Source organism: Acipenser ruthenus, chromosome 11, assembly GCF_902713425.1.
Source record: "Acipenser ruthenus chromosome 11, fAciRut3.2 maternal haplotype, whole genome shotgun sequence".
In the NCBI taxonomy this organism is placed as follows: domain Eukaryota; kingdom Metazoa; phylum Chordata; class Actinopteri; order Acipenseriformes; family Acipenseridae; genus Acipenser; species Acipenser ruthenus.
Window position 1 is genome coordinate 41,618,066 of NC_081199.1, and position 280,792 is coordinate 41,898,857.

At 41.1% G+C, this 280,792-nt stretch overlaps 6 protein-coding genes and 1 long non-coding RNA gene across 39 annotated transcripts; 1 reads left to right on the top strand and 6 right to left on the bottom strand.

Moving 5' to 3' along the window:
- Positions 1-407: 407 nt before the first annotated feature.
- Positions 408-9,548, bottom strand: rpe (ribulose-5-phosphate-3-epimerase). The gene is made up of 6 exons (XM_059034003.1): positions 9,294-9,548; positions 6,817-6,896; positions 6,342-6,481; positions 3,726-3,860; positions 1,447-1,533; positions 408-1,261 (listed from the first exon to the last, which is right to left on the bottom strand). Exons 1-6 carry the CDS (start codon positions 9,413-9,415, stop codon positions 1,139-1,141), a joined length of 687 nt encoding a protein of 228 aa, XP_058889986.1. The 5' UTR covers positions 9,416-9,548; the 3' UTR covers positions 408-1,138.
- Positions 9,549-10,759: 1,211 nt separating this feature from the next.
- On the bottom strand, positions 10,760-76,179 carry LOC117426669 (protein unc-80 homolog). Of its 12 annotated transcripts, none has more exons than XM_059034009.1 (65): positions 75,779-76,178; positions 75,003-75,051; positions 73,316-73,472; positions 72,758-73,059; positions 72,297-72,420; positions 71,850-71,914; positions 71,406-71,545; positions 69,649-69,910; positions 69,328-69,459; positions 68,591-68,807; positions 68,144-68,284; positions 67,037-67,305; positions 65,747-66,070; positions 64,842-64,976; positions 63,229-63,376; positions 56,112-56,162; positions 53,797-53,945; positions 52,782-52,945; positions 52,419-52,517; positions 51,774-51,988; positions 50,497-50,603; positions 50,126-50,213; positions 47,164-47,336; positions 45,962-46,174; positions 45,742-45,877; positions 45,409-45,542; positions 44,884-45,046; positions 44,126-44,329; positions 42,089-42,186; positions 41,425-41,625; positions 41,039-41,146; positions 40,621-40,759; positions 35,854-36,035; positions 35,084-35,215; positions 34,399-34,585; positions 33,694-33,825; positions 33,159-33,302; positions 32,807-32,907; positions 31,421-31,507; positions 31,130-31,313; positions 30,369-30,463; positions 29,488-29,577; positions 28,955-29,056; positions 28,425-28,605; positions 28,060-28,325; positions 27,729-27,863; positions 26,986-27,124; positions 25,999-26,095; positions 25,326-25,496; positions 24,934-25,026; positions 24,228-24,446; positions 23,417-23,617; positions 22,364-22,487; positions 21,824-21,949; positions 21,167-21,290; positions 20,750-20,956; positions 20,374-20,558; positions 19,751-19,925; positions 18,155-18,334; positions 17,329-17,476; positions 16,662-16,718; positions 15,083-15,164; positions 14,411-14,522; positions 13,934-14,106; positions 10,760-13,270 (listed from the first exon to the last, which is right to left on the bottom strand). In XM_059034009.1, the coding sequence occupies exons 1-65, from the start codon at positions 75,868-75,870 to the stop codon at positions 12,998-13,000; spliced, it is 9,903 nt and encodes a 3,300-aa protein (XP_058889992.1). In that variant the 5' UTR covers positions 75,871-76,178; the 3' UTR covers positions 10,760-12,997. The 12 variants fall into 12 exon arrangements, with proteins under 12 accessions (XP_058889992.1, XP_058889997.1, XP_058889988.1 ...); XM_059034014.1 differs by having other exon boundaries at positions 19,760-19,925; positions 33,694-33,822; positions 50,066-50,213; XM_059034005.1 differs by having other exon boundaries at positions 33,694-33,822; positions 50,066-50,213.
- A 1,875-nt stretch (positions 76,180-78,054) lies between these two features.
- LOC117426808 (microtubule-associated protein 2-like) lies at positions 78,055-176,849 on the bottom strand. Of its 20 annotated transcripts, XM_059034025.1 has the most exons (21): positions 176,765-176,849; positions 139,524-139,603; positions 125,614-125,735; positions 115,401-115,690; positions 110,536-110,649; positions 110,370-110,441; positions 108,301-108,516; positions 105,941-106,168; positions 100,198-104,325; positions 99,505-99,705; positions 98,673-98,810; positions 97,127-97,191; positions 96,493-96,681; positions 95,526-95,673; positions 94,340-94,393; positions 92,325-92,668; positions 85,141-85,233; positions 83,653-83,734; positions 82,977-83,089; positions 82,850-82,886; positions 82,011-82,149 (listed from the first exon to the last, which is right to left on the bottom strand). In XM_059034025.1, the coding sequence occupies exons 4-20, from the start codon at positions 115,651-115,653 to the stop codon at positions 82,863-82,865; spliced, it is 6,462 nt and encodes a 2,153-aa protein (XP_058890008.1). In that variant the 5' UTR covers positions 115,654-115,690; positions 125,614-125,735; positions 139,524-139,603; positions 176,765-176,849; the 3' UTR covers positions 82,011-82,149; positions 82,850-82,862. The 20 variants fall into 20 exon arrangements, with proteins under 20 accessions (XP_058890003.1, XP_058890002.1, XP_058889999.1 ...); XM_059034020.1 differs by lacking the exon at positions 82,850-82,886 and having other exon boundaries at positions 78,055-82,149; positions 105,941-106,165; XM_059034019.1 differs by lacking the exon at positions 82,850-82,886 and having other exon boundaries at positions 78,055-82,149; positions 98,673-98,807.
- Positions 176,850-184,562: 7,713 nt separating this feature from the next.
- On the bottom strand, positions 184,563-209,111 carry LOC117427130 (KAT8 regulatory NSL complex subunit 1-like protein). 2 transcript variants are annotated; one of them, XM_034925599.2, is made up of 16 exons: positions 208,915-209,111; positions 206,345-207,548; positions 198,746-198,887; positions 197,817-198,014; positions 197,250-197,359; positions 195,177-195,366; positions 193,039-193,174; positions 191,414-191,554; positions 190,945-191,076; positions 190,649-190,770; positions 190,268-190,392; positions 189,524-189,578; positions 188,804-188,916; positions 187,675-187,837; positions 186,505-186,769; positions 184,563-185,988 (listed from the first exon to the last, which is right to left on the bottom strand). In XM_034925599.2, the coding sequence occupies exons 2-16, from the start codon at positions 207,499-207,501 to the stop codon at positions 185,852-185,854; spliced, it is 3,186 nt and encodes a 1,061-aa protein (XP_034781490.2). In that variant the 5' UTR covers positions 207,502-207,548; positions 208,915-209,111; the 3' UTR covers positions 184,563-185,851. The 2 variants fall into 2 exon arrangements, with proteins under 2 accessions (XP_034781490.2, XP_058890020.1); XM_059034037.1 differs by having other exon boundaries at positions 206,345-207,551.
- Positions 209,112-211,077: 1,966 nt separating this feature from the next.
- On the bottom strand, positions 211,078-224,074 carry acadl (acyl-CoA dehydrogenase long chain). Its single transcript, XM_034045199.3, has 11 exons — positions 223,893-224,074; positions 222,967-223,140; positions 222,452-222,589; positions 221,967-222,131; positions 221,519-221,585; positions 219,643-219,807; positions 218,907-219,008; positions 218,171-218,284; positions 214,636-214,763; positions 214,100-214,186; positions 211,078-213,303 (listed from the first exon to the last, which is right to left on the bottom strand). Exons 1-11 carry the CDS (start codon positions 224,003-224,005, stop codon positions 213,210-213,212), a joined length of 1,347 nt encoding a protein of 448 aa, XP_033901090.1. The 5' UTR covers positions 224,006-224,074; the 3' UTR covers positions 211,078-213,209.
- A 2,566-nt stretch (positions 224,075-226,640) lies between these two features.
- Positions 226,641-234,814, bottom strand: LOC117427173 (myosin light chain 3, skeletal muscle isoform-like). Of its 2 annotated transcripts, none has more exons than XM_034045600.3 (7): positions 234,577-234,814; positions 230,760-230,787; positions 228,713-228,856; positions 228,142-228,315; positions 227,636-227,713; positions 227,406-227,449; positions 226,641-226,980 (listed from the first exon to the last, which is right to left on the bottom strand). In XM_034045600.3, the coding sequence occupies exons 1-6, from the start codon at positions 234,697-234,699 to the stop codon at positions 227,421-227,423; spliced, it is 576 nt and encodes a 191-aa protein (XP_033901491.2). In that variant the 5' UTR covers positions 234,700-234,814; the 3' UTR covers positions 226,641-226,980; positions 227,406-227,420. The 2 variants fall into 2 exon arrangements, with proteins under 2 accessions (XP_033901491.2, XP_033901492.1); XM_034045601.3 differs by lacking the exons at positions 230,760-230,787; positions 234,577-234,814 and adding exons at positions 231,054-231,078; positions 231,693-231,801.
- A 12,196-nt stretch (positions 234,815-247,010) lies between these two features.
- Positions 247,011-249,737, top strand: LOC131739332 (uncharacterized). The gene is made up of 4 exons (XR_009330484.1): positions 247,011-247,100; positions 247,483-247,725; positions 248,474-248,578; positions 248,735-249,737. It is a non-coding gene; the product is annotated as an uncharacterized LOC131739332 (long non-coding RNA).
- Positions 249,738-280,792: the final 31,055 nt, after the last annotated feature.

The window sequence follows — 280,792 nt, forward strand, 5'->3', positions numbered from 1 at the left end:
GAATACATGTCTAACAAATAAATTGATGTTATATTTTAAAATGATTAAGAACATAAATGTGTTTGATTTAAAAAGAATTTAAAAAATACAATCCAATCTCTATGAAAATTAAATTATGCAGGTTAAGAAATCGCCGAATAGGAGACAGCGTGTGACAGCACCACCTGGTGGCCACTGATTTACTACAACTGCAAAAATACAATGTAATGACGTCTGTGAACCAACACATAACAAAAGGTGCCCGAGTTTAGCACCACCTTCTTCAAAGTTTACAGTTCAGAAAAAAGAGGAATATGACCTCAATGGGGGGATTTTAATTGATTCCTCAGCATGTACCCCACACACCCAAATAAATACAAAGCTGATTCACTCTGCATATTAAATTAGATTTTGGCAATAAGAACCCATACTTGGGGAATATGCTTTATTATGAGAACTTAAAAACAGGATTGGATCAGAGTGTGTTGTTAAACTGTTACATTGTTTTTTGCACAGCGTACAAAGAGCACACTGTACAGTGTGCTCTTTCTGCATCGCTGCCTTAGAACAGCTCCACACAGGCACAGCTCTGTAAGGACTGACAGCTTTTAACAAGCAAAGTCTATACACAGACAAAACTGAGGTAGGGATAGTATGGAAAACAAATTCAGTAGCAATTGTGCGTGAAGGGGTTGGTATCATTGTGGAAGTGGGAAGTGCCTGAAGACACAGTAACAATAGTGAATCTTATTAGGCTAGCATGTCGCTCTCCCTTCAATCAATCTGACATCCCGACAGTTAAACCCAATAAAAAACATGTTCAGAAGTGACTCGGTCCCTTTTCTGAGCTTATTACAGACCTCTGTATCCTGTATAAAAATAACCAAAGTTTAGCATTAATGCGTTTCTGTTCGTGAAAAAAAAACTGAGCTCAACCCATGGAAGATCACGCTCCATTTGAAAAAACTGCAAACTTGTGATGTCATCATAATGGGTGGATACCTGATGAGGTAAATAGCTGTCAATAGGGGGGGTAGGCTTAATAAACCTTGTCATTTTGGTCAGCCAGTTGGTGAAACTCTTCACCCCACTGAAAAGGACTACAGGTTCAGTAACAGTCCCAGCAAGCGGACAGGCCCCCCCGGAGCCGCGTGTCCCTTCAGCGGTCCAGCGATCGCTTCTGAATGGCCTCCACACAGACGTTCCTCAGCAGGTTGATGACTGACCTGGGGTCGTCACTCTTCATGACGGCGCTGCCCGACACAATCATGTTCGCTCCGGCCTGAGGGAAGGAACACAACACAGACTTCACCACCACGCCTCCAACTACACACAAGAACATTTCATTGAGAAATACATGGTCTGTGTGCGATTCCAGTGACGTGAACAGGTTTCACTCCGTCTATGCCTCATTGTTAGATGAACGGGTTCATCTTGGCTCAGCACAGGACAGGGGGCCGGACTTACCTCAGCACATTTATGAATAGTGTCAGGCCCCACTCCTCCATCTACCTCTATATCCAGGGAAGGGAACTGTGTTCTCAGCCAGTTCACCTGAAAAACACAAAACAAGAGTCAATGCAATTGACCCTTTGCGATCCTATGTCGGACCTGGTCCAACATTGCAATTATTCCTATCCGGTCCAATGTCAGACCCTGTCCGACATCATCAAAAAGACGCATCTGATAATGGAAAGGAAACAAGCTGGCTGTGACTGCATCAGCGCTCAGAGAATATCACAGACATTTGCAGAGCTTTTTTCAGATGTTATAGTAATAAAATAATGACTTGGAACGCATTATTGAGGCGTTTGGTGATAAAACGAGTGATCAGGAGATGATTGATCGGTATGTACGACTATTATTATTATTATTTATTTCTTAGCATATGTGAAAGCTATAGCGAACGAAAGGGTGGGGCGGGGCTGGAGATGCCTAGTGAGTGCTTTGTTGATATGCAGGGCCTTTTAAACCCGTTTGATTGTGGAAAGAAAATACTTTTAAACAGCGCGTCTAAAATTAACTGCGCGTGTGAAAATAAATTGGACCTGACGCGCCTGACCCGCACTTAATAAATGGACCGCAAAGGGTGAAACAGCCTGGTCCTTATCGCAACTTTTTTGGGGCCATCTGCAAACATTTCAATATCCATAAAGTTGAAAGCAATAAGCCTGATGCATGTTTTTCACACAAATAATGATCAGTTAAGCACTTCCTGAATCTCTACATACAGTAGTGTCTGGATGCTTGAATACTGAGCTGCAGAGAGCCGGGCTGGACTTGATTGATTGACATGCTTACAGGATGCAGGGGAAGATGCAAATTGAGCAATGTGAATAATGTGAAACTAAAGCAAGGAGACAGGGGCACTGTTAAAATGTTGGTAATAGAAGTCGATATAAGGAGAGTAAGGGGATTTAAGAAGGTGAATGTAGCACAGTATGTATTCAATTAACAAAAACGTTCCCTAAAGCTGCACTTATTTTTTCCCACATGGAACTGACTCCTACACTTGATCCAGAACTCTGCCAAAAACCCAGGGATTTGGAACTGAACTCCCATGTGTGTCTTGAGGGGAAAGCGGGGTGATATTTTCCCTTTTCTTTCCACATTCATCACACAGCATCTGAAGAATAGAACTTGCCTCCGGATCTGGAAACACTTTACAGCACTTTCTACCGTCAAGCACACCCACTCCAGCCAGCGTTTCCCTGGCAGCTCAGTGCTTAGTGATTCACTTTTCCCGACGTCTCACTGGCTAAACTCATCTCAATTCAACATGCACCTGCTCCTCATACAAATCTGATTAGAAGCCAGCAATTTACCTTTTGCATCGTTTTTTCCTAGGACGTGTCAGGCTTTGCTAAAATAAATGCTCTTTACTGAAGTAGGCTGAAAGGGGGTTGCTCTAATTCACCTGCACACCACATCTTGAAGGAAGCCCAATCCCACAGCAACACAAAGCAGAGTACAATAAATCAGGAGGAAGCCACTTCCCATCTACCTCCATATAGACGTCACACTTACTGAATACAATGTCACCACACTGCCATTACACACCCAGCGTTCGGACTGGATGCGCACCTTCACTGAAATTGAATTTCACATTTGAGAGTTTAAATAAAGTGCTTCATCCTAGACCAGGGCTGGCTAATCCCTCCAGGTTTAACAGGTCCAATGATATGATCATCTACCTCAGGGTCTGGATGGAGGTTTCATTGCTTCAATTAAACAATTTAGAACAGGGTTAGAACAAAGACCAGAACTGGAAGGGCCAACTTTGGCCATTCCTGTCCTAGACAGTGATAATGAGATTTAAAACGCCTGTTAGCATGGTCTGAAAAGTGTGGTCTTCTTAGTGTGCTTTTTAAAACAGCAAGGGCGGTCCAAACTACAGCAGCCAACTAAAAAAAAAAACTGGATTGCTCTGCAGCAAACAGAAAAATGATGTGATGCCAGACATTCTGAGAACTTAACTTTACAATTATTAAATAAACAGTTTCTATAAATAAATCAAACCAAGAGAATAATTTTAGCTGTAGATAAAACCTATGCTTTAAGTGAACAAACTCTTCGGAAACCAAAATCTCATGAGTACACTAGAAATGTAAAATGTTAACCCTTTAACAGCAATAGCCTGTTGATCACTCATTACAGGTAAGCCTGTGTAGGGCTCACATTTTCCTTTAAGACACACACACATATACATTATGGTAAGTGTGAACATATTTCATGGACACACTTACCTTCGGCATCATGTCTTCCATGAACTTCTGCCCCCCGAAGCCAGGCTCCACTGTCATCACCAGGGCCATGTCGATCTGTCCTGCCCAGGGACCCAGCTCCTCCACTGTGGTGCCAGGTTTGATAGCCAAGCCAACCTGCAGAGGACACAGTAACCACAGGCCAACCAACACTCACTGTGTGGGACTTGAAGCACAACTCTTAGGTTTTTCATTTTCTCGTAATGTTAAAACAAAAACAAGGGTGATAAGTGCTGTTTATTACCAACAAGGAACCAAACTTCTAGATTAGCCAGACACAAGGCCAGAACACAGGTCATGGAGCAGCACTGAATTGACTGACTGAATCCACCACTCAAAAGGCAGTGTGTAGAGGGGAGCGAGGAGAGGGTAGCAGGTAGTGGGTAGAGGGGAGCGAGGAGAGGGTAGCAGGTAGTGGGTAGAGGGGAGCGAGGAGAGGGTAGCAGGTAGTGGGTAGAGGGGAGCAAGGAGAGGGTAGCAGGCAGTGGGTAGAGGGGAGCAAGGAGAGGGTAGCAGGTAGTGCGTAGAGGGGAGCGAGGAGAGGGTAGCAGGTAGTGGGTAGAGGGGAGCGAGGAGAGGGTAGCAGGTAGTGGGTAGAGGGGAGCGAGGAGAGGGTAGCAGGTAGTGCGTAGAGGGGAGCGAGGAGAGGGTAGCAGGCAGTGGGTAGAGGAGAGCGAGGAGAGGGTAGCAGGTAGTGGGTAGAGGGGAGCAAGGAGAGGGTAGCAGGCAGTGGGTAGAGGGGAGCAAGGAGAGGGTAGCAGGTAGTGCGTAGAGGGGAGCGAGGAGAGGGTAGCAGGTAGTGGGTAGAGGGGAGCGAGGAGAGGGTAGCAGGCAGTGCGTAGAGGGGAGCGAGGAGAGGGTAGCAGGCAGTGCGTAGAGGGGAGCGAGGAGAGGGTAGCAGGCAGTGGGTAGAGGGGAGCGAGGAGAGGGTAGCAGGTAGTGGGTAGAGGGGAGCGAGGAGAGGGTAGCAGGTAGTGCGTAGAGGGGAGCGAGGAGAGGGTAGCAGGTAGTGCGTAGAGGGGAGCGAGGAGAGGGTAGCAGGCAGTGGGTAGAGGGGAGCGAGGAGAGGGTAGCAGGTAGTGGGTAGAGGGGAGCGAGGAGAGGGTAGCAGGCAGTGGGTAGAGGGGAGCAAGGAGAGGGTAGCAGGTAGTGCGTAGAGGGGAGCGAGGAGAGGGTAGCAGGTAGTGCGTAGAGGGGAGCGAGGAGAGGGTAGCAGGTAGTGGGTAGAGGGGAGCGAGGAGAGGGTAGCAGGTAGTGCGTAGAGGGGAGCGAGGAGAGGGTAGCAGGTAGTGGGTAGAGGGGAGCGAGGAGAGGGTAGCAGGCAGTGGGTAGAGGGGAGCAAGGAGAGGGTAGCAGGTAGTGCGTAGAGGGGAGCGAGGAGAGGGTAGCAGGCAGTGGGTAGAGGGGAGCGAGGAGAGGGTAGCAGGTAGTGGGTAGAGGGGAGCGAGGAGAGGGTAGCAGGTAGTGCGTAGAGGGGAGCGAGGAGAGGGTAGCAGGCAGTGCGTAGAGGGGAGCGAGGAGAGGGTAGCAGGCAGTGGGTAGAGGGGAGCAAGGAGAGGGTAGCAGGTAGTGCGTAGAGGGGAGCGAGGAGAGGGTAGCAGGTAGTGGGTAGAGGGGAGCGAGGAGAGGGTAGCAGGTAGTGGGTAGAGGGGAGCGAGGAGAGGGTAGCAGGTAGTGCGTAGAGGGGAGCGAGGAGAGGGTAGCAGGCAGTGGGTAGAGGAGAGCGAGGAGAGGGTAGCAGGTAGTGGGTAGAGGGGAGCAAGGAGAGGGTAGCAGGCAGTGGGTAGAGGGGAGCAAGGAGAGGGTAGCAGGTAGTGCGTAGAGGGGAGCGAGGAGAGGGTAGCAGGTAGTGGGTAGAGGGGAGCGAGGAGAGGGTAGCAGGCAGTGCGTAGAGGGGAGCGAGGAGAGGGTAGCAGGCAGTGCGTAGAGGGGAGCGAGGAGAGGGTAGCAGGCAGTGGGTAGAGGGGAGCGAGGAGAGGGTAGCAGGTAGTGGGTAGAGGGGAGCGAGGAGAGGGTAGCAGGTAGTGCGTAGAGGGGAGCAAGGAGAGGGTAGCAGGTAGTGCGTAGAGGGGAGCGAGGAGAGGGTAGCAGGTAGTGCGTAGAGGGGAGCGAGGAGAGGGTAGCAGGTAGTGCGTAGAGGGGAGCGAGGAGAGGGTAGCAGGCAGTGGGTAGAGGGGAGCAAGGAGAGGGTAGCAGGCAGTGGGTAGAGGGGAGCAAGGAGAGGGTAGCAGGTAGTGGGTAGAGGGGAGCGAGGAGAGGGTAGCAGGTAGTGCGTAGAGGGGAGCGAGGAGAGGGTAGCAGGCAGTGGGTAGTGGGGAGCGAGGAGAGGGTAGCAGGTAGTGGGTAGAGGGGAGCAAGGAGAGGGTAGCAGGCAGTGGGTAGAGGGGAGCGAGGAGAGGGTAGCAGGTAGTGCGTAGAGGGGAGCGAGGAGAGGGTAGCAGGTAGTGCGTAGAGGGGAGCGAGGAGAGGGTAGCAGGTAGTGCGTAGAGGGGAGCGAGGAGAGGGTAGCAGGTAGTGCGTAGAGGGGAGCGAGGAGAGGGTAGCAGGCAGTGGGTAGAGGGGAGTGAGGAGAGGGTAGCAGGTAGAAAGGGTTCCCACCTTCATGCCATTCTCCCGGATGTCTTTGATCAGAGCCCCGGCATTGACAGTGGCCTCCAGGTGGAAGGTGTACTGATTGGCTCCTGCTGCTGCCATTGGCTTCACCCACTGCTCTGGCCTGGAAACCATCATATGCATATCTGCACAAGAGGAGACAGAGAGCAAGTCACACACACACACACACACACACACACACACACACACACACACACACACACACACACACACGCACGCACGCACGCACACCCACACGGCTGCAAATACTTTATTAGAGGACGGGACGTGAGAATGCACTGCAGGCAGGGTTGGGGTCAACTGAAGTAATTTGTTGCCACTTTGAGAAGCTCGTTTTAACAGAATACTGCCAATTTTGATCAATGATGTGATGGAATTGATTATAAAGGGAATGAGAATTGGAATTGGGAACCAATTGGAATTGAAAACCAGGGAGTTACAGGCGAGGAGGCGAACTCACCAAAGAAAGGGCCCTGTCCCAGCTGCTTCCGAAGACACTCCACCACAGGGTGGCCAAAGGTGATGTTGGGTACAAAGTGCCTGAAACAAGAGAATACGCAGTTCTGTTAAGAACTCTACAATCAACAGTGACGCCTGAATCAAGAGAATACACAGCTCTGTCAAGAACTCTACAATCAACAGTGACACCCGAATCAAGAGAATACACAGCTCTGTCAAGAACTCTACAATCAACAGTGACACCCGAAACAAGAGAATACACAGCTCTGTCAAGAACTCTACAATCAACAGTGACACCCGAATCAAGAGAATACACAGCTCTGTCATACTGAAGAACTCTACAATCAACAGTGACGCCCGAAACAAGAGAATACACAGCTCTGTCAAGAACTCTACAATCAACAGTGACACCCAAAACAAGAGAATACACAGCTCTGTCAAGAACTCTACAATCAACAGTGACGCCCGAAACAAGAGAATACACAGCTCTGTCATACTGAAGAACTCTACAATCAACAGTGACACCCGAATCAAGAGAATACACAGCTCTGTCAAGAACTCTACAATCAACAGTGACGCCCGAATCAAGAGAATACACAGCTCTGTCATACTGAAGAACTCTACAATCAACAGTGACACCCGAAACAAGAGAATACACAGCTCTGTCAAGAACTCTACAATCAACAGTGACACCCGAAACAAGAGAATACACAGCTCTGTCAAGAACTCTACAATCAACAGTGACACCCGAAACAAGAGAATACACAGCTCTGTCAAGAACTCTACAATCAACAGTGACACCCGAAACAAGAGAATACACAGCTCTGTCATACTGAAGAACTCTACAATCAACAGTGACACCCGAAACAAGAGAATACACAGCTCTGTCAAGAACTCTACAATCAACAGTGACACCCGAATCAAGAGAATACACAGCTCTGTCAAGAACTCTACAATCAACAGTGACACCCGAAACAAGAGAATACACAGCTCTGTCAAGAACTCTACAATCAACAGTGACGCCTGAATCAAGAGAATACACAGCTCTGTCATACTGAAGAACTCTGCAATCAACAGTGACACCCGAATCAAGAGAATACACAGCTCTGTCAAGAACTCTACAATCAACAGTGACACCCGAAACAAGAGAATACACAGCTCTGTCAAGAACTCTACAATCAACAGTGACGCCTGAATCAAGAGAATACACAGCTCTGTCATACTGAAGAACTCTACAATCAACAGTGACACCCGAATCAAGAGAATACACAGCTCTGTCAAGAACTCTACAATCAACAGTGACACCCGAAACAAGAGAATACACAGCTCTGTCAAGAACTCTACAATCAACAGTGACACCCGAATCAAGAGAATACACAGCTCTGTCATACTGAAGAACTCTACAATCAACAGTGACGCCCGAATCAAGAGAATACACAGCTCTGTCATACTGAAGAACTCTACAATCAACAGTGACGCCCGATACAAGAGAATACACAGCTCTGTCAAGAACTCTACAATCAACAGTGACGCCCGATACAAGAGAATACACAGCTCTGTCAAGAACTCTACAATCAACAGTGACACCCGAAACAAGAGAATACACAGCTCTGTCAAGAACTCTACAATCAACAGTGACGCCTGAATCAAGAGAATACACAGCTCTGTCATACTGAAGAACTCTACAATCAACAGTGACACCCGAAACAAGAGAATACACAGCTCTGTCAAGAACTCTACAATCAACAGTGACACCCGAAACAAGAGAACACACAGCTCTGTCATACTGAAGAACTCTACAATCTCAACAGTATTGGCAATGCACAATTTTCCTACTTTACAATATAAAGTACTGTACCTAACAGTACATAACTGCATCATATACCCCAGATGTATATCAAGCAATATAGTGTTAAAAATGATTTATTTTATTCAACCAAGGCTAGGGTCATGCCGGAAGGAAGGCCAGACCACAGTGTTAGCCGAGCAAAAACGTTTAACAATATTTATAATAAAGTTACACTGTAACTAAGAAATAAACTGCAACAAAAAATGAATTAGTCTTTCTGGTACTTCTCTTAAAAACACATTGATATACGTGTCTGTATTTTTCTTACATGTACCAATAACAAACGCACGTGATAAATAAGCTGAAACGAGTTCACGAGCAGGGACCATGCGAGACAACGGGGTTCTCTGTGCAGTTGCAGAATACAGGGAAGTAATAAACACTGTGTTTGTATTTAAATTTATTGTAATGCACTCTCCATACTAACACAACACATTACCATAATGCTTATGCACTGTGACCTACGGATGTTGACGTTTTATCAACAGTGTGTATACATATATCCGAATGTCTGCTCCTAACAACATCCTTACCAGAGAAACAAGCAGGCCAGTAAATCAATGCTACAATAATACTATAAATGGCTATGAATTAAATGCACACAAAACATCTTGCAAATGTATATTTACCCGTCCATCACATCCAAGTGGAGGTAATCGGCGCCACAGTCCAGCATTCGTATGCATTCTGAGCCCAGACATGCCAGATCGCTGTTCAAAATAGAAGGTCCGATTTTAGCTGTGTAGGACATTCTGATGTTTGCTTTCTCGGCTCCGAAAATCGGTCCCTCGGCAGCTTCTTCCTCGTACAAGGAGTGCTGGGAGTTGTAGTTGTTGAGAGCTCCCGTGATTAGCGTTTGAACCAGAGCGGAGTAACAGACTGCACTACAAGTCCCAAAGGCATCCTACACGGAATCCGTTTCTAAACGGAACAGTAGGTTATTGCTTAATCGGGTTATGCAACCTTGCTATTTTCAACTGTTACTAAATTCAGTACTGGACCGTTTTTTTTTCCCCTCTACAATATTGTGTTATTTATATTTAAATACTGGATCCCACAAAGTTGTATTCTTTACATTTTAAATTATCTTATTGAACTCGGTTGAAGTTAACACAAAGTATGAAAATCACTAGAACATGATTCAGAGGTAACTTTACTAACTTTACAGGCATGGGGCTGTATTTTAGGAAAGTGAAACGTTGGATTTATTAGTTTGTCAGGCACCCTACAATTGAATGACCAAAAATTGTGAAGGTGGCTCCCCTGACATCCCTTGTAAAGGAATGGTTGATGTGTGAAAGTATTGAATCTTTACATCTGCTGTTGCTTATTGCCATATTCATAACTTGCAACACTTATGTTAACTTGTGACAAGGCAATGTGTTTTAAAGTTGAGGAAGCCCCTAATGGGCTAATGCTCAAATGTCATTTCTGAATTTGAGTATTACAGGAGCGTCCGAGAATGAATATCAAAAGGAACGGGGGTGCTGGCTGTTAGGGGAGGGGCGTGGGTCTCCTTGTAATGCACAGTTGATTGAAACCCTGCAGCTGTAGCTCAGTACAGTACTGTACAGTACATCAGAGCTGATGTCAAATCCAGGATTGCAAACTGATTGTTTGGCAGAAGGTAGTCAGTTTCTTATTTGGTTGAGGGTGCATGCTGATTACAACAGTAATTGGTGTTTAGAGCATTACTATAGAGACCGATTGCAAAGCCATTAGCAGGGAAACATATTTCATAACCATCGTCAAGGCAACCAGTCGTCTCATAACCATCATCACACTGCAGCTTGTTACTGAGAGCTAAAGAGACCTACATGGATTCAGTCTGTATATTCAAGCAATGTTTAGAATCATGGTGTTTCCGTCAATGCAGAAATATAGAGGACAGTGGGTGTTTTAAGTGTCAATGTTTGTAATATAAAAGGATTAATAGATTTGTCACATGGGCACATTTTTTTCTGCAAGTGCTCTGTTTACAAATGCAAATGTGTTTGGTCCACTTTGAAAGGTCACAAGCCATGTTGAAACTCTGTAGAACACAGCAGACCATTTCTTGTCTATATGTAATCAAACAGAAATCAATAGCACACAAAACAATAATCAGCTTTTATTTAGGTATATGTATAATTATGTTTAACATACAGCACGTTCATGCTACTGAAAGGATTTATATGATAAAGGGGGGCTACATTTAAAACAGTGGAACACCACTGCAGCAGACACATGACACATAAATCCCCATTAGACATTTGGGGCTGGTTTTTCAAAACTTGTAATCTGGATCAAAGTGATCTACCAGCACTCTATCTTGGTGATGTACCAGGGATGGAGTAATGACTCCCTTTGCATTGCAGTTTGATCCATTCCAAGTTTTACAATGAGTTTACAGTAATAAGACACACCTGAGCTTGTTTCCTATACACTGGGGCTGATCAAACTCATATCAAAATCTAGAATGGGTGAAACTGCTATGCAGTCGGAGTCTTGTTTCCATCTCTGCATACTTGTGTGCACAGTGAGACTTTGTGCAAAAAAACAAAAAAAAAACACATTCTATTTGACTTTTTCTTTAGGAGAAATTACCCACCAGATGCCAAAAAATGCAAGGTAAGGAATTCATGAAGCCTGGTGTAGACTGACGCGACTTGAAAGTGCAGCTTGTAGCTACTATAGCACCGAACCAGTGAAAGCATGGACGCAGATAAGAGCAATGAGATCAAGCAACTTGTAACAAAGTAGCTTAAGTATAAACTCAGCTTTAGCATCAATAATAACAGTTTTGCACACCCTAGTTCACAGTTAAGTTGGACACATTCATTGTATTATGACAGAGTTACATACAAACCAGTTTTAACAGCTGACAGGTTTTGAATGCAGTGTCACACAGGAGTAATGATCAGGGAGAGCCCAGTTGACAGGTTTTGAATGCAGTGCGACACGGGAGTAATGATCAGGGAGAGCCCAGCTGACAGGTTTTGAATGCAGTGCGACATGGGAGTAATGATCAGGGAGAGCCCAGTTGACAGGTTTTGAATGCAGTGTCACACGGGAGTAATGATCAGGGAGAGCCCAGTTGACAGGTTTTGAATGCAGTGTGACACGGGAGTAATGATCAGGGAGAGCCCAGTTGACAGGTTTTGAATGCAGTGTCACACGGGAGTAATGATCAGGGAGAGACCAGTTGACAGGTTTTGAATGCAGTGTCACACGGGAGTAATGATCAGGGAGAGACCAGTTGGTGTTATTGTTTATGTGTGTCGTTGGGTTGGTAAGTAGTCCAGCACTATACGGATAAAAGCAGGCAATCTCACAGACACGGACATGGGACACGACACACAATACAGTCCAGCGGCTCACACTTTGGCATTGTAAACATTTAAGGCATCTGATCTAATTTGTTACTACCAGCGTATTTGCAAATAAAAAAGCAAAACGTATCTGCCTTTTTGCAAGCAGCTTCTTAGTTTAGGATAAAATACAAACAGTTTTCCTGGGAGGGTTAATGGGTTGGAATACAGGGTCTTAACATGTATTGATACAAGCACTAGCCACTGGCCAGTCTGGACCTGAGCATTGCCGCTAATCAAGTCCACCCCAAAACACTGATGACAGTATGAGCATCAACCATACTGGCATTGTCAGGGACAGACTTCGGTCATCTTCCTTGACCAGCACAAACCCACCTCAACGCCAAGCTGTCATAGCAGCCCTGATTCTAACAGTGGCCAGCGTGTGTACAATACTGATTAACAATGCACAGATATGAGTTCTAACACAACAAGGACATACTGTATTACTTTTGTACAACATATTTAATCTATACCTCTGCAAAACTTCTCACTAAATTTCTCTCTCCATCCAATCCACTCTCCTGCCATTAAACATCACAACTGGCATACAGGGTAGACCTTTAGCACATTATTTAGTTAATTCACACAAAACCCGTTAAATAAATCGACTTCCTTTCATTGGCATTGAGCTAGATTCATTACACACACAATTTACCAATTTGGACTTTCATTTTAAAATCCCACTAATATACGGTATGACAAATACAACTGAAGCCATCTTCCTCCTTTATCAAAAGGTAAACTGAAGATGTTTTATGTGTTAGGGTATCAAATCTCTCTGAGCAGTAATAATGATACCTGCAGAATCTGTAACCTCTTACCACAATAACAGTCGTAATCTATTAAAACAATGGGGCCAGGCATACAGGAGTACTAGCACTGATGGCGTTACTGTACTTCACTATTTAAAACTCCAAATTAGAAGGTTTGGGAATTCATGCACTGCAAGCACACTACAGCCGGATGATGAAAGGAGCTGTTTAAACGTGGGACTCATCCAGGTTCACTTCGGGCTCCCCCAGCTCGACGTGGGTGTAGGTGAAGGCTGGGGAGAGCAGGGGGCTCTCAGTGCCGTTATCCTCGCTGATGTGCAGGATGGTGTCAGTGTGCGGCAGCAGGCTGGAGGTCTCTCCGGGGCTCTCCCGAGGCAGGGAGGCAGCGGGTGGCAGGGTGCCCAGCACAGGAGGTGGGGGAGGGGACAGGCAGCTCCATGGCTCCTCTTTGTTCTTAGTCTCTAAGCCAGTTGTCTCCACCTGAAACAACACACAACCTGTCTATGCTTGTATGTTAAATTATGCATTCAGATTTAAATGTTCCTTTTCAGGTTGGGGCAAATTAAACGCATTTGTCCATCTGTGTTTTCAAAATCTGCACTAATGGCTGTGACTGGGTTCTGTCCCTGAGAACAGTTTCTACCTGGCACATACATATGAGTGCTGTGAAAATAGTGTGCATTTTGGTGGTGGTTTACTGTTTTGTATACTCAAAATCTCTTACTCAAATCTCTTAATCATTTCAGTCAGCATTTGGTTTTGGTTTATTTAATTATTATTTAAAACATTTAAAAAATGTTTAATTTAGAAAACCTTATTTTCTGTTTGGGCCTTACTAGTCATGTGACTAGGTGGGCGTGTCTATATATAAGCAGGCAGGGCTTGCTGCAAAGTCTATTTTTGTTGCTTGATTGCTGTTTTGTTTTTGCCTTGCTTTAAAAGTGACTTATTTTATGTTTTGCTGTTCTGTGAAAGGTGAAGCAGTGGGACTAGTTCTCAGCAAATCAGACTCTTTTTTTTCAAAGAACATTGTTTGTTTTCGTGCCAGTCCTTGTAATGGCCAAATGTTGTAAGTTTTTGTACTAAACACATAATGTCACCAGGTGATGTGCTGTTATAGAGTACAGTATCTTGGTATCCCACCTTGGCTGCTGTGGGGCTGTGCAGGTCCGCTGTTACAATGGAAGGAGAGGCAGCAGACGATGATTTAACCCCGAGGCTCTGGTTCTCTGATGGGCATTCCTTGCTCTCAGCTGGGGGGGACAAGGTTGCTGCCTCATGCTGTGCTTCAGTGAAGGTAACCGACCTCTTTTGTTCTGTGGGGGGGCACAAGGATAATAAGTTACACCAGCAAGTTCACGTTATTCTGGCTCGTCTGTTTTCCAGAACCCTTGCAAAGACAACATTGCTTTGCACATGTGCACCATGCATCTGTTCTGTACTTGTCATCTTCGCCACACCCAGACAATCCACTGCACATGTTCAAAGCAGTGCTGACTGTAAGGATTCTTGCAAACATGGCAAACAGACAGGCAGGAGTCAGCTCCTCAGAATTCTGGCTTTAGAACAGTATCAGTGACCCGTAGCTGCTGTAAAGCTTTGATAAGAGGTGCAGCTTACCCAGGGTCCTGGATTTGGGCTGGATGCTCCTGCGCGTGGTGGACAGGCGAGCTCCAGGGCGACTGCGGGGCTCGTTCTGGGTCTTCTGGACCGAAAGCAGAGGCCTCCTCGGCTACACCAACCAGACGAGAAAATAAAGCAGCAGATCAACAAGCAGGCAAACATTCTGCATCATTTAGAGACTGACTCAAACTTTTTAAATAATATTATTAATAAAACCTACATAGCCCCTTTCTTTAAGTTATCCCAAGGCACTTCACTGCATATTTCATATTTATCTCTACTTGTGCAGGTGTTAACTAATTTAACAAGATGTTCGTGATTTGACTACTGCCAGCACGGAACCAAAAAACACACAGCATAATGCTACAATCTATACTGGTACTTTAAATAATGGTGTTAATCCGATAAAAAAAAAAAAAAATAGCAATATGATATTACAAATGAAAATGACATTTGAATTATTTTACTGTAAGTATTTTGTAATCCTCAGAACAGATTTATAAATAGCTGTTTGTTCCTGTTCTGTATAAAGTGCACATAGTTTCAGTCTACTTGACTGTTCTTGAGAATTGTTCAGGAAGCACTTGGTAAATGCTTGCAGACCTTGTTCCATACCCCAGGCGAGGAAGCTCTGTACTAGTGAGTATATAAGGCATCGACTATCCTCACCTGCCGTAGCCCTCTCTTCCTCCCCAGGGGTGGCTGGACCAGGAGGTTCTGTTGCCCCGGCTCACTCTGAACACTGGCCACCCTGCAGAGAATGCAAAGCCACAAACAAACACGCAGTACAGGTTTGCATTAAAACCCTTCTTTTCAAATGATAAGAGAGCTTTGAATGTCATTTTTATGTCGTCCCCCCCCCAAAATGAGCACAATCCTAACTACTGCAGCGGGTTTATAAATGAGGCACGTATCTCCTGTACTCCTACAAAAAGTAATTTCACTGCTGTCTCCAGCTGCATGTGGTTATGCTGTCTCATCATTTCACTGCTATAGCTTTGGGGTATGTCTGAGACAGATCTTTGTGCTGGAAAGCAGTCCTGAACTATTTTACCATATACCAGTCCACGATCCGCACCTATATGTTCTGTATGATCTAAATACTGTACATACATGCTTACACTGTGATTATATATTAATACAGTTAACTTTCAATACTGTATTGCTTTACGTTCCATGACCTGTTCAACACTGATACAGACACATGCAAAAAATATGCTTTGAATTTTTTATATACATTCTGTTTACGTGAAAATTGATTATTACATGAAAGGTTAGGACAAAACTACTGTTGTCAGTGTTCTAAGGGTTAAAATCACTTCTTTAGATAATTATTTAAAAAATAATACAGTCAGACATCAAATAAACACAATCTAGATATCACACATCAAACAATTTGGAGAATGTGGGGAGGCTGGAGCTGCGGCAACACACATTTATCATATTGCTGCAGGCTTCTGTCACATTAATGTCTCTCTTAATAACACTATTGTTTTAAACAGAGAGATTGAGAGGGGCTGTTACAGTAGTTAGGCAGAATATGACAAAGTAGATTTCAGATTAACTCAAAAAAGAGGTAGAGAACAGCAGTTGATTAATGACCCAGACACAGACAAAAATATCAAAACGATTTCAAGCTCTAGCTTTTTCAAAAGAACACATTTATTAGTGTTGGTTTCTTTAATACCTCCCTTGGTCGACCTCCTACCCAGTTCATTATGTTAGGCTGCTTGTCACATCTTAACTTATTCATTCTCTCCAAATTTACTGTCTGTGCTTCTCTGTTTGGTTAATACATTTATGATGCAATAGCAAGCTGTTCAGAAAGGGCTTTCATTTAGGTTTAGGCATTTAGGTGAAACAAAAATAAGCCCTTGACTGTTGCAACTCCAGCTCCCTCACACCAGGTCCCCAAGACGGGCTCATGATTGCTTTGCAGAAGCCAGGACACACGAATGGACGTCATGGCACCATGGACTGACTGCAATGAAACATCACGTCACAGCAACAAATCATTTGAAGAAAAAACCTCCTTCAAAACGCAGAGAATTTCATACCACAAAAGATTAATAAGACACAGTGAATGATTGGGATGTTGTGTACAGTAGTTTTTCAATCGTTTAAAAAATAAAAATCACAATGACTCGTTAATAAGGATGGGGTGTGCAGAGACAGTGAGAGGAAGGACGTTAGCTTTGGTTTCCCAGCACAGACACTGACATACACAGGTAGATCTTTGACACTGTACCTAGACAGGTTACCCTCTGAGTTCATCCCCTGGGATTCATCTAGGACATTAGGTTCACTGCAGAGGGGTAGGGAGGGAGATGAGGATTTAGGGAACATGGGACGCATGCAATCGACTCATCTCAATGCAGCATCCTGTACTTATCTATGTTTTTTTAGCAAGCATCACCAACTTCGAATGTGTTGCCCAAATGGAAGCGGTCTACATTCAGTTATATCAGTTATACTGTGCCTTACTGCACAATTACTTAGTAGAGTTCAAACTAATTACAGCACTACCTCGATATTTCACAGTTTGTAATTTAAAATATGGCTTAGCTCATTTGGTTAGTCCATGTTGTCAGTAAATTACTGTGTGTAACTGCATAAAGGGCCATCATCTTTTAAGACAGATTAATATTAAAACAAACATATTCGTCAATGTATTTTGTGGCAAAAAATAACAGGCCAAGTGCTGGGAGGAAAGAGGTTACCTCTGGCTGGGGAGCATAGTGCTGAGCACAGGCTGGGAGGAAGGAGGTTACCTCTGGCTGGGGAGCATGGTGCTGAGCACGGGCTGGGAGGAAGGTTACCTCTGGCTGGGGAGCATGGTGCTGAGCACGGGCTGGGAGGAAGGTTACCTCTGGCTGGGGAGCATGGTGCTGAGCACGGGCTGGGAGGAAGGTTACCTCTGGCTGGGGAGCATGGAGCTGAGCACAGGCTCGGCCTGCGGAGCCGATGCGCTGGACACGTGGCTGGAGAACCGCCGGCGCCCAATCGCACTGGCCAGGTAGGCTTCATGCTCACTCACCACACTTGGCATGCTCACAGAGTCATCTGTAATGATCACACAGACAGACAGAGGGACAGCAGGTCAGTCATGAGAAGATTTGGAAGATTTAAAGTAAAACGCACTCCTATGTTTTTAAATGCATTGCAAGTTTCAAGATTCTTAATCTGTAGTCAGTACTGCATTGTGCCAGGTAACAGTGACCTATACTTTCCACATGTTTTGTAAACTGGCAAACAAGTTACCAACTCCACAGCACTGTTTTTTGGCTGGGACCGTAAACTGTTCAACTGCAGTTTGATTGAACAACAATATTAAATTTGATCAATAATTTTCCTTTTAACATATAAAATCATATTCATCACTAATAACTAATCACTAACTTATCCTCCCTCACATTTGTATTGCAACAGGAGCTGCTAGCAATATGAATAAATTGAGCTATAACCTAGTATTCCCACGGTACTACACTTTTGCTTCTAAAATGTACTTAATTGTACTGTAATTCTTGATATGTATTAAGTCGCCCTGGGTAAGGGTGTCTGCTAAGAAATAAATAATAATAATAATAATAATAATAATAATAATAATAATAATACAACTGTGACTCTAGATCTACATTGTGGGGGACAGACAGGCTGGCAGGCAGGCAGACAAGCAGTGAGTCAGGGAGGCAGGGAGAGAGCCAGGTAACCAGACAGACAGGCTGGCAGGCTGCTCCTCACTTTCTTCGTCGTCCTCATCGGTGCGGCTCAGAGTGTCCTGCGAGGCCCGGTGGGAGGGCTGGCTGTCCTGCTGCCAGACGGTCCCGGTCCCTGTGTTGGATCGTGACATGGTGGCCAGGCTCAGGCGGTAGGCAGAGGTGGACGTGCCCACAGTGCTGATGGAGGTCTTGCCCTGGTACGCTGCAGAGAGACACACAGACAGCACAGACCATTTCAGCAGCCTCATTCATCTCCATATTTCAACTTCAACTCATTTCACTTCATATTAACATCAAAAACTATGTGCCAGAAAATGAAAAAAAATGTGTGGTGGATAAACTTGATTACGTTTCAGTTTTCAATTATGTTTGGTTGGTAATAGGAAGGACAAATAGGTTATGTAATGAAAATGAAAGTGTGGGTTATCATGTTTTTCCAGGACGCCCCTAAGTTGTTTCCTGCTAAATATTTTCTGTCACAGAAGAGCTTATCTATAAAATATGCATACAAAAAAAAATTATTATGTAAATTTATGACATTATAAACCCTTAAATAAAGACCCAATATAGTCAAAATTGTTAATACTGAGCTCAAGCAATTATATATATATATATATATATATACATACATACATACATACATACAGTAGTTTAAAAAGTTTGGAAATAACAAATGATTTACAGCAAGGTGGGGATTGTATTGCACATTTTTCCTCACTCAGACCCCTTACTTACTGTACTTAATACCCTGTTATCTCTGAATAGATAATCGTCTCCTCTTTAAAAATATGCGAAATATTTGCACCACTCAGGAATAAAATGTTTGGGGTAAAATAGAGAACAAATGCTCCACCTAGTCATACAGCATTGTTAGTAAATGAATCATATTTAGGGTACCACTAAACTTGTGAGACGGATTGCTCATTAAAATCCTTTTTAGGGGGCTCCCGAGTGGCGCATCCAGTAAAAGCACTCGCTAGAGTGCAGGGGCGGCGCTCAATTGGCCGAGCGTTGCCCGGGGGGGGAGGGAGGGTTAGGTCGGCCAGGGTGTCCTCGGCTCACCGCGCACCAGCGACCTCTGTAGTCTGGCCGGGCGCCTGCGGGCTTGCCTGTAAGCTTCCCAGAGCTGCGTTGTCCTCCGACGCTGTAGCTCTGAGGCGGCTGCACGGTGAGTCTGCACAGTGTAAAGAAGTGGTCGGCTGACGGCACACGCTTCGGAGGACAGCGTGTGTTCATCTTCGCCCCTCCCGAGTCAGCGCAGGGGTGGAAGCGGTGAGCTGAGCCTAAAAATAATTGGGCATTTCAAATTGGGGAGAAAATAATAAAAAATAATTGGCAACGACTAAATTAAAAAAAAAAGAATCCTTTTTACAGAGGAGTGAAGTTATCCGGCAACAAACTCCCCACCATTAGTTGTACTGCTTTCCTGGAAAAAGGAGACCATTTCGGGGTACCATTCTACTTGTCAGATGTCTTGCTCATTAAAATATTTAGCATATTTTAAAGAGGTAGGGTATCATTGATCGGTAGGAAAGCTCCATGTTAAATATCACAAATCTGTTAGTACACAGTGTTTTACATTGATCAGAAGTACTGCGCCTCCCAAGCGGACACATACTTTTCTCACCTGCGCCACTGTGCACCGCCTCCTTGAGGATCTTGAGTTCGTTGTTGAACTCGGCGATGAGGGAGCTCTTGCAGAGCGGCCGGGGGATGAAGCGCCGCTCCAGCTGGTCAGCGATGTGGTGCCGGGCTGTGATCTCCTCCTGGCTCTCCGCAGGCTGGGTCAGGAGCTGGGAGGGAATGCCATCACTGAGAGGGAACTGCCTTCCTCAACTACCATCACTGAGAGGGAACTGCCCTCCTCAACCGTCATCACTGAGAGGGAACTGCCCTCCTCAACCACCATCACTGAGAGGGAACTGCCCTCCTCAACCACCATCACTGAGAGGGAACTGCCCTCCTCAACCACCATCACTGAGAGGGAACTGCCCTCCTCAACCACCATCACTGAGAGGGAACTGCCCTCCTCAACCACCATCACTGAGAGGGAACTGCCCTTTCTTTTCCCCCAATTTTTTTTTTCATCCTCCTTCTTTTTCTGCCATTTTGATAGAATATGTGTCTCTAATATCTCGCTATTTCTTTCTCTCTCTTTCTGTTGAATCCAATATTAACCTGGTTAAGATTAGCCATGCATATGAATCCTATCGCTTATCCAGGGCCTGTCCAGAGGCTCACCTTGCACTGGATGAAGGGGCGGAGCAGTATGAAGATGGGGATCCTGGTTCTCACAATGAAGTCGATGAAGTCCCACAGGGCCAGCCCGCCCACCTTGCGGAGTGCCATCTCCTTCACCTGCAGACTCAGCTGGTACCACTGGTTCCCCAACTGCCGCTCGAAACAGACCAGGACCACCTTCAGAGCTGGCAGAGGAGACACAGTTCCTGAGTACAATGTTCTGCACAAGATGACATCTCTTATAATAACAAGAGGAACCCAACACAAGACATATTAACATATAACTGTTCTACAGCAGCTGCTGTTCATTTCTCTGTTAGCTGACATCAACAGCAGATTGATAGGCTGATGGCTCGTCTTATCCCCCTGTTCTCACCCAGGTAGGCGGCCTGGCTGGTGGACTCGGCCAGCCCCTCCCTGCGCAGGTCCTTGCCCGTGTCTCCCGGCGTGGAGCAGTGCGCCGGAGAGCTCTCCATCATGAAGTTCTTGCTGCGCGAGGTGCTGATGATGCGTGGCGGCAGCAGGATGTTGATGACGGTCTGCAGCAGCAGGAACACTTCCGGCTGCTCTAGGTGAGGGCTGTCTAGAAGAACACAGGGAAAGTTAATAACCAGAGGAGGCCATTGGGACCATCGGTGCTCCTTAGGATTAAGGGGGGGATGTGTGATAATATTTCTAGTGCTCATTAAGAGGTAAGGAAATTAAGTTAGCTTTTTTTTTGCAAAAAAACGTTGACGCTAATAACCACTGAAGAGAGAATTTGTTAAAGAAACACACAAGAAGGCGGCAATACCTTTACTGCCAGATCCCACCGTCAGCACAAACGGAATCAGCAGGTTAAGAAGCATGCCTTCTCGTCTCTCCTGATTGGTGAACGGGGAGATCACATGGCTAAGGGGGAAGTCATCTTTTAGCGCCTGTGAATATAAAATAAAAGACTTGTCAGACAAACTTGCTTTATCAGAACTCCAACCACGACTTAAATACTTAAATATGTTAAATCAATTTCTCGTATTAGCTATAGTTATGGTCTCATCCTGTGTAGAGATGTGTTTAAAATTCATAAAGATTACTTAAAGGAAGGACAGATATTTTTAATATAATGTTGCTTCCTGTTACCAAAGTACTTCCTAAGCAGAAAATCAAATTAACTTCAATGGTCTTGCTCCATTTAATCCTTGTGACTTACAGCACACCAGTATATCTTTTTCTTTTTTTTTTAATAGGTACAGTCTGAACTAAACTTCAATAAAGAACCACACGATCTTCATGACGTTGAACTGATGAGCAGTGATGAGGTATCCCACACTAATAGAAAGGAAGAAAGCTGATTTTGGATATCACACCATTCCTTCAAAACAGAAATTAGAACAGAACTACATTTCAACATGTTGGAACTAGAAGTCTTTTTCAATTTACAGGGGAAATTAATAAAATCTCGGGGAGCCACCTGTATTTGCAGAGCCACGAGTCTAACCACGGCGGTGCTGAAGGGGAGCGGGGGGGAGAGGTAGGGACTCAGGTGAAGAAGAGGCAAGCCATCAGCCACGCTGGAGGGTCCAACCACACCCATCACCTATAAACAGCAGGAGCAGTGTTACTGCACAGTCATTTATCTTGTAGGGAAAAGTAAACATTTGCATAGCACGATGCTAGACTGTCCCAGAGAACCAGCTTTGAATTTGCACAGATTTGCAGTTTACCTGGCTTTTATAATGTTTTTACTAGTATTTACTGTGCTTCACTTAGGTTATACTTCTCTATGCTCAATCAAACTATAAATATCTACTTATGCCTGTAATACAATAATATTATAGACCCTGACTTCCCCTAGGACATATTAATAGGTTGTAAAAAGAATTACAATGGCGCGAACACGGATTTCTGATAAAAAAACAATTCATTCATAAAGGAGGCCTCACCACAGCCGATCATTCAGATGGCACTTTCTGTGATGTATTAGCAGGTTTGATGCAGTTCTCTCTCTTACCAGATTGACGCAGACGTTGATCAGCGACCGGAGGTGCGGGAGGAAGGATATGATGGGCTGCCGCTGAAGCGTCAGGCAAATCCCTTCAATCAGGCTGCTGGCGGCTTCCCACTCCACCTGCCGTCTGCAAACAGGGACACAGACAGGCTTGGAAACGCAGTGCAGGCTCAGTAACAGGGAGGGACAGGCTAGGATGCAGTGAGGATACGCTTGCAGGTATTGTATATTTGGAGCATGCAGGCATATTGTTAGACGGGAGGTATATTTTCATGAGTGCAATTACGGAATATTAAATAGATAGAAAAAAGGAAGCACTGAATACAGGTATGTTTTGGGAGTGCAGGTTCAAGGCATGTTTAGCGAATGCACGTGTGTTTAAATATGTATAAAAAGTGGGTATATTTGGATTTAATTTAACGTAAGGAATTAGTTACCAAGGATCGCACACCTTGAGATGCAACACCTCAATGTCAATGGGCTCCTGCTACTTCTCTGCAATTGTACAGCTGCGGCAGGGCTGAAGCACAAGGTGACTCCTGCGCTAGCCCTTAGACATGTTTACTGCGGTATGGCATGGAACAAGTGCAGTAAAGCATGGAAATATCACAGTAAAGCACAGTTACAGTATACATGGTAAGGAACTGTAAAAAACAAAAACATTGTGAACATATGGTAAAGCATAAGCATGACAAATTACTTGCAAATATATCACGGCAAGTTTTTATAAGGGAGGAGTCAGTGGGTACTTTGGGCTGTTGAAGTGGAAATACCTTTTAAAACCTGCTGAGAAACCAGGTCCTGCACAAAATTAGACGACCAATATGGCTTATGGTGCGATAGAACATTACTCTGTCCAAAACCTAAATATTACACTAGACTGCAGTTAATGAAGGTAATACTACAGGACTGTACATTCTGTAGATGCAAAGCATTTCTGATTGTGCACATAGAGTAAGAGTAAATGCAGTCCCAGGTGACCAGACTTTGAGGTGCACACACAGCTTTGAGGTGCACACACAGCTGGCCTCTCAGCTGGCCTCCCCCTGGAGTTACCTCAGAGTGGGCATCTTGTGGATCTTGTTGAACATGCGGTCGAGCCTCTTGAGGATGAGGATGAGGGCGGGCCGCACAGCCTCGGTGGTCCAGTCAGTGATGGGCAACATCTCCATGATGTAGCGTCTCAGACCACGACTCTCCATGGTCAGGGTGTCGTAGGGAGCTAGCTTCAGCAAGGAGTGTGCGATCTCAGCCAGCCTGGGGGAGGGTGGACAGGGGGGACAGCAAGCGCCATCAGAACCAAGGGGTCTTATTCACTAAAGGTAAGGCTGTATTTTTTTCGTAGTTATCACAGATTTCACAATTTCCGTGAAATGTACCCATTGCTGTGTGATATGTACTATAGTTCCCCATGGAAATTCATATTTCTAAATGAATAGTGAATAGTAACAGTAGAGAACAATTCTCAATTTTGAATGTGACAATGTATTTTTTTCTGTTTTACTAAATATTATGTTGAATCATGTAATATTGTAAAATATCTATTTTGTGAAAACAAAATACAGCCCAGATTATAGGACAGTGGCTTAGACTTGAAAACAGAAGCTCTGCAGTGTACAAATCGTTTTGCTTATGAACTCCCACAGAGCCACAGAGAAACTAGGCTGTAACTCTATGTCAAGGATCTCCTGTATGTTCTTATTATCTCCTACCCTCTCCCCTTTTCTTTCCCTCCTTCCCTCCTACAATGTTTCAGAAGTTAGTTTGAATCCGTGCAGGCATTCAGTACCCCAGATCTCCTAGAGCAGGGCAGGAGAGCCCAGTGCAGTGCCCCTCTCTCCCTCCCTCTCCACCCCGGCTCTCACACCTCATGTGTGACTTGATGTCGAGCAGCTCCAGTGTGGTGACGCGTGGCTCCCCAGTCATGTTCTGCAGGATCTTGAGCCGGGGGCCGCAGTGCTTGTAGAACTCGGTGCAGATGTTGAGCAGGGACTCCCGGGGCCGTCTGAACTCCTCCCGGGCGATGCGCTCATCCAGCTCCTCCCTGGGGAGACCCTGGCCCTCCTCCAGCAGGTGCAGGTTATCCCTGAAATACCAATCAGATTGGTATAGGCAGTTTGGTGTAAGATTTCCACACTAAGCACTAGGACCAATTGAAGAAACAGCTGCTTTAATTTGTCCTTAATGTTGCTCTCCACAAAACTATCAGCTTTTATTAGCCTTTGTGGAGAGAAGCAATCCACACACATTCAACAGCTGTTTCTTCAGTTGTTCCAAATGGACTGGCAATTTAGCCCTATCAACACCAGAGACCCTCACCTGGGTGTCAGCATCAACCTGCTCAATCCAAACAACTGAACAATCAGTTTGTGCAGCTCTAACATATGTACAGTAAACCTTATTAATCATATAATAAAAGCACTTAGTTTTCATCCAGCATGTGATACGGTAACGACTTCTCGTAATAACTTTTAACTGACAGTTTTCTGCACAGTTGACATAAGAAAACCTTCTCTTTTATACAAGCAGGACCTGGGTTAGGCTCCTAAGTTCCACTCCGTCATGTGACATACCTGGTGTCGGTGCCCCCTGGCACAGTGTGGTTGGCAGTGGTCGCTCCTTTGTGTCCTTGTTCACAGCGACTCATCTGTGGTGCAGTCATGGGCCTGGTCAGTACAGACAGCACCACAACAACATTAAGACACTGTGAGGGATTGGCAGCAGGCTCAGTTCCATTGGGAAAAAAAAGGAAGCTTAAGAAACTGGATCCATAACTGTGTTTCCCTACTGGAGCTGAAAACCTAAATCATATCTAAATTGGTACAAGATGTTTCTCCAACACTCAAAATGGCTTTGAACTTAATGTAAAAGGCAGTGACTTGCAGTGAAAGGGATTGCATGGACTGAACATGTTTGTGGATAGAAGAGGAGCAGTGCATCATACTGGAGTCTCTGTGCAGTGTACCTGGTGAGAGCCTCAACGCTGTACAGCAGAGCCTGGAGGGAGGTGGCAAGGGTGGCGATGGCTGCGATCTCGTCCCTGGCTGCGGAGGCCGTCTCCAGAGCGATGGTCTCCTTCTTCAGCTTCTGCAGGAAACAGGGGACCAGGGCCTCCAGCACCATCAGCATATGCAGGCTGGGAAAGAGAGAGAGGGGTCACTTAATAAGCACAAACACCCGGCCACATGATACTAAATCTGTTACGAATAGTTTTAGCACTGTATGAAGGCATTTTTAAAATGTGTGTGTGAGAGAATGTTTTGGATCTTTTAAGGATGAAAATCACTCCTGCTTTATAGCTATCACGTGAATAAAACAATAAAAAATTCACCCAGTTTGAAATTCACCTGGTTTTTCTGCCGCTCTATGAAGGTGAAGTCAGCATTAGGGTTAAGGTTAGTGTTAGGGTCAGGCTTAGGGTTACATCTAGGAAGTTTTGAGAGCAATTTGTTTAAAATTTAAATACCTGTAATCAATACAAAAGTCACTCTGTTTACAATTTACACAGTTTTGTATGGATATGGATGTCACAGAATGTGGACATATTTTTTATCTCTTCTTGACTGTTATTACATAGACATTGTGTCCCGTTTGGTCTGGAGAACAGTGGCGAGTGAGCAATGAAATCCACAGTGTACCTTCTGAAGGACTCGGGCGCATAAGCCACCACTGTCACGCACAGCTTGATGGCTTTACTGATGGTGAAGTTGAGGTCCTCGTTCCCGTAGCAGAAGTCTGAAAGAAAGAAATTTCCATTTTGACTGACCTGCCCATTCATTTTAAAGAGGAAGCAGTCGTTTTCAATTCAATTCGGTTTAACATCAAACTGTTGAGACATCATGTTAGCGTGTGGCACGAGGATGGGCAATTTTAACTGTATTAACCCTTTGCGGTCCTATGTTGGACCTGGTCCGACATCTCAATTTTCCCTTTCCGGTCCGACATCATCAAAAAGGCGCAAAAAACAGGTCTCTAGTCATTTTTTCTCAGGAAAAAGCAGAGAAAACCATTCAATGGCCAAGTGAGACCGATAGGAGCCGAGAGAAGCCGAAAAAAAATAAATAAATAAAAAGAGGCGTATCTCATGAATACTGACAGACCCGACACCACATAGATAACACGGACATGAACAAACAAGATAGCCGCTTCCGCATCCAGCGCTCAAAGAATATCACAGACATTTGCAGAGCTTTTTTTAGATGTTATAGTAATAAAATAACAACTTGGATCACATTATTGAGGAGTTTTGTGATAAAACGAGTGATCAAGAGATGATTTATCGGTATGTACTATTATTAAAACTTATTTGAAAAATATAGTGAACGAGGGGTGGGGCGGTGCAGGAGATGCAGTACTGAGTGTCCTGTTGATATGCAGTGCCTTTTAAACCTGTTTTACTGTGAAAAAAAATACTTTTAAACAGCGCGTCTAAAATTAACTGCGCGCGTGAAAATAAATTGGACCTGACGCGCCTGACACGCGCTGAATAAATGGACCGCTAAGGGTTAAGCAAGTCCCTATTTACTAAGTGACTTTTTTTACAAAGTTATAGTTGAGGCTTAAGAAGTGGGCCTCTGTTGTTGTCAAAGTTCTCCAGTACCCATTTGAGACTCATGAAGAGTTACCTAAAGAGCGGAGGGGCTTCTCTGCCTTCACTAGCTCCAGGGCATCCAGGGTGTCCAGGGAGTCCCCTTCTAGAGATACCAGCAGGTCAAACAGGCACTGAGCCGACACTCCTTTGGACAGCCCGCTGCTTGTGCAGGTCTGCAGGAAACAGAAACACTCTCACTCTGACAGGTCCGGCAGTCTTGGGGCACACAGGTTCCCAATATCGCTCTCATGAAATTCAATAACTGGAGCATTTTATATGCAAAGACAGTTTGATGGGAAACATTCCAAGGAAACACATATTTAAATTGACAGAAAGTCTGAAGTCTGTTAGGTCTCAAGGAACAGTGGCCGTAGTAAATTAGTCGAAGATTCGTTCTAATCTGGTTCAGTGAAACCAGCTGTACAGTATAAGGGTTTTTTTTTTTTGTTATACCTGTGGTATATCAAAAGCCTTCTTTCTGACATTGTCAGAACTAGATGCTAAAGGGGGGGACCATGATAAAAGTTCCCTATAGAAAAAGCACAGCAAAGTGTAATAAAGCACAGTGAAGGCATGGTTAAACATACGTAAGCATTGTAAAGCACAGAGAGATATACTAAAGCATATTAAAAAACAAGGAAAACCAGGGTAAACTACAGTAAATGAGCAGTATAACATTAGGGTACAAGTGCAAAAGAATACCGTGTAAACATACTGAGGTAAACCCGTATAAGGGGATTGCTTGTGTAATATGGGATTTGGTCATCTTTTCCTTACTGTGAACTCCAGCAATGGTGCCACGCTGGCAAACAGCTGCAGAACGAAAGGCTTCCGATGGAGGATATAGAACTGCCTGCAGGAAAACTCTATAGCCTGCCGCAGTAACGGATTGCTTTCATAGTCTGCATAGGCCTGGAAAAGAGGAAGGAAAAGCAACGACACAAGGTTCAGATCCTTCACATATCATTACTTCTTTATAGTGCCTCAGCTCCTAATGGTTCCTAGTTTGTAAAATGCTTGTTAATGTACGTGGTTTCATTTGTGATACCAATACAATACAGGCAGTGCTCCCTCGTCTTTCTCCTTCCCACTGTCTCCCTATGCTGACCTGCAGCATGGTGGGCAGGATCCACTGGTAGCCACTGAGTGAGAAGAGGTGGTTGAAGTGGACAGCGGTGTTGATCACCGTGGCGGTGTACTGCCTCAGGAGGGCGCTGTCCTCCGGGTGCAGGATCAGGACTCCGTTGAACACGTTCAGGAAGAGCATGATCTCGTCTCCCCAGGGGTACTCACTGGGCATGCCCAGGAACATCTCCTCCAGCAGCTTGATCCACAGGACCTTGTGAAGGGTGTCCAGGCCAAAGAGCTCCTTCCCTGGAACAGGAGGGTAACACAGCACTCAGCAGCACAACCAGGCTCAGCGACACATCTTTAACTGTTAAACACCCAAGAATGTCAAGCAGGTTTCTCTACCTTGGGGATCGCTGAAGAGAGAGAACTCGGCGTCCACGGCGTTCCTGGGGAATGACGGGAGTCTGAGCAGGTCCTCCTGGAGCAGGGAGACGTGGGATTGCTTGTGAACGGCAGGCATGTTCTGGGTGAGCGAGATCAAGAAGAGGACACGGCCCACCTCCTCCAGCTTCCGGGAGAACACCTGGGGAAGCAAGGCAATCCAGGGTCAGAAATATGAATCGCCAGAATATGAATCGCTGGGTCCAGTTTCACAAAGCAAGCTTGCAAGCAATCTGCTTTCTGGCAGTTTCACAACAATATATCAATACAGAATGGTGCAGTTTTTTTTTTTTTTTTTAGAAATCAGTTCAGCTTGTATAAAATAATTAACATATAAAAGTTGTCCTTGGTTTCAGTCTGTTTTCTTATGTACAATTAAACACGGTTTAGCCAGTGTGAAACTGACCCCAGATTCTTACAATCATTTTTTTCTATGAAGACACAGGCACACAGGATGTGTTATTGATTGCATGCTGATGTGCTCTCCTCACCTGCTTCTGAATGAGCTCCTGTCCCTTGTCAGGTAACATGTGGACCAGGTTGAGCTGGGGCGAGACTGACCTCCGGAATGGGTATATATCTCGCACATAGGTCTGCAGGGGAGAGCATAGTTCAAGGATTTAGAAGGACATCCTTTTGTTTCTAACTGTCACCACTAGATGGCTCCATGGTATAGATCGTATTCTGTGAATCATTTTCATTTATCCTGTTGGAGTATCCAGTCTACTGGAAAAAAAAAACATGAAATACCAAAATATTGAGAGAATATTACTACCTGAGGACTGACAAAAATGAAACTTTATACTGATCAAAAATATGCAATCTAGAACAGATAATTAAAACATTTCAATAGGAGTATTTATTTATTTTTCCCAAAAGTTCCAAAAGTATCTTGTGCAATTAACAATTACTGTATACATTTCTGAAACATTTAAACAGTTGCCTTATTTGGATGTTTTATTATAAATAAGGTGAGAAAAAAGTATAGAAAAAAACAAATAATGGATAAAAGGGTATGTAATACTTTGGCGTAATGGATGAGGTTCCAGCGCTTGTCCATCAGGAAGTAACGAGCGGACTGAGCCTCGGGAATGTTGAAAAACTCCAGGCACTCCTGAAAAGAAAGAGAACCCCATCACAATCTGAGAGAGACCCTAGCAGGACCGGACCTGGACACAATCCGAGAAAGACCCGAGCAGGACCGGACTGGGACACAATCCGAGAGAGACCCGAGCAGGACCGGACTGGGACACAATCCAAGAGAGACCCGAGCAGAACCGGACTGGGACACAATCCAAGAGAGACCCGAGCAGGACCGGACCTGGACACAATCAGAGAGAGACCCGAGCAGGACCGGACTGGGACACAATCCAAGAGAGACCTGAGCAGGACTGGACCAGGACACAATCCGAGAGAGACCCGAGCAGAACCGGACTGGGACACAATCCGAGAGAGACCCAAATACAGATGATGGGCAGCAGTGTGGAGTAGTGGTTAGGGCTTTGGACTCTTGACCGGAGGGTTGTGGGTTCAATCCCTGGTAGGGGACACTGCTGATGTACCCTTGAGCAAGGTACTTTACCTAGATTGCTCCAGTAAAAGCCCAACTGTGTAAATGGGTAATTGTATGTAAAAAATAATGTGATATCTTGTAACAATTGTAAGTCGCCCTGGATAAGGGCATCTGCTAAGAAATAAATAATAAATAATAAATAATAATGATGTGCACAAGAAAAGTCAGCTTGGGTCTCTTGCTTGATCGCTATGGTCCCACTCTGAATAGCCACTAGAGGGGGCTGTCACTTCATTATGGTAGAACTGTACTGAAATAGTGCACTTTCAGCCCTGCCCCTTCATACAATCAGTATAATTGGAAAGGAAAGTAACAGTAAGAAAGGGACTTGCCTTGAGCAGAGCCTCAAACTGCGTGTCCTCGTGGACGGGGAGCTGGGTGGGGATGTCACACTCGTTCTGCCCGTGCACCACCAGAGTCTTGGTGCCTGTGGGGAGGAAACACACGGGGACACTGGTACTGCAGCTCATCCCAATTTACATAAAGAACAATGAAATGCTTAATGATGCACAACTAACAACTAACTACTGCACTTCTGTAAACAACTATGAGACCTCAAATCAACCTTCTGAGTTTGCTGGTTGCTAGTTTTGTCTATTCTGGTTTAAAATGGAATCTGGGAGTTGACTGGCCCACAGACAGTGATAGACAGCTGTCCAAGGAGATCATGCCTGTCTGTCTGTCTGTCAGTTTGCTTGCACTGTGAGCATGTTTCCTACAGTATTAGTATTTCAAATGATCTCCTCCACATTACTGCTAGATTGGGAAGAGCCCCTCTTATTAACTTTACTGTTTACATCTTCCTTTTCTGGTTTTACACTATAAGAAACCATCAGCTGCTGCAATGTTTTTATGAAGCGTTTTCAAAATACTGTATATCAGCTTGGACTTTCAGGACCTCCATTTACAGTGCCTGAGGAGACATTTTTGACATTTATAACAAGAGGGTTAATGCAATTAACAAGAATTACTGTCTACATTTCTGAAACAGTCAAACAGTTGCCTTATTTGAATATTTTACTATTATCTCAATAAAGTGAGAAAAAGTATTTTAAAACAACCAGATTATGGGTAAAAGTGGACAGTGTGATACCTGGCATGGAGGCGGTGACGAGCAGCTTCACCTCACACTGCTCCTTCTTCATGGTCTGCTTGAGGTCCTTGAAGAAGAGCCCCTCCACGTAGCCCACCACCTCCCAGAGGAAGGTCAGGGTGGCTGAGATGGCGTCCATTCCCCACTCGCACGGCGTGCGCACAAAGTACATGATCAGCCCCACCTGCGATGCAGGAAGTCTGGTTCAGAACCATGGCCCCTTGACAACCATGTGATTCCCATTTTAATTTGGAACAAACATAAACAGAGCCGAGGACTGGCGAGACTCACCAGGTAGTTAAAGAGGATGTGTGATGTCTGAGCCGGCAGGTCTCCAATGTTCAGCAGGAGCTTCCTCAGCATGTAAATCAGCTCGTCCTGAAACACCAGACACAAACTCACATGAGCCTCCCTGTCATATCAAGTGCTCTCTTCACATCCATTCAGCTCGTCCTGAAACGCCAGACACAAACACACAGGAGCCTCCCTGTCATACCAAGTGCTCTCTTCACATCCGTTCAGCTCGTCCTGAAACGCCAGACACAAACACATATGAGCCTCCCTGTCATACCAAGTGCTCTCTTCACGTCCATTCAGCTCGTCCTGAAACGCCAGACACAAACACACAGGAGCCTCCCTGTCATACCAAGTGCTCTCTTCACATCCGTTCAGCTCGTCCTGAAACGCCAGACACAAACACACATGAGCCTCCCTGTCATACCAAGTGCTCTCTTCACATCCGTTCAGCTCGTCCTGAAACGCCAGACACAAACACACATGAGCCTCCCTGTCATACCAAGTGCTCTCTTCACGTCCGTTCAGCTCGTCCTGAAACGCCAGACACAAACACACATGAGCCTCCCTGTCATACCAAGTGCTCTCTTCACATCCGTTTAGCTCGTCCTGAAACACCAGACACAAACACACATGAGCCTCCCTGTCATACCAAGTGCTCTCTTCACATCCGTTCAGCTCGTCCTGAAACACCAGACACAAACACACATGAGCCTCCCTGTCATACCAAGTCCTCTCTTCACGTCCGGCACTGCACAATGTAATGCCCCAGTCGATTGCAGTGTGTACCTGAACACAAATTATTTAAATACAATTGCTCATCCAATATAACAATGCTTTGCTATTTAAACATTTGCAGGCTGTTTTAAAGAAGGGCAGCTCTCTTATAATGCCATGTGTGAGCCTGCCAGTAAGCTGATTATTTTGTTGTCACACCACAGTTTTACAATGAGCAGTTTTATTACGACAGGCTTTCAGAGACAGGGCCTTGAGTTGCCATGCTCTCTACCTGGCATAATTAGCACAGAGACAAACAGCAAATGTAGACTTAAAATCTCTCTCAGTTGTGTTGAGCCTGCACACAAAGAGCTCAATATACAGTCTAAGTGTTACCCTTATAACCACTAAAAAGCATACTGAAGTGTAAGAAAACACAGTGACAGCATGGGAAAGCATAGGAAAGTATTGTAAAGAATAGCGGTATGCTAAAGCATATTAATAAACATGGCTAACCTATTGTAAATGCATAGTACAACTATGGGAAAAGCATGGGAAAACTGCAAAAACAGCATGCAGAAAATACAGCGGGCAACTTTTTATCAGGGTAAGAGAAAGGGTTTTTAATGAAATTGTAGGCAATGAAGTGCCGTTACTTGACGTTACCTGGCGATTGCTGACAGTGAGTTTCTCCAGGAAGTGCCTTAGGACGAGGGCAGGGTCTTCGATCAAACAGTTCCACAGCACCTGCTGAGCCACAGCGCTCACTGTACGGGAGAGACAGCCATCCCTCAGACATATTCATATAGTACAATTAAGTTGAATTGAATTTAAGGAAGTTTAATTCATTGTCCATTACTAAGAAAACTAAAAGAAACAAAGCCTTTTCTTTGGCAAATGTTTCCACAAGAAGCCTTTATCATTGTCCTGTACCATTGTTGACACACTGTCCTAATGAAACAAATTATTGTAAATTGAGTAATGTGTCTTTTAGCACTGTCTCTACAACACGTTATACCTGCTACTCCATCCTCTCGAACCTCCCCATCCTCCATGAGGTGAACGATGGGCAGCACGGCTGCACAAATGCATGCTGGGAACACCACCTGTGGCGGCTGCGGGACGTGGTGTGTAGGTGTGTGCTCTGTCACGTTCTCTTCATCTGAGACAAAAAACAAAACGCCATTGTTTTGTTTAGAAGCCAGATATAACACTTGTTTTTCTATTCAGAAACTACAGTACAAATGTTTTAATATAGATGTATTGTTAGTGTTACATAATGGTTATGTGTGGACTACTAAACAATAACTGAATAACAAAAAAAAAAAAAAACTTGTATTTGAGAACCTGGATAAAAGTTGAACCCAAACTGGACTGATTATACATCAATCAAAATAAATGCAAGAACAGTAAAGCAATTGTCATCTTGCACGTGCATGAGAATCTTCCATCCAGGTGTTCTAGAACCTACTTATTTTATTCTACCAATTAGAATCCAACAAGCAGAAGACCAATAGCCCCAGCCCTGGTCCAGATGGAGATGTGCAGCCCACCTTCAGCACTGACTGCAGAGCGCATTGACCACACTGAGCCTCTGCGGAAGGAGTAGTTCCTGTGGGAGGTGCTGGATGTGCAGGAGGGGCTGACTGAGAGCCGCCGAGACACCAGGTTTGTGACTTCTTCTGCTGGCAAGAAACGACACAGAGCGAGGCTTCAGAATTCAAAGTGAACACCAGCACCATGGAGACAAACGCATGGCAAGAACATCTATCCACCAGTGCTTAGATCATACGATGGGGTAAGCTTTACTTCTTTCTAACTGGAGCTGCTATACCAATTACTAAGACCACTTCAGTTTAAATCTGTTATATTACGACATATGTTCTTATATGACTGCATTGGGGGAGTTCTTATATGTATTAACATATATTTATGAAATTATTGTTACTAGTTTCATATTGGATGTAATGCTATTAAAAAAAAATCTAATACTAATACCAAAAAAAAAACAGAACTCCATGGGGCCTACTTGATAAACAAGGGTCTTACTTTAATATATTATTATACCAGGGATTTTTAAAATAAATCAACTGATATTTTTTTTTTTTACATTTTTAACTGGTCTACAACCCTTTCTTTTTGTTTAACTGGGCAGGGCCTCTTTCAGTGGGGTTTAATGAGAGCGTTCAGTTGGGAAACATGAACAGCAGGCCTGCATAACTGTGAGCAGAGCAGTTGTACAGCATAGGCTGTCCCACCTTCCTCCTCCTGCTCGGACGGGGGGCTGCAGGTGGGCTCGTAGCAGGCCTCCTGGGTGATGGGGATGGAGGTGATGATGCTGGCCTCACGGCCCAGCCGTCGCTTCTCCTCCTCCTGCTGCAGGTTCTTCAGGATGTGCTCGGCGCGCTGGTGAGAGCGAGACACTGCCCGCGCGGAGAACGATTTCTAAACAGGGCAGGACAGCATGTCACAGTCAGTGAATAGGTAGTTAACAGTGTCTATTACAATTAAATATTCAGATCATGCATTCGTTTATAGCAATAGATTACTGTTACGTACAAAAATATTTTAGTAATTAAATTACATCAGATTATTTTCAGAATGAAATTAGATAGATATTTATAGCATACCAGTTCATTTTAGTTGACGGATTTGGTCCAAGACGGCCAAACCCAGCATAACTAAAATTTGCCTAAAAAAATTAATAGCAAGGCGTGAAAATAGCCATTGAAACAAGTGGATTTTGTAAACACTAAATGAATCAGTGATAAGAAAGCAATGAAACCATTGAAATCAAACCCTGTTTAATCATTGCATGACATAACATAATGAATGTGGAACAGGCCACTGAGACAGTGAAGATGGTGGGCTCAGTCTGAAGTCACTGTTTCACAAGCCTGTGATTTGCTCCTCAGTATAGAAGAGAAGGTGGGAGAGACTCACGGACTGGTCCTCATTAATGGGGTCCTGGACACTGCCAGTGCTCTGGGGCACCCAGGGGGGGTCGAACATGGGCACACAAGGCATTCCCAGTATCGGGGAGGGCAGCGTGAAGTTTATACTGGGGGGCGGGATCTGAAACAAACAGAGAAGATTGTTGGAATGGCCCTTTAAAGAGAAGCAAGATTGACAGACACTGGAATGCAAAGGGTTCTATATCAGTGTTTGAAAATATGCCCCACTATCTCAAACAGCATTCTAGTTGTGTAATTCCTTGTTAAATTGTTCTGCTTGCACTCGGCCGTGGCACAAAAGCTCGTCCATAATTTGGAACAGTAAGGCTGAGCACTGTTCCGAGTCTTGAATGAAGATCACCACTGTAGAAGCATGAGAGTACCTAGTCTGCCAAATGGCAAATGAGTTGGTTTGTTTTAAATGTTAATTTAAATGAAGCAGTTTTGTATTTTGGAGAGATTCACATTTATCTTAATACACTGATAATGACCTCTAGTAGTACTTATAGTCTTAGATCTCAGATCTTTCAATTAGATCTTAGATCTTTCAGTTTCTGGGGTTCATACAGAATTTGAAAAAAGACATTCAGCTTTCCAGGTCCATGGTTCGGTGAGGGGGGGGGGGGGGGTTATATTATAAACGACCTTCTTGACCAGATCTCCCTTGAAAAAGAGATTTTAATCTTCATGGGACTTTCCTGGTTACATAAAAGTTAAATAAGTACATTTATATATATATATATATATATAACTATTTACCTTAAAGATCTGCTGGGCCCCTTCCTCCATGCGCGGCCACACCTGAAACCTGAAGCGCCACAGTGTGTAGAACCTGAGGACCGAGTTGATTCTCTGCACTGCCTCCTGGTGGTGGAATTCAGACATCATCATATCAGAGACAGCGTCCGACACCTTCACTGCACACAGCAGGAACAGGGCAGCTGGGGAGACAGACAGGCAGGCATGCAGACACACAGACAGACACACAGACATTAGCTGCCATGGAATTCCTCAATTAAGAAAGATTCACTAGGTCCTGTAAGGAAAGTCATGAGTTGTTTGATTTTTTTTTCTTTATTTTATCCTACAACATGTCTATTACGTATGAATAGGTATGTAAAAATACATTGTCCAAATACCGCTTCGATGTTGTGCTTGTTATCATACACGGTATTTACATCATGCATTGTGCTAAGATTAGTCTTCAATAGAAAATGTTTCATTTTTACTTTAGCATTATTATTATTTATTTCTTAGCAGACCTGTGTGTTAACCAGCTACTGCTATTGGAAAAGAACTGGCAAAAACAACAAAACAGAACTACTGTATAGCTAAACCATTTACATTCTCTACAGAGTATATATAGAGTATGATTGGCAGCTTATAAGAAGTGTATCTACTTTGCTGTTTAGTTCATCCATAACTATAAAACATCCCCTCACAGAAATTATTACGTTTCTTTTTTATTTCTATTGATAAACAAACAATTACAAAGTCATCAAATATATATATATATATATATATATATATATATATATATATATATATATATATATATATATATATTCAATATAAAGTTCTGAGTAAATAAAAAAAAAAAAAACACGTCTGTTATACAGCATTGTGACAGAGACTAAGTGATTCTTGGCGATGCTCCATTGCACTTTGCCACTAGCATTCATACATGAGACCACAGTACTAAATGGGAGAAGAAGCACAGTGATGTCACAATGCTAATCAGGCAGCCCAGTGTGATGTCACCGTGTTGCCAGGAAACAGAAACAGGAAATACAGTTCATCTTCTCTCTGAATCCCTGTTTTCAAACATGGACTTCATAGATGGAAATTATGGTAAGATTATCTCTTTATTTTTTAGAGGATTTGCAGTGTTTATTTTTATTTGGTGAATTCATATTTTAATTAGCACAAGGTAACAAGTATTACACAAAGTGTTAAAAAAACATACATACATTTGATAATATTCTATTTATAAAGTATAATGCTGATACTCTGAAAAGGAAGGCTGGGCTGCTTTGCAATCACCTGGTTCCCCTATCTTCTTGTAGTGATCTCTCTGTCTAACTCTTCTTCATTCTTGTGGCACTGAAGGAACTTTTCAAGGCTTTTCCAAGCATTATCTTCTTCACCACCAAGGAGGCACTGTATTTAGTCATTCTCAAGCTGAGGGAACACTTTATGGCTTGGGACTGGTTTCAGGAGACTAGGTTTCAGGCCACTGCATGGCACACCAGTGGAGACTTGACGTTTGATACAACAAAGTTGCCTCAAACTTGGTCTCCTGGAATTAGGTTTCAAGCCACTGTTCCTGAAAAAGTAGCTTCATGTTCCCTCAACTTAATGATCAGTTTTCAACTAGACATTTCAACTGTACAATGTTAAAAGGAACTGATAACTTTTTCTTCCTTGAAAACAAAACAAAAAACATGTTTGTGTCTGTGTATCTTTGTAAATAGGATGGATGGTGCTGTTCTTGGCTCTGGGTGTGCTTCTGCTGAGGGGCTACTTTATTGTGATGATTAACAGGAGGAACTTTTCAAAAGAGCTACTAGGTCTTGCAGTGCCTGCCTCAAATGGGCCACTGCCAGAGGAGAAGACTGAGACAGAAGACCTGGACTCAGTCATGACTGATGCAGAGTACCTATCCAAGGACTGCAACAGGACAGCTTCAGAAGCTACCCTTGGATCACTGTGTTCCTCTAGCTCTCCCCAAAGGTCTTTTGTCAGGAGTACCGATACCACCACAGACATGAATGATGTCCTCGCCGTAGATACTGCTCTTGATTCCAGTGTGGACTTGGATACCCTCGACTGTAACGGCAGTGAAGAGGCTAATAATGAAAAGGGAGGGTTTCAAACTGCTTGGATGAAGCTGCCCTCTTTGTCAGTGTTTGGGCATGCCAGAGGATGCAGTTCTGTCCTGCCCTCTCAGATCATGGACACTTCCTCAGCCGCTGCTGGAAAGCTGAACCAACGTCAGATTCTTCAGGTGCTGCTGGAGATAATGCTGCAGCACAGCAGAGCCCCACTGGATGAAACGCTTCAATACAAATTTGCAGCAGTGTCATGGGCTGTCTCACCTCAACGCTCCATAGCCAAAAGTATTGATGCAGAGTACATGAAAGATGACATGTACACTATGACCAGAACATACCTCAATGGACTGGTTACCCCTGACACCGGAGGCTTTGTGGAAATTACTTTAAAAGACTGACCAAGCGAATGGGGTGTTGGGGTCCTAAATCTGCATTATTCTTCACATGCTTCTTCAGACCCACAAGTTCATCCTCTGTGTTGGATTATCCCAAAAAATCTGGCCACAGTCGGATGGAGAGTTTCTTATCAATTCTAAAAAAAAAATCGTGTGGACCAAAATGATCAAAGGTTTCTCCAGCTTAATATAGAAATCAAAGGAACGGTGTGATGCTTAAATGCAGGTTTTTATGGATCTCATGTGCAACAAATACCAGCGTGGTCATTAGTTTAATCTCACATAAGAGATGTGAATATATATTTTTGCAGTTTAATAAACACATTTTATTCTACCTGAAAGTGCACCTCTGTCTTTTTTTTTTTTTTTTATTATTATTAAAGCACATGAGAGATTATACTGTGTAACACAATTTTTGTTCCTGGGTAGTAAGTGTTATTTCCTAATTGCTTATGCCTCAAAAGTATAGAAAATTGCTATTATTCCCCACAAACTTTGCTTTTGTGACCAGGACAGTGATATTTTGAAATTTACCTATTTCCAATGAGAAAACGGGCAAATTTGTGTCTTTTCGTTCACATAAAGTCAGAAGAAAACAACATATGAATCCAAATGAACATGTATTTATACTAAAGTAATACAAAAATGACTACAAAAGATTTAGAAGTGAGTAGTTTTTCGAGATTTACGATTATACTGTAAATCACTTTCACGAATCAGCCCCCAAATGTAGTCTCCCATCATGTTCTCGTTATACTGTCCTTGGTAGCGGCATTCAAAGTCCAGTATATCCTGGTGGAAGCGCTCGTCTTGCTCCTCCAAGTACGCTCCCATGTTCTCCTTGAATTTATCAAGATGAGCATCAAGGATATGGACTTTGAGGGACATCCTACAGCCCATTGTGCCGTAGTTCTTCACCAGAGTCTCAACCAGCTCCACATAGTTTTCGGCCTTGTGATTGCCCAGGAAGCCCCGAACCACTGCGACAAAGCTGTTCCAAGCCGCTTTCTCCTTACTAGTGAGCTTCTTGGGGTATTCATTGCACTCCAGGATCTTCTTTATCTGTGGTCCGATGAAGACACCGGCTTTGACCTTTGCCTCAGACAGCTTAGGGAAGAAGTCTTGAAGGTACTTGAAGGCTGCCGACTCCTTATCTAGAGCTCTGACAAATTGTTTCATAAGGCCCAATTTGATGTGCAGTGGTGGCATCAGCACCTTCTGTGGGTCCACCAGTGGCTCCCACTTGACGTTGTTCCTCCCCACAGAGAACTCGGTCCGCTGTGACCAGTTCCGCCTGTGGTAGTGCGCCTTGGTGTCCCTGCTGTCCCAAAGGCAAAGATAGCAGAGAAACTTGGTAAAACCGCCTTGGAGACCCATCAGGAATGCCACCATTGCAGCCTCTTGATGCCATCTCAGAAAAATGCAGATATGTATCCACTTAGGCAGCTGGAACTGAACTGGTGGGCTTAAGGCCCCTGTATTTATACTACTATTTATATTACTGGAAAGTTCTAGAAAGTTCTAGAAGTTACTCCAAGTTTACTCAGCACTGAATCTATCTGGAATGTTCTGGAAAATAGGTAAATTTCAAAATATCACTGTCCTGGTCACAAAAGCAAAGTTTGTGGGGAATAATTGCCATTTTCTATACTTTTGAGGCATAAGCAATTAGGAAATAACACTTACTACCCAGGAACCAAAAATAAATAAAAAATTTGTTACACGGTGTTACCAGTCATCATGTATTTGCAAATCCACTTCTCAAACCCTATTTGCATCATTGTATCACCAGACCAATTTACTTAGAATGACCAAAACCTTAAATCTTTATTTCATGTTGAACCTTCAACACAAAAAGTCTCCTTTTTGATACTACCTAGAAACGTTGTTTAAAATGCTCAATGCTCAATGTCATATAATCAGCCAACCCCACTTAATATGACTGAGACTACACTATGACAGTAAAGACAGCGCATACATTGAAACCAATTGGAGTTCTCTTCTAAGTCCTCATACTTTCCTGTACGCATTCTTTTAGTAGTAGAAGCCACTTGAGAGTTGTGATAGGCACTCAAAATTGAATTACATGTCTGTTATATATAAGCAGAAAGTGACATTAACCAAAGTGATATTATCAGGAGTTTTGTTTCCATTGACTCCCATTATATTGTGGGTGGGACATTTTAATGTGATGATAATAAGTGGAGTGTGGTTATAAGCGGAGGGATATTAAGCGGGTTTGACTGTATATACACAGTACGTATCACTTCCATGCTTATTAAGCCAGTGAGACTGACCTGCAGCAGCTGCCATGTGCTCGTCCACACTCAGGAGGAGCTCCCAGGCTGCAGGCTGGATGTCCCCAAACATTTCATCACTCAGAATTGGAGCCGCCTTGATCAACAGAGACAGAGGGGCCGGGGAGAGGCTCATCACCTTAAACAAGAACACACATGTTCACACAGTGATGGCGTTTAACACATTTGCGTGTTGCACGTGTGACCTGCTGTATGAAACTCAACTGTGGACATTCGTTGCACTTAGAAGTCAAGGCAGAGGCAGTTAATGCGGTTAAGTGTATGTAGCATTAAAAGTTCAAACTTGTGACAAGCTTGACTTATAAGTTGTCTTAAAGAGTGTTTGGGTGAATTAAAAGGAAAGACCATGCATGAGCACAGTATATATGTTTCAAGCATTCCCAAAAAGATTTCCCACCTGGTTGCGGATGTACTTCAGCATTCCGGTGTCCTTCTTCCCTTCTGGAGTGGTGTCGGTCGTTCTTCTCTTTAGGGAAGGCGTCCTGAGACAGGACTTGTCTGAGCACTGCGAGAACAATAGAGGAGAGCACAAACTGATATTCAGAGACCTCCCTAATAAAAGTTTAACCACGGTAAACATGCAGCAATTTAGAATGATTTACCATGATTCACTGAGAACGAACAGCATTAATAGTAATACATCTGACAACTTATGGATGGTCTACTCTACCTCTCTGTGATTTATCATGCTTGCCTATGCCTTAGCATGCTTTCAATATGCTGTGCTAGACTATCCTATGCTTTTATTATGGCCTGCTTCAGTAAGCTGTTCAGGTAGAATACCTCCTTGGTCTTCTTGGCCCGGAAGCCGATGTTGCTAGTAAGGCTGTCCTCCTTGAGCCCGTCCACTGTGTCCCCATACAGCAGCTTGACAGCTCTGACCAGGCGTGCGCACGAGCGGCTGTGGTGCTGGTAGCAGCATGGATGGCAGAAATCCACGTGCGTGCAGATGAAGCTCTGCTGGTTACAGAGCAGGATCATGATCTGGAAGACAAAGGTCGGTGTATTTCAAAAGTATTTATCAGCAAGTATTAAATAAATCCATTCATTAATGTGCTGATTTCAAAACAAGAAAAGCTCTCCTTCATTTAGTTTACAGCCTTGGTACTGCAGTAAAAATGTCAGGACTCCAGATGAGAGGAAAATTCACTTCCAATCTGCTTTTAAAACACTCAATGCTGAAGTTAATTGCCATTGAGTGGTACCCGATTGTAAAGGTGAGGGAAGAACATATTTTCTTGTTTTATATAATACCTGCCAATAAAAACTTCTTAAAGACAATAACAGCTACTTGTGACTGACTTATTGTTATAATAAGCTACCACACAGGGTAGGAACACAATAAAATAATCTGCTTCATATTAACTTTATGCAAAGGAATTAATCTACAGTATGAGACATACCTGTACCACACAGATGTTCAGCAAATAAGGGTAAAATGACATACGTGCAGCCAGGACATGTTTCTGTGGTAGTTCTCCTCATTCCCTGTGCTGCTCAGGCCCTCGGGTTCAATACTGGGCTCGCTGGTGCTCCAGGGACTCCCTGTCAACAGCAAACAAAACCCCCCTGTCAATGCAGCAGAGCCATGAGCGGAAAAGCCACAAGCTTGTACAGAATGATATTCTGTATCAGGTAACCCAATCCCACACTTCCAGAGTCATGCTGACACATTGCTATGCATATGATATTCTGTATCAGGTAACCCAATCCCACACTTCCAGAGTCATGCTGACACATTGCTATGCATATGATATTCTGTATCAGGTAACCCAATCCCACACTTCCAGAGTCATGCTGACACATTGCTATGCATATGATATTCTGTATCAGGTAACCCAATCCCACACTTCCAGAGTCATGCTGACACATTGCTATGCATATGATATTCTGTATCAGGTAACCCAATCCCACACTTCCAGAGTCATGCTGACACATTGCTATGCATAGCTCTAGCTCTGGAATCCTGCTGTGATAAAACACAGGAACATAACATGGCCAGGGTATCCCATTCTATACCATTACCACTTTCTGTGTAGAGAAAAGTCTCCTACCCTCTGACTGTTTCCACTTCAGGCAGACCCCTGGTCCTGCTTTCTGTGCTGCGCTGAAAGCATTGGCTAGAAATGGCTTTATCAACTCCATTTAATGATGCTGTCAACTATATCAGTATCTCTGTAAGGATTGCCTATATCAGTATCTCTGTAAAAAGTACCTATATCGGTGACAGTGTCTCTGTAAGGATTACCCATATCAGTATCTCTGTAAGGATTACCTATATCAGTGACAGTGTCTCTGTAAGGATTACCTATATCAGTATCTCTGTAAGGATTGCCTATATCAGTATCTCTGTAAAAAGTACCTATATCGGTGACAGTGTCTCTGTAAGGAGTACCTATATCAGTATCTCTGTAAGGATTACCTATACCAGTATCTCTGTAAGGATTACCTATATCGGTGACAGTGTCTCTGTAAGGATTACCCATATCAGTATCTCTGTAAGGATTACCTATATCAGTATCTCTGTAAAGAGTACCTATATCAGTGACAGTGTCTCTGTAAGGATTACCTATACCAGTATCTCTGTAAGGATTACCTATATCAGTATCTCTGTAAGGAGTACCTATATCAGTATCTCTGTAAGGAGTACCTATACCAGTATCTCTGTAAGGATTACCTATATCGGTGACAGTGTCTCTGTAAGGATTACCCATATCAGTATCTCTGTAAGGATTACCTATATCAGTATCTCTGTAAAGAGTACCTATATCAGTGACAGTGTCTCTGTAAGGATTACCCATATCAGTATCTCTGTAAGGATTACCTATATCAGTATCTCTGTAAAGAGTACCTATATCAGTGACAGTGTCTCTGTAAGGATTACCTATACCAGTATCTCTGTAAGGATTACCTATATCAGTATCTCTGTAAGGAGTACCTATATCAGTATCTCTGTAAGGAGTACCTATATCGGTGACAGTGTCTCTGTAAGGATTACCTATATCAGTATCTCTGTAAGGAGTACCTATATCGGTGACAGTGTCTCTGTAAGGATTACCCATATCAGTATCTCTGTAAGGATTAGCTATATCGGTGACAGTATCTCTGTAAGGATTACCTATATCAGTATCTCTGTAAGGATTACCTATATCAGTGACAGTGTCTCTGTAAGGAGTACCTATATCAGTATCTCTGTAAGGATTACCTATATCAGTGACAGTGTCTCTGTAAGGAGTACCTATACCAGTATCTCTGTAAGGATTACCTATATCAGTGACAGTGTCTCTGTAAGGAGTACCTATACCAGTATCTCTGTAAGGATTACCTATATCGGTGACAGTGTCTCTGTAAGGATTACCTATATCAGTGACAGTGTCTCTGTAAGGAGTACCTATATCGGTGACAGTGTCTCTGTAAGGATTACCCATATCAGTATCTCTGTAAGGATTACCTATATCAGTGACAGTGTCTCTGTAAGGAGTACCTATATCGGTGACAGTGTCTCTGCTCTGGGACAGCAAGACCTCCTCGTTCTCGGACTCTGAGTCCTGCCTTGACATTTTGGTGCTCTTCAAGCTGCCGGCCCGGCGGATGCTGGACAGGGAGCCTCCTTTCTTCACCCGAAAACTTCGAGTTCCCTTGATCTGCAGCAGCCGAGACCCACCAATCCTGATCTTTCTGATAGGCGCTGCACAGGAAGAGAGCAAGCAGAGGGGGTTTAGAGTAGAGTGGTCATAAAAGACAGTACACTAAAACAAAGGTCTGCTGAGTCTATTTTCTCAGAGAAGCACTGGGATTCCTAAAGTGACTGCTGTGAACAAAATCATTCCATAGATCTTACCTGTTAGGCTCTTAAACTTCTCAATGTAAGTCTCGAATGTGAAGCTGCATTGAAATAACTATAATTATGAAACAGTGTATGCTTGGTAGATTTTAAGTTATAGCAAGATGACTTTAATTCAGATGGTGTCCTTTTATGACTGGAAATGTGATTGAATAGTGCCCTCGTACTGTGTAGTGATGCAGTTAATAAAGCACATTCTTTGATTGAATCCCAAAATGAAAGCTTGAACACAATGAATTGCTACTGTATTCTATACATGCTGGACATTTCTTACTATATTGATTTGGGACTCTGAGCCATGCATCTACCACAGCGCTTCTTGTGTTGGCCTGCTCTGCTCCACTAGCTTTATTTGCTAAGTGCCTGGGAGCACGCTGTTGCCCAGCCCGGCAGCTCACCCCTCTTCTCCTCACAGGCGGAGTCTGATTTCAGGGTGTGGCTGCTGCTGTGCAGGGAGTCGCGGCCCTCTTCGTCGTCGATGATCCCGGCGAAGCTGATCTTCCTCTCGTAGCGATGGCGGTCCAGCTCGGGGTCGAGACGCAGCCTGCAGCTCTCCAGGTCCTGCCGGGATCGAGAGCAGCATCACAGGAGCTCTTCCAAAACACATCCTCACCCCTGCTGCTCATGGGAGCTCTTCCAACACACATCCTCACACCTCTGCTGCTCATGGGAGCTCTTCCAGCACACATCCTCACACTTCTGCAGCGTCACGGGAGCTCTTCCAACACACACCCTCACACCTCTGCTGCTCATGGGAGCTCTTCCAATACACAATTGTTCAGTTTATGCTTTGTTGTTAAAACTGATGGGGTCTAATTTTAAGTTTATTCACCCTTGTTAAGTGAACAATGCCTTGTAGAGTAAGCAGAAAAAAGGGGATGTGTTGGGTATCGCCTCAGTTGCCCGGCCCTGTCTGAACTCACCACCAGGGGCTCTGCACGGGGGCGTGGCAGGCACGGGAAGGTCTCTCGCAGGAAGGTGGTGATTTCCAGCAGGAGTTGGCATGCGGCCATCTTCAGGGCGAAGGGGCAGGCACATTTTGTTGGGTTCACGGTATCTATGGATGAAATCACAGGAGAAGGGAGACGCCTGACAGTAAAATGCATATCTGCAGGAAGATAAAAACCAGCTTGTATACCATTATTTACTTTTTGGTCCCCTTTCACTGTTCATTTTGTTTCGTTTAAATAGTTTGTTTATTTTTTAGCACTTGGTTCTTACACTGATACTGTATATCACCAACTGAAATTCCTTACTGTCATCAAGGAAATCCTCCTCCTCATCCTCCTTCCTCATCCGCCGCTTTGTCTCCTCATCATAAATGAAGCCCAGGATATTAGCGGGACTCTCGCTCTCCAAGTGGCACAGCTCGCTCAGTCGGGCACCGATAGCCTACAGGGGTAGATGCAGGGCATTCCTCTTATTGTGGACAACAATCGGAAATAGCTTTGATATCTAACCCAGACTGTTACATACATCTCCCCACTGGCAGAAGTGCTTGGCAGCATTCCACTGGAGCTTCTGGTTCCTCTTGTTGCCGACCACTGGGGAGCGGCCCCGGGAGAGGCCACGCTTGATGATGTTCACGTGGTGCCCCTTCATCCATTCCGGCCAGTTTCCACGATTGCAGCGGTGCACGAAACGGGCACACTCCAGGAAGAGAGATGCTCTCGCCACCACCGGGGCCTCCTGCACGATTCAATGAAATAAATGAGCTGTTTATTTCTGTGAGAAAGCAGATACGTGTCTGTGCCGGGGAATAAAGCCAGGAGCCTTTGTTACAACAGTCCAGTTTCAGCTCTGGGTTTCGGGACAATTGAAAACCCCATCTAATTCTATGAACTTCTACTTTGACTAGAGGGATTAATTCATGTAATATAATATCATATAATATCATACAACACAAGCCAATAATGCCAGCAGAAACTCTGCATGGAACTGGCAAACCCGATCAAAGGCGAGTTCAAATTTGATTCAGGACCCAAGTGAAATTAGTTTGGGGTCCACATACAATTCTGCAGAACTGGTCGTCACTGAATGAGACTTGAGCCCCAGGGCATGTTCAGATCAGGACGGAAGTGCGCTTAAGAGGACTGTGCCAAAGTGCTGTAGCTGTAAGGGACTACCGATTGCAGTGTGAAAGTCTGCAGTCGAGGTGTCACAGTGAGTTGAACAAGGCTGTTAATTAATCAATGTGTTCTCACTGAAGTCTTACCTTCCCGTCAGAGCGGTCTGCACTTTGCAAAGAGAGTTATGGAAAGATGAGAGTGATGTATAGAGAAATGGATCACCAAGCACACACACAGACACAGAGAGCAACACTATGGGGACAAGAAAAGAATGCAGAGTTGAAACTGGTTATCACAGCCCCTATACCTGCATTCTGCTCCTACAAACGTGATATGCACATAATCAGAATTACAGGTATCAAACAAATAATCCAGGACACTGTTTGTTTTATTTTTGAATGGCGCTAAGTAACACAACCTAATACATTACTATGCTGTTAACTTGCTGAGCACACTGATACCGTTTTGTACTTAAAATAAAAAAAAGTGAATATAATAGCAAAAACCAGGACGATTTAACAATGTTACTGTTTCTGATTGGGACAAAAAATGAGGGTTAAAAACTGGGACAATCCCGGTTTTCCCAGGATGTCTGGTAAGCTTACTCACCAGGTCGAGGGCGGCCGCCAGGATGGATGCGTCGGGGATGGTTCCCGGCTCGCAGCAGTTCAGCAGGAACTGGAAGCGCTTCATGCCCTGCCGGATGGCTCCCAGATTCACCATGTTCTTGTTCTTCATCCCCTCCTGGCTGCCGGCTAGGCGCTCCTCGAAGCTACGGCACCCTGAGAGAGAGGGGCAGGAAGGACAGCGCAACATGACGTCTGAGAAGAGGGGACCAGTGTGGGAGCTGTGCTGGACCCATTCAATAAACTGCTTCGGTGATGGAGGGACTGGGTCATGTGCAGAATATTTATTTGGATTCTATCAACGCATCCTCTGATGATTCAAATAATTATCACTCTGTTAATTCCATTCCAGTCTAAAAGATTATTTTAAAAGTGCCGCTCCATATAGCCCAAGTAAACGTAGGGTTTATAAAGTCATACTTAATTTGAGTAAAACAAAGTTAGGTAACACTTCACCAACTACGCTACCCAGCTCCTGGTCCAGACCCTGGTCTCTCCTGCCTAGACTACTGCAACTCCCTCCTGGCTGGCCTCCCTGCGTCCGCCACCCGTCCGCTCCAGCTCATCCAGAACTCTGCTGCCCGCCTGGTGTTCTCTCTGCCTCGCTTCGCCCACGCTACGCCACTACTCCGCTCGCTCCACTGGCTCCCGATCACCGCTCGCATCCAGTTCAAGACTCTTGTACTAGCCTACAGATGCCTTGACCAGACTGCACCCAGCTACCTCCAGACCCTCATCTCTCCCTACACCCCCACTCGACCTCTCCGCTCCGCCTGCACTAGAAGACTAGCTCTACCTCCGCTACGCTCCCCTGCCTCCAGAGCCCGCTCCTTCTCCACCCTTGCTCCTCAGTGGTGGAATGACCTTCCTACAGATGTCAGGACTGCCCAGTCCCTGACCACATTCCGGCGCCTCCTTAAGACTCACCTCTTCAAACAGCACCTGTAGAACTCCTCTGTTTGTATCCTGGGACACTATCACCCTTCATGTAAATGTGCTTTATTTTGCTCTTATCTGCCCCCTATTTTACTGCATTTAATCCTGTACTTCAGAATACTGTAATCTGCCAAGTGTTTAACCTGTAGTACTTTGTATTTAATCATATCCTGATGTAACTATCACTATTTATTCATATCCTGATGTAACTATCACTATTATCTGCTGTATTATTGAATTGTGGTTTGTCACACTTGTACTTTGCTTGAACAAAAGTTATTGTATTTCTTGCTCTTATTGTATTACTTGTATTGTAACACTTGAAATGTATTTGCTTACGATTGTAAGTCGCCCTGGATAAGGGCGTCTGCTAAGAAATAAATAATAATAATAATAATAATAATAATAATAATAATAATAATAATAATAATAATAATAATAATAACACTTTACATTAAGTGTCTCTTTTTACTGTGTATTTACAGAGTAGTAGGGCAGCAGTGTGGAGTAGTGGTTAGGGCTCTGGACTCTTGACTGGAGGGTTGTGGGTTCAATCCCATGTGGGGGACACTGCTGCTGTACCCTTGAGCAAGGTACTTTACCTAGATTGCTCCAGTAAAAAAAAAAAACCCAACTGTAAAAATGGGTAATTGTATGTAAAAATAATGTGTAAAAAATAATGTAATTGTATGTAAAAATAATGTGTTATCTTGTAACAATTGTATGTCGCCCTGGATAAGGGCATCTGCTAAGAAATAAATAGTAAATACATGTGTACTTATATATAATTACAAAGTTATTATGCATATTACAATGTACTTAATATGTCAATCTTTTTGCAAGAAATATGTAGGTACACAATTGTATCAGAAAGGAGTTCGGGTTAGAGTTATATTGTGTAACTACTATGTAAATACATAGCACAATTAGAGACACTTAATTTAAAGTGTTACCCAATGTTAATACTTGTGTAATATTCCTACTGTAGTTTCTCCATATTGTGTGAAATTATATACAATTTTTCAAAAAAGCAAGTTAATCTGTGTCTACTCAACCATACTGTTGAGCTACACCAGGGCTAACATATACACACAAATACAGTACCATACTGCAGAATCATGAGAGTCCTCAAGGAATCCCAGTATAAAAGTATTCTTTCTGTCTTTGATCAGTGTACAAACTGCTACAGCAATACAACACACAGGACAAACAGACAGCAATGCAGTGGAGGAAGCAGAATGCGGGACACAGAAGAAAAGATAGTGACTGCTACACTGACTTGTCTGCAAGTTTGCATTTTCCAAACACTTAATGCAGGGAAGTCATCTTATTTATGAACTGTGTGTGCTTTTATTCCACCTTCAAAATCAGGCACTGAAATATCCCCCTGTATTATAACTAATACTCCCCCTGGAGGTTACAGTATTCGTTAGAGGACTGAGAGATGTGCATTGCTACCACCCTAAAACTTGTAAACCTAATATATTGCAGACCATTTTTCAATTGTATGTATTCAGTTAATAATAAGGAGTGACATTTAAGAAAACACCAGTGGGATTAATATAGAGCGAAAGGGGTAGCAGTATTGAGATCTGTCACCGTTTAGGTCTTTACAATAGACCCCAGGGTGGTCTCTCAGTGACATTGTATGGAATACAGTGACCGCAGAGCTAGAACAGCCCCTCCCTTCACTTTTAGTAAGCTATCCTGAAGGTGGGCAGGGATCGAATAGGTGTAGTTGCTCATAGCGCTAAGACAATGAGAGTCTATATTGGGCTTTCATATTGTGATGGTCGCTGTGCCTGATTGAATCTTCAATAAAGGGGTTTGCCCCACACAAACACAGGAGGAGACAAGACCACACAGGTATATGGAGGATGGCTTTCGACGAAGTGACTGGAAGAGGACAGACACAGAGAGCGAAGGAAAGGAAGCCCCAGGGGCTCTACCATCTTTTTCTTCTGCGTGGTGAAGCTTGGATGGGTTCCTTCGGCCGGAGCGCCATTTACCGAGCCGCTTGAAGAAATTCTCCTCATCGTCCCGGCCATACTCCATAGCGCCTCCTTCAGACAGCTTCACCGCGCTGGTGAACTTCACCTGGGGTATTCAAACACACAGCATCAACCAGACAGACTCCAGGTCAACCCTGGTCACAGAATCAGTCATTACACAGGAAGATAGTTTATTTGCATGTTTAACCCTTTAAGGACCGTGATGGTATAAACATGATCATACTGAAGTGTCATTCTGGGCCTGTGATCGGGTAAACACGATAAGAAAAATGCACTTTGTTTCTTTGACTTACTGGGCCACCGTACTTTGCAGTACAGCTTGTTAACGCATATCATTGGATAGTGCAGGCTGCACTCTGTCGGTATACCTTGGAGCTCTGGCGTATGAAGGAGAGTCTGTCCACAGAGCTGATGTCCAGCAGGTCCTCTACACCGTCTGTGAGACCCGAGAGGGAGGAGCGTTTCAGCCAGTTTCCTGCTCAGCACACACACACGCCGGCCAGGGGGAGAATGTGTCCCAAACAGGAGGGAAACAAACACAATCAGGTGATCAGCACAAATCTGTGCCTTTTAAGGATCACTAGCTTTTCTCAGACAATAACTACCACTGTTTCTATTTGCAGCCAGTGGTTTTGTTTGTGTCCTCAAATGATTAATTTCCTCCCCCTGTCTCTCTGACCTCTTTATTATTATTATTATTATTATTATTTATTTCTTAGCAGACGCCCTTATCCAGGGCGACTTACAATTGTTACAACATATCACATTATTTCACATTTTTACAGATATCACATTATTTTTACATACAATTACCCATTTATACAGTTGGGTTTTTATTGGAGCAATCTAGGTAAAGTACCTTGCTCAGGGGTACAACAGCAGTGTCCCCCACTGGGGATTGAACCCACAACCCTCCGGTCAAGAGTCCAGAGCCCTAACCCTCAATCCCCTGCTTTCTCTCTCTGACCCCCCCTCCCCAGTCTCTCTGGCCCCCCTGCCCCTGTACCTATGGGCAGTTTGAGTTTCCCGTTGCCATGAATTCCCTTCTCTCTCTATGATCCGCCTCCCCTGTCTCTCTGACCCCCCTGCCCCTGTACCTATGGGCAGTTTGAGTTTCCCGTTGCCATGAATTCCCTTCTCTCTCTATGACCCCCCTTCCCCTGTCTCTCTGGCCCCCCTGCCCCTTTACCTATGGGCAGTTTGAGTTTCCTGTTGCCATGAATTCCCTTCTCTCTCTATGATCCCCCTCCCCTGTCTCTCTGGCCCCCCTGCCCCTGTACCTATGGGCAGTTTGAGTTTCCCGTTGCCATGAATTCCCTTCTCTCTCTATGACCCCCCTTCCCCTGTCTCTCTGGCCCCCCTGCCCCTTTACCTATGGGCAGTTTGAGTTTCCCGTTGCCATGAATTCCCTTATCTCTCTATGATCCCCCTCCCCTGTCTCTCTGGCCCCCCTGCCCCTGTACCTATGGGCAGTTTGAGTTTCCTGTTGCCATGAATTCCCGTCTCTCTCTATGATCCCCCTCCCCTGTCTCTCTGGCCCCCCTGCCCCTTTACCTATGGGCAGTTTGAGTTTCCTGTTGCCATGAATTCCCTTCTCTCTCTATGACCCCCCTCCTCTGTCTCTCTGGCCCCCCTGCCCCTTTACCTATGGGCAGTTTGAGTTTCTTGCGGAGGGAGATGCGGCGGGAGCGGGAGCGGGAGCGGGACCGTCGCTCCGTAGTGGTTCCCGAGTGGGCGGTTGTGCACTCTGACGTGTCCTGCTCCGACTGGCTGCTCGTGTCACTCGCTGCGCTCTGGGACTTGAACATTTTGCGCCAGAAGTCCTTTCGCCCGAGGAGGGCCCCCGGGATCTGCTCTTCACTGAAGAGCAGGGAGAGCGGAGACATCAGGCTCATTCATTCAGAAGATAAATCAGGACTTGTCATCTGCACTAGCATTCATCCAAGGCAGATGATCCCAAACCACTATACCACCCTTGAAAACATACTGTACTGTAACACAGCATCTCATCAAACAAACTCTGAGCCTTTCCAACAACATGTATTTATCCTGTTCTGGAGAATATCAAATATGCATCATTCAGAATGGGTCTCTATGCCCACAAAAGGTGAATCTCAGAGTTGTGGCTGGATGAACCAGCTTCATGCAACTCAAAGAGAAAATAAAGTCTTAAAAACTAAACGATCTGCAGAAGAATGAGTCAGGGTTTGCAAGAAAGCTGTTTTTCAAATCAGAGGTAAAAACATGTTTGGTTTTTTTAAAGCCCTGCTCACTGTAAGCCTGTACTCACTGCTCTGGGGTCTGTGGGGGACGACTAGAGATGTAACTACGACACTCATCCGCAGCAGACGAGGGCTGCCCCTTGTCGTTTGTGTTCCCCGCATCAGACCTAAAACACATGGAAGTGGTTAATATCTGTAGACTCTTCAAACACACATCTATGTAAATAGTCTTCCCAACACAGAGCTGGGATAGCTATAATAATTACAGTCAAACATCTAACTATAGTATGACTTCTATATTATAGCGACCACTAGATATGTTTCCAACGTATATGAAGACAACAGGTCTCTCAAGACCAATGTTAGACCCCTCGAATTTCAAAGCGACATTTCCTGCTGTGCCGTGTTTTCTGTTATAACATTTCCTTTACCTTCGGTTCCCTGGAAGCTTAGTCTCATCCTTCTCCTCTGTCTTTTTCACAGAAGTCACTTTCTCTGTACTGTCCAGGAGGGCACTGAGAGCCACTCTGCGGAAGACATTCCCGTGGGACTCCTTGATGAACTGCACCAGCTGCCGGATATCACAGTACAGACCCTGCAGGAAAGAGTGGCAATCAGGACAAGAGGAAACACAAACCAAATGGCAACACTGCCTGGCACCCTGACTGAGACTGATACTGTAAAACCCCTTTAACTGTTTGTCCCATCCATTCTAGCAAGTTTCGTTGTGAATTGATAAATATGCTGTGCACAACTGACCAGCTTTGCTGTCTGTCCTTCATCACTAAAATGAATTCTGTGTAATTCTGAGTAAGTTTCTTTAAAACAAAGATGCTGGGGATATATATATATATATAGATATATATATATATATATATATATATATATATATATATATATATATATATATATATATATATATATATAAGTTCAGTTTCTCTTGCTAACTAATTGAGCTTGAAAAAAAAACTAAAATGTCCCTCAACGTCCTATTGCGGTTTGACGTTAGTGGAGGCATGATTCTGGGGATGACTTTGTGCAAAACACCCATACTCAGAGACTGGGTGGAAGCTTTGAGAACCGAACCCACCTGCCAAGCCCCTTGATTCAAAGACCCCAGTGCTTCTCAAATCACTTGTCATTGAAGTACATATTTTACACAACATAGAAAGTTCTTAGATAAAACTATTTGGTTTTAATATAATAAAAAATTAAACGGCATAAACAATCAACAGTAACTCTGAATGTATTGCCAAATGCCTTCCTTTGTGAGTGTAGATGTTACTCAAACTGTAAATCACTCGTATTATTTGCCTAAAGCAACTGAAGTGATCCTCTATAATTGCACTTATGTAGAATTCCTTGTTTGTATTTGAAAGCCCTGGTGAAGGCCTCAGTCCCCCCCTCGAGTTCACACTGTGTGCATGTCCGCCATGCTGTTCTCACCAGGTTCTCCGGGCTGTGAAGCTCGTGTGTGGTGGACGCACAGCGCGTGATCAGAGACTTGAACATGCAGCCCACAACCACCGTCTCCATGTTCTGAGCAACAGATTTGCTGTCCCCTGTAGTGAAATTGTTCCCGAAACCCGCCTTGTCTGAAAATGTGGAGTAATACAATACATATATATATATATATATATATATATATATATATATATATATATATATATATATATATATATATACACAGCTCTGGAAAAAATTAAGAGACCACTGCAAAATTTTCAGTTTCTCTGGTTTTACTATTTATAGGTATGTGTTTGAGTAAAATGAACATTTTTGTTTTATTCTATAAACTACTGACAACATTTCTCCCAAATTCCAAATAAAAATATTGTCATTTAGAGCATTTATTTGCAGAAAATGACAACTGGTCAAAATAACAAAAAAAAAATGCAGTGTTGTCAGACCTCGAATAATGCAAAGAAAATAAGTTCATATTCATTTTTAAACAATGCAATACTAATGTTTTAACTTAGGAAGAGTTCAGAAATCAATATTTGGTGGAATAACCCTGACTTTCAAGCACAGCTTTCATGCGTCTTGGCATGCTCTCCACCAGTCTTTCACATTGATGTTGGGTGACTTTATGCCACTCCTGGCGCAAAAATTCAAGCAGCTCGGCTTTGTTTGATGGCTTGTGACCATCCATTTTCCTCTTGATCACATTCCAGAGGTTTTCAATGGGGTTCAGGTCTGGAGATTGGGCTGGCCATGACAGGGTCTTGATCTGGTGGTCCTCCATCCACACCTTGATTGACCTGGCTGTGTGGCATGGAGCATTGTCCTGCTGGAAAAACCAATCCTTAGAGTTGTGGAACATTGTCAGAGCAGAAGGAAGCAAGTTTTCTTCCAGGACAACCTTGTACTTGGCTTGATTCATGCCAAAGCTGCCCGATTCCAGCCTTGCTGAAGCACCCCCAGATCATCACTGATCCTCCACCACATTTCACAGTGGGTGCGAGACACTGTGGCTTGTAGGCCTCTCCAGGTCTCCGTCTAACCATTAGACGACCAGGTGTTGGGCAAAGCTGAAAATTGGACTCATCTGGGGGTGCTTCAGCAAGGCTGGAATCGGGCAGATTTGTCTTTGTGAAGGACGCATGAATCAAGCCAAGTACAAGGTTGTCCTGGAAGAAAACTTGCTTCCTTCTGCTCTGACAATGTTCTCCAACTCTGAGGATTGCTTTTTCCATCAGGACAATGCTCCATGCCACACAGCCAGGTCAATCAAGGTGTGGATGGAGGACCACCAGATCAAGACCCTGTCATGGCCAGCCCAATCTCCAGACCTCAACCCTTTTGAAAACCTCTGGAATGTGATCAAGAGGAAGATGGATGGTCACAAGCCATCAAACAAAGCCGAGCTGCTTGAATTTTTGCGCCAGGAGTGGCATAAAGTCACCCAACATCAATGTGAAAGACTGGTGGAGAGCATGCCAAGACGCATGAAAGCTGTGCTTGAAAATCAGGGTTATTCCACCAAATATTGATTTCTGAACTCTTCCTAAGTCAAAACATTAGTATTGCATTGTTTAAAAATGAATATGAACTTATTTTCTTTGCATTATTCGAGGTCTGACAACACTGCATTTTTTTTTGTTATTTTGACCAGTTGTCATTTTCTGCAAATAAATGCTCTAAATGATTTTTATTTGGAATTTGGGAGAAATGTTGTCAGTAGTTTATAGAATAAAACAAAAATGTTCATTTTACCCAAACACATACCTATAAATAGTAAAACCAGAGAAACTGAAAATTTTGCAGTGGTCTCTTAATTTTTTCCAGAGCTGTGTATATATATATATATATATATATATATATATATATATATATATATATATATATATATATACACACATAATCAAATGATTTTATAGGTTATATGACACGGACAACAAAAAGAAAAACTAATACTATAACAGTTCTTGCAATAAATTAAAACATCAACTTACAAAAAAAAACATTTTTAAATCAGTGTGCAGATAAAAAGCATGATTTTCTGATGCATCAAGCTGTTGTTTTCATGGGTTTTATTTTGATTCTTAGTAACATACAGGACCTGTTTGCCCATTGTTGCTTTTTAGGACACGCTTCATTAGCAGATGTCAGGTTCTTTAATGGAGCTGCAGTTTTGACACATATGCTTTCAATATTGTATTCCAATCAGGATGTCAATCGGGAAGCAGAAATAATGTTGTTTTTTTTTCTTGCCTAATGTAAATTATTTTGTTTTGCAGAAATGTAGATTATGCATGTACCGAGGTTTCTTTTTTTCTCTCTCCTGGACCTCTCACCTGCACTTCCGTATTCTGCAAGAAAAGAGATGCGTGCAGAGTTCATTCCAAGCTAGCACGGTTAGGAATGCTGGTACTTGTGTAACAGACATTGGAGCCCACAGTTCACAAATATACAGTAAAAAGGCAGCTGTGCATTTCAGTCATTATGTGTACATGCAAGAAGGCTCCTGATTGTATTTGTAATACTGGGTATTCACATCATGCGCTCCACAGGGACACATGAGGTAGCATGAAACAGTATTGCAGTGTTCAAAGATCCAGTGTCCCACAGTCACGTTCCACCATGCCATCTTATAGGAAACAGGTGGCATTTTCAACACAGGTGGAATATGTACATTTTTAATACGCTATAGAGCACTGCATTTTTAATAATTTTTATATATATATATATTAGGGGTTTTAATCTTGACATTTTCTATTGATCGATTCATCACCCGATCTACGATTAATCGATTAATCACACCTGCTTGCTTTTGATATGAAATTGTATTGAAAGACAATTGCAAGTAATACAGTAAGACTTTAATACCCAGAGTATTAACATAATGCCATTTACTGCAAATGTTTCATAATGCCAACTAATGTTTAATATACATATATTTACTTACATGTAATTTGACAGTTTGAGAACATTTGCGATGATAGGATAAGCTTGTAGTTCTACCGTGAAAGGAAAGCACTGATGAGCAAATGTTGCAAGTCTTTTTTTTTCATTCTGAGATATTGTGAAATATTGGGAATATTGGGCCAGCTGCTCTATTTTCCAGAGTCTCTAGAAGTACCCTGCGCCATTTTTCAAGATTTATTCTTCACACACCATTTTTTTAATACTGCACTCAGGTAGACAAGATTAATCGATCAATTATTTTTTAATCGATCAAAGCCCACAAGTGTGACTGATCGATTAATCAATTAAAACCTCTCTCTCTCTATATATACACATATATATATATATATATATATATATATATATATATATATATATATATATATATATATATTTTGTAATATGAATTTCATGTTTAAGAGTGTGTATCTTCTAATCCCATGTTCATATTTGTTTCACTGTCTCCTTGTATTTTTATACTGTTTACAAGCATTTGGAGTGGTTGTTATTGCAAATGCTCAAAGACGGGCCCATAGACATACACTATGCTATATAGGTAAAGACTGGCCCATAGACATACACTATACTGTATAGGTAAAGACTGGCCCATAGACATACACTATGCTGTATAGGTAAAGACTGGCCCATAGACATACACTATGCTGTATAGGTAAAGACTGGCCCATAGACATACACTATGCTGTATAGGTAAAGACTGGCCCATAGACATACACTATACTGTATAGGTAAAGACTGGCCCATAGACATACACTATGCTGTATAAGTAAAGACTGGCCCATAGACATACACTATGCTGTATAGGTAAGGGCCAGAACCCGTCTAGTGCACAGCTCTGTATTGCCAAAAGTACCAAAGGAAACTTGATCCAAAGTAGCTGACCACTAGATGGCTCTTATTTTTATAAATACACTTCATCTGCTCAAAATAATCGTAAGGGGAGAGTAAAAAAATAGGAACATATAATTTGAAGCATTACTCTTTAAATGACTCTTACATGCATGCATGAAAGATTCATAAAGGCTAAGTATATTCTTCATGCATCTGATATACAGTAAACTCTTACTAAGCCATACCAATTGACCCTGTTAATATGCTTTTAGCCAATTCCTCTCAGGTGATGACCTGAACTGCCCTGTACATCACCCGTGTGATCATTAAGTTTCTACAGCTGCATTCTGCCTGCAATTCATTATGGTGGAGTTGTTTGGCACGGATTAGCAAGACTGTGCTGTACTGTTTATGCAACAGCTGGCTGAATATAAAGGAAGGCACACTTGGAATGGGACACTCAGTGTTGAATAACATCACGTGTTGGTTTTCCATGTGAGAAACCCAGTATTCAGAATACATTTGCCAGTATTGTGGATAACAGTATTCAGAATAGCATGTGGAATGCTCAAAATTTCCATGTCAAGCGCTCAGAACACTCCAGACTGAACTGGAATCTCTGCAGTGTTCTGAATATGGTGACTTGTATGTAAATGTGGACATGAAAAATAAAACATGTTAACAATGTATTGAGAGCATGTAGTTTCAGGGCTCCAGTATCCAGAATACAACGTAGTGAGTGAGTGAGTGAGACTTAGGAAAGAATTACGCAAGCATTACTCCCAATTCAAAGTCCTGTGGAGGAGGGATAGTTCAATGAGAGAGCTCTTGAAAGGAAGCTTGGGTTCCAACCTTGATTATGCCCGTCGCTTTTCTCTGTGGCTTCTTGCCAACTGAACACGTAATAACCATGACTTCAGAAACATTTTCATAACGCCACCTTTTTAACTATAACTCAGGCGAAGCCAATGTTTCCTGCCACACACAACGCTGGCAAAATGAATTCCTGTATAGCAGGTAGTAGAAACCCACCTGACATTAAAACAATTGTTATAAAGCTAGCAAGACTCCAATCAGAACTATAATTGAACTGCTCTTTCCTGCAAGACTCCAATCGGAACTATAATTGAACTGCTCTTTCCTGCAAGACTCCAATCGGAACTATAATTGAACTGTTCTTTCCTGCAAGACTCCAATCAGAACTATAATTGAACTGCTCTTTCCTGCAAGACTCCAATCGGAACTATAATTGAACTGCTCTTTCCTGCAAGACTCCAATCGGAACTATAATTGAACTGTTCTTTCCTGCAAGACTCCAATCGGAACTATAATTGAACTGCTCTTTCCTGCAAGACTCCAATCAGAACTATAATTGAACTGCTCTTTCCTGCAAGACTCCAATCAGAACTATAATTGAACTGCTCTTTCCTGCAAGACTCCAATCAGAACTATAATTGAACTGCTCTTTCCTGCAAGACTCCAATCGGAACTATAATTGAACTGTTCTTTCCTGCAAGACTCCAATCAGAACTATAATTGAACTGCTCTTTCCTGCAAGACTCCAATCGGAACTATAATTGAACTCCTCCTTCCTGCAACTCAGTTGTTTCTTTCTCTCAGAAATGTTGCCATTGCGCTTCCCTGAAAACTGATCCCGATGTGGGGTCAGGTATAACAGGATGGAATGCACTGTGTGGCGGCACAACCTGGCTTCACCTCCAACCTTAAGTTTAAGTGAAAACAGACATGAAACGATTAGCAGTCAAACAGTAATGGATTTGGGGGGAGAGTTTTTGTGTAAATGGGAGGTTACGCACACAACATATATATACATATATATATATATATATATATATATATATATATATATATATATGGTAGTAGTATATTATTTCATTATAGGTACAGCACTAAGATCTTCGTGCCAAAAATGTTTAGGTTTTTTTCATACGTGGAAAATGCATAATATTTACAGTATATAAAGTCATATTTCCTATCCAACCTTGCCTCTCTTATTATTTTGACTGACTCAAGCCGTATTCCCACAGAAAATGCAGGATCAGTGCCTGCACTGATGCCACATTTCGTTTTTTAAATTCACCTTTTACACACAACAATATTGCCAGTTCAGACAGTGTCTGCATTTTGGCGGCTTACCACCATTTATACAGTCACTAAACTTTCTCAATATGATAATAGACTAATGAAAATATTGTTAGACACACAGAGAGAATTTAGCCATCACTCACTTTTTATTATGCACAACACCGTGTGTCATTAACTTTTCTACTATTGTGGAATACACATTAGCATCTCACACAGTTCCATCAAGTTCTGCATTTATCTTCTTTTGCTCTGACGGTCAAAAGCTCCCTTGTTTCTTTTTTGGACCAATTACTGCCTGGGTCACTTTGCCATTTTGTTGGATTTATTTCTTCAATCAACACGTGGCAGAACAGGAAATTGCGTTTACTTGGAAAAAAATTCCACCTTGAACGCAAAATGTGGTGGCTGTGACGGCATAGCAATTTACACTGAAAGTAATGCGCTTCAATACCTGCACTGTGCCGCCACTGAACCACCTCGAGAGATGGTTCCGTGGCAGAATAAAGAGTGGCTGCAATTTACCAACATTTCCCATTTACACTTAAAGTGATACTGCATCTGGACGTCACGGGTTCGAATCTAGGCTATTCCTTTGACGGCCTCGAGCATCCCTCAGCTCTGCTGGCATACGTTTCCCTTTAAAAACATCAAACAGTGGAAGCTTGCGGCCATCAGCCATTGCAGCCAAGCAAACTTCCACCCTGCTTTTCTCGTGACCTAGAGGGCCCTGGAAGGGTTCGAAAGTTTTTATTTCTTTTTTAACAATGATAATATCCTTCGCATTTATATAGCTGCCGGTGTGCTGTGCCAGTAATTCAGATTGTATTCATCCCTCATTTCAACAGGTATCGCTATTGTCTAAATTATCCTAACTTCGTCCCCCGGAGGCTGGTACGAGGCACGTCTTCATGGAAGGTTTTGGGGTACTATTCAGCACAAACACTTGCAGTTATATTCTGTATGAACGATTCATGTAGTTTAGACAGAAGCTGTTGGGTGCTGCTGCGGGCACCAAAATAAACTACAGCAAATCAACATGCCTGTATTTCTGATTTAATAATAATAATAATAATAATAATAATAATAATAATAATAATAATAAACGGTTTCCTATGTGAGACAATTTCTGCAAATGTATGTGCAGAATTGTGACTTCTGTAATCATTTCTGTGATCACAGAATTGGGGAATCCTGGTAGGGTTAGTGATTAAACCTGTTCGTTTATGATTTAAAAATAGTGTCGTGTTGGATGTTAAGATGTATGCAGAATAAGATAAAGTAGGTGAGTAGAAAACGTTCTTATTACCTACTGTTTCACACATGCTAACATTCTGACAATTAAATATAGTTAAATATTGAACACTTGATTTGGTATGTTTGATGTTTATAAATAATGGTTAAATTAACGTTTGGGGAGAGGGGACCACAATAAGGTCCTGCAGTGGGACCCATCTTCCTCTGCCACTGAACCCCACTAAACTCAACTGTAGACTCACCCGCATGTCTGCCCAGATTGCTGTCTCATCCATCCCTCCAATATCTGAGAGAGTGAGCTGTAAACGTTCTCTCTGAGTCTGGCAAAAATTAACAAACTGTGCTACCTTCCCTGTCAGATGTTCTGGAAGCCTTTGCAGTTGTGGTTTTAGCACAAATCGTCACTGTTTCGCCTCATGAATTTTCCAATCCATCCATGGTTTGCCTTGAAGCTGGGTGTTGTACACAATAATTTCGCTTTCCAAGCTATTGCTTTTCGTGTTACACTTAACTGTCTCTGTCTCTGTTGCAATGTCCAAATTGATAAGCTCCTCTGCAGTATCGGGATGTGCAGGGATACGTCCCCCACCATACAGCCTTTTTTTTTTTTTTTTTTCTGTGAAGTTGCGTTCTCTTTTTGAAGCTGAGGTAGTTGCTTCCTCCATTCCCTAATGCGACGCTCATCAACTCCAAGTTCTCTTCCAACCGGTTTTTATTCTGATCTGCCAGCTCAACAGCTTTCAGCTTAAAAGCTAAACTGTGTGATTTTTTTTGCCGCCATAATCAAGCTTCGCGCGCAATTCTGAAAGAAGGTTGTCAGATCTTGTCAGATGCTTGTTGCTGGAGTAAAGATTTATAAAAAAAAAACCAGCCCCAAATAGTCAAAAACAACTTTTTCTTTTAAATGTTACTGCATTTATTGAATTTTACACACAAACAAGTCGTGATTAGAGTATTCTACGCGCTGGCTCAATTGAATGCCATGTGTCACGTGACACCGTTCACTAACAACGTCAGTGAAAGGTGTCACGTGACATATGACAGCACGTACTGCTTTGTAATACTGTAAATACAAGTACGGTATAGGGTATGTCCTTTTTGTCTATATTATTATTTTATTGAGTGGACCGTGCATTACAAAAAAAATTATAATGTGAAAATAAAAGTTCAACATAAAACACATAAAAACCCTCGACTGAAAAAAAAAATTAAATACCGCGGCAGGCTGGGTTTTCAAAGTAGCTTTATTTGGCGACATGGACATCATGGCAACCCTGTACAGGTACCGTACAGCAAAGCTTCTAAATCATGTAATAAAATATTGCAGCGTTTGTAAATCATAGTATTATTAATAAAGACTGCCCTCGTATAATGGCCGCTGTCATTTTGATCAATTTAAAATAAACACAGCGGCGCCAAATTGAAGTAATATGTGGTATACTGTAACGATCCAGCAGTCTACACTACTGAAAGGACTTGTTTTGCTGTTCCGACGCGGGGAGAGTGTTAAGCATCACGGGGCAGGCGAACACTCCAGAGTCAAATAAGGGACCTGGAGCTGGGAACAGTAAAAACGGCAGAAGGGTTTGGTGCTTGACTCGAGAGAGGATCCAAAGACAGTGTTAAATCCAGTAGGACTTAAAAGAGAGACACCAGTAACCAGCCAGGCTTATTATTTCGAAGGCGTGGGTCATGGCTGACAGTGACTAAATAAATACAGTACCTGTAAATAATAAAACCTTTGAATTTGAGAAGTGCAATACCTGTCTCCGTCTGTCTTCATTTTCACACAAACGTTACAGTATACAGTACTTGGGGGTGTACAATACAAACTGTTGTTACTCACTGACACAACCTTTAATGACTTTGCTGGAATGGTGTAATTATGTTGTTTCTATAAGTTTTCTATAAGTTTGTGTGCAGTATTTGTTAGTGATCTTACATAATAAAAGCTGAGTCTCATATAGTCACCGGTCTCCCAGTGTTGTAAATAAACACTGGGGCGTTTATATAAAGTTATAGTATATATATATATATATATATATATATATATATATATATATATATATATATATATATATATATACACACACACACACTGTATATACACACTTTTGTTTATATCAACACCTACTGCACATATTTAAACAATTATTCACAGCTGTTCTAAGTATTGGCTTGAATCAACCTGCAAACATGTTAATGATTATTTTCCATGCTATTGAAGCGCAGTGCGCTGTGCCTGTATTGTTTTGCCCTTACTGTCGGTGATGGGTTCCATGCAGAAGCCCAGAAAGGCGTGTAAGAAGTCCACCACGTTGTTGAGCGAGTCCTTGTTCACGTAGTCTCTCACTGTCTGACGGAACTGGAGCTTGTCCAGCTTGTACAGGCGGGTCAGGCAGTTCTGAGCCTGCAACATAAACCGAAACAAACTACAGAACTACAGCAAAGACGGACCCGACAGTTTCATTAAAAATAAATCACGCAAAAAAACGTGAGAATGAAGCAATGCCTGCCACATTTGAGGATGCAGAACAGAATTTCCAGCCTGTACCAACAATACCAAAGCACAGCAGTGCAATTTGACAGGTGTAACACAGGGCAGGAGCTGGGCATTAGTGCGCTTTGTGTAGGGTGTCTCATTGCATTAGACAGGTCATTTAGCACAGTTTGAGCAGCTCAGCTCTCTCCCTCAGACTACAGGAGAGCTGCAATATTGATGCCACTGAAACCAGCACATATCTACTGGTTAAAAAGGCTGTAACACATATGCTCAGTTCCGGTAATAGTAACCCTACATCCATTAATATTGAAATATTTTTATTTAGCCCTCTTAATCAAAATACATTTGTAACTAAACTTTATGCTATAGAGACTCCCATAATAGTAAATTCATCACAACAAATAATAAGCTAAGGAAATGATGGGCGCTGGATATTAAAGAAACTCTTAGATGAGAACTGCCATAGAGTTTAGAGTAACATCACATGTTATCCTAATGCACAATGAAGGTCAATTCCATTTAAATTATTACAAGTATATTATACCCCTAAAGAATATACCTGTGGCTTCAGTGGAGCTGTGGCTCTGATACAGGATCCCTAATACATGGGATATGGAATTGCTACAAATTAAAATCTGAGTGGGAAAACTTTGTATCCCATATTTCTAAAATAATAGATTCTGATATTCAATTATCAGCTAGACTTGTAATTCTTGGGCACACCTCACTGCTTTCACTAACAAAACCACTTCAAAAATGAATCTGTTGCAAAGAAATCTGTATTACTGTCCTGGAAAGACTCCAAGCCACCTGCTCTACAACCAAGGAATAATTTATTGTTAGATCATATAAAAAATCTCCTATTCTTTAAATAACAAACTTGAGAATTTAAAAAAAAAACATCTGATATAAGGCATCAGCTTATCTCACTAATGCTGACATCAGCTTATCTCACTAATGCTGACATGTTACTATCTGCATATTTATATTAGATTTATATTAACTCTATATTGCTATGAATTATAATGTGTTCAAGTAAAAGGTTTACTAATATGAATTGAACAGGATGTAATATCTACATCTTATATGTCTTATATTCTTTTAATGCATTTTATTTAATATATATGTGCATATATATATATATATATATATATATATATATATATATATATATATATATATATATATATATATATACACACATTTGTGGATATTTATTGTACTGCTTTGAAATGAATAAAGAAAATCTAATTACAAAAAATAAAAAGATAAAGCTTATACATAATGTAACTGATTCCGGCAATTCTAAAAACCTAGTGTTACTAACCAGCCTATGCAGTGTGCATCTTTTTAGTGTACCAGCTGCCATTACCTGCATGCGTAAGCGATCTCCAGAGAGGCCTCTGTGTCCCTCTCCACATCCATAGGCACAGCCCAGAGACTTGACGATTTTAATCAGCATTGTGAGGGCCAGCCTGTGGCTACTCTGGGGCACACTATCATCCTGCTGCCAGAGAGAGGAACACTGTTAAAACATGCCTTCTAAGTAAAACACTAAATAAACCATGGCCCCAGAGTGTGGTATATAAGGATCACTGTATTGTTAGAGGTGCTTACTTTCTGAAAACGTCTTCTTAAAATCTTAGAGCCTATTCAATGGATTTAAACAGCAGCAGATCTAGAACCACCACTGTTTAGACATTAAGCCAGGACCAAACCTATTTAGTATTTAGATTCACCACCATTCAGATCAGTAATCATAGTAGATCCCCTTGTCCACTATGTTAAAGATATATGGAACCAATTTTTATATAAACAGTGGCTGCTGCAGGTAAATAACAAAAATGGGCAAAGTTAATCTCTGATAATATCATCATGCATTCATCTAAGTGGCTCCATCTATAAATATAATAATAATCCTACAAGTGGTTTGTAGTTTTAATACTTATGAAATTGCCTCTCTTTATCTCTACCTTCTGGATAAGCAGCAGTGTGGAGTAGTGGTTAGAGCTCTGGACTCTTGACCTGAGGGTCGTGGGTTCAATCCCCAGTGGGGGACACTGCTGTTGTACCCTTGAGCAAGGTACTTTACCTAGATTGCTCCAGTAAAAACCCAACTGTATAAATGGGGAATTGTATGTAAAAATAATGTGATATCTGTATAATGTGAAATAATGTGATAGCTTGTAACAATTGTAAGTCGCCCTGGATAAGGGCGTCTGCTAAGAAATAAATAATAATAATAATAATAATAATAAGCAGCTAAACAGGACACACCTTGTTTCCTTGCTGCCTGTTGTTCTTGCCGTCATCTCCTCCTCCTCCTCCTCCTCCTCCATTCCCGCCCCCTCCTCCTCCTCCTCCTCCCGGCGCCGCCCCCATCCCTCCAGCCACACCCATGTTGGTTCCCCCTGTCCTCTGATTGGTCCCATCCTTGAGCCTGGTCTCCTCATTCTCCTTCTCTTCCACCTTGGACACCTTCTTCCCCATGCTGGGTACCACTCCCAGCTGCAGGAGGCACTCGATGATGTTCAGAGTCACGTCGCAGATTCGTGAGCTGATGTCGTGGGTCAGGACCACATACACAGCTCTCAGGATCACCTGTAGGGGAGACACAGGTTCAAGTTAATGTACGGACTGCTGTGGGACACAATACATGCAACACAATACAATGCAAAGTCATCTAAATAAATGTGTGACAGACTTATTGTTTAATGTTAAGACCTCACCTTCAATTGTTTTACAGTCTACAAGGGATGAAGGTGTGTAGCTGGTCGACCTAATTCATGATAAGTGATTGATTGAGTATGAATTGTGAGGGGATGGGGAAGGGAAGGGAGGTTGGTGCTGGAGATGAACTGTGTTGAAGCTGGGAGCTGGGAGGATTGGGGCTGTATGAGATAACAATGAGCAGTAGTTCAGGATCAGTGGAATTCCCTCCTGGGAGCAGTGTGTTCATATATACCCCTTCCCTTTATATCTCCCAGTCCTCTCTCTTTCTTAAGCCTTTAGCCTGGGTAGACTGGCTACATGGGGCATGGATGTGTTTTTAAATTGTATGTTTCATTGACAGATCTTTTAGGGGCTGTCTGTTTGAAGCAGGAAGTATTTAATTTGTTGACAACCATCCCTTTGTATCCAGTAGGGTTCATTACAAATTAAACTACTGAGTGTTAAAAAGTCACCAATATGTGGTTACTAAAACAGAAAATGATACAACAAACAAAAATTACAATTGTAAAAAGAAACTTCAGACTTCCACAAGCCCCTGTATTAAGCTTCTGAGTTGTTTATTGATAATTTATGATATTATTGGGTGCTCTGAAAAATGATGCATTGGAGTACATATTAGCTCTGAGAGTCTACCAGGGGAAACCAAAGTTGGCCCTTCCACCCCTGGTCTTTTTTCCAAGCCAATAGGTGTTTAACAAATTGAACCTCTATCCAGACCCTGACGTAGTTAATTATATCATTTTACTTATTAAACCTGGAGTGGAATTGCCCTCCAGAACCGTGATTGGACACTCCTTGTCTAGGGGGAGCACCAGGTTAATAAAAGGGGTTTACCGCGAGGTCCAGCATGCCGTTCTTAAGGATGAAGTTGTTGGTCCCCTCGATGCTCTCTGCGTCCTCCAGGCAGCTGTAGTTGATGCAGGAGTCGGTGAGGCTACGTGGCAGGTTGGAGCAGGCCAGCGGCTCGATGGGCATCTCTGGGATGGGCACCGGGTTGCACAGCTTCTTCATGTGCTCCGTGAAGAAGTCTGCATAGCCCACGTTGAATGAGGCTACTGTGGTGTTGAAGGTTGCCACAGTGATGGTGGATATCTGGGACCTGACTGTGAGACCAGAAGCATTGTTACGCTGTGGCACATTTCTATGAATCAAAACTGGCTGGTGACGAATCCAACCAACCCACAAACTTAACCAAGAATTCCTTAACTGTGAGGACCTGCCCCTGGGTCAAATGCAGCAAGCGTCACTGGTGATGTATTCAGAGAGTGTTTTTATTCCATAATGAGCTCCAACTGTAGCACATACGCTCTTTGTCATTTTCAATCATTATGAAGATGCCTGAACTTACTCTTCAAGTTACATATTTTGGTGGCACTTATTTTGTATTGCAAAGTATGAGACCATGGCTCAGAACAGAAAGATTGCTGGAAATAGTGGGATTTGATCAATGTCCACATCGGAACAAGAGATGGTGCTGCTGTTCATAGCAGGTGCGTTATGTAACTGAGCCGCTCAGAGCAGCTCAGTGGAAGAGGCTGTGTGGTCCAGTGGTTAAAGAAAAGGGCTTGTAACAAGGAGGTCCCCTGTTCAAATCCCACCTCAGCCACTGACTCACTGTGTGACCCTGAGCAAGTCATTTAACCTCCTTGTGCTCCGTCTTTCGGGTGAGACGTATTTGTAAGTGACTCTGCAGCTCATGCATAGTTCACACACCCTAGTCTCTGTAAGTCGCCTTGGATAAAGGCGTCTGCTAAATAAACAAATAATAATAATAATAATAATAATAAAAGAGCCCACTTAATGGTATGCTCAGTCCAGCTCCCACTGAGCAGCTCAGAGCGCTACAGAGCAGGTTTCACCGGTGATCTGAAGGGACAAATTCTTGCTGTGATACTTAACGCACCCACGGTAACCCTGTGAGGTCATGGATCCTGCACGTACCTTCCTTGACGGTGTTTTCGCCATGGCTGTTGGGTTGGTCGTGGGCGTCAGTCATCAGGGTGTGGTGCGAGTGGGACTGTCTAGCGCTGAGGCTGTCCACGTCTGCGGTGGTATCAGAGCTGCCTCTGCGTGTGAACTTCCCTGCAGCCATAAACAGACAGACACATGTCTATTACTTAAACATTCAAACATTGAGTATCTTTTAGTTATGGGTGGACAATAAAGTGCCGTAATATCAATAGTGTTTAAATGCTTGGTTGCACCCAATCCTAGGATTACCATATGCCTCTATGTACACCACATGCTTCAGGTACCTTTCACAGCAGGACTACGCTTACCAGAATGCATTGGGATGTGAGTTGAAAAGCCTGAACTGTCCCAAACTGTCCTAGTGTACATGGAGTTATATGGTAACCCAAACCCTACCAGCGTTGCTGCCTGCCTCACCCAGGATGGCGGTCTGCCAACCCCCCTTCTCCAGCCCGCGCCGCTCGTCACCGATCCCGGAGAAGCTCCCGAAGGAAAAGGTGCTGCGCGTGGGAGACACGTCCAGGTGGTCCTCGTGCAGCAGGAAGGGGACCCCCATGCGCCGCTGACGCCTCTTCCCGGGGTGGTGGAATGGGATCGAGCCCTTGCGCTCACGTTCCTCCTTGCGGCTCTTAAACTGATTGTGACACAAACAATAACAACCATAACAATCATTGCACTGGAGCCTGGGCTCATAAAACATGTTTATATGTGTATTAGTTGGATTGATGTAGGTCTAACAGAATTTGTACAGTCTAAAAGAAGCTGTTGAATGTTAATTTTGTTTTTATAATTTTTGTCCAGTAGGTGTCACTATTCTACCATGCCATTAATGAGTGGCACTAAAATAATAAGATTGGATAACTTTATTGAAGGTGGAACTTCTGGGTTAGAGAAAGGGAAGAGGAGTCACCATTTATATTGCTTGTTTTTTGTACTGGGCTGTCGTCTGGCAATCGCTTGTCATTGAGTGCCTAAGCTTAAATAAATGAACACCCCCTTCTTTATCCCTTGTGTTAGGCTCTTTTCTAATCCACAGGAGTGATTTATAAGTACAGAAAAAAATTCTGAAAGCTTAAAACCATGTAAAACCTAGTAGAACTACCTGAACAGCAAATATACTGTATAGAGTTTTTATGACGGTCCCTGTGTCTCACCTTTTTGAAGATGTTCAAGCCCAGGTCAGAGGACAGGTCCGGAACAGCCTGTCTTCTCAGGTTCGTCAAGGACACCTTGGAGAAGGTCTCTGTGCTGAGAGACTTCTCCTCATTGCATTTTGAAGTCATATCCTTCACAAAACCAAAAGAGGCACGTTATCACAACCTGTTTTGACAAAATCTAACTTAGCGACTTGTACAGCAGCACTTCTCTTAACTGGCCAGATAGCTACATTAACACGTGAGCTGGTATCTATAACACTCCAGCCACTTACTGGACATTACATTCAGGGGTGACCTCCTCACCCCAACTATCCTGACCTGTGTCTTGTGCGTGTTCACCAGAGAGGGTGCAGCTGCCACCATGGAGCTGCTGCGTGGTCTGGGCAGCTGTGTGAGGAGGGGCTCCGGGGGTCTCTCAGGTTTCTCCTCCAGGATCTGACGCAGCCTCTGCAGGCAGTACAGCAGTGCCCAGTGGGTCCCCTCCTCAGACCAGTGGGGCTGCAGGAGGCAGCGCAGCACTGCCACATCGAAATAGGTGCCATAGCGAGACCTCTGCGCAGGGGGGGCTGCGGTCGGAGCTCTGGAAAGCACAATAGAAGGACGCTTTTACATTTCACTTATTTGGGGTTTTAAGAAGAGAAGATTTCAGATTCCTTCTTGTCTGGGTTTTGGTCAAGCTTTATTTAAACATTATAAATCACTGATGGGAAAGCAATCACCATCAACAATCTGTTAGAATTGAGGTACATCTTGCATAGGCACTTGTTTATGTTTCATACTAGTCCCTGAATACACGATCAGTTAAGACTCCAGCCTGTTGGATTGATAATTGGCAGTCAGGTCTGTAATCAGGCAGACACTCGCTGTGCCACAGAGCCCACGAGGAAATGGCAACCTCTCTCACTGCAGCACTGTTTCCATGGCAACTGCCTCATGGATCCATGCCTCAGTGCATCCGGGCTCCAGCTGAAACACTGGGGTTCAGACACAGAGCACAGCACAGCACAGTGCAAAAACCAGCGTCAATCAGGGTTCTTTCAAAATGTAATGAATTTCACAATAATCTCTTTCAGTCCAGTTGTTGTTCTGGTGTAGTACAATACAATACAGGATTATCCTTCGTAACTCCCCTTGTGCACTGTTTCAGTCAATACAGCTTACTTACTGACTAAGCACATTCAGTGCTCAGGTAACTATGTACAGTATACATCAAACCATTTAGACTGTAAATGATTGTAAGGTCAAATTATTAGAAAGTAATTCAACGAGACAAAAATTTTAGCTATGTTGTGTACTGAAGAAGAATGCCCCAAGCCGAAACTTTGGTCATCTTGAATTCGATTGTTCTAGTTTATCGTCGTATTCTGAGTGCTATGAAGTTATGGGTGTATTTATTTATTAGTAGCTGTCTTTTGGAATACAGTGCACTCAGTTCCACTCCGTCTGTATCAGCTGATGCCAGGGCTCCAGTTGCGAAAGCTTCAAGCAGCCCAGATCACTGACTGTCTGCCCAGTAGTGTGTGGCATACTTGTGTAAGCTAGACAGATGTGTGCTGCATTGGGGCCAGAAAAGTAAGTCACTGCAAAACCTATAACAACATTATTATTTACACACAATTACTTCTGAGGCATGCAGCATTTACAAAGGGATTGAATTTGAGCAGTCTATTAAAAACCCAAGGCATGAATAACACATGGGGTGAATAGTATACTTTTGAAGTTTTGTGATGTAGCTGTTTGTTTGCAGGTACAACTTGTATTTATATGTTAAAGAAGTATGCACAGAGATGGAAGTAAGATCCCTCTAGCGCAGGCTTATTGCAGGGTGAGCTTAGCTATGGTAGTGTAATATGTATCCAGTGATGGCTTGCCATTCTATACTGCTCTTACTTTGACGCATTAAAAAGTCTAATTGTGGTGAACTGTGTGCTCGTTTCGTGATGTGGCTAAGCGGAGACCAACGAAACTCATTTAACGTGTGATTTGAGCCACATTCCACATGGCCTTCAGGGAATGTGAATCCAGTGAATGACTCCTCTGGAAATGACCAGACAAACACAGTAATAATCCCATACTTGTTCTGGAAGACTCCCTTGTCCTTGGAGGCCTGGGAAGGCCCGCCTCCTTCAAGAGAGTTGCCACGGCGACAGCTCTGCACACTCGCCCCCGATGACAGTGAATCTGATTGGGCAGTCTCACAAACCACCTGGAAACCCTTCAGAAACGCAGAACAGAAAAATCAATAATGTAAACAAAGTAGGAGTTGCTAGGAAACTTGATCTAGTTTCCTTGAACTGTCAGTCTTACTGCAATGGCCAACTTAATCCTTTACTTACAATTCCCATGTTGCATCTTTAAAACACCTTCAAATACTGTAGCTAACCCTTTAATAAAACGTCTCATAAGCCATTCCCCATGGACGAATAAAAATATATTTGTGCTGGTGCTCCACTAAGGCTAACATTTGCTGACACCTGGTAAAATCAGAGAAAGGAGAGAGGATTGAGTTGAACACTTGCCGTGGAGCCTGGGTTGGGGGATTCACATGCACTCCTCTGGTTGTTGGTTGGGGAGTTTCTCTTTGCTGAAACAGAAAACGACAGATACTACAGGTAATAACAATTCAAGGATGCTAAAAAAAAGACTGTATTCACAAACAAATCAACCAGAAATAGTAGATTTCCCAGGTAGATCTCACAATGTCAAAAACACAGCTCTGTAGATATTGAAAGTGTGCTTGTTCCGATGTGCAGCTGGTTGATGTATGCAGACTTGGGGGTCGAAGAAAAGGAAACAGACTACCCAACCCGGTGGTCAAACCATAATAGAAAGGGGCCAGGCAGATCTGTAGTATGGTCTTTTTTCCTCTTTGTATCAATTAAAATATTCATATCCCCTCCCCCTCCATTTTCATTAAGTTAGCTTCAAGCTTTTTCATGCCTTTAAAAAGGAGCCTGCTCACTCACCTGTCACAATGTTTCTGACTGGCTTGATGAGAGCAGTGAAGGCGGGGACATCAGGCTGTTTCTGTTCCCACATTGGCTGCCAGATGACAAGGCCACTGGCCAATCGGAATGTCAGATCCGACTCCTAGAGCAAGTGAACACAAAAAACATAAACTTTTAATATACTGTACCGAAGTGAAGGTGTCGGAAATCAGAGAGGAAAGAAACACACATATAACGAAAAAAAAATCTTTGTCAAATGTATGTGACACTGTCTTAAAGCTTTGTCAAAAAGGTCATTTATTGCTGTTGTTGTAGTTGTTGTTTTTTTTTATCATCTATGTCTCTGCACCTGTATATACATTATTATTGATTTGGGAGTTTTGCAAAAAGTTTGTTATTTCATATCAGGCACTCAGTAAAATCTTTTGGTAATGCAGCATGCAGACTGTCTCTGGGCTGTGTGCTACAAGAGCTGTTACCTTGATCCTGTGGATGAGAGGAGCAAAGAGGAACACAAAAAGCTCCACGGTGGCCATGGACTTGTGGAAAAGCTTCTGCTTGCTGTGCTCGTCATCCTCGGGGGTGCTGCCATTCAGGGGCTGGCCGGGGGAGCCCTGGTTCTCCAGCTGGTGAATGAAGGCACTGCTGCTCCCTGACCAGCTGGACCCCCGGCCCCCTCTCACCCCAGCCTCGTGGTTACACTCCTGGGCAGCGTCCAGCAGCATCCAGTGCAGAGTGTGCAGAAGCTTTGTTTCTGCAACGCCCAGCTTGTCCTGGTGACCTGCACCAGTGATACAGTAATAGGCATTTTCGACCAGTAATAATCATTACAACATGACCTTATTGAATATTCCCTGAGACATTGCTGAAAATTAATATTTTTTAATCTCAGCAAATATTTCTTACATAAACAAACATAAAACAATAACACCCCTGTGCTTTGTGGATGTACGGTACTTGGACAACATGCATTGCAAACGTAATGTTTATGGAGGTAATAACTGGGAACATGCTAGAGTATTCTTCCTCTCCCTTACCCAGCTTGTTCCGGTTGGAGAGCAGGATTGCAGTGCAGTGCAGCACATGCGGCAGGGCCGCCTGCACCAGCTCCCAGCGCGAGATGCTCTGGATCGCCTCTGAGAGAGCAGGAGACAGGCCGTGCAGCTTGTTCTCTACCAGCACTCTCTCGAATGACTGTAATGAGAAGCAAACCAATGCAAAATAAATCACATTGTGTTTGTGTAACACTGCTGTTACGGATTCTGTCCTGTCCCGTCAGTGATATAAGATGAAGTTAAAAGCTTTAAAACCACGGATGCAGACGAGTCTGGCTCTTTTGTATTGTGGTTAAGATGCGCGGGGTCGCAGCTTTGTGCCCAGCACCCCATTTGCACCATAAAAAAACAACCAACTTGATATCAAATACTGTAAAGCCATGAATATTTTATTTTGCGTTTTTTGAGTATATATATTAAAAAAAAACGCAAACATTTTTGGCAGGAATATCAAATTCCACTAACAATACATGCTTTGTATATTGCAACAGGTCGCCAACATTTCTGGAGCAAAATAGGTTTTATCGGTGTGATTCGCCAAATATTTTGGTCGCAAATATTTATGTACCACCACTATAAATGTACATAGTGCATCTCAGTGAACACGTATAGTATATGCAGAGCCCGCTCCATCTCCACCCTCGCCCCACAACGGTGGAATGACCTTCCTACAGATGTCAGGACTGCCTAGTCCCTGACCACCTTCCGGCGCCTCCTTAAGACTCACCTCTTCAGACAGCACCTGTAGAACTCCTCTGTTCTTCCCCTGGGACACTTATCACCCTTCCTTAAATGCACTTTTCTTGCTCTTATCTGCCCCCTATTTTACTGCATTTAATCCTGTATTTTAGAGTACTGTACTGTAATCTGCCACAAGTGTTATTCAATCTGTAGTATTTTGCATTTAATCGTATCCTGATGTAGCTATTACTGACACTGTCATCTGCTCTAATATTGAATCGTATTTTGTCATATACTTGTACTTACTAGAACTGAAGTCATTGTATTTATCTTGATCTTAATTGTATCAATACTTGTACTGTGATTCTTGAAATGTATTTTTTGTTTACGACTGTAAATTGCCCTGGATAAGGGCGTCTGCTAATAAATAAATAAATAAATAAATAATGCAGACTTTAAAGTATGTAAAAGCCTCATCCATACAAGCCTTGATATGTCCCATGGAATCTCTCTAATGTCCTGTTTCAACCCCCATAAGGACTGGTTAAAATGATTGTAAAGGAGAGCTGGACACAACAGAGAGGTCAATGGAAAGGACCTGACCTGGTCTTCCTATTGAGTTTGCCATCTGGCTGTAGTGTTGTGTAATATCATTGTGGGGTTACGGTGGGATAACCACAAAAAAGCTCCAGTTTCCATTCCCTCAGATATCTGTAAACATCCTCACGTTTGTGTGCAAATACATGGTCACATGTGAAAAAAAAAACACCCAAACAATGAGTGCAAATTGAGTTTGCAGAAGGCTGTTCGATTTTTAAACCACGTTTCTGGATATGTAACTTGAGTACAATCAGGCACAAACAACCACAGTCAATGAGAATGCAATGTATAAACTTGGTTTGGAATTTGCAATGTGTTTATTTTCTCACTGATTTGTGATTTTGCTTGGATGCCAGAATGATGAAACTCGCATTGGATAATAACTTACCACACAGGACGCTTCATACTGCTTCCCCAGTTTTGGTCTCAAAAATGCACTGTAAAAAGAAAACGAAAAGCGAGAGTCCTTATTAGGTTGGCATGTGATCTCTGTAAATAGGATTTCATGTCCATTCCGTGTCCTTTAACCTTATGCTTGTTGTGCTCGTTTGTTTACCACCAGTAACCAAGTTCACCAACACATTTCCTAAAAGACCCATTGGAACAGATAAGAGACGCAGGAACAATATGTATATACAATGATGGGGAGTCACAGGATTTATTATAACATCAAACTTGATACAGACAATCAAATCAACCGCTTCCCATACAACATTACATTTACTGCGTCGCTTCCAGTTAGTTTAAATCCTGTTTTAAAAACGCAGGACCTCTGGCAGTGGTAAATTACATCCTTAATTAAATCCAGCTGGCAACGCAGGCCAATTTAATTAGATAAAAATTCAAATAAACAACGACGGCCTTCGTTATAAACAAAACAGATGTAAGCGAACACAAACAGTATATGTGATTTAAAAATACACCGATATTATAGTGGACAAATATCCGTAATAAATACATTTATACAATTAATTTATTGATTATTGCCTGGTCAGGTCGGTAATTGAGATTCAGATTTCCGGAATAAAATAAATAAATAAATAAATAAATAAATAAATAAATAAAATTGCATTCGCTATGATTTTGCACAGCATAACAATACATACGTGAATAAATAGATAAACGTTTGATGTATAATATTAAACTGTATCCTAAAATACTAACCTGGTTTGTCTCCACAGAAACGTCTGGATTGGGAAAGGTATACCTCTCCCACATTCCTGATCGGTATCCTCCAAACTCTTCCTCTTCACCATGATTAAATATGTTATTTTAAATACAGATATGACGTTTTATTTGTTGGTTCTGGTGATGCCGTTTCATTACATTGTTTTGGTTATCCTGTGTAAAATGGCTGCAAGTACAGAGCAATGGTGAGGCTGCGATTTCAGCACCATCCTCCGTGGACAACAACCACAGGCTGAATGTTAATAATACGTAAACCAGAATCTGGTGCTCGAAAGAAACAGGACTGCCAATCACAAAAATCATTGATTTTTTTTTTTCTTCCGGTTTCCGCTTTCAGGCAGGCAGCCAGGTAATGGATCTATAAATTGGAAGGCAATTAAAAATCGCTGATTCACTTAGGTCCAAGAAACAGAAATGCAAAAGGTTTTAGAAATACTGTCATTCAAAAACATACGCAGCAGCGCCGGGAAACGTGTTATTTTATAACCGTATTTTTTTAAATTTTATTTTTAAATTTTAAGGATCACTATGAAAACATATATAACGTACTGTAATGACACACAGTCAAACACATACGTGTGTTAATGAATTTAAAGTTAGTACATTTGTTAGTTTGAAAGAGTGCTGTAGGCAAGTTTAAACTTCGTGTCCAACGAGGGGAATAGTAGCGGAAGAATAACTCCTTCTGTGATGTTCACTCCTATACAGCAGCTGTTGTTATTTGTCTTAATTTTTATGTTTTGCCAAATGATTCGTTTGTTTTCTTACTAAACAGTAGAGAGACTTCAGTTTGGAACACTGTGCCGGTGATTGAAAGGAAAACATACACAGACAGACAGACACACACACATTTTCATATTATACATGAATAAGCCATCGTACACTTACAGTAGGTTGCCTATAGAAAATATCATTCTCTCCCATTAAAATGTAATGTCTGCTGTGTACCTGCACGTATCTGAATGGTGTTCGTAGTTCACGGGAGTTCCTTTCTCAGCTTCCATCCGCACACGTTCTGGAGGCGGTGTTAAAGATGGTTGGCAGTGTTTTCATTTAAAATCTGTACGTGCTGTGATGTGTGCAAACACACGCGGAACCCTTATTTCCTCACTATCTTGTAAAGCGCTTTGTGGTGATGGTCCACTATGAAAGGCGCTATATAAAATAAAGATTGATTGATGGATAACCTGCTTTCCATTCTTATTCTACATCGATCATTCTAATCTCAAGCATATTTATTAAAGTAATACCACGTCTTGAATAACAAAATAGCACTCATTAAGCATGTCAATATGGAAAGCGTATAACTTAATTTGCATACTAATACAATACTATCAATACAAAATAAACTTACATCAGCCATATTATGCTTCCTTACAGATTCTTGTCTGAATATCCCATTTGAAGACGCAGAGAAGACACAGAGCTGTCGGGTATGTTTGAGTTTGGGTCTCATCTCCTGCAGGATGGATGTTACACTGCAGTAACCAACACATAGAAGAGACTTGCCATCCACGCAGGAGCATTACAACCGAACACATCTGAAATCCATACAGTAATTGGGGGTACCTTTATATATTTTTCATTGGTATTGTTTTGTGTTTAAGGTTTTTAAAGGTTTGGTAACTCTTTATCTGAGTGCTCTGGTAGAGAGGACTAGCATTGGCTATAATTTTATGCTCTCAGGATTCTGTTCATTTTCCTGTTCCAAGGGAAAATTATCTTTTGCATATCAACTCCAGAAGACGTGGAACTCTTTCCATCATATCATGAAGGAGGAATTTGATAATCTTTCTTTCCCTGGTTTTAAAGATCGTATTTGGGAATTGCTTAGAATGCTTCTCCTTCAGTCCACATAACAAATAGATCCATGTCTTATTTACTCTGTTCTGTGATCTCTGTGTGCTTCAGTCCACATTAACAAATAGTTCCATGTCTTATTTACTCTGTTCTGTGATCTCTGTGTGCTTCAGTCCACATTAACAAATAGATCCATGTCTTATTTACTCTGTTCTGTGATCTCTGTGTGTTGCTGATTAGGTTTGAACCACACACTATTTTAGTGTTGTTTGCACATTGTAATTTTCTTTTTATGGTTTTCCAGGACCCCCTTGTAAATGAGGCCTTGGTCTCAGTAGGTAAATCTCCTGGTTAAATAAACTAATAAAACCTATGTATATATTTTAATCTAAACAATTGTTGACTTTGCGGGGCTAGGAAAGAAAGAAGAAGACAGCGCACACAATAAGCAGTACAGAGAAGCATTTTTATTTTGCAAAACACTCACTATACAGCAACAAATACAAGTGCAAATGGGATGGTAAAAGAACTAGCTACCACCAGCCCACCAGAGAATACCAGAAGGCTCCAGAACAGAAGGATGCAGACATTGAAAGATTCTTAAAAGCACAACGAGATCCTTTTGTACTCCACAAGTGGGAGTCTGCACACAGGGGTCGATTTTACAGCTGCAGCATGCTGGGCAGTGGACGAGGATTGTTTCTAGTATTGCAGCGGTTGCTATGTTATTATTACCCACTACTTAAAGGAACGATATGCACAGCCTTAAAATCAATTTTCTGATTTCTTTACTAGTCTGAGCAATATAATCACTGACCCCTGTGGGAAAGATCTTTTTGTTCTTCTCCCTTTTTTAATTTTAAAAGGGGATATACGCTTTTTTTTAAAAGTATAAACCTTTGCTTCCTAGTATCTTGTCACGTCCTGTGCTGTACCCTCACTTCCATTGTACAGACCACAGAGCTTGCTGTACGGGGAAGTGATAAGGGTCCAGAAAGCAGCAAACTTTTCAATCTAAATTATCATAAACACAACAGTATGTGGGCCAATGGTAATGTTGGTGATGGTTATCAATCCTTTAAGGAAAATAAATATTAAACAAGTCTGATAAACTGTCAGGGACACTCATACAATACCCACAAGAGTGAAGAAAAACAACCCATGGGGACTACACTGCACTCATCAGGTTTCTAATGCTCTATAAATCCGGCCCCAGCTGTAAATCTAATACTGCTTTGCCAAAGTCGAACTTTTCATATATAAAAGCGTTATCAAATATAAGATGGATTGCTTTCGTAAAAATGGTAAAAGACCTGCTTTATTTTCCTTTATATTTCTCGTCTATCTTTAAAATGCATTCAGTTAGGAATAGTGCTTTCCTTACATAGCTTCTGTATACATACCAAGTCTGCCTGTTTTAATGCTTTACTGTGAAACAAGTCAAACTGGGACTGGAATGGTTCATAGATTACAGTCACTAAATAAAAGTACAATTCTATCTACAATCTCTCCATACATAGCATACAAACTACTAGCAAGCATTTAGTAACATCTCACATTCTAACAGGACCCCTATTTTCAAGTATTTCAAGAGGTGCTGCTGCAGCTATCACACACTCCAGTTATATAAAACACAGACATCACACTCTAAACAATTCTCAGGCTGCAATATCTAGTTACTAAACTACAGTAATCATGAAGTCTAGTTCAAAAGCACACAGCGCTAATACCCCATTGAAATAAATTGAATGCAGTGCTTAGTTCCAATTCCCTAGGACTGTACAGTCCACATATCAGGAACGAAACTGAAACTGAATCCCACTGCCACACTTCACTCCATATGCCAGTTATAAAACACAACTATACTGATTGAGCAGGGTTATGGGTTAGGGTTAATGAGATCTAACATGGGCTGCACAAGGCTACAGTGAGTGCAGATTTGAACGACTTCTCTGGTCTGCTAAAAGCTATTAAAAGAGGCCCACATTTTTATGTCCTGTTATACCTGTATCAGTAAGGGACACTGCTTGTATGAACCAACCGGAATTAAGGGACGTCTTTTTGCTTAAACTTATTAGACTGAATTCTCCTTGTCAAAGTAAATCTGGACAAATTCTGATTGCAAGCAATCCTGTGTGTGTGCGCGCGTGCGTGTGTGTGTATGTGTGTGCATGTGTGTGTATGCATGCGTGTGTGTGTGTGTGCTGTGCTGTTAAACATCCTACCTTTAAAAACCAAGTTTCTGACTGTTTTGCAGACATTAATAGGTTAACACTATAGAAAAGCTGTTAAATCTCACGGAGTCCTTGTTACAGCTTCCTAATGTAAGCGTTTGCTGGATGTAAACGTGTTGGAAAAGCAGCATGGCTCAGTTCAGTAGTTCGACTTCAGCAAAGCAAAGCTCTGTCCCCCGATTCCTGACATGCTTGTTGCTTCAGAGTCTCATCGAACGAACGGCAACCTCTGCAAGTTCTGCACCTTCTCTGGTAACATCAGAAGCTTTCTTCCACGCGATTTACATTGTACTTGTTTTTTTTTAATAATGTGTTTAGCTAGCATTACAGAAACATCCGGCACTAAAAGCAGGTCACTGCTTTTGGTTGTTACAGAAAGCACTTCATGCTCATTTTTTTTTCCCCAAGAGCAAGTATTATATATATATATATATATATATATATATATATATATATATATATATATATATATATATATATATATATATATATATATATTTTAAACAGGGGAAAACTGCATACATCTACATGACCAACAGTGAAAAATAAACAGTGGAAACTTCAAGGTGCAGGAAACACAATACTGCGCAGAGAAGGTTAATGAAACATTAGGTATATTATAGGGGATACCACAAATGGCCACAGAGAAAAATATACTATAACACTGTATCAAACAGATGAGAGACAAGTGTGATTCTCCATGTTTTTCTGTAAGGTTTTTTTTTTTAAAGTTTATACACAAAAACCTAGAGTTCTAACTGTTATTTGAACAGACACAGATTTGAAATGCTCCCTAAGTTAAATTGGATCAAATAATAATTCTTTAAACAGATTAATTATATGACTACAAACCCTCAACAATTCAAGGTCCATTTTTAAATGTACTCTGAAATAAACACAGACAGGGTTTCAAAACCATACCTGCTTCAAAGAATTCAATAGGCCCAAATGCCATATAAAAAGATAAATTAAATTAAAATTCTCGCAGGTTGCAATGCATGCATTCATGCATTTTTAAAAAGCAAATTGCTTTTAAAACACACACAGGTAAGTTCTGTTTTCCTGACCACTGAAGCTCAGGTTTAACACAGTGTAATACTCAAAAGAGGATCGGGGATGGTATTCTAATGGTGCTGCAGCAACCCAATGTTAATGTTGCACCGGAGCTCCCATTATAGATATTAACACTGGAGTTTTGAAAAAGTCTTCAGGGAGAGGATATCCCATTATGGGATACCTATCCCCAAAACCAACATGCTGATATTGTGAGAAGCTGTGCACTGTCTCATACTGCTTAATTAAATACATGTTTGGTATTAATAGAGGGTTCTAATTCTGGAAGATTTCTATCATGAAGCGCTGCAATTATTAATTACAACAATACTCTGATACAGCTGTAAAGGGCCTTGGAGAATTATAATACAGCACTGCTGTACATTTTCACTTCTTTTCTCTGAGATACAATTAAAACATGGACCTATTGTGAGCACAAGACGAGCACAGTTTGTGTGTATCATAATCACTAATATCTACAAAACATGAAGTATTTTCCCATATCCAATAATTCAGTAAATAACTTACTAAACGTTTCTTTTTAAAAAATAACCTCTTTTTTTGCACTAGAGTTCATACATGCTCATCATACCATTTAATTCTTGCAATAATAAGTTATAATTGGGGTTCTCCATATATATTTAGGTGTATCAATGTTGCCCGGACTAGCGTGAACTGCGCTATTGCAGTTGTAAGATGTATGTTTATAAGTCAATGCAATATAGAGCTGAGCAACAACATTTACTGTGTGGGATGTTAGCATCACTTTGTAGCCATTTAAAACAAAACAAAAAAGTCAGGAGTGCTTTGTCTGTCTGACATGATTGGAAAAGAAAACCTGTTTTTTGTTTTTCTAGGACACAGTCACAAGTGGTGATCACTTATTTTTTAATAATCTTTTGAGTAATAATCGGGAGCCATGCTTAGCAGGGTCCCGGTAACTGTCATGCTGTACCATGAAGGAATGATGAAGATAGCTTGCTGTTGTTTGAAATCATGAATACGCTGCACTGCTGGGCAGACAGAGTGGACACAGGGAGGTGCTCACAAGCCCTGCTTGGCCAGCGCGGCCGTCACATCCTCAGCGAGGGTGGCGAGCTGCGGGGACTCCAGCAGGTTGATGCTGCCCGAGGAGGAGACGTTGCTGTGGTGGTGAGGGGAGGTGGACCCCGACATACCCGGGGACTGAGTCACGATCTCCGCTCCATGGTCCACTCGGGCCCGCGCTGACTCCCTGAAGGACAGCTTGTGGCTTTCAATCTAGGGGGAAAAAATAAACACTCATTCAATGAGCCAGCATGTAGCGCCAATTATAAAAACTAAAAACATTGTGGCATAGCCTTATAAAAATATATACTATAGTAATGATGCATCATCTTGGGGCACTGCGCAGAACTGCTGCATAAGCCATCGAACTGGAGTATTCAGAATCTCTCTTGGGAGTATTCCTTCATTGTACTGCAGTAACACTGTGTTACTAAGTTAATGTGTCCACAATATTGCATTTTACTGCATTGTCATAATACTGCAAAAAGAAACAAAAAAAAACAAAACAACATCTGTATATTTTTTAAAAGGTATAATTGTTCAAGCATGGTCAGAAAAGTGCAGAAAAGCGCAGTGAAAGCATGGCAAAAGTATGGTAAGCTTACTATTTATATTTGATGTGATTTCTTTTGCATAGCTTTATTTTCTCAGTGCTCCATTTATTTTCACACCATCGCTAAACCATGTGCAGAGTAAAATATTTTAGGTGTCAGGTATATATTTAGAAAAGAAACATTGTGTACATATCCTCCTGTTTTTACTGTATGCCCCAATGTACCATTTAAATTATGTTGTTTAATTGAACAATTAAATGAAGCATGTCACGTGTGTGCTGGTGTTTATTTGCCCTACCCGGTTTTATGTTTCGCAGGGGGTTCAATGAAAAGAAGTGGTCTAAGTATAATAAACCTACCCGGTTTCCTTGCTCAAAAATCTCCACAGGGTAAAACCTGTGTAAGATTATACCAGTCAGCATGATCATGTTGTGGTGAGTTGGCACTGTCAACACAGTTTGCAGAGATTCAGCTGGCAGAGCTCACCTGTATTTGACCCCCTCCAGGTGTGTGGCGGGCATTGTCCAGAGAGCCCACCTTTGCGTGAGCCTTGTCCTTGAAATCCAATTTCACACTTTCAATCCTAATATTTCCACCACCTGCAAGAAACGAAAAACAAGACTCCCGCATATTATTCCCAGTAAGTCAGATTCCTAAAAATTTTTTTTTTTTTAGAAATTAGAAGCTTTACTATCAAGGTGGTGCAGCGTAATGATGGAGATGACAGTAAGGACATTCTGGGTTCAAATGCCTCTGTGTATGAGGGGACTAGGGGCCCTATTCACAAAGCTTTAAGGACTGTTTGAAGCACTGTTTTGTTAGGGGCTGTTTTTGTTTTTTCTTCTTTTTAAAGTCCATTTTGATTCATTACTTCCAGTCTGTAGTTTTGCAAAACCCGTTTAATGGTTTTTGAGAATGTTAGTTTTCTCGAAAGAAACATTCCTTTTAAGTTCTTTGGATAATGCCCTATCCAGCACCTCTCAGTCCAGGTAGATGACTGCATTTACATTAGATATTGACTATGCACCACCAGCAGCAGAGCCTGCGACTGAGAAACTTTCCAGCAGAGGGCGCTGCAGTGTCCAGAAGCCTGAGTCCATGATCAAGGCAGAAGACAGTATATGAAGATATGAGAGTGTAAATAGACTGCACTGGAAGTTACCTGGCCTGTAGCGGATGTTGCTGAGAGATCCACACTTTGAAGTCACATGACTCAGATCAATCTTCTTGCTCTGAATTTGTATCTGGAATAATATGACCAAAGTTTACTGCAGTTCTTAAAATATATATATATATATATATATATATATATATATATATATATATATATATATATATATATATATATATATATATATATATATATATATATATATATATGTTTCTTTTAAACAAAGTAATGCTGTTGGGTTGTTAGGGTGAGTGCAGGATGTGGTTGAGAACTGCTTTTGTATTCTGCTTTATGGGGTGCCTATCCTGCCTCACAGCCCTTCTATCATGGATTTGAACCATGCCTGAACAGTAATTCAGTCACAGGAAATGAGTGCTAAGAGCGGGGGGGAAAGGGTGATATGACATCAATAGTAACCACGAGGCCAGGGCTGGCCAACCCTGGTCCTGGTTTTAGTTCCACCCGAGTTTTCAATAACTTATGAACCAATTGTTTTCTTAATTGCTCAACACTAACATGTTTCCTAGGTCTCTGGCAATTGATGATTTAAAGAGACCCAGAAAACCTGCAGGATTGTGGCTCTCCAGGACCAGGGTTGGCCACCCGTGCTCTATGCTTGGTGGCATAATGCAGGGTGTACTTGCTTTCAATAGTAGAGGCATTGGCTTGCTTGCTTGCTTGCTGCTTGTCTTTATGTGAACATTTACACACCAAAAGACTGCAGTGCATGTATGTGGGTTTGTAATATGATCTGAACACATCAGTCTTTGATCTGAAATTATAATAAACACTGAATAGGTCTATTTCTCCCTGTAAATTAAAATGTAATGTTCAATTAGATCTGTTCTGTATGTGTAGCCTGAGTGACAAACCTCACCCCCCCCCCCCCCCCCCCAAAAAAAAATACATATAAAACAAATCCAGCATATTTGTGAGATCAAGCATGGCAAAAATAAATACATGGAAGCATCATAATATATAGAAAGGGCTTCAGTTTTATATGCGATTCTTTAGTTTTAAACCAGGAAAGCTCCCTATTCTTACATTTTCATTTTATGGAACTGAAATTCTGCTTCCTCAAGTAGGTATGTATTTTAATCCACATCAAACCAACCCAGTAAAAGCTGGTAAAAGCCCAGCTTTGCATTTTTGTATGGAGGGTCCTGGGACTTTTCTCTTCCAGGTTGACTAAAATGAAATAAATCCAGCCTGTTAAGAATGTACTCAATGCTGAGTACAGCTTGCTTGCTCAGGTGGAGTTTGACTGGGTTCAACTCAACCCAGTTCATTCCAGACATCATGTACTGTCTGGGCTTTTTCCATCTCAGTCAACATGAAAGACAAGGAAGACTAAGTCTTTCATCATTGTTTAAAAAGCTGGCCCCAAATTCATCCCGGTATTTGTGCCCCTAGCTAAGCCTGACATTCTGACAGTGAAAGACATCATACAACATTGATTGTTAAAGGTTAAAAACTCACATTTCCAACTGTAGGGGAATATTGTCTTTTCTCCAGGGAGCCGCATTTAGCCTGAATGTGGCTAAAATCAACTTTTACACTTGGTATGTGAACCTGAAAATGATAGGCACTTTATCCAAACTTAACGACACAGTTTTGATTTGCTTTTTCATGTGAGCTTGGATCAAGAGAACCAAGACTTTAAATCAACGACATGTGCTTTTTCTGGCTGACATCAGCAGAATGCTAAGGGGTTGGCAAGGATTGGCAAGTAACTTTATATTAGCACACCTACACAAACGAGCACAAAGGGAGTCAGAAGCAACATTTACTGCCATACAACAAACCTCTTTGTAAAACGCAGCCCAACGTTTTTTGGTACATGTTTTTTTTTTTTTTTATGTGGAAATATGTTTAGAAAATAACTTCAGACATTTTTTTTCTAGGGGAATCTCTCAATTTTTGATCGTGTGAGATCTGATGTTGGATATATTTTTCTGCTGAGTTCAGCTAGAAAGAGGCTGTAATTGAAAAAAATTACACAAAAACGGTTACGTAAAGTATAGTGACACATACTTCTGCTTATTTTTTTTTTAAAAAAGGAATTTAATTTGGAAAGGTCCAGGTCATTCCCAGATGGATTACAAAGTCTACAAACTGCTCCACTCAGTTTCTCTGACATGGGAGCAAGCCTTTATTAAGTGCTGGAATAGGATTCAAATGCATGCTTCATCGTTGTATGATGTTCTATCCTTTCAAACGGAATGTTTTAAGGTTGGAATGTTACAATCAAAGATTAGATATCTGGACGTGTAACATATGTAAGTAAGACTCTATTCTCATAGCTTGAACGGTACTAAGCCTGTCTGTTACCAACTTAGAATGCATCCTATCCTGTGGGCAAATGACTCTCCTAGGCAGACAGGGCAAGCTAGAACTACTGTATGTGCATTTGATATATAATAGCTATCAGTTAAAATTCCTGTTTAACCAGCATGGCATGAATGTCACAGCATTTGCAGAAAAAAAAAGTTATTCAATAAAAACAGTTTAGCATAAAACACATTTCTTGCAATACACAGGACGGTATGCTAATTGTATGTTACACCAATAAAAAATAAAAGAAAGGAAGAAGGAAGTTCAAATTAAGGTGGCACATTAGCATGAAATGGATCCATGATGAAAAAAACACTTACATGCACCAATTTACAGTATCAAAGTAAGACACATACTGTACTGTACTGTAGAGTGGGAATGTGTGTACAAATGATATCAATTTAATACCCAAACAGCAAGATTACTGCTCGCAAACAGGACTTTGGAATGGTACAGTTGTTCTCTCAGTGCCCGGCCTCATTTAAATCATGAAGTTTGCATGCCAGTGATACAGCAGTTACCCACCAAGCCTAAAAAGTAACTTGCTAATTAAAATCCATTTGTATACAGATTGCTGCCATGGAACCCAGCCAACTTTCCCTTGAAATGCAGCCTTTCTTTGTGGTGGTTCGACATGGACTATGGTAGAGGCTGGTGAAATGGATGCTGGGTATGGGAAGGGTCCCAGCAGGCAGGTAGGAATGGACTTAAACAGACTGTTTGTAATCAGGACCATAGCTACTGACATCATCATACTGAATCAAACATCCAGGCTAAGATATGAGCATTGAGGACACCTGAGTGAGGCAGTAGAGTATACCACCTTCCAAAAGAGGCACAGTACAGTTTACACCCTAAATGCAGGATTGCCAGTAGCTAGTTGTGATATCTATGTTGTGATGCAGGCAATTGTCCACGATATGGAGCCATCAGAACTCACCTAAGCCAACAGCAGCTAGATTACAATAATTTGTAATCACTATGGTCCTGGTGTAGAAGTCAACATGAATCTAGAGGGGAAAGGCCCTTTTAAGATACTGCCAGCACATGGGCCCTACCAAACTCCTATTGTTTAAGCCTTGTTCTATTAAACTACTGTGTCTGAAATAATGGGAGTATCCTTTCTAGTTCTTCATCTGCTGTATAATCTCTATATGTGGAATTGACTATATTTATCCCACCGGTGGCGAGAAGCAGGGTACATACATTGCCTCCGCCTGGAGAATGCTTCAGGTTATTCTTCGATCCACACTTTGACTGAATGTGGCTGAAGTCCAACTTCCTGCTTAAAACCTGAATCTAGAAAGATATAGAAATATATATTTCTTTAATAAAATATATATATGTTGTCTAAAAGGGAGTTTCTTGGTCCATTATGCTCACCTCCTATAGATTGATGGTCATGCCAGATTATGACAGATGAGTTTCGTAAATAGAAAAATAATTCAGTGGACATGCCTCTCGACACAAACTAAGAGCAAAACATGCAGGATGTGTTCATCAAGCATTTACAGCAACACAGCATTTGGCGCATACTAGTGCACTCATGCTTGATGAACAAGACCAAGTGTAAAGCACACATTTGAAAAGAACGTCAGGAAAATCCCAGTGACCGTACAGTAAATTGGTAAAAAACAGCAGACTGTAACAAGATAGTAACCAACCAAAGTGCAGTTACAGTGAAGTTCAACTGCAGTCCACATACACTCTTCTGCTGTTTCCACCAATCTACTCCCCTTTCATTGCAGTTGAGTCTCATATGGTCAACACATTGAACACAGGGTGGGCCACCTGTTCCGGGTGCAGGGAGCAGGAGGTAAGGTGATGATGTGCCATCGGCCTGACAGAAAGGGCGCTACCAGCAGTTATTTCCCTGCTGAAACACAAGCTGCTGATGCTGTATTTGTATGAGTAAGGGATCAAATATATCGTCTTTCCACATATGGGAGATAACTTAAAGTGCTATCCTTCCCCTTGCCTACACTACTCTCATCTAATGTATGGATCTAGATTAAGCAAAGTGCATGATTTTCCTGTTTCACAATTTTTCATCTTCTAGTGCTACTATACATTCTGGCCCTGGAGGATAAGTAGTTCTCTTCTAAGGCTTTTCTGACATGCAGATGCAAAAAACTGCCTTGATTTTTCTAATTTGTTGGTTTCTTGGTAAATGATTGAATGTATGCTGTGCTAAACATACAGCAGTTTTCAAATTTGCTGAAAACATCTAAAAATAGGATAAAATAGATATAATAACAGCACCACAAGATGCAAGCATCACAACACAAGGAACACAGAAGGTTATGCAGAAACCACTGGACAATTGCTGGGAACAACTATGGGTATAGTTCAACAAACAAAAACATAACCACAGATCAGTGGTAAACAAGACCAGAAAGAGGTACATCAGAACAAGAAAACAGGAATAACCACACACAAAACAAGACCACTAATGATATCAATGTAGAGGCTGCAGCAGGCTAAAGAAAGTGAGAACAACCAGTCACAAGACAGAACTGTCGTCTACAAATACGGACAACAACTTAGCAGCCCCACTCCACCAGCTGAGACAGTGATAAGACAGCACTGACCACGCCCTTTTCTGTACAGTGTGAATTGCATTAGCACTGCACAGTGAAAGGACAGGGCCCTGCAGCAGAATGAAAAACTGCAGGGCTCTCAAGTGAAGCAAAAGGTTATGAATGTGAACCCTTCAACATTACAGCCCCTTCTATCTGATAAGACATGACCTGAATTTCATGAATGAATTCCTGTAGACAAAGAGGGGGAGGGGGTCTAGTCGGCCTACTTTACAGAGGCAGAAAAACACGTGCCATGTATAAAACGATTGCATACGGGATGCTGTTTTCCTCTTCTCATTTGTTTTATTGAATATTGCTGTTCGTGCACAAATTGCATTCCTAGCGGCAGCGCAAGTTAATGAACCCATAACCCGATGCTGCAGTAATACATACTGGCCCTGGCGGAGGACACTTCAGTCCACTTTGCAGCTTTCTTGTAAAAACTCATTTATTACTTTGGCATATTTGAAGGAGGCATGGAATCTGTTGTGGGGAATCCCTCTGCACTGCAGAAGCTAAAGTGTTAGCAATTATGTGGTTCTATACATCTGGACAGAGAGACGTCGATGCACACCATTTGGCATGATTGACATTGTTTTAGTCCTTAAAAAAAAAAAAAATCACTATATGAGAAACAGCATCCCAGTGTAACACTACATCATCCTGCAAATGAACCAGGAAGTTAGGGATGTTCTGAAGCAGATCAAGAGCTGGATTTACTGACACCATTACTAAAAATAAATCTGTATCTGGCATTGTGCACCACTGCAATCGTGCATGAAGTGGACAATGGTAAATTGCCATAGACTAATTCAGTCACAAAGAATGAACTTCACTCCGGGTTTAGAAACTGCTTTTTTTTTTTTTTGACCCGTTGATCTGTATTATATCTGACATTCAGCAGAAAATTCAGGCATGAAAGAATTTCGATGATCTCAAATTAAACCCAAGCCAGCACACTAAACCAGAACAATCCTCAAGCTGATTTTAAGAAACCAGCAGCGTGTTGTCATGCTGGGTAGTAACATACTGTATCCACAGACCAGGTAAAACAAGCATATGCTTCCCCAGAGCAGCCTTCCCTGAGTGCTAAACGAAAGGTACTTTCCTCTAATGAAATGTCTTACACCTAGAGTTGTACCAGGGATCATGCTTTAAAATTAAATGAATGTTTTCTCAAACATGTGCTTCCTTCCAAAAGGCAGAGAAAAAAGAAACTTTCTTTAACCTAAAGTAGTAATGTCATGTTTTAAATTGAAAATACATGTTTGCTTTAACATTCCTTTTTTGCTTCAAAACTGCACATTTGTGACCTATGTAGCTAATGGAAGTTCAAAACAGGTAAGTGTTATGGAATTATTTTGTTAGCTACAATTACTTTATAAACATATTCCTCTGACACTGATAACACAGTCAGACCAGCCACTGAAAAGGCTGCAGCAAACTTTCCACTGTGATTGCCATGTTGTTTGTTCCTTGGACCCTCATGGTAACAAGCTGTTCTACTGCAGTTTTCCTCTTAAGTGTGCCTGTGATGTGAAACGAGGAACAATGAATCTTAAATCAGGTCACCCTTTAACTATATCCTCACATCCTGTCATCCATTGTGTGCAGACGGAGGATACTTTTAGACAAATCCAGTCATTTTTGGCAGAAAATTCCTTATTTCTGCTCTACATAAACTGAGAGCAAAACATGCAGGGTGTGTTCATCAAGCATTTACAGCAACACAGTGTTTGGCACATACTAGAGCACTCATGCTTGATGAACAAGGCCAAGTGTAAAGCACACATTTGAAAAGAACGTCAGGAAAATCCCAGTGACCGTACAGTAAATTGGTAAAAAACAGCAGACTGTAACAAGATAGTAACCAACCGAAGTGCAGTTACAGTGAAGTTCAACTGCAGTCCACATACACTCTTCTGCTGTTTCCACCAATCTACTCCCCTTTCATTGCAGTTGAGTCTCATATGGTCAACACATTGAACACAGGGTGGGCCACCTGTTCCGGGTGCAGGGAGCAGGAGGTAAGGTGATGATGTGCCATCGGCCTGACAGAAAGGGCGCTACCAGCAGTTATTTCCCTGCTGAAACACAAGCTGCTGATGCTGTATTTGTATTTGTATGAGCGGTAAGGGATTAAATATATCGTCTTCCCATATACGTCATTACGTAACTCGGTCCCCAAGCTATGAGTCTGACTGCTCACAGACAGCCTGTCATCCAACCCAGAACTGCGACCTCAGCTACCCCTTTCAGCAGCAATATATTCCAGTCCATCTCTTGCACAACAGGTTTAGCCACAACAGCAGAAGCATAGCATGGATTACAACAAGATAATCAGTGGTAAAGCGGCACTGTGTGAGCATATTAGGCTTGAGGTGGAATATAACACTGGGTTTAAGGGTCGATTCTTTATTATGAAATATACATTGAAGAAAAGGCCACAGTGCAAAAAGAAAGGAAGAGGTCACCCAGATGACAAACAGTGATTCTAATGTGTGACGAGATCAGGGAGGCACCTCCATTTCAATGAGTATCAAGGCAAAGCAACTTCAGTTTGAAATCTGCAGAGGCCATCACTTTCCATTAGGCAGAGGCTGACACTGAACAGTCAGTCACATTCACGCTTTGTTGCACCAGACAGCCTTCCCCTTTCAGAGCCAGACATGGTTCTGAGGAGTCGGGGAGACAAATCCTCTGCAGGTTCTTTTCTGATTCAAGTCCCTGGCTAGACTTTGTGCTGGATTATAAAAATGTACTGCTTTACTATTAAAGCATAGCAAGGGTATGTTAAATGACACAGAATCATGATTAAGCATGGTAAAAACCACAGCAAACCATTTCAATAAGGTGCTGTAACACTGAACAGATATACCCACCAGATACTGTACATAACACATGAAGTATTAATGTGACCAGCATCCCACAACAAATTCCTGCACACAGGTCAAAACTGCTAATGAATGATGAAGAGTTTAACGAATTGAAGGCTTGGTCTAGTAGGGACTTAAAAAGTAATTTCCATCCAATCCCTTGTTCATGTTGTGTGATAAGCTTTACAGGTCTCAGTCCTGTTCCTACATCCCCAATGACATTGTTTCACAAGACAACAACAATAACAATGACCATGACTGGCTCTTTTTCAGGCAGCCTGGGAGTTAGATAATGAGCTAGAAAAGCAGAACATCTCCTCCCCTTTTCAAGGTGGTGCTGTATCTTTAGAGCAAGCTGGTGGGGCAGCGACTGCCGATGCCCTTCTCTTTTCACATTTCTTTAAGATCACAATTCAGCTTCACACTCCTAAAACACCTGTTACCACATTCAATATCCTTCACAGCATATTCTGCACAGAGCAAACATCAAGAGCCCAGTCTCTTAAACAGAACCAGTCAAAGAGTACTGTCTGGTATTACAATGCAGTTTGTAAGGCAGGCATTGACCTTCATTCTGTACCAGCTCATAAGGGAGTGAGCCTGTCGCAGTTGCTCATTGTCTCATGGCACCGCACACAGGCTCTGCAATAAGCGTTATAAGATGCAACTACTTCTTATTTTACTGAACCTTTTAGGTTATAAAACTTCATTATATTTAAAATACTAATTAAAAAAAAAAATCGCAAATAAAATTCCCATGAATAACATACTAAGAACACAGAAACAGAATGATACGAAACACACACAAAACCTCACACCACAGTGTATGATGATTCTTCTTATTGGTCCAGATTATGGAACTCTCCCTTACCTGCCCCCCCTTCGGCTGGTACTTGATGTTATCTGTGGAGCCAATCTTAGACCTGACGTTCTTGAGGTCAGGCAGGGGCTGGTTCAGGGGGCGCAGCTGTTTGGGGGTGGCGGGCGACTTGGGTGGGGTGCGGATGATGGCCACCTTCTTCTCCTGGCGTGCCAGGCTCATGGATCTGGGGGTGCCAGGTGTGCGGGGGGTCCTGGGGTAGCTGGGGGTGCCTGGGGTCCCAGGGGTGCGGCAGGAGTAGCTGGGCGGGGTGCAGGGTGTGATGGCTGTAGAGCCCGGGGTAATTGGAGTGCAGGTTCCACTCCGTGCTGATCTGGAGCGAGCATGATCAGTACCTGTGGATAAAACAAACCAGTCTTCTGACCATGTGCATTCACTTTTTGGGCTGTTGGCTTAGTTTGAGTAGACCAATCAATGCCAAAAGAGCAGGACTGTCAATGACATGAGCACATCTCCCCTCCCTCAACCTTCAAAGTTCATCTAGCTTTCAAGACATCACATTGCAATGTATTAATGATTAAACAGAAGCGCTTCCCCTACAGCGCACATTCTGTGTAGGAAGAGAAAACAGTAATGAGCACATTCTGTAAAATGCAACTAACTTGATACAGTAGGATTCACTTCTTAAAACCCAAGTCCTACTGTAAGTGCAACTGCATTTATTATCTTTCTGCATGCTGTATGTTTCAGTTTTAGTAGAAGCATGTTAACTGAGAGCCACTGTTTTGAGAGAACTCCTGTTCCTCTGTGAGGATTTCTTACTGTCACTGCAAATACATTATAAATCAATTATTCATGGAGTCTGTTAGGGGTTTCATTCATCTTCTCTCTTTAATCCAATTAAACTGTTTGACAATGCACTAATGAAATCCCAACCTTCCATCCCACACTGGATTTGTAGTTTTTGTTTTCTGTCTACTAAAGAAACATTCCCCTCAACAAAACTCTCATCGGCTGAAACAATGGTATTAGTTTCGGAGAAATTTGTAATTGTGTCCCTTTTAAAACCCCAGTCTTGGTTGAATTCCCCTTGGACCTTCAAATGCTCTTCCCTGACATAGAGGAACGGTATTTTTGAAAAAATGCATGCTATCTTAAAATCTTACATTGTTATTTTTTCATAAATAATAAAAATAATACTTTGCACTGACAGTGACAATTATCCCATCAACTAAATACAGTATTAATCTTGTACATGCCAACTTTCCTGTGACTGAACATGTTCCCTTTCAGCACCACATATAATTCCTTTCACTCGTGCTGAGAAATGAAAAGATAACTTCCTTAAGATGGAGGCAGTCTGCTAAGGAGGTTCTAGTGACGTGATGTGATGAGGATATGGAGGGGTAAGAATGCAGTCTGTTAAGGAGGTTCTAGTGGTGTGATGTGATGAGGATATGGGTGGTAAGAAAGCAGTCTGTTAAGGAGGTTCTAGTGGTGTGATGTGATGAGGATATGGATGGTAAGAAAGCAGTCTGTTAAGGAGGTTCTAGTGGTGTGATGTGATGAGGATATGGATGGTAAGAAAGCAGTCTGTTAAGGAGGTTCTAGTGGTGTGATGTGATGAGGATATGGATGGTAAGAAAGCAGTCTGCTAGGGAGGTTCTAGTGGTGTGATGTGATGAGGATATGGATGGTAAGAATGCAGTCTGTTAAGGAGGTTCTAGTCGTGTGATGTGATGAGGATATGGATGGTAAGAAAGCAGTCTGCTAGGGAGGTTCTAGTGGTGTGATGTGATGAGGATATGGATGGTAAGAATGCAGTCTGTTAAGGAGGTTCTAGTGGTGTGATGTGATGAGGATATGGATGGTAAGAAAGCAGTCTGCTAAGGAGGTTCTAGTGGTGTGATGTGATGAGGATATGGATGGTAAGAAAGCAGTCTGTTAAGGAGGTTCTAGTGGTGTGATGTGATGAGGATATGGATGGTAAGAAAGCAGTCTGTTAAGGAGGTTCTAGTGGTGTGATGTGATGAAGATATGGAGGGGTAAGAAAGGAATCCAGCTACCTGCCACTCCGCTTCGGCTAGCCCTCTGCTCAGCTCGTCCTTCAGATCGAATCGCTACACAGCAAGGAAAGGAACAGGGAGACGCAGGGCAGGGAAGGTAGGGAAGAGAGAGGGAAACACAGCCGTGAATAGAGGCTCTACTGGCTCTACCACACCACAAAAGCACTTGCCAGAGTAAGGGTAAAAGTAAGTCTTTAATCTTAAAGTCTTTAATCTTAAAATCCTGACCGACGCAGCATCTCTAATAGAAAAGGGCAACGAGTTCCACAATCTGAGGACATTATAACTGAATGAATTCTCGGAAAAGCCTTGAGTACCATTTCTCTACAAACCAGCTGGAAAGCAAAAGCCTGCCTATGTTTTTACAATGTACAACAGTAAACAGATTATTCAGTTAGCCGATCACTTTCTTTCTTGTTGTAAACCTCAAAATGTTTTGTCTTTCTTTTTATTATTATTATTATTTTTGTTACTTTATTTTTAAGGAAATGTCAAACTTGATATTTAGCGATTATGTAACCTAGATATAACTTTGTCAATGCTGGCAAATAAAAAGGGAATTATTTGTGATGCAAAGTCTCTTCCAGCAAAGTGTCTCGTGGGTGGAATGCAGAAGGCAACATAACGTTTAAAAACCTTTCATACGTTCAGTGTGAAAATAATCGTGAAAAACAGATGGTAACAGGTACATGCAAAACCTGAAGCTTGTACACATTTAAGCACCCAAGCGTGTTTGTGAAACACATTCTACTTGTACGGTTATACAGATTACGCACACACACACACTCACACACTGATGAAATACATTTCTTAATTGTTTATTGCAAGTTTTTTTTTACTTTAAATAGGTGTTTTTCTCCATAACCTCAAAAATTGTGCTAAAACAATGACGCTTTGGACTAAACGGCTTTGTGAATGTTCCACAAAGTGTTTTTATTACAGCACCTTCGTAACTTTATTTAAAATCAGTTAATTCCACAAAGAGATTTGCCAATTTAAATGTGTTTATTTTTTTAAATGATTTTATCCTGCAAACACAAATGTAATTACACTGCAACTACATTGTAAATTATAGTGCAATCAAAAGCGATTAGAATATTGTTTCCAAAATGTTTTGCTATTATATCAAACTCAGGGAAACACAGCGCAGTATTTTGCGCCTGGGAAGCTCTGAGGATGCACTCACATGTGGGGCGTCTTGGTGCGGTGGAGCCGGAGCTGGTGATGGAGGTGGAGCTCTCCTCATGATCGGCAGGGCCAGCTCGGCGCGAGATCAGGATGGAGGAGGGTCTGGGCAGGGAAGAGCGCTTCTCAGGGCTCTGCGTGGTGCCATCCTGTCAGGGAATCAACCCACACATCACGATTCTAGTGGCTGGTCCATGTGGGCGCGTGTGTGTGTGTGTGTGTGTGTAGCTACTCTGGTACAAAAGCGAGAATTTTTTTATCAAAAAAACCAAAATGCCTGTATATCTCAATATCTCAAAGCGCTACTGGTTCAACGTTACAATACATCTGTTGCTAATATACAGCTCTGGCCAAATTGCAGGGTCAGCATGTTTCTCAGTCTATTTATATTTCATTTTAGGGAAAAAAAAGGCCACAGAATGAATAAGGAATTAAATAAAATGTACAGTACAGTATATAGATGACGGGGTACACAGTCACAAAAAAAAAAAAAGTTTAATGGATGGATGATTAATGGACCCCAGATTTGCTCAGTTTTAGCTGAACTGAGAATGCCTTTTTGGATCTAATCATAAACTTCAAGCCTCAGCTGTCAGTTACAGTATATAGAATGCCGGGAGAAAGATTGAGATAGTAAGATTATGTTCTCCGCACGTCCACCTGCTTATCTTACACTCTGAAATAAATGATTACCTCTAATAATTCCCCATGTTCTCGGTGAGCCACTGTAGTATCCCTTATAAAAGTTTACCAGTATTTTTGTATGCCATTTGTGCAGTTTTCTCATGCTTTTCCCAAGGTTATACTACGCGTTTACCATAGTTAACCCTGGTTTGCCATGTTTATTAACATGCTTTACCATACCTCTCTGTACAATGCTTTCCTACACTTTACCACCCTATGATTTATTACACTTTGTTATACTCTTACAGTGGGAAACTCTTTGATGCTTGGTGGAGCCCCCTTACCTGTACTGTATCGTTTATATTGTAGTCCCTGGACCCTGCAGAAGAGGGCCGGACAGAGTAAAACTCTGACTTAAGGTAAGATTTGTTCTCTGTGAGCGAGCAAGCTGAGCTGGGTCTCGGAGGGAAGAAGGCTGCTGCTGCTCGCTCTTTTGTGGTAGGAATCTTTGTTAGAGCAGATGAGGATGAGTTCTTGTGATGAGACAGAGTGGGGAGTGATGGGGAGAAAGGGGGATACAAAATAAATGTAAAAAACAAAACAAACGAAAATCAAATGTGATCAAAATCAACAAGCACAGCAAACAACAACAACAAAAATATGGTAATGGAAAATATATATACAATAAATATAATATGAAGTCTTTAGAACTGGACACTTGAGACTATAGTGATGCAAATCTTTAACCCCTTAAGGACCAGGCATTTTCAGTTGACCCTTTCAGAAACTAACAATAATTTATTATTAGCAAAAGCTATCAATGAGATGTGATAAACATACAGCATGTATGCCTACTCCAGTTGCTAATGAACTCCTATTTTGTTTTAAAAACACTGAATGAATGATTAACAATTAACTGATATGTACAGTATACAAAACATTTTTAAATAAACAGAATTAAGATGGAAATGAACTTACAGCGATCTTGTCCCTGGATTGTCTTGCAGTGCTGAGGGGCTGCCTACCTTCGGCAGCTGCGACCGCTGCAGGAAAGAAGGCCTGAGTTTAAAGGCTGAGGTTTGTGGAAACGCACAGAGAAGGCAGCAATGATCAGGGTAAATAATGGCATATAAAATATCAAGTCTAATAAAGCAGCAGCTGAATATGAATATGAAAATCCACCCTCCAGATAGTGATTAAAAATACACAGAAACTATGGGATACTTACTTACTGTCCAGTCTATATACCAGCGAGGGAGATGGTTCTCTCTGTTATGCTCCGTTACATCTTCTTATAGCTATTATATGCTATTAAATGCTTTTTTTTTAAGGCCCTGGGTTTAAAGAAAAGTAATTTGTGCTGCTTCTGCTCTCTGCCTAAGTGTTTATTGTTGAGCCTGTGTGATGTTTATCAAAACTGTACCATGTTTTGTTGCTATTGGAGGATGACAGTGTTTGGAATCCCAATGAAAGTGAACAGCAGAGAGATTCCCTTGTCATTTAATAAATCATAGTGTAAACTGTATAGATAAAGAGATGGCAGTTCAGTAAATGAACCCCAAATGATTAAAGCTATACTGGGGGCTACTGATGGCTACAAATACCGTCACCATTTAAATATTAAATTAGGACCACCACTGTTACATCAAAGGCAAAAAATACTTATCCACTTATCTGAATGATTTAAATGACAGTAGTATTTAAATTCAATTGAATAGAGCCCAGTATCTACCTTAAAAAAAATGATGGATGTAACTGGATTTTTTAAGGCATTTGGGTCCTGTCCCAATAAAATACTGAGGTGTAGTTTTCCACCAGCAATTGATTTAATAAACCAGACCATTATTGACCACCTGGTAAGTCTAAACTCTGTGATGACTTTAACAGAATGCCCTGCATGGGGGCAAGAGATCTCAAGATCCCAACTACCCAGAAAAAAGAGCAGAGCAGCCAAATATCAGCCTGGGTCACACTGTATGTTAGTACACTTGGCGTTGCTGGGGCTATATGGATGTTCCTAGCAAAGTTTCTTAAAACATATCATCAGTTTTAATACCTGCCAAACAGAGAATCCACAGAAGAGCGATTTACACAGGTGCTGTACAATATGCCCATGGTGTGGTAAACCAGCTGATGGATTCTGTCACCAATACACAATATACCTGAACAGAAAGTCACCACTGCCAAATAGAGCGAAACATACGTGAATAATGCACCACGCCAACGTACCACCATCGCATGAGCACATCTGCAGCTGATTCAGTAAAAAGCATGTATGACCATGGCTGCTGCCAAAAATAGATGCAACTAAAAGAAAGGAGGATAACTCACAAATGGCATAAGCGTTTAGAACTGCAACAAAAAAGCAAAACAGCCCAGCAGTTTCTAAAAACAACAACAACAGCTCACAAAAATAAAATAAAAATCAAATAAAATGAACAAAATTCATTCTAGCGATGAGATACGAATGTCCATGTTTGCCAGCCACATTGCAGATCGTTTTGTTTTGAGTTTACAAAGTCACCTGTCGGTTTCCGTTTAGCAGAGGAATGATGGTGAGCTGGTCTAGGGTACCTGACCGATGGTTTTAATGGGATTTTCCGGGAAGGAGACCGGGTCTGAATGTCAGATTTTTTAGTAAGTTCGGCCTTCTTAAACACTGCTATAAGGAGGAGAGACAAAGTCAGATAGGAAAAGTAAAGCACTGACAAAGAAAGGCTTAAACATGACGCAGGTAACCCCCTTACAAGCTTAGGAAAGCAATTCAATTCCCAATATTAAAAACGTAATTATTACACATGTTTCTACTGCGCATTTATTCATTTAGGTTGTATTTACTGTGTAATAAAGAAAGTTTGGATATTGTCATTTGAATACAATTTGACATACCTAGCTTATCAACAGTTTCTCGCTAGTCAACAGTTGCAGCTTACTCTTCTCTATCAACACAAAGTGTCAGAAGTCGCTTTCGCAGTCTGTTTTCCAGGTTCCATCTGGGGACTTCAAGGATGACTCTAAGCTTTGTACTTTTGCCAATGGGGTTTATGAATACAAGGATATCAAAATACCAATATGATAATCACATGCTAATCATTGTGTATCCTCACATAAACTTTATTTTATATATATATATATATATATATATATATATATATATATATATATATAGTCCAGCAGTAAGGGAGTTGCCTATACCATTTATTAAAAGAGTACAGCGGTAAATGAAAGTTTACCAATTTTTTTTTTTTTTTTTTTTTACAAATTACATAGTGTATTTACCATTTACCAAAAAAATTGTATAATGGCAATAATAAACCACCATACAAAAAAGAAGTATTCATGTCTAGTGTAGGAACCTTTTTTCTTCTTCATGTCGTCCCTCGGGACCATACTGGGCTCCTTTTTGGCCGCTTTCCTTTCAGGGGTGGACACTCTGCCTTTCCCCCTGCTCAGTGCCTTGTCCTTTGCGTGTTTTTCCACAGAGGGTCTTCTAATTTTAGGGCTCTCAGTTTTGGGGAGAGGTTCGATCTTTTCGGTCATGATGCTCCTGTCATCATCTGCAGTTCAGAATGAGCAAAACACGCAGCTGTGAGCTTTGACTGGCACAAGAACTCTTTGGGCAGGGGGCTTTAGACAAAGTATGGTAAACCCAGTTACAAGTAAATGGTCTAGATACAGAAATATATTCTTAATTATACTAAGGTTATCTGGTATCAGGTACTGTACACGTTATCTGATTTAAAAACTGTACCCTCACCCACCCCATTATTAGGTTCTCTTATCTTACACATACTTACACACATTATACAGAGATGGCTACATACTACGCATATGGCTACCTCTGTTTGAACACTCCCTGCATTAAGGCTGCAATGCTCTGCACCCCTTAAAAACACGCCCTTAAAAACTATGCAATACAATACTTCTAAGGTAAATCTGTCATTATACAGCAGTTGATTTTAAAAACATACACAAAGACAATGATTTAAGAGTGGAGTGTACATGTCAATCCTATCCTAGCACTGAAAGGCAAAAGTTTAAAACCGCACCTTGAGCGTCCTGCCAAGCGCTGTCGGTATCCAAGATGGAGTCATCGATGGTTGTTTCATCCTTGTACTCATCATAAGTCTCTGTTCTACATTCTGATATAGGGACTTCCTTCTCTGGAGAGGAGGGAGCTACAGGAAGCTCCTCCAGACTTGCAGCCTGAATCTCTTCTTCTTCAGCCACCTCTGCTTGCCCATCTTCATCTTCAGTGGCATCCTGCAAGACCGCTCCCTCAACTGGGTCAGAGAATCTCACACTGTGGCAGGAGTCATCACCCTCCTCAATAGTTTGGACTACTGTAATGAAATCATCTTCCACAGTGACAACCGATTCTATAGCCCCCCTGGTTTCAAGTGCTTGATCAGCATCCACATCCTCTGTAGATTCCTGCATTACAGGGGCGATTTCTTTGATTTCCTCCAGAACCTCTTTTGGTTCTTCACCCACTTCTACAGCATCTTCTATAAAGCCACCTTCTTCTTCTTTCTGTTCCACAGCTTCCATGGCCCGAGCTTCCAAAGTTACTGGAGCAGGTTCAACAGCCAGTACATGCTCAAGAGTCTCTTCCTCTGGCCTCTCTTCCTCTGGCCTCTCAGGTTCAACAGCCAGTACATGCTCAAGAGTCTCTTCCTCTGGCCTTTCTTCCTCTGGCCTCTCAGGTTCAACAGCCAGTACATGCTCAAGAGTCTCTTCCTCTGGCCTCTCTTCCTCTGGCCTCTCAGGTTCAACAGCCAGTACAGGCTCAAGAGGAGCTTCCTCTGGCCTCTCTTCCTCTGGCCTCTCAGGTTCAACAGCCAGTACAGGCTCAAGAGGAGCTTCCTCTGGCCTCTCTTCCTCTGGCCTCTCAGGTTCAACAGCCAGTACAGGCTCAAGAGGAGCTTCGTCTGGCCTCTCTTCCTCTGGCCTCTCTTCCTCTGGCCTCTCAGGTTCAACAGCCAGTACAGGCTCAAGAAGAGCTTCCCCTGGCCTCTCTTCCTCTGGCCTCTCAGGTTCAACAGCCAGTACAGGCTCAAGAGGAGCTTCCTCTGGCCTCTCTTTCTCAGCTATCTTGGTTGTTGGGGGCATTTCCTCAACTGTCTGCTTTGACTCTGCAGCTTCATACACCTCTATTGTTACCTCTACAGATGGTACCTGCTTCACATGTTTAGGCTTCGCACCTCCTTCCTCACTGCAGCCGAGAACACCCATGAGCTGATAGGCATCTTCTGCATCCACTTCTTCATAGGCCTCCTGGTGCACCAAGTCTGGCTTGTCTTTCATTTTATCTTTTGTTTCTAGCAGTTCTTGCCCTTCAGCTAAGCTCAGAGGCATATACTCGAGTTGTGGTTCTTTTTCTGAATCTGTGTCTGATTTGAGTTCTTTTTCAGAAGCAGAATCTGGTTGATGTTCTTTTTCGGACTCACCCTCTGCTTTTAGATCTTTTTTGGAATCATCCTTCACCTCTGTCTTTTCCTCTGCTGAATGTTCAGGCTTCATACCCTCAGGTATGACCTCCTCTAAAGGTTTAGCTTTCGGTTGAGGCTCAGGGATGGCCTCTTGACTTGTCTTGTCTGGCTGCACTTCATCAGTACCTTTCTTAACCTCCTCTTTCTGGTCTTCACTTGGCATCTCTTGCTCTTCAACCTCAGAAACAGTCTGCCTTTTGACATCAGGAACTACTTTAGGCTTACCTGGGAGATCTTGTTTGCTTTCTTTTTCTTCTTCATTCCCTGAAACACCAGCTTGTGTATCTGTCTCTGCTTTACTGCTTTCTTTACTAGCCCCTTCCACGGTTACACTTCCCTTGGTTTCACAGGAGCCGTCATGTTGATCAAGTGGTTCTACTTTAGAAGAATCTTCTTTCACTTCTTTGTCCTCTGTTGTTTCTTCCTTTCTAGTCTCTTCTGCTTTGTGTTCTTCCATGAGAACTCCCTTCTCAGCAGGCTCTGCCTGAGTATCCATACACTCAGTTGCTTTCATAACTTCTTCCTTGTACTCCTCTAAAACTGGTGTGGTGAAGATTTGGAGAGGTGAGCCCAGTGGGCTGTGCAAATCAGCGGGTGAGGGCATAGGACCAGTGTACTCACTGAAAACACAGTAGCCAATCTCTTCTTGGCTCTCACTTCTAGCTGCCTTCTGACTCATGTCCACTATAACAAGCTGAGCCAAGGTGTCTCCCACCAGGGTTGGGATATCAGCAGGAACTGACTTTCTTCTAATCAGCTCAGTATCTGCGCTCTCAGAAGTCAGTCTGGATCTGGCACCTGCCAAGTCTAGCATCTCTGGCAAATCGGGTGCCATCACACTGCCATTTTTGTAATAGTCCTTCATTTGGAACTGGGACTCTGAGGGTGATTCTGTCTGGGAGCTTGGTTTGCTTTCACCAGTGGGTAGGGATGAAGGGGAGTCTGCATCTGTGGTTTCCAGAATTACAGGAGGGAAAACTGGCTGCTTCTCTACAGCAGGCGTGGTAACTGGTAGGTAGTCTGTTGGCTCATCTAGACTACCACTGGTAAAGGATAGAATGTCTGAAGCCAGAGGTGAAAAGGTCCTTGGGCGACCATGCCCTCCACCTTGGTTCAGTGATTCCAAGGAAGCTATGGGTATGTTCAGTGAGTAGCTTCTCTGTTCCAGCGACAACCTGCCTACACTCAAACGACCTTCATCCTTCTTCTCCAGCATTGGCAGGGTTTTCAGCTCCTCCTTCACAGGGCTTTTCAGGGTGTCTGGTTTGTCCACTGCTGGTTTCACATCTTGAGTCTGGGCCAGTGTGCTATAGCTTATTTCCTGGACTGAGGCAATATCACCAGCAATTTGGAACGTCTCCATCAATCCACTTGCATCAGATTCATCAATCACCCCCTGAAAAGACTCAGAGGCTTTCTCCCTTGCATCGCTCAACTCGTAATAGCCTTCCCCTTGCTGAGCATCAGCCTTTGCCTCTTCCTCTTTCAAGGCAGATGTCTCAAAATAGGCTGACATTCCTGATTTATCCTTTTCCGTGCTTTTTAAATGTAGATCCAAAGCACTGGAGGGTTCATCTTTGTCATGCAAGGCTGGTTGAATCTTAGCCTTAGTTATCTCCTTCTCCTGGATGATTGCTTGGGTTTCTTCTTTCTCTGCAGGCTCCTGCTTTGTTTCAACTACTTTCCCTGTCTGGTCTGTTGGTAAAACTTCAGTGGGGGCTTCCTCCTTTAATTTGCTATCTGGTGCACCCGCAAGAGAAGTTTGGGGCTGTTTGACATCTGTATCCTTCTTGTCTTCAGAAGATTCAGAGGGTTTGAAACTAGAGGCTCCCTGTTTCTCAGGTTCTTTCTTTGGATCCAAAACCAGTTTGCTTTCATTTTCTGCTGCACGGAAAATGTCAATTTCAGACTTAACCTCTTTCTTGTCCTCTTTCTTCTCTTGTGTTTTAACAGAAGAATGCTCTTCTTTACTAGAAGCTGCCTCTTGTGAGATAATGACTGCTTCCTTTTTCATACTAAGGTCTACAGCCTGTAATGCATCTGGTTTAACATCTTTGTCTTGTTTGGTAACTTCTGTTTTGTCTAAACTGCTCGCACCGGTCTTTGTCAAACGTGGCTCAGCGATTAACTCTTGAGGCTTGTCTTTTGTAGACTGGCTATCTGGAGCCTGTGGTTTTGGACTGCTTGGTACATCCATGTCTCCTGGAAGTTTGTCAGCTGGGGTGTCTTTGGTTTGGGAAACATCAGTGAGGTTTACTTTCTGGTCCTCTGGGTAAGTTTTATCTGACTTCTCTGCAGTATTTGCAGGAATCTCATTAGAATCTTTTACAACGTCAGTGCATTTATCTGATTCTTTAGACAATGGTTTTGTGGCATATTCAGACTGGATTTCTCCTTCTGCTGAAGAAGCAGTGGACCCTGATGGACCTGACTCAGCTTTGGGTGGCTCAGTCACAGCAGGTGTCTCTATACCTTTCAAAGGGAGGGTTTCTGAATCCTTGGACTGAGGAGTTGGAGCATGGTCTTCCTTGTTGTCCTTCTCTGAAGGTGGAGTTGTTTGGGCTTCAGTTTTAGGCTGCACATTAGATTTCTCCTCTGACCTCTCAGCATGCTTGAGGTCCGAGTCGAGGGTAGGCGCTTGACCGCTGACTGCCCCCCCTTGGCTCTTTGTGTCCATCTTCAGGGCTGCAAGCAAATCTAAAGTAGTCTGGTTGTTCTGTTTTTGCAAGCAACACATTACAAACAGGCAAAGCTCTCCAAAAATGCATGTCTTCATAAAACACAATGCACTAGGTGTTTTGAGAATGGTCAAAAAGAGCATGAAGGTACAAGAAAATTGGAAATGAAAAAATGACCTGGATGTCACTATGGTAACATGCAGAGGCACAATGCAGATGGATGGGAATCAAAAAGGAAATGTCTCAAAAGTAATGCGGAAACTCCAATTCTTTTCTTTTTTTCTGTGTCAAAATCATGTCCTTGTCATTTTCTTTACAGTCTGCTTATTTCTTGGGTCACGACAACCTTGATCTTCCTTTTGAAGATAAGGACATAACACTGTACTTATTATTTCTGATCATGTGATGTATTTAAGACATAATTTAACAGCATATGTTAAAGCTTGATTAAACAAATTAAAGTTAAGCAATATTTAGAGGGTGCTTGGAGTATAAATCAAGTGAATCATCCATTCGTAACTTTACAATACATGGTATTACCCCAGCAAAAATGATGACAGGCAAAATATTAATACACATTAAAGGACACTTAAGCAAAGTCCAATTTTTATATATTTACACTTGAGTTACAGGACACTTTTAAAGTGTTAATAAACACATGAAAACACAATCAAAAACAGTTGTGTACATGTGACAGGAAAAAGTAAAGCCAGAATCTCAAAGGGTATTATTTTGTGCATTCCTTACTTAAGCTGGTTGCAAATTCTTAATTTAAATAAGTACATTATTGGACACACAGTGATGTAAAGCACCCCCTGTAATTAATATTATATATATATATATATATATATATATATATATACAGTGCCTTGTAAAAGTATTCAGACCCCTGACCAATTCTGTCATATTACTGAATTACAAATGGTACATTGAAATTTCGTTCTGTTTGATATTTTATTTTAAAACACTGAAACTCAAAATCAATTATTGTAAGGTGACATTGATTTTATGTTGGGAAATATTTTTAAGAAATATATATATATATATATATATATATATATATATATATATATATATATATATGAAAAGCAGGAATTGATTTGAAAATGAAAATGGATGGAATGTGTCAAAATAGAAGAAATGACATAAACATTCTGAAACAGCAAATAACATCTCTTTGTCTAATCCGTTACCTAGAAAGCAGGCGAATCAGTGGGTAGGATAAATCAACAAATTTATCAGCAATGCAGCTGGCAAAAACACACTAAGCAATGGGGTTTAAAAACTGATGAGACACGTTGACCCAGCATTAGCATTAGCACGTTGCATCATGACTTTAGCAGCTCAACACTTGGCAGTGATAGCAAATGGTACAATGCTGCCCATTAAACCAGCAATAACCAAAAAAAGAAAATACACACAAAAAAGAAGCAAAACCACACCCCCTAAGCATACGCGCGCATCACATTTAAATTGCCACAAGCAGAATTTCTTACAAGCTCACAAAACTTACAAGCTCTGAACGCTGAAAGTAGCAGTTTTTTTTTTTAACCTTTCTATAATTATTCATATTCATATTGTTATCATTATTTTAAAACATGCATACGGTCTGGAGGACACACCTTCCTGAGGGGTTTTCCCCTCCCCTGCCTCGTCACCTCTCCCGTTGGGTGCCGCTGTCGGCACGCGCGCTTCACTAGCTGCCTCGGCCTGTGGACAGGGCTGAGCCTGGGCCTCGCTTTTTAGCTCTGCCTGCTCTAAGTGCTCAATAGCATCGGGCCCATGCTCAGCTGCTGCGGCTGATTGCTTTTCCTCGTCGGCTGCCGAAGGACTCTCTACAGTTTCTTCTACTTTAAGAGAGAAAAGTGGACACATCAAGACTAAGGACAACACAGAACTGGGTTACAGCATGAGTACAATATGTGGGTTAAGCAGACTTAGGCATTGAGCATTGTATTTTATGTACCTTTATCCTTACTTTTTATAACTCACAGTGTATAGTTCTTGACAAATAAACATGCGTGTTTCACACTGTAATTGAAAGGGTAGCTATAAAGGCACCTGCACTCTCAAATTGTACCTTTCTCTGTGTATTATTGCTGGAAATGAATGGCATTTATGTATGTTTGAAAGTTGTATGTTTCTTTTTTTCAGGTGCTGTGTAAACTGGCAGAGATTTTAAAGCCATCCTACATGTATGTACAATGTACAGTATGTATGTGTACTGTGTATAGCTTTTTCTGACTTTGAGACAGAATACAAAATAATATTTAGATTGTTACTGGATCAAAAGTTAGAGATAAATAGATATTTACATCAGCATGGTGTAGATATATTGCTGGTAGATAGGCAGATATAGGTAAGTACATACAGAAGATAGATAGATAAATAGATCCAACAGAGATAATAATGAATGGATAAATGCACATATAAAAATATATATATTGTAGAGAGAGATATATTAGCTGCTTACCAATTTAAACTAATTGCCAAAACACAACCATTTGCTAAAAATGTAAACATGCATTGTTAGATACAGAGTCTTACATCTGATTTCTGCTACAATTTTTGTTTACATTTTTTTTTTTTAAACCTTCCATTACGGAACTGTACTTTCTAGAAATTACATTTTAGTTTTGCCTTTCCGGCACAGCTTCTTTCCTGAGGCCAGCTTCTAAAAGCTGCTTTGCTGGAACATAGGTCCCAGCAGATGAATGTAAGCCTATCAAAGTGTTGGACTGATTGCAAGCAAACATTTTGACAACATTCTTACTACTCACGGTTGCTGCTTCCTGTAATGTTGCAATTTGAGATTTAAAAAATGAAATTTCTGCGCACTCATTTATACTCAAAAATACTTCAACAACAACTAATACCTTTGAGACCTCCACAGACTTCAGCAAATACAAACCTTTAAGGGTGTTGGACAGTAACATTAGTTTAGGAGCATAGCCCTAGCTGATTAACAACAAGTAAATAAAATAATCAAAACAATATTTAAAAAGAAACTGGGACAATACCAAGAGTGCAGTATGCTGCAACAGTTAGTATAGCAACAAGCTGCAAAAACGGAAGTGTGTTCTTAAGGGAGCTCTTAGGTTGTCCTGATTTGTGTATTACATCGTAAAGATGTGAAGATTGTTACTTCAACTGATCCAGTCATTTTGAGGAACTGTCTCTAATGTGAGGCGGTAAAGAACAGTTTAAAGCATTTCCATTTGCCATTGTTTGCATGGTGCAATTCAAGTTATATCCTGTAAATGTTGGTGTGTAGTACTTATAATGATTTACAATGCAAGAGCTGAAAGCCTTCCTGTGATCTACAGCTGGTGTAATTCACACGGGTTGGTGAGTACTCACAGACTTAGTGGATGTGTGTGGTGTGACAGTAACATTGATGTTGTGGACAGCTCTAACACAAGAGGCATAAGAAAGAGTGCATACAACTTGTGATTCATGCACTGCTTTTTTCCCAAATGCGGCAAGTCCTTTGTGCTATGTTTAGATGCGAGTTATGAGTACGTTCAGTTATTGCATGTAGATATACACACACATGCATTCAACTTTATGCATCAGTTGCATGAGCATGCATGGACACACATGCATTGATATGCATCAGAATGCATGTGTGTACATACAAACATGCATGCGCATAGGCCCACATGCATACAGTGTGTGCATGTGTATGTCTGAGAGCAGATCAACTGGGAACTGATCAAATAAATATAATGTTTGCACGCAGTGTGTGTTGGTTCTGTACAGGTACGTACATGTCAGGCTGTTTTGCATCTATTATATGTGTAAACGTGTAAGCAATATATTCAAGGACTTGACCATCATATGAAAAAAAACGACAGTTAGTGATAAACCATGCAAGACAAAGACGGAAAAACAGAGGAGGTGAAGTAGAGGAAGTGAAAGAGACAGGGAGGGGGGAGGAGTAGTAGCAAAAAACAAAAATGAGGAACCATGCGTGGTTCACCTTCAATCAGACTAAACAAGGCATCTTCCCCACTGGGGAGTGTGCAAGAGTGAGTCCACTCGGAGCTGAATAAGGGGTGATCATAGTACTCGTCATCTGAGTGGTAGGGATCATCGTCAGGCACAGAAACCGAGATGGAGGGGGCTAGGAACTTGCACCTCTCCCGAGAATTTTGGAACCGTCGGAGAGGGCCAGCCTTCTCCTTATCCCCTACATCTACAAACAGACACAGGAAGAGAACTGCAGGGAAAACTGAACAGAGAGAGACCGGCAAGACACACATACAAGCTACCAGAAGTACACACACACACACACACACACACTGCAATGGATGGAACCAGCCATGGTTAGCTATGATGGGGGCAGGAGATATGAACTCATAACGAGCAATATCAGTGAGATCTCATTTGAAATATTGTATATTGAAAAGCATGGCCACTAAAATGATATCTGTATGTTTTTTTAAACAGCGTCCTTTGTTCAGGGTTTTCGATCAGCTCTGTGTATGCTTGCTTTCCAGACAGTACCATCATTGTAATTACCTTCCAAAATCCCCCAGTTTGCTAAAGTTCCTTTTGATTGAAGTGAAGGAAAAACTCAAGATGGTGGGGGCTAGACAGGTATTTACAGTACCTCTCTGACTGACGGTATAATGTACATCATAAACAGGTAAGGACACTTTAAAACCCAGACACATGCCACTTTGTGTTATTCTCTCTTTACATACATCAAGTGACAAGCTCCTTAAGGGATGGGTAATAGACAGAGAGCTTGCTGCTCCCCTTGGTCTCATGATAGGCTGCAATGGGAAACAGCCTTTTAATACTGAGAGGGCCAAATGTTGTAACGACTAGAGGCAGAATTGCTTCTTAAAATGAAATCCATTTAAATAATAAGGACTACTGTTTCAATGCAGGTTCTACACACCAAAACATGCATCCCGCCTTTTTTATTTATTTTTTTCTCACTGGGATCCAGAAGTGAGAAGATGCCACTATTACAGGAATTTCAAGACAACTCAGTAAACTGGTGAAAAGTCCTTGGTTTTCCACAACTACGGAGAAATTGCCTGCAAAACTACATAAGGTACTTCAGGGCTCTTGTGGCTGTTCTGATTAGTTTTTTGGGCCTTGGGTAATTTTCATGACTGGTTTGATCTCAGTCTGGTTTGATCTTGTTGAGATTCCTAGGGCTCTAAAGGCAGATGGGTAATTATCAATTATTTTCCCCTAACCAGCTGAATCATTTATCACCTTGGCCAAGGAAATCTGCATCTTTCACAGCATGGCTGGCTTCATTCACTTGCTGGTTGTGGAGAACATGTGATCACTAAGCACCAAACACAAACACAAAGTTCCAGTCAACAGAAGAAAAACAGCACTTGAGGAAAACATATAATAAAACAAGCAAACAACAAAAACAAAAACAAGCAAAAAAATACTTGAAAAATCAAACGTCTCCACATAAAGGGAGCTATCGAGGCCAAGAGGCTAAGGGAGACCCAGGTCATGACATCATGCAGATGCTATGTTCAGCCTAAACCCCAAGAGCAGTAATTGAGCAGCCCATGGAAAGAAGGAGAAACATGGCATCAGATACTGGCAAAATGAAAATGAAAACTTCTAGATACTTAAACAACTAAAAATGAGCCTCTGAAAGGATGTGGAGGAGGAGGAGGAGGAGGAGGAAGAGGAGTGATATTAGGTCTGTAATTTGTGAAAATGGTACATTTGATGTCTTGGCCTCAGTAATGTATTGCTCTTGTCACCTTTGGGCTCAACTTTTCTCAGGACCCTCACTCTTGGCTAAACCCCAAGCCCATGCAAATAACTTCACATGGACGCTATGTCACCTACAAAGAGGGTTAACAACCTGAGAAAGCAGAAACAGCAGAGGAACTCTGGCCACCCAGACTAGCAAACCTCTGTGAGAGCCTGGCTGGGCTGAGCTGAGCACTAGAACAGGCTACGGAGGACAGCTTCAGGTTTCAGGACTCCCTCGATGCCTATAAGAGGCTCCGTTTCACAGCAAACGAGAGTGAAAATGAACACTACCCTGTGAGCTCCTACCTTCCTTCAGAGGTCCGATCTGTCCTGAGGCAGGAGACGGGGGAGGGGAGGGTGGTAGATTGGAGTCTTCAACTGAGTGGAAAGAAAGATTCGAAACAGTTGTAAATTTAAAACATGTGCAAGCTACCCCATACTGCACTGTGGATAAAATCATGTATTGTCCTACCTGAGGGCAGCCTTTTCGCTGTGTCCTTGTGCTGCAACTCTATGTCTTGCTCTCCTTTCAGGACCGCGACTGCTTCAGCTGTCACCTCTTGAACTATCCTCGCTGACACTTGCTCTGTAGGATAGAGAACGTGAGAACAAAAGCAGAAGAAAAGTTATGAAGAAAATTATATTTCCAAGTAGCAGGTTCCAGAACCTCGTCTAGTTTTTTTTTTTTAAGGATCCAAATGATTTAGCAACAATGGTGAAGCTTTGTGACCCCTAGCACATCCCTGTTCTAGGCTAAATAGATTCAGTTCCCCAGATTCAGTACCTGTGTTACTGCAGATTGTGTTTTACACAGGTACAAGGACAGACCAGTTCTGCAGCATCCTGAGAGTTACAGTAAATGCAGCTCCTATCATAAATGCTGAAAACATATCAAAACTGAACCTAATTGCTCTTGAATAGCTGATAGTGTCTGGCGAGTACAGCGTGTTTCTCTTCTAATGTTTCTTTCCTCTACCTTGATGAACATTGGCAGTGGCATCTGGCAGTCTAGACAAGCCATTTCTTCTAAGATTAATGGGGGCAGTGCCAGTCAGGCACTGCACACAGGATAGGATGGACTGGAATTCTGATTGATAGGATCTGTAGCAGTGATGAGCGGCTTTAATATACGTGATTTAAAATGTAGGACAACCAGCAACACATCCAGGTGCCTTGAGCTCCCCTGAATGTGGAGATCATGAGCTAGACATGGCTATAGAACTCAGCTTAACAATATCAATTACATTCAACAAAACTACAACAATGCATACATTCTGTACGCAAGTAGGCTAATAGATTTATAAAATGACAAAACCTGTCCTGCAATGCTTCAAACATTCTTCTATTTATAAACCCTTGATTAAAGCAGCTGTTGACAGTAGAATCTCCAAATACTTAGATTCCAAAAAAAAGAAACCTTTTAATTAACAGACGATCAATATCTTTTGCTACACTGTCTAGCTACAAGGTTTAGTAGTATAGTATTGCTATATCCTGTGTGGCAGAATTCTAGTGAAAAGAGCCATAACCTTGCTAAGCCTTAAAAACACACACATTTATCTTTTACTTCTGTATCAGTGACAGTGCAAATCCCTGTTTTAAGATTACATCAGTTGAATTCCAGAAAGTTCTTTCGGTGCAGTGTAAACCTACAAAGATGAGTTTAATCTGAAGGGCAGAAATAGAACAAAGGCTTTGAGTAAGATGTACGGATTTCATAGACTTTTAAAGAAACAAAATATTTAAAAGATGTGTCTGAATTCACAAATAAAATCAATTAATACATAAACATTAAATAGATAAAACAAAAGTACATGTAGTACCATGATTAACCTTTATTTGTATGTCATATTCTTAATGTATTTACTTCTCTGTACAATCGATTTAAAAACAGTCACAAACCAGGCTGGATATTTTTGAGGCCATTTTATGAATTGTACACGTTAAACAAAATGAGAGGAGGCATCAGCAAACAAACCCTCATCAAAACCCATAGCTTCCTTTAGACAAGTTTAGCACATGATGAGATTTTTTAATTTATAGAAGCTATTGAGTGGCGACGATAGCGTGAAGTCACGTAGATAGAATACCCTTCAAAAACAAGAGCTAGAGTCGGCTCATCGCAAAATTCAGAGAAACTTGAAATGAAATCAGAAAGGCTGTCTTGCCAATGTTAAATTTCAAGGCAGCATTACCTTCAAGATGATTTCCAAGTGTCTCTGCCCCTATTTATCACTCCCGTTTTGTTTTATTTGGCTACAGAAAGGCAGCCCAGCAGCTCCCTGACAGTGGGAAGCCCATTGCCACTGCATACAGTTAACAGACAGCCAAGTCTGCGTTGGATGTGCATTGAGAACAAACAGGGCGTTATTGATAGCCAACCCAGGAAATTCACAAGCTCGTACAGTTTAGTTAAACATATCGTTTTAAAAGCAAGACTACAGTTTACAGGAATATTGCTCTGAGGATGATGACGACGACAGCAGAGCATAACATATTTCACAAGACTTTTTGGCTGATGAAGAAAATAATGCATGTACATAGGCAGACTGACTGAAACAGAGATAGACTGACAAAAAATAGTATGCAGACAAAAAAAATCAACTACAATATTGTGGTATCTTACAATTTGAAGCTGCAGGCTCTTGTTGAAGCTCAGAGGAATAGTGAAAAAATCTATTTTGTAATAGAATAAATGCCACTATTTCCATGAGTTGTTCTGTAAACTACACCCACCCCTTGAAATGCATTCCTCAAGCACAGACTAGTCAAGAAACAAACACGACAATATAATTGATCAAACCTCTGGAATGAGAACCTCTGAGACGACGGAGAACACAGTGGCCCTTTATCCCAGCAATGCAGCAGTTAAACTGTCACTAAAACAAATCACCCCCTTTGACACAAAATGAAACTGGCTTGCCTCGTGTGGACGCTGGGTGTATCTGCGGAAGAATATTCCGAAGGAAGTCAATGCATTGCAATGCACGACAGTCTCTCCGTCAGGCGTGTTCAAATGCTTGAGCTCAGACAATACAGACGGCTAAATAACCCCCTGGTACACATAGGCACACACACGCTCTGTGCTGGCTGGCTAAACAGAACCCTGTGCCAAGAATCAGTGTGTGAGCTGAGCTGTTGCTGTGGCAACGCTGAGCCTGGGCTCGTATTAACCCTGCAGGCTCCGGCACCCTCTGAGTGATGCTGTTATTTGCATAACACTGGTGTTTCACTGTATTGTGCTGTGTTCAACCCTTTTAAATATAGTACAGCTGTGGCCATCTATTATTTGAAGATATCTGTATTCTTAATGATAAAGGAATGGTACATCACCTACTGGAATGAGAAGAAAATGTTATCAGCAGCAGTGATTTCACCTTCTACAAATAGAGTATAGATGGCACCCAGTTAAATAATAAAGGATTTCTGAGACAAATGTTCAGTGGATGAATGGCTGGCCACCAATTATTGGTTGTGAGCCAGCTTCAGTCTCTTTTCGTAACAGTGGCATTATACTGGAAGCAATTCAGAAAATGGCTTGGGCGCTGTGACATGAAAAGAGCAAGAGTCAACACAATAATGCATAAATAGATCAATAGGCCCTTTTGGTACTGGCCAGACACTTTTGGTCATGACCAATCTCAGTCAGTCACACTAACCCTAGACCTAATAGAAAGGTAATAGAGTTGAGGCTGTCCATGTGCTTGGTTTGCTTCTTGCTGGAGTTGTTAATACTAATGGTGGTGGTCTATTACCTGGAGTGTTGGAGAATTGTGAAAAGCTTAAGGTTTCTGCTCTGTAAGAAGCATTTGACTATTCAACATCTGACAGGATAAGCCATGACAGCATAAATCAATACAGGCACTGATGGAGAAGAATGGTTCAGACCTTGTTTCATAATCACAGTAAATATAATCTATGTAAATCGAAGCCCCGTTCTGCAGGCTAGAACATGGCATTTTACTTGTTCTTTTCTTCTTTTTTCACAAAAATAGCAGAGCTACCAATGTAATGCTTCAGCTACCGTTGGCTCTCAAGAGCGCCTTTAAATGCTAACAGTGCATCTCTAAAGACCTGAAATGAGCAATCGTGTTTATCCAACCAGTTAAAGAAAATGACACAACACTGGTGAAGAAAAGGCACTCCAGCTATAAACAACCTACCACACAAATCCCTCTAAAGCCCAGTCTCACGACCTGATGGGAATAAGTAAAGCCTTCCCGGGTGTATGTCTTATGAATGTGTTGGTTAAAAGGCTTGTGTGTGTTAAGTCCTGACGTGTCTTAACTATGTGTATAACTATGGCATGCTGGAACCAAAGAACAGCTGGTACAATCTGAATTGAATCTGCTAAAACAGGGAGAATTAAAATAGTTAATTGGAGGTAAAAGGTCAAGTCTTTTGAATTCTGCTTTATTGCCAAAGAATGATCAAGAAGCTATTCCGACTCTTCACTCCTCATTGCTTTAGTCTGACCATAAACTCAGATCAATGATCTGTTTGCTTACAGGGCTATTGTTTGGTGCTAGAGAAAATATCTATACATTTTAATTATGCCGGCCTCTCTTGACACAGACTGGGATTGCATATATCTATGCTTGCGGTTAGCAAGTCTGTTTACCATAAATCAATACCAGAATAATTGCAGAAATAGAACAAAGGCTTTGAGTAAGATGTACGGATTTCATAGACTTTTAAAGAAACAAAATATTTAAAAGATGTGTCTGAATTGATCATGTTTAGATCTGTGATCAAACCAGCCACACTTACCAGCTGGTAGTATGACCATTCACCTAATATCCTATGAATCCCTTCAAAGCGCAGCTGGAATGCTTACCAGGAACCTTCCACAGCTGGGTTCAAGACAAAGAACCATTACCCAATGAGCAATTCTTAATTACAGCACAATTAGAACCAAATGAATGTGGTTAATGTTCAAGAAATACAAAGCTTCAAACCACACAGCTGGAGAGAAATGAACACACCCACTCTAACATTTTCTAGTGGTAGTCCAGCAGTTTCAGTTAATTATTGTTGTAATTCTAACATACAGTTAATGCTTTCCAACTCAGTTCCACATACAGCAGATTTGGCATTTAATCTCCTCACAGCAGTCTTCCCACGAGTGAGTATTTCCAATGGCTTAACCCATCATGAACAGTGCAAGTAACACATAAAAAACGACCTGTCAATCACTGCACATGATTGAGTTCAAGTTTTCTTAAAAGTGCATAAAAAAAAAAATTAAAAAAAAAATTATAGAAAATTAAAATCACAACTCTGACCTGGAATCACAAATCCAGTATTTTTTTTTTGTAGTTCAGAAGAGGTATTTACCCGTTGTGACCGTGCCCCCTGATGCCAGGTCTCCATTGAAGCCGTTCTCTTTGGTGGCAGGGTAGGAGGCTGCAGCTGGTGCCCCCCCTGCTGGACAGTCCCTGTAGGAGGAGAAGCCATTCTCGCTGGGGGCTGCTGCGGGAGGCTGCTCCTTGTACTCGGGTGGGGTGTGGGGGTGGGGGGAGGTGTCGCTGCGAGTCCCTGGTGCTGCCCACTGTGGCGTGCTTTCCTCTGGCTGTCTGCCGTCTGCCATTATGACACCGTGGGATTGGGCTTGATCACGCTCCTGGCTGGAAACAGAGAGGAGAGTAGAGGCCCATTGGTTTCATTTTAACATTCCATCACCCTTTCATGTATGAAATATTGAAAATAGCTGGGTAAAAATGTTAGTTTTGGACACTACTAAATATATTTTTCATTTAAACTGTTTAAATTTTGTTTCCATTGCTTTATATGGGGAAAAAATGGCACTCATAGGAAGTCACCATGCATTTGCATCTTCCATCTGTCCCCATATAGAGAGACTAGATGATGATGTCACCATATATGAAAGGGTTAATATACTTTAGACAATGTTCAGGGATTCAGTAAGTAATAGTTCTTTAGTGTAATAAGCCACCAGACAAGCTCTTCACAAATATACTGTAACTCTGAAAAGTTATATACTGTAACTCCTACAGACCACCTAGTGCAAACAAATCTCAATGTAGTGTAACATTGTGTTCATAAAGGCCAGGCAGTCCCCGGTCAGACAGCTGGTCTATAGTAACAGAGACTGGTATGGTGCAATGGTAAAGTGCAAACAGGGGAACGAGTTTTAAGCAAGGGGGTTCGCTGCATAAAACTGCATATAACAAAGTATTAATCAGTGTTCACCATGCCTTTAATTATACCCACAGTAATGCAGAATGTTGGTGTCGCTAGCTCTTGGAACCATTAATTATATTCCTCTTTGAAATGCAAGCTCTTGTACTAGAAGTGACTCACAGAAATGGGGATGTCATGCCTATATATAGCTTGAGGTGCATTCAAGAGAGCTGCTGTTTAAGAGGCATTAATGCCACAATTCCACTTCCAAAACCTCTTCTTTGTCAGGGTAAAACATTATTACGAGACCTTGCAAAAGGCAAACATTTCTGACAAGTTACTGAAAGCCGGCGCACAGGGTAACATGTAGGGCCCTTTCACACCTACTTTGTTTGGAGAGGATAATTCGCACTTAAGTTCAGTTGACACCTAAGTTTGGTTAGTTTTGGCAGGTGTGCAATTTCCAAACACATCAGAGTGCGCACCAAACAAGTGGACAAGGATTCACTTAAATAGGTGGTCTCGGCCCAATTGAGAGGGAACTGTAATGCATTTCAAGCTCAGAGTCGGACAGTGTGAAAGCAATCGCATTAAAATCCAAGATGCAAACGAAACTGAACAAACTGATGTAATGCATAACCCACAGTACATCAGGGGCAGAAAACATGCATAGGTGTGTGTACTGTATGGTGAAAAAAATAAATAACATAATGCACATAATGACGCATGTAAACGTCGGTGCCATTGTAACAGCAGATGTCAAACAAACCAAATGAACGTACATTATGTAATTATTACAGATACAGTATTTAACAGACACTTTGTACATTTATATCTGCTGATTGTCTTCCAGACGTGTGGACCTGTCTATAACCAATAAAGTTCACTGAAAGAACAGTTGCAGGCAGTGCACACATTCTGCAGGATATGCCAGAATCGTGGCTTTGAAAACGGCTATGAAGTTGCTTGCAAAATTAAGAGGGATTTACAGCTGGAGATGGCGACAACATTGGACAGCTATTTTTAAAATTGTGCTTGATTATTAAATGTAATTACAGTATCAACAGTTTACTTTTCTCTAAGGACAATTGGTAGTATAGTAGGCTACATTGTTGCAGAGTAGCCTACAGTAGCTTACCGTAGGCCTATCTTTATTATAGCTTGCAATGGTTTAGTCTTATATTTTGTTTAATAAACAGAAATGTAACGTCTATCTCAGTGATGTTCTCTTAAAACGTCTATCTCAGTAATGTGCTTTCTAAAAGTATGGTGTATATAGGCTCCATATAAATACACTTGAAATTAACTTGAAACGGTAGCTTTCTGCTTATTAACAACTTCGGCTATTAACAACTTTTGGCTGGGAACCAAAGGGTTGATAATAAGCAGCATCTACTATAGCAGTACTATCACAAGACAGCCACGGGTGGAGCCCTCCATGTTTATAAGTTCACTGTAGGTGCTTTACTGATATCTCCACTAACATCTGTCTAGGCATCAACAGGAAGATATAATTTTGGTCACGTCCACAAATAGTCGATCAGATTCACTTGAAAGAATTGTAATGTGAAAGCAACACATTCTGGTGCGATTGCAGTTGTGAAGTTTGTTTGATATTTTCAATGTGAAACCAAGTGAAGCAAAATTGCAACATTTTAGTTTGTTTGCAAGTGGATTCTGAATCGGATCTTTATAAACGAACTAGGTATGAAAGGACCCTTAAGTCTCCTATTGCAAGTGTTATGAGATTCGTCTTTTGAGTTTCGCTGTCTGTTACAGAGACCACCACTGAGGCTGTTAAACCTTCTACTTGCAATATAATTAACTTCATATTAAAATCAAACCACAATAATGATGGTGATGTTGATAAGAATCTCCCAGAATACACCACATCTCTCAAAAGTAAATAAGCAATTCCATTAATACCACGGCTACAAGAGCCGTACCAATAAGAAAAATAAAGCAAACAAGTGCACTGGATTTGGACATATCACTGTGTGTAGTAGTAGGACTGCAGCGTCATACCAATGCCACTACAATTAGCAATCATTGTAGTTGTGTTTGTACACGTGCACAGTGCTGAATACTAAAACATATGGAAATCTGGTATTTTCTGATTTCGTTTTCAGGAAACAAGTTTTTCCAACCAACTTCATCCCTGTACTGGAAAGCCAATTATGATGTTTGGTTTGTGTGACAGTTCAATTTTGTATTGACAATGAAAAGGAAGTGCCTCAGTTGGTTTTGATTAACATATATAAAAATAATTTAAACCAAGAACAAACAAATCTTGAAGAAAAGAATATGGAGACCATATGCATGATGTACTGTATGTATGTATGTATGTATTATACACTGTATGAATGGATGGATGTATGTATGTGTATGATTGTTTGGTTAATGCTATACACTGGATCACATACTCCACATTTTGATGATTAATTGAATGCCTCTAACCTCCACCTCCCCTTGATGTCAGGCTTGCTTCCATTAGCTGACTAAAGCTGCTATACTGTAAATTAATTCACTGGAAACCGTGCTTTCAATAACCAGTTTTAACTGTTAAAAAAACTGAATTGTGGTTTGTCAAACTTGTACTTTACTTGAACAAAAGTTATTGTATTTCTTGCTCTTATTGTATTACTTGTATTGTAACGCTTGAAATGTTTTTGCTTACGATTGTAAGTCGCCCTGGATAAGGGCGTCTGCTAAGAAATAAATAATAATAATAATAATAATAATAATAAATTAACACACCCTGAGCCACTAGAAACAAACAGGAAAAAAACCCACTCGAATGAATCCAGTGCCCTTTAGTAAAGCTCAGAAGGAAATTAGACAAATTGAGCTTATACAAAAAAATCACAAGATAGAGCTTTAATTGGCATAAATGTATTACAATTTTGATTTTTCAGATGCTTATTAGTTAAGTAGTACCATGAAAACGTAGGTTACAGTTACAGATAATATCTATAGGAACACTGGATTGCTGATGACAGAGATTTCCATTTTATACTCTTTGAAACAGACGTGTTGAGAAAGCACAGATCTCTATAGGGACACTGTACAAGTACCTCCAAGTTCTGAAATCTGCACCTGCTCTATTTTCATCACAGGCTGGCAACGTCTACTGGGTGACTGGTGCTTTGTTGGTTTCACTTCTCTGAAAAGAAACCTGTACTCTATCAGTATCCCAGTGTTTCTGTATAGAGATGTGGTTACAACAAGCAATGAAGTCACTGCTTTGTGATGATGCACCATTCCGTTAACAGCAGCATGTCACAGTCAAATCAAGCAATGATGTCACTGCTTTGTGATGATGCACCATTCCGTTAACAGCAGCAAGTCACAGTCAGATCAAACAATGATGTCACTGCTTTGTGATGATGCACCATTCCGTTAACAGCAGCATGTCACAGTCAGATCAAACAATGATGTCACTGCTTTGTAATGATTCTGTTCTATTCAGAGCAACATAGTGCAGGTGTTGTGACAGAAACCCAAGAGCAAGGGTTAAATGCCCCTACAGGTACAGAGTACTGGAATCTAGGTAACAGAGAGTTGTCAGTGGAGTTTTTATTACATTATTCTGTTGTTCTGCCATCTACCCACGACACAGAGAAGAAAAATGACCAATGCACATGTGTATCTTCCCGGCTCGTCCCACTCATTGAATAGAAGTGGCATGGAACCTGAGACAACATTCTGTGCTATAACTGTATCCGATGAAGATTCTCAGCTCATCCATGAACCATGACACAAGAATGTATTGATGTTTACTCCCAATGCTTCATTAGGCGTGTAGTTCAAAATGCAATGTGTGATTAGGAGCACAGAGATACACACAGATAAGATCTTAAAGTATTGATTTTTTTTCCTCAAATAATATGCAAAAATATATAACAGTACTTCGATAGAGTACCACAGGATGGTGCATGGTTACATTAATGATGGCACCAGTCAAAACGTTTGGCTACTTCACTTTGTTTCCTCCAGGTTTTACCTTATATTCTAATTGAGAATTGTGAAGTTCATGATGGTGCATTGTTTACAAGCAACGTCAGATTCTCAGATACTTATATACTATACAGACTGCATACAGTACTCATAAATATAATATAGATTCTCATATAGTGCTACTGTAAATAAAAACTGTACAACAGGCAAGTAGCTATTTAGCACCACCTACTGATCAGTAATCACACTCATGACTCATCTTTGGCCAGCTGCTTGAAAAGCCTCTGAGATGTTAAGAACCTGCTCTGTTACCTAAAGCTCAGAGGCGACGGCAATGGAAAGGAGCCACTATATAAATACACACCACTTTACAACTAAAGAAACCGTGCACTTACCACCATTCCACACACATTACATCCATCGATGTACAAGAGCACGAGAAGCAGGGACTCAACTTAAGACCTCTAGCACCAAAAACAAAGATATGACTGCTAGGATTAAAATGAACATTTACATTTATTAAGTGAAGCAGATATCGAAAACATCATGTATGTAACTCTATACTATATAACTTAACTGAGAAAAAATGAATTTAGTACTGTACTAATCGATATTTTTAAAAGATAATCTGTTACTCTACATTTGTGAATTAATCTCAATCTTCGACAATAAAGTACTTTGAAGAAAGTGGAACAGATGAGGAAGAGAGACTAAGAAGAGTCTAAACTGCTATAAATGGCAAAACTGCTTTCTGGAAAAATGTATTTAATAATGTCAATCTGACACCTTTACTTTGAAACTAAAAAGAAAGTAAGAAGGAATTAAATAACATCTCTTTACCTTTAACCTTACCGTTTTGTCATGTATGCAGCTGTTCTGTTTTTTCTCTGTGTTTCTTCAGTATTTTTATATGTTGTTCTTCAGTTTTACATGTGCTTTCTTCTCTTTCCAGACATGAAGATAATGTTACATCTTCTAAGCCCCGCCCATATTTCTGATGCATGATGGTTTCTATTGTGACTGATGAGGCGTCATATATCAGAAACATCATCCTAAACATCCCTGGACAACTGTAACTAACGAGCAGAGTTGTGATGCACTGCCGTTACGGATTCTGTTCCTGATTCTGAGGTTAAACTCTTGAATGCAGATGAGCTCGGCTCTTTTGCATTGTGGTTAAGACACTCACTTGTGGGGTGTGGGTCGGGGGGTCGCAATTCTCTGATTCATTGGTAAAAATCTGCACTGCGTCTGGTGTCTGCCTCTACTGTACTGTAAATAAATCGAAAAGCTTCAGGCTTATTTTTTTTTATTTTTTTTGCAAGTAAAATTTGTCACAATGGAAAGAAAATGACTTTAGTTCTGGTAGACATCATTTTGAGGAAAATGTCGTGCTACCAGCAGGGTGGTCTGCAAGACTGACAGTTTCTAATCGGAGCCTGGCAGGGAAGGTGGTGGTGGTGATGATGCGCTGTTAGAGACCTGTTTGTCGCTATAGGCTGATTTGTGCCTCATCTGTGCTTTATCCCAATCATTCAGGGAAAATCCAATCTCAGACAGAGCTGGATAATCCTATGTCTTAGAGAGACAAGCCTTGGGACCAGTGGTTTGTTGTAATGCACATAGATACGCTTTACTGGACTGTACCAGAAAAACTGAACAAAGAGGATCAAGGGATAGAAGAAAAAAAAAGATTGCTGTAATGTTCAATATGTTGTAATGTTTAGAAGACAAGAAATATCTCCACGAGCCTACAAGCGGCGGGCAGTAAAACATCTCAGGTAGCAATCCTCATCTGATGAATGACATGAACAAACTCTGTGTGGATAAACTTAATGCTTAAAAAGTTATAAGCATCTCCTCATATTCTCTGTTCAAACTATTAATTGACATGAGACCTCCGAGCCTTTGCTTGCTCAGTTGCTACGGGGTTGCACTGGTGTATGTGCCCTCTGACTTAGCAGAGTTAGGGGGAATGAATGGTGAACACTCAACTCCATGGTTCATGCTGTACATACCAATCCAAGGGGAGGGATGGCCTATAGAAGTGACTATCAGTGTAGAGAGTTCCACACAGGCCACTTAACCAGAACCCCTCTGCATTCCTTTTTGTGCAATTAGTTTGCATGAATTCTTGAGCAGCTTAAACTAGGTCAATTTTCATGGTTGCCCAACTCCAGTTCGCTGGAGTGTCACCAGGGCTTTTCAGGGAATGAATCAAGTTTACACAGCATATTGCATTAAGCTACATTGCTCCAGAAATAGAGCAGACTTGGTCAATGCAGAGCGTTTATTATACTGCATGTTAAGCAACATATCGCATGCAGCTATAAACAGGTATGATTGTCATAGTATTTATATTTCAGGGATAGCTGTAATTGTCCAGATTGAGACCACTAGAACTCAATTCACTTAATGTCTAGTCAGAGTATAGGTAAGAATATTTCTACTACAAGATAGCATAGACCAGGTAAGAACCACAAACTCCAATGAACCTGGGCAGGATTATAATTACACCAGATAAACAGTTTCAAATGACTTGAAGAGGCCTAGAAAGACATAAGGTGTTAATAATGACCTGGACAGACCCAGATCGTCAGGCTCATCCGGGCTTGCTGTGGTCTTCAAAAACATAATTCAAGTCTCTTATTATCTGTTAACAGGTACAGTATGTCAGTTTCTGTGTTCCGTGGTCTGCAGGTGGAGAATAAGTGGCATGAGCATTCCACAAATGAGGTTGTGCACATCATACAACTACCATGCAGTCTGGCACGATGTTGCACAATTAACCTCTGTTTGGGAAAGATCCAGGGGCGGATGGGAGGTTGTTTGTGTCACGGTTATTTGGATGGACAGTATTTGTGAGTCTTCTGTGGGAAAGCTTGCACAGTGCGTGCTGTAGCGAGTGTTGGTATGAATAACAACTATATTTACAGTAGGTAGCAGGATTGACAGAGTGTTCGAAGAGATCTCAGTTCGAATTGGGTCCATCCAGGACACTTCATTTTGTTCTTTCAACCAACAATGCTGACCTTCTGCAGGACTGAAAACGAAGAGGCTTTCAGCTGATATATATATATATATATATATATATATATATATATATATATATATATATATATATAATATAGCCTGTCACCCAGAATGACTGTCACGGTAACAAGCTATTAAAGACAAAACATGCGTGTGTCCCTTGGCAAATGTCTCTGCTGCACCGACAGCAAAAGCGTGTGGTCTTTTAGAGTTTCTGAAATGTTCATGTGTGTCTAAATGACACAAACCAAACAAAAACTATTCATAGTGGAAGGAGAAACTTCCAGGACACTTGATACAAAGTTCAAGCCCTAGAAAGAATGGGGGGATTAGCATTGCTGTGACATCACATATGTTCTCCTGTGGTAAAACAAGAATAATAATGAATTTAAATGTATCAATGCTATTTCTTTCTAGATATTTTGTATCGAATACAGATGTGTATTCCTTTACCACTGATATTAGTTTATTTCATTCAGTTACAGCTAACAAAATATTTCTGACTATACCGGTACTTAAATTGCAATGGATTTGTATGTATTATGGCATCATATTAAAACTCCTACATTACCCTTGAATTAAGTTCCCTTCCACACAAGTCACATTTAACTTTTCAAGAAACCACAACCCAGTGCAGGCCTACCGCATTGCAGAGGTTTACCACATCCATCCCTTAAAGCAACAACCCGTACAGAGGCCCTGCTTCTCTGATTGAGGCTGTGTTACAGGTTACAGCACTACTGTACTACAGTAAAAAAAAAAAAACACCTAGTATCAAGAATCAGCCATTCTCTCCCAATAAAAATCTTTTTCTAGTATATAATGGTAAAAATGATGTAAAGAACAGTGTCATAGGGATAGCATAGGGAAGTGAGTTTAGGCAAGGTAAATGCTTGGTAAAAGTATAGTGTCCAATCACCATGTATACTTTCCACAATACCTTTTATGTGGGGAACACAAACCCATCTAAGAAGTGCTTCCTTGGGGATCAGGTATTGAGTGAAAGAGAACAGTAAGGTGAGATAAGAGCTCTCGACACACACACACACACACACACACACACAGATCCAAGAAAAAGCACTCATATTCTCCCTGCTGCTACAAATACATTTCACATTTCACATATCGTATGGTTCTCAGTTGCGGTGTCTGAGTTTTAGGACTGTTTACAGTGCTGCCGTGCAATATTGTAACTGTGTAGTGCCAGTAAACTGCAGTCTACTTCTTAATGCTGGGTTCTGGTTTTTATTTATTTTTTAAAGATAAATAGTATTTGGTTGGTTAGAATTTAATTTGTTTACAGGAAAAGCAACAAATCCAGAGTCAGTTAAATATAATGAGGCGTGCATTCTACGGATTTGTGAACAGACTGGGTAGTTCAGAGTGAACACAAGCAAGAGCAAGGCCAGGAAATAGGAGAAGAGTCCACAAGAGAATCTATCAGGGGATTGGCATCATACTGTTGCACCATGACTTTTCTATTTAAATCATCTCTCTCCAATAATCTTATGTAAATGCCCTATTGATTTTCTGGTAGAATATGCGGTTACATAACTGTAGTCACATGCAGGCTAGATCAATACTGTTTTTATCTCTATTTACGTTCAGCATGCAGCTATATTCATAAAAAACAATAGCTGAGACCTGATGCTTGAGCTTTGTACTCAATGATTACTCACAAAGAAAGTGCACTTTCTATGATTTGAATAAAATCTCTGTGACCTACAGTAAGGCAGGCCTCAGATCTCTGTGACCTACAGTTATTCAGGCCTCAGATCTCTGTGACCTACAGTAAGTCAGGTCTCAGATCTCTGTGACCTACAGTAAGTCAGGCATCAGATCTCTGTGACCTACAGTAAGGCAGGCCTCAGATCTCTGTGACCTACAGTAAGTCAGGTCTCAGATCTCTGTGTCCTACAGTAAGTCAGGCCTCAGATCTCTGTGACCTACAGTAGGGCAGGCCTCAGATCTCTGTGGCCTATAGTAAGTCAGGCATCAGATCTCTGTGACCTACAGTAAGGCAGGCCTCAGATCTCTGTGACCTACAGTAAGGCAGGCCTCAGATCTCTGTACGATGCTAAATAACAGAATTGAGTTAACTTCCTCATTCAGCTGGCTGTTTGGCTTTCGGCTGTATTTTTTTTAAACAGGATAATTTGCACTGATAAGGGCCCACTCTGCATAGTGACATTAAAGTTATTCTACATACAGTTCACATCATACAAAACAAGACATACACTCAAGACCATGTGTAACTGTGTGGTGTTCACTGAAGGGGTGTATTGATCTGCTATTTAGTGCATGATACACAATAATAAAAGCAGCTCATAAAAATGCCTGTAAAGGGCAGGGAATCAGACGCTGCATGCAGCTCTCCTTTGAGAAGCGACCTGAACACAACAAACACAAGACTTGCCTGTTAATACGGGCTAGGAATCCCAGTGGCTACAGCTGTTCCTGCAGGTGATGCTTCCTTTTCTTTAGGGATTACAGGGTTCAATTCCAAACACAGAGAAAGAAATCAAAGGCGGCACACACCTGGAAAAGAAGAAAAAAGAACAGAAATACAGCAGGGTTATAACAGCTATTTATTTGTATTGTTTTGAATATCCCACTCCAAAGGGATATTGAAGATGCTTTTCAAACATCCGCCTGACTTCGAGCATTGACCAGACAGGACCCAATCTAACTGAGTGAGATTATAAAACATGACTTTTGTAGAACACTGTACCATTTCAAATTCATTTTCTGTTAACAGGTTAAAAATAAGCAGAAAATAACCAATAATAGCCAGTTATCTAGACTACACTAACTGAAATCTGATGACCTTGACAAAAACATGTACTGAACTGCACAATACAATACAAATTCTTGTTTAAGGTAGATACACAGAATAACACCAAGGCTGTTTAAGCAAGTAAATACACAAGGACATTGTTGTCACAGAAAAACAACTGAACAAACGATTTACTTTCTACTGCAATATTATATGCTCAGTTACATTAATATGCATCTGGGATCCAGGCAGAACCACTAAAGAGCATTAGCTCCATTGCACATTACATGGAAATGGAAATTGAATGGTAGGTGTATACTTCAATTAACTTTCTAGCTGGAGGGAAGCATTAAGGAAAAAGTGGAATATATATATATATATATATATATATATATATATATATATATATATATATATATATATATATACTGTATGTCGTTCCACATTGCATAGCTTTTATAAACCACCAACCTTTCCCTCTAGCTAAAGTTGAAATGGGGATACTACAAGTCCTGTTCCCAAGCTTAGCCTCTATTGTTATGGGCCATTTGTGAACAATGGTGAACAATTAGATGGCTGGAGGATATGGCTTTGTCAAAAATAAATTGAGTACAACAGTCCTTATTGCTGTGGCTTTACATTTTAATTGAGTACAACAGTCCTTATTGCTGTGGCTTTACATTTTAATTGAGTACAACAGTCCTTATTGCTGTGGCTTTACATTTTAATTGAGTACAACAGTCCTTATTGCTGTGGCTTTACATTTTAATTGATCTAATTGGATAGGTTAAGGACCTAATAAGCAGCAGGGTGGTTTCAAAGAAGCTCACAGTGCTGCATCAGTAACTTCCTTCGACCGGCAGGCCACGGTTCAGATCATATTCCTAGTGCATGTGCACTACAGTGCAGCAGCTGCTCAGCTCTGGTACTGCAGCTTTACCATGCCCAGTATTACATGTTTAAGGATGTCAAGGGGTCAAACTCACAAATCAGTGTCCATGTAGTCATAATCATGCATGCTTAGTTTCCAAGGATGTTGAACGCAGGCATTACTGCTGGTCAGTGATTATTTCAGACCATACATGCAGTTTCAGGTAGATATGAAAGGCTGCATTGTGGCTGTAGTGCAGGAAAAGCAAGAGAAAAGCATTGGAAAAGGGACAGAATCCATTTGGAAAAGGGAAAGAATCTATTTGGAAAAGGGAAAGAATCCATTTGGAAAAGGGAAAGAATCTATTTGGAAAAGGGAAAGAATCTATTTGGAAAAGGGAAAGAATCCATTTGGAAAAGGGAAAGAATCCATTTGGAAAAGGGAAAGAATCCATTTGGAAAAGGATAAGAATCCATTTGGAAAAAAGAAATTATCACAAGAACTACAACCAGGTCTCTGTGCTCAGCTGATGCTCGATAACAAGCACGTTGTTTAGATTTGTGATTACAGTCAGACAGATATGGGGTCAAGTACTGTATATAATCTGTATTCTCACTATCCAGTTATGAGAGATTCTGAAATTGCTTTGCTATTTTTCAGATGTTGAACAAGGGGTCTGGGCTGAGAGAAAAGAAATGGACTAGATTAGATCAAAGGTGCTCTGATGTAAACACTGGAAGCACAATACATCATTAGAATTGGCTGTTTCACGTTACTCAGCAAATAAAGTGCACTGCATTCATTACCAGAAATTATATATTAAAAACAAAACAAAAACACTTTTTATCAAGCGCATCAGTGAAGTTATCGATTCTCTTCACTGCCTGACATCTCACTGCCTTGGCCAAGAAACATAAATATCTTTTAGCTCTTAAATCTCTGGGAGTGTGAAGGGGTTTGTGGGCCGGTCACGTAGGGAACTCTCCATTTACACCCATATCCTGGTCAGTTGTGCTGCCTGTTGTCCATCAGGTATTAAACACCATCACAACCTTAGCAACCAAATCAGATTGCTCCATTGCTGTAGGATATGTCACGATATACTAGACCTTTTGGTTTCTGCAGTGTATGACATGGAACCAGTTTAAGCTGGAAACATTCCATTACTACGGCAACTGTGGAGGCAACCTCACAAGAGAGCAAAGTAAAAAGAAACACATTAGAGATTAAGTGCAGTGAAGTCATACGCTACAAATGATCGCTTAAATATATTACATCTTATATTACAGGTGACCTAGGACAATTCTACTTCACTTTGCACATGATGGTGTGAACGGGCTTGGATCAGATGCACTGCAGGATGTCCAGACCACTTACTAATCCAAAGTACTGTGCAGGCAAGAAAGAATCAAAGTTGCAGCTCTACTACAGCATAGTATAGTGCTGCTATATCTTTATCAGTGCTAGGATTGCATGTAATTTGCAGATATTGAAGGAGAGGGTTTATTTCTTGAGTTAAAAGGGACAGTAATAAACAAACAGAGCATAGTTAAAGGAATGAAGAGGATTAGGGAGCTGTAAGTAAACAGATGAGCAGAATGGGGTCTGAGCCAACAACAATGAATTAGTGTTTTTCAATTGCTTCCTCGACTACCTCTGTCAACATTCATCATGTGCACATGGGTCTTGACACCTTAACTGTTTCAGTATGCTGTGAGCCAGGGCACTAACTCCAGTTTCTCAGGGAGACAGTAAACAGTGATTCCAGCAGCCATAAATCAGCAATGGACCAAAATAAAAGAAAGAACCGAAGAAGTGACTGGGTCTGTGGTATGTGTTTCGGTGCCGGGTCGAGTTTAGACTGAGCTCATGTTAGGGTGATGATATTCAGGACATGTGAACACTGAGGAGAACACTCTTGCTTAGCTCATTTGGAATGGTGGATAGAGTGCCAGTCTGCAAGTTGCAACTCCACACATATACACCATTGTACTACAGTAACTGCCTATTAAAAGATTTATTTACATACCGATGTATTTTGCATTTGAGGTAAATCTCAAATGCTTTATGATTAACATTGACAACTGTATTAAGTGCTTTCACAAAGCATGTTCATTAATGTACTGTGCAGAGACTACAATGAGGCTGTGTGGTCCAGTGGTTAAAGAAAAGGGCTTGCAACCAGGAGGTACCTGCTTCAAATCCCCGCTCAGCCACTGAATTATTGTGTGACCCTGAGCAAGTCACTTAACCTCCTTGTGCTCCGTCTTTCGGGTGAGACGTAATTGTAAGTGACTCTGCAGCTGATGCATAGTTCACACACCCTAGTCTCTGTAAGTTGCCTTGGATAAAGGCGTCTGCTAAACAAACAAATAATAATAATAACAAGAGCTGGCATGCGCTAACAAGCATCCCAAATACAGCAGGTGCATTTTATGATGTGGGCCTGTCTCAACTCAGCTAACACCAGAACCCAGTTCACCTTGCCACCTCCTTGGAGAAACTGAAAAAGTTCCCATGTATGAAGAAGCCCAGTGCCCTGTGTAAAGGCATTTCCACACAGATCTTTCCCATATGGCAAAGCCCAGGGCAGAAGCACAAGGGGGACCCGCAAAGAGAAACAGGCAGAGACTTAATCTACAAATTGACCAATTTATCCAAACCCCATTGTGTGTTGCTGTCTCCATTTTTTTAGGACATAATTAAGCAAACTTCAGATTAGTTCACCATCTAAATAACCTCTTTTTCTTCAAACAATGAGCACTGGTTAGCATTACAGGCCTCAGGGATAATCCTAGCTGCCTTCTCTTAAATGGAAACAGCTTTCCCAGCAAAGAAATCTGGAACGCTTCCTGGTTAAAAACTACTTTTAATTCTATGATGGGGACGATGCAAAGATACCGTAAAATGCTTAATAATATCCCAGTGAAGCAACAACAGCACCATAACATACGCCCAGTGTATTATAGCCAGGCCACAGTCTTTAATAACAGGGCAAACAAGACCCTCATCCAAGTGAGGATTTCATAAATAGGGAAAGCATATTTTTATTGTGCTGGTGTTGAGGAAGAAAGAACGGGCAGCAACGGCTGCACAGTGCAATGATTGCACTCATGGGAAATAGCATTGCTCACTGTGAGTATCATATTCCAAAGGCATTTATGAGGGCATGAGCTGTCACGGCATTTACCATGTCTGTTAAAGAATGTATAATGTGGTATGCAGCTTACACTGCACAGCATCCTGACACAGTGGTTAAATCATACCATCCAGCATTTACATTCATGTACATTAATCCTCTTGTTTTGGATTAATACACTTACAGTATCATTTTCTTTTTTAACATTAGAATTATGCACATTTAAATAATGGTATTACAAATTGGTCTAGAAAGATCATATCCTAGGTGCTGAGCGAACTAGCCGCTTACTGAAGTTGACATTCCCTACACCATTAGGGATGTTACACAATTAGATTCTCCATGAACCTTGCTTACCAGCTCTGATGGCAACGTGACTGATCCTGGGGTTATAGTGCATACGCCTTATGTATATAGCCTTTAACCCCAGGATCAGTTAAGCTCTCCTTCTGTTTATTTTACTCTTTTTAATATGCGTTTCATTTTGTATATGTGTTTCACTGTGTAACACATTTTTTTTTTTGTTCCTGGGTAGTAAGTGTTATTTCCTAATTGCTTATGCCTCAAAAGTATAAAAAATGGCTATTATTCCCCACAAACTTTGCTTTTGTGACCAGGACAGTGATATTTTGAAACTTACCTATTTTCCAGAACATTCCAGATAGATTCAGTGCTGGGTGAAATAAATGTATTTTTGTAGGATGGTACAGAGGGGAAAAGAGAGCCATGAAGTTCGCTATCCCAAGAATTTGGGGGGAACCAACTGACCACTCAAGCAACTGCTACTTCTGCATGGTGGACCCTTCCAAACGTCGGACTGGCAAGAATGCACCTGCTATCACGTATCCGGACCTTCCTTCATCCATCGCCCCGGTGCCACACTGCCATGAGCTCCCCGTACCCACTCCTCCGGAGAGAGAGCAGCCGTCTTTACAAGAGAGCAGCAAGTCAGAGAGCGAGGAAGACGTTGTAGATCCAGATGACAATTTCAGAGGTGGAGCTGAGGAGAGAAACCCACACTACCCCAACCAAAAATACCTCAACGACTTGATTAGCGATCTTGGTCTCACCAAGTCCAATGCCGAGCTTTTGACGTCCAGGCTCAAGCAGTGGAACTTGTTGGATGAAAGTGTGCAAGTCGCAGATCAGAGGAAGCGTCACCAACCTTTTTCCAGCTTCTTCACCCGTCAAGATGGGCTCTGCTACTGCCACAATGTGACCAGTCTGTTCGAGGCAATCAGAAACGCCTGTAACCAGAATGAGTGGCGCCTCTTCATTGACAGCTCATCCAGGAGCCTCAAAGCCGTGCTGCTCCATAATGGTAACAAGTACCCGTCTCTTCCCCTGGCTCACTCGGTGCACCTCAAAGAGGATTACAACAGCATCAAGACCTTGCTGGACGCCTTGAAGTATGATGAGTACGGCTGGGAGGTCATAGGAGACTTCAAAATGGTGGCATTCCTGATGGGTCTCCAAATGTAGTCTCCCATCAGAACATGATGGGAGACTACATTTGGGTGCTGATTCGTGAAAGTGATTTACAGTATAATCGTAAATCTCGAAAAACTACTCACTTCTAAATCTTTTGTAGTCATTTTTGTATTACTTTAGTATAAATACATGTTAATTTGGATTCATATGTTGTTTTTTTTCTGACTTTATGTGAACGGAAAGACACAAATTCGCCCGTTTTCTCATTGGAAATAGGTAAATTTCAAAATATCACTGTCCTGGTCACAAAAGCAAAGTTTGTGGGGAATAATAGCCATTTTCTATACTTTTGAGGCATAAGTAATTAGGAAATAACACTTACTACCCAGGAACAAAAATTGTGTTACATAGTGTTATCGTTGCCAGCTGCTGTGAGACCTCATCGGCTTATTGAACTCAACAAGTAGAACCAGGAAAAGCAAACACAAAAAAACAAGCCTGTCAGCAGCTGAGGCAGCGTAGTGTAAAACGCGGTGTGAGATGTGTGTGGCACTGCGATATCGTATGCTGGGAGGTTAGCCTTTTTAATGAGGACTGCATCAGGGATAAGACAACCACCTGAGTATTTGAGAGGCGGTGTCAGCAGAGGGTCTGCTTCACCCATCAGAAATGTGGTTGTAATGGGTGCGACTTTCAAGTGGTTACCTACTAGACTACCAGCAACAGTTAAGCATTTGACAGCGAGCGTGCTTCACAAAAGGTAATGTTATGAAAAATGATTTCTGTGTAAAATATACTCCATCGCATTATGATGCTTGAAACAAGATTTCCTAACCCTAACCCTAACCCTATGCCTAAACTTAGGGAAATAAATTGGTAAGGACTGATGAACCTGGTTAGCTGAAATAACCCTGGAGCACTGTGTGCAATTCATTGTCAAAAGCCTGTTTTGTATGTATTACATTCTGTTACTAATTTTAATCTGGTACCAAGATGTATGTGGCTTTTTTTGCTCCAAGTAAAAAAAAAGCTAAATTGGTAATTTCTCAGTTAAAAAGGCCATTGGTAACAAGTCCTTTTTGGTTCACAAACAATAACGATGGTCAATCTCAAAAGGTGAAAAGGTTCCAACTTGAATTCAGTAGAAAGCCTTTGGGTGTATTGAGTAAGTGAGCTGCAAGTCTTTAGACTCGGTTATCTGTTTAAATTACACAACTGAGTTGGTTATTATTCCATTTACACATGAACTCCTGTTCTGAAAAAAAAAGAAAAAATATCAATACTTACTGCCCATTACTCAATGTTTGGTCTTTTGAGGATCTAGCTAGAGAGATTTGTTTTCTCAAAAATACATGGTGAGCAGCCATCCATATGACAAATGCCACTGGAACAGATAATGCAGTGTGTGCATGTGTAATTGAGACTAAAGTAACAACACATGAACACAGTTCAAATGGGAACAGGCACTTACAGTAATTCCTATTTTCTGATACTGTACGGAGCACAATACCTTTGGAGGTATGTGGACCTGTAGCTGATCCATTGCAATCCTTTATCCTTGTAAATGTACCATAGTTCAGGTTTTAGGACTTCATTGACTTCACTAGTTCACTCAACACAGACTACGTTACACTAAAAAGTTAACAATTTAATGTACTGAATATTCTCTGTATTTACTCATCAGTATGAAATAGTGTTGCAAAAGCGTTTAGCTGTTTATCCAAAAATGATCTCCCAAGGACAAAAACACATCTCTTTCCCAGTAAGATTAGTCATGCAGTTTTACGAAATCAAGTCTTCAAAGTGACAGGTGCTTCGATTACTGCATCACACCTCAACTCCTCATCACTACCAAGCCTGACAGCACTCACTGCCCTCTTCTCTTACTCAGCAGCTATTGTAGTGCCAATGAAAGACAAAGCAGTAAACCCAGCAACTTAATTAGGAGCAAAGACCAGAAAGTGCAGTTTTAATTTAGTTCTGGTGATGTTACAAGCGGGTTATAATACAAGAATGTGGAATGCTAACCTCCTCTTACACTACAGTTAAAAACAAATTATTGCTTAAAATGCTATTATTAAAAAAAGATTGATTTGTGATAAACAATATTTTGTGGAATATCAGATTCATTCTACATTCTCACAAGGGTTCTGAGTGCAGCAGTAGTGGCTGTGAGGTGCAGTAGATGCTTGCCTATATTAAACAGCACTTTCACTGCAGGTTTTACACCTCAGCCTCAACATTCCTGGAGCTTCAGGCTTCCGTTGCTCCAGTTGTAAATGGCAGATAAAGAAACCAATGCAACACCTCCCACACAATGACAACCTGAAAAATACTCTTGAATAAAATACACACACACACACACACACACACACAAATAAGAGCCCACCATCTCCTCTCCCCGCCCCCACCCTCAGCAAGCAATAAATTAAAGCTATCATGCCAAGATGAACCGCTCAATCAAAGCTTGCTTCGGCCGCAGAAACAAAGAAAAGAGAAAAAGCAGCTTCATGCAAGCAGGGCGTGCTGGCTGTGCATGCATTTTTAATGCTGTCCGGGGTCCCTCTTATTTCCTCTGCTGTAGCTCAGCAGCCAGACAGCACATCAGAGAGGATCTGCTGTAAATGTCAGTCATAGCCGGCAACCTCCAGCATGCTCCTGACATAGAGCGTCAAAATCAGCTTGTCTGCTGCTAGCATCTCAAAGGATGCAGCACCAGCAGTGATTCATCCCCAGTGCCAAAAAACCACCAGAGGACCTGGGATTGTGCACAACAGCCCAATCTCCAACTTCAACATGTAGTAGGCTGTCAAACACAGTGCCGCCCATTACTCTTTTTAACCTTTATTTATTTTAACAATACGCCCCCTGAGTAGCATGCACTAAATCTGAGGTGGGAACATCAAGGGTCTTGGTTTATAGAACACACCATCTCCAGGTCTTAATCCGCCATTGATGGTTCTAGTTGAAGAGGATGGTGAACAGAACTGTCTACAAACAGCTAAAACTGTCCAGAAATCCTGCACAAGTCGTCTAAATACAAAGGAGTTCATCGTTGAATGTTTTTTTTTTTTAAACGCCCTTTAAAAGAGACAACAATAAAATGAATCAATCTCATGGTCTTTAAAAGGCCTCAAATTAAATACCCGATTATTTATATTGTTCTTAAGAAAGTCATTTATGTGTACCACCATTTTGTATTCTCATGTACACACATACAGTACCACAGCCTACATATTTCTCTTTGTTTTCAGTGAAAGCTGTCAGTCAATGCCTGTGTAAATATAGAAAGTGAGTGAAGGTAATGGGGTTAAAATTGTCATTGAAAAAAAAAAAAAAAAACAGGACTTTTATTTCCATAGCAACACTTGCATGCCTATTGTCAGAACTTACCCTGAAAACACTGAAAGCAATGTGGTAACCATGGAAACCAAAATCCATTCGGGGATCAAGTAGGCTACCACTTTGATATTGGCTTTGAGTGTTATATGCACCGTACCCACATGCACATTATCATACAGAGGAAACACATAAGATTATCAAGTGAAAATAGCATTGAAGAGCTCATACAGTATAATAATTGTACAGTATAAAACATCAGATAACCCTCATTATTGCTTTCTGGCATACCTTTAATTACGTGACTAAACCATCCTTAAATGGGTGAGCTCAGCCTCTGTATGCCTAAACATTCCTTCCTGCTGCACACTCCTTGGGCGAAAAAAGAATCCGCCCAGATAACAATCTTTATGTTACACCTTAATCAAAGATCAAGGAGGGGATCAATGTTGCTTTTTATTTAAGTTTAAATGCATTTAAAATGCAGAATAAACAAGAAGAATAAACACATTTGTTTGAATACATTTAAAACAGAAAAAAATATCTTTAACTGAAAAAGCCTAGAATGCAAAAAGATTCAAAATTTCAAAATATAACACAAAGAACCCACAAGGAATACAAAGACTGGATTCATATTTGGTGCTTCTGATGCTGTTGTAATGTGTATTTGATACAATTTAAGGATTATAAAATAGCAATGTTAAACAAGAAGGTGCACACTACCATACTTTAAAGAAAATCTATGAAAGTGTAGTTACTACACACGGCCACTTTGTTGCACTGTGTGCTGTGTACAAATGTTAAAGGGGTTTTAAAAATATTTTAGCCATAATCAGAGTTTAGATAGATAGATAGATAGATAGATAGATAGATAGATAGATAGATAGATAGATAGATGGATAGAGAAGGTGGTGTGTTACAAATGTGTGTTCTGAAGCTCATTACATTATACAACTGAACTGTCTGATCCACCCCCAATTAAAATGAAAGTCGTTTATATGGGAATCACAATAGAACAAAACTGTAGACGCTGCAATTTTTTCCCTGCTGTCTGCATGTTTATTCTTGTCTGCAGGATTTGGGTCTCAGTAGCATGCTGCATGCTAACCCTAATAGCTTATACTGCTGCCAACCCCATCTTCTGAATTATGGGACAGAATCTTAAAGATAAGGATGACTTTGACAATGCAAACAGAGCTTCTCAGAATAATTAAAAATGATAATTACACAGTAACCTTTGAGTCTCTTTGTTATCTGAACCTTAATCTGCCCAGACATCCCCATGCAGTGCCAATGAATCCTAGTGACTCTTGACAATACAGTGTCTGGACAGTTTGTATTTCCCAAACCACACGCCTAGTATATGAAGATTTAATCTCGTTATCAGGTACCTCATTCAGTACTTGCTGTCATGATTTGGGATTAATAACCCTGAAATGCTTGGATTAGACACATTCATTACGGAAATTAACAGAAACATAAACCAAACAACATCACACAGCCAGTATGAGACTAATACTGGCATCCAAGCATTTATTCTATATAAATATCTTAAAGGTTTATCACTGACACATAACACAATTACCATAATTACCGCCTAATTAAACACAGATTAACACCGTCAAGTCACAACGGGTCACTGTGACTATTTGAAATGATAAGCAGGGTTTGCTTCAGACAGGCGGTGGAAATCTATCATAAATCCCCAAGAAGGAACAATTAGAGATTTGTTACAATTCCTGTACATCTTACCCTGCGTTGTGATGTCATCCTGTGCATAGAACTCGAAGGCGGAAAGGGTTATAAAAACGAAGGCTTTAAATTCAGTAGAAGTTTGGGGTATTCATAAGCGATGTCAGTGTGCACAGTTTGAGCAGTACGACCTGCTCTGTTGTACTTTCTCTCTGGAGTAGTGGTTAGGGCTCTGGACTCTTGACCAGAGGGTTGTGGGTTCAATCCCTGGTAGGGGACACTGCTGCTGTACCCTTGAGCAAGGTACTTTACCTAGATTGCTCCAGTAAAAACCCAACTGTATAAATGGGTAACTGTATGTAAAAATAATGTGATATCTGCAAAATGTGAAATCTTGTAACAATTGTAAGTCGCCCTGGATAAGGGCGTCTGCTAAGAAATAAATAATAATAACCCAAACTACCCAAGATAATATCTCTTACGCATTAAAAAAACACCCTTCACACGACGCATTAAAAAAAAAAACACATTAAAAAATGATTCTGTTTGAAAATTAATAAACAGACTGTGGCAAAGATGATGTGTGTGGTGACGTCAGGCCAGGAAGTAGACGGGACACAGTCAGGACTGGTGAGTTAATTGCGCTGCTTGCACAGTTTAATAAATGGACAAAACAAAAAGGTTAAACAAACAAACAGACAAACAAACAGTGGACGAACAGACAAACAAACAGTGGACGAACAGACAAACAAGTATCATTTTTGAGCAATTGTTATTTTAACACATACTTCATCTCTTATTCTGCACTCACTTACTCACTTGAATCCCAGCTTGTGAACTAATTTGTGCAATCGCCGTGCTCACATACTATTAAATACTTTATCTGTACTTTATCAGACTCATTTATATCCCGTGCACCAATACATACACACCAACATTAATACACCACAAGCAACATATAAACATAACATACACACAGGGGCGGTGCACATTGCCACACAGATCCATTAACAATGGCTAGCTTTTTGAGTGTCTAGCTGTGGTGCTGCTTGTGTATTGTAAGTATTCTAATCCATTACCAACGACTAGCTTTCCATAGCTGTGGTGCATTCATCTTCAGCTATATAGTGAGGGTCAAAACAGCCCACTTGAATTCTTTCGCTGTACTTGATTTTCAAATGGATAAGTAAAGGAAATTCATTCTGTACCTATTTATTCAAGCCAGCAGAAGACTGCTGGAGTGTACTGTCATCCAGATCAGGTGGTCTTAAGCTTGCTACCTTTGTGTGTTTCCGGGAGAGAGAAAACCTGCAGTGACTTAGCAATATGTTAAGGAGAACAGTAACAACCTTCTAAAGCAGGAGCTATGAAGTAACAGTACCAAGCTTCTAAAGCAGGAGCTATGAAGTAACAGTACCAACCTTCTAAAGCAGGAGCTATGAAGTAACAGTACCAACCTTCTAAAGCAGGAGCTATGAAGTAACAGTACCAACCTTCTAAAGCAGGAGCTATGAAGTAACAGTACCAACCTTCTAAAGCAGGAGCTATGAAGTAACAGTACCAACCTTCTGAAGCAGGAGCTATGAAGTAACAGTACCAACCTTCTGAAGCAGGAGCTATGAAGTAACAGTACCAACCTTCTAAAGCAGGAGCTATGAAGTAACAGTACCAACCTTCTGAAGCAGGAGCTATGAAGTAACAGTACCAAGCTTCTAAAGCAGGAGCTATGAAGTAACAGTACCAACCTTCTAAAGCAGGAGCTATGAAGTAACAGTACCAACCTTCTAAAGCAGGAGCTATGAAGTAACAGTACCAACCTTCTAAAGCAGGAGCTATGAAGTAACAGTACCAACCTTCTAAAGTAGGAGCTATGAAGTAACAGTACCACGCTTCTAAAGTAGGAGCTATGTTCACCTCTCCATGTGATGCATTGTAAGCAATGACTTATTTTGTATTCATCAGGATTGGTATCTAGTGATATAGTGTCTTGTTGGGTCCAACACCATTGGCAATACAGTATCAAATTAACTCTTTAGATGGGAAATTAGACAATAGAGTACCATCTTTTTATTTCATGGCCAAAAAGTGATAGAATGGGTTTATACAATTATGCAAAGGAATTAAAAGGAAGTGAGTGGCACATGGTTTTAGTGATGCACAATGGGATGCACATGGAGTGGTTCCAAGTTGTACAGTACCGAGGGTGGTTCAATATTGATTGCCCTTTAACCCAAATGACATGCCTCAAGAGGTCTGGTAACTTCAAATACAAAAAGAAATAAACACCATTTCAGTCAAACTGAAACAAATAACATCATTTTGATGCCATTGCAGCTCATTGTAATTTCTGAAATCTGTTTAAAAGCACATTAAAACAAAGCAAGCAGATCAAAAAAACAACCAGGCAACCTAGACAGTGCAAATCAATACTACCTTCTCATCCATTTCATTTGCATTTAGCAAAGCAGAGCATTAACTGTGCTACATTAAACTCACTGACTAGTTGCTGTGATCTGTATTCATTGGCTCAAATAGTTTCTCTGCAAGCTACAAAGAAGAGCTTTGTATCAGATTATATTACTACCACAATAATAAGCCTGGCTTTATAATAAATTAATTGATATTACAGTTTGTTTCTGTTTTTCATTTGGCTTGTTCGGGTGGTGCTGCTAAACAGATGCCTCTACCCTGGGTGATTCCTCAATTGCCGTCTCAATAATCGATTGTGTCGGGACACAAACCGTTAAAAGTCTCAATAAAAAAAAAAAATGGCAGGCTCAAGATTTATGGCACATAGATAAACTGGTCAAATAATGATCACTTGATCCTACACAGAAACACCAGAGTATGCACACATACTGCACAAAGACAATGGTGAGAACAGCAAAGGCAGTCGACTTATAAAATCGATTTGACATTTATTACAGAATTAAAATCCATCAGAGTGGAAGACAGAGGCTCGTCAATGGGGCTTGCCATTAGAGCCTAACAAAGAAAAAAAGAGGCTACGTTGCATTTGTAATATTAACATGCAATGACGCAGCATGTCTGAGATTCAGAAGCTGAAGAGTAACATACCTGGTGGCTGACTGAGAGATGATTGCTTCAAAGCTTCAGTTCAGGGGGAGAGAAAAGGAAACGGAGGAAGCCTGCAAGATCTGAGAGAGAGAGAGAAAAGGAGGCAGGTTTAGATGCAATGAAGAAGCAGCTGCAACAGCAGCACAGGAACCGTCACCAGACCCCCTGCACAGTGCATCTCATCTGAATACCATGAGACAAATGAAACAGGCTCACTGTCATCACTCACAGGACAACCCTATTGCACCTAACCCACCTTCTACCGCAAATCAGAAACAAATGCTCCTCTAAAAACAGAGAGCCAGTCTGCTGCAAGGGAAGGGAGGAGGGGGGGTGGGTGGGATAATAAGGGCAGCAAATGAAAATACAGAGAGAGAGAGAGAGAGAGAGAGAGAGAGAGAGAGAGCGAGAGAGAGAGAGAGAGAGAGAGAGAGAGAGAGAGAGAGAGAGAGAGAGAGAGAGAGACAGACTGTAGCTCACCAGTCTAAGAGATTTCTAGAAGGGTGCGATAGCCCAGCCTAAAAGCTCAGTCCTTTATCATTGCAACCCACTGGCATGCTAACACTCACTCACTCTCTGTCACTGTCTTTGTCTCTCTCTCTCCCTCTCTCTCTCTCTCTCTCTCTCTCTCTCTCAATCCCTGCACAGTTTGGTAATTGTGTTTATTTTTATTTATTTTCCCCCCAATTTGGAATGTCCAGTTTAGTTTTTTCTCCTCACCGCAGTGGGTCCCCACACAGCACAGACATTCTGAATGCATGTGAGCGTCCTCCGATCTCACAAGCCGAAAGTCAGAATCGCTTTTACGCCGAGCAATCCAGAGCAGAGGTGAGCGGGGCTACTGATCCCAGAGAACGGAGCTCAGCCCTGCCTCTTATCCACTCTGAATGTGCTCGGTGTCTGGCCAATAAGGTTCACTTTTGCGTGATGAGGAGAAAGAGTCCCTGCCAGTTTCCCATCCTCCACCCTGGGAGCATCTGAGCCAATGTGACGCCCCCTTCGGAGTCCCCAGCAAAGTTCGGCCTCTTTGCACGGTCCAAACAATACATTTATTTATAATCCCGGTCTGGCGACTGCAAAGAATAATCCCAGGTAATACACAGCAATGTGCGATGGGTTTCCAGTCCCAAATAATAAACACAGTTCGAAAGAATAAACACAGTAGAACACACACAAAGACACACACACACATGATCACAAGTCCAGAGTGAGTGCTAAAGTGCTTGTGGTGAAATACAATTTATTCATGCACAGTTGTGAAGTGTTGTCTGGGTTTAGTGCTGGCCTGTAGCGACAGCTCCGGATTGTGTTAGCCGTCTAATAATAACAAACAGTACAATCAGACTCGACAAACAAACAAAACACTCACGGTTAAATCACAGTTCTCCTTTCTCGGTTTAACCATAACAAAAAAAACAGATCACCTGACTAGTAGTTATGTATGGCTTTTATATGGCAGGTGGGCTCATAACTCTGTACTCTACTGTAAATGATTATATTTTTAGTATCATACAATAGTATTGTGAGGTCACATTCCATGAATAATGATCCCAAAGCATTAAGCATTGAGCAGATCATTATTATTATCAGTATTATTATTATTATACACTCATATCATATTTAATTGCTATCTGTTATCTGAGAGCAGGAGAATACTGTTGTTATCTTGGCTTATTCAACAGCACATAGAAAACGTGCAGCATTATGAAATAAAAGAAATCAGGAAAGGGAATTTGTGTCCAATCCTATTCTTTTCTAAGATTACTGTCATAGGATCTTTAGTCTCTGAAAAGCAGAAGGATAATTACAGTGTTTCTGAGCTGATTGGACAGAACAGCAGATAGCACCTCAAAAGAAAGCGAGATAGCATTTGAATTCATAACACGATATCAATTCATTGCACAGTTTATTAAGTACTGTAAGCCTCTCCCTTATCCTCGAATGACCTCTCAAAACGACCACTAACATACATCATCACCACTGTACTGTACGAGGGTCAGCTGAGAGACAAAGCAAAGCAACAAACTAAATGAGAGTCCTTACCCTGATTGGTGCTTCCCAGCAGTAATTAAAGCCCTAATCTATCATAACTGGCAATTAAGGAAGAGTGAAGGGACCCTGGCTTTGATTGTGATAGCGGTTGTGTGTAATTGGGCCACCATTAGATTCCTGTGTTTTAAAAAAAAAAAAAGCCAGACTCAGCATCCAGCTGGACTGGCCTTTTTAAACTAGAACAAAAAATAGTCAGTTTCTGAATTTTTCTCATTTCAGATGTCCCCATGAGGCATGTGTGTGCGCGTGTGCGTGGTGGGGTGTGTGTGTGTGTGTGTGTGTGTGTGTGCGCGTGTGTGTGTGCATGGTGGGGTGTGTGTGTGCATGGTGGGGTGTGTGTGGTGGGTGGGTGTGGGTGTGTGCGTGTGAGTGTGTGTGGTGGGGTGTGTGCGGGTGCACGCTGCACAACCCAATGAGTGTTTTTGTTGAGGATATTGAATGTATATGTATATGTATATGTATATTGAACCAGGTGTAGAAATTCACACTTTCATAGATCCACAGAAATACACACAAATGGAAATAAGTGCATCAATAAAAATATTAATTTAATACGGTACGTCATCGCACAAAAACTGAAGGGAGCGGCTAATATGAACTCCTCTTTAAGTATATTGGCCATCTCAATTCCCAGAGTAACATGCAGGCTTATTGTGCTGCCTAAGAACTGGAAATCCTCAGCATATTCATAACAACTACGCAAAACGTGTAGCTTTGACTCGACGTCTTCATAAACAATGGTACTACAGAACGAGCTCAGCTCTTGAGTTCCATTGTGTAACAAAGTGCTTCAGAAATTGTAAAGAGTCATATCATCCATGTATAAGCTGGACCGTAGAGAATATCCAGACTGAAGCTGCATGTTTTAAATAATCAAGACCTCTTCTCAAAAGCCACAGTCAAGCAGTCCTTTCCCAATAGCCTATATTTATCTTGACCGCACCATACAGAGTACTTATAGGCCTTTTCTCTCTATAAATCAGAGCAATGACCCAAATCCCATAACTGCACACGACATTAACTAATCCTTTCACGCCATCAATACAAACACTGCATTAGAGAACTCCATAACAAGCTGTGGACCACTTACCAACTTGAAATTTAAGTTGTTATTTTTACCATTGGTATAATGTATTAAAATAAAAAAAACTGTACAATTTAGAAGGTGCTGAATTGATATTAACAGGTATCCCATAAGGATGCAGGTTTTAGCTGGAGGTGTTAAGCTCCGGGTGGAGTCCATAAAGGACGTGTTTCCAGATGACACCTTTTCCTCTTTAGCACACGAAAGTCTGCTGAAACCCCTTAAGCCCTTCCTGATGAGGGCTGGCTGTTTCTTTGCATGATTAATCAGCTCTGAGCTGCTGCCCTAAGCCCTCTGCCATCAGGATTAATGCACCAGAAGAGTCTCCCCGGCTGGCAGAGCAACCATCAGGTTTAACTGCGATGAAGAACTCAAAAGAGCTTGTCAAGTACAGCACATCAGTGCTGGGTCCAAGCAGTAAGCGAGCCTCTTGCTAATCTAGACCATCTTGGAATGAACCCAGTCCAGATTAGTGACGTGTACTGGAATCTGTACCATCCTAAAAATACCTGGTCTAGTCAGCCTTTTATGTGTTTGATATTTAGCATTTACTCAAATCAGCAGTAACCCTGGAATACAAAAAAGGCTTTATTAATGTCCTTTAACATTACACAATAATATAAATTTAAATAAACCTAGAAAAAACAAACAAAATAGCATTACAACAATGCTCATCTGTTTTCAAAGGCTAATGGAAATGATGTTGTATCTTTTTAAATCTAATTTACCCTCCCATTCATTTATTCATTCATTTATTTACTTTGTTATTTAAAATTATGGGGAGATTATACAGTAACTAGGCAGCGATGCCGATAGAGGATGTATAAAATGCAGCTTGTGTGGGTCTGATTCTGCAGCGATTGCTGTAATCCTCCAGGGCTGAGACACAGAGGCAGCACCGGAATGCAGATTAAACTCAGCAGAGCTCAGAGGCAGTGCAGCACAATGCAGTGTCAGGACTGCCAAATCACACACCTGCCGAAGATAGAGGACCCTCAGCAACAGAACAGCCAGTGCAGCTAGTCTTCACACAGCAACAGAACAGCCAGTGCAGCTAGTCTTCACACAGCAACAGAACAGCCAGTGCAGCTAGTCTTCACACAGCAACAGAACAGCCAGTGCAGCTAGTCTTCACACAGCAACAGAACAGCCAGTGCAGCTAGTCTTCACACAGCAACAGAACAGCCAGTGCAGCTAGTCTTCACACAGCAACAGAACAGCCAGTGCAGCTAGTCTTCACACAGCAACAGAACAGCCAGTGCAGCTAGTCTTCACACAGCAACAGAACAGCCAGTGCAGCTAGTCTTCACACAGCAACAGAACAGTCAGTGCAGCTAGTCTTCACACAGCAACAGAACAGTCAGTGCAGCTAGTCTTCACACAGCAACAGAACAGCCAGTGCAGCTAGTCTTCACACAGCAACAGAACAGCCAGTGCAGCTAGGCTGTACTCAGCAGACCTATTTAAGTTCACAGTCTGAAGTGTTCAATGTCTGCCCACTGGTCTTCACCATGACAATTTTAACAAAAAAAAAGGGTCCACTTCTTATCCAATACATGAATTCATTCGCCATTAATTAGTGGATTGATCGATTGATTGATTGATTGAACAATTACTCCTAATCTGCAGAGTAATCTGGAATTGAATTAATTTGGTAAACAGCGTATCTGAGGGACGTCAGATTCAGTCTGTCAATGAACTGCTGACAAGATGAGCCCTTCTTGTACTGTCCAGTGTGAGGGCTGTCAATCACCTTGGCTGACAGCTTCACAATGTGCCTGCAATAAAGTGGAATTGCCTGACACAGTGACACTTATAGATGCAGATACAGTGGTGGATTCGGACCCAACTAACTAACTAACTGCCCCGTGTCTTATATACTGGGCAGTCGCTAATGTCACACCTCACATGGTCCAGCTCCCTCGTATAACTGCCTCTCAAAGCAATGGTTTTCTACGCTCAATCAGCAGCACAAGGAGGGGAGATTTCAGAAATCGCACTTCATCGTGAAGTGATAAACCATGCTGTCTTTACCAGGCCTTTCAAGATACACAATATCAGAACCCAGATTCTTGTTCAAAAACGCATCTCTTGTAGGTGGAAAGCGTTCATATAAATAAACCATCGAGCCGCTTACCGTACTTGACAACTCTGACTTTATATTGCAGAGCTGTGTAAGTCAAAGCAATTGTTGTCTTCTTTGACTTCAGACTGACTGCTATTGTACTGTAGCTCTAAACTGGGCTATAATTTGCTTAAAATATGCAGTGCTGTATTGTGTTTTGCGCTGGTTTGTTTTTTGTAATTTCAATGCATGTTTTTTTTCACCTTTTAAGAGCCACTTTTAATGGGTGAGATGTCCCCCTGCCGATACATATTTACAGTGCCGTTGAAAGCCACAGGTATGGAATGCAATACACAGCAACACAGCTTCATTGAAATTGATTGATTTATAATAAACATTGTTGTGGAGAGGTCATGTATATATTATTATTATGTTATTATTGTATAACATGGTTCCACAATCTCCCTACAGGTCTTTTCAGAAGCACCTTTTTGTTGGAATAGTCAGTATGCATGACATCATTTAAACATATTTAAAATAAAAATATAAAGAAAAATAAACCGATGCTTACAGTGTAGATGTACAGATAAATGACACACACACTAAGTGCTTTACCAGGGGACAGTATTCAGAACACCCTCAATAACTACAGCAGCTGTTCTTTTGTGTAATTTGAAATAATAAATGAAGCCCTGAGTTATCCACACCAGAGTGTTGCTCTGGACTGTGGCGCTTTGAGAATCTGGGGGGTCGTTTATTCCCTTCACTATTTATTTTAATGTGTATTTAAAATCTCATTAGTTCAGATTTACAGTTTGAGGTTTCTGGAAGCCAAACAATCAAAATACTGTAAATAAATAAACAAATAAATAAATCATAATAATAATAAAAAAAACAACAACAGGACAAGAAAGGCATGTTTGGGAACAAGATTAGGAAGAATCTGGGGGGGGGGTGAGTTTATCTGGTTGCATTGAATATTTTGTACTCGTGTGTTTGGGTTGTTCAAATCTCCCAGAGTTTAAGAGTTTTTTGTTTTTTTTTAAACCAAGTGTTCTTTCTTTTTTCTTACTTTCTCTTTTCTTATTCTTTTTCTCATTTCTTTCTTATTCTTTTTCTTTCTCTTATTCTTTTTCCCTCGTTTCTTTTATTTCTCTTTCTTTGTTTATTTGTTTCTTTGTTTGTTTATTTCTTTGGCATGGCAGAGCTCAATTGAAACCGGATGCTGAAGAACATGCTCTTTCTTTTGAAGTTAAATTGAATGAACGTTTGTATAAAATGCCACACTGACAGCACTGGAGACTGAAGAAATTTATCTGCTCTGCTCACACACACACACACACACAGACACAGACACACTCACACGCACACCCACACACACCCACACGCACACCCACACACACACCCACACGCACACACACACCCACATGCACACACACACACACACACACCCACATGCACACACACACGCACACCCACACGCACACATACACCCACACGCACACACACACACACGCACACCCACACGCAAACACACACCCACAGGCACACACACACACACACACACACACACACCCACACACACACCCACACACACACGCACACACCCACACGCACACACACACCCACACGCACACCCACACGCACACACACACCCACACGCACACCCACACGCACACACACACCCACACCCACACCCACACGCACACCCACACGCACACACACACCCACATGCACACACACACACACACGCACACAGACACACCCACACGCACACCCACACGCACACACACACCCACATGCACACACACACACACGCACACCCACACGCACACACACACCCACAGGCACACACACACACACGCACACACCCACACACACACCCACACACACACCCACACACCCACACGCACACACACACGCACACACACACACACACACACGCACACCCACACGCACACACACACACACACGCACACCCACACACACACACACACCCACACGCACACACACACCCACACCCACACGCACACCCACACGCACACCCACACACACACATGCACACACACACACACGCACACACGCACACAGACACAGACACACGCACACACACACGCACACACACACCCACACGCACACCCACACACACACCGACATGCACACACCCACACGCACACACACACCCACATTCACACACACACCCACGTGCACACCCACACGCACACACACACACCCACATGCACACACACACACACACACACACACACACACACACACACACACACCCACACACACACGCACACACCCACACGCACACACACACCCACACGCACACCCCCACACACACCCACACGCACACACACACGCACACACACACACGCACACACACACGCACACACACACACGCGCGCACACACACACTGGTCACAAGTCTATGAAATCAGGCATCACAGAGGGTGATAAACACAGAACATACATCACGCTGCTTTAAAAAACTAACAGCCTCAGTATCACTTCTAAAATATCTCAATACCTAGAGGGCTTCCATTATGTCTAATGAAAACACTAAACCACTAAAGCAAGATTTACAAAGAAAACCAATGCAAAAAAAACCAACAACAAACACAGCATGTAATATGTGTGTGGAAAGCAGAGGATGTTAATGCTGTTTTTCACAATATAGACACAAAAGGCAAGTATTTCAAGCCTATTGGTATTGCAGTTCACAACACAGTCCCTTTAAGAATGGTGATTTATTACACTGTACAGTATCAATATAATCTACTTCATGATACATATTTATATCAGGATATATCATATTTCATCAACAGACTCTACCATTCTCTCTCCCGCTGGGAGATAGGCATCAGGTTAACAAATCATTGCAATGAGACTCAACAAAGCACACTGCAGCAATAATAGTTAATGGACCAGAGGACAGCATGCAGCCGTCCTGAAATCATAAAGAAAACCTGACAAAGCACATCCCCTTGAAACCCCAACAACAGCAAACAGCACAGACCTCTGCACCTAACCAAGTAATGCAGACAAGACTGGCTCCTTTGCATAGTGGCATGTGGGGTCGCCGGGTCGCTTTAAAAAACGGGAACTTCCTGATTCTTATTAGTAGGGAGGGTTATTACACCACCCTGTTACTGGGTGGGAACTAACTGTGTGCTACACCTGCCAACAGTACATTTGAAATAACAACATAATAGAGTGTTTTTCAAGGAACTCAATCACTAATCCTCTCATCAAGCAGTATTTTCTAAGGTTTTCAAGTGTGTATCGAAGAAATGCTCCATAAAAAATAGCGAACTATAAGGTTTTACAAACGACTATATTATAAACTTGAGCCTGTTGCCAAGGGAGACAGTTCTAACCTTATCACTGTGGTGCCCTGAATGGATAGGCATATATATATATATATATATATATATATATATATATATATATTTGTATGTATAGGGCGCTGTGTAAATGGAACAGAGGGGAAAAACCGACCGCAAAAAGCAACGTAATGTGCGTGTTCAGTACGGCCACACTCATCGTCAAAATAACGACCTATATGATAAGACTAATTAGGTAAAGCAGGCGATTCCGCAATCATACAATTTAAATACCCCTCACCGCAATTAGAGATGGAGAATGACACACCTCTCACAATAAATAGCGGGTTTGGGTCAACTCTGTGTGGGTAGGCTACACATTCCAAAAGAAAATGAATGGCACACAAAGACCTCAGCCTGGTACTAGTCATGGTGATGAGGATGCTCGGAAGAGAAAACTGAAAAATACCAATATGGACGTGGAGATTTTGGTACAAGCAGTACTTGTAATATATGAAGATGTGTTACAAGCTTGAAATACATCACCAGGATGAAGGAATAAAATATGTAATGTGTGGTGGCTTCTTAATAAACAAATGTACCACTTCAGAGTTTGTAGTCTAGGTTGCTTATACATTACGACGCATCATCCAGTTACTGTGCTTCGCATATTGGTTAAACTTCTTATTTCACATAGAATAATTCCAGGAGAATAGACTTTTCAAACTTCAGAAACAATACGTTTTATTTACTTACATCCATGGCAGTCAAACGGTGGAAAATCCTTCCATTGTACAGCAATATGTTCAATAACAATAACTCCATACAGCTGCATATGAACAGTCTTCAGTTTAACTACGACTTATATCTTCTTAAAGTCTTATGCAGTTACAACTCTCCTATTTCATATGTTTGTCTGTATTTCTTACTCTATGTATGATTTTAAAGCATATCTGTATGGTATATATGGTCGAAAAACTGTACTTGCTCTAGCTACAAACTAACTGTCCTTTTTTTCACCGTTTTCTTTCCCAGTTGAATTTAACAATACTGCCTGAACCAGTATTGTTAAATACCAGAATGCCATATTACAAAAAATACATTCTGTAAAATAATGGTGGAGGATGAGCCCTCATTGTATTACATGTATATGAGACTTTTTCTTTCGTGCGCCTCGGAATATCGTTCCATCTATATTCTCTATTTGCAGACTTTCTGTTTTGTCATGTAAGCTATGAAACATGTATTGAAAATTGGAGTTTGCAAAACAATACGGTATTATAAACTGCAATTTACAAACTGACTTGATCAGAAGGGTTAAAAAATTAGCTCTTTGCAAAATGTTATTAAATGTTTCTTTGTCCTTGAAAACGATGTCTCCTTCTTGCTGCAGACAAGTCTCCCACATCACCTTGCCTTTTATATAACCTACTGTCTGACTGCGGCAAAATAACGCCTGCTTTTCAGAGTTCTTAAAATGACCATGCAAATACGAAGCCCGCAATTACCAGCAGCTTTAATAAATTAGACAGAATATTTAATAGACCTCATTTGCAAAATCCCCTCCCAATCTTAGCGGTTTTGTTCAGAAATGCCCCAGAATTACATATGCATATACAGAATTACATATGCATATACATAATTACATATGCATCAAGGGCTAAAGTGCACAGAGACATTGCCCCCAAAAATCATGTCTTAATTGCGTGTTTATGCCATTGCGTGTGTTTTATAAATCCCATCCAAGAATTCACAACCCTCAGCGCCCATTTTACGGTCGTAAAACATGCGTAATCCTTTATAAATCTGGGCCACAGTGCCCCGGACTGGATGGTCTGACAATTAATTCCAAGGGAAAGGTGGAAGTCGGCCATCTAGAAAGGGGGCAGAGCTACAGTACACCAAGTCATCGCCCCAGAAGGGAAGCGATGTGGCAACCACGGATTGGAGGAGAAAAGGTTGCACTCGCTAACCAAGGGGGTGTGACTGATGGTACAAAAGGGGACGTGGCTAGGTGAGCTGTTCCTTTTGTTATGGTTAAGAGAGAACCGCTGAAAGGAGAACCATAATTTCTCAAAAACAAAGAATTTTAGGGAAAAAAATTTGTAGCAAAAGTTTTGCTTTTGTGGATGAGGAAGAAAAGTTACAAGAGATAGATGTCTACAACTATTTATTTCAGCATTTCTTTTTTGCAAAACTCTAAAAATGCTAATTCAAAAGTATTCAAACCTTTTGATGCTATGATAGTATTGTCTACAAGGTGCTAGAAATTTCAATATGATAATACAGAACCTAATTCTAGAAAAGTCTAGAAAATGCTGGATTGTAGGTGAACATTCTTAGAGAGTATAAAAGGGTTAGGTATAGGATGATTGCTGTCATTACCAATAAGTCAATATGGGAAAAAGTAAAGAGCTTGTATTAGTAAAAAATGATGTATTGTCATAATGCAGGAGAAGGATACAAGAAGATTTCCAAGCATCTGAGTATTCCAATTTCAACTTTCTATTATCAAGAAGCACAAGACTCATGGCACTGTCACAACGCTCCCTCGATCTGGAAGAAAGAAGGTTCTTTCACCAAGAACAAGTCGAAGAATTGTGAGGAAGGTTAATAACAATCTGAGATTGACTGCCAGAGATATTCAAAGTGAACTGGCTGCAAGTGGGACTGGGGTTTCCATTTCAACCTTAGGTCGAGTATTGCATGATGAAGGTCTCAATGGTTGCAGACCAAGGAAAACGCCACTCTTAGGGAAACTTAAAGTTTGCAAAACAGCATTTGAATGATGGATATGAGTTCTGGTCAAAGGTTTTGTGGAATGATGAAATAAAAATCAAGCTATTTGGTCACGCTGATAGTCGTTACATTTGGAGAAAGTTTGGTGAGCTGTACAAAGAAAAGAACACCATACCTACTGTCAAGCATGGATGTGGTAATGTCCTTCTATGGGGCTGCTTTTGCTCTAATGGCAGAGGAAATTTAGTTTCAATACATGGTAAAATGGATTCCATAGCATACCAAAAGATATTGGCCAATCATATGAAACCTCAACTAGCAATTCATTTAATTTTCCTTGCCAGGGTATGAATACTTTTGAATTAGCATTTTTGGTGTTTTGCAGAACTTTTTTTGCAGAATTATGTATTTCAGAATTGCTGAAATAAATAATTGTAGACTATTTCTTGTAACATTTTTTCCTCATCCACAAAAGCAAAACTTTGGCTACAAAAGATTTTTCCTATAATTATTTGTTTTCAAGAAATTATAAATTTCCATTGGGGTATGTACACTTTTGACTACAACTGTATATATTTATACGTTTCACATATGTTATTGTGATTACAGTCTGAGGTGAAGCACTTAACCATATCAGGGTATTCAACATGTTTTACATAATCAGCCTTGAAAAATCAACCTTTCAAAAAGTCAGTGGTGCTTGGCAGCTGACTGTGAATGTGCAGAACCCACACCACAGTGTTACCATGGCGATGACACTGTGGCAGTGTAACACTTTTGTACCGTATTGTATGGCTATGGATTTTACAATGGTAATGGGACCTCAGTGCTGTGGATCTCATTCTAGGGGAACACACACAGAACAGATAACAAAAACAGGTCAGAAATGAAGTATCAGGAGCATCTACATGAAAATAACTGAACATCCTGTTCCCACTTCAATACTGTGTTCTATTGAAACTCCATATATCTGTGCTGTAGAAGCAGGAGGCACTAGAAGCACTTGCATAGCATGATGCTAATTGCTGCCTGTCAGCTCTCCTCCCTAATTTTCATGTATTTAAGTATCATATAGCTGCTCCAGCTTTCACCAGCCGGTTTATGCTGCCTACAAGGGGAATTTCTCCATTAAATTTTTAACATCTGCAGCTCTCCATTCCTGATTAGATGCCTAACTTCAGACAGGGATGACTGCAGGACATACCCATTTGAGCAGAATTATTTCCTGTGTTATTAGGGCTTTGCTAGATCTGTGTTAAATCGTGGTGCTTTGGGGTGTAACAAGAAAGAAGAATGGAGTAATTTCAAACACTCCTTAACAATGTTGCCAATTTAAAAATAGACCTAGCTGGTTCATTTGACATTGCCAACAAATCCACAACTCTTTCACCTCTGAAATGTGGAACCCTATTTGTCCAACCCTGCATCTGTCTCTGTAATCACTTTCCCAGAACCCCTGTTTCTAAATGTATTCCGTCCTGTACCTACAGTATTTATCCTTCTGGGGGTTACTCCAGTGTTGCAGACCCCCCCGGCAGTGAAGTGATCAGCTCAATGGGCACACGACACAGGCTGCCAGGCACATCTTTGATTTTACTGTGCATTACTTAGTGTTCTCTAAACAAACTTTCTGAGTGCTGGCTCTTCACTCTAATGAAGCTCCAATACTCCTTCCCTTTCTCTCTTTCTGCCCTATGAAGACTTCAGGAAATACCTCACTAGCAAAATATGCATCCCAAGAGCCAATTTAGACCAGAAGCATAATTTGTGTGGGGAAACCGTAGCAAGGATTTTTTATTTTTTTTTGCAGATCTTGTAGTTTGTTAGTTACTCTGCCTGCCAGTCCCAGGATACCTGGAAAGAGATGGAAGGGGTACAGACTTGCAGGTGGGAAGAGGGTTGAGGGATTACTGCAGAAACCTCTGTTATTCCAAGTTTAGTCACATGACCTCATGCAATCTCAGTGCGTTAGGATATAATTAGGTTCCGGACATGCATTCAAAATTAGCTGCATTTGATGGGATGCAAAACCCAAAAGCCAAATCTTTTGATGTAAACAGTGACAGGGCAGCACTGAAAATGATTAATGACGGTCTTCCATCATCACGTATAAATAAAAAATTTAATAAACCACAGATAATAAGGAGTAGCAATGACATGAACCAAGCATGGCTGTACTTGTTGAATGAAATTTAAAAATCAAATGTGCAGAAATAGAAAACTTAAAAGTAAAAAAAAAATACACGCCCAGATTAACCTGACGAGGAGTGGCCAGGGATTTAGTTTTGAGTTACCTCTGTTGGAGTTTAAAGAAATAAAATTAAAACTACAAAGGGTCTGGGATGTGGTTTAATCACTGCTCTAGGCTGCTGCCTGATTGCCTGATTGCCTAAATTGGTCAATAACCCATGTCACTGTACCTCATGAGCACTACAATTCACAAATCACCAACATTTAGAAAAATAGATTAAAAAGTTGGCTGGCACAGAGGTCCTTTTTAACTAGCTCCTAAATCTCCCCCCACCCTCAGGCGAAGCAATTTCTACATCATGGGGGCCTTTCTTTCCAAGGCTGTGAAGAGGACAAGTGCTTCATTCATTGAAGCGTACAGCAGCGGCGAACTCTCTCGGGGTCCTGGGGTTTATACGACCATGACTTTGAGCACAGAAAAGGAATCAAGGCTTCTTTCAGAAAGGCAATGCTTTCCATGCAAAACGAGCTCTCTGTTTAAACTACATGGCTTGTTTCTCTCTTCTATTTCATTCTAATATGAGAGAGCTAGGATCAAACAGAAGCCCTGATTATGGGGGAGAGAGAGAGTGAGAAGAGGGGCGTTTTTCCAATTCATAAAATATGACTATTGGCTAGCTAACCCCATATAGGTGTATCTCAATCCCATTGTCAGCAAGGTGCATGCGACTTGTAATCCCCAGACAGTGCAAACCGTGTTGCATGGGGTTTGTGACAGGCAAATAGCTTTAGTGTCTTGTTCCAAGCATACAGTATCTGGAGTTGCTGTAGCATTAAGTTCAGTGTGAGTTTTTTGTTCCATCCGCTGTGCCCCCAGTAGGGTGTCTAGGGTAATAGGTTCACGGTTGAGAATAATGCATTTATTCAGTCAGGGGGTCTGGAAGACATCATCAAGCGGCAAGCAGCTTACATTTCATATACAATCATCCAGACCCTGTGACTCAATGACCATGACCTGCCAGACCCTGGGACTCAATGACCCTGATCTGCCAGACCCTGGGACTCAATGACCATGACCTGCCAGACCATGGGACTCAATGACCATGACCTGCCAGACCCTGGGACTCAATAACCCTGACCTGCCAGACCCTGGGACTCAATGACCCTGACCTGCCAGATCCTGGAACTCAATGGCCATGACCTGCCAGACCCTGGGACTCAATGGCCATGACCTGCCAGGCCCTGGGACTCAATGACCTGCCAGACCCTGGGACTGAATAACCCTGACCTGCCAGACCCTGGGACTCAATGACCATGACCTGCCAGACCCTGGGACTCAATGACCTATCAGACCCTGGGATTCAATGGCCATGACCTGCCAGACCCTGGGACTCAATGACTATGACCTGCCAGACCCTGTGACTCAATGACCATGACCTGCCAGACCCTGGGACTCAATGACCCTGATCTGCCAGACCCTGGGACTCAATGACCATGACCTGCCAGACCATGGGACTCAATGACCATGACCTGCCAGACCCTGGGACTCAATAACCCTGACCTGCCAGACCCTGGGACTCAATGACCCTGACATGCCAGACCCTGGGACTCAATGACCTACCAGACCCTGGGACTCAATAACCCTGACCTGCCAGATCCTGGAACTCAATGGCCATGACCTGCCAGACCCTGGGACTCAATGGCCATGACCTGCCAGGCCCTGGGACTCAATGACCTGCCAGACCCTGGGACTGAATAACCCTGACCTGCCAGACCCTGGGACTCAATGACCATGACCTGCCAGACCCTGGGACTCAATGACCTATCAGACCCTGGGATTCAATGGCCATGACCTGCCAGACCCTGGGACTCAATGACTATGACCTGCCAGACCCTGGGACTCAATGACCATGACCTGCCAGACCCTGGGACTCAATGGCCATGACCCACCAGGCCCTGGGACTCAATGACCTGCCAGACCCTGGGACTCAATAACCCTGACCTGCCAGACCCTGGGACTCAATGACCATGACCTGCCAGACCCTGGGACTCAATGACCTATCAGACCCTGGGACTCAATGGCCATGACCTGCCAGACCCTGGGACTCAATAACCATGACCTGCCAGACCCTGGGACTCAATGACCCTGACCTGCCAGACCCTGGGACTCAATGACCATGACCTGCCAGACCCTGGAACTCAATGACCGTGACCTGCCAGACCCTGGGACTCAATGACCCTGACCTGCCAGACCCTGGGACTCAATGACCATGACCTGCCAGACCCTGGGACTCAATGACCATGACCTGCCAGAATATATAAAAAATAAAAATAACACTTGCACGTGTTATTGCAGTGCTGCAGTCAGAGGAAGTCGACCTGTGTCTGGGAGTCTGAACTGAAGTGAAGAAAGTTCCTCTTACTGGTCTGTTCAGCCCCTAAATCTTTATTTTACATTTATTTTAGGCTACAATCGAAGTGGGAAAACCACACTGAAGGGGCCGCCCAGAGCCTGCTTTACAGATGTTAAAATCCCACGGCACTCTTCAAAGGACAGAAGGGGTATATATGACCCCGGGAGCCTGGCCAAATTCTCTCATGGGGCCTCCTTGGAAACACACTGATGGGGTTGTCTTGTACAGTTATCTCAAACAAAACAGGACACAGGGTCATTCTGAGGACTTTGGCTCTTGGGTTAACGCTGCTGACAGATGCCAAGCAAGTGGCCTATTATATAAAAGAGAGGGGTACGCTGATGGGAAAGCCCCGTGGAGACTGACTCCACCAGTGACTGCCGGTGCAACTGGAGTATTTACAGCGACACAGTGTCTCTAACCAAACGAACATGAAAAGAAGGAGACCACAGTGCAGTGATTCATGTTTGGGCAGTTCTTTTTTTTATGATGATGCAGGATTTAGAAATTGTTTTACAAGGCGATGTGGGAATCATGTAGAAACATAGAGCAATTATAGCATGCTGGGGTAATAAACTGGTGCTGTACACACTGAGAGCAGTCACAATTATTTAAGACATGGGTTTCCCTCAATGTTGGGGGTTTATGTAAAAACTCACAGATTAACTGATTTACAGACATGACTTTTTAACAGATGATACACCAACTATGTATTTGTTGGGAATCTAGCTACCCACTGTTTGGCATCTCTGTCTGACAGTTTCCATCGAAACACTGCAGTCCAAGTGACTTTACAGCAAACTTGTAGATAAACTGCTCCTCCATGGCTACACACAAGGTGGCCGCTTGGTATGCATGCTTGGTATGCATGCTTGGTTTGCATGCTTGGTTTGCATGCTTGGTATGCATGCTTGGTTTGCATGCTTGGTTTGCATGCTTGGTTTGCATGCTTGGTTTCACTTCTTGTCATACCTGTGACTCCTCCTGGAACACGTTCGAGAGAGATAGCATCTATGATAAGTGTAACAGGGCGGAGTCGGGGCACGAACCTGCAACCACACCCACCTCATCTTAATGACTATGCAAAAGAGCTAGGCTCCTCCTCTGCTTTCATGGTTATACAGCATTTAACCTCATCTCATCTCACCCACAGGGGACAGGACAGAATCAGAATCCCTAATCTGCTCGATCTCATATGAGAGGATTTCAGACCGCAGCATTATCTTCAGTAAGGACAAAAGGAGTGCTGTAACACAGCTGCAACTTATAAATCATTCACTTCCTTTTTAGAAGCCCTACAGAGGGCCACATAATACATCTGGACCATGTTTTAAACAGTCAGACTCCAATACCAATGTAGCACCAAACACTAAGAAGGCAAACTGCTGCTGTTGTTCCAAGGATACCAGAATCTTTTTTGTTTCTAAACGTCAGCTCGGAGATATGTTCCATGAAGCCCATTTCTACAGTATATTATTTTAAAACTTCTCTCTCGCTGTGAGGAATTGAAGACTAGAGCAGCCACGTGCAGCTGATGGATGGTGTTGCTGTCTCTGACATTGACAAATCGAATGAAATGACTGCCCCCTGCTTCTGAAGTCAAGTGCTAAGATGTGGGGAGTCGTTACGAGCCTTCCGGTTACAAATAGCTAAAAGTCCAAAATAACTAGTTGCCTACAGTACATGAATTACTTTTTTTTTTTTTTTTGGAGTATGCAGAGAAGGAAGAATTTTCATCATTCATCTGGGTGCAGAACATGGGAAATCTGGTAATGATTTCAGTGCTGTTGTGGGTTGAGGCAAAGCAGAATCTGGGAAACAGCACACTTTACCGAGTGAGTTCCTCATGGCATTGCACCAGCGTTTATAAGTGCAGACACTGAAGCTTCTTGTTTAAAAGGCTGGATTGGGATTCTTTTTAATGTTTACGGCAGATTAATAAAACATGAAATAATTTTTTCATGCACCACATTTTAAAAAGCTTCTTAAAATAGGGTTACAAGCTCCTGCTTTGCGAGGAGTCACTAATTAAAGCAGAACATGTTTCATTGCTTAGCGACAGGCCAGTCCCACCCTCTGGAGTGCAAGGCTGTGTTTCCTGAACAACAGTGACCTTAACAAGTTTCCTCAGAAGTCCCTCTCTTATTGGTATTATTGTTTCTGTTGCTGGGAGGCATTCAAAAACATTCAAATGTTTTTCCCTTTAAATTGCCACCACAATCCTGGCACTTTTTCTTGTCAAATCTCTGGCCGCTGTGAGAAGTGGGTGTATGAAAGTGACACGAACCAAGTTTCCAGACCTTGACAACAATCTAGCCAGCAAAGCTTGGCCTCCTTAATGAAATTCCATCAGCTTCTTTCTCAAGCCTAACTCAGCAGCGCAGAGGCTGACACAAGATCGATTCAATCATGAAGGGTAGCGCGACTCCTGCTAATGGGCTTTTTGTACCAAAATCCCAAACTTTCTAAAAGCAGCCCAAGCCCTATTGCTGGAATATAGCACTATTCAACAATGATAACTAAAAACCAGCTCTGTGTATAAGCAGGTTGCGTGCTAAAAATCGCACAGGGATAAAAAACTTCATTTTTAAATTCACAAATAAGCACAAACAGAAACAGACTGTTAGAAGAGGAAGCTCGGCAAGGGAGCAAACTGATTCACAGACGCAGCGCTCCCTCCCACTCCGATAAGCCTTCATCCTGCAACGTCAGTCTTTGAAGAAACAGAGGGATTCAATGTGTGGAGGAGGGATATTAAAAATAGAACTGGACACAAATCAAACTCTGCTATGCTATAGAAGCAGGAGTGTCACAATTACAGGGCCCATAAACACAGGTATGATTCAGTTAGATGAGCACACTTTTTTACTTCAACCACAGGGTAATTTTAACCCTCTAAGGTACAAGGGACATATGTGTCCACAACAAAAATGATGCTCACTTTCTTATTTTTGCAATGAGGTGCACAAAACAGGGTTTAAAATGTACTGACAGGTGGGATCTGTTCATCCTCATGATACTTGAGTCGCTCTCAGATGTATATTAAGAAGAAATCGTTTGAACAAGTGCTCAATTCCTTGTGTACATTAAGGGGTTAAGGTACGAGCAATCACAAAATTGCAGTGCAAATTTACCATTGCAGACTTGCAGAAGCCCAGGCAGGGATAATAGGAAGCTACTCTAATCAGCAGCTGCTTTTAAAGGGTCACTGACTGACTGTTCCCATGGATCACAAACCTCATACATACCAGTGCAACAGGCTTGTGCTTCAAGCAGTCAATCAGGTTCACAATTTTAATGTAAACTTTGTATTGCGTAACAGTAGCCAATGTCCCGTTTGCAGCGAGAGCTGTGCCAGGGATGCAAACCAGACTTGTGATGTCTGGCAGTGTGCAGCAGGACCGGTGAATGGTGCCCTTATAGTAAAGACACTGTAAAGACACAGAACGCTGATTCACATCCCTGCCCTCTGGATCTACCACACACCACGAGAAACAAAAAAGCAATATGCCACATTCAGCAAAATCATGGTCAAGTCTAGGATTTCAAAATGTATGTTTTTGAATTTCTTATTATATATCTTGGTAGCATTTAATACCAGTATTAGTTATGGTAAATAGAAATCACACAATATTTATCCGGTGCACAGGGTAGTAAAATAACCCCTACGTTATTCTATTGTGATGAAAAAGAAAAAAAAAACAGACTTAGAATGCAACTATTCATCCCCTGGACAGGCCAATGCCATTGTAAGCACTGCTGTATGTAGTCCAGCCTTTTTGTACATGTCCTGTGCTATAGGATCCTCCTCACTGCCACAGAACGTGACTCAGAAATTGTGCAGACAAGTGCTGCCTGCTCACATCACTGGGGCTCTGCTGGAAAGTGCAGAGAAGCGCAAGAGAAATGACCTTGGAGCTGGAGTTGGAGGAGATTCTCCCAGGTATCAACAGCAGGGCAGGCTGAGATCCGCCAATCAGCAGGGAGTTCAAATCAGAAACAAATATAAAAATATAAGAGTCCTGTTTGGTTCTCAGTGAAGGAAGAGGCCCAGCAGGGAACCAGCCTGCCACTCCACATGTCATCATCAGCAGGTTGGGAAGTGCCGGTGGGCAACACACTCACCCAGACGCGGCGGGGGGGAGAGCATCATCCAAATACCACCTGCCAGCATCATCAGCACAAAAGCACTCTCACCTTATCACAATCACACTAATAAATGCAGTCATATTGTCACTGCAGGTCTGAGGCCAGGCTTAATCTCGCTGTGACTCGGGCTTACTGTATGTCTCTGCTGATACAGCCGCCCCTGCATGTGGATTGACAGAATAGTTTTTCTAATTAAAAAAAGGACAGATGATCGTATCAGTAAAGGTTGCTTGACATACTGTACAACCCCTAGGATAATTCAACTAATTACAGTATGGGGGCTCCTTTCCTTATAGCTGATTTGAAAAAGTAAATAGAAAAACAAACAACAGCTGTGATAAAGTGATGTGTTTTTGCAGTTTTGTTATCATAGTTTTTGTTATACAGTACTTTTTAAAGGCCACTAAGGAAAGTGGCACCATGATTAACCCTTTACTGTCCAGGGTATGTCCCCATACCTATTTTCTCACTGTCAATTATAATGGACACTGGGCAGCAAAGGGTTCAAATGTAATCCTATTGTATATCTTTTTTGTAATTCTGTTGTATATGTTATTGAACATGATTCCTGGGTTAAATCAGTTTATTAAAAGAATAACGAAACTCCAAATAGTTTGAACGGCAATGAAGACAAACTGAAATAATTTCAAATCAACTATTTATTGTACCTCTTGTTTTGAAATAAATATGTCAATAGGGTAAACGTGAAACACAGTTCCATAGGGTTAATTTCTTTAGCTTTTTGATCAATATATATATATACACACACACTTAGTTCTTTGGTTTTAGGTGTGAAAATGTGTTCCTAACAGTGCTGTTAATCTGTGTTGCTGGTGATTAAAAAATAATTTACCCAAATAGTGCCCCTGGGTATTTGAAATGACCAATTTGTATGGGTTCTGAGACAGTCAAATTGAAACCAATGGTTACCTCACAACAGCAGTGACTGGTTAACGTACTATACTGGAGTTGCCATGGAAACCACAGAATCAAAGCTGGAAGTTCTGGGCTCTGAAAGGCTTTACAGATAGAACAGTTCATAGAGTATATCATGACCTTCATTGGCTGTTTCTCTGAAGCATTAAAGCAGGCATGTCCACTCTCTCACCCTGAAACTTACTGGGAACCTATGACCGAGTGGCTGTAGGGGTGACATCAGACCAGAAACAGAAACCACAATAAGCAATGGTGGGCGAAACTGAGACGCTACGGAGCTCAGCTTTTTATTAAATGAACAAAAATAAACAGGTTAACAAAACAAAGACTTTCAAACAAAAGGGCACGTTGGCCAAACAAACAAACAACAAACAGTAACAAGCAGCGTGCTGGTTTACAAGCCAGCACGCATAGCAATTGTTATTTCTTTTTACCTCTCTCCACACCCATTCTCCACTCACGGACACACTTCTCAGTGTGTAGCCAAACTGCTGGTCTTTTATATTACGGCCGAGGGGTAATAGGATAATTAATAGCTAGTTAACCCCTTGGCCATAATATAAAATACCTGCAGTAGTCTGCAAGAGTTTATTAAGTCTGTGTAAGTCAGCAGTAGCTGATAGTCAAGCATTCCCACGAGGCATTTAAAAACATAAACAAGAAATGGCGGAAGGCACCTTGCTCGCCGGACGAAGGGACTGTGTTGTAATTGCAGTCGGGGGTTCAGCTGCCACAGCACGGATCAAAGCCAGATGCTGGCTGCACCAGCTACACAATGACTGAGCAAGCAGATGGCAACAGATTAGCATCTAAATAAAAAGAAAGAGGGATCCCCCTCGACTCGGCTGAAAGCAACTTGACTGCTAATAGGCCAATGGCCACCACACTTAAAGCCTGTACCTCATTATTATTGGGACTTTGACTGGGCTAGTGGGGAGAAAGGCAAAAGTGTTAAGAGTGTTCGTGTCAGCTGGCGATTGAGAGATTCTGACATTTATCCGAAATGCATTATTTTGTATATTGCAGCACGCTTTAGCAGAGATTGTTCCCATTCTATACACCTCTACCAAATATTGACTCAAGGGGGTGAATACTTATGCAATCAATTATTTTCTGTTTTGTATTTGTAATTAATTTAGAACAATTTGTAGATTTTATTTTTCACTTTGCCATTATGGACTTTTTTTGTGCTGATCAGTGGCAAAAACTCCTAATTAAATCCATTTTGATTCCATGTTGTAACACAATAAAATGTGGAAAAGTCCAAGGGGGGTGAATACATTTAAGAGCCACTGTACACAGTAGATTGTTTTTTAACATGTAAAAGTAGATTGCAGGCACAGTTATGAAACCTCACAGGACCCCCTTGTAAACGAGATGATGCTTTCGAAAGAGTAATTTTGTTTTGTTTTTTAATTTAGATTATAACCTATTCTGTCATAATGAGAATGTGTGTTTGAAAGAAGTCCGGTCTAGGTGTGAACTCGTCACTGGTGGCCTGGACACACACACACTGTCCACAGGGTCTCTCTCTCTCTCTCTCTCTCTCTCTCTCTCTCTCTCTCTCTCTCTCTCTCTCTCTCTCTCTCTCTCTCTCTCTCTCTCTCTCTCTCTCTCTCTCTCTCTCTCTCTCTCTCTCTCTCTCTCTCTCTCTCTCTCTCTCTCTCTCTCTCTCTCTCTCTCTGTATTCCTCCTGCTCTTTGTCCTGATTCTGTCTCCGCTCTGGTCATGGTCCCTGTGCTAAGTTTGCAATCTATTTTCCAGACTGTACAAGTTCACTTTCCTCAACCCATCCTCTACCACTATGTGAATCACTATAATTCCCTGAAACCTGCTTCAATGCACTTCAACACAAGAGAAGCCCCACTGAACGTGTTACCCCCTCAGTCTGCACAGCGCTTCCTACTTTCCAGAGGAGACGTTCTTGCCCTGGAGAGCTGGTGCTCATGATAAAGGAAGGGCTGGCACAGGACAGAGTCCCTATTAGACTGCTCTGCACCATGTCCTGTGCTCACATGCCACAGCAGATCAGTCTCCAGTGAGTGCGCAGCTAGCAGGCCTGAGGAGCTGCAACCATGCAAACAGGTGTCATGATAACAAGCGTCTGCACTTCTGCCAGTAGCCGTTAGCAGGTCGGAAGGAGGGCAAAGCATCTCAGCTGTGAATATCAAGACTGAAAACACCTTTCCTGTTGTATTTTCTGAACGGCTAAGTGGACCCATCAGTTTATTTCACCTCTGGAGACCTGGGTTTACTTGCCTAGTTTCATTTGCAGCAGCCAGTGACTGAAATGAGTTTCAACAAAAGTAAAAATTCGAACGGTTCATATTAATAATAATATTTATTTCTTAGCAGACGCCCTTATCCAGGGCGACTTACAGTTGTTACAAGATATCACATTATTTTTACACACAATTACATTATTTTTACATACAATTACCCATTTATACAGTTGGGTTTTTACTGGAGCAATCTAGGTAAAGTACCTTGCTCAAGGGTACAACAGCAGTGTCCCCCACCTGGGATTGAACCTACGACCATCTGGTCAAGAGTCCAGAGCCCTAACCACTACTCCACACTGCTACCCTACTACTCCACATAAATCTGAGATTTGATTTGAATCTCTAATTCAGGGCGATGCCGAATCCAATCGGGTACATTGGTCCTAATAAAGTGACCAAGCAGTGTATATGGGTGAAGATCGCTCAAGAAATATGGGACAAGCCTTCAAAATAGGTTAGTTTTTATACATTCTCATAACTAAATCTGTGTTACACTCACTGCATTTTTACTAACACTGAGCACTGCGGCACAGGGCTGAGTGCGCTCCCTCCTACATATATCCAGGGCCTCCAGAGTGTATTGAACAAGCAAAGACAACAACAGCAGATCATCCAGATATCAGCAGCAAGTGCCACATGTCAGCCTCCGCTCTGCTGTACAGCAGCACTGACTCATCAGAAACTAAAACTATAATACTTCCACTGAAGAATACTCAACGGCTCCGTCTAAATTAAAACCACACCACTGGGCTTCCCATTTTTCAAGGTTTGGAGCTCCGGTCTCAGCCTGGCTTCACTTACCATGATCATGAGGCCGCCACATACACACAAGACACACACCGTAGACAAATACACAGCCCCACCCCTCACATACCAGCGACATGCCGGGAGGGAGTAGCAAACATGATGCCCCCGGGGGGACAAGGGCCTGAACCTTTAACACATCCTACTGGAATGCAGCCATTCCATTCCTACTGGGGGCCTGGTCTTCTCAGATCCAAGCCAAGCACAGACGGTGAGCATTTCGATGGACACCCAGTGAATGCCATTCACTACAGTGTAGGGTGAAGGGTTGGTGCTCGGGGAGGTGGGGGTGGGGGGGGCACTCCTAGGTGTGACCATGACAACAGTATTGATGGTGGTAGAGTTGATGTCCTTCAGATCCTAAACAGCGGTCAGTTCTGCCTCCTTAATGGATAGTAAAGATATGTAAGTGTATTCACCCCCCCTGTTCCGGGCAAGATTATATACAATTCCTGAACCCTTTTAAATGGGGACAGGGCATCCTGTTATATCTCTGGACAATTCCTGTAGAAATATCTTCAAAACTCACTAGGCTGAAACAGCCTCATAGGTGCATTAGGTGAAGTATTAAACTACCTAGGGCACTTAATGCATGCAACTCCACAAGCGTGCAACAATAAAAAGATAATAAGGTTTACAAAATGTGCAGCTTCTGGAAAAGTCCATTGAATTCCAACCGTAATTAAAAAGCAAATAAAAATAACATTATGAAAGCTGGACGTGAACCAACAACCAGAGTTCTACAATCTCCAGCGCAGGCGTCTCCAATCCTGGTCCAGGAGGGTCGCTGTCCCTCCTGGTTTTTGTTCCAACTGTATCCTAAATTACTTAATTGGACCAATTAAGCTTCTAATAAGTACTTAATTGGTTCAATTAAGTAATTTAGGGTACAGTTGGAACAAAAACCAGGAGGGACACCAGCTCTCCAGGACCAGGATTGGAGACCCCTACTCTAGAGGGTTTGGGACAAAGGGAGGCCCAAGGATTCCCCTGCATTTTCCTACAGAACATTCACATGAATGAAAGTCTCAGCATTTGCATGTATAAATATAAATAAATATAGCTCTTGGGTAGCAGCTCTGTGTTCCAGTCCAATAAAATGAATTTCTATTGGACTTAATTATCAAATGCAGAGAAGCCAACACAATCCCCAAGCAACACTGCTTAACTGAACACCTCCCGCCCCCCAACCCAGCTGCACGCCTAACACGTGTTCTGCACACGTTGTGTGAATCTGTATGGACCCTGCTCCGGAGAGGAGAGGGAGGTGGGTGACACAACATGAGTTCCCAGCGTTTGCTGTCTCCCACTCTGGCAGGGCTGGCTACCGCCTCCACACTGCTCAGCTCTGAGGCAGCTCTTCCCACGCGATTCATTCAATAACAACATGTCTGCACTGCAGCAGTGTGCCTGCTGCCAGAGACAGAACACCCACTCCAGCAGATTGAAAACAGGCTCTCACCTCAAGCTTTAAAATGCAGATTCTTTATGCTATTACACTTTTTGTTTGATTAGAGCATACTTTATTTTCTGGACTGGTGCTGCTGTTTTTTTTTTTTTTTTTGGGGGGGGTTCTAAAAACCATATGGTTCCACCTAAATCTTCTGTGAAATGATCGACCACTGATAAGTATATATATATATAAACATGGTATATATATGAAACATGTTTTTGATCAGGACAAACATGAAGGCTGAAAACTGTGACAATCAGTTTTTCCAGGACTACTGGCAACCCTAAATCTGCAGGGGCTCTTATCATGGTACAATAAATCAACTGTAACCACACTGAAATGCATGTCTGTCCTGCATCACCCCTCCAGCTGTTTTGGCAGTCACACACCCATCCATTTTGAAGACGTTCCCTGCTTCCACGCTGTGTATACTGGACTCCCCGAGCACTGCCTGTCTTTATCTGAATGCTGCTGGATTGAATGTATGCTCCCCGTCTGCGGTCACATTGTCGCAGTTTTGTTTTTGTTGTTGTGTTTCTCTGAATGCTTTGTTCAGAGCTCCCGTAACTTGAATGCTCCCTCCCTACTTATCCATGTTCATTGGTCTTTTACACGCACTGCCTTGAATAAACCACTGGAAATCAGCACAACAATGTAGCACACTTACAAAAGTAGGAGCAAGTGTGCTGGCATTAGCCAGACGTTTCCCTTATAAAAGTTTACCATGGTAATTGTGCAGTTTTCCAATGCTTTTCCCATCATTCTGGTATGCATTTGTCATAGTTTACCATGGTTTGGCATGTTTTTTATAATATGTTTTACTATCCTCTCTGGGCTGTACAATGTTTACCTATGATTCACTATGCTTTAGCTTTGCTTTATTACACTTTGTGATGCTTTTATTATGGCAAACGTCTATAGGGGGTGTGTCATACCAGTACAATATATTTTATTGGACTCGTTTTAGTATCAAAACAGATTTTGCAAGACTCATTAATTTAGAAAAATCTATTTTTTCCATAAGATAAAATAAAGCAATGCTAGAAATCCCTCTTTCTTTCTTTCAGCGGAACTGTAGAGTTCAGACCTGGGATAAATATAGTTATAAATATGGTTTGTGAAAAGTAGTGCTACTGCACTAACAAGTAACTACGATGTGATAGGTGTTACAGAAACTTGGTTATCCGAGAGTGATGGAAACGAATATAATATTAGTGTGTATACACTTTATAGGAAAGACAGGCAGGACAGAAGAGGTGGAGGGGTAGCCCAGGTGTTAAATCTGGAAGAAAAAAACAACACAGAATCAATATGGTTCACAATAATGGACAAAAATTCAGAGGGCATAGTAATAGGGGCATGCTATAGACTGCCAAATTCAGACACCGAGCAAAATAATCTGTTATACAATGACATTAGAAATGCGTGTAGCAAATGAGAAGCCATACTAATGGTGGATTTCAACTTCCCCCATATAAAATGGGAAAACCCGGTGGGGAGCACGAAAGACGAAATTGAAATGGTAGAAATGACAAATGACTGCTTCCTAACGCAATTGGTCAAGGCACTGACTAGAGGGGAGGCATGCCTTGATTTAGTCTTTTCAGATAACAAAGACAGAATAACTATAGAATAAAGGTTAGAAAACCATTGGCAAACTCAGATCACAACTTGGTCTCGTTTGAAATGCTTTTTAAAACCACAAAAGTAAGCTAAGATTTACAATTTTAAAAAGGCCAACTTGATGAATTCAGGAATGAAGCAGAGACTAACAGAAGTAGATTGGAGTAAAATAGATAAAACATCCACAGAAAAAGGTAAAAAAAAAAAAAAAAAAAAGTAGTTTTTCAAAACAATTACATCCCAAAAGTAGACAAATCAAAATCTAAAACAAAATGGCCAAAATGGTTTAATAGATCAATTAAAAAAAATATTCAGAGAAAAAATGAATTTTACAGAGCGTTTAAAAGGGACCAAAAACAAAGTACACAGAGTACTTGGAACTGCAAATGCAACTCAAAAAGGAAGTTAGAAAGGCCAAGAGAGAGAGATACAAATGAGCATTGCCAAAGGGGCTAAAACCAATTCCAAAACGTTTTTCCAATATTATAACAGCAAAATAACATTCAAGGAGGAAGTAAAATGTCTAAGAGATACAAATGGCAAAATCATAGGTGAAGAGAAAAAAATAGCAAATATATTAAATGATTACTTTTCAAATGTTTTTACAAAGGAGGATACAGACAACATGCCCCACTTGTCGACCTGCTCCTATCCAGTTTTAAATAACTTTAGCATAACAAAGGCAGAAGTGTTAAAGGGACTAGGAGCTCTTAAAATAAACAAATCCCCTGGGCCAGATGAGATCCTCCCAATAGTACTCAAGGAAATTAAAGAAGTTATCTACAAACCGCTAAGCAAGATCACGTAACAGTCTCTTAAGACAGGGGTTGTACCGACAGACTGGAAAATTGTAAATGTAATACCGATCCACAAAAAGGGAGACAAAACCGAACCAGGTAACTACAGACCAATAAGCTTGATTTCTATTATATGTAATTCTCACACTGAGCGCAGTAGGGATTCAAGGAATTGCATACACATGGATTAGGGAGTGGTTAACAAGTAGAAAACAGAAAGTACTGGTTAGAGGAGAAACCTCAAAATGGAGTGAGGTAACCAGTGGTGTACCACAGGGATCAGTATTAGGTCCTCTGCTCTTCCTAATCTACATTAATGATTTAGATTCTGGTATAGTAAGCAAACTTGTTAAATTTGCAGACGACACAAAAATAGGAGAAGTGGCAAACACCACTGCAGCAGCAAAGGTCATTCAAAATGATCTAGACAGCATTCAGAACTGGGCAGACACATGGCAAATGACATTTAATACAGAAAAGTGTACGGTACTGCACGCAGGCAATAAAAATGTGCATTATAAATACCATATGAGAGATACTGAAATTGAAGAAGGAATCTATGAAAAAGATGTTGACTCAGAAATGTCTTCATCTAGAGACAGTGTGGGGAAGCTATAAAAAAGGCCAACAAGATGCTCGGATATATAGTGTAAAGTGTTGAATTTAAATCAAGGGAAGTAATGTTAAAACTTTACAATGCATTAGTAAGACCTCATCTAGAATACTGTGTTCAGTTCTGGTCACCTTGCTACAAAAAGGATATTGCTGCTCTAGAAAGAGTGCAAAGAAGAGCGACCAGAATTATTCCTGGTTTGAAAGGCATGTCATATGCAGACAGGCTTAATCTATTCAGTCTTGAATAAAGAAGACTATGCAGCGATCTGATTCAAGCATTCAGAATTCCAAAAGGTATTGACAATGTCGACCCAGGGGACTTTTTCAACCTGAAAAAAAGAAACAAGGACCAGGGGTCACAAATGGAGATTAGATAAAGGGACATTCAGAACAATGACCCTTTAAAATAGGAGGCCCTTTTTTACACAGAGAATTGTGAGGGTCTGGAACCAACTCCCCAGTAATGTTGTTGAAGCTGACACCCTGGGATCCTTCAAGAAGCTGCTTGATGAGATTTGGGGCTCAATAAGCTACTAACAACCAAACGAACAAGATGGGCAGAATGGGGCCTCCTCTCGTTTGTAAACTTTCTTATGTTCTATTATTTGAAAATATTGTAATATGAGTGAAGTAGTTGAAATACATTGAAATACTTTAAACTCTTCATAAATATGTAACTGTAACATACAGCAGCCTAATTATTATCCTGCATTCTAAGCAGGTTAAGTTTTGTCCTTCTTAACCACTCAATTATCTTTTGGAAACTGCTCTATTTCAATTACATTTAATTTGATCAATTAATTAAAATAATTGAATATTTTATTTCAGTGGATAAATATTTGAAAACAATTAAATATATTTAACCACTGGTTTAATGGCCTGTTTTGAAGTTATTGAATTGAACATGTTGAGCATTTTCCTTGTTAGAAATCCTCCTCAACACTCCCACTCTCAAAGCAAAACAGAAAGTACAAAATGGCGAGTCGACCCTACATTTAACACCAGAGCAAAAGAAAAAAATCTGCATTGCAAATGTGTTCTCGCCTAAGTGAGGCATACTGTTATCGAAGGACAATTGGAGACATTGTAATTGATAAAAACAACCTTACCTTGCTGGAACGGGTTGATGGCTTACCTTGATGGAACAGGTCGATTTGTTTAACCTGAAAAAGGCTTGACGCAGTCTAAAATAAGTGACTTTTATAAACTACACTAAAAAAAAAAAAGTACAATAAGAGGTTTGTTTTGTTTACATGCAAGTTTACATATTCAACGTGTTTTTTTTGCTGAGGAGGATTTCAGAGTTCATACTGACCTTAACTCAGGAATGTGCTTATACAGCCGTGTGAAACTTTCCTATTTGTTTTAGAGCAGTTCAGGCTCTCAGAAATATCAAAGTATCGTGCTGCAACTGTACAAGGTTGCAGCACGCTACTTTGATACTAAGTAATGTGTTGCAACTGTACAAGGCTTGGAGAAATGTTAGGAGTTACAGGTCTATGTTAAGGGATCTCTAAACTTTTAAACAGCAAAGGTAAGCGTGACAGGATAGAACTGTGGCCCAAGCTATTACCGGCAGAAAGGAGACTACGAAGCTGGAAAGCTGCAGTTTAAGTGCTAAAACAACAATAAACAAACAAACAAATACGGCATGAGGGCCAAAATAAAGAGTTAAAACCAAAACTAGCATGAGCCAGGCTGAGCTACGCCTTTCCTGGCTTTCCTTCTCCAAACACCACCCCCAAAGGGTTTGTTTCCTCCATTTTTATAAAGGTGGTCATTCCCTAATTAGCACCAATTACCACATTAGGGAATGAGCACACCTGTGATTGTTGGCAGGGGTAGATTTATCCCCATCCCTGCCACAGTAAGTCTGTTTGAAGCACATCCTCATAGAAAGACTAGGTCCAGATCTTGGCTAAGGCGCTGGCTTCCTGCGTGTGGTCTCCAATAGGAACTGCAGCATAGCTTGGAGCAATCCTGGCGCAGGTATCTAGAAAGCAGCCCCAATACTTCCTAACTTCATTAAAACAAACCATAACCTTTTTAACAGCTTTACAGACCTTGTTCTTGTTTTGCTTGATAAACGGCACAGCCTAGCACTCACTCCCCTTTCCTTGTGTCTTGGTTTGGCAGAGAAGGGAAAAAAGGGCCAATTAGTCCTTCTCAGACCTCCTTGCCAATCTTAAACTGCTGTACCAGAACATATTAATGAGCTGGGTTTCCCACGCATCCCTAACTGCGGTAAAGGGTACATTAAATTGAGGCTAATATACGTCACGTGCCACTGCAGCTATAGTGCAGGGTTGAAAATAAGCCTCCCATATAGCATAGCAGCCTTAGCCATTCAAGACATGACTACACCTGAACTCACTGAAGCAGGGACCTCATCTGCATGCCAAGGCTATACTTCTGGTGACCTCATGTCTTATCTTCCCACCACTAGGAGTCAGTGTAGAGCACAACAGCAGCCAATGGATAAAAAAGGTAGAAGAACACACACCCTATATCCAAAGAACAACACTACAATACTGTTCCTCAGCACATACAGTAGGGGAATATTTTGGATGCTGACATATTTATAAAATTGGATAATGGGTTTGGTATGCTTGGCTCTATAAAACGTTCCAGGGGAGGTGTGCAGTAACTGGTTGTTGTGTCTGTGGTTTGCTGAAGTGTTTTATCGTTTCCAGTGGCTCTTGTTGCCTTCACAACTGCAGCGCATGTGGAGAGTTGCCAGTAGCTAGCTTCTGGGTGGCTTGCTGCAGCACTGTGTAGAAGCAGTGTCTGCACCAGCCCTCCTCCCCCTGGGCTCTTTCATTTAAACTGTGAAGACCAAGGCACTCCACCATAGCTGAAATGTTACTGCTTCACAAAAACAATATATATATATATATATACCATTTGAAGTAATTTACTTGACAAGTAAATCATCTTCCGCCTCATGGTTTACCCCCGTTTTGTGTCTGTTAAAAATGTAAGATGCTACAATATCATTGGGAAATGTAAACGGACCAACTATACACAAACTGGTCAGTCAAGGAATAACACAATGGAATTATGTTTTAGCATTAAATTGGACACGGCTGTGGGAAACTGCAGGTTTAATGAAGTGTATTCCAACAGTACAAACTGTGCCTGCCTAGCTAATGAAAACACTATGCATAACACAGCAAATACTCCTGTATAAACTCAAGTGAAAACATGAAAATAAATACTACACTATACACTATAGCAAAGCCACCTAAAAAGCATTGTTTGGGCAATGCTCCACGGTCTGTGCATTGCAGTCAACATTTACCTTCGCAGAATGGGAAATGCACAGCACTGTAACACAGTGACAGGTTCAGCAGGGAATAAGACCGATATTACCACCAACTGATGGGACTGCTACAGCATGTCTGCACCTTTTTCAACTCGCCAGCCAAGCCCGTCTTGTCCACTGAATCCTGTCCTCAATGTATCTGATAACCATGCAAAGTTAATCAGGACTAGCAGTTACCAAGATAAAGCTTTCACCTGGCTCAGTGCGTTCCACTTGACTTGTGTCCCTCATACCCTTTTAGTCATGAGTAGAAGAGAATAACGTTACAGATGGTACTGGTATTGTGCTTAGGCTTTCAAGCTTAAAGCACTAAAGGTTAATTCTGGGTGTTATACATTTGAATAGAGTCTGGATTGAAAGGGCAAACTATGGGGAAGATATAGGATATTGTTTAAGCCTCCCGCCAATATTGAATAGTTTATATCATATACTGTACATTAGCCCAATGTCTGATTTCTTAACTGTTTGATATTGTGATATGAGTGTATTCTGTATTTTTCACAACTGTTGTTTCAATGTTTTCCACACTAACCTAAGTATCCCTTTAAACTGGCAAAATGTCAAGGCTCGTCCAGTTCACCAACTGTAGTTCTGCGGTTGTATGTCAAACGTCTGTAAAAATCAACAGCACGGCATTATACAGACTGGGCAAGACCTGCAGTACCCTAACAGCAAACCCAGGAGAGAGTCAGAAAAATAAAACAAGGCGACCCAGAAAAGTCTTTAAACTCACATTTTCAGACAGTTTATGCTACGGTTGTTCGTATTTTCCATTTCAATCTGAAATTTAAGAGGACCTCATTAAAAGGCAGCCACAAGAATGCAATCAGCTCTCAGTTCAACCAGGCGAGCTGCTGCCCGCAGTCACGTTTAAAGAGATACTTACACCATCTGAAGAAAATGTAAGTTTTTTATATCCTGTTTTATGTGGGTTGCTTCTGCTAAGATCATTTGTTACCAGGCTTACCAACTTTTTCAACCAAAAAGGGCTGTTTTTTTCTACACCCTCTGCGACTGTGGTAACTGCTCGTTAGTAAATGGAAAATCTCTGTACAATGGGGACCACAATTATAGCTGCACAGTCCGATCACTTCTCAAACCACCCACTTTAGAAACAGAGGACGACAACAACAGAGGACGACAAAATCCCAGATAATAGGATATTCAACATTCAGACAATGTATACAACACAACGAGGTTCTTTAATCCAAACGTAGCACAGATAGCCATTGATTTATTACACAGGAAAAGGAACAATCCAACCCAAACCATGTAAATATACCTGCAACCCTCAGCTATACTGCTAGACCCGCCTTACGCGAGCTGAGGTTCAGTTACACAGCACACCTTGGTTTCATTAAGTTCCATACACGCCATGGTGCCACCTCCATCAACCTGAGCTCACAACATCAGTCCCTTCTGCTGTAAAACCGCACTGATTCTTCCATACATGAAATGGCTGACCGAAATTTATTTCAAGCTTGCAAAAGCCCTCAAACAGAAGATATGTTTGACAGAACCATGACGGCAAGCCACTCAAAGCTATTTTTTTCGTGCACAGCATTAAAACACAAGTTTTTTTTATATCTGTATTGGGTCTGAAGGGAAGAGAAAGCTGTGTGTCCTTTTCCTTCGCAGAGATGACCTCCAGTACAGAACCACACAACCAGTGTTGTGTGAGCCAAGCTGCTATAGCAATTGCATTGGAAAAGCTACCAGTCAGCTTCAACCATTTATTCTGCGCGTCACATATGCTAAGCAATCAAACACCACACACAGTATGAAGTCTGACCATGCCTTTTAATCAGAAATAACATGTTTCATAAGAATGAAGAACATTTGGCAAAGTGCTACATAACGGGTCCCCTCCAGACCACTGAAATAAAATTAAAAATCTTGCTTGCGGACTTCAGTCCTTTAATGTAAATGTATCAGGTAACTTTATGAATAGAGCCCTTGTATTGTCAGTGCTGCTGATTTTGTTCCACGATTATGAAATTATTTAGTGTTGCTGGTTCTGCTCCAAATTAGTATTTTCTAATCTGGCTGCAGCAAGTGCTGCTCTACCTCTGTTCAAAGTTAGAGAAGCAGTCATTTCAAATAGGATCCCACACATGCACGAAAACAAAGCAGCTAATTGGCATTCTCACACCACTTTGCACCTCCATTGGCAACTATTACAAAACCACAGAGGGAAGCTTCCATAAACTGAGAAACAAATTAGGTGTATAAATGTAAATGTGCTTACTCAGCTACCGATTCAGATTGCTTCTCTGGAATTATACATATGAACCATTTATGGATTTGGGAGGCTTTTTATATGCTAGATCCTAGTTTATATGTCAATTGCTTACAATAAAGTGGATTGCTCGCACTTTGGTATGGTTTAGCTATGATGCGCACTGGCCATCATAAACAAGCCCATGTAAAGGCCAGAGCCGGAGGTTCAGCCTGTCGGAGTGCCAGTAGTTTTTTTCACTGTGATGTGGTCTCGGCAGTAAAGACAGCTTCTAACTGGGGAGCCATCCACCCAGCAGGCCTGGGAGGGAGTTCACGTTGGAATATGGTTTCCTGTCTGCGTCACGAGATTATAAGCGTGAATCTGTGAATCCCAACAGCTTCTCCGTCTACACTTCTACAGCTGCACAGAGGAAATGCAATTGAAAAAGAAGGGTTCCTTTTTTCTATGTATGTCAACAGGGTCTGATGTTGGACAGATGTACTAATATAACAAACATCTGGATTTTGTAAAGGATAAAGGATAATACGTCTATGTACAGTATTTTCTGGAAACATGTTATTATTTTTTCCAGTACTGTAGATCAGATTAACAGGCCAATCTCTGTCAATAATGACAACATTATTACGGTTGAGTTGGTTTTGAAGTACAGACCAATATGCAAATCTGAGAACAGGATCCTGTTGCCATTGACTGTAAGAATGTGTTTTTTTAACTTTATGTGCAAGACAGAGAACAAAAACCCAGTGACAACTTTAACATGAAATACTTGTTCATCTCAAGGATAATATTCCAAATATAGTGCGCTGCTGTCACGTGCAGCTTTTATGAAGTCAGACACTTGTCTCTGGATGTAAAGATCATGCACCATATTACTAGATGTCTTTGTAAACAACATCATCACACTAATTAATAACAGACCTTACCTCATTTTTAGTATTTGTACAGATAGAAATCCACTAAAGAGAATAACATGCACTGTGAGATGTTGGGATTTCATACCCTCACATCACTCTATATTCATTGGAAACAGCTCTGGTAGACCCCACTAGAAGGGTATTCAAACTTCTCTATAGAAACAGTTTGCTCTCCCCAGGATATCATAAGTGTATCATAAAATACACTAAATGAACTGGACAAGCGAAGAAGGTTGTAACTCTGAGTTCTGATTCCAAGGAGGGCAGTATAATTCCAGAAGGGCAGGGCTTCATTGTGATACCTTCACTGCAATACCAACAGTGTGTGGAGAGAGGCAGCCCTTGCCTGGAGCTGACACTCCCCGTCTCCACCTGTCTGTGAAACACCTCATTCACCAGAATCCATTTTAATAGCTGGCTAATTTGCTTATCTGTCTGTATCCACACCTCTCTCTTTACAGTGTGTGTCGCCGCCAATAAAATAAGAGTACGCAAAAAACGCTGGAATGTAATTCTAACCCTCGCTGTGATCTCCGGTCTCTTAAATGAAGGGAAAGAGGCAGCTATAATTACCAACATAAAAAATGAAAACAAGCTGCTATATAATGATTTACCATTATGCATGAAAGACTAGTTAAAAGACGTTCTGGTAAAATGTTGGGGGTACACAATAAAATATTACGGGACAGGATTTATCAATCATTTCGTCATCTAAAATAAGGATGGATTTAAAAAAAAACTGTACTGCGTCCCAATACCCAAAATGCGCAGGGGGAACACACGGCAAAATAGAATCTATTGCGACACCGGCAAATGTCGCCGCCTTTTTCATTGTGAATAACTGAATGTACTTGACATTTTAATAATAATAACAAATACAGGAAATATAAAGATAGCGATATATAGTCTACATTATATAATAGTAAGAGCCAAATAAAGTCAACATGAAAAAGCTTAAAGATTTTTTTTCTCCCAATGAATTAATAATAATAATAATAATAATAATAATAATAATAATAATAATAACAGTTTGAAGATTTGTGGCAAAAAAACGCAGCATATTGTTCCCAAAAGACCAATTGTCAAAACAGAGGGCAAAGCGCAATTTAACAAGTCGGTGCTCTCTACCAAATGAAACGGCAAATGTTCTTACAGCATATATACACCAGGAAGTTATTCTGATAAATATGACCGTACAGACATTTACATTTTGTTCTGCACTATGAAAAGAAAAACCACAAGGAAACGTTACCAGTTCCACACGAACAGTGCGCAATACTAGAACTGAATTGCACTATCTATCAATCGAGAGATTAGAAGCGCCATCTGATGGGGATCGGTGTCCTTTGTTCTCATTGAGACCACTGGCTACTTGGCATACATACATACATACATACATATATACATACAAACATACATACATACATACATACATACATACATACATACATACATATAAACACATTTTTTTATTTATATATATATTTTATAAATCAACAAATCAATGCTGGAAGAGTAACGTCCCAACTGCAAAAGCTAGTCTACACACACAAAACAAGAAAAAAATGCATTGAGAGTTAAAGTTATATAAAAGCAGAAATGATCATGTTATTCTTGCAGCATCTATAGAAAAATGACAATGACAAAAGCACTATAACATGGAGCGCTGCAATCTGCAAGTCTGAAACCAGCCTGGTGATTGTGACGCTTTGTTAAACTAGGTCCAAGCTGTATGGTGCTGAAATCTGCCATGCACACAGGAAAGCAGTTCATAAATAAACTGCATTTCTCATGTCATCCTTCTATGACAGCAACATATCTCATACACTACCATCCAATGAACAAAAATGACAAAACCTGCGTATCATTAAAACCACTGTACTAATCGGCGGTATCACACAGCGTACAGAATCTCCTCGCCTCTGTTTCTGCACAAAACAAAATACGCGCTGGCTTGTCTTGCTAAAAGAAACAGCGCTTTGAACCCGGCAGAAACACCCTAGAAATTACAGGCACGCTGCTACCAGCGGAGAATCATTTTAACAGCAAGACTGCACTCAGTTGATGGGTTCCTTCCGTGGGACAAACTGGGATTAGCTATCCCTGTCATCCTTTTCGTTTTACTTAAAAAAAAAAACTAAGATTGTAGCCCATTAGAAATGAATGTACAAGTGTTTATATATATCCAGAATATTTTCCATATAATTGTAAATGTTTTATTTTCTTACCCGCTTTTCAGTGATCCGTCTTGAGAAGAAGCCGCTCAGAGCTCAGAAAGAGATTCTGCAGAATGAAAGCGCATTAAAAATGTTCTGACTCCGCCTCCATCTAGCCAGAGGGCGTAAATATGTGAATTCAAGCGCACTCGCTTTTTAAAGAAGTTGCAGATGTTCTCTAAATTTCATACATATTTTTTAAAAATATATTTATGTTCTGTTCTTACTATACAGTAAAGAAAACTATCATGGCTACTTGTATTGTTTTGGAAATTATTCAGGTATTTCTGCCTCTATGATTTCCAGCATTGGTGAAATTCCTCAGTAATATTGTTGAAGCTGAGACCCTGGGATCCAAGAAGCTGCTTGATAAGATTCGGGGATCAATAAGCTACTAACAACCAAACGAGCAAGATGGGCTGAATGGCCTCCTCTCGTTTGTAAACTTTCTTATGTTCTAAAATTATTATTTTTTTTTTGTTTGTTTGTTTGTTACTTTAAATGAGGGTTTTTCAGAAATAAAGATATTACATTGCCAGAAATATTTACGTTAAATTAAAAATGTTAGCATTCTGTCTCAGCAGCAGATGACCTAAATAATATATAATTAAGCACCACCAGCGCCCCCGGGAAAGTGCCTCCCTGCCTCTTGTAACCAATCTGTCAAATGATTGATTCTCCTGCAGTAAGGTGTGACGGTAGCCGTCCTGGCAGTGCAGCTGAACCAGTGGCTGGGACAGCAGAGCTTCTGGAGAGATGTTGGAGGTGAGGCGGGGGGGGGGGGGGGGGGGGGGGGGGGCTACACATATTTCTGACAGCTTTGTTTATCTAATGTATTATATTATTCATTGCTTTAGATTATTATTATTTGTTTATTTATCAGACGCCTTTATCCAAGGTGAGTTACAGAGACTAGGGTGTGCGAACTATGCATCAGCTGCACAGTCACTTACAATTACGTCTTACCCGAAAGACGGAGCACAAAGAGGTTAAGTGACTTGCTTAGGGTCACACAGTGTGTCAGTGAATGAGCCAGGATTTGAACCAGGGACCTTTTGGTTACAAGCACTTTTCTTTAACCACTGGACCACACAGCCTCCTATGTTTTATAATGATATGCATTATTTGATTACACCTTAGTTGAGCATCACAGATTACTTGGACTTGATAATTGAGTTGCAGGTGTTAGTGTCATGTGTGAATGTGAGTGTCTGAGCTTGATTACTGTCATATAAGGATGGATTCGACCTGTGTAAAAGAGTCATGCAATGATATGTTCCTCTTAGGTCCCCGATGGCTCTGGTAACTTATTGCCCACTAACACAACCACACACACATTAAGAGAGCTGCTGTTTTAACTGTTGGTGTTGGAAGAATATATATATATTTTTGTAATATAAACTTAACATGCCCTGTTAACTTTGGCTCAGCATGGATTCCTGGTTTTAACTGCAGGTGTGTTTACTGTGGGTTTAAAATCTTTTTTTTTTTTTTTTTTTTTTAGTTTGGAATGCCTTGCAAGAAGTTGTTAAGCTAACGAGAAAGAAATCATAACCTGCAATGTGATTTTTTTTTAAAGGCCCTGGTTTTCTGATTGGGGGCAATTGGAAAGGGAACACTTCTCGTCCTCCAACACAGGGCAAAGGTGTGACCCGAAAGGAATTAATTACCCAGAGGAGCGTGGACTGCTCAACATGTTTATCACAGACGTGTTCTTGCCTTGGGTGTTGTGTCGGGGCATGTCTAGGAGTTTTAGCACTCATATAATACGTGTTGCAGATGACAATGAAGTGGCTCATGACCTATCATGTGTTGAATTCCCAAAGCAGTTATGCATTTTAAAGTGTTCATGTCAAACCACCAGGCAGTGTATGGTTAAGCACATACAGTGACAGTAACAGCACTGAGATGTATATTTACAGAGCTTCAACTTTTCAGATGCCTTCTGGATACTTCTAACAGGTTACAACAGCAGTATGTTCTCACAAGTAATCTATTAATCTGCGGTGGAAAATCTCACTCCTTGAGGGTTTTTTAAAGGCCTTGGTTTTCTGGTTGGGAAATTGGAAAGGGAACACTTCTTGTCCTCCATGCTTTTCCACCGTGGAATAAATCACAGATTAAAAAAAAAATAATTGCATGCTTAAATTGTAACTGCTTTCTGAACTATCGTTACAGGGGTATAGTGAATACTGCACTCCCCTTGTAATTGATTACCTTTGACTTTGTGTGCTGGCAGAACTAATAACCCTCTGTGTGCTGGTGGAGCTATGCAGATTGATTACATTGTATTGTAACCATTTCAAGGCCTGCCTGTACTGCTTGCAGCAGTCATAATAAAACATAATATTCTGGCAAAGATGTGTATAAATGCACATCTCTTAATAATAAATCCTGAGCTCGCATTAATCTTCATGCAATTATTAAAAAGGCGTTTTAATTTCATCCTGGCATAATTATTTTACACTGAGCTTTGTTTTGTCTGATATTTACCAGGCACTGACGTAAGTTGGCAGAAGCGTATACACTTGCCTCATTACAAAGGGAAAGACGTGATGCTGCGGGGTGGGGGCTGGAGGGAGGGGGTAGTCATCGACTCCCTGTATAGCAGCACTGCTGCTCAGCTGAGTGACAGGGAGGAATGCACTGCCAGCAAGTACATTGCCATGGCTACGGAGGCAGCACGCACTGAAATGTTCAAGGCTGCACCCAAAATGGGCGTCAGTGCAGCTGCTCTCACAGCCACCAGGGAGATGGAAACTGCAGCTAAATACTGGAGGTGGAGGCTAGTTGATTTAAATCTAGTGGTATTTTAACCAAGAGCTCCCTCCATAGTGACACACTCGACAGCTGAATACAGTAACTCGCTCTCACTATATCACTAGTTCAGCCAGTTCTATTGATCAGAATATCATTGATCGAATTGGCCAGGTTTACAGAGAATGATCTACGAATAGCTTGCAACAGTGCTGCAATGATCCAGATGACTCACTGTTCTTGTTTACTATGCTAATGGAGTTGTTACATCAGATAGTCAATATGGTGTCTCACTCTGAACACCATGACTTCACATACTATAATAAAAAATAAGTAATTGCATCAATGGCTACCACCACCACCACCACGCTTCTCCTCTCTCCCTCCTTACTCCTTTCTGTTCCCTCCGATCTCTCCTCACTCTCTGTTAATACCTTTGAATTTCATGCAGTCCAACTAACCTCTCCCTGTCAACTCCTGCTAATTGTACTGTACCGTCCCCCTGGGCCTCTCGCTCACTTTCTAGATGAACTCGACTATCTACTCCCCTCCCTCCCCTCTCTGTCTACCCCTACTGTCCTGTTAGGTGACTTCAACATCCATCTCTCCAACCCCAGCCACTCTGCTGGATTCCTCCCTCTCCTTCACTCCTTTGACTTCTGTCTCTCTCCATCCCCTCCTACCCACAAAGCTGGCCGTCAACTGGACCTCACCTTCTCCAGGGCCTGCTGCCCCTCCACCCGCTCTGTCACCCCCCTGGACCTCTCTGATCACTATTTCATCTCTTTTTCTCTGTCTCTCCCCTCTCTCCCTGCTCCTCCTACCCCCACTGTCACCTCTCGCCGTAACCTCCGCTCTCTCTCCCCCTCTGTCCTTGCCTCCACTGCTCTCTCTCACCTCCCTCCTATCGACTCCTTTTCACAACTCTCCGTAGACTCTGCTACCTCCACCCTCTTCTCCTCCCTCACCTCCTCCCTTGACTCTGTCTGTCCCCTCACCTCCCGACCTGCTCGCCCCTCCCCTCCCCAACCCTGGTTCTCCTCTGCGCTCTGCTCAGCAAGAATCACACTGCGATCTGCTGAAAAGAAATGGAAGAGAACCAAACTCCCTGCTGCCGACCTTTACCACACTCTCCTCTCCTCCTTCTCCTCTACTCTCTCCTCTGCTAAATGTACTAATTTCCAATCTGTAATCCAAGCCTCCACTAACAACCCACGTAAACTATTCTCTACCTTCTCCTCCCTCCTAAACCCTCCCCCCCTTCTAAAATCTCAGATATCCGCAAACTCTTTAACACCTCTCCCTCCCTCCGCCACCTGCTCAAACCCCTACACCCACTGCATCCCCTACTAACTCACCCTCCTTCTCCACCTTCTTGCCCCTCTCAGACTCTGACCTCTCCTCCCTGCTCCAGGGTCACAAACCCACCATGTGTGCTCTGGACCCCCTCCCCACTCACCTCTTTCAAGCTGCTGCTCCTGCTCTGCTTCCCTTCATCTGCTTCCTTCTCAACCTCTCTCCTTTCTGGTCTCTTTCCCTCTGCCTTCAAAAAAGCCTCTATCACTCCCCTCCTCAAAAAACCTACCCTCGACCCCACCTCCCTCCAGAGCTACCATCCTGTCTCCCTCCTACCCTTCCTCTCCAAAACCCTCGAGCGGACCGTACACCGCCAGCTCTCTGCTTTCCTGTCCAACCACTCTCTGCTCGACCCTCTCCAATCTGGCTTCCGCTCTGCTCACTCCACTGAAACCGCCCTCCTGTCTGTCACCAACTCACTAAAGTCTGCCCGAGCTGCCTCTCTCTCCTCTGTCCTAATTCTCCTCGACCTCTCTGCTGCCTTTGACACTGTTGATCACTCTATTCTACTATCATCTCTCGCTGACCTGGGGATCTCTGGCACTGCTCTGTCCTGGTTCTCCTCCTACCTCTCCAACCACACTCACCAGGTAACCTGGCGTGGAGCAACCTCCACACCTCGCCCTCTCTTAACAGGAGTCCCCCAAGGGTCAGTCTTGGGTCCTCTCCTGTTCTCTCTCTACACCCGCTCCCTGGGCCACCTCATCGCATCCTATGGTTTCTCATACCATTTCTATGCTGATGATGCTCAGATTTTCCTCTCCTTCCCCACCTCTGACTCCACCATCCCCTCCCATATCTCTACCTGTCTGTCTGCTATTTCCTCCTGGATGCACTCGCATCACCTCAAACTCAACCTCTCTAAATCTGACTTCCTTTTCTTTCCCTCCTCCTCCCCCTCCTCTGATCTCTCTATCTCTGTTCCTCTGGAATCTACCACACTCTCTCCCTCTTCCTCCGCTAAGAACCTCGGAGTCACCCTGGACTCCTACCTCTCGTATTCCCAGCACATCTCCACTCTAGCACGCACTTGCCGATTCTTCCTGAGCAACATCCGAAGAATCCAACCCTTCCTCACCAACTGCGCCACCCAGCTCCTGGTCCAGGCCTTGGTACTCTCCCGCCTAGACTACTGCAACTCCCTCCTGGCTGGCCTCCCTGCGTCCGCCACCCATCCGCTCCAGCTCATCCAGAACTCCGCTGCCCGCCTGGTGTTCTCTCTACCTCGCTTCTCCCACGCAACTCCACTACTCCGCTCACTCCACTGGCTCCCGATCACCATTCGCATCCAGTTCAAGACTCTTGTACTAGGCTACAGATGCCTTGACCAGACTGCACCCAGCTACCTCCAGACCCTCATCTCTCCCTACACCCCCACTCGACCTCTCCGCTTCGCCTGCACTAGAAGACTGGCTCTACCTCCTCTACGCTCCCCTGCCTCCAGAGCCCACTCCTTCTCCACCCTCGCTCCGCAGTGGTGGAATGACCTTCCTACAGATGTCAGGACTGCCCAGTCCCTGACCACATTCCGGCGCCTCCTTAAGACTCACCTCTTCAGACAGCACCTGTAGAACTCCTCTGTTCTTCCCCTGGGACACTATCACCCTTCATTTAAATGTGCTTTTCTTGCTCTTATCTGCCCCCTATTTTACTGCATTTAATCCTGTACTTCAGAGTACTGTAATCTACCAAGTGTTTAATCTGTAGTATTTTGTATTTAATCATATCCTGATGTAACTATCACTGACACTGTTATCTGCTGTATTATTGAATTGTATTTTGTCACACTTGTACTTGCTTGAACCAAAGTCATTGTATTTATCTTGCTCTTAATTGTATTATTACTTGTACTGTGATACTTGAAATGTATTTGCTTACGATTGTAAATCGCCCTGGATAAGGGCGTCTGCTAAGAAATAAATAATAATAATAATAATATTGTACTATACCTTTTTGCTGATAGATGACAAGATAGCAGATGAACAAGGCTAGGATGCAGTCAACGGTTCTTATTTTACTGTCAGTTCAGCAAGCCAACCCCACTGGTCAACTCTGTTCCAGATCTGAAGTAAAGTTGAAATGCATCTTGAGGATGGGTTGATTACAAGAAAAAAAGCTATTAGCAGGGCACCAGCATGGTTTCTGTGTAATTAGAAAGAAATCTCAGGGCTGTGCAAATTTGGTGCAACTGCAGTTAGAGATTGAGGTCAGGTCAGGTTTTGATGTGAGTAGTTACAGGGATTGTTTAGACAACAGCAAGGAGGGTATAGTGACTCTACGTTACTTTGTAGCTTTAATCATGGAAAAAGCATTGTACTGGTTGGTTGATGATTTTTGTTGTTAAAAGACCAATTAATTTGCATGAAAAAAAAGAAAACATTTTATGTAAGATAGAATAGCCATAACTTATAGTGGAAGAAGGGCCAGGCTGTCACTGTTCCCTTTCTTCCCCAAATCCCTGAGAAGCTTAGCGGCTCATCCTGCTGGCAAGACATGGCTCCTGTCTATCAGGATCTGGGAAACCAAGTGGTTATCCCTTAACCTTCTTGTTATTCCACTCCAACTGTGGAGGATTTGCTTCTGCACTGGTCAAGCACTTCCAGCTAGCACCTGTAAACTCATTAGACATTGCAGACCCCACAGTATTACTCTGTAGAGCAGGGGTATTTACAGTGCCTAGGTTTCAGAACTAAATTAAAATACAGGACTTCTATTCCTGAACAGGTCAATTTTACTTTAAAAAGTCTTCAGTTTCCCAAACACAAAAACGAAATCTACCCTGCTAAAATGTCCAAATACCAATAAAATTACTAGATTAGTTTAATTTCTGCAGTGGCAGTGATGTTAAACAGTTCTGCTGTTTTTGAGCCAATATAAGGCATTTTAATTGGAATATGGATATTGCAATTCCCTGTGATTCTATGGCACTGAACACTAAAATAGCCTCTTAGTAAGGCTCCAAGACCACAGTGTTTTATTCTGTCTTGGCTTGTGTTGTGCGTAGTCTAATACAATACTACAGCACCCCCTTCTGGATATTACTGGGTTCTGTGGTATCCTGTTTTCTTTACACTACAATATAGCTTGTAAAGTAACGAAGGTTTTAAAGTAACATTGTAAATAAATAAAAACTTCTGTGAGTTGAAATACATTTTTACTTAGGCACTGATTTCTGACAGAATACTGCATTCTGGTGTACCAGAATTAGCCTTAATATCACTTTCAATCTTCCAAACTCCCTGAGGCTGTGTGGTCCAGTGGTTAAAGAAACAGGCTTGTAACCAGGAGGTCCCCGGTTCAAATCCCACCTCAGCCACCGACTCATTGTGTGACCCTGAGCAAGTCACTTAACCTCCTTGTGCTCCGTCTTTCAGGTGAGACGTAGTTGTAAGTGACTCTGCAGCTGATGCATAGTTCACACACCCTAGTCTCTGTAAGTTGCCTTGGATAAAGGTGTCTGCTAAATAAACAAATAATAAACAACATGTGGTTCAAGTTATTTGTGATTAGATCTGCCATCATTTAGATAGATTGAAAAGGCTAATGGTACAGCAAATATCTTTGACATGTACAGCCTGTAGATCCCAAAAGCAGGACTTTCACTGGACACCAGTTCTCTAAAGACATACTGAAGAATTGGCTGAATCCCCAGATGCTACTGTTTTGATATGATAGACCTCTGGGGATTTATTTACCTGGACTGTTTGTCCCCAAAGTGATGCTCAGTATATGAGACATCAGTTCAGTAACAAGAGACACTGCACACTTGGTGATTCATCTCTCCATATTAATATCACACAGTGGTCATGCAGAATACGGAACTGAGACAGGCCAAGGCTTATTTTTATTCAGTACATACTGCTTTTCCATTGGGATCCTGTGGGTAGAATGGTTGTGAGACTCTTGATTTAAAGAGAAGACAATAAAACCTGTACTGCTTCTACATGTAAGGCATTCCACAATAGCAGGTCACTTCTTTATCAATCTTTGTTAGAGCTTTTTTTTTTATAGAAAAAGTTTCATCCTGACATTTATGGCAGTCTATGGAAATTTAATTTCATTTGCTTTTTCTGTTTGTGGTGGTTTACATTTTAACTATCAAAAGTATATTATTTGTTTTATGTATTTAAAGCTCCCTCATAAATTACTTATTTTTAAATAAAAATATAGTACATTTTCTTATTTTTGTAAAAATGTATTATTGTTTCACTGTACAGTATGTATCTCTATTATGTGTACACATCTTTGGCTCAGTATCTTGCCTGAGATTAAAAATCTAAATAACAAAAAAATACTCAATATCTGAATTCTTACACATTTTCTGTAACTAGTCATTTCTGACCACTATTTATTGTCAGAAAACAAGTCCGAAGCAGGTAGAGAAAAGATATGCAAGAGGCTACTACTGAACAAAAGACATTTGTGCACACACATTGCAACAACAAAGAGAAACGCTGAGGGAGGCGACATGGGTTACAGATTTGCTTTAAAATACAGAACACACTTGTGCTAGCAGCAGATGGTGGTATTTGGGGAGAATTTCAGCGAGATAATATGTCAGTATGTTTGCCAATAGTGTCACGTGTTAGCCTGCAGAATTTCAAAGAATGCAGTACTGTGTCAAGTTAAACTAGCATATTATATTACCTAAATCTAATATATATTAATGTTGTCTTCAATGCTACAGCAAAGAAAAACGATTTAATCATGGTATCAGGTCCAATTAGTGGTGTAAAATCTACATGGGCCTTAGTAATGAGTAATCTTTGAGAAAGAAACCATACCATCACTTTCTCTACCAGCTAGCTCACTGACCTTTAGGTACATTTCTCTGTAACAGAACGGCTGACAATGAAAACAGCTTGTTTTAGTACAGAAATATATATATATTAAAAAAAATCTAAACACTGCTAAAATGAACAGATTTTACAGTATAAAAAGATAATATAGTACAAAAGTTAAAACTGCATTTGAATACATTTCCTTCTAAACTGTTAGAATACTAGAAACATGTTGGTATAACACGTCTTGATCCCGCTCTATGTGCTGTCCTCTTCCAGTCAAGCTCATTGCTAGCATATCGCTGCGATATCCCTTCTGCTTTCTGGCTGCCTCATAGGAAGCTGTAAAATAGACAATATATAACTTATACAAATCAAGATCTTATTATTATTTATTTCTTAGCAGACGCCCTTATCCAGGGCGACTTACAGTTGTAAACAAAAATACATTTCTAGAATCACAGTACAAGTAATAATACAATTAAGAGCAAGATAAATACACAGTTATAACAAACAAATACAGTATACACAGTATACACTGTCTGAACAGTTTTTATTTTGATGATATTATTGTGCTCTTCAAATGACAGAATATATGAAAATGACACAACATAATTTAATAGAATAACACATTGCCATTATGATGGTGGGGTGGGGGGTAGCATTCCAATTACACTGGTATAAAGCAGACAAAACAAACTGGGTACCTAATAGTCATGGCAACTAACTTCTGAATGTTGTTATATGCCTCATGAACTGAAATGAAACATGATTTTAATTGATGAAGAAGATACTTGTTATTTTCTTTGAAAAAACTGAGAAAAAGCACTTTCATCCTTGTCTACTCGTAGTGCTTACCAGTATTCTGTATACTATTTTGACATCCACTGGAAGTGTGGCGTTCCTCCTTGGGAACATGCAGTGGATCTCCAGCAGGTGGTGCAATGGTGGTACAAGCAGAGGTTCCTGATGTGTTCTCATACACCCCACCATCTGAACTGCAGGAAAAAGTTCTTAAGTGCTGTGAGGTCTGTTCCTCAAACGGTGAAACTTTATGGGGCTTTAAGGCTTCAACTTCTTGGTCATCTAAAGGAAAAATTCTGCTTTCCCAAGGCAATATAAACTAGAAGAGAAAAAAATACATAAAAAATATCTCGCTTAAATTCTTTAAATCTTTAACCTACTGATGTGTGGTCATTTTGCTGAAATCTACGTAATTTCGTACAGGAATCAAATTTAGGAATACTTGTTTCTAGATAAGTAAAGAGTAAAATAATTCAATATATAAATAGTTTAAGTACAAACTAACAAAATAATTTCAGTAAATCCAGGAAAAACAATTCTGAAGATTTACGTTTTTTAGACAATAACTCTCCCGGAATGCATTTTTTAGAGACATATTTCTCCACAAAAAAAAAAAGTGAAAAACTATTCTAAATGTTTGCCATGTATTTTCTTTAAAATAACTCACTCGTGCAACTTTAGGAAGCTGACTGGAAGTACAGAACTGAAAAATCACATTCACCTAAACATAATGTGTGCCTTTTTTATACAGGAAAATCGAGAGTTATAGCAGTAGAGAGGCTATTAGTGAGACTTTCTGGAATTATTCTGTTAGCACTGTGTACTTTAATAGCAAACTCATTAAAGTCTTAAAAAAGAAAAAAAAGTGTCAAATGTATACAAGATATAAGAAACTAAATGTACAAACAAAGCCCATGCAACTTCTCTCACATCCAAAGCAGTATTTAATTAGAAACCAGTATTTCAATGCATGAAAAGTATCATTACCAGACAGTTACAATTAACATTTCATTAACAGGACATACTGTACAGTATGTAAATCATTATATGCCAATTGGAACCTGCAATCTTTTTATCTATAAATCAACCTTATTAAGCTAAAGAGAGCATGAAAAGTACTGACACTGTAGAAATAAATCCTTATACAAAGCACAACTTGACAAATCTGGATACAGAAGTTATTGGTGCAAACTTCTTCTTGTAACTTTTTGTTCATGATCTTACTTTTTCATCTTGGTCATCCTCCTCTAGGGCAGAGGAATTGGGAGCTGTGCTTTGCCAGGTGCAGTCTCCTTGTGTGGATGGCATGTTCTGAGTGGCCCCAGCTGTACAATTCCATGGGGAATGTAAAGGATGCAGAGTGCAGCTTGAGCTTTTACTGGAGGACCTGCAATAATAAACACAATACAAATAATTACATTTCTTTCATTTCTCAATGAAGATGGTCTATGTTGTTTTTATTGGCATGTATTACACTTTTAAATGTGGGATCAGCTTTTTAAATGCATCAGATATTAGCTAGCTTATCAAGAATACAATGCAAATTGAGCTTCTACAGTATTCAAAGTGTAAACAATAGACCATTTTCTCAATAACCATAAACACTGCTTGGAAGAACAACTTTCAAGACATGTTCTTACACGGATAGTTACTGTATATCTGCAAAAAGTATACCATAGTTTTACTCTTTCTACTAATACATCTAAATAAAAAAACAAAGAACTGTAAATGTTTGTACATGTGTGCAGCAGGCTGCCCTCTTAGTTTTGAGTAAACCACACACAGTAATGTGTTAATGTTCCATTTGTAAGTCAAAGCTGTTTTTTATGTGTTTGGCCCTTGTGGTATTGCTGTAGCACAGCTAATTTACACTCTAATGAATTTGGAAATAGAAACTGACATGCAAATGGTAAGACGCCTAAAATCCCCCTTTCATTCAATTCCCAAAATATAAAATGGAATGCAGAAAACAGACAGTAAATGAGAAACTTCATAAAAACCTGGAAAATAACTTGGAAAATAATAATGCTGTTTGAGAAGTCATTCAAAATGCAGGCATGGGGAAAAGATTAAACTGTAAAACAATTTATCTTTATTGAATCTTAAATATCTGTTTATATTTAAATGACTGCATATGTTTTTAAAATAAAGTATTTTCCATGACAATTACTATACTGGTATTTGCTTATTTTTGAGGCTACACTGTTCTGAAATACAGGACATACAATTTGTAAGGTTTGTAACTGGTGCAAGGTTGTAAACAAAAAACACCTTGATATGTAAAACGTAAACATCAAGCAGTGCATTAGTGGATTTCTTTCGGCTAATCTAAAAGCACCCCAAGTACACCTGCCTGCTATTTTGTCTGTGCCATCTGTTTTGCTCCCAAAAGGTCCATCTTTTTTTTTCCTTGTCTTCACATTTCACATGCCTTGCAAAAAAAGACTGATCTGCTAGGTCTTCCACCTACAAAAAAAACCAGATTATTGCGGTAGACACTTTGTCACCAAACTGTACTGTATGTCACCAGCACAGTTTAGATAGTAATCTGGTTTTGGATAATGTAGTGCCAGCTGTACTTACTTTAGTATTACTTGTTTTATTTCAAGTAATACTAAAATGAGGGCTGGCTTTGTTCTCTGTTTAACCCACCATTATTAATGTAGCTGGTTTCTGGGAGGCAATCTTTCCGAGGACTGAAGTGTTCAGATTTTTCAAGTGTGTTGTTAGTCTGGAGGCAGACCCTTCAACCACTAAGGAGAATCAGAGCTGCCCAAATCCCGCAATCACTCCAAACTTACTGACTAAAGCAGGATTTTTTAATGCTGATCAACACTGCTTTTTTCTACCTTTCTGTTGTTTTTCTTACCTCTTATTTTACTTTGACCCTGTTTATTGAATCTTTGTACTATCAGAACTACTAAGAGAGGTGCACCTCAAAGATCTTACATTACTCAATTCAGTTACTCAATATGGCTTGGGATTATATAACAGGAATATTAATAAATACAGAAAATTATAACTAATTATGGAATACAAGTGTCAAACATTGTTAAAGTAGACAACGTCTTACCTCTTCTTCTTCCAAATGAATCCCCTCTAAAGGTTGAATGTCAACAACTCGCCAGCTGTTGTTTGGAGACAGACATTTTATCAACAAACAATATTGAATCCAGCCTTATTTCCCACATGTTCCCACTGTCATCTTGACTATTTACAGGTGCTACAACTCAACAGTAATGAACAAGTCAACTTTAATTTCTCACATTTTGTTTTAAGTTCATTAACTGACAATCTACAGGGGAACTATAAAATGTTTTACTGTAGCAATCTGATGTATTAACTTAAATCTGCTAGAAAGTCATCCACAATTGCAAAAACAAAACTAAGTTGCTAAATATTTAACACATATGCTAGCAGCTGTGGGACCTTTTGTGTTTTAAGCTGTACATTGTAAGTGTATAAGCTTATGAGATAACAGGTAATACTATTTACTGGCTGAACACTGTGTTTACCTCATAATCATTTAAAAACATAAATACAAATAAACTACCCCTTTTCCTCCAAGGCAGAGTAGTAGTACTAGAATTGATCCAGCAGACCTTAGTAAAGACCTTTTAAAATTCCTTAAGATATTGGATGGAAATAGTTTAATTAATATCGTGCAACAAGAAATGACTTACATTTTTTATTTCACCATCAAAGCTACAAAAATCAACAAGCTGCTTCAGCTTTGGTTTCTAATGAAATATTGTGGTTAGGGTTTGTGTATTATGATTCTGCACATTTTATAATGTTAATAAACTGGAAAGTGTACCTTGGAGTGATAATGTCCTTATACTGCAGCTTCTCGACCTTACTGGTTGCAGCTAGTGACATAGGAATCACAATATTGTCAATGTCATAGAAGCATTCACTTCGAAGGCGTCTCCTTGCAGAGTTCTGTGAAAAGATATGTTTGATGGTTTAATATACAGTGGGTTACATTAGTTCTTATGATTACAGGACAGCTTGGGTGTCACTACATCAGGTGAAATGGACTGAGAATTGTCACAGTAGGAAAGGGAACACAGAACTCAAAATCATGACTTATTTTAATAGTTCAAATGACAAGGATCTTCATTATCACTTCACTTTTTCCCCCTGATTCTTAATATTGATATAGTCTTGTGACTTCCAGCTAGATATGGCATGGTACCTGTGTGGGTTGTTTATGGGACAGTGTGGATTTGGATGTCATGATATCAGAAGCACTGTCTTCTGGATAGGGAGGCAGGTAAAAGGGAGGCTTCATCAATTTGGACAGAAAAGGTTCTTCATCTGGAATAAGAACAGAACAGCAGATTAAGATCTCATCAGTCCACAGTGGTAATACATGAGGTTCCTATGACTAGGATCAGATTATCCTTTTGGTATGAAAACCCAAAGGATAATACAAATGGGCATGCAGGCCTGAGTGAAATAATACAAAAAATAGTAAGTGTTTTTTCTCACGAGAGTGTCTTCTTTTCCTTCCTTCCCTATATAGCTGTCTTGGTGTTTCCTGCCCGTTTTGAGGTCTGTGGATAGCTGACTGACCAGCCCAACCATGAAGTTTCGAATAATGATCCTCACCATAGCCACAATCTGTTTGATAAAAATACCCGAATAAATTGGACAAAAATAAGGGATGAACTCTAGTTAACAACTTGGTAGCTTTGACAAGAGAGATAATTGGATAATCTAAAAAATATTTAAATACATGATAATTAATTTTCTGATAGAACATTTAAATAATTATCCACAAAAAAATAAAAATCACATGCCACCGTCCCATTTTACAAGAAAAATAAGCAACAACAAAAATAAAGATTTTTTTTTCGAGGATAAAACCACACTGGCTACACTATAATTTTCAGGAGGGTCCCACGAACAGAAGCTATGAAATTATATATTAGCTCCATACTGTCACTTCTTCTCTTACCAATCAATGTTGTGAGAGCAGGCATCTCATTTCCACCGCTGGTAAAGACTGAAGGTTTGACATCCTCTGTTGGTGGAATTGGCCGGTTCACCCAATCCTCCTGTTGCAGTAATGTGTGCAGATGGAGAGGAAGAGGAACATCTGCAAAATATCAAGACAGAACAAGACCAGGAGTGCTGCTGACATGCACTTTAGACTGTTTAGAATAAAAGTCTCATAAAAAAAAAAAAAATTAAACATGTGTTGTAAAAGATCAGATGCACAGTAAAGTTTTGACAAGAATATATATTAATCAAGCTACTAGATTGGGTTATACCAATGTGTTCTTAACACTAGCAAATCCCAATCATCTAACCCTTCTAACAAAAGAGTACTCTTTTTTTTTTACCACGTGGCACATTTCTCTCTGCCCCAATTTATAATGAAGAATGGTTGTTGAATGATGACTCTTGGATAACAGGCCCAACCCAGTACCCAGTGTTTTAGGATTTCCAACATTTTCTAATTTTAACTCTGCATTATTAATAGCTTCCCGGCTGTACGGCAGCAGACATCTACATACTGCTGTTCCTACTGGCTGCCTTCTCTCCTGTCTTTCTCAGACGACCACAATAAGACAAATGATCCTTACTTTGTGTCTCTACGTTTTGTTTTTTACTGTAAAACAAAATCTGTAAAACAAAATCTAAATAAATGTATTCTTCGCTTTTAAACTTGCTTTGAAATGTATAGACGCTCATGTATTGAATCTCCAGGCTTCAGAAGAGTAAAACCAATAACAAAGGGAAAACATTTGGTTGCCATAGATACCACAGACATCTCTAGGACCTCAGATTAATCACAGGTACTGCATACTGAAATACTGAACAGCCCTAATGGAGTGGATGCTTTAAAACAAAACAAAATGGCAACTACACATTTTGATATAGAAAAGCAGTACTTATAATAGAATGGGTACAAACATATAAAAATAGGTAACAAATGTTAATCAAATTAAAAACAGATCAAAATTACTAAAGGTGGGAAACATAAAAATGCAACAACAAAGTTGGAAAAAATGTTTGATTTATTTTTTATTTTTAAATGGGCCATCTGAAAGTGTTTTTGAATTAGACAGGTCCTTCTCTTCAAATGCTATTTAATATGCATTTGTATATCTACTTAATTATTCAGTGTGGCAAATGTTTTATGTATGTAATCTTAAGACTTTGAATGGGCTTCCTACCATTGTGTGCCCTCTACTGACTGATCATTTATTCTTCAAGGTGTATGTGCAATACACAGAACATATCATGAATTCAATACACACAAATGACTTTCAGTTCAGTCTTCATGGTGAGATGCCTCTATATTCATTGCATAAATAAATGGACATGTATAAGGTGTTTCAGGTACAGTGATATAAATACCCTACTCTGCATAAGAATTGCACTTCATAAGAAGTCCTCATTCAGAGTAATTGACATGCTTGGTCAAGTACGTATAGAGTAAATATGGTATTTGTGAAACTCCTTATTCATCAGAACAGTTTTGCAATATCTTGAAAGCAATTCAATGAAGCAATTTGATTAAATACTATAATGAATTTAAATTAATTGTAATACCTTCAGAGTAAAGTAATTTACCTGATGATACTGACAGTACAGGGTGAACGGAAGATTCCAGCAGTCCAATCTGCTCAGTTTTTGTCATTCTTACAGACTCACAGTGGTGATCATAGTGACTGTTACATTGACATGGGGCAGCTGGAGGTAACTCGGCCTGCAATGGCATATTGAAAAATAAAAAAAAGACTGTTGAAGACACATTTTTTTGTAAAGTTATCACAACTCAGACCATGTTTAAAATTGTAAAACTGAATATAATGTTTCATCTGTTTGCTCAAAGCTGTACTTTGTGTTTTGAATTACAAGTGTGTTGAGTGCTGGATGTGTACCAGTATTGGGTTATCTAGTTTAGTTCTCAGATTTTAAGGCTGGTGCGTGTTCACTGATGTTTAAAAACAGAAATGGGCAAACATTTAAAAGATCAGCTTTTGCTTCAGACAGTTTTCCCTTGAGATATTAAACACTCCAAGTTGCAGCCAGCAGATAATGTTTCTCCTATATTTTCCAGCATGACTATACTGTCTACATGGTATAACATGTTTTTTTCCAGTGGGTGTACAAGTTTAGCCAAGAAAGAGAAGCTGTTTCTCACAGCCAGGGCAAATGGATCATCTGAAAGATGTGGGTGTTGATGTTTCACAGAAAGGATGTTAAACAAGACCGTTTGTTGATTTTGGATTGACTTAGTTACACCATGGCAAATAACAAGCCAATTCGTTTTTCTTCTTAACTGGACCTGGTGTCATGTGACACTGAGATTTACAGGGATGTATTCATTGACTGTTTACTGGAACACTCTTTTCTGTTTGACTCCCAGTGCTCCTGCTGAGATCTACAACACTGACCTCTAACTTTACAGAATGACACCCACACAGAGCTACATGGGGAGCTTTCCTAAATACTTGAGTCTAATTTTTAAATATAAATACTCTGTGGTGCTTTTTAATCATTGTTTTCGGTTGACTCGAAAGAATAAAATTAAAAAATCATCTGTTCCCTTCTCCCATATATCTTCTTATTATAATTAGGATTATCACTCTAACTTGTATACCCTTCCACTGTAATTTTTAAGGAGACAAAGAGGGAAAATATCAAATGAAAGGTCAGTGGTTGTAAGACATGCTGTTTGAATTCCGTTTACTTTTTAGGTACAATAATAAGACAATTAATAAGACAATAATGCTTGTCTAAAGACGCTTTCAAATCGCAATTGACACGCATTTAGTCTGAAAATGGATATATTCAAATTTACTGATCATCCCCCCAGCAAGCTAACTTATTTTTCTGTAGCCAAACTTTACTTAAAAAAAAAAAAAAAAAAAAAACATTTACCAAAAGATAAACAAATAATATATGTTTAGTGGGTTAATTGTTTTTTATTTGAAATTATCAGCCCTTAACTTCAGCTGTTCACCTTCATAAAGTACATACTCACTGCACTAATATAAATATTTGTTATAGTTTCGCCCAAAGGAATACAGCTTAAGTAAACTAACAATTACCAATGTCTAGGCTCTGAGGATGGGCCGAGAGCAGTCCTGTGCATTGAAATTACTGCCCACACTGTTAAACTTGTCAGTAGGGGAATTGGCATGTTCTCAACATTCTTTACATTCATTACCAACAGAGATAACTGGAGCCCAGAAGCCATGTAAAGAAAAACTGTTCATTTAAAATATCCCACTCAAGTGATACAATTCTTACATTTCTACCCAAGAGGCAAAATTGCAACAGTTTTGGGCCATTAACCTACAGTATCTGTGTCACACTGCCGCCAATCGATCAATAGTAGGGCAGCAGTGTGGAGTAGTGGTTAGAGCTCTGGACTCTTGACCGGAGGGTCGTGGGTTCAATCCCGGGGGGGGGGACACTGCTGCTGTACCCTTGAGCAAGGTACTTTACCTAGATTGCTCCAGTAAAAACCCAACTGTATAAATGGGTAATTGTATGTAAAAATAATGTGTACAAAATAATGTAACAATTGTAAGTCGCCCTGGATAAGGGCGTCTGCTAAGAAAGAAATAATAATAATAGTAGTTTTATGATCTGAAGGATGTGTGTGAAGTTAAAATAAAAACATGAATGCATTAATAAAGAGTTTCTACAGATACATACATATATAGTAGTTTAAGGGTCGGAATGACTTCTATTCTTACCTTTTGAGAGTCTAAAGAGAAGAGTCTGCGTTTCTGGTAAGTTCGAAGGGGCCTTGTTCTGGCTGACACACATGTGCTGTTTATGTGGGGAACTCTCGGTTTTCTTTTACTAACTCGTCGCTTTTTAATACTGTGCTGGCCAGAGACACAGCTGATTCTTTTAGAAAACACATCTCTGCTTTCTACTTTGCTGTAAAGAAACAAAAGTAAAATGCAAAAATAACACACATTGTTATATGTAAGAAAAATACCAAGCAGACATGTAATGTGTATATCAAAAAGACTACATTTTACTCACAAATTCTAATGAAGCAAGAAAATTATTTTGTATTTGTATCAGGTTGTGATAGGGTAGCTGTACTAAAGGTATGACATGTAAGGCTAATTTGTAACTCTTTCCAAGTATCTTTAATGTACACCTCTATTATAGTCATACAATATAGTCACCAAGTAAGTCTTTCACCTCACAAAATCATACGTGACAACGTGACAACTATATCTGAAATGCAATGTAAAAGAAAGATCTCTTACAAGCTGAAGTGTTTTTAATCCTGCTAGTTACAGGACATAGAGTGATTTATCCAAACCCCTGCTAAGATCAATGCAAGGACAGTGACTTCTCCTTAAATTAGATTTCCCAGGCTGTTACTCTTGCTATGCTATCACAACTCACTAGTCAGGTTCAATAAAAACACTCAGTGGGACAGGAAATGAAAGCTGCTGCATAAAGAACATTCCACCCAGGAGGGCACTTTGACCATTTTTTCCCCTGCTTTGTCAGTAAGTCGGTAGGTGGAATTAGTAACTTTGGTGATTTTTTATGTGCAATGAATGTTTCTGCATAGTTGGCAGCCATTAATGCGTTTTGGCTAGCTGAATGGAATGCACTTCAATGATTGAAGGCTACTGTTCCTAGGCAAAGGGATTTGAAATATTTATCTTTTTGGCAGAATAAAGGGCAGGGATGTAAGAAAAACAACTAAACATCTTAATTGGATTACTATTTTTTATTAAAGTAAACATTAAAGTAAAAATTGAAAGAAAAAAAATCCGATAGCATCATACCTCAATCATAAGTAATTCCACTTAAAATAGTTATTTTTTTTCCTGATTACGTTTTAGAACAAATTGAGCAAAACAGTACTTTAAAATGACTTCATTTTTTAAATGATTGACTAAAAGCAAGACTAGATGAACAGGAAAACGATTGGCATTACCATCAACTCATCTTCAGTTATTGTTTCTGTAATTCTAGCAGCACATGTGCTGAACAGTTCAATGTTTGAACAGACACTGGGGTCAGATGTATGCACTGGGGGAAGTGGTGTCTACAGGCTCATGAGATTTCTAGGAATGATGCCAAGTTTACATTCAGCAATTTGTATTATTCATTTTGAGGAAAAACTTACATGAACTATTTGCATATTTGATATTTAAATAACGAACTAAGTGTCCTTGGAAAAATAACATTTAGTATAATCGATATTAACTACCACTATTTACACAAATACTGTAACTATAGACCTACCACGTATGTCAGTAACTACATATCCGTGGTAATGATATTAAGAGCACATTACAGATATCATGAACATTAGACTATAGAATAAAATATGTATCAAGACAAAAGCCCATGTAAAGTTCAGTCAAATCCAGATGACTAGTTCTAAAAAATATATGCCAGACACTGTGATCCTGTTTTATCATATGATAAATTTAGTTGAAAATGACAGTCAAGTGGAAGGTCTACCCGCTCTACATTTTGCCTTCCATTGTGACTGACAGCTCAGGTATGTAGAGTACTGCAGGTCCCTCAAGAGTCAGACATCACTTATATTCCCTGATGATACTGGCTGAAACTGAACAGGCAGCCCAAGGTGTACAGTGACATCACATTACTGCCACACAACTGTCATTTTAGCCAGTTTATAAGTTATATTTCTGTGACAAAGCCTGAGTTTTGTTTATAAAGGAGGGAGAGTTACATTTATTCACTTAAAACTTTCTTCTGCAGTCTTTCAAAATATGTACCTTGCTACGTAAGAGAAGAAAACTTTCAAGAATGTGTGGTACCTTTTTGACTGTCCTTTCCAACTGCACGGTTTGGATGAGACAGGAGAGGAAGAGGGGGAGAAACTGAGAGGTGGTATCAAACTGCTGACTATTTCTGTAAGCTGGGCACTCTGTTGATAACAATTAATAATTACAATTAAAACACTTTCAAAGTTTATTTAAAGGAAAAATAAGAAAATTATACTTAAATACAAATAAGTCTTTTTCACAAGACTGCCTTCGACCTTAACATACAATTCTGATTTCTGTGAATATATACTATACATGCTTATACTACAACCATCTAAAAGTGGTCTTTTAGACATAGGTGGTCTATTGTAACTACACACAGTACATAGAGCTCAGTAAAGCACCATATTTTCTGATTGACATAGCCTGGGATTATTGCAAAACAGGTAATACTTGGTAGCTGCTTGTAGCTGGTAATTGCAATAATAAAAGTTGTTGTTGGTGAAGTTCAGTTTAATGACCTAATCTTGGATTGGGCTGTATGAACTACCAGTCTACATTAAGTAAAAGGCTATTTGGTTTGCAGAGTTCAAAGAGCCATGGTCCATTATGGCTTACCTGTCTCTCTATATTTCTGAGGAGGTGAGTAGGGCTGCTTGGTTCCATTTCAAAATCATGTTCTAAGGAAAAGTCCTCTATCTCTGCAGGGGTTGTATTATCTCTGGCAGTGTTCAATAGACCTGCAGTTTCTGTCAATAGCATTTGCTGAATCAGCCTGTCACTTAAGGGCTGGGAATCTTCCAGGATTACTCTCCCCTAGAAAACAGCATTCACACAACTGGGTCAAGAAACACATTAATACGCTTTTTCTTTAAACATTATTCTGCCATTCTTCAGGGAAATCTGTCAATCACCAATGTAGAAGCTAAGAAATACTCATGTATTAATCAACCCATGGGTGGCACAGTTGCTTATGCCACAGTAGACAGATCTTCCAGTGGCAGATAGTATCTGACATAGCTATATGTGTTGTGTTATCAAATAACGGCCAGCAGCAGTTTCTATTTTATATTCTAGTGGCATGGGTCACAGCATCTGAAGTAAGATGTACATATATTTGCTTATACTGTAGATAAAATGGCCGAGGTTCAATAGACATTACATTGCCATTTCCAGTAGAGAAACATAATTCATGTTTATGCTACAAAAGAAATCCCATTTCTAGAATGAAACAGATTAACAGCAGTTGCAAAAAGAGCTAGCAGTTACTTTAAAGTTGACTCCAGTATAGGAGGCTGGAACGAGTGGAGACAAGGGGTGTGCAGCAATCACTTGAGATTACATGAAGGGGTCCCTGCTACTGTATACTAGAGTAACTTACTATCCAAACTTTAAAACTTGATTTGAGGGGATCTGTACTAGAATAGAGCAACCCATTTTTTTAAAACTATTGTAATAACGTCGGTCACTCAACCTCTGCTGTAAAATGGCCCTAGTGTTAGAATATGGTCAATTATAAAGGTTGATTAACATCAGAGTGGTCTTACCTTTGTGGAGTGTATCTGTGTGTGGAGGTCACTAAGCTGTTGGATTTTATATTCAAGATCAGATATTCTGGCTTGAAGCCATGTCCAACGGCTGCCAATTTCAGCTCGTTCTGAGAGCCATCTCCATTCACAAGTGTGATTACTGTGGAAAAAACAATAAAGATAGGAATAAGCTCAAAATAAAATTATGTTCAGAAATCATTTTGGACAACCTACTGAACTACCATAATCAGCACAAAATCACTTAAAGAGGAATACACACTGGATACAAAACTGTGCTCTGTAATTACTATGAGCAAAGTCACACTGACAAGCACACTGATTAATTGTCATAAAGACATTATGTTTGGAATATGTTATTGTAATTACAGTACTGTTTGTTAATGCATCACAGGGAACATGTTCATGCTAGTAGTCCCAACAGCATGCTTGAGAACAATCATGCACAGAGCAAAGCAAGCCAATTCTAACCTCCCTCGTCTTTATCTCTCTAGGAGATTGTCTGGATTAGACATCCATTTACAGCTCAATTTTCCTCTGCTGCTGGATGTCAAAATATTTGTCATAGGTTTCAAAAGACTGTAATGCCAGTAGCTTTGTTGAATTTTAAAACTGAATGTGCAAGGAGCTTTGCCAGGATTCTTTCTTTATTGCTGATCTCAGTACGGTATTTAAAGTGTGCCCAGAAACAAACTATTGTGGAATTCATGATAAGATTTATATGACATGATGTGTATTTGTCATGTAGTTTTCTCCAAGAAATTTGTGTCACAGACAATTTGAATTCAAAGGCTTTTTAATATTAAAAAACAAGTAATGGATAACACTGAATTGACTGTTTAAAAAATGTACGTGTATGAATCTGCTGAATTTTCAACATAAAAAACAGTACATTCAATTACAGAAAGCTAGTACCTTTCTGTAGATGAATGTACTGTTTTTTATGTTGAAAATTCAGCACTGTACAAACAGTGTCTCATTTTTAATTTTTGAAAGATGAACGCACTTATCCTTTGCTTAGCTCAATAGTGTCATTCGACAGATGCTGCTTTCAAATCAACCTGTACCCTAAATAAACTTGGCTGATGCAGAATCTTTATATTTACACCAACAGTATGTGGCTATGACCAGAGATAATTGATAAATACAGACATGGGTTTTATCTTGGATATAATACAAATAAGCCTTGCATGATAGTTCATGGATTTTATACACAGTTTATATATTTTAAAGGTTGTATAATTCCTGTGTATCCATGAACCCCAAAAGCTAATCCAAGTCATGGAAAAACCATTCCCCTATACAGCACTTTTTAAATAGCTATTTTCCCTTAACTCAGCCTTTTAATAACATTGATAACATTTTTGGTAAGAGTTATGCTTACAATGGCTGGCTCCTGTTCAGCAAAGCTTGGCACAAATACCGTACAGTAATTGCTATATGAAAAAGCGCACTAAACAAAACTACACCCTCTGCTTTGAAAAACAATATTTATTTTGTAAAGGCCGAAAGTGCATAAGACTATACATACCACACACAAAAAGGTTTCTGGCTATATAATGCTATGTTTAAATTTACAGTATCAACTGAATTTTGCTTTAATGAGCAATCAACAACTGTGCTTAAAATGTAATTTCCTTTCAGTACAACATCACAGATCGCAACCCCCCCCCCCCCCCAAAAAACAGCCATAACTATTAAACAGTCAATATTGCTAAATGCAGATATGCAGTACTAAAAGAAAGTGAATACATTCAATGACAAACATTTTGACTAGAAGTCTTCAATCTAAAGACATTAGCTAGGTTTACTTGCAAGTGAAAATCAACTCTACAGTCAAGACTATGTGACGCTGTCACATGAATCAATGGCTTTCTCATGATAAAAATAGCTGTAAAAACCCATGTAAACCAGAGAAGGAATTGTGCTTGTGGTTCACGAGATTTCAGCAGTCAAGATCCCGTTTAACTGGCGGAATCTCAAGTTATTCCTCAGCAAAGCCATACCAACCAACCCCCCCCATGCACAAAGACAAGAAAGAACGCAAAAGATGCTGCAAATGTAAACCTCTCATATAGCCTATTATTAATTTTTGTATAAATGCATGTTGTTAAGAACAACTAACCAAACTTTTAGCTTGATATTATTATTATTAGTTGTAGTAGTAGTCCTATTTTCTTTCTATAATTCTTTTAAGATGTCCCAAGAACAGCAGAGCTCAACCTCTTCTTCCACCGCACAGAACTGGAATGAATTGTTAGCATCAATTGAAATATTGTGCAATAAGTAATGGATATAGTTAACAAACAACATAAATGTACCGTACCGCTTTTGTTTGAATGTTTATAATATTACAAGACATCCAGGTTTCATTATAATGTGTGTGTGTTAAGCGGATTCTGTGCCTGGCACTTCTACCACAGCTGCAGACCAGCAGTCACTGGCTTCTCGGAGCAGAGGCAGGGTATAGGGACCGGCAGATGTGTACAGGAACATTAGGATGCTCAGCCTGGTACTCCACCTATAGAACAGCCAGTGCATGAAGCTGCTCAGGAACCCCGTATGTATTTCTACATATCCCTCTGTTCTCAATCGTATATTCATATAGGCCTAAGGATCATACCGTTTTTTATTGTATGTAGTGTAACCCCCCCCGTGTTCCCACATTTTCCACATACATTTATAGACTACTTTAATTAAATAAAACTTTTAGATGTTACGCATACCTATTTTTTAAGTAGTAAAACTTGTACTTAGTAGAAGTTTTATTTTATATACTTTTATGTGTGTGCGTGTGCGTCTTGGAAAGGTAACGAGACACAAACCAGTAATGCGTGATAATTCAGAATGTGCGTGACAACAAGTTAATTATTTTCTCTTGTTAGTTTTTTTAAATCTTCATGGCAATGCATGAAGCTCTCCTCACGATATTCAGTCGTTCTTTTCCTAATTACTAGGCAGACATGTCCATTTAAATATCCCCTCCCCTCAATTACTATGAATTGAGTAATCTGCACTGGTACGGCCGACTTTTTTTCCTAAACCAAAACAGCAGCAATGCAATTCCTGAAAAGTACGGCAAAAACATTTTGAGGAAAACTGTCACTTGTCCGTGTAAACGCTGTCATTGAGATTTAAAAACTTGTAGTCGAAATGTTTGCCATTCAATGTATTCATGTTCTTTAAGTATATCTAAAGCATAAACACAAATAACAGTAATTGGAGAGGATAGTCTTATTTTTAGCTGGCTTTGTTATAACTGTAAGCTTTCTTCTGTTATAATATTGTATGTTTTAATCACTCTCATTTCAAAGAACGTGTGCTGTATTCTCTTATTTCTCAAAACCCTATAAAACAGCACATTTATGACCCACTACTCCCAGTCCCTGACATGGTTCTGGTGATTCATTGGGACTTAGGAACATTTGTATACGTGCTCCTAGCTTTTGTTTCCACCCCCATTGTTTGGATTACTAGTCCCTAACTTGTTCCCGGTAGAACAGAGAAAGGGTTTACAGGAACTAAAGGAAAGCATGTTTTGTTTCACCCTATCAGTTAATGGGCTCAGTCTGTGCCACAAATAAATGATTAGTAAATTGTTCTGTGTTTCCATGGCGCTCACAATTATATTACCTTTCCTTGTAACCTTCTGCTAGCAGTTTCATGCACCAGTTGCCATAGTGTTTCGCTGCAACCTTGGGAATTTCATGAGCTGCTCACTTCAAACTAAAATGTAATGGTTATCTGGGCTGGCCAATGAGGACTATTTAAAACCAAAGGTTGCTGAACCTAAGTTAAAGCTTTTCTAAACAGAGGGAGTTTTACATTTCACAAAGAACAGCAGAACTTAATGGAGCAGCAAAACTGCTTTACTTGTGAAGGGTTGAAAGGATTCACTTCACAGTAACATTGTTGCCCGCCTTATAGCACAGAAACTCCAGATTCATAGTATTTAAAGAGATACACATATACAGTAGTACTGTACATTGTATTAATAGTATAGCTTCTGGGGGATATTTTCAACACAAATCATCTGGGATGTGGGTAGATTTCTCTGTCTCTATCGACAATCAGAGGTCCCATATAACCCACAGGACCACAGATATAATACAAATATGACTGTCTGTATCTAGTGCAGTACTTAAACCAATGTATTGGTCTGTTGATTTCCATCAATGTGCCCTACTGTATTTAAATCCCATCAATGTTAATTGCCAGTGTTAATTGCAGTAACAAAACATTTATTAAAGTACATTCCTAATTTAATAAGACGCAATATATATTCTGCCACACACACTAGCAATATTTTCCATGATGTCATAATAGTACTTTTGTAAACTTTTCTAGAAATAGATTGCTATAAAAATGCTAAGAATATTTTGAATGCAGCACAGCCAATAAATACAGTAAACCCACTCTCACTCTCAAGATAGCTTTGATTGTAGGAGGTTAAGTTCACCCTCCACTGAAGATAAACAAAGTGCACATTTTGAACTAGAGCGGAAGAATGGTTTTAAAAGACAGGACGATTCTAAAATTACATTGTTTTCCTTCTATATTCACACAAGAAACTGGTCTCTCTGAAAGTACTGATCACAAGGAAAACTAGGGAGCTACACCATGTTCCTAATGAAGATTCCTGCTCAGTGTTGTGCTACATCTTTGAGTCTTCCTTTTCTCAGGTAACAGTATAAAACTCTTATCTTTATACTAACCACAGGGGTCGCTGGTGCACGGTAAGCCGAGGACACCCTGGCTGACCTAAGCCCTCCCCCCTCCCCGGGCGGTGCTCGGCCAATTGTGCGTCGCCCCCTGGGAGCTCCCGTCCAGGGCTGGCAATGGAATAGCCTGGAGCGCCTTTACCGGATGCGCCACTCAGGAGTCCTCTACAAACTTCATTTTCAACTGATACATTTTCCAGGACATGCGTACCTAATAGATGTGTGTATGGAATGGGTGGTGAACACAATGACATGACAGAGAAAGCAGCAGAAAAACACAGAAAGAATGTGGGTCACTTCACAAGGAGAAGGAATGTTAATGGATGAACTTAAACAAGGCACAGGACCATACACTAAACGAAGCCAGTGAGGTACAGCATGTGGTTTACAATTAAAATTACTATATAAATTGCATCTCTACTACTCAGGTATAGAGTCTAACAGCCTGTCTATTAAATATATAAAAAGGATTCCAGTATGTTATATAAATATTATTTTAAACAACATTCAATAAACTATGCACTTGTGGTTGAAACTGGTGTTGATCCTTCTTTAAAACTAAAGACAGCAAGGGGCTCCCGAGTGGCGCAGCCAGTAAAAGCACTTGCGTAGAGTGCAGGATGCGCCCTGTAGTCTGGACGTCGCGAGTTCGAGTCCAGGCTATTCCTTTGCCGACCGAGGACGGGAGCTCCCAGGGGGCGGCGCTCAATTGGTCGAGCGTTGCCCAGGGGAAGGGAGGGTTAAGTCGACCTGGGTGTTCTCGGCTCACTGCACACCAGTAGTCTGGCCAGGCGCCTGCGGGCTTGCCTGTAAGCTGCCCGAGAGCTGTGTTGTCCTCCGACGCTGTAGCTCTTGGGTGGCTGCATGGCGAGTCCGCAGTGTGAAAAAAAGCGGTCGGCTGACGACACACGCTTCGGAGGACAGCGTGTGTTCGTCTTCGCCCTCCCGAGTCAGCGCAGGGGTGGTAGCGGTGAGCTGAGCGTAATAAAATAATTGGCTAATCCAAATTGGGAGAAAAATAATAAATAATTGGTAACGACTAAATTTATATATAAAAAAAAAAAAACAAACAAAGACAGCTATGTTTATTTTTCATATAGATCAATAAATACTAATGTCCTATTACTATTTGGATATATTTTTTGGGTGCTTGATACTTACAGATGACAGATTGAAGATAACGCTTTATAAACACTGTAAAATATGATAAATGTAGCGTACGTATGGACACCTCCAATACAGTATATTATCCCCAGTGGGGAATAAGAAGTGTCAGTCCAAGAGTAGTTTATGAGATCCCACTGCTTTTAAAAGAGCTTCAGCTTGTTTCCATGTGAACTGTTCATTCAAGTTCACCAGCTACCATATGTGCACACTGCAAGTCAATAACCATTCCTGTTTCTGCCAAAGATTAATATGATGTTGTGTAGAAAGCCTGGTAGCAAAACAGTATTGTACTGAGATTTTCAATAAAAATGCTCTGTGGTAGAAAGAAACTTTAGCTGGCAGCCCAGAAATATTTTGCAGGTCACTACATGTTCAACTGCAAACTGAACTACAGTACACACTAATCCATCTGAGGCCACACACACGATGAATGAGTTTAGCAAAGGGACACTTCCAACAAGTTTCCATCAAGCGACAGTAGTTCTTTAAAGTATTTAAAGATGCAATCAATGATTAAAACAAAATTAAAATAGCCTGTTTTAATTAACAAATACATGTTGTATACACATAGCATACAAAAGCAACACAGAACATAACACAAAACTTGCTGCTCCCTCAGCTCTCACAAATTGTGTGTGGTTAACCAGCATGTATTTCTTTTCAGTGCTAAACATACTAAGGGTGTAGCCATAATCACAGCCACATGGTACTGTTTTGCAATCCCATAGTACTTGTGAAAAAAAAATCATTACAAAACATTTTCCTGCCAAGGTGATAAAAACTGTAAAAATATAAATTCTGTACAGTATTTTGCAGAAATTTAATATTCTCCTTTGTACATTTTGGTATTGCTTTATAAATGACATATGTAAAGCATATGTCATTATGCTATGAATAATTTATTTTGTATAAATTGTACAGTTTTTCTGCCAACTGATTTGAACCACTGAAGCGCCAAATTTTCCCACTCAAAATCCATTTGTATTCCAGCAGAGCTTCTAAGAGCTGAGGTTATCTGCCAATAAACATGAAACTGTAGAATGTTCATTAGGTTCTAGGACAAGTTTGAAATGGAAGCTGTGGCTGATGCTTGATCTGTGTTACTTCAATCGAATCCCAGATTTTCTTTGACATTAAGGTAGTTTGGCAGTGAACATGAGAGACTTTCTGCTCACACCAGCCTAGTGTAAGTCTTCTTTGTTCTTACACTTGAAAATGTAAAACAGACTTGAAACTGCTGATTATCCATAAAGACAGGAATCGCACACTCTGTTACTTCACTGGCACATTTCACTTGTTTTGATTGTTTTTATTGGCTTGCATATGACACATACAGTAACTCAAGGCTAGATACAATGTCAAATTCTGTTCAACCAACCAAATGATGGTTTGGGTGAATGTTTGAACTTGACTTTCTTGTTTTTTTGAAACCCACCTGCCTGCTCTATGATAAATGTATCTGCTGGTTAGTATTTATTTACCTGTTTAGAGTTAGTTTCTGTGTCAGACAGTGAGGAACTGTTTTATATAATAAATAAAAGTCAGCAGAAGAACAATTCAATTTCAGATTGTATATTTAACTCAAAAACTGCTGCTACTAATAAACTGCATAAATGAAAAAACACAGATCATAATCTGTGAAGTGTGTTTTTCATTCCAATGAATAAACAGATTGAATGATTTTACAGTTTCCATGGTAAACTTTACTTACACTGGCAAATTCCTTTTCCCCGTTGCTAATTCCTGTTCCCATTCTTCATCCGAACTGCTGCCAGTGGCATCAGAGTCCAGAGTCTCTTCAACCCGGGAGAGCACTGCTTTAACTGAGCAGGCAAACTCCTGGACTTCTAAAGTACATCTTGTTGGCATGGAATCATTTTGATTGCTTTTGAAAGGACCCTGCTCCACTTCAGAATGATCAAAGGAGCTGTTTACTAAAGGGCTACAAGTGGGCCCGGTCCCAGCTGAGCTGCGGAAGGCTTTTGATCGGAGATGATGATCTACCAGTCCCCCAATCTGGTTACTGCAGTGCTCTGCAGCATGCTCCCCTAGGAGAATCTGTAAGCGTTTTTGTATCTTGCTTGCCTGATTCACAAGAGTTTGATGCTTGGTAAGGCACTGAAACAGCTGTCTGTTAGTTCCAGTTTCTTTCCCATCTGTGCAATTGGTAAGTATCACATCTCTTGCTTCATCGGAATCCCACTGCTTGGCATTGAAACCCACTTTGACAGCACTGCCATGCAATGCCGGTACTCTCCCCAATGACCCGTTTATTTTGGTCGGCATCAAGAATGTAAATGGGCCCTTGGCTGAAGCATTAGACTCACTTACGCTGTGCCTGCGGTTCGTCGTTTGAGAAGAATTCATCACAGCGTCCGCATCTGGCGCACTTTCTTGCCTAAAATTGGGGCCCGTTTTCTCACAAACTTTTGGAACAACTTTACGCTTAATATCTGGAACTGAAACATAAAAAACATTTGGATGATCAGAGATATCTTTACAAGAACCTCTTGGACACGTCATGATTGAATGTTTACCCCCATTCAGGTTCTTGTTTAGGGAAAGTAGATTTAACAGAGAGTTGGTGCTAGCTAGTAGAACAGTTTTATAATGTCCCGAGGCTTGAGGGGATCCAAAAGGCGTATGCTCTAAACCCATTACGTCATCACTGGAACCATTAGGAGAGTGTGGGTAAGTCAGCTTGATCCAGGCAGATTGTGCGTCACTGTTCCCCATCAGTTTCTGTTGGGATGTTCCTGATTCTTTCCCAAGGATAGCTGTATCTGGTGCAATGGCACTGGAAGGTAGGGGAGAGGACAGGTGGACCCCATGTCCATCAGTGGCTGTTTCAGTCAGGGCTGGAGCCATTTACAGAATGTCTAAGAAACTGGGATATCCTCTTCATATGCAACTCTCTTCTGAAATACAATAAAATAAATAAATAAACTATTCAATTAGTAGATCCATCCAAAAGTTCACGTGATGTGAGACATCCAAGATTTATTCATACTGACAGCAGAAAATGTGTGAACATGGCATGTCATCTTATTTTATAGTGATTAACTGGAGACTGCTCTGCAAATCATTCCACATAAATCAGCATTAGATGGGCCCCCTTAATTTCATTACCAGTCCACCCTCCTCTAGGCTGTATAAACAATAAAGGCCTCTGTGAAATCAAGAAACTGGACAGACATCAAGTTTCATAGGAGGCACCACCACACACCCCACTGCTGAAAATATAAACATTCCACTATGTAAGAAGTAAACACATTACCACAGTTGATGAACTGCTGGCCTCAAACTTTAACTGATAACCTCGTGACATGAATTGTAATGAGTCAGTGTGTGGTGATAATAGACTGCGTTTGAATGCTCTGCAACAGGTCCGACTTTGAAAATAAGAGGATTACAGTAATAGGGGTAAACTAAATGTTGTGTATTTTAGGCAGACAGTGTTGTAGCTTCTCCAGGAAACAAAATATAACATTGAATTAATATTAATATAATACCCCAATTTTAAAGGCTGACAGTCCAATGGTTTTGTAGACTATATTTAATATATTATTCACAATAGAAAAAAAAAAGTGCTGTACAAAAGTCTGGATCCAAAGCGCTGACAATGTAAATTTGTATTGTCTTTATTAATGTGGTTTTAGTATTTTAAAAACGCAGTTTTGGGTTGCAACACAGCCTCTGTCTACCATCACTGACTCTCTTGAAGTTACTGTCACAGCACAGAGAAACCTGTATCCAAAGACAGATGTGAGGCCGAAATGTCATTACAAAATGTCTTGGGTCACATAACAATGAAATTATAAACCTGTCAAAATCAAAATAGATATTTTCATAATCCCTGACAACCATAAAACAAAGCACCACTCCTCCGCACAGTCAATGCGAGGTTAGGGCTTCATTCGGAGGGTCTGGCTCGGAGACACACGACACCGCACTCACAACGCATATATATGGGCATCTCTTCCACCTGAACTCTACAACTGGCTCCCTCACAAACCGCTGACCCGACAGTTGTCATCGCTCCCAAATATGTAGTACAACTAAAAAAAACGTAGTGATCACTGTGTGTGCGGTGTCTAGTAAATAAGAGCTACAGTGCAATATAACCTTAAATACCAGTAAATGTTTTCACACACGAATCCTGAACGTCCTCCCGCCCCTCCTACTTGGCAGACCTTAAACCAAAGCGAAAACCCAAGTCTGTTGAAAGAACAGACATACAAACTCAGCATTCACTTTAAAATAACGTAAATGTTAACTTACTCAGATAAAACAAATATGAACATGTAATCCGGGAACTATCCAGTGATAAACTGTTTGTTTTTTGAAGAGTGACAACTTTTCAAAAAAAGTTAAATTCCCCGTTGAACGGATTAAAATAAATAACACCACCGCTTCGCTGCTCGCTCTCTCACCAACTGCCGCAAGCTTCCCTCCAGTCAGAGTTCCAGGAGGCTGAGCCAGGGGCGTGGCGTCCGTGGTATATAACAAAGAGGCAAGACCATATAGGGGAGGGGTATGTAACTGCATGTATATGTTCGACATATTGGCTCCATTGTCTCTATAGTTTGAGTCCAGATACTGACTCTGTGTAAGAGCCACAATGGCGTCAGTTTCAAAACATCTGCTTAGCTATAGACCGTGGACCAATCGGATAGGAAGGGCGGGAACTCGCTTGTAATTATTGGTTCCAAGCCATGCGGTTTTATATTGTGGCTGCTGTCCAGTAAAGAGGAGTCAAACACAGGTTATAAAATAGCCATTTAACCATTTATTTTAAATACATGTTATATATTTATTATTACGTGAGGGAGTTTTATCTGACTTATACCTGGCACAAAGGAAAGTGAAAAACTAATAAATATGTGGATATTCTTCTAAACGCAGAAAACACATACACAGTAATGGAATAAAAGTATTTTCTCTTTTTATATTTAATTAGTGGTTGACCATATTACTTAATGATTGATAATATAACAAGACAGGCACTAGACTGGTCTTAGGAAATGGATATTGAAGTATCTGCCTAGTGGTTTGTTCTCTGGGAACCCACGCGTGTTTCAATGTTGTCAAATTAAACAGCTTTAGTCTTAAAAGTTCGGTGCAGTTTCATTGTGTACCGGGGAATCATGACACATTGTATCATAATAGAGCTGTGTGTGTCATCTATCACAATAAACAGCCACAAGCAGGGCACAGCAACATGTTGCAGGTTCTTGAATGGTTGTTATGACCATACGCTCCCCTTATGTCGTTTATGGGTTATCAAGTGATGAAGCCACTAAATTATACAAAACTCCATTATTTAAAATAATGGATTCCTCTAAATAAGTTTCATGTTGTCTAGTGCAGTGCAGCATAAATATATTTAATGCAACCTGACAGCAATTATGCAAAACAACCGAGTACAAGAACAAAAGGATGAGTGACGGCAGAGGGTGTAGGAGAGTCCTGTATTTTATATTCCAAGTCTCAAAGTTCACACAGTAACAACACATGAAATAAATAGTCTTTAAGTTTTCATAATAAAATCTGAAAGATTCTACTTGGAGACTGAACAGTAAACTTGGCATTCTGTCAGTGAGCAATCTAAAGATATTAACCCTAATGCTGCACCAGATAATCTCACTCATTATAGATGAATGATTCAAGGATCGGAAAGTACTGTTTATTGGGGGTTTTGTTTAGATGAGTTGTTCCAAAAATGTAGATATGTTAAATGAGTGATACAAAACAACTACAATCTTTCTTGAGGGAAACAATATGCAGGTAATGTACGTGTGGTGTTTAAATCTATAGAAATTATAAATATAGGTGCTGCATACACAGAAAAGCAAGCAAAATGTAAACGATAATACCAATCTGGTTTATAATAATAATATGCCTTTGTGAAAAAGAAAAAAAAAAAATCTGTGCTAGATTTGCAATGAGATAGTGGTTCGAAAAACCTGTTTGACATGGCATGCCACAAATTAAACATACAATTATGTATAGCATTTGAAAAACAATGAGCGAGACTGTGAGAACCTTTGATAGTTTAGAACCTGATGTTCTACAATCAATCCATGTGTCAATTATATGTTTGGAGTGTATGCACCCTGTGAGGTTAATCAGTTTCCCCTCAAAATTCCATCAATGTGCCCAAGCCTGACCTATGAAGACTGCAGAAGGTACGGTAACAGACTCAAAAACCCTGGATCTGCCCAGTCAATGACTCACCCGCTTAGGAAAAGGGATCACCTTTAACCCTGTTTCCACTGTGGTACAAATGAATAAGTGACTGATTCGCAAACAAACCAGATACAATTAATTTAGTCACTGAATCCAGATCTGTGACACTAAATTGCCCTAGACATATTGTGACTCCAGACCTTGATATTCATACTGTTGTTTAGGTGTGTTGGAGAAAGCAGAAGAGACTGTCAATACCATTTTGTTTGGTGCTTTTAATATTGCAGTTTATAGGGACCCAAGTACAATTCAATGGGCAAAAGTACAATATTCAATCTAGACAATGTTAAATAAAACTGCAATGTGACTGCAATGTTGTAATGCTGCAACTAAACAATTCACATATTTAAACAGTCACAAACCTTTATTTTAAAAAGGCATCATTTCATTTTATAAAACAGTAAAAAATGAAATGCATCTTTCTTCTCTTTTATACATGAGATATTATAGATTCCTATTACATACATGTATGGCACTGCAAAAAAAGTTAAGCCTTATTCAGTTAAGAAACTGTAAAAAAAAAAGAATATTGCTCTCAAGCAAGATTAAAACACTTCCACTGTACCAGCTGCTACCACCATGAATCATACTAACAGCAGACAAAGGACACCTTCCTATATTTAACAACAAACAAATCATTTTAGCTCAATGGAGTCGAGGCATTGCAGAGGTGTGCAAAATACCTCATTTCTTAATTCCTTTTTTTTTTTTTTTTTATTTCATTCTGATGGGAATTTATCTCTATCACACCCTGCCCCCCACAGTTGTCTGTTTAATATCTTGATTTTACCCATACATAAGGTATTTTAGTTGGATTATTAGTCTGTTTCTTGAAGTTTTCTTTTTTTTTATTTGTATAGGCAATGTATTGATAATGTCCAAGACATTAAAGAGATGTTGTTGCATGCAATTTAGTCTCTGCCTATTTTGACATGAATTGTTGGATTTACTAAAGGTTTTTGCACAGTAAAAACACACCAGACACGATGTGACAAGCGAAACTGTCACACCACAGGGGCCAACACCAGGGAGACGCGAAATCAATACAATTGAATCCTATTTTTTTGCAATTTGTCGAGCGAAAATTATGGAATTTACCAATCAGAACAGCTTCAATGCACATGGTTCAGCAGGGTGAAGCATTATCCAAAATGACAGAGCAACCACAGAACAGCTTCAATGCACATGGTTCAGCAGGGTGAAGCATTATCCAAAATGACAGAGCAATCAGAGAACAGCTTCAATGCACAGGGTTCAGCAGGGTGAAGCATTATCAAAAATGACGGAGGAAACAAGAATACTTGCCATGGAAAAATACCCTTTCTTTCATCAAAGATCATCGCAATTCTAAAGATAACACATTTCAAAGGTAATCTATGGGAGTCTATTGTGAAGGCACTGCATAAGCCTGGTATGTACGATTTATTATCACATGTTGAAATACCGTCAGAGAAGGCACTCATAATTACAACATCATGTTGACGAGTATGTACCAGTCTTGATCGTAGTTTTGTCAATAGGGCTTTTTTTTATAGTTTTATTGATCTGGCAGTTTTCAAACCTGTCGCATTGCCTCTGTGTCGCTTCTAGTTTGCATGGTCATGTCGCTGCAAAAGTGTCTTGTTGTCCAATGAAAAATCACATCGCGTCTGGTGTGTGGCGGCCTTCAGTCCCGAGATAAACTAATACACAGTGGGCCAGACCCATAAAATTATTTACTCCAGATCATCATTAGCTCAATTTTCTCAAAGGAAAAAAAAACAATTACAGCTCTAAAACAAATTTAATAACAACCCGTGCCTGTAAACAAACACCTAATTCAGATGTCTGAGTTGTTTATTTCTGATTTGTTCACTTTATTAGGGGTTTTTCCTCTCTGAAATAAGCGAGCTAAATATGATTTGGAGTAAAGAGCTTTGAGAATGTAGCCCAGTATGTCTCAACCTGCAAGATGCTTCACAACCTCAAGAGGTTTATCAAGAAGTTGTTTTGGAACTTCAAGGAGGTAGAAATCTACGAAGTGCAACTGTAACCAAGTGCTATATTTAACATTCCTATGCTGATTTGTAGAATTTCCTATTTTTCCCCTGCCTCCAATAAGCAAACAACAGTTGGAACTGCAAGAGGGAAGTGATGTGTATTATTTTATATACGCTTCCTTTGAGGGCTAGGTGATCACTGATTTGTCACAAGACTGGGATGAAGAGAGGAGTCCTGGAGGTGAAATGCTTTGTGTTGGTGTAAAACCTGAAGTTCAGGCAGTAAATTTGGAAGTGCAAATAAGGCACAGAATGGAAGCCCTCTGAAATCCCCGGCTCGCCTCGCTCTCACTTGCTGCTGACGATAGTTCTTGCAATCAGCTCCTTCATGATCTCATTGGTGCCTCCGTAGATGGGCTGGACACGGGAATCCACGAAGGCTCTGTAAGGGAAGAGGGACAATCAAGAGAGGCAGGGGATGAAACAAGCGCTTTCATTGTGATGGCTTCAAGTGCTGTGCTGCATAACGCTTTCACATGCGAAGGGCAATTCAGCACAAGAAGACATTCATCTTCTTGATTGTATTAACTTGTGCCACAGACAATTTCAATATCTTAAACTACAGAAATTAAGAGCATGTTTGAAAACCATCCTCAGCGGTATAAAATCAAGCATGTTGGAAACAATCATACATTTGCATTACTGTTAGCCCAGCTGTCCGTTTTTTTTTTAAAAACATATTTTTGAACTACCCGTCTGATGAAATTGTTTGAAAGCTTGGATGTGATCTTTTTCATCTGGAGCCTACTAGATTAGCCACCTCATCCCATCTGGTCTAGCTCTTAATTTCCCATTACTTAATCCCCATTTATCAGATCTCCCTAATCCCCTCCTGACTCCTATTAGTCATATATTCCTCTGCACTGCCCTCTGCTGGTTAGTTTTAGACTTTGCTAGATAACAAACTGGCTAAATTAAAATGTACAGAGGAAATGTATGGTACATTATTGTCATGGTATTTTGGAGTACACACACACGCGCACACACACACACGCTTAACTTCATGTTTAAAGAGTTGCAAGGCAGAACATGTTGGAAAACCAATTTTCAATCTACTGCAAGAATTTATTGTTTTATCCTTGTCAAGTTCAATGAGTATTTAGGAGACAACCCATAGTCTTGCACGGTAGGTGTGAATGCAGCTGATATGAGTATCAGGGAGTGACTCCAGCACTTACTTGGCAATGGGGTACTCTGCCATGTAGCCCCAGCCTCCATGCAGCTGCACGCACTGTGTGGCCACTCTGTTCTGCAGATCAGAAGCCCTGAAGGGAAAGAGAAGAGTTCACCTCATCAACACTGGAACAACTAAAAAGCTTTTCACTAAAGCAGCTAAAACAAACAAGTAAACCGAGATTACTATTATAATAAAAGGCTGATTAGTACTAATCTTGCACTTCCCAATGTTGATTTAGGTCAAGTAGTCCAAGATTAGTGCTAATTGGGATTTGTGAACTCAGCCTTGTATTATAAATGCAGTTATCTTGTCTTACTTGTTTTGTTTTAGTTTTAGTTGGGCTCCTCTTTTAGTCTGTTGATCAGTCTTGTGGTCTCCTTTCTAATTGGAGAACAACAGTTCTAAAATAAGTACGAGTATTTATTTCACTATCTGATTAACACATAAAAAAACTGTGGAATATTGAAATCAGTGAATTAGTAAAGGATTCACATTTGGTAAATTACAGTCCAATTTGATGTCACCGTGTCTTCTTACCAGTACTTTGCCATGGAGGCAGTGGAGGAGTCCAGCTTCTTCTCTGAGTGCAGCTGCAAACAGCTGTCCACGAAGGAGCGTCCCACACAGATCTCCGTCTTCAACTCCGCCAGCTTGTGCTGCACAGTCTGCAGGAAACACAACAGGCAGCTGGGTTATATTTAAAATGCAGCTGTTACAGCTTGAAAAACCCTGGGTAAGGAAGTGTACAGCATGCTGAAAGGACTGCTGTAGTCTGGTTTATCCCCATAGGTCCTCCTAATCTTGATCCAACAACAGGGAAAAATTTATCAACAAATTCATATGTTTTTGTTCATTACAATAATTACTAGATCAATCAAGTAATTGAGATACTATCAATGAAAAAAAATGAATTTCCTCCCCGATTCATAAGGTAGGAAAAAAAAAAAAATGTTTTTTCTATAATACAATTCACACAGACATCACAAAGTGAGTAGCCAACAAGTATGAATCTAGATTGATTACTGAACTTGTTCTCAAAGCAGTAAAATAAAACAAAACAAAAAAAACACAATGCACCTGCAAGAAACAGTGAGATAAAACAACCCCCCCCATGCTAACACACGGCACCTGCAAGAAACAGTGAGATAAAACAACACCCCCACGCTAACACACTGCACCTGCAAGAACCAGTGAGATAAAACAACACCCCCACGCTACACTGCACCTGCAAGAAACAGTGAGATAAAACAACCCCCCCACGCTAACACACTGCACCTGCAAGAAACAGTGAGATAAAACAACCCCCCCACGCTAACACACTGCACCTGCAAGAACCAGTGAGATAAAACAACCCCCCCACGCTAACACACTGCACCTGCAAGAACCAGTGAGATAAAACAACCCCCCCACGCTAACACACTGCACCTGCAAGAAACAGTGAGATAAAACAACACCCCCACGCTACACTGCACCTGCAAGAAACAGTGAGATAAAACAACCCCCCACACTAACACACTGCACCTGCAAGAAACAGAGATAAAACAACCCCCCCACGCTAACACACTGCACCTGCAAGAAACAGCGAGATAAAACAACCCCCCCACGCTAACACACTGCACCTGCAAGAAACAGCGAGATAAAACAACCCCCCACACTAACACACTGCACCTGCAAGAAACAGAGATAAAACAACCCCCCCACGCTAACACACTGCACCTGCAAGAACCAGTGAGATAAAACAACCCCCCCCCACGCTAACACACTGCACCTGCAAGAAACAGCGAGATAAAACAACCCCCCCACTAACACACTGCACCTGCAAGAAACAGAGATAAAACAACCCCCCCACGCTAACACACTGCACCTGCAAGAACCAGTGAGATAAAACAACCCCCCCCCACGCTAACACACTGCACCTGCAAGAAACAGCGAGATAAAACAACCCCCCACACTAACACACTGCACCTGCAAGAAACAGAGATAAAACAACCCCCCCACGCTAACACACTGCACCTGCAAGAACCAGTGAGATAAAACAACCCCCCCACGCTAACACACTGCACCTGCAAGAAACAGCGAGATAAAACAACCCCCCCACGCTAACACACTGCACCTGCAAGAACCAGTGAGATAAAACAACCCCCCCACGCTAACACACTGCACCTGCAAGAACCAGTGAGATAAAACAACCCCCCCACGCTAACACACTGCACCTGCAAGAACCAGTGAGATAAAACAACCCCCCCCCACGCTAACACACTGCACCTGCAAGAAACAGCGAGATAAAACAACCCCCCACACTAACACACTGCACCTGCAAGAAACAGAGATAAAACAACCCCCCCACGCTAACACACTGCACCTGCAAGAACCAGTGAGATAAAACAACCCCCCCACGCTAACACACTGCACCTGCAAGAAACAGCGAGATAAAACAACCCCCCACGCTAACACACTGCACCTGCAAGAAACAGTGAGATAAAACAACCCCCCCACGCTAACACACTGCACCTGCAAGAACCAGGCACCCAACACTAGCTAAAGGGGCTGTGACACCACCACTGACACGCAGGCACCAAAGCAATTCAAGTCAGCATCAGCAACTACAAACACTTACCAATATAACTCTTTGCAACTTGCTTATCCACTTGCACTTGGTCATTTTTATTTGACAGAAATATTACTTACCTGTTATGTGATTAGCACCTCTTTTCCATCTAATGACAATCAGATACACAAAGCTAAGCCGGTATGTTTTTATCATAATATAATGCTACAATTTAGTGATGTCCAACAGGGTTATAAGAAATACTGACCCAAGTAGTTCTTTTTTTTTTTTTTTTTTTTTTTTTAAAATGACAAAGCATGTGCTGTTAAGTAACTATGTTATACACTGTATTGCAAATACAGGGCTATATTACATTCAATCAACATAACTCCACTGTTGAGCAGATTACCCAGATGTATTAACCCTTTGCGGTCCATTGTCGGACCTGGTCCGACATTGCAATTATTCCTATCCGGTCCATTGTCGGACCCTGTCCGACATCATCAAAAAAACGCAAAAAACGGGTTTCTAGTCGTTTTTTCTCCGGAACAGTCGAGAAAACCATTCAATGGCCGAGTGGGAGCGACAGGAGCCGAGACAAGCCGATAAAAAAAAAAAAAAGGCGTATCTCATGATTAGTCATACCTGCCCCTGGCATCCCATATGGGCGGTCATAAGGAAACAAGCTGGCTGTTACTGTATCAGCGCACAGAGACTATCAAGGACATTTGCAGAGCTTTTTTGAGATGTTATAGTAATAAAATAATGACTTGGATTGCATTATTGAGGAGTTTGGTGATAAAACGAGTGATCCGGAGATGATCGACCGGTATGTACGACTATTATTATTATTATTATTTATTTCTTAGCATATGTGAAAGCGATAGCGAACGAAAGGGTGGGGTGGGGCTGGAGATGCCTAGTGAGTGCTTTGTTGATATGTAGGGCCTTTTAAACCCGTTTGACTGTGAAAAAAAATACTTTTAAACAGCGCGTCTAAAATTAACTGCGCATGTGAAAATGAATTGGACCCGACGCGCACTTAATAAATGGACTGCAAAGGGTTAAGCCAGATTCATGTCAGGAATGTTTTAACTTGGCTACCGATGACAGCAAGGTCTCATCACACACGCGGTGTAGAGGAAACGCCAAGGTCTCATCACACACGCGGTGTAGAGGAAACGCCAAGGTCTCATCACACACGCGGTGTAGAGGAAACGCCAAGGTCTCATCACACACGCGGTGTAGAGGAAACGCCAAGGTCTCATCACACACGCGGTGTAGAGGAAACGCCAAGGTCTCATCACACACGTGGTGTAGAGGAAACGCCAAGGTCTCATCACGCACGCGGTGTAGAGGAAACGCCAAGGTCTCATCACACACGCGGTGTAGAGGAAACGCCAAGGTCTCATCACACACGCGGTGTAGAGGAAACGCCAAGGTCTCATCACACACGCGGTGTAGAGGAAACGCCAAGTTCTCATCACACACGTGGTGTAGAGGAAACGCCAAGGTGCCCCTTACCTGTAAGTGTGCAATGGTCTTGCCGAAGGCCTTCCTTTGTTTGACGTAGTTTCTTGTTTCTTCAAACATGAACTCACAGCTGGCAAGAGCCATGTCAGCAATCAGAAGACGCTCCTGTTGGGAAAAGCTACAGTGAAGCGGGCTGGAGGAGAACGGATTGTAAGAAGTAAACTGGAGAGTGACAATCACAACGCAAAAGTTACATTTTGTTTCTCACCAAGATCCAGAACTCGGGTGAGAAAATAAATCAGAATGCTGCTGAGGGTTTTGGTACGTCACAGTATCACAGACACAAACTGCTTGTCACCATGTATCAAGGTAGGTATTAGAATAACACAAACACAGCTAACACTTCCTTAAACAAACTGTTTATATATGCCCTGCAAATAGGGATATCTTGGAAACCAGCAGGTATTCTCCACTGCAGGTCTACCCTTTTTGCAGTATTACCATGCTTTTACCATGGGTATACTATGCATTTACCATAGTTTACCCTGGTTTGCTATGTTTTTTAATATGCTTTGACATAACTTGTTGGTCTTTACAATACTTACTGATGCTTTACCATGCTTTCACTATGCTTTATTGCACTTGGCTATGCTTTTACTATGGGAAACTTATACAAGGGTACCAAGTACCGAGAAAGCATGCCGGATTTTAAATGAATGACTATACTGGTAATAAGCCCTATGGGGCTCTACTGCTCTCTAGACCAAGGAAGACATTCACATGTTACCTGAGGAAGCTCAGCCATGAGATAATAAAAACCATTGTTAACTTGTCCCAGGAGGGCATCGGCAGGGAGACGGACATCTTCGAAAAACAACTCTGCTGTGTCCTGAAAGAAGATAGGGGAAAGGGCTGATGTGCTGTGAATGAAGCAGCTACTGCAAAAAGAATGCAGCAACGGAGCGCCATAGCTTGTGTGCCAATTGGTCATCACATAATTATATATTCAAGAAGCAAAGCACATGTTTTATTGTCTAGATGGTATTAAATTCAAGCAAAAGCAGTTTCTAAAAGCTGTCAGCAGGGATTGCCTGTTTCATATATTAGATTAAATCTCTGCTTCTCTTCTTTTCTGGTACAAAGGATCACTAGGGCTACGGTTCATGGTGCCAAGAATCAAACATTGCTTGCCTAGTAAAGTCATACTCTTAATACAGTATGTGCCAAAACAAACAGAATGCTAAATTCAGAGACCCACGGGCAATGAAAAGTTTCTCTCTTTCTTTTTGTTCTGCTTGATTTGGCCTTTTCATTTTTTTGTATTGATTTACTTTCCTGGTTTTCATCTTAGCTGCCTGCCTGTTCTTGTTTCATTTGCCTTTGTTTTTTACTTTTAAGTTTTTGGAAGGGGGGTTACACAAAAGGTGCTATACATTGAATGTTGCATGGTGCTATCCACAAAAGATACAATTAAAATAAGTGGAAATATGAGTGGATCTCACGGAGATGGTGTACCCCTTTACCTGTGCTTTTAACCCGATCTTGTCCAGCTTGCTCCCCTTGATAAACCCCTTCATCCCATTCTCCACCAGGAAGAGGCTGATGCCGTGGGCTGCTGTGCGAGCCTCGCGGTCCGTCACAGCCACCACGATCACCACGTCACTCATCCAGCCGTTGGTAATGAACACCTGGGGGAGCCGCCACAAGCACAGGCAGGGTTGAGAATCAAAACATACCCAACATGCACATGGCTGGTGGAGATTACACAGACACAGCACCTGAGCTTGCATTGTTAAAGGGGATAGGAAATACTGTAATCTCAGTTTTGTTTTGATCGTTTTCGATCGGTCTATGTCAAACGAGCTGTTTAAATTCCGTGGTCTATCAAACTGTAATCTGCCATTGCTGGAAATCGCTCCTGTGACGTCACTGGTTGGAGAAGGCAGCGGGGGAAGTACGTGAAGTAAGTGTTTTCTCTCATGCAAATTGTTTGAAAAATGTCACATTTTAACATGAGATTCAAGGCTTTGCAATTGTGACTTACTGATGATGATTTTGTACAATATCATTTATATATGATTTACATGTAGTTTTTACATGACCTGTCCAGCTTCCAAATGTCCAATAGTAAAGTAAATGCACGTGGCATCAGTGACCTGGGGCCGGTTGTACTAATGGGATCAAAAAACAGGATTGTATCCCGGCTCATTTTTAGCCGGATCATGAAAAGGTGTTTGTGTACAAAGCAGATTTTTTGATCAGCACTTGCGGTGACTAGGGAGAGCGAGTATGCATGCATGTTTAAGCTTCCACATACAGAGTGACAATAAAGATTCAAAGGTGGACAAGAGGTGGCTTTAGCGGTGTCGTTTCGTGAGAAAGAAACTATACCCATGGGGAAAAATGGTAAAAAATAATAATAATAAATAAAATAATAGTAATAATACATTAACAATTTACTCAATTTAAAACATTAAATCTGTTATATGTATTTTTTGATATCTATGAAAGGAGGTTATTATTATAATAGTAATAATAATGTAATGCGTACGAGAATTATGAAACACAAACACAGGCTACCTGCTGGCGATAGGTCGTACAGTGTCAGCTCAGATGTCTGTAAAAAGCAGCAGGGCAGTATCCAGGACCTCTCTATCCAGGGACACAATTTTAAAACTGGCATTTTGCATGATGCAGGGGGGAATTCTGTGCTGTGTGCGAGGAATTACGAAACAACAAACACATTCCTCATGAGTTGGCATTGCTGCACAGTTACAGCAGCCGGACCAGAAACTCTGTGCTGTTCTGTCAGGATCCGGATCTCTCTCACTATCTGGATCAGATTCCCAGGAATCTCAATCCTTTCTTTCAGTTTCAGTAGGGCCTATTTGGCGCGCTACGATTGGCTCAGATTCATACAGAAAGTTTTTACCAGTAGATTCTAGGTCCTCAAAGTCACCAGTGCTCTTGTGAGATTTGCCATACGAGCGCTCCAACCAGTGACGTCACAGGAAAACTCTGTCAATATGGCAGATCCGTCACAATTGAAGTGCCGGGTGCCGTCATTTTAGAAGTCTTTTATTGTATTGTACGATAAATACAAGGGTGTTTTTGAGTGGGAAATGTTATCTTTAGCACTTGATGAATAACTTTAACGCACAAAGTCCTGCCGCTTCCCTGTCCCTTTAATACAGCACACTCCCCTTTTGTGACCAGTCTGTCTGTCATCCCCTTCCAGTTTAGAGCCCATAGGAATTCCTCCCTCTATTCTGTCTCATTCGGAAGACTGACTGTCTGAAAACCCCCTGGACTGGAGCTGAATTAGCCATGCAGATGTACCACACACATGCTCCCCTTTCTCAGTGCCCAGCTAGTGAAAGCTTTCCATTTGTTGCCTACCTTGCTGCCATTGAGAATCCAGTCACTGCCGTCTTTCTTGGCAAACGTTCGGACCCCCTGCAAGTCACTGAAAGGGAACAGCGATTATTATTTCTTGCAAAATAGCCATACACCACAACAACAAGATAAAGAATAAGAAAAATAATCAAAATTTATTTAGATTGGCTAGATCTTAAATTTCCATTGTGCCCCTATCTTGTTTTAGTTATACCATCATTAATGATCATTGTTGTCTTGTTACACAACATACAGAGTAGCACATCAGGACCGAAACCTGAGTTGATACAATAACACAATTATGAATTATTAATCTTTCCATTGTATTGGCTAAACATTACATACATACATATGTAAGTGCAAGTGGAATGGTAAATAAAATGAATTTGGTTTCTGGAGTTTCTCTTGTCCTTTTTCTACATTAATACACACTCACACCCTTGTTTCTTACCTGCCTGCTCCCGGCTCGGTCATGGCAATGGCTCCGATGCACTTCCCTGCAGTCATCAGTGGTAGGAAGTGCTCTATCTGCTCCTTGCTGCCATAGTTGCTGATGTAGGGCATCACTATCTCCGAGTGCAGAGCGAAGCCTGGGCCAGTGCAGTTAACATACATCCTGGCAAACACAAAGAGACATGTCAACGCCATGCATACATTACAGTCTGGTTTAAAATAGCCATGCAGTATCCTGGCAGGGCATGCGAAATGGCAGGTGACAAATCAGAGTGAGCGGAAGATAAGCCTCTGCCAGTGCGACAGATATAAGCCCTCTATGTACTGAAGGACGGTATGGCACAATATCAGATTCTAGAGCTTATGGCAAAGTCACTTGACTTAACCTACAATATCCATTCAGTGCACGCGCCACACACAACAATACCATTTCTGTATTTCTATATTTGTAATGCCCAGCTGTTCTGTCCGTGCTGTACTCACTGCTCCTCCCACACCACTGCAGCAGACAGCAGGTCCCCCCCGATTCCACCACGTTCCTCTGGAATGTTAACTCCCAGCAGGCCGTTCTGCCCAGCCTTCTCCCAGAGTTCACGACTCACCTGTCCGTCCTTCTCCCACCTGCCAAGGGGAAACAGGAGATACCGCTGAGCTCAGGGAAAGCAGACTGCAACACACTTACTGTACAAGTTAAATGAGTGACCCAGACTGGCAAACTCAAACCAGGAAAATCAGCAAGGCTTTCAAACTCTCAATATCTCTGCTTCGTAGGCAGCCTAATGCAAGACAGTAAACCTAATAAATAAATAAATAAATAAATAAATTTAATACCTCAATGTAAAATATTATGTACCGCACATCAGGCTAGAATGCATGCTTAAGAAAACGTATTTTATAATCAAACAACCAAAGACTAGACTGTATGTGTACGGTCAGGAAGCATGCTTGTCTGGTGTGTCCAGCCTGTAATGTTTGCGAAGGCTCGCTCAGATACACACTGCTGGTGGAAAGGGGCCACCTCCTCCTGGAAGAAGCGGCGCACGCTCTGTCTGAAGATGTCGTGCTCCTCCGAGAACACCCTCCTGGTGCCGATGTCCATCATGCTCCGGGCCAGCGAGGTTTCTGGACGGAACGCCCTTCCTTCTTCATCCTGACTCTGCGTGTGCTGCAGCCTGGAGGAAGACAGGGGGTTCTGAGCAACACCATGCTTAACAACAGGGGAATCTCATCATTATTATCATTTTTTTAAAGAGAAAGTAACTTCAAATTACATTTGGATTGGTCCCTTAGCTTTCTCTAATGTGTGCAATCATTGATTGCTTTTTATTTCAATTACTCGTTTTTTGTTTTTGTATAACTCTGATAACTCTGTTACTGAGTATGTTCCAATATGTATTGAATGTCTGTTTTCTCAATGTCATATATATTGTGCGCTGGGCAGCAATGGGTTAAGGTGATTTGACTACGACAGGAGAGCAGCTCTTGAGTTGCAGTAGCCTGTCAAAGTAACGTAGACCACATTGGTCAAAGTGTCTTTATGATCTAATATTCAAATCCAAGGTTCAGGGAGGTAACGTTTTAAAATACGCCACATGTTTGTGTACAACGATCTATAAACAACTTCAAGGAGTGACTCGCAGTCAGTAACCTTAAACTCCCGTTTGTCATTGTGTGACACTTTTTTTTTCAGGAAAGCAAAAGGAGGGCAAAGGTAAACTGCGTACGAGTTCGACTTTGTCCCCACAACTGACAGTAACATATGATCAGCAAAATGAGGCACATTTTTAGTTACTAATACAGTGTCGGTGTCAATAATTATTATACATATGAAAACATGTTCATGCCAGATCAACAACAACAAATAGCATACACTGCATCGTAACTGATGCAGTTAGTACGTGCGGAGTAGAAGTACAAATGTTACCTGAAGTTCAAAGCCACAGCAGCGGAATGTTTAGTGTTGACTCCAAATCTCAGATTCTTTAACGCCGGGAGTGAACTTTTAAAAGCTTTGCTGGTAAACATCGCAGCAGACATAGCGCCAACCTCAATCACTGGCTCTGCGCGGATAGAGTGCTGATTAAAGGTTAGAAAGTTACACAAGAAGAGATGTGAAGTTAGTATGAATTTGTATGGGTGTTAAAAAAAACGTATGACTCCCTCTGCTGGCGTGGAGGAGAAACTCGATGAATGTTTCTGAATGAAACTCGATGAATGTTGCTAAATCGATTTCCATTGAAAGGCTGATGTGGTAAAATTGTAATTATACCAATATAGCACTGAACAATATTAAACACGCAAATATTTATATTTATGAATTATGTCTATGAATTATGACAAAACAAAGTTATACTGTAGCAGCAGTGTGGAGTAGTGGGGCAGCAGTGTGGAGTAGTGGTTAGGGCTCTGGACTCTTGACCGGAGGGTCGTGGGTTCAATCCCCAGTGGAGGACACTGCTGCTGTACCCTTGAGCAAGGTACTTTACCCAGATTGCTCCAGTAAGAACCCAGCTGTATAAATGGATAATAATGTGTAAAAAATAATGTAATTGAATGTACACAATAATGTGATATCTTGTAACAATTGTAAGTCGCCCTGGATAATGGCGTCTGCTAAGAAATAAATAATAATAATAATACTGTGATGTTAAACCTGGGATATTGTCCTTGAGGAACATATTAACAATAATGAGTCAAAACAAAAATGTATCCTATTTTTCTTTTGTGTGTACATTGATATATTTTTTTCACAAAGCGTTTCCCGAGTCCCAGCTAAAAATATAAAATAATAAATAAAACAAATGGTTAATTGAATTTGGACCGTATAACCCTGTTTATTTTCGTCTGATTTACAATAAGTTAATATGTGGTGTGTGTAGTGTAGCTGTATTGTGAATGTGGCATGCAGACAGAAGCTGGACTATTGAGTCCCAAAGCAGAGCTCTGGTGCTGGAACGAACAGCTAGCTGAATGTGTCTGTGATTGACTCTGCTATAGTGTGTATAGGGATGCTGTGTAATGCAAGTGTTTTACTAGTCTGTGATTGACTCTGCTATAGTGTGTATAGGGATGCTGTGTAATGCAAGTGTTTTACTAGTCTGTCATTGACTCTGCTATAGTGTGTATATGGATGCTGTGTAATGCAAGTGTTTTACTAGTCTGTCATTGACTCTGCTATAGTGTGTATAGGGATGCTGTGTAATGCAAGTGTTTTACTAGTCTGTCATTGACTCTGCTATAGTGTGTATAGGGATGTTGTGCAATGCAAGTGTTTTACTAGTCTGTCATTGACTCTGCTATAGTGTGTATAGGGATGCTGTGTAATGCAAGTGTTTTACTAGTCTGTCATTGACTCTGCTATAGTGTGTATATGGATGCTGTGTAATGCAAGTGTTTTACTAGTCTGTCATTGACTCTGCTATAGTGTGTATAGGGATGCTGTGTAATGCAAGTGTTTTACTAGTCTGTGATTGACTCTGCTATAGTGTGTATAGGGATGCTGTGCAATGCAAGTGTTTTACTAGTCTGTCATTGACTCTGCTATAGTGTGTATAGGGATGCTGTGTAATGCAAGTGTTTTACTAGTCTGTGATTGACTCTGCTATAGTGTGTATAGGGATGTTGTGTAATGCAAGTGTTTTACTATGGGTTAAGGTTTTAAAAAAGGTCTCACTTTTTACCAACATTATGGATGACCATATATGATCCCAATGCTGCACCAATTGTTCTGTATTGCAGTGCATATTGAATTAATAGCTTGTATGCCATGTATGTCCTTTTCCCATTCTGTTAAATAATAAATAAATAAATCAGAAAACCCTAACTGAACACAATGTATTTTGCACACTGGTAGGATACTATACTGGATTTATATAATGGCACAGCAATGGACTACCTCACAGTGTGGTTTCGGTTCACAATATTGATGTCAAAATATTATAATGCTGGTACACTGGCTATTACCTGTGTAGTAAAAGCATTGCTGTCTCTCCCATTTCAAATGCAGTGTTGTAGTGTCTAGCAATGCCATACACCTGGTGTTGAGGACCTACTTAGCAACCTCATACAGTTTCTTAGTGAATATAAGCAACTCAAATAGATTATTATTTATTTATTTCTTAGCAGACGCCCTTATCCAGTGCGACTTACAATTGTTACAAGATATCACATTATTTTTACATACAGTTACAATATTTTTTTACACATTATTTTTACATACAATTACCCATTTATACAGTTGGGTTTTTACTGGAGCAATCTAGGTAAAGTACCTTGCTCAAGGGTACAGCAGCAGTGTCACCCACCTGGGATTGAACCCACAACCCTCCGGTAAGGAGTCCAGAGCCCAGAGCCCTAACCACTACTCCACACATAGATATTCACCAGCTGCTGATGAGAGGTTTTATAAGTTAAACACTTGTTTGTTTCCAGATTCATACTGTATCTATTATTCTGTACTTTCAATCCAATCTGCTTCCACGCCCTATAGTGTATTTGTATAATATATAGTTTAATAGAGAATGATTAAACAGCTACTGTGAAGCCATTGACAGCTGATACAAACTATAGTGATACAAAGAAAACTGGATCACTTCTATCATATTTTATAGCTTTTCAAAAAATCATTCAAGTAAAACAAATTTAAAAAGAAACCACAATCAGCCAAAGTAAATTCTTTTTTTTCAAAGTTTATTTTGTGAAATTACATTACAGAGAAAATAAATTAAGATTCAGAGGACAGGGAAGCAGTGCATTCACAGGCTGACCTCAGTGCTGGAGTATGGGAATGAAAACTCCCCATGACTTGTTGCCTGAGTGAATGTGGTACTGTTTGGAAGGGAGAAGGCCTTTGTTGGGTAAGGGGTACAAAACAAAAAAAAAATGAAATCAAATAAAACAAGAAATTAGAAGCACGTCGCACAGTCCTTTCTGGTTTATGTTGGTCAAAAAAGGAACAGGTTTGGTGAAGTGGATGTCCTGCCACCAGCGGGTCTTCAGCATTCGCACCAAATCTGAAAAATAGAGCAACAAACCAGCAATCAGTTCCAAAGTACTTTTTCTTCTTGGTATTTGTTTGGCTCCTCTTCTGAGAACCTGCAGTACTTTCACAAATTCAAAGCATTGAGAACAGGAGTCAGGACATTCACTAATACCAGATGGTAAAACAGTGAAGTCTCCACCAAGACAGGTGAAATAATGTAGAATATGAATAAGATAATAATGGAGTTAGCGTGGTGTGGCGGTTAGCTCGTCCAGTTATTTAATATGAGTGACCTACACTATCGGAGCTAGCAATACCTGTTCCAATCAGACACTCCCTCATGTCACCAAGGAGAGTATTCTTCTAACCCATATAGGAATCACTTTGCACATGGGAAGTAAGAATTAAGATTAAGAGTAAATTAAAGCTTCTGGAAAAGAAGAAAGACAGACCTACCATTTCATATCCTTCTTACACAGACATGATGTGCTTGACGAAAGCTGTGAAGGAGATAGAGAAAGAAGGGAAGGGGAGATATTAGCAAAAGAAAGGATGAAGTGTAGAGTCTAAAAGCATGGCACAACAAAACAAGGGTGAAGTGTCAGAAACATTCATCTTTATAGCAAGACCTCTGAGACAGGCATGACATGGAGCTGTCAGTTTCAGAGGCTGCGCTGGCTGCTTACCCTCGTAGTTGATGCAGCCGTTCTCATCTTCCTGTCCCTGCATAAGATTCTCAACTTCATTCTCTGTCATCTTCTCACCTGATAGGATTGAAGAGAGCCCCGTGTTACACAGTGCTGCACGGTGCTCCTTTGTATTAATTCAACTCAGCCACTATGATCTTAGTATTCTGCATCTCCTTTATTCTTTTAGACAAAAACCCATTTAGTGATCCTAATGAGGAAATTGCCATTGTCTAAAACCAGCATTATTACAATGAACAATTAACTCAATTTGTTATTACAATTGTTATTATGTCCACTTTTAACTGATTTGCCCCAAATCATAATAAACTGTACGAGTCCAGCTATGAGAAACACAAATCATAATGAACTGTACGAGTCCAGCTGTGAGAATCACAAATCTACACGTGTATGCATTTCAAATGTGGATTAGTTTGAGAATGATGTGCTCATAGCTGCTCTAAGTGTCTGTCTTGCCCCTTTAGCCCCAAGCCGCTCCCTTTTACCCAGTGTGCAGAGGACAATGCGCAGCTCAGCGCCCATCACAGTGCCGTTGCCCTCCTTGTCAAAGACACGCAGACCCTCAACGAAGTCCTCATAGCCACCCTTGTCAGTGCTGTTGGCCACAGTCTGCAGCATGGGCAGGAACTGTTCAAACTCAATTTTCTTGTTGCTCATGTCTGTATCGGAGAGAAAGAGAGAGAGTAGATGAGTACAACACAGCAATAGACAGGGCCAAGTAGCCAGTCAGATACTCAGAGTACCTGTATGCATTTGAAGATCTGCTAGATATGTTTATCAATGTACCCTTCGAACCGTTTCTGTGTATTCAATGTATTTCATGGTTTTGCTTTCCGCCTTTCAGAACACACATTAGAGCAGATCATTTAAAAAAGGTGACGAGGGTTACCACTGGCAAAATGGAAATCTTAATTGTACTCACTTTTTTATTATCATTATTTTCAAAGCTGACTTCAAACTTTAAATGTATATTCTTAGGCAGAGCCATTTTGTTACCAAGCTTGTTAAGTCAGTCCCACTGCTAATACTATGATAAACAGCAGTCAGTGTGCATACCGTCGGCGCTGGGGTTCCCCAGGATCTTATTCACGTCCTTGTTGGTGGGGTTCTGCCCCAGAGCACGCATCACATCAGCCACCTGCCCGTAAGTGATTTTGCTTTCACCGGTCCTGTCGAACAGGAGGAAAGCCTCCTTGAAGTCTGGATGGTGGGTGGTGGAGAAAGGAGGGGTTACACAACTGAAACATGTGGGAGGCGACTTGAGTCCTCAGGAGCCTTTATAAGACATTGGAAACGGCTTAGCTTTCCTGTACATTGTATAGGCATAACTCACTACTGCTGAGACTTTCTATAGTCTCCAGTATTAAAAGCACAAACACACACACACACACACACATATGTGTGTGTGTGTGTGTGTGTGTGTGTGTGTGTAAAGCTAGTTATAACAATCACATGTAAAGTCAATGGTTCCTGTGGACAGTCCTGAAAGGATATCCAGACAATACCCGCTGACATAGACTTGAGCTTTTAACAGCGTTCCTTGAGCTCCACCTAGTGGCATTAGTGGTCATTTCAAGCAGGCTGTGAAGATTGCCCTCTTGATGGAGGGAGCTATGGGATCCGAAACAGCAGGTGGTTGGGTTCTATGGATTTGCAGAACCTATGCATGCACACTTTCCATTTCCTACAGTGCCCACTTATTTAGTGCAGCTGTCGCTTTAAAACAAATTCGCAGGAGACACCTATCTCTTTGCTGGAAATTGAAAGTGAGCTGCTGAAAGATTAACGTGCCTAATTCCTAGACATGCCACCTGTTTCTAAATATTCTCTTCCAAGGGCCATATAAAGCAGTGACTACTAGCTGTCAACAGGCTCCCTTTAGCCCAGCCCTTTCCATATAAAGCTACAGACATGTTCCACCTGACTCCCTGCAAGAGGAATGCTGACTTTATGGTAACTGAAACCCTTGCACCTAAACTGGCTGTCATCCTATACTGAGCTGCCTCTGCCCAACATGCATGTAACAAGTGGCCCAATGCATGCAGCAGACTTGCTAATTCAACCTTTAAACTTGGATACTTGCATGAATATAGCCCAACTCCCACAGTCAGGGTACAGCAGACATTACAAACTTTAATACTATATAATAATAATATAATGAACAATATAATTCTATACAATAACGTGTTGTAACATAATAATACCATCATACTATAACAGCACACTGGCAGTTTTGTATAATAGAAATGTAAAATGTAACAGAATTACTGCAAACTTTTAGAAACCGCTGCCTTAAGGAAAACTGGAAAGAAAAAGCTCCAGATGTGTGCACTTTAAATACGTCCCTGAAGTTTTTGATCGTGTTCAATATGAGTTAGAAACACATTCCTTCACTGCACCACACTATCCCTAGGCTGACTTGTGAGAAAGCCTGTCCAGAGATGAGAGTTAGTGATGGTGTCTGATAGCTGGGGGCAGGCAGGCCTAGCTGTTTCCATACAAGGCCATTTTTACAACAAACAGAAGATTCTAGACAGTGCTTTAAATTGCTTATGCAAACCAGCCCCTGGCATTCAAGCGCCTGTCAAATCCCACTGTTCCCCATTGCCCTAATGGCCTGAACTTTCTTCAATCATAGTATTCTAAATAAAACAGATAGAAGCAGTCTCTTCACAAACAATGAGCACATGGCACAAATACTCTTCAAAATATCATAGCAGATAGGTCCTGCATTTACTTAATCTCCACTGATACCTTAATAGCAAGTTTCCTTAACCACCAGCATTTAAACTGCTTACAGTCATGTAACCTTTGGTAGTAATTAGCATTCACATACATTTCCTGTGTAAATGACGTTGTTTACTTAAACACGCCTTTAGCTTACAGGAGTGCTGTTTTGCTTGCTCGAGCCTGTAGTTATGTTTTCATGCACTGTATACATTGCATTTTAATCCATGCATATACAGCAAAACATGGAGATTTTATCGTTGCATCCCTGCCATACATTTCATGTTTTGTTGTACATTGTTCTACATTATATTTTGTAACATGGTTTTGGAGCAGCTACAGCTTCCTACTTTGGTAAAGATGAAGGTAAACTCACCTTCCTGCTGATCTGCTGAGAAGTCGATCTGTAAAGGGTAAAATCAACCAAACAGAGAACTTAAACATCTATATCATAATCAAAGACACCTGGCAACCCTGAATCAGATCCTGGCAAGTAGGATTGGTTTTGTTTGAAACTTGCCAGTCTCCACAGAAAGAAGCAGCCAGGTGAAAGGGCAGAGTGAAGTGACGTCTCAGTTTCTCTTGCATCGATTCAGTGCCAATCCTGAGAAGGATGCAGAGCTGAGACATGCCTTCACTCTGAACCCTGTGGAAGCCCTGGTTCACTTACCAGCGATTTCATCAGCAGAGAAGGACTGCAACGGAAAAGAGAAAACAAGAACATTGATAGGATTGCACCAACAGAGTCTTCAAATAGTTAGCATTGCTTTCTATATTCGTTTAGTCCTGCAATCGTTATTTTAAGAAGAGTTGCTTTCTTTGTATTTATTTTTTAAAGTGAGTTACAGCTATTCAAGAGCACGTATTTACTTTCAACGCAGTTTGTAATTTGCATTGCTTAGTGTAAAATAATAAAAAAAAAAATACCAAAGCTATTCAGAAAAGTGTAGGATATAGAAGTTGAAAGTTTTCAGCATGCAGCTGTAGTGGTAGTACCCATTCATAGATACAAAATTTTAGCCAGTATAGTCCAGAGTACAGAAAAGTGCAAGAAAGTCCAAGACAGACTTTAAAAGACGTCAGAGGCAGGATTACATCTCCTGAAGAATGAATTCCTTTTCTAGCCTGATGTTTAGAAATAAGAAGGCAGCTATAGAAAGAAAGTTAGATAGATTGAGAGAGAGAGAGGTAAAAAGAAAGAGATAGATAGATAGATAGATAGATAGATAGATAGATAGATAGATAGATAGATAGATAGATAGATAGGTATTATCTAGCAGTTAGTAAGTAGCTTGAAGTCCCCACACACCATGGCTGTAAAGGCTGGCAAGCTGGCGGCTGCAGGAGAGGCCTGTGAAGTGAATCCAGGAGTGGAGTGGTCCTTCTCCAGGAAAGCGCTCCTTCTTATTTATCCATGCTGTGGTGTCACAGGGGGGCTCAGGTGTCGCAGGGGGAGGGGTTCGCTTTCTTAGGGCACGGAGAAAGGGAGCTGCCATTCCTGGCCAGGCCCTTTGAGAGCGGGCAAGGAGGGGGCTATTTTAGGAAAGGCAGGGAGGCCACAAGGAGAGGCCTAAAGGACTTGGTCAGCAGATTTTATTTCTTTATTTATTTCTTAGCTTATGGTGGCGTTTTTACTTTTAAAAGGCGGGAAGAGTGGAGGCTCTTCTTAACTTTGTAATTTTTAATTTTGTATTTATTTATTAATTCCAAGCGCACAACCCGACCAATGCAAAAGCGGTTATGGGATACAGGCTCTGTGAATGCTGTTTTAGTTTATTGTATTTATTATTTGAAGCAAACCCATCATATGTATGGACATAGTGAAGTTTAACCCAAAACCTAAAACGCGTTCTTGCTCCTTTTAAAAACTTTTATTAATAGCTTATTCTGGGATCAAAACGTTAAGCACGATGCTTCGGAGCTGTTATTATGATTATCCTTTTAAGGTAAATTAACTTCTAGAACACAGCGACCCCTATTGGAATCACTCTTCACTCAACAGAAGCGCTGTTCCTATTAGGAGACATATCTCTTTCCTCCTGCAGAGGTCGCGGTGTAGCAATGCAAAATGATCCAGTGTGGAGTGAATAATTTAGAACCTCGCTGTAACCATATGAATAAACACTTTTCTAATCATGATTCCTTTTATTTAAAATCTGTTGGTGCATTCGTATCAATTTACAATCCACAGGAAACAACGCGTGCAGTCCTAAGTCTCTGGTGGTGAACTGGAAAAGGTAAATGAAACAGGGCATCGTAAACAGTCCACACACAACAGGATGGCATAGCAACACACGCATCTTAGAAGCATTATACAAAACTGCAATTCAAATGTTCCACTAATATCACAAACAAATCGAGTAGAAAGTTCAAAAACACTGTTTTTGAGTTATTTTATTAAATGATAATGAAAAAATAACATTAATAATAATAATAATAATAATAATAATAATAATAATAATAATAATAATAATAATAATAATACACATTAACACACATGTAGATGTATGTATGTCTGTCAGAGAGCAATGTTGTCAGTTAAAGGCACATGAGAAAAGTATATTAAATATACAAGTCTTAGTCTTCGATCAGCCTAACGGGGTTTGATTCTGTGCCTATTTTGATTATTGTTAGATTGTTATTTTATTTTATTTTGTTCTCAACACTGCGTAGTTTCGTTTCGAGAATTTACTCCCAAATTAGGCATTGTGTGGTCTTCTAAAAAATAAACCGACATTAAAGAAAGCTGGGAATGTAACAGTTGCCTGCTTTCACGGAATAGACAACTGAGTTCTCATCCTTTAAAAGCAATGCTCCGTACTGTGCAGAGGAAGAGTCCTCGCCCCTGGTAGTAAACATGATTGCTTTTGTTTATGTATATATAAACAATAAAAGGCAAAGCCGTCGAACAGTCCTGCATTGTAATATGCAACTTCCATAAGCAGCTAACTAAATCTCGCCTATCCATATGTGGTGCTCTTCATTACCGAGGTCCTCGCTAGAATTTACCACCGTCCAATCACGGAGTGCGGTGGGAGGAGCGGAACCTACCCGCTTCATACAACTAAGGGTTAACTCTTGAAGGCAGACATGGTGCAGCCTTCCATGCGCTCGCGTAGAACTGACCTTGGTACTGAACCGAGAGCGAGCGCCGTTTACTGTAGAGTTCAAACACGCTGCTTACTGATATTCCATCTCAGTCTACACAAACCGATCTTGAAAACGTCTTAGAGTCGTGTTATTGGTATGTAACCTATCTATGTTAAATGTATATAATTGCAGACCGAGATCGATATATATTGTTTGCATAGTAAGATATATCCAGTAAAAACAAATGCGACGAATTTTAAGCACATCATAATGTTGTGCACCTTACACTTAAGACCTGTTTATTTGGGTAAAATAAATAAATAAATTTATAAAGTATATTCCCAAACAATAGCTAAGAATTATTTTGTCTTGTGAACAAAATGCAACAAAGTACATGCTTACGTATTTCATGATTTAAGGAAAAACTTGACCTACCACAAATAAAGAGATGCATAAGCCGCTAATTGACGAACGTCTTTACATCAATGATCTTTGTTTTCCATTTGGCAGTAGAAACTCGTTTGCAGGGTGTAATTGTGTTTACTTTCAGGTCCACTGAAACGTGTTCTTACGAGTTTTACATTAAAACACCTGAGATATTATTATATACATCGCCAAGAACGCGCCTTTAACAGCAACTTTCAAACAAGATATCCTGTCAGTCAGCATGGAAAGCAGACTAGAAGAGCGAGTCAAGACCGTCAGGGCTGTCATGGCAAATGCAATACCTATGTTTCCAAGGTTTTGTAAATCTGAATAAAATGTAATTTTTCGTTGTTTCAACATTAAGAACATAAGCCCTTTTAAAATGATATTGTTTGATACACTTTTTTTGTGGTAAACACCTGAATGCACATTTCTTAATGTAAATATAACAATCATTATAAACGATATTTCACTCTTTATCCTGTTCAACAAAAAACGGTAGATTAGAGATTAAAAGCAAATAAATGTGTTTTTTTCCAGAAGAAAATAAGTGTATGTGTTTCTAGCTAGCTAGATGATTAAGACAGAATTGAAGTCATGCTCATCATTCCATTCAGGCATAGAGGTTCATAGATGTCTCTGTCTGGGGACCACATTGCGTCTCCAGCGGCCGTTACCTTAACGCTGGACAGATCGAGAGCCGCGGGCTTTGCGGGTTCCGGTGCCGCTGCCGGTGCCGCTGCTGGTGCCGCTGCCGGCTTGGCGGGCTCTGCCTTCTTGACGTCCTTCTTGGGTGCCATTTTAGTTATTAGATAGGATTGAGAGTAAGAAAAGAAAGATTCCTGATGGTGGAAGTCAAGAAGACCGGAATTCAAGGGTGCTCTACAGCCCAAGTGTCTTAGAGAGAACTCAATGTGTTAACGGGATATGGGTGTATATATATTTCACTTAGTGCTCGCTGCCAGCCAGCCACGGGCAGTTGGATTGGGTGGTTTACAGAAAAGGGTGGACGTCATTTTTTGCGTCCGGCCTATAAATGGAATATAGGGGAGACAATCTAAGACAGCTGTGGAAAAAAGGTTTCGGATGTTTATTTAAGTGAAATTCAGTGTGTCATTCTGCGGGTGATTGCTGACTCTTAATGACACAAGGGCTCTGTATTAAACCTTTCCTAGAAGTTTATTTTTGCTGAAGATGGGAATCTGTGTTTTTCCAAAGTCACAAAGGTTAAATTTCACTGTGCAAGTTGACACTAGCGGTTGACAGGGGGGAGTGGCAAGGTAATAAAAAAGGGGCGTGGACAATGAAAGCCTTTCCACACACCGTTTTTGTCTTGACCACTCCCACACATTACATCTTCTGTCGCAAGAAAGTGTCGATGAAGCAGGACTGATTTTAAAAATAACCTCGTCGTATAAGGTTAAATGCCGTTGTCATGTAGCCATCCTTCAGAAAGATACGCAACTGCTACCGCCATTCCGGGTTTATAATAGATTAATATAGTCTAACAGCTAAACTACTACCCTTCTATACCTAATCAAATACTACCTCTAATATATTTAACTGTGTGCCGGTATAATCCTAATCAAGGTATTATCCAACTCAGTTCTCTATAACCCTCCCCTTTGCTGCTCATATTCATCCCTACTGGCTATACTGCTGTCATCCCACAGTCCGGTAACAGTCGGAACAGATGCAATCTTGGTTTTTGTTTTTTTTATTAAAAAAATAAATAAATCATGAAAATTAAAAAAAATCTGCAAACAAATAAAAAATAAAAATAAAAACTCCTGAAGAAAAGGCTACGTGATTAGGAAAATGTGTTGACTCGCTTTTCTTTTTTTTCCTTTCTTTATAATTGTATTTCCCTCCTCTCTGGAAACAATGTATGTGCCAATATGTGAAGATGTTTATAGAGAGTGTTCAGAACAGCACCCTGTTCATATAGCCCGGAGAGTCCTGGGTTTTTGTACCTATAAGTGCATGGTGATTTCGAGAGACGCATAAGCGTTCTGTGAAGTCCGCTGTGAGGTTTTAAAGGACTGCACATGGATCACATCTTCTTTACCTTAGGAAGTACAACATGGAAACGAACCCAAAGGCTGAGATTTCACATTGCAGGAACAGATACGTATTATAGTTTTATTTTGGTAACGCTTTCATGGATTGGATAAAGATTCATAACACCCTTCTTGTTAGTGACATTGGTAAATGATGATCTAAGACGAATCATAATTAGATAATGATGGAGAACACGCATACTCTGTTATGAAACGGGAGACTGATAATATTCGGATGCGCACCGGCGCATGCTTAGAGATGCAACATATCTCGATCTTTCTTCTAGTTCCGGTCCCCTGAGAATCTCCCAGCTCTGTCTTTCCAAGCCATATAGTATTCATGAGACTCCTAGTTAAATGTTAAACTCTGAAGTCCCTAAAGAGCGCGCACAGACAAACTGCATGATATTTGATCACGATCCCTTCTGGTGAATCACTTGAAAAGCCTTGCATATTCACAGCACATTAACAAGCATTTACTATTAGCAGTGCCTATGCTGTAGCCTGTAAATTAGACCCTATAGCACTATGATCTCTGGGGGTGCTTGGATTTTAATATACAGTCAAACCTGCTCCTGCTCATATTTTCTCCCAAGCGACCACTTTAAATTCCTTTTATTGAACTGTATTAAGCGACCACCTGTCTAACGTGACCACAATTCTCTTGCCAAGCAACTGAGTCAAACTTGTATTAAGCACCCTTACACAGGGCTATTGTTACAAGAACATGATGGTTTTAAATGTCTTAAACGTCCTAAATTCAAAGGAATACGGTAACCATTTTAGCTGTCTTTTATCCATAATCAATAAAACAACAGCGCTCTCTTGTAAAGGAAGAGAGAAAACCTGGAGAAACAAAAGGTCCTCCCTAGATGACAGAATTAAAGTTATTAAACTTGTAAAGACAGTAAGTGCCACAAACACTGATGAACAATTCGGCACTAGAAAGACGCAGATACAGCATCTTAAATCGGAAAGAACTAGGGCTTGAAGTTTTAGGTTTTTATTTTTGTTCACGTGACCGTGTTTTGAGCCGATTCAATATCTTAATTAAGCTGTTAATTACTAAACAAAGTCGCTTCTTTTCACCCTGATGTCCTGATTGACTTGCTGATTCTGTTTCACCTTCTTCATTATTTGAACACAGAGCAAGCAGTGACATAATACAATGTGCGAGGTAATCGGAAAAGGTCTTATGCTTATGCTGGCGTTGAGACAGGCAAGCATTCATTACTTTCACAAAGTAATTTGTTTTGTAAATGCATTATCTAAATGAATGTTATTAAATTATATACTTCCTTTTGTTCATATTACATCCGCTGGCTTTTACAGTGTATGTAAGACATACATAATTACAGGAAAGCATGTCAGAGACAAACAGAAAATTCATTTCAACCACCTGTGTTGAGGCCACTATTAGACTGTCCCCTGAGCGGTCTCTTAATACAGGGTTGACTGTATTCCAATATAAGTAGGGAAATAATTGTTACAATCTACATCATCTACTACAATGCAAAACAAATCTGCCAAATCTTTCTTGTGAAAATGTGGATATAAAATTGAAGTGAACTAAAAAGTATTTGTAAATATTTGGAAACAAACCCCCAAACTGTAAAAACAGTGCAGACAGATGTAATGCATATTTATTTTTTATAAACCACATACAATATAAACGTGGATTAAACTAGGCCCTACTATTCATATTACAAGACAATAACACATTGCTAATTACAGCTTTCTCAACTGGTGTTAAATAAAAGCTAACAACCATGCAGAACAGTGTCATGAATTTCAGACTTCTAATTCTTCAACAGACCTTTAATAGGGAACAGGGTACTGTAGAGGAGGTTTATCGAGGTCTTAATGTGCACTATATTTTTGTGAAGGGAAAAATCGCACTGAGAAAGAAATAATCACGATCAACTAATACAGGAAATATCTGCGGTAACTTAATTTTGCTGATGTCTCACTGTGGACATATTGCGCATGTGAACTATATGAAAACTAGATAAATCTGAATTGAGTAATGAATTGAGAATATCCTAATTTTACGGCATGTATCTTTCATGTTTTACAGCATTAGAACACTCTTGAGACCCTAATTTAAACTTCACAGTTGTGTGATGTTGACAGTTTCTGGCATAAAAATACAAAATAAATCGATATAAATGTATCCTGATGTGTTTTTAAAAGCTAGAGATGGGCACTGTATAGACTGCTTGCTTTGAAGAAGCAGCCGTAGAATTTGCCAGTGTCTTCCATTCCCAATGGTAAGAAAGCTTCAAGGAAGACAGAAGTGACAGCTGCTGGTGCCACTTACAGCCCTTGGGCTGACTTTGTATTTTCTGGCTCCCTTCCCTCTTCTAAATCTGTCAGAGCTCCGCACCAGGGCCAGCGACACGGGGCAGGGAAGACATTCCTCAGAAAGGCTCCTATAATTAACCTCTTGATGGGGCGGCTGGTTCACAGGGAAAATCAATGCAAGTGAAAGCCCCCAGCTCTCTTCAGCTGTCCGCACAGTATTGCCTTCTCTTGTTACACAATACTGGTACATAGAGGTTTGGTAAGACATGGAGTTGAGGGGTTTCTCTGCAGTAGATTCATGCTCTTTCTGATATCACTGTATTGGTGCAAGACAGTTCATCTTTAAGAGTTTACAGTATGTCCATGCACAAGTTTTCTCATGCTTATACTATGCATTTACCAGAGTTCACAATTTTTTAGAACTATATATATATCTTTTTTTTACCATATTGTACCTCTGGGCTTTACAATGTTTACCTAAGCTTTCAGTATGTTTTATTACAATTTGCTATGCTAATCTTTTATAATATAGGATACAACCAAAATGAACAGAACTAAGGAAATGACATACTGTATAGAAACCAAAAGGGCTGTAAACTGCAGAGTGAAATTGCATTTTTTTATGAGTCAGTCTGATTAAGAGTACTACATTTTTTAATCTTAAAAGTCTCTCTCTCTCCGACATATAACCCATATACACCGCTCGACGGCGCTCATAGAGACGAGGTTGGTCGCACACTCAAAAATTTCTTCTTTTAGATTTGACCGCTAATATTATGCATCAGATTCCTCTTATATTTTGTTTTAAAAACTTTTATAATTTACTGAAACAAAACAAGAAACAGACGTGGTAGGAATATTAAGGGTGCGTTAATTGCGTCTATGTATAAATCAATACCATCTCATGACCACTGGCTTACTAAAACAGTACATGATAACTTTCTGTATTTAAGATGTGTTCATTGTTCTAACACGCACAATACCAAATATTTTAATCATCCTCAAACTCTCAAAGCTCTCAAACGTAATTATTCAATGAAAAATGTTTGAGAAACAGGGCAGATGTTGTGGCAAGTGAAAAATGTCCAGCGAGCAAGGATATCGGATTGCTTGACAGTCACACTCACACTGTGTCGTCACACACAGCATTACTCACATGAGAACTCAATCGTGCCTGATCATAGATCAGTCAGCCTTGCTGACTGGCTCAAGAAACCCAGAAACGCTGCAAAACCTCTTGGAGAGTGGCAGATCTTGACAGGTATGATGCAGAGTCAATTAACCTTGACATGCCAGACTTGCGCTAATATTATCCACTGGGGTCAAAGGGCACAGGAGAGCCCCCCCCCCCCATGTGTGGTGGCTTTAATAGGCCATCCCATTATAATCAAAAGAGACCTAACATCTACAGAGAAACAGAAAGTCACAGAAAGCAAGGCCAGCAAGGCTTTCCTTACTGATGCATCGGCAGTGCTAGAGAGTGGTCAGTGGAAAGCACTAGAATGTAACTGAGACTGTCTTCAGGAACAGATGCATTCTATATATAAAGATCCCTCTGGAGGTGTGAGATTTCTTAGGATTTCTTAAAAAGGGTAGGGCTCCTTTTATTTTAAGGACCTTGATAGAGAACCACATATGTAAATCTCAGCTTTCTAAAGAAGAGCAGGTGATTTCTACAAAAGACAAATTAACCCATTTAACTTCCATAAAAAACAAAACAAAAAAACAAACAAACAAAAAAAACAAACCCAGAACAGCTTTCCTTAATAATCTGCTCTGCAAGGTTTCCCCTGCTGCTGCTGCTGGAGCCAAAGCAAGAGGACATGACCTGATGTGGATTGAGAGGTACAGCAACACAGGACACTTTCATAAACATTGTATCTTAAAACTTAAAGAATTTGTTTCCTATAGTTGCAATAATAATAATTAAAAAATTAACAAAAAAAAACACAGTGTTAAATAGTTTTATTTTTAACTACATTTCAACATTATACACAACAGTCTTTTCATATATTTAACAAATACTTTTATGTCACATTTGTGGACCCACAGGAGTTATAGTAAAACAATAAAATAACAATCAGCCTCTAGGAGTCTTTTCAGAATTTGTTTCTGGAAATGAAATACCACGCAGAAGTAAAAGATATAACGTGTAACACATGCTGTTGAGCCGTCTTGATTCACTGAAACTGTGGTGCAGGTGGGGCTCAGATTTCAATAGTCCCTGTGAAAGGGACACACTGTCCAGTTAGAAGAAAACGTGAACAACGCCCTTTTGTCGTAATATGTGAACGTTTCCTTGCGATCTCGGCATGCAGTATCTATTCAGATCGGCGTGCAGTATCTATTCAGATCGGCATGCAGTATCTATTCAGATCTCGGCATGCAGTATCTATTCAGATCTCGACGTGCAGTATCTATTCAGATCTCGGCGTGCAGTATCTATTCAGAACTCAGTGTGCAGTATCTATTCAGATCGGCATGCAGTATCTATTCAGATCGGCGTGCAGTATCTATTCAGATCGGCGTGCAGTATCTATTCAGATCGGCGTGCAGTATCTATTCAGATCGGCGTGCAGTATCTATTCAGATCGGCGTGCAGTATCTATTCAGAACTCAGTGTGCAGTATCTATTCAGATCTCGGCGTGCAGTATCTATTCAGAACTCAGTGTGCAGTATCTATTCAGAACTCAGTGTGCAGTATCTATTCAGAACTCAGCGTGCAGTATCTATTCAGATTGGTGTGCAGTATCTATTCAGATCTCGGCGTGCAGTATCTATTCAGATCTCGGCGTGCAGTATCTATTCAGATTGGTGTGCAGTATCTATTCAGATCTCGGCGTGCAGTATCTATTCAGATTGGTGTGCAGTATCTATTCAGATCTCGGCGTGCAGTATCTATTCAGAGGCCGGTCACAACACAGGATTGCTTTGGTCTCGCTGCCCCCAATTTGGAGTCCTGAGAGCAGGGCCAGCACAGTGACTGGGGCAGTGCTGTACAGTAGCCTCCTGTCACTCTGGTGTGACCTGACAGGTGGTCCTGAGAGAAGGGCCAGCGCAGTGACTGGGGTAGTGCTGTACAGTAGCCTCCTGTCACTCTGGTGTGACCTGACAGGTGGAGTCCTGAGAGAAGGGCCAGCGCAGTGACTGGGGTAGTGCTGTACAGTAGCCTCCTGTCACTCTGGTGTGACCTGACAGGTGGGTTAGAGGGTAGACAGGGCCTCTGTCAGCTTGCTCCTTTCACTTTTCACTTTGTTTGTGTGTTTGGGTTTTGAGTCTTTGGGCCCTAATATAAATCTGGTTCTATCCTATGTAACGCTCTATTTAATTTCAGTTTACCATCTCTCCTGCATAACGTTTAAGCTGCAAACTTTAAAGGTGTTCATACGCTGTACACTCTTTTCATTATCTGTATTTAACACATTTTCTACCTTTGCTGGGCATTTCCAGTTCTGGCTCTGCCTAATTGCTATCTTATGAGCCTTGGTGGCTGATGTAAGAGAAAGTGTGCGGTAGGTACATGGTCTGTTTATGTCCTTCGTTATATTTAACTACAAAATAAATGCAGCCTCCCACGAAACTAGAATGGAATCCAAAACTGCTTGACACCAGGGCTCTCCAACCACATACAGTACAGTACATGCTCACAAAACTCTTAAGAACACTACTGCCTCCTTGTGGTATAAATATGAATGACGGGGTTGAGTGTAATCAACAGAGCACAGATAGACACAACACAGGAAGAGAACATCATTCTCAATGGTTTAATGTATACTTATCTCAGGCAAAAAAAGAAGGCTAAACATTCAAGACTCAATATTATAACGCAACTGCCTGGAAATGCATCAAGGTTTAGAGTGCTGTCGGGTACTGCAGTCATCTGTACAGTATAAACAGCACTGGCACTGGAGGCTTGCTGCTTGCCCCAAGAGATAACCCCTTGAGCAGTGCACACACCAACAAGAAGAGCACAAACATATTATCTGGACAGGCACAGTTCATTTTTCAACTACAAGCAAACATTTCAAAACGTTTGTCAAAGCTCTCAGAAATAAATGCTGCAGACCTTGCCTTGAAAAAGCACATTGGTCTAGCTTGTTACTAGATTACAATGCAAGTTGCGTAGACTTGTTTATCAGTGTCAGATTACAACTAGTTTGACACACAGCCTTAATGATGATAGTTACGTTTACATACTGGCTGATGCCAGGATTTTCTAACGCTAAACCTTGATCTGCTAATAGCCAAAACTTGGTACTGCACCTAGAAATCCTACTTCTACCAGAAAGCAAAGCTAAAAAAACAAACAAAAAAACACTTTCAGATAAGTGCTCTAAAGCACTATTAAATAGACATGTGTCATCATGAATTTAACATACCACCAGAAAAGCAGGAATATGAATTCTACTAATATTAAATATAAACTTGCATTAGTTAACTCAGCGCAGGTTCAGCTCACTTGCTCTACTGCGATGAAAAACGATACATTCACAAAGCAAATGCTTTTGAAATGAACGCCTGGACCTTGCAAGAGAATCGCTAAGATAATGATCAGAGGGTGTTTACCAGGACTTACCACTAGAGGGCACATACACTGAGGCACAGGGGGGCAGTGCATTCTGCCCACGCTGGAGAAACGTGAGGCTTTTAGAATGTTGTACAAACCAGCAGCTGGGAATCCCAAATAACCCTATGATGCTGTTTAACTGGCCGAACCCTCTTCCCTACTCAGTGGCAGCAGGGGTCATCGTTTACCCAGACACTGGGCTAGAATTTCTTTAAGAAAAAAAAGGAAAATGAAGGAAAAAGAGCAGACCATACATGTGGAATACACGGCAGCATCCTTTCTGCTTTTGTTTTTCATCACAGTTCAAATGCTGGGAACTTGGATTTCATTGGCTGCAACAGATCAGCAAGAAAGTAGATTGTCCCCGCCATGCCTAAACATAAAACAAGGACATCTGCGAAATGATTAGAATGCAGCTGAACTGCATTTATATCCTATCGTCACACTAGACTCGTTTTTAATGATGCCACGTAACATGGAGAAAAAAAGTAGAAAAAAGTCAAATAAATATAAGAAAAAGTTTAATTTAGTTTTGAGGGTCATTCCCTTCTAGGTCTCACATTAAAATGAATTCATAAACTACTTTAGAGGATAAACTGGGCTTTCAAACTGAAGCTTATCAGGTGCTCCACAAAAGCAACAAACTTGCAAAAAGGGAAATGCCATGTTTAATCAATTGTTTTGTACTCCCAAATGCACAGAATGTCCAACAATACCCAAATCACAATATTCTTGCACATACTGTATATTATATATATATATATATATATATATATATATATATATATATATATATATATATATATATATATATATATATATATAATTTTACCAAAGTATATCATGTAGCTTCAAAAGTAGAAACTTGACTGTTTAATTGTTAGTCCAAGTTGTGGGTCCCTCGGTCTCTGGTGACGAAAGGGTTAAGATCTCCTCTGAAAGATCGCACCTTTAACAGAGAGGGACACAAACCCTATGGACCCATTCACACATGGTTCGTTTACATCACACTTTTCTGAGATCACATCAGTATAGTATAGCTTTGTCTTTTTTGGTATGAACAGAGTTTGGTTAGATTATGAGAAAGCAATTATCACTTCAAAAAATGTGAAAGCGAACCAAAAAAACAAAGCAAACAACCCATATGTGAAAACAACCCCGTGTTATTCCTAGGAGGTCTCGTATGCAAGTACTGAACTGGCCCAACTCTGCTTCGCTTCTAAGATATGAGGAGATCAGAATCCAGGATTACACATCCATAGAGTCACTACAGTATGTCGAACTCTGCTTTCAACCAGCTTATCTTTTGTACCTTCAAACAGGGAGAACGGAGTGTCGGGGGTCCTGCAGCCATGCTTTCCGTAATCCAATATATAATATCACCGTAACTATTTTAATTTGGGTTGTAGCATGCTACATTTATCCATCTTTTCATCATTGCTTAGCATTATTATGCTTTAGTCATTTAGCAGACGCTTTTATCCAAAGCGATTTACAGAGACTCAGGGGTGAACTATGCATCACAACTGCTGCTGCCGAGTCATTTACAATAGGACCTCAGTTTTACGTCTCATCCGAAGGACGGAGCACAAGGAGTTTAAGTGACTTGCTCAGGGTCACACGCAGTGAGTCAGTGGCTGAGCTGGGATTGAACCTCGAATCTTTTGGTAACAAGCCCCTTTCTTTAACCACCAAGCCTCCTACTTCTTGATTTATACTGTAGGCTTCAGTATATTCAAGCTGTTACCGCAACCGTATAGTACAGATTTAAAAATTACTTTAACTCATTGTGAACTTCAGCGTGGGACACCTGCTGGTGAAACACTGTATTTCAGTAGTAATCTGTGACAAACCAGTTTCTAGTTAGATAACCACCTCTAGCATGCAAGAGATGCAGGGCGGGTTGACAGAACTGTGTATCACAGATACCACGGTACCATGTTTGGCCATTTTTATAGCTGACTTTGGCTGCCACTGTAAGTTCAAATGACTTTTGAGCATGCGATTCATCTAATGAACGAATGCAGCTAAACGTAATTTTCTGTTTTTATTTAATCTAATTAACCCACTCTCCTTGCATTGTGGGGATGAGCTGTAGTAACCCTACAGGGCCAGAAGATGGCAGATGTGCACTATGAAATACACTAGACAGCAGGATCTTAACTGAAATGAAGCAGCCTTTCAAACTATGCATTGGGGAGAAAAAAATAATATCAAGGAACATTTTAAATAAATTCAGCAAGACTCAATGAACAAAGGCAGTTGAGAAATTATTTAACTTTACATGGAACTTAAGTATAGACTGAAGAGTACGCTGGTTCAAAAGATGTAGTTAATAAAGAACAGGAAGGAAGTCACTTGACTTGAAACATCTGAAGGACTGAGAAAAGCAGACCGTATAGAAGAACTATCTTTCCAGGCAGGAATCCAGAGCAGTCAAGCTTTTGATAGAGGATGTGGTACAATGCAATATTACTTGTGTACTTGCCGCTGAACCTCAAACCACACAGATTTCAGCAGATACAAGTTGGGTGAATCGCTTTTCTTTTCATTCATGTGTTTGTCTTGGGTATATCTATCCTCTATTAGTTGGGATGAGGGTATGTTTGAGAATTAACAAGGCCGTGGCTGGAGAGGAACGTCAAGCTCTGGGTCAAACAGGTAACGCAGCCTGGACTTCACTTGGATCTTCGCTCCACGGTACATAGGAGAATCTTGGGAGGCCTGCCTTCAATGTCGGGTCAGAATTAGGAAATTAGAGCATAGAGAGTGCTGGGCTGCAGTGGATCTAAGGAGCTCAATGGTTAGAGAAAGTGTTGGGCTGCAGTGTAGAAAGAGCTGGGCGCAGTGGGTTTGAGGGGCTCACTGGCTAGAGAAAGTGCGGGGCTGCAGTGGATCTGAGGAGCTCAGTGGTTAGAGAAATTGCCGGACTGCATAGGATTTGAGGAGCTCAGTGGTTAGAAAAAGCACCAGGCTGCAGTGGATCTGAGGAGCTCAGTGGTTAGAGAAAGCACCAGGCTGCAGTGGATCTGAGGAGCTCAGTGGTTAGAGAAAGCGCCAGGCTGCAGTGGGCTTGGGTAATTCAGATATTGGCGGGTGCTGGTAAATCACTTGAAAGGTGTGTGTTTGTGTGTAAATCTAGGTCGGGGATCGCACTACGAGACCCCTGAATGTTAGTATAGGCTGGAACTGACGGGCGTGTGAAAGGGGGTGCTACAGTACTGTCATTCTTTTCTGTTGCTGGACAAATTGACACCCTTGCAACAGAGTAGTGACCAACTACCTTTACTGCACCTACCACGGGCAGGTGAGTGCTAAAGATTATAGGGTCTCCAACGTGAGTCACGCCAATGAAACCCTGCCAGTGTTCTGCTGTATTCCAGGTACGCATGTAGGGAGCTTATACGTTACTGTACATGTCAAAAGTTAGTAGGATTTCACTCTAATTGTTAAAGTTTTTTGCAATTACCAGCATGTGCATCATTGATAGTAAATGATTAATGTATAGAATACTTTTAGCCTCTGAAATTGTTTTTTTGCATAGGCCAGACTGCTAGCATTACTGTTAAATGGTAGCCCTGAAATTGAACTTCTGCTCCAATTGGGTGCCATATGGTTGTCTGCCATTTTCTCTCTGCAGAGTAATGAAGCAGATTGGTACTGAACAGAATATACATACTGTAAACAGCACCCCCTCCCAGCATGAAAAACAAATGGCTGAGAAAAATCCACAAACCGAAATTTAAACAAATGCTGATTAGAAAGCAGTCTGCTACACTATTACTAGTTATGCTGACTTAATGCAAGTTCTTGTCTTTAATCTGACGTTTGAGAGATGGCTGTAATTTCACTGCAGACACTATGTGGTAGGGGGGATAAACGGACGTGACCCAACTCATGAGTTCACTTCCAAACAAAATGCAGATAATTCAGTCACATGTCGCCCATAAGATTACATGAGCCTAAATCCTCCAGTGCTCCATAATGAGCTTCATTCATTTGGAAAGGAACTGTATGTGTGGTAGCTAATCTGTATAATGTGAAATAATGTATAATGTGATATCTTGTAACAATTGTAAGTCGCCCTGGATAAGGGCGTCTGCTAAGAAATAAATAATAATAATAATAATAATAATCGAAGCTAATCAATACTGTGCTATTTTAGGAGCATGGCTTGGATTTCAATGACCATGGGGTGATGGTGCTCGGACGTGGACCCTATCACATTGGTAATCCAGCTGTCCCTCGCTGCTAAGCCAATGGATTCATGTAAGCCGTGTCCCACTTTGTACTGACACGATTCCTCACCCAATCAATGCAAATTCACTGTTGCGTTTTGAATAGAAGTCTACTGCCTTTAGCTACACAAATATAGTGTAGTGAAGAAAACCGTTTACTACAGTCCATAAAAGTAAATGTTTTAGAGGTTGTAAAAATAATGCCTGAGTCACATGTTTAAAATTTGCTAGGTTACATTTTAGCACTGTTGTTTTATAGTTCTACCTACAGCATCACGAGATTCACATGTAATACCTTGCGCACACTTTCTTTTCTTATCTGCAATAATGAATACAATTTTAATCCCAAGGACTCGCAGAGCAAAACCTCAGGTACAGCTTGTCATTTAAGTAAGTAAAAATCTGTCTTGCAGTGGGATATCTCAGTGGATGATGCAACCCCCGTCCTCACCCTGTCCCTGTCTGTATCCCGCCCCCCCAGCAGCAGTGTGGAGTTTGACTGGTGTGCGTGTCCAGCAATCGCGCGCTGAGGAGGCTTGACCGCAGGACGGTGGTGGTGAACCACATCCCCGAGACTGAGCGCAGACTTTGAGTGCGACCGGCTCTATTTTGAGGAGCTGTTCCTGGGGAGGATCCTGAAGACCTCCCAGCAGGAGGTGAGGGGACCATTCCTTTTACTGCTTCATAGAGGGAGGAGGTGAGGGGAGCATGCCTTCTGCTGCTTCAGAGAGGGAAGAAGGAAGAGGGAGGAGGTGAGGGGAGCATGCCCTGCTGCTTGGGAGAGGAGGGGAGCATGCCCTGCTGCTTCAGAGAGGGAGGGGGGAGGAGGGGAGGGGAGCATGCCTTCTGCTGCTTCAGAGAGGGAGGATGGAGAGTGGAAGGGGAGCATGTCTTCTGCTGCTTCAGAGAGGGGGAGGTCCTTGCTTTAGACACTGCTCCTAAAGCCTGATCTACAAAACATCTAACACTGCAGCACTTTTGCAATTCCAGCTTATCCGTCATGGAATTGGAGTGGTTATATAAAAAGTTTGGTACAGCAGTGACCAGTTTACTTTTCTGTTTTTCCATTTTTTTTCATAACTATTTTCAAAAACACATTCCTCCTCTTTTAGTGATTATCAGCATTATCAGAAGGCAATAGTGCAACTGATATAAAATAAATAAAGCTAAAATGCACAAAATGAAGATGTTGCACAGATCATACTCCATCTGTTGTCCTATCAAAGATGAATGTGTTGATTCACTGACCACCCCTCCTCAAATCTCCTGAAATCAACACACCTGCCCCCCTCTGGCACTCCTCTTTATAAAAATGCAGACAGACAACTTTTTTTAAAAATAAGCAAAGATCCAGCTTGTATGAATAAACATAAACTAAATGTTTTATTTTTTGTTTTAACCCAGAAACACAATGATATTGGAGACCTGAGGCTGCTGTAAAGCTACACAAGTCAAACCAGTTGAGTTGGTTGTAGCTGATGCTGCTGTTCCCCACTGGCCTGCCCCTGTGTAAGATTTGATCATATCAGGCAGCTTATATTTTGGTATAAAAATCTGCGTGCCCTGGGTAAGAAAACAAACCCCCATGGCCTCTAATGCTAGCTGACAGCCTGGCTGCCGGTGCCGTGTGGGGTTCTGATCGCTGTTGACAATGTTCCTTCTCAGGGCTGCAGTGGAAGCATCATATCCGTCGGAGGGCAGATCCCCAATAATCTTGCTGTGCTGCTGTTCCAGAACGGGGTCAACATCCTGGGCACCAGCGCCCTGCAGATCAACTGTGCTGAAGAGCGCTCTGTCTCGGCGTGGCACAAGCCCCCTGGAAGGCTTTGAGCTCTCTGGTACGAGAGACCACCAGGGAACAGCTGCTGTTTACTGAGCAGCTTCTGATTTTCAGCTGTGTTTTGTACTGTGTTTGAGGCCAGGTTCTGTTTTGTATCTGTGCTTGCAATGCTTAATCTGTATCTTGCCATTCTGCTTATTTTTAATCTCTGCTTTTTTCTTGCCTACCTCAATAACACGTATCAACTGGTTGATACCTCTTACAGAAAAGTGTAGAATGGAGTTCACACGTCCTGAGATTGAGTTTATATTTATATAGCGCCTTTAATCATTCTGACGCTAATGGTGTGAGAGAACCTAACATCACTGCCAAATGACTGATTTAAAAATTTGTTCCCTCTGGGTGAAATATGTTGATGACTAAATCGGATCGAGTTCTCCAAGACAAGCTGTAGTGCCGGGTGGTCTGCAGGAAGGAAAGGATTGGACTGGATGACGGCTGCGTAGCCCAGATGCATTCCGACAGCAGAGTGGTTGGGCTGGTTGAGGAAGGGATGAAGGTGGAAAACAGTTTGCTGCTGAAACTCTTTGTCTTACCCAAAGTCCTAGCTCTATAAGGATCAGATCTGAATGCAAGTTGGGCTTTGATGTTGCCCCTGAAAATCATAGTGCAGTTCAGTGGAAACTGTCTGTTAAATACGCATGAGCCCCTTGCTGACGTCACTGGAAAGCATGCTGTACTTTAGGTCATGACTTGCAATCCTTGCTGCTTCTAAGAGGTGTCTGATGGTTATTTAGGGCATCAGAAGTCATTAAAAATAGCCTTAAGTAATGCCTTTGAATGTGGATGTTAGTTTTAATTAAATCTGGTCAGCATGCAGGAGTTGCTGTTAGTCTTATCAGTAACCTGGCAGATGGTGCTGTGGCATGCATGTCACTCATAGAGCACACCTATTGGAATTCCATACTGGTGATTTCTAATTGAAATGTTTGGCTGCATTGTTCAGTTTTCACAAGTTTATTAAAATGATCAGATCGAAGTCTGGTTGTCTAGTTCAGGTAAGCTGTTTTAAGCCTGTATGTTTTCCAAAAGGTAATTAATTCCCAAGGTTAGCTTGACTGTCACTGTTTCAATAACCCGTATTAAAGATGGATACAAAATCAGGACTGGGTTTAAGACCTTGGATATATAAAACTTGTGTGCAATTTCTTTTTGCCTTCTGCGACCCTCACACGTATTAAGGTAAGTTCTCTCTAATTTTAGATTATTTTTACCCTTTTGATATTTGCAGAACTGCTTTGTTGAAGTTGTAAAAGTGTATCAAGTTCCACACGTGGTGCTGATTTTTTTAAAATTATTATTATTATTATTATTATTATTATTATTATTATTATTATTATTATTATTATTATTATTAATAATAATAATAATATTATTATTTGTTTATTTAGCAGACGCCTTTATTCAAGGCGACTTACAGAGACTAGGGTGTGTGAACTATGCATCAGCTGCAGAGTCACTTAAAACTATGTCTCACCCGAAAGACGGAGCACAAGGAGGTGAAGTGACTTGCTCAGGGTCACACAATGAGTCAGTGGCTGAGGTGGGATTTGAACCTCATGGTTACAAGCCCTTTTCTTTAACCACTGGACCACACAGCCTCCTGTAAGTGTATATCTGACCTTTAGCGTCCATTGACTCCTGTCCAGTTCAGCTACCTATCTGTGCCATGGAGAGGGGACTGCCGGTCATGTTTCCTCCTTGAAGATTTTCCTGAGGTGTGACTTGATGTGAGCTCAGGGCATTTTTGGATAACAAACTTTGTTTTTCTTCAGCCTGTAGTGACTAACTCAAACACTTCTGTCCCTTTTTTAAAATGTATTTACGTATAGCATCAACCTCCCAGCTTCTTCCAAATTACTAACCTGAGCCTTGGCACTGGGTTCAGGTGGGGACCCAGTCTACTACAAATATGCCTGTAGGGTTTTTATTGTTTTACTACACCTATATTTATTAAATTATTTCATTCACTTCAGTTGACTGTGGACTTTTATAACCCGTATAATGTAAAGACAAGAGAGAACAAGGAGATTACATTAAAAAATCTGTCTCTTTCTTTCTTTCTTTCTTTCTTTCTTTCTTTCTTTCAGGAGCATCCTGTTGTCATCACCAAATTCTTTGAAGGTGCTGCAAGAATCAGATTCTGCTCTTGAAAAAGACACACAACAAATAGCTTTGTGGCCTCAACAGGGTTTTGGCTGGTCAAGCAAAGGTGTTTATTTGTATTCTAATAATCCCCGATACCCTCTGAAGGATCTTTCAAGAAAGAGATCCCAAACTGGATAAACAAATGTTTTACTGCAGTCAAACCTGGGCCACTTTAGTGTCATTGCAGTGTCATTTCTGCAGTGTCATTCCTGATTGCTCACCAAGCTCCATCATTCAGCTCTGTCTCCCAGAAGCAAGCCCTGCAGTGCTGGGGACCTGCTGTCTTACGCAGGGCTGGTGCACAATTGGTGAAATTCTGTCAAACGAAATCAATGAACCTTTTCCAGACACCAGTGGGTGTCATTGATTCTTCATGCTAGCCCCTGGGAACAAACTCATGTGTTCCACATTGAAGTGTGTCTGTCTGCTCTTGTAATGTTTGACTTGTGTTTGAAGTGCTGCTGAGCTTAATTGCTAGAGGAGTTGTAATGATATGGAAGAGGGTTAATAACTGCAAGTGGTTTAATTGTTGAGGAGTGCTTTTAGTAGGAGGTCTTGCATGAGAAATACTGGCTTTCCTTGGTCCAAAAGAAATATCCAAGGTTATAATGCAGACAACCCTGCCCCAAATGTGGAAGTATGGATTTGTGGACCCCACTCCCCACTGGTGCAATTAGATCTACAAGAAAACATTTCACTGTAGCCTCCTGGCTGCTGTCTGACTTACCCATCTTTTACATTCTCCCATTCCACTGTAATTGTGTTTTATGCATTGAGATACAAACGTATAGGAGGCTCCCGAGTGGCGCATCCAGTAAAAGGCGCGCCGAGTGGAGTGCAGGATGCGCACTATTGCCTGGACGTCGTCGGTTTGAGTCCAGGCTATTTCACAGCTGACCGTGGACGGGAGCCCCCAGGGGGTGGCGCACAATTGGCCGAGCGTTGCCTGGCAGGGCGGGGGGCGGGGGGGGGGGGGGGGGGGTTGAGGTTTAGGTCGGCCAGGGTGTCCTCGGCTCACCGCGCACCAGTGACCCCTGTAGTCTGGCCAGGCGCCTGCGGGCTTGCCTGTAAGCTGCCTGAGAGCTGGTGGTCCCTTAAGAATCTGCCCTCTGACCTTGGTACCCTTTTACTGCTCCCCTTGCTGACTATTCCCCACTTCCATAGCTTGATCGACCCCCTAGAAAACCAAGCAAAGCTCTTGTCTGCAGAATACAGCTGGGAATGTTACAGCTTGATTTGCAAAAATTTTTTTGGGGGGGGGTGGGGGGGTGGGGGTGCTATTTTCTGCTCGATAGGCAGGACCTGAGACTAAAGGGATGAGAAACCGCATTGTGCACACCCCTAGCGCTTTTGAGCTTGCAAGTCACAAGACTAGATTGTGTTTCACTACTGAGGTACCCTATAAACCATCCACTTCTGTATGCGCTTGACGTTATGACCAAGTTTTCCTTTTGCAAATAAGACTAAGGAATTTGCTAATTGAGCCTGAAATGAAGACCGCTTCACATTCACCCTTTTAATTGCATGAACCTAAAGTGAGAATTGGTTGTTTACTGGGCAAAGTGTTTTCAAACTAGCGGTATCTGCAGTGTGTTACTCTAATGTTCTCCAAACCCAGTCCTCTCTACTTTGCGATTTAGTATGGATCTGGAACACCTTGTTTCACAGCACAGCATTTCTGGGTTTTAAACCTGGAAAACAAACCCATTTCTGTAGAGAATATGCAAGCTTAGATTCTTCTATGTACTTTGACTGTTTCTCTGCCTACGGTACTCCTAAATACCAAAGCTACAGAGATTTTTATTGCAGTACAGTTTTATTGAAGTCTAAAAATTAGCATTCTGTTTAGAACCAGCACAGGAATAATAATAATAAAAAAAAAAAATCAAAACCGTCAGGGATTACGTTTAAAATATATATAGCTGCTATTTGGATAATGCAGGCTAGGGAGAAGATAAAGTAACATGTTTCTTGTAAGCACTGCAGGGTGTTCTGTAACATTTTAAATTGCACCAATCTGTTGTTTTAAATAAGGGAATAAAACACTAAACTAATGACAGGTGATGGGTTTGTACTGCTAGTATCAATTTTCTGGACTGTGCTGTTCGCTAATATCTGATCATATTTAGATTTTTACCCTGGAGTGGAACCGGTTCGAGGAGTTTGAGTTTTGCATGAAAGTAAGTGTTACGGGACGGAGGCTGGGTGCGAACCACCGATCCCGCACACCACAAGTGAGCATCTTAACCGCAATGCAAAAGCGCCAGGCTGGTCTGCATTCATGGTTTTGCAGATTTTAGCTTCATCTCGGCTCACAGAATCCGTAACGGCAGTGTATCACACAACGGAACTGGCAGGCCATGCTTTGGGCTGGGCTCACCCCAGGCAGCAGGCTGTTGAAGGCCAGTGATGGTTGGCGGTTAGCTGATCATGCTAATTGCTAATGATTAGGAGGCCCAGGCCGTGCCACACACACACACACACACCGCTTCTCCTGGTTTGTTCCGAACATTGAGTGAATGCCAAACAAACTGCATTATTCAAGGCAGAGAGGGGAGGCAATCTGGGAACACTTCATGTGCCTGTTCCATATTAATTATGGCATTCATTTCAAGTGTGTTAATAAACGTTACAGTTATTGTGCGTTTAGAGCCTCTGACATTGCAATTTATGAAATATGTAGCCTTCCCCTGAGAACAATGGTATTTAAAATCTGAAGTGTTTGTGTGTGTGCTGTTTGAATAATGTGCATCCAATACCTTGAAGTATGCATCTAGAGTAAAACATTTTGCATTATGTTTTTCAAAAGCTCCTTTGTTTTTGGTTTTATTAGTCTCGGTTTTGTGATCCATTGCTGTCTCACCCCCTCTGCAGGTGAGATGTGGTAATGCAAAAGGTGGTCAATATATTTGTACCGTTGTTTGAGTAAAGTTCTGGTCCTGGTGCACTTGTTAGCTGACTGTTCCTGTGCTTGCACCCTCAGGTCCTGGTGCACTTGTTAGCTGACTGTTCCTGTGCTTGCACCCTCAGGTCCTGGTGCACTTGTTAGCTGACTGTTCCTGTGCTTGCACCCTCAGGTCCTGGTGCACTTGTTAGCTGACTGTTCCTGTGCTTGCACCCTCAGGTCCTGGTGCACTTGTTAGCTGACTGTTCCTGTGCTTGCACCCTCAGGTCCTGGTGCACTTGTTAGCTGACTGTTCCTGTGCTTGCACCCTCAGGTCCTGGTGCACTTGTTAGCTCACTGTTCCTGTGCTTGCACCCTCAGGTCCTGGTCCATGCTATCACTGAGCATGTAGAGGATGACGGGGTGCACTCTGGAGATGCCACTTTGATGCTTCCCACACAGACCATCAGTCAGGGAGCCCTGGAGAAGGTCTGCACTCATTCCTTACCCCGTCCACGGGCCAGTGTAGAGCACACGTTATCCTCCAATAGTTGCCTCTATACTGACAGGGCTTCACAATCATGCTGCTTTCACTGTAGCAGCAGTTGAACGTTGGGGTGGACTTCATTGACGTGGCTACCAGGGTGATGGTGGGGGAGGACCTGGACGAGTCCCAGCTGCCTTCCCTAGAAAACCCCGTCATTCCAATGGACTACGTGGGCATTAAGGTGAGTGGAGGGCAGATTGACAAGTACATTTTCACAGAGCTCAAATGAGATGGAATGAAGGAGAGGTGATCCCTTATAGAGGTTTACCATAGTCAAAGCTATGCAGTCTAATAAAACATGGTAAAGCATAGGTAAGCATTGTAAAGAATAACATGGTATGGTAAAACATATTAGTAAGCATGGCAATCAAGGGTAAACGATATTGTAAATGCATTGTATAACCATGGGGGGAAAAAATCATGGTAAAACTGCAAAAGTACTGTGGTAAACTTTTATAAGGATGGTTCTGTGTGACACAAAAGACTAGATGGAGGGACAAAGACCCAGGTGAAACTCTTTTTTTAAAATTTATTATATTTTGGGAGCAGTGGCGTTAATGGAAATTGTTCAAACTTAGGAACACTCATGCACAGGATAAAAGGCATTTGCGTCTCTGAATGCAATTAATGATGAAGGACGAGCCATGCATGTGTGTGTTTGTAGAAATGTATATTCAAATAATTAGCATGAACTGATTAACTGCAATTAGTGTAGTTGTATGCAGATTGTTTTATATAAAAGAAGAAATCGCTTCAAAAACAAATACAGTACAGTAGCTTCATGTAGCGAACCTTTACTGTAAAAAGCCTAAAGTGTCACTTTTACCAGCCGCCAAAAATACAGAGGACATTTGTAATGGAACATTTGCATCCACTTCTGCGAAAAGAAAGATGAGCTGAATTAGGTTATGAAAATGTGATCACTTTGTTAATCTAAAAAGCTGTATAATCTCATGCCTTTCTTGCACTCTTCATGGTAATGTGGCTTATTAATCAACAGACATTCTTCTCTAAAAAGGGAGAGTGAAGATGATTGCTGCCTCATTTTGAATACAGGTCTTTTCAAGTGCACTGATGTGTTCGTTTACTGCTGGCAAATCCATTTACAGACCCCCCCCCCATCCCCTATCATTTACTCCTAGTAGCCCATTGGGTGATGGAATGTTCCTGGTGAACTTGAGCAAACCGTCCTGCTGTATCCCTGTCATTATTGTGCAGTGCAACACATTACATGCACAATAGGATTGCCTATATAAACCAGAGTGGGGCAACAGTGAGGTTTAATTACAGTGGAATAAATAAAGCTGAAAGTGGTTTTAACAAGTATGCATGTGTGCTTCCCAACAATGAAATATATTGATTGAAAAGGCACTTACTGAGAAACAAGATTTTGTTGTGGTGAAATGTCCTCCTGTTACATTGTGGTAAAGTGTGTGGTCAGGTAGTGAATGGAGACGGGATTGCTCAGGGTTCCTGTGCCTACACGAAATGGCGGTCATCAGAAACTACATTTCACCAAATGGTCGACCTACGTCCCCTAGAGTGCACGGCGGTTATCCCCAGGTAGAAAGCAGGCACACCTGTCAGGTATTCGACCTGATGGACTGCCTATATAAAGTGCACCCTGGGACAAAGAGGGGTTCGGTAGTAGGGGAGTGTCGTGAGAACTTAAACAAACTGTGCGTATTGCTGAAACCTTTACCATGTATGACAGAGCTTCGCAAACTCGTTCCTGGGGTCCCCCTGTGTCTGCTGGTTTTCGTTCCAACTGAGCTCCCAATTACTTAACTAGACCCTTAATTGGACTGATAATTTGCTTAATTAGACCTTTTTACTTGTTCTCTGCTCCTACAAAGTTGCAGAGTTTAAGTTACTTATAAAATGTTATAGGTAACTTGAAATCTTTAACTGTTTTAAGACCTGAAAACAAGTAAAAAGGTCTAACAGAAATCCCTGGTGTGTTGTGTAAAGGTTTGTCCCTGCTTGGAATTTGTGGTGAAAGCATCTAAGAAACAGACGCTTTGCCACAATGTACATGCAGTGTGACTGGCTTCAAATGTATATGAACATTGTTTTTGTTCACTCAGTTTGATTTAGATTTTGTTTGAGAAAGGTATCAAAGTAAATAAATAATCTCAGTATCCCAAAATAGATGTTCACAGGTAATTTAAATGCTATATTATATTATATTATATTATGCCCTGGATAAGGGAGTCTGCTAAGAAATAAATAATAATAATAATATTAGATACAGCAATATGATATACTGTCTTTGAAATCCAAAAACTATACAGCAGTCACTGTATTGTATTACTAAAGTATTGGGACTTGTTAGATTATGGCCTAGGTTGTACAGGCTGTTATCTCTAGTTTGACAGTGTTCATTTTGACGTGTGTGTGTAACCTGTTCTGTCCTCTAGGTGGCAGTGTTGCCCCAGTCATGCCACTGTGGGGCTGCTGCACGGTAGTTGCTAGGGCACTCTGACAGAGAATGGCTGGCTAACGTTTTGGGCTTTCTCTTGGCAGGCGCCCGTGTTCTCCTGGCCCCGGCTGAGGAATGCAGACCCCGTGTTGCGCTGTGAGATGGCTTCCACTGGAGAGGTGCCCACTTAACTTTTTTTCTCTGATATTTAATTAATCTCTAACAAAAGACTGTTTAGCTCGTCTAATTCGGGAGCAAATGCTAAGAACCGCACTGAAAGTCCCTTAGTGGACTTAATAAACTCACTCCTCATTAAAGAAGGCTTTGAGCAATTACACAAGCCCTGGTAAAGGCTGTTCCTGCTTGGCCCCCCTGAGTCTCTCATTGTTGCATGCCACACATCTGAATCCCAGGGAAGGTGTTGAAGACCTTGTAATATAGTGCGCAAAATACAAGCACTGCTATAGAAAGGTGATGTAATGGTGCAAGGCATCGTCGATACACTATACACCCAGCGCTGCCCAGTTGTTTTTCTTGTAAGATCTTGTAGATCTTGTAAAGTTTATTATTTTATGATATTTACAATTTTTGCGTAGGACTAACCGTTTTCAAGAAAAACGTGATTTAAATTTTCATAGCTGTGTGCATAATACCTGTATCGCCCTTTACTTAAAATTGTATTATTTAAACTTATTTTGCGTAGATAATTTTAAAATCTATTGCTAGCAATACCTATCATTAAATAGAGATAGCTTCCCTTATTAATACACTGCGGAGTGAGGATTGAGAATTTCAGTTTTCAGTACATGATACATGACTAATAATTTTCTTTCAATATGTAATACATACCTAGGCCCTTCCCTCTTATTAGCCTTAGCCCCTCATAACCTTAATCCAGCCCTGATTTGTATTGCACAAATATTTCCCTAAAATTAAAACCTTTTGGCCTCAGTTAAACACATTCTTTTACCCCAGTGTGCAGTTGGGTGAGGGGGAAACTTGCAAATCTGTTCAGAGAGTTTAATTAAACACCCAACATTGAAGCCCACATAGTCCTGTCCCTTTCCTGTCCCATCAGAACTATTGTACATTTAATTTGGCAGGTTTCTCATTTCTTTTTTTGTTGATTCTTTTACAGGTTGCTTGCTTCAGACCAGATATTTGCTCTGCATTATTGAAGGCGATGCGCTCCATTGGGTTTAAGCTACCCCAGAAGGGGATTCTGATCGGAATTCAGTTAGGGGAGGGGGTGCAAGACCCTCCAAAGTGCGTTTCTTTAAACACAGTCGCTGTCTAGAACAAAAAAAACATACTAAATGTGCAAAAGCATGTGTAAGTAAAAGGTCATTTGGAAATTGCAACTGAAGCAGTGCATTAGTCAATTATATAAAATACATACGTATTTGTAAGTACAAAGCAAATGTATTCCCACTTTCTTTATAATCATTTTTTTTATTTTATTAATATACAGTATATTTCCCATTCCCGTTGACATGGCCATGTTTGTTTGTACCTGTTTCTTTTTAAATGGACTCATTATTAAAACAAGTCTCTTCATTTAGTAGTTTGGTTCCAGTAAGTACGAGTTTGCAGTTATATGCTGTCACATATACCGCTATCTGCTGCTCCTCACAAAGGCATCCATCCCCAGCACGCTCGCGATCTGCTTTTAAATCTTTTGAAGCACAGATGGTGGTTGACAGTAGTTATTCCTCATCATAGAGAGTCTGTTTTATGTGTCACAAGTGCTCAATACTGGCTTGATAGAAGTATATAACACCATTATGAAACACAACACCCCCAGAAGGCAGGGCAGTTCGTTATTTGGCACCCTGCCAATATTGTCATGTTTTATACTTGTCTTTTCTGCTTGGGGGAAATAATGGTGGAAGCAGCTCTGTAACTTCAGCACAGACAGGGTTGTAGGTTCCTTGTACATGTGGGATGAGTAGCATGAGGCTGGTGATGGAACTCATTGTGTACGGCAGGACCCACACGAATTGTATGTAACTGGGGCGTTTACTACAGGACGGAGTGAGGTCAGGTTCTCCCAAGCTTTACTTGAATCTTAACGTGGCTGCTTTCAATTTAACCCTTACGATTTATTCATTTTCTCTTGTACATTGTGAGAAGCACTAAATAGAAGATACATGTACTGAAACACCAACTTAGGGCTTACTCATAAAACCTCAATTTTATATCCGAGAAGTGTGTGATTGTGAAGAAAGTAGCTTGATTTTTAAGTGGGCAACCGTCTACATTTATTTATTATTTTGTTTTATTTAATTTTTTTCTAGCATTCATTTTGACCCAAGTTCTTGGCCACTGTGCATCAGTTATGCGAAGAAGGGTTCAAGGTAAGTGCTTTCCTTTTTAAATCTTTAGTCCATTTATCATAAAATAACAGAATGATGGCTTTCGGAGCAGTCATACACCACAAGGTTGCATGGCTCGTATAATCGGCACCTTGGAGATATCAGTTATACTGTGTGAGGAAATATATCAGTCCTCTTGTTTTAGCACTTGACGTTAGGGATGTGCAGTGTTGTATGAAAGCTCATCTGCACTCTCTGCTTTCCAGCTTTATGCCACAGAATCCACGTCCGTGTGGCTCAACGCCAACGATGTCCCCTCCAGCCCGGTGGGGTGGCCTTCTCAGGAAGACAAGGACAACCCCCCCTCCCTGTCCAAGGAATAGCGGCAGCAGTTCATGCTTGTCACCTCACCTTCTTAGAATAGGCTCCACATCTTGAAATGGAGAAAAATAAATTATAAATGTAATAAACTATCAGTCTACACTGTCATCCATTCTAGACGATATTAAGCTCATTTGTTCTTTTTTTTTAAAAAATCTGTTCACAATCAATCTATTTCTTAAGTAGCGCCTTTTGTTATAAATTGCCTTAAAGCGCTTTACAGATACAAATTATTTATAATATACAAAACTATTTAGAGAAATAGTAAAAGATAAGATGATAAAATACCCCTTTACATAATTACATAAAAGCTATTCATTCTTTCTTTGAAAGCAGTGACAAAAATAAGTAGTATAAAATAGGATGATACATTTTCCCTTTTAAAATATGCTAAATTATAATGTGTTTTTAATCTTACTTTAAATGTAGCAAGAAATGGTGCCTATAAAAAGGTGGCAGGTGTTGGGAACCGAAAAAAGGGCGAATTCAATAACTCAACATTCTTTCTTTCTTTCTTTCTTTCTTTCTTTCTTTCTTTCTTTCTTCTATTTTTTCACTGCAATCTCACTGTACAGGTATGTTGAAGTGCCTACGATGGCACTAATGTGAGAAGAGAAAGCCTCTTACAGCCTCGCTCTTCTGAGCACCCATTCTTCTAAGGGACGACGCTGCGCCCTCATTATGAGCGGTTCTTAGGGAGGAGAGGGTTGCATGTGTTCGAATGAAGTGCTCATTATAATCAAAGTAAGTTTTTAATGGGGACAGGAGCCCTGTATCAATGACGGAGAGCCTCCTAACAAGAATGGAGTGTGTATGATCCTTAAATCGGAAGCAGGGCTCTGGAGATACAGATGTTTGGGTGGAAAATCTAACCGCCTCCATTCAGCGCTCTGCCCAGGGGTCACTATTCACAAAGTATCGCAGGCAGCCTTGAAAATATGTGGCTTCACTATTTTTAAAATGCTGTATTTCTTTTTTTTCTTTTTTTAAATTTGGAATCGGCAATTTTGTTTTTTACCCCATTTTTTCCTCAATTTGGAATGCCTAATTTTAAGCCTGGCTCTCCGCTGCAACCCCTGCGCTGAGTCGGGAGAGAAGACGAATACACACATCCTGTGTGTCAGGATGTGTGTCATCAGACGACCACTTCTTTTCACTCTGCAGGACCGTCATCAGAGCTGCTTGCAGGCAGGCCTGCAGGCTCCCGGCCAGTCTAAAGGGGTCGCTGGTGCACAGTGAGTCGGACACCCTGGCCGACCTAAGCCAAACCCACCCCGGGCGGTGTTCGGCCAATTGTGCGCCGCCCCCTGGGAACTCCCGTCCACGACTGGCAGTGGAATAGTCTGGACCTTTACCAGATGCGCCACTCGGGAGCCCCTCAAAATGCTGTATATTTCAACTGTACATACATCTTGGCTTAATCTTTCCATTGCCAAGTTCTAACCAGGGTATCGGAAACCTGTAGCTGCTGAAGTTTGACTGTGTTTGTATCTTTTGGTTTCAGTACAGTCAAATACCAGCCAATTACATTGAAAAAGGTTTCTAAAATGTTTAACAAATGAAATAAAAAAGGGTTATACCTGCTGTCATTAATTGTTTTCTAAAGCAGCGTAATGAAAATCATTCCTCTAATGGGGAGCTGCAGTTCCCTTTCTGCATCCACTCAATTCCACTCGCATTTACCTCTTGTCCTTTTTTCGTTAAGACCTTATCGAAAGCACTGAAAAGATTAAGAATTAAACTTCTGCTCATCCACAGCTTTCACTGACTTTTGCTCTTGTGTTTTAAATTTGCTTCCAACTGTGCTGATGGGAGAAGGTCAGTGTTATTACAATGAGATTTTATGCCTGTGATTGATGACTTTTTAAAATTGTTGCGTCAATTTCTCAAAGTGTGAAATGCAATAGCATTGGGGGAGACGGTGTGATCCACAATGGATGGTAATTGTCTATTTCCTGAAGGTGGAGGGGGAGTGATGAGCATACAGATCATTTGTGATGTTGATTCATTTCTGCCACTCAGAATTGCCTCTCCGTTCCATTTCTCTTGCAGTTTGATGTGCATGGTAATGCCTAAAGGTGACAGCTTGTTGTAAAAATAGCTACAGATTGGTTTTGTGTGATTGGTATGGAATTCCTCTGGTCACAGCACATGTTCTCAATCCATTCTTTGTTAGACGTAAAACTGCCCTGGCAGGACTGGCGCACTGTGGGCTGGTAGTGCACCTGAGGCTTGCAGGACTGGCGCACTGTGGGCTGGTAGTGCACCTGAGGCTTGCAGGACTGGCGCACTGTGTGCTGGTAGTGCACCTGAGGCTTGCAGGACTGGCGCACTGTGGGCTGGTAGTGCACCTGAGGCTTGCAGGATCACATTCAGGATCCTCTTTGCATTTAAAAGCCCTTCACTTCTTGACACCTGTGTCTCTTTGAACCTGTACAGCACTATGTTCCAGTCTGCAGCCTGAACCAGACTGGTAGGACTCGAGTTCAGGATGGACTCGAGTTGCATTTCTTCGTGACGAGTCACGGCCGCAAAAGACTCGGATTCAACCATTTGGACTCTGTGACTCGGAGATAGTAATGAGTCCTTTTTTTATTTTCTATTACACAAGTAATATTACAGTTACTAGGAAACTGTTCACAATAAAAATCCACCCAACAAAACATTATCCAATCACTGGTTAGCCCTGTTGTCTTTGCAGCCAATCATAGTAATAATAAGAAATTCGAAGTGAGTTAGGTTGTAGCGTAAACACCCCCCCACACAAACCCAACCGCAACCATCGCAGACCAAGTTTTATAAGGCATAAATGTCAGCATGGTAAAAAAGTAAGTAATTATTTGGCTTTTAACAAGCCTTTTTCTTTACTACTTTCAAACCGTGTTCTAAGTTTAAGCACTGTCGAAATACGTTTCTAAAACTGCATTCTTGAAAAATACGTAATTGGATTTTGCTGAGCTCCCTGAATCTCTGGAATATAATGCACTGAAAATAATAGAACATTGGTCACCTTTAATAATTTTGAGTTTACTGAAAATAAAAATGAATGAAAAAAGAATAATCATGTTCTAATCGTACTTTTAGAACTTAATTCATATCAGAAAGTTGCTGTGTGATTAAATATTCTGTGCTTTGGAGCTCCTGAGTGGCGCATCTGGTAAAGGCACTGCATATGGAGTGCAGGATGCGCCTTATAGCCTGGAGGTCGCTGGTTCGGGTCCAGGCTATTCCACTGCCGGCCGTGGATGGGAGTTCCCAGGGGGCGGCGCACAATTGGCCGAGCGCTGACTGGGTGGGGAGGGTCTAGGTCGGCCAGGATGTCCTCGGCTCACCGCGCACCAGTGACCCCGGTAATCTGGCCGGGTGTGTGCCTGCCTAAAAGCTACCCGGAGCTGCGTGGTCCTCCGACGCTGTAGCTCTGAGGTGGCTGCATGGTGGGCCCGCAGAGTGAAAAGAAGCGGACGGCTGACGGCGCACGTTTCGGAGGACGTGTGTGTCCGTCTTTGTCCCTCCCTTTATTATGGATGCGGAAAAAAATCGCATTAACAATAAACTGCAGCGTCAAGCTAGAAATCTGTCTGTGTGAACTGCATTTTTTAATTCCATTATGAACCTACGCAAAGGGGAAATATAATATGTTTTGTGTAAAAGAGAAAAAATACATTATCTGCAATCAAATGAACTGAAGCACAATCTTGTAAATGCATCATTTGTATTACAGACTTAAAAGTGCAAATGCAATGAAAGTGAAACATAATGGTTCTGTTTTGCAAAACAAATAATAAAAATAATACTACATTTACTATATAAGAACACAGTGTATATATACAGTTCCAGCATTGTCTAAATCAGATTGGCAGATTTTACCCCAATTGAAGTCAAAGTAGATGCTATAGTCAGAGGTGAAAGTAACTTTCATTTCTTACCGGTGTCGTGTTATTTTCAGGTACCTGTTAAAAAGTGGTACTCGGCGTGCTGCGCTTGCTCGTGCATCCTAAACAACTTTCACTAAGAAAGCAGGGAAGAGTCCATTTAAATCTGGTACGATATGCTGTTTTGTGTCTTTTTACATCTTTTAAAATGGAATTTATCATATTTTCCAGTCTTTTACGTTGTTTTTAATGTAATTTATCAATTTTCCACCATTATGAAATATCAACATTGGGTCTTGTACATTTTTTTTTTGCTTGCGCAACTTTGCGGAGGACTTCTCGTGAATTTTTTTCTTTTTAGAGAAATTGATTTTCCAGTTTAAGTTTACGTTTGCAAAAAATTACGTGTAATTAATGTTAAATGTACCTCTTTTTGACAATAGGAAAACGCCCATCAGATCGCAATTGATTGTATCACTTTCTAACACTACACCGGCTCTATGGTCCAGATCACGGCTTCTATCAAAGTGAAAAACAACGTCCACAAACTTGAACTTGAAGCTTATCTGTGAACTTCAGGTACATTCAAACAGTATTCCAATTCCAAAAGAAAAGAAGATAGTGACAGCCAAGTTGAAAAAGGCATACAAATAGAATAATCTAGCTAGAAAAAAATCAATCATTTTTTAATTTATTATTTGTGCAATTTTCCTGAGGGATATAAAACAACTGTTCCCCCAGTACTACCACTAGTTTAAGGAAAATTTGATTTGAGTTTGTTTCAAGGACTCGTGACTCGGACCCGAACGATAGTGACTCAGACTGTTGCCTTTCAGACAGTATTTATTGTCTTGAGATTTCTGCTGAGTGGGGTCAACCCCCTTCAGTGTTTAACAGTGCTTCGGCAGGTGAGGCTGTCAATCGTGTGTGTCTTATTAAACTCGTAGTAAAACCAGGAATGGCTCAAACTGCTGTGCAACGGGAGTCTGAGGTACTTTCCTTCAGGAACGCGGTATGAGGTCTCCATTCGGTTCAAATAAACTCTTTTTGCTCTTCCAGGTTAATAAACAAAGGTGAAATTGACCTGGTGGTGAACCTGCCCAATAGCAACACCAAATTTATCAGGGATAACTTCCTGATCCGTAGAATGGCAATTGATCACAGAGAGCCTCTCCTCACCAACTTCCAGGTACGAGGCTACAATGGAACTAGCATACCAAGAAATAATGGAGTGTCTGACTGACAGGCTTCTTGGTATTCAGCATTGTTTCTGAACTGCCTCCAGTGTACCACATTTCACTTATCAGTAGCTTAATTTACTATGCCAGAGCCTGTGAACTGCTTGCTACTTGAAGCTGTCTGCCAGGTGAATCTGGTCTCAGGTCAGAGGGTTCCAATTCAAAGGCCTGGAGGGGCCACATTTTGCTTTGGAGAGCCCTGGTAAACATAGTTTTATCAGACTACTCTTGGTAGTTTACAAGACTAGTTCAGTCAAGTTTTAGTGTGCTTTTTAACATTTTAGGATGGACAGTTGCCTGCCAGTGACTGCGAACACACCTATTCAGTTTTCTTGTTGGCTAGAATAGTAACCCAAAGAGGTATGATAACCCCTACAGAAAGTCCAGTGCTGTTGTGTGTGTCTGTTGTGAGAAACAAAGCAGTGTAAATGACCCTCTGCTCTGCTCTCCAGTAGGTTGTGAAGCTGTTTGCAGAGGCCATCAATCACTGCAGCGTGCTGGACTCCACAAGCCTCTTCCACTACCGGCAAAACAAAGCCAGCAAGGTAATCTAGTGAGCCTCCCTCCCTGTCAATCTCTGTTCGGGCAGAGTTGTAATGACTCAAGTCAGTGACTCGACAAGTCAGACTCGAGAAATGCCAAACTAAAATAAACTAAAATAACTTAAATCGTTTTTGGTCTTTTTTTATTATTTCTTACCAATCAATACTTATTTGGTGGGTCAGTCCGTTAGTGAGTGAATTAGTGCTCGTGGTGCAAGTACAGTTTATTTGTGATACAAGTGCAGTGTTTACCAAGGGGTCACACATGACCCCTTGGTAAACGATTGCAGCCGCTTCTCCAATCCGTGGCTGCTGCATCATTTCCCTTCTGAGTCGATTTAGTGCACCGAAGCTCCGCCCCTTTTCTAGATGACCAATTTCCTTTAACCCTGGGAATGAAGTGTCAGGCCAAACAGTCTAGGGTACTCTGTTCCCTTTAGTTAGCGCCCTCACAGGTCGGGAGGGAGATTTACCATCAAAGATCATTCTATTTCCATCACACATATATATGACTTATTCATTTTAAATATGATATGTATTGACACTGTCGGTCACTCAGCTGATGTAGGTTTTATATATATCTCTATTCTTATCCGACTGTTGCCGATGGTATTACGCAAATGCCAATGGGGTTTCTCATGTTAATTCTTTGTTTCAAAGGTCTGCCTGTCACTCAGAACATGAATGAAAGAACAGAGGGAGTGATTCGAATGAAATAAGTTATTTTAATTTTTATTTCGGGCTTTGCCCAAAGTCAGCAGGCATTTTGCGAATTGCCCACATTTCTATATGTATAGATATATGAATGAATATCAGATCAGTTAGAAGAGCTGTTGAAAGGTTTTAAAGGTAAAAGCAATTGCCTGGTTCTTTGTTGAATTGGCTGTTACCCGGCCCGTTTTCCTTTCAACCCATCTTCTAAGCAGCAGGGTGGGTCGCGCTCAGACTGCGAGACAAAGCCCTCTCGCAATTTCAAACCAGCGTGAGCAGCACTCTGTGATCTTCTCTTAATTCAGCTCTGATTATGGATCTAGATTGCCTGAGCACATGTCCAAATCTCCAGGGGGCTCCCTGCAGGCCTGTCTGTCTGTGAAGCTGATAAAATGACTCACGTTGCCATTAAGCACTTCCTAGGGCTTTCTGTGCAGTCCAGGTTGAAGGCTTCCAGAACAGCTGGCTGTTTTAGCCCCAGAAAGCACAGGGATCTATAAGATGACTAGGAGCGGTTTTCTCCTTGAACACGTCTTGTGTGTTGTAATTCGCATAGTTCTGAATTTAAACGGAAATCCTATCCCCCGGGTTATGTGTTTTTTCAAGCAGCATTTGCCGCCTTCTCATGAAATCCCTTTGCTGTCTCAGAGCAATAAGACAACTCCCACAAACCAGTGGATATGACTGTACCTGGCAAGCAAGCCACAGCAAACTCGGAGAAGTCAGTTGAGCTTGTGTGTTTCACAGGCTGCCATGACAAACACCCACGCATCCAGCTCGGAGCACGTATTCAACCAGGCAGCTAATGGCACCTAATTTATAGTGTCTTTCGGTCGTGCAGCGATTGATTTTACTGATAAAATGTGTGTCACTGTTGTGTGCTGCTTTATAATAAGGGTAGCAAGCCACCTATTAGACCGTAATTGAGAACAATTGCATTGGTGTCACACCTGGTCCTCGCATGTCTCCCCTTCCCCACCACTTCTCTGATTGCTGCAGGATCTGTAACTTCTGTGATTTGGTATAATAATTAATTGCCAGATGTATAAAAAAAAAATAAAAAAATCTGTGTGAAGCTCTTGACATGCTGGTTATGAATTGTTAAAATACTACAGTGTAGAGCAAAAGGTTTTTTCAGATTTTGTTGAGGAGGGGCTTTTTATGTGTACTTCTACACTCGAAAGATACAAATTCACAGGAACAAACACATTTTTGGATTTGGCTAAAACGTCTAGATTTCCATCATAAGATGAATTGGGCCCTTACTGTTAACTTGCGGACAAAACAATATTTTCTGGCACTTCAGTGGCATACTCACTGCTGCCATTAGCTGGCTAATCCTGGTATTAATGAAACCATTGCTATTGGTACTGCAGATGGAACTTGATTGGTAAGCTAAGGCACGTACAGTAGTCAAGTCGCAGCCTACATAGGTTACCACCAAACAGTCTTATGTTTCTCTTCTGGTGTAGAAGCATTGATATTTTAGAAATAGAAAAAGCAAGGAAGGCTGTGGGGTTCTCATTTTTGTGGCCTTCAGTGCTCTGTGGTTATCTTTTTTTTATAAACAGCAGGATAAAAAAAAAAAATTCCCTGTCTCAAGAAGCAAATTAGGGATCGGGATTAGGGTGGCCGGGGAAGGAGGCAGTGCTTCAGTGGAATTCTTAAGTGTCTGCACTCGGAACCTGCAGGGGGTGGGGCCGGGATCTGAAAATTGCAGCAATACCAGTGTGGAGACTTGCAGGGGCACCCTTAACATCCGCTTTGGGGCTGGAGTGCTGTTTTATTTATTTTTATTAAAACCTCAGCAACTGCACGTAACCAGAAAGAATTGGAGAATTCAAACACATCCTTAGTGGTGGTTTCTCTGCTTGATAGCCAACAGGTTTGCATTCATTTAGTGTAGAAAAGTATATACAAATTTGAGAGTGACGGTTTTAAAATGTGTTTGTTTTTGTAAACCAGCACATGATCAGCTCTCAGAAATTAGACAATTCTACCAGACATCTCGTCCAACAATTCTCCATGTGGATAGCTATGTGATATGTTCCATCAGTGACCCTTCAATGAACCCACATTTGAAAGACACTAGGCTTTAGTGTAACAAACATTACAGAACAACACCTTTACAACCTGGTGTCATCTGGTAACTTAAAATGCAACTACAGTGAATTTAAGAAAACAAAAAAGTGCTGGAGTCACCAATAAGATTCCCAACCCAATCCTCGCACTGCCATAAAAGCAGATAAAGGCGATTCAATCAAAGATGCTTCTGCAAGAAACCTGGCCTCTGCTAGTAGGACATGCGGATTGAAGCTGTGTTGGGCAGTCATAGTGTTGTTGCAGAGAATGTAGTCCTTGGTTCTGTAGTAAGTTCTATCTGTGGATCAGACCCAGCTCTGTTATCTCCCTACCAATTGCAATGAAAAGGTGAGTGGGGGGAGGAACAGATGACAAATAGGAGTGCTGCATTCTTCTAGCCAGCTGCAGATTGAACCTGGCTTGAAGCTCTGTTTTTGTAAGTGCTTACATTTCTTTATTCTGTGAATTTTTAGGTACGTACACTTCCTGTGAAAATAAAAAGGTGCATATTTAAGTTTTAAAATAAAACATTTAATAAGATGGTATATAGTTACCCTTTCAGCAATGAAAAGAGTACTAAATAGCAATACATAATGAGGTCAGTGCCAGTTGAATCATCTATAACACTCAATCTGGAGATAGTCAGTACCTGTATAGTTGACACTGTAAGAACAGTTATCAGAAATTAGACAATTCTACCAGACATCTCGTCCAACAATTCTCCATGTGGATAGCTATGTTTCTTTAAACATCAGTAAAATCTAGCAGACAGGCTTTTTTTAAAAAATCATTTAATTTTGTAATCATTTTTTTTTTTTTTTTTAAGTTTCAAAACATTCACATGAATGTCAATGTACTTTATTTGATTTGCAGTGAGAATTATGCTTCACTCAATGCTTTATTAAATAAAAAAAAAACTAAAAAAAAAAACTTTAATACATTGCAAATACACACCAAGGGCTTATATTCATATAATATATTCATAGAGCAATATGTTAGTACAGAATACAAAGAATCACTGGGACTAATTTAATAACTTCTTGTACAAACTTCTAGGGAGCAGGCACCCTACTGGGGGCCCTTGATTCATTGCAATTGAAGTCTATCATTCGCACTGGCCTCTGTACTAACCACAGGCTGCTTCTAGTTCACTGCAGTTGACCACTCCGAATGATTGTAAACATCTTATAAAGGGGGGGGGGGGGCTATTTAAAGCCAAGTCTTACTCTTTAAAGTGCGGATAAATATGAGTGTCGAGAATTGCAAAGAGCTCAGCAGGAGCAGCAGCACCCCCTCCGAATAATTACTGGGGGCTTTGGCTATCAGAACAACCATCTCAACTGTGTTTGAATATGTAGGAGCCAGCAGCTAGTAAACACTGAGCATGCTGTGATTACAAACATGTGTTCTCTAATGCTTTGAATTCATTGAAGTGCTGAGCGGTGTTTATTTTGTATTTGAATTGTGTATTTATCAATTTGATTTCTTTTCATGCCTAGATAGTAAACCACAAGTCTCTCCTAAGAGGATTAGAGCAAGTATTTACTTTCCTCTGTTGTTACTTTCAGCTGTCCTTTGTCTGCTGCTTTCTCAATGCTGTGCCTCGGCTAACAAAATCCATGTCTTAACATGCTTTGTATCATCCGGTTGTTTATTTTGCATTAAATTGAAGGATTGAAGTGCAGTATTGGCTTATTTTAGCACTGTTACTGATGTCCTGCATCAGATTTACAGTATGCATCACACAATGCTTATTCCTCACATGCAATATCACATTCTTACAAAAATAGGTTTAATCCAGATTGATTTGGTTGGCCCTTCTGCTCCTGGTCTTTGTACCAACCCTGTTCTAAATTGTTTAATTGAACTAATTACATCTCCATGTAGACCAGGGTTTCTGGTTTGCATTATTAGTTACTTAATTGAACCCTTAATTGAACTATTCATTAGCTGAGTAAGACCTTTTTAATTGTCTTCAACAGTTATCAAGTTAATTATACAATTTTCTAAGTAACTTGAACATCGGAAACTTCACTGAACAATCCAGACTTTTATTTCTAAAATGGCTGTTGAGAAAGTTTATGATAATAATGTCACCATAATCACACATGGGTCGAGGAGTAAATGATAGCCTCATGTAGCAGTGTAGAGTAGTGGTTAGGGCTCTGGACTCTTGACCGGAGTGTTGTGGGTTCAATCCCAGGTGGAGGACACTGCTGCTGTATCCTTGAGCAAGGTACTTTACCTAGATTGCTCCAGTAAAAATCCAACTGTATAAATGGGTAATTGTATGTAAAAATAAATGTGATATCTTGTAACAATTGTAAGTCGTCCTGGATAAGGGTGTCTGCTAACAAATAAATAATAATAATAATAATACAGGTAGCAGTCGCCAACCCTGCCCCTGGAGAGCTATATGGTCTTCTGGTTTTCATTTCAATCGACTTTTCAGTTACTTAATTGAACCAATTATTTGCTTAATTAGTCAAGATTAACATGTTTTCCAGATCTTTAGCCATTGATGCTGTGAAGACACCTGTAACACCTGCAGGATTGGGGTTTGGAGCAGGATCGCATCAATGATGAGACTCGGAGACAAGAAAAGCTGCAGTTTAAGTGCTGTTGTGCACTTTCAATACACAAACAAATGAAAGACACCGGTAACAAATAAACAGGCAAAAGGTGCAAAATAAGAGGTTAAACAAAACAATTTAGTAGTTAGGCTGGGCATTCGCCTTCACTGACTAAGTTTGCCAAAACACAGTATAAACACACTCACCAGCACTCCTCTCAAACAAAGGATTTCTCCTTGCTTTAACCCAGATTTAACCCCATCCCTGCCAACCTTACATTCCCAACACACACTATTTACAGCAGTAGGGCTTCTGTCCTGCCACAGGGTTCTCCAGGACCAAGGTTGGAGACTCCTGTACCAGACAAATTAGTACAGTTGGAGGGTATGTTGTTTGTGCATGGGAACATGCCAGCTAATCTAGATGCATTGGTTGCTTGCGGATGATGTCATAACCACTTTAATTTCCCAATAAAGTGCTAATTGGCCTATTAGTTCTTGGGTGAGCAGGGTTGTGTGTGTGTGCGTGCATGATGGTGGGAGAGGTGGTGGAATGCTGACATTGAGTAGAATATGTGAAACAAGCCAGTCATGGCAGCAGTTATTCAGTGCAATTAAAACACATTACCCTTCATCAGAGTCGTTCAGGCAAGACGGTCACTAACAGACTGTGAAATTGTCATCAAGTAATCATCATCAAGGTCGTTTAAAGTTCTGTAGTAGAACATCTGTCACAGATTCACTTCTACCAGTTTAACACTACAAGTGCTGTAGCGAGAAGGAGCTGCTAGAGACCCATTTGACACATCTTGCTTGTTTGGTTGTTAGTAGCTTATTGATCCCAGAATCTCATCAAGCAGCTTCTTGAAGGATCCCAGTGTGTCAGCTTCAACAACATTACTGGGGAGTTGGTTCCAGACTCCCACAATTTTAAAAAAGTGCCTCCTATTTTCTGTTCTGAATGCCCCTTTATCTAATCTCCATTTGAAACCCCTTGTCCTTGTTTCTTTTTTCAGGTCGAAAAAATCCCCTGGGTCGACATTGTCAATACCTTTTAGAATTTTGAATGCTTTAATCAGATCGCAGCGCAGTCTTCTTTGTTCAAGACTGAATAGATTCAATTATTTTAGCCTGTCTGCATATGACATGCCTTTCAAACCAGGAATAATTCTGGTCGCTCTTCTTTACACTCTTTCTAGAGCAGCAATATCCTTTTTGTAACGAGGTGACCAGAACGGAACACAGTCTTCTAGATGAGGTCTTACCAATTAATTGTAAAATTTTAACATTACTTCCAAGAGGACCTAATACTGATCCCTGTGGTACTCCACTGGTTACCTCGCTCCACTTTGAGGTTTCTCCTCTAATCAGTGCTTTCTGTTTTCTACATGTTAACCACTCCCTGATCCATGCACATGCATTTTCTTGAATCCCTACTGTGTTCAGTTTGAGAATTAATCTTTTATGCGGGACTTTGTCAAAAGCTTTCTGGAAATCTAAATAAACCATGTCGTATGCTTTGCAATTATCCATTGTCGATGTTGCATCCTCAGAAAAATCAAGCAGGTTATTTAGACATGATCTCCCTTTCCTAAAACCATGCTGACTGTCTCCCAGGATGCTGTTACCATATAGGTAAGTTACCTTCCTGCTGCATTGCCAATGTCATGCTGTGACACTGTGACAAACTCCTCTAGTCCTACATGGTTTCCAATTGCTACAATATACCAGGATAATCTCTGTTAAATGGTACATTTCGTTCACAAGATGTTCTGGTGACATCTTGCACAGAGGTTTACAAGGCATTCAATAGTTCCTCAGTTATGTGCAATACCGTATTAAGATGATCAAGGGTATTTTAAATTTTTTCGATCCATCTTATATTTTGTTTGTCCGGAGGAATGCTGCAGGGATTCATTTATCATGCATATTTAAATAGTTGCCAGCGACATTTACAGATTATACAGACATTAATAATACTATTTAATGCTGTCTAATGCTGTCTTTCATGTGTGTTCATTGTCATTACCCTTTGCATTGCGGAGGGTTGTTCATGTGATGTGATGTAATTACACGTTTCACTCATGGAGAGACATTTGTGTGTGCGTGTGTGTGAGTATGCAGGATGCTTTTTTGGAGAAAATTAGCCGAAACCCTTAATAAAAGCTCTGAATGCTCTTTCAGCTGAAATAGCACAGCTCTTTCAAGGTTTATAAGACTCATACATGTGTAAGGAACTTGGGAAGTATGCCAACGTCCCTAAAACTAGAAAGAGGAAGGAACCCTGAGGTGCAGGTTCAGACATTGATGTGCTGGCTTTGCTGTTAAATGTGTGTCATTATGTGACTCAACTCAGACAGCATACAATAAGAGTTCTATCTGATTAAACAAGAGTTCTATCTGATTATACAAGAGTTCTATCTGATTATACAAGAGTTCTATCTGATTATACAAGAGTTCTATCTGATTATACAATAGTTCTATCTGATTAGCTTCTATGAAGCTTTCATCCACAGGGACATATTCTCTAAACTTGTTGCACCAAACTGTTACAAGCACATTCTTTGGGGAATACAACAGTGTTTCCATTGCTTTTCTTCATCAGTATCTCGTTTGTGGATCAGCCCTTATTTAATGATTTAAAATATATATATATTTTATCAATTAACAATGCTTTTTTTTTTTTTTAATTGTCACCCGATTTACGATGCAAAAAAGTAAAAAAAAAACAAACAAAAAACAAAAACAAACAAATAAACAGCGAACTTCGTTTAAACGTAGTCTGTCAGGCAACATTAGAAACCTGCTTGATGGATGTTTTCATTTCCATCCCCACATTTTGCTGATGCAATTTTCCTTTTCGTGTTTCTCCTCAGTCCCATCAGATCTTCCGAATCGTCCAAATCTGTCATCCTTTGCCCGGACTAGCCAGACTGTTTATACTGGGGGCTGCATTAGCATACGCTTTACATTTTAAACAAGATGAAAACACCCCAAGCTGTACTTGTCTTGATCTCTTCCGTTTATATATGTACTGCATGAGAAGCTCTGGTTTCTGAAGTTACTCTGTATCCTTTCACAAGCCAGCACGAGGTCCTAAGAGACCCCTGGTAAAAAGATCAATCTTTGAGACCCCCTCCCTCCCTCCCCCAGATGTTATAAATATTAAGAGACCTTATCCTTTGGAGAAATACTCAACTTAGATCAATAGGACTTCCTTTAGTACATTGTGGCTTTACAAGTAAACAACATTAGAACCCTTTTTTATTTAGTTAACTTTTTTTTTGTTTGGGGAAAAAAAGAACTCCAGATAAACCCTAAGTTTCTGGGTTTTTGATTCCTGTCGTTTCGTATGTCCTGGGCTTTGTGTTCCGTGATGTCCATTGGGTTAGGCAGTTAAAATGCATGGATGACGATATGCATGGTTCATATGTACATATACATGTCCATAACATATATGTGTTGCTGCGTGGGCTGGCGTGCGCACACATGCATGTGAGTGTTCACAGCTAAACTGAGTCAACTCATCCCAGATCATCATCCACAGGTCATATTGGCCCAGGGGAATCAAACAGAACACCTACCTGTACTGAACTGTATCGTATACAGATGCTTGAAATTGTTGTGTTGTAGGTGATTGCTATTCTGCTTAATAATAATAATAATAATAATAATAATAATAATAATAATAATAATAATAAATCTTTAGAGTTTAATGGCTGTAACGTTAACAAAAATATGTATTGCTTACACTAGCAGTTAAAAAAAAAAAAAAGAAAAAAGTCGCTGAACCTTGCCTTCAATCCTCAAACTCCCTGCTTCACACTGGCTGCTGTCAAATTGGAAATACAAGCTGAAAAACAACAAGTGAGCATGGATTGTATCAATATAAGAAGAACCTTAATTGCTTTCCACAAGGACTTTGTTACTAGAATATAGACATCAGCTTTAAAATATGCATCAGCAGAAGCGTGTTTTTTTTATGCTTCAACCTATTTCTGTGTAGCATGTAGTTAAATGTACGGTACTTTAATATGACAGGGATGCTGTGAGTCATTTCATAGATCCTGGCCTGTGGCTGTATGTTTTCTCTCTCATCTGCTTCTCAATACCACCATCCTTCTGCAGATCACAGTGGCTATGCCTTTGGGACATCTGGCAACTGAAGTATGTGAGCCAGACAGCATCATTTCACCATTGCCTATGATAATGAGCACATATTTATTGAAGCTCACTCTGACTTCAAACTTGTGGTTATAACTGGAAGAACACTATACAGTATATAATGCTTACTTTGGTTTATTTTCCCAAATTGCATGCGCTTGAGAAACCTGCGGGGAAATAAATATATTAAAAGAATGAATAAATATATTAAAAGAATGCTGTTCTGAAAAAAGGCAAATCCATTGGCGCTCAAAGTGAGAGTGTCAGCAGGCACACAGAGATTTAATAGCCACATATTGTCCATGCACAAGTGCAAATGCTTATAATCATCTCCTATATAATGCGTTTAAATTAGTCTGCAATTAAATCCTAATTGATTCCTTGCATGACTTCTTTTAGTTCTTGGTGGTGTGACTGTCTCCTTCTGGGATTAGAGTTGAATACGGCGCTCCAAATCTTACCAGATTTTATATAAATGTACTCTTTATGGACAGCAGTTTTCCAAATTACAAGCATACACACAAAAATACAGTATATGTCACATTTCTGTGATCTGGATATCTTTGTTACTGTACTTGCATGTCCTTGTGTACTACATCACCTGGTACAGGGTGTCCTGTTAAAGTGATTATAACAGTGGTACCGACTATGCCAATTGTAAATTATGACGCCGAAATTATGAAGTTAATATTATAGAAGCATAAAGTTGTTCCACACATGCACACAGGTTATTTTGTTTTTGAAGAGCGACATTGTTAATCTTGCATGAAATATTTAGAACAATAGTACATTGTTGGGTTTCTAAAGGTGTCGCCTTGCTCTTACTCCTCACTTTGATCATTCCATGCTTGTGATTTGTAATCCAGGAAGACAATATTCTAGCCTGGGATTCTACAGTTTGCATGGCAGTGTGTGTTGCAGGCTATTACAGCTCATTGGCATGTATATTTCATGCTCTCTTGTACAATTATTCTGTTTGATTCAAAGCCACAGACTGTAAGTGTTACTCAACATCTTACTCTAGAGAATGGAGGAGCTGCATTTTGATGCTCAGCCCCAGGTCCTTCTATCATCGGCTTTCTGTTTATTTATTTATTATTGACTTTCGACAGGGATGAACTGGCAACCCTGTGACTCTTTTACAAAACCTCAACTCTGTACTCTAAACATGGAGAATAGAGAAGCAGTGTATAGAGTAGCTGGCGAAACACTGCTGTAATGAACAATGCTGACCAACAACATGCTTATCTGGGACTTAGGAGGGCAGACACAGACTCGTGCCCAAAGGCTATCATACTCTCCGCATGCGGAGAATAAGTACAACAGCGGCAGACATACCATAGACTGAACAGCTAGCCAATGTAGCAATCCCGGTTTTGTGTGATTCATCAGACCTTTGACCAAGAGGGGAAAAGAGAAGGATTACTGAGCTATGTGGCACAGATGAAAAGGAGAAGCAGTCTGAACAATTGAGATGGAGTCAAGACATTTGCTGAATCTGAAACTTTTTCAAGTGGTAGCAGAGGGGATATTCTGTCAGCTTCTGATTATAGTTCTGTTACGCATTTAGTTACTGCATTTGCACCTTCACTCACGTCATCCCCTAATGAAACGCAACGTTGATTTTCTCTATCTCACCTCATTAGCAAAGTAAGAATCGCTGCTTGCTTTAATTCATTAAATGCAGATCCATGTCAACTAGCTCCTCAGTGCATATTTATTAATTTCATTACCGCAGAACGTGTCTGGGAAATGACAAGCACAGACTCTCAAATCAGAGAGGCGATGCAAACCTGCAACCCTCTGATTAGCACACATGTCTTAATGATGATTTTTTTTTTTTTTTTTTATTTAAGTGACGCTCTTCTTGGTCTGCTGAGAGTTTGAAGGCAGTAAATGGATAAGTGTCCCGGCAAAAATCCCAACACAGGCCAATAACAGTCTGGCTAAATATTCCCTCCGCCCTGGTTCATTCTCAAGCGCAGGTCTCATGTTCACCTACTGCAGTAAAACGAAATCAACTGCAGTTGCACTTATTTGTGCAATTCATTTTGCCTGTGCAAAAACATAAGTGCAAGAAGCTGTGATTGAAGCTGTCCATGCAAGCCTGCACAAGCCAAGCTTGCTGCTTCTGGTGGTAGGATGTCTCTGGGAAAGATCCTCGCTGGTTACTGTATTTTCTCCCCTAGTGGTTTTTGAACCAGTAGATCCCCTTTGCTAATAGGATCATCCAAAATGTAATGGTCATGTATTCTAACTCTGATGAAAGGCATTACCTGTAATGTGTCCATTTTACAAAAGGTACCAGGTATATGTGTGTGTGTGTGTGTGTGTGTGTTTTAAATTCCAGTAGGTGTTGCGTTGTATGCACAGGATGATATTAGTACATAGGTAAGCAGTGTGGAGTAGTGGTTAGGGCTCTTGACTCTTGACCGGAGGGTTGTGGGTTCAATCCCCAGTGGGGGACACTGCTGTTGTACCCTTGAGCAAGGTACTTTACCTAGATTGCTTCAGTAAAAACCCAACTGTATAAATGGGTAATTGTATGTAAAAATAATGTGATATCTGTATAATGTGAAATAATGTATAATGTGATATCTTGTAACAATTGTAAGTCGCACTGGATAAGGGCGTCTGCTAAGAAATAAATAATAATAATAATAATAATGTAGTGGAATTTTGGTTCAAAAATTGGTTGCTTTCTGATATGTGATTTATAATATGACACACTGTCATACAGTCACAGACCTACTGGTACATAGTGACAGAGAACACAAGGGTGTACTTGAGCAAATCACAGGTATGTGCGCCCCCTGTCACACTTTCCTATATGACCATCATTACTATGACGGAATTGTTTCCATCATAGTATGAGGATGGAATTTGATAATCTTTCCTTCTCTGGTTTTAAAGATCATATTTGGGAATTGCTTAGAATGCTTCTCCTTCAGTCCACATTAACAAATAGATCCATGTCTTATTTACTCTGTTCTGTGATCTCTGTGTGCTTCAGTCCACATTAACAAATAGATCCATGTCTTACTCTGTTCTGTGATCTCTGTGTGCTGCTCATTAAGTTTGAACCACATATGTTTTTATTGTGTTTGTACTTTGTAATTGTATTTTATTCCTTGTAGAATGTATTTTATTCCTCATCTCTATGAGTAAATCTCCTGGTTAATAAAGACTTCTTTATAAATTACAGATGGCTTCGAATCAATCTTGAATGCACTCACCCAGAGAATAATGCAGACCTGTGTTTTTCTATGATTGGCAATTAGATGCAGTTAGTAAGTGGTTCTTGTATTCTGCCTTCTGACACAGCCCCTGATTCAATGAAGAGTCCAAGATCATCAAGTGGCTTGTAGAGAAATAATAAGCTAGCACATTGTTAGGGAGATCCCCTCTGCACAGTGGATCCCACTCGCCAGTATGGAAGAGAAATTCATTTAAGAATGCATTTCAAATATGTTGCAATGCAGTGCTCAATCTCCAGATATATTCAGAAATATATTCTATTGTATGATACTGAGATATGTGGCAATATAAGTATATTATATATCTTCTGTTTGGGGGTTACAATTTGTACAACAAGTGTTGAGAATTCTAGAGCTTTTTCATTTTCATGTGTGGAATAACTACAGTACTGCATGAACCCTCATGTGTGGAATAACTACAGTACTGCATGAACCCTCGTGTGGGATAACTACAGTACTACATGAACCCTCGTGTGGGATAACTACAGTACTTCATGAACCCTCATGGAGTATCTTAAGAACATAAGAACATAAGAAAGTTTACAAACGAGAGGAGGCCATTTGGCCCATCTTGATTGTTTTGTTGTTAGTAGCTTATTAATCCCAGAATCTCAACAAACAGCTTTTTGAAGCATCCCGGGGTGTCAGCTTCAACAACATTACAATCTTCCATAAATTCTTCCAAAACTGCGTAGACACTAGTTATACCAATGAAAAATGGAAAAAAAGACTCACTGCAATTACTGGTACATATTCTTGGGAGGGTTGTATATGGCTTGGTTATTGCTAAGTGTTTTATTATTTAATTGCTGGCCTTTTGAGGGGCATTAGTTTACAGTATCCAAGGGGATGTCCTTATAAAAGTTCCCCATAGTAGATGCATGGTAAAGTGTAATAAAGCATAGTGAAAGCACGGTAAACCACATGCAAAACAGTGTAAAGTCCTGCAAGGTGTGGTAAAGCACATTAAACAACTTGACAAACCTTGGCAAACTATGGGAAATGCATAGTGCTGTATTAGCATGGGAAAACTGCAAAATGACCATGCGAATTTACAGTGGTAAACTTCTATAAGGGTGTAAGAGTAGGATTCTTGCTATGCGTATGTCTTGGTATTTTTGCTTGGCCATTAAAAAAATGTGTTACACTCCTTCTCTGGTGTTCTGAACACATTTTTAACATAGATATTTCTGTCTCCAAGATTCAGTACTGCAACTATAATACTGCCTCAGTATCAACTTTTATTTTAAACGGAGCTACAGATGGGCTATTGTCTAATCTAGGGGTTTTCTTTGTAGTAGTTTTCATTATCAGGTCTGGTGCTGTAGCTTGCTTTATTGTTTCATAGCTTCAGGGGACTTACTACACCATGCTTGTATAGTATTAGATTCACTGAAAGATTAAGGATAACCTATTGCCTGAACACACACTTTAATATACATTCCACAGCTAGATACAAAGTGTTAAAACCGGACTGTTAAAAGCATCCACTAATGGTACCATATACACAGTCTAGAGATACCAAGCTCATCTAAGTTTGTTTATGCCTTGCTGTGGTTTTTGTCTGGTAAATAAATTAACGTCAAACACGGTGCAAGAATGGTGGCTACCAGAATGAGAATTAGCTCTCCTTTTTCAAAGTAGAGGTAGAAGGAGCTAATCTCTTCATGTGCAGATGAAGTGTGAGAGAGCGAGTGGGCGTGAGTGTGTCAAGGACATGCAGGAGCCACATTGAAGGTCTCAAGACCCTCCTGAAGTATTAATTATGGCTTTAGCAAAATAATTTGAATATTTTATTCCCTGCTACAGTGCCGTGTGGTTTTTGCTAGAATTCCCAACGTGAGAGCTGATAGATTAACCGTTAATACCTTTGGAGCCTGGAGGATAGTTACGGGATAGAGGTTTTATTACCACCCCTTGCTATAAAAATTACATTGTAATTGCTTTCCGGTCATTTACGCACACACAGGCACATGAGAGGAGCCTAGCCAACAGGTGATCCAGTCTGGTGACAGAGCAGGCAGTGGACTACAGCAGCTGTAGGGCTCTCAGTCTTATCACTCAATCAATCAATCAATCTTTATTTTATATAGCGCCTTTCATAGTGGACCACCATCACAAAGCGCTTTACAAGATGCAGTAACAACAAGAAAATCCATAATACTTTAAATACAGAGAAATGAATAATACATGCTACACAGTAAAAAAAAGCATAATACATTAAATACAGTGGAAAGTGCATACTACATGATAGTAGCAATCTAGCTGGATAACGTGCTCCAGTTCTTTCTAGTCCTCCAGTCTGTTACTGTGCAGCTTTTATCAGTCTGTTTGGTTGGTTTTATTGGCTGGATTCCCATTAGATTCTCTGTTAGACCCCCACCCCCTTGTGTCTCCCTACTCAGCGCTCTGAGGATTGGTGGATGTTATTATGCACAAAGACTGGGAATGCACGTCATTCTATCCCATTGGGGCTCTCATTGAACAAGACTGGAGTTTAGAATCTAGTTTATCAGCAAGGCAGCTATGATTTGTTTTTGGTTTGTTTTACTTGGTATTTTGCTCATACTTGAAGATTCAAACACATTGATGCACAAACTCAAAAACATACTGGAGCATGCAGAGTAAAATTGTCATTTGTAGTCCTACCCTGTGTCTTCTGGAAGAATGGGAATGAAGCAGTGTACACTTGCTTGTGATGAGGCTGCATTATGGAAATTTGCACAGTAATGCTACAGTTTCCCAATG

What these genes read in the sequence shown, in the direction of transcription:
- acadl (XM_034045199.3), bottom strand. Translation starts at nt 224,005, where the DNA reads ATGTCTGCTGCGATGTTTACCAGCAAAGCTTTTAAAAGTTCACTCCCG. An exon ending in GCTGTGGCTTTGAACTTCAG is followed by an intron (nt 223,141 to 223,892) that starts GTAACATTTGTA and finishes GTCTTCCTCCAG; the next exon opens with GCTGCAGCACACGCAGAGTC. An exon ending in GCAGAGTACCCCATTGCCAA is followed by an intron (nt 213,304 to 214,099) that starts GTAAGTGCTGGA and finishes CTTCCCTTACAG; the next exon opens with AGCCTTCGTGGATTCCCGTG.
- LOC117426808 (XM_059034016.1), bottom strand. Translation starts at nt 115,653, where the DNA reads ATGGCAGACGGCAGACAGCCAGAGGAAAGCACGCCACAGTGGGCAGCA. An exon ending in CGCTTGGCAGGACGCTCAAG is followed by an intron (nt 99,706 to 100,197) that starts GTGCGGTTTTAA and finishes TCTGAACTGCAG; the next exon opens with ATGATGACAGGAGCATCATG. An exon ending in ATATAAACGATACAGTACAG is followed by an intron (nt 95,674 to 96,492) that starts GTAAGGGGGCTC and finishes ATTCCCTGACAG; the next exon opens with GATGGCACCACGCAGAGCCC.
- LOC117427130 (XM_034925599.2), bottom strand. Translation starts at nt 207,501, where the DNA reads ATGGCTCCAGCCCTGACTGAAACAGCCACTGATGGACATGGGGTCCAC. An exon ending in GGGAAAAGGAATTTGCCAGT is followed by an intron (nt 198,888 to 206,344) that starts GTAAGTAAAGTT and finishes TTTTTTCCACAG; the next exon opens with TAATCACACTTGTGAATGGA. An exon ending in TCTCTTTAGACTCTCAAAAG is followed by an intron (nt 193,175 to 195,176) that starts GTAAGAATAGAA and finishes ATGCCATTGCAG; the next exon opens with GCCGAGTTACCTCCAGCTGC.
- LOC117426669 (XM_059034004.1), bottom strand. Translation starts at nt 75,870, where the DNA reads ATGGTGAAGAGGAAGAGTTTGGAGGATACCGATCAGGAATGTGGGAGA. An exon ending in TTGGCAGACCGCCATCCTGG is followed by an intron (nt 68,285 to 68,590) that starts GTGAGGCAGGCA and finishes TTATGGCTGCAG; the next exon opens with GGAAGTTCACACGCAGAGGC. An exon ending in CACAAGATGCCCACTCTGAG is followed by an intron (nt 22,488 to 23,416) that starts GTAACTCCAGGG and finishes CCCTGTTTGCAG; the next exon opens with ACGGCAGGTGGAGTGGGAAG.
- rpe (XM_059034003.1), bottom strand. Translation starts at nt 9,415, where the DNA reads ATGTCCTACACAGCTAAAATCGGACCTTCTATTTTGAACAGCGATCTG. An exon ending in GGGACAGGGCCCTTTCTTTG is followed by an intron (nt 6,482 to 6,816) that starts GTGAGTTCGCCT and finishes CCTCTTGTGCAG; the next exon opens with ATATGCATATGATGGTTTCC. An exon ending in TGGAAGACATGATGCCGAAG is followed by an intron (nt 1,534 to 3,725) that starts GTAAGTGTGTCC and finishes TGTGTTTTTCAG; the next exon opens with GTGAACTGGCTGAGAACACA.
- LOC117427173 (XM_034045600.3), bottom strand. Translation starts at nt 234,699, where the DNA reads ATGGCACCCAAGAAGGACGTCAAGAAGGCAGAGCCCGCCAAGCCGGCA. An exon ending in GGGGAACCCCAGCGCCGACG is followed by an intron (nt 228,316 to 228,712) that starts GTATGCACACTG and finishes TCTCCGATACAG; the next exon opens with ACATGAGCAACAAGAAAATT. An exon ending in CATTGTCCTCTGCACACTGG is followed by an intron (nt 227,714 to 228,141) that starts GTAAAAGGGAGC and finishes CAATCCTATCAG; the next exon opens with GTGAGAAGATGACAGAGAAT.